The sequence below is a fragment of the Ursus americanus genome, chromosome 13, assembly GCF_024610735.1.
Source record: "Ursus americanus isolate L20-20 chromosome 13, mUrsAme1.1.p, whole genome shotgun sequence".
Taxonomy (NCBI): Eukaryota; Metazoa; Chordata; class Mammalia; order Carnivora; family Ursidae; genus Ursus; species Ursus americanus.
The window spans coordinates 20481687-20730600 of record NC_142139.1 but is presented as its reverse complement, the minus strand read 5'-3'; the positions used below and the strand labels follow the sequence as shown (position 1 = coordinate 20730600).

Here is a 248914-nt window from a genome sequence, read left to right as displayed (position 1 = left end):
TTGAGTAAAACAAATGGTTAATGTTTCGGCAACTTGTTGTCGTTGTTGTTACATGTTCCTTTAATTTGTAGCGATAACACTTGTTTACAAATTAACCATGTTTCCCAGTATTTTCTCCTGGAATGGATATATGTTTAAAAGGTACAAATACGTTTTGACTAACTCCAGTAAGAGCTTTCTATTTGGCACTGAAATTCAGTGAGTGATAATATTGATTTCATGGGCGTGGATTTATAAGTTACTAAATGTTTATGTTCCTGTGCAGGGTCGCTGAAAATGGGTTTGACCCAATGAAAATGTTTTCACCGAGGGACACCCCCCCAAAAAATATTCTGTGTCTGGCATTTGTATGCACTTGGCAGTGGGTCCCTCCTGGCTTCTTTTAGGGCTGCCAAACTAGGCAGAGAGCTTATACAGGACTCTTCTCCCAGGGGTCTCACTTCAATCACATTAAACCCTAGATAAATGTTTATATTTACTCAAAAGTTGTACTAGGGGTAATTTTTATATTTTCCTAAGGTTAGTGAACTATTCATACAACAGTTATAAATAAGACCTTTCTTGCTCTCCATATCACTGATTTCCGATTTGTCTGACCCTAAGCAACCTTCGGAACCCATTACCAGTAAATAAGTACTGTACTTCCTATATTCCCAAGGAGGCACCATCTTCACTAGCTCTGTTATTGGTAAAGCTTTGTTTTGTTAACTATCAACTAGCTGCTTTTCCTGTTATAATCAGCCTTTTGGAGTCCTGCCAGGTAATGCTGGTTTTGTTTACAAAAGCTCAGCAACAAGTTGAAGCTGGATGTGACTCAGAACACATTCTATTTTACCATCTTTTTTTTTTTTTTTACGATTTTATTTATTTAATCTGTCAGAGAGAGCGAGGGAGCACAAACAGGGGGAGTGGCAGGTAGAGGGCGAGCAGGCTCCCCGCTAAGCCAAGAGCCTAATGCTGGACTTGACCTTACGACTTTGGGATCATGACCTGAGCCGAAGGCAGATGCTTAACTAACTGAGCCACCCAAGTGTCCCTTTACCATCTATTTAAGTACAGGTGAATTAAAGACTGATTCTGTTGAAGAAAAGGTTATGGAATGGTTTTCCGAAGTTAGATTCATATGGGCTACCTAACCATGGTTGGTGGTTTTGTTTATCGCTGTTTTATTTTGTTTTGTTTTGTTTTGAAGAATTGTAAAGGTGCTTTATTGAAGAAACACAGGACTTTCTTGGAAATAGGTTGTGTTTGCCGGAAGAGAAGAACTGGAGGGTAAATGTATACTCAAAAGGTCTCTAAAGAATTCAACAGTTGAGGGTTGCCTGGGTGGCTTAGTTGGCTAAGTGTCTGCCTTTGGCTCAGGTCATGATCCCAGGGTCCTGGGATTGAGTCCCATATTGGGCTCCCCGCTTGGCAGGTTGCCTGCTTCCCCCTCTCCCTCTGCTGCTCCCCTGCATGCATGCTCTCTCTCTCTCTTACAAAAAAAATCTTAAAATATATATATATATTCAACAGTTGGTATTTGGGGGCGCCTGGGTGGCTCTGTCGTTGAGCGTCTGCTTTCGGCTCAGGGCGTGATCCTGGCATTCTGGGATCGAGCTTGGCGTTGGTCTCCTCCGCTGGGAGCCTGCTTCCTCTCCCACTCCCCCTACTTGTGTTCCCTCTCTCACTGGCTGTCTCTCTCTCTGCCAAATGAATAAATAAAATCTTTTAAAAAACAAACAAACAAAAAAAACAGTTGGTATTTGGGGATCATCACTGTAATTCAGTGCCGCTAATGTCAGTGAAGGGAGTTGGCAATTTTTTGTCCTTCTTTTAAATACGTATTAAAAACTCCTATTTCCACATAACAGCCTCTTGGAAACAACTTCACCTATCTTCTATTTGCCTCTCCACCCTCTTCCTGTCCTTGTGCCAGGCAGGGCTGACCTGTCCAGATTGCACCAATGGATTCTCTCACAGTCCTTGGTATCTCAATGGGTTCAGGCAGTAGGAAGAGATAGGAGGCCAGAAGATAGTGAGGTCATAGTCCATATTCCGCAAGCTGGTGTATTTCATATTCACCCAGGATTAACTGCAGAACCCTCTCTGTTCAGTTAATCTCTCCAATTCTTCTCTTTGTCCCTTCAAGCCTAGTAATAACTGTAGTCCTTGGGATACTGCATTATCTCTTGTTGGTTTCCTTGACTCGGGCTGCACCTCTGTAAGTCACCCTTTTAATAACTCTATTCTAAAAAGTATGCAGTTTCAGCTTTCCATCTGATTTTTTTAAAGATTTTATTTTTAAGTAATCTCTACACCCGATGTGAAACTCAAACCTACAACCCTGAGATCAAGGGCCACATACCCCAACGACAGCCAGCCCAGGTGCCCCCATCGGATTTCTGATGGGACCTTGACTGACCTAATTTGCCTTAGCTGAAACTCCATTATGTTGTCGTTTGGCCTTTGCTGCTAATTGCCCGATTCCTCCTCTGCTTCTTAGTTCAAAATAGGGAAGAAAGACAAATTGGCTCAATTTCTTTTTTGTAGCCAAATCATTATCCATCTTCCTATGGATTATTTGCCCTTGAGTAGAGTCCCCATCTAGCCTGGAGGAACAAGTTATTTGGTTCAAAACACTACCATCAAGGCAATTAGGTCGGGAGAGCCGGTCAGTAGGAATGTGAGAGGGGTACATCCTTTAACCAAGTTTTCTTCCCTTTTCCCTGTCGTAGTAAATGGCACCACATTCCAGTCCCTGTAACCTAGCAGTCATCCTTTCACCTCACCTTTCCTTCACTCTCCATAATGCATTCCTTTACAAATATTTCTCAAGCATCTGCCAGGCAGTGTTCTAGGCACTCACCAAGACCAGTACCTCCTCAGTGTCAAGTCCTGCTTTCTCCACTGCCAACATTCTACTCCAGGATGCCGCCATACTTATGGAATACTGTCACACCCTCTGAACTGGCCTCTCTACCTTCACTTAGATCTATTTGATAAATTCATAAAGGTTACATGAGATACTACCTGTAAAATGCTTTCCAAAAACCTTCGCTCAATGATACTACCTATTTTTATGGCTTTTAAATTCACAGACTTAACCAGGATAAATAATCTTAATTTTACTGAACTACCAAGAGGCCTGGTTTGTTTGTTTGTTTGTTTGTTTATTTAGTAATGGAAAACTCGTATAGAATTATCTTTTCCAAGAAGGGAGAATGGTTCTCTGGACCCTCAGAAGTTATGAAACACCTAAAGTAACACTCCGTATACAAATTTGGTGATCCCTTTGTTCAAATGAGCCTTTAAAAGATGAATCTTGTTTTTCCCCCATTTAGAGTATGCTTATGTATTGTCAGATGATTGAACCTACTCTTTCTCCCCCTCCCCCTGGTGTCTTAGTAAATTAAAGTCCCATAAGAACATCAAGATCTTTGTTATTATTACCAGTGCAATTTAGCTTCAAGGTGGTAAAAACCCAATATACAAATAGCTGTACTGTATGCTAGAGAAGTTTGAAAGAATGCATTAGATATACATTATTTCAAAGTCCTGCAGTCCAGGAAGAAGATAAAACTGAACCCAGAGATTCTTTTTAACTTGTTATAAAATAGCCATTTTCAAAAAGATTGATTTTTTTTAAAGATTTTATTCATTTTTTGAGAGAGAAAGAACAAGTGGGGTGGGAGAGTTGGGGGGAGAGGCAGAGGAAGAGGGAGAAGCAGTCTTCCTCCCAGAAGGGAGCCCGATGTGGGGCTTCGTGCTCCATCCCAGGACCCCGGGATCTTGACCAGAGTGAAAGGCAGTCATTTAACCAACTAAGCCACCCAGGCACCCCAAAAAGATGGATTTTTTAGGAAGATATTCTGAACCATCCTTACCTCCAAGTTACAGAGCCTTGGGCCCTGTTTATCAGAATAATAGCTTTCATTATGAGCTGAATGCTCAGATAAGTACTGCATACTTCCAATTATCTTTAACCTTCAAGGCAGGGTTTATGCTAATGTGTGTTTGAAAGACTTTGCACCTTCTTTTCAGTAAATAAATATCAATCTTAGATACAGTGAAAATAAAAGTACCTTTAGAAATTTTTGCTCTATTTTTACTTAACTGTATCATACAAATATGTAAAAACACTGTGCTCGCTATGCAAACATACGTTCAAAACAAATCTAGGCTAACTTTCAGCCAGATTGCTGTTCCTAAGTGGGTTGCTCTCTTTACTTTTTAGGTAGGTTTTAATAGACTAGTGTAACCGAAGTAGAAACTCTAAAAAGAAGTGTCTTTTTTTTTTTTTTTAAAGATTTTATTTATTTATTTATTTATTTGACAGAGAGAGACAGGCAGGGAGAGAGGGAACACAAGCAGGGGGAGTGGGAGAGGAAGAAGCAGGCTCCCAGCAGAGGAGCCCGATGCGGGGCTCGATCCCAGAATGCCGGGATCATGCCCTGAGCCGAAGGCAGACGCTCAACGACTGAGCCACACAGGCGCCCCTAAAAAGAAGTGTCTTGTCTAAGAACTTTTGGCCAACAATAGCTAAGGTTGATATTCGTGTCACACTACTTAGTCTTCTTTTTTTTACAATAACTTGTAATAACACAAGTGATAGGAAGTAATATTTAATCTTTTAAAATAATACTCCAAAAATAAACTGTAAGTAAAGGAAGCATAACTTTTTCTTTTCCAGTTTTCAAAGAACAGGACTGTCAAACAATAAGGTTAGTAATCTGTCTGAATTCCTCCTACTATCCAGTTATATTTAATATTAGTATAGCCTTATAAATACTAGTGATGAAGGATAGTTGGAAGGAAGGCAGGCAGGGACAAGGGGGGCCCCCCACCCTAAGAGGAAACCACCCTTAAAAAGATTTTACACCACCTTGGAAGGAGCCCTCCACTCTTTTCCATTTGATAGATACATGATAAAAACTGATTGGATGACAGGCACAGGTTAATTAGATTAAAACAGCCCTCCAACAAGCCCATAAAAATAACCCTACACTTAGAACCTCTCATGGCAAAAAAGAAAAAGAAAAAGAAAGAAACCCTGATGGCAGCCCTCTAGGGTTCCCTCCCTCTTTGGGAACTTTGTACTCTATCATTCAATAATCTTTACTGTCACTCAATAAACCCTGCTTTGCTGCCCACCATTCTTCCTCTGGTCTACCTCTTCATTCTTCGAAGCAGCGTGACCAAGAACTGCGGGCGCTAATGAAGAAGAAATCCTGTAAAATGAGCACAACAAAGATGAGATCTTTAAATTCAAGTTCAGATGAACTTTGGTGGTTGACATCAGAAAAAATAAGCTTTGTAGAGAAATTAAGAAAAAGTTCTCAGCTTCTTAATACTTCTGACTTACTTTAATCGATTGAATAAATGTTCACTGAGAGCTTACTGTAGTTCAAGTTCAGTAACTAGACTGGACCCTGGGGATGCCAATTCAGGAACTTACACAGAGAGGCAGAATGCATTGGGCAGTGACTTTCATACCTCATGAGTTGATATGTACAATTGAACCAGAGGTTTCACAAACCACTACTTATCCTTACTAAATGAATACATTCTTATGTGATCCATTCTGTTACATTTCACTTTTTTTTTATGATTTTATTTATTTATTTGACAGAGAGAGGGAGAACACAGGCAGGGAGAGCAACAGGCAGAGGAAGAGGAAGAGGGAGAAGCAGGCTTTCCGCTGAGTAGGAAGCCCGATGCGGGGCTCAATCCCAGGACCCTGGAATCATGACCTGAGCTTAATGGACTGAGCCACCCAGGAGCTCCTCCATTTCACTTTTTTTTAAAGCACTAAATTAATTGTACAGATTGTACCCTACAGTTTAAAAAATGACAGTAGCACAATGATTAAACTAAAACTAGATTATCTGGGTTCAAACTGATGAGGGAGCAGAAGGCTAGCTGAAGACAAAGGAAGCACAGGCCATCCCAGACAAAGGGGACTCTTGACTCTCTCTCACTATTCTTCCTAAATAGATGTGGGGGCTTCTGCCTCACTCATTTCCCAGGTTAATGGCCATAATGGGAGCCAACTGTGGTTAGACTACCTTGGGACGGGGACTTTAAGGAATATTCCCAAGCAGCTGCTGAAACTCCCTTTGTTCTGGGGAAGTTCCCGGACTTCTCTGGCCCCACATGGATTGCCTATTCCCCCTTGTTGGAGGGATAACATGTCATCTGCTCCTCTGTTGGAGCTGATGAACTCTAGAACTGGGAACCCTTTCTCTGCCTTCTGGCACTTGGCCTCCTCTGTCTCCCCCTCCCCCTTCTTTCTGCACCACCTCGGGTGCGGCCCATATAACTGGCTTCTAGACCATCCTCGGTGCCTTAGGCACGATGGTTCCTTGTCCCTTCACTGTCAAGGAGCAAGGAGAGTACCCCCTGGACTTAACACCACCCACTCGAGATTTCCCTACCAGTGTCTCAGGTAAAAATTGAAAATTGGGTGAGTCCAGAAGGAATATATTCAGTATTTAAACTAATTTAAGTTTGAAGGTTTAATTACGATAGGCATGTCTTTAAAGTTATAAGCATTAAATGTAAAACTTTTATCCTGTCGAGGTTTGCTGAAGGTAGAATAAACTCCTGTTAACTCTGTTGCCATTTGTTAGCAAAAAGATGACCTAAAATGATGGTTAATTTTGTCTGACTCAAAGTTTTCATGGGTAACTGTTAAGATAGTTTTCAAAGTCTTTGGTAACCTGAAACTTTAAAGTTTTGCTTGGATGATAAATGGGATTAAATTCATTGGACACCGAGGTCTTTTCCAAATAGGATAAAGTGTTAAATCATTGATTACTGAATGTAGGTATACAGGTTTGTGCTTCTGACTACTTATTGCAAGAAACTAATGATTATTTTAAGTCTGTTGGTGGACATGTTTTGTGCTTAACTGATTCATATTTGCTGTCGAAAAAAGTTCTGGTGTAACAGCTCACAGTTGGTTCTACCTAGTTTTCACTGGAGGCTAAGGTTTCTAAGAATGCAAAATTCTGCTAAATGAAATGAAAACTAATGGGAATAAGGGAACCAACCCTGTATGTAGAAAAGTAGGAGATATGTAAGAAAGATGTATGGAATAGGAATGCATTTTTGTTGAAGGTAAATGAAAGTAGTTTTGTCCTTAAAAAATGGTGGTTTGGAGAGAAAGGGCTTGACAAAATCTGAATGCAAAGGAAAGTTGTAGAAGGCTTGTGAAGGGAAATCTTTGGAAAGGAAGTTTAGGTGTGGTCAGGATGGACTAAGATTGAAATTAAGGGATTTTAAAAGTACACTCATGTAAGATTGAAATTCTCTCTCTGTTCAAAAAATGAAGTTTTCTTGAATTACTGGTCTGCTCTTGATAAGAATGCAAACAAAGGTTTTTTTTTTTTTTTTTTTCTTTCGCCTGTCCAGAAAACCAGTTTCTATGCTTTGTCATTATCAGGTCTTCGCATTTGGTTAAAACTTCTCAATAGTAAAGGAGCTAAGTTTTGCTAACAACTATAGAACCCTACATGTTTGCCTTTCAAATCTCTTATTGTCACCTTGGTTAAATAAAAATAATTTTTGTAATGATCTGTAATCCTATTTAGGCATGTGCTTAAACTTTCTAAGGTTTCAAGAATTTTCACAAGATTTAAATTGTAAATGGAAGTCTCTTTGATTCATTAGGACTTTTTATTTGGCATATTAAGTTACTCCGGAAATAGTGTTAAACAAATGATAAGTCTTAGGTTACATTTCGGTAAATGCTATAACTATTCTAGAGATAATATGCAATTCCTAAAGTTTTAGTGTTTTAATATAAGGTCATCATTTGATATTTTAATTATTGAAGTGTTGTGTGTCACAGAAATAACCAGATTTCTTTGCTAGCCATGTTGTAACCTCAGATCTTTAACCTTGTCCATTTTTGAGTCTTGTCATTTATAGTTATTGTTCCATCTTCAAGGAGATTCATAAAAAGGACTTTTAGGACAAATACAGGTATTCGATATCTTTAAGATTAAAACCGAAATGGGTAAGAATTTCCAAAACTAACTTAAGCTGCATTCAAATTAAACAAGAGTTAGTAACATGGGACTAAATGAACTAAAAAGATAATTATAGTTTTGTGACTCTTGTTTGAAACATTGCTGGTTCTCTAATGTTTGCTCTCCCAGATTAGGGAAACTTTCTCTCACGATTTCTATGACTTATAAAAATATGATAAAATATTCATTTGTAAACAAATTGATACACTTAACTTCTCTCTACCTGAACCTTCTAAAATTCAGAAGGTTTCAGTCAGTAAATATTCTTCCATGGCAATCATAGTCATTTGCATAAGTTCAATAAGAATCTGTTCTTGTAGCAGGACAACATTGGAAACATTGGTTATTTTACCAAGGCTTTGACTGGAATGTCATATTTGAGAGGGGCATGCATAGACTCAGATATGACCAGAGACCTTTGAGGAGTTAAGGTTGACTTTATGAAACCTGGAGCTGTAAAACCCCTTGGAAATGTTGGCCTGATCCCTTGCTTACAGAGTTTCCAGCAGCCTCACCATGTGAGTAAAGAATGTCACTTCCTGGCAGGTGCAGGAACCTCAGGATACGTTGGGGCCCTCGTGAAGAGGAGTCTGCCCACATCTACAGGTATTACAGACATGTCTGATGGCAAGTACTTGGCTTGGCTTCTGTCCTGGAGAGGCTACTAAAAGTTCAACCTAGAGATTCCTTATAAAAGTTCCAGTGAAGCAGATTCTAAAGGATCTATATGATCAATCACTATTCTTGCTGAGCTTATATAAATAATTACGCCAGGTTTGTTAAAATTAGGACTTGTTTTGCAAACATTAGTCTTGATTTGGCTGTCTCTGAAAATGAGGATTATTTTAGAGAGAAATTATGTTTCAGTAACCCACCTTTGTGGATGTTAAATCCTAGTTTTGATTGTCCTTAAATGTTGTTTACTTAAGCTAGACAACTTGAGGTAAACTTCAGAGAAATAGCTTTTCTATTTCTACACAATAGCTCATGTATAGGCAATCTTCTTGCTTGTTATTCTGTAGGGTTAATGGGACCCCATGGGCATATGCACTGAGCGTGGAGTCGGCTTAAGATTCTCTTTGTCTCCCTCTCCCTTTGCCCCTCCCCCTGCTTGTGCCTGTGTGCACACATGCACATGCTCTCTCTCTTTCAAAGAAAAAAAAGTATGAGGAATATGATTATTCATGGTAATGACTCAAGAATTTGCCTGTGAATGCTCAGAGAATCATAATAATTTGCTTATGTTTTGAATAATTGCCCTGTGTATGTACTCAGTTCTCTCATCTATAAAATGGGGATAATAATGGTACCTACCTCATAAAGTTGTGAAAATTAGAAGAGTTAATATATGTAAAATACTTGATACACGACCTAGTCCATGATGTTAAAAACTATCAAAATGTTACATATTGTTATATATTGTTGTTGCTCCGGGTATGTGGTGATAGAAAGGGGACAGTGTTTTTAAAAATTTATAAATTAATTGACCAGTGATATACTATATACAACTGGCCCTTGAACAACATGGGTTTGAAGTGCACAGATCCACTTATACATGGTTTTTTTTTTTTTAACAATAAATATACATATTGTCTGTAAATGTATTTTCTCTTCCTTGTAACTTTCTAAGTAACATTTTCTTTTCTCTAATTTACTTTATTATAAGAATACAGTATATATTGGGACACCTGGGTGGCTCAGTTGGTTAAGCGTCTGCTTTTGGCTCAGGTCATGATCCTAGAGTCCTGGGATCAAGTCCTGCATCGGGACTCCTTGCTTGGCAGGGAGCCTGCTTCTCCCTCTGTCTGCCGCAACCCCTGCTCCTGCTCTCACTCTCTCTCTCTGACAAATAAATAAATAAAATCTTTTTTTAAAAAAAGAATGCAGCATATAATACAAATAATAACAAATATGTGTTAATCAACTGTTTATGTTATTAAGGTTTGGGGGAGTCAAAGGTTATACACAGATTTTTGACTGAGCAGGGTCAGTATCCCTAACCCCCACATTGTTCAAGGGTCAACCGTATTAATATGTTGCTAGTATTTTCTTGAAATGATAGTGCCGTGGCTCCCAAACTTGAACATTTCTCAAATTGTTGACGGACGTATCTGTCCGTGATAGATACAGTACACGAATATAAAGATGCCTACTAATTCCCTTGCTCTCCATTGCTCTTGATTCTACGATGGCCAAACCTGGCTTCCCATCAAAACTTGCCTATAGGGATGCCTGGGTGGCTCAGATGGCTGAGTGTCTGCCTTCAGCTCGGGTCATGATCCCGGGGTCCTGGGATCAAGTCCCACATCAGGTTCCTTGCTCAGCGGGGAGCCCGCTTCTCCCTCTGCCTGCTGCTCCCCCTGCTTCTACACGCACAACGCTCTCTCTCTCTCTGACAAATTAAAAAAAACAAAACAAAAAAAAAAAAACTTCCCTATAGATAAAGGATATGTAGATCAGTGAAGACCAGAATCTAAATCATTTAATAGTAGGTTATTCTCTGAAGAACACTAACTTGTATTTGATATTTAATCCATCAATTTCTGTAAGTTTATCATTGAAGAGAAGATATATTCTTTTATTTTTTCATTTAGTTTTCAAACATAAACAAAAGTAGAGAGAATATTGCGATTAACTCTCATTACCTATCATCCAACTTTAACAATTAACCACATTTTGCCATTTTTGTTTCATTTATACACATCTCTTTATTAGTTTTCTATTGCTGCCATAACAAATTCCTACAAATTTAGAGACTTTAAAACAACACAAATTTATTATTTTGCAGTTCTGTGGGTTAGAAGTCCAACATGGGTCTCATTGGGCTAAAATCAAGGTATTGTCAGGGCTGCATTCCTTTATGTAGCCTCTAAGAAGGGAATCCATTTTCTAGTTTGTTCTAATTTCTAGAGGCTGCCCACATACCTTGGCTGGAGGTCCCTTCCTGCATCTTCAAGGCCAGCAATGGTGGGTTAAGTCCTTTTCACATCACATCTCTGACCTCCTCTATAGTCACAACTCCCTTTATCCTCCTCTCTCTTATGCCTCTCTCTTTCACTTTGAAGGACTCATACCATTAGATTGGAACCACCTGTATCCTGTAATCCAGGATAATCTCCCCCATCTCAAGATCCTTAATATAATCACATCTACAAAATCCCTTTTGCCTTTTAAGGTAACACATTCACCAGTTCAAAAGTTTAGAACATCTTTAGGGAACTGTTATTTTCTGCCTACTACAACCTCCAAACACACACACACACACACACACACACACACACACACACACACACATTATTGTTTTTTCTTGGAATATTTTAAAGTAAATCCTAGACATCATAAAATTTTCCAATAAATACTTAAGTATGTATCTGTTTCTTTTCTACTTTGTTTTCAGTCTAGCTTCTGGCTCCATACTCAACCATATCATTAAAAGTACCAGTGACCTATGACCTACATATTAATAAATCCATTGGATAATTTTCAGTCTTCATCTTTCTTTTCCTCCAGCTTTATTTATCAAAATTGAGTACTCAATGATAGCTAATAGTTACGAATATACACACACATAAATACTAGACAGTATTCTAAGTGCTTTGCATATATTAACTCATTTAACATAACAGCTATATAAAATAGAGATGATTATTTCCTCCATTTTCAAATGAGAAAACTGAGGCAGAGTGGATAAATGGCTTGTCCAGGGTCATACAGTTAGAAAGTGCCAGAACAAGAATTTAAACCCAACCAATCTTACTCTATAGTTCTCTGTAGTTCATATTTTTTTAAAAGATTTTGTTTATTTATTTGACAGAGATAGAGACAGCCAGCGAGAGAGGGAACACAAGCAGGGGGAGTGGGAGAGGAAGAGGCAGGCTCCCAGGGGAGGAGCCTGATGTGGGGCTCGATCCCAGAACTCCCGGATCACGCCCTGAGCCGAAGGCAGACGCTTAACGACTGAGCCACCCAGGTGCCCCTGTAGTTCATATTTTTAACCGCTGTACTATACTGCTTTTCCTTTCCTTAAACTTGTTCAGCAATACTAAAAAGTAGCTTGTGGTATTTTGTTTTTTAATCCAATTAATCTGTGTATATGGCAAATCCAAATGGTACGATATTATTTATGGTATTTAATAGAAAAAAAGTTCTACCTTACTGAGTCCTAATCCCTAAAGTCAGCATCTTTCGACTTTTGACCTGTCACTATAAAACACGAGGATCTAACACACTTACATGAGCCCATCCTCCGTTCCCTTTCTATTTTGGATGTTTGTGTGTTTTTTTCTGTTGTTTACTTTCAATAACATGCTTGAATGTTTATCTTCCAATTTTTGTTTTCTTTGTATTAACATCTTAACCTTCGTTATTATGAAATAAAGCATACACAGAAAAGTGCCCTCCAAAAGTAAAAACCCACAAATATACAAGTTAATGGGCAAAGTGAACAGCCATGTAATGGCTACTCCAGTTAAGAATTAGAACCCCCAGGGGTGCCTGGGTGGTTCAGTCGGTTGGGCGTCTAACTCTTGATTTCGGCTCGGTTGTGATCTTGGGGTCTTGGGAACAAGCCCCATGTGCAGCTCTGTGCTCCAAGGGTAGTCTGCTTGAGATTCTTTCTGCCTCTGCCCCTCTCCCCACTTGTGTGCACAAGCAGGAGATTTCTCTCTCTCTCTCTCTCAAATAAATAAATCTTTAAAAAACAATAATAATTAGAACCCCCATGAGTCTTTTCCTATGCACAACACTTTTCCCCCTCCCGTTAAGGAGGAAATCACTTTCTTACTTTTCTTGATGGTTTATCACCTAATAATGTGTCCCATAGATTTGCCTAGTTTTTTAAACTACATATAAATGAAATCATACTATAAGTACTATATCATTTTGGGAATGGAATTTCTGAATCATGGAATATGTATGTCTTAATCTGTTCTAGATATTGCCAAACAGTTTTCCATACTTTTGTACCAATTTACACTTCCACTGAGAGTATGCCATACCATGGATGGTATTTTTCCTTTCATTTACATTGTCAAGAGTGATCATTATATCTCTTATGTAACCATAATGTGCTTCTTTATGCTTTGTTCATAGATTGGTCCTAAAATTTAAGAATCCATAATCAGCTTTATTTTATGAGCGTATAGATATTCTTCACTGCAGAACAATTTAGTGTGCTAGGATTGTATTTCCTTCTCTCAGTGTCATGATCTCCTAGAAACAAAATCAAATGGATTCATATTTTATGTTCCATCAGTATAAGATAATAAATTCCCACTACATTTGAGTGAGATTCATATATACATAGCTACTGATTTTTGTGGTACAGTTTCTGTTTTTCCATGAGTTCCTGATTGTTCCTCTTCTCCCTGCCTCCATGATATCACATTCTCATTGTTCAACTCCTGCCTCTCTAGCCTCTTCTCAGTCTACCTCTTTAATTCTTCTTTGCCTAAACATTAATTGTTGGTAGAGATACCCAAGACTATGTCTTAGCTTAGCAGATCTCCAAACTGTGCTCCCTAAACCTTTAGAATGTTGGACACTGTTTTAGGGAATCTTTAAGGTTGAGGTCAAAACTATTTTCATAATAATATTAAGAGATTGTTTGCCTTTTCCCTTGTTGATATCTGTACAGATGGCCCAAAAGCAATGCTGGTGACTCAGCACAAATCAAGCCCGTGGCACCAAACCATACTAGCAGTCATTGTATACTTCTGCTGCACATTCGGAGTCAAAAAAACAAAAAGTTGCAAGCTTCACCTAAGAATGTCCTTGGTGGAACAGTAAAAATTATTAATGTGATTAAAGCTTAATATGTGAGTCCTTTAATATTCCGTGTGATGAAATAGGAAGTATACATAACTCATTTCTGCTGTATATTAAAGTATGATGGTTGTCTTGAGGAAAAGCACAGAGATTGAGTTGCAAGTGGACTAGCTCCTTTTTTCATGGAACCCATTTGTACTTGAAAGAACACCTGACAACAGACTAGGTTTATTTATGCTTAGATAATTTGGTAGACATTTTCCCAGAAATGAATGAAGAGAACCTGTCATGTCAATGGAAACAACTGATGATATTTGTTGCCAGTGATAAAATTCAAGCTATCAAGAGAAAATTAGAATTTGGAAAATGTGTGATTACAGCATGAGCTCAATAGCTCCCCAATGGTTAAAGACTTTTTTCTGATGAGATCAGTAGTGATTTTAATAATATCATCTTTTGATGTTGTGTAATGAAGTGTGTCAATATTTGGAAGTTCTGCATAACTAAGCCAATATTTTTTCAAATGACTAAGAACATTACCAGATCATACATTGGTAAGACAAAAGGTAGGAAAGACTATTGGCTTTCTTTTTCTGACTTAAAATGTTTTTACTATTATTACATAGTCCTTAAATATGAGCAACCATATTTATTACTATTTAACTGTTTGATTCCAAGGCAATCATAAGCACTAGTGAAGATATATTACTTAGAAAACAATTCAGGGTTTCGTGGATATTCTGGATCAGGACTTGGCCAACTATGGCCCATGGGCCAAATCCTGACCACCACCTATTTTTATACAGGTGTAAGCTAAGAATGGTTTTTACATTTTTTAACGGTTAAAAGGAAGAATTTTTGTGACACATAAAAGCTATATGAAGTTTGAATTTCAGTTCCATAAATAACTTTTATTGGAATATAGCATGCTCATTCGTTTACATATTGTCTGTAGCCGCTTTCCCACCACAAAGGCAGAGTTGAGTCGTTGTGAGAGGAAACATATGGGATGCTGTCATCACTTTGTACTATTGCTAAAAGGCAAATATCAAGAGAGGAATCTAATAGAATTCCATAAGTGCTTTCCAAATGATGATGAATATGTTTAATTAAAAGCATTTGCATATAAATGGATATCAGTTTCTGGCAGTACCTATCTGTGTGAAAAGTCAAAGTTGAAATATATAAGATCTCATTACAGTCCAGCATTAACAGATGAGTATTTGGAACAGATGTTGATGACAGGTCTAGAGTGTTTTCTGACACTAGCCACCAATAATTCATTAGTTCTCTAATTGTCCTACACCAACTGGGTGTCCAACAATTCAGGTCAGTTCTGCACTAACTACCCAGAGTTAGTGTCCAACATCACAAGTTAAAGGGCTCATTCCCACAAGTCTGCCCTCACTTCAACAGCCACAGGTAGGGTACGCAGGCCATCCACACTTTTGCCCATCCAACTACAAATCAGTCGCCACCCCCCCTCCTTAGGTTTGAGAAGTTGCTAGAATGGTACACAGAACTCAGGGAAATGCTTTATTTATGCTTACTAGTTTGTTATAAAGGATACAAATACAACTCAGGAATAGCCAGATGAAAAAAATGTACAGGATGAAGTATGGGGAAAGAGGTACTCAGAGCTTCCATGCCCGCTCTGGGCATGTCTTGCTCCCGGCACCTCAGTGTATTTGCGGAAGCTCGCTGAATCCCACCATTTAGGAGTTTTTCTGGAGGTTTCATCACTTAGGCATAATTGATTAGGCCATCGGTCATTGGTGATTAACTCAACTTCCAGCCCTCTCCCCTATTGTACTGACTGTACAATAACAGCCAAACAAGCCGTGTACACATTGCCAAGGTAACCTGCAAGACCACTATGTTTATCAGCCAAAACAGGGGAGTCCTTGATTAGCCTTCAGACCTCAACTTGCTCACCAATTTCAGAGGGAGAATGGGAGACATGGGGTGACACAGGTTCTTCTTGGAGTGTTTGAGCCTAGAGGTGAGAAGAGGACTCAAATAGGGAGCAAAAGGCCAGGCTTCACAGGAACAGCAACTGCACAAAAGCCTGCCCCCTCTTCTTGAAGGATTTCTCAGGGCAAGAAGCAAAGATATGACCAGGCCACCAGTTTGGCCCTAGGTCATCCGTAAAAGGGAAAATGTTCATCCAGGCTGGGGCCACACAGCTATGTGGAGCCTTGCTTATCCCTGCAGGCTTTGCCACTGAATTGACTCTCTTTGAGGAACTGAAAACATGAGCTTTCTAGCCAGAAAACTAGAAAACATCTTTATAGGCACAAACCAACAGCACTTCTGCAGCCAGAACCTCAAACTTTAGAGGAAATGTCTCAATCGCTGCCTTCTGAGCCTGTCCCGGAGAGGGATTCCTTTCCTACCGATTCTCCTTTGACTAGATTAATGACAAAATTGAGTTGCATGGGAATATAAGTTACAGGGAGCAAGAGCTTCAGTGCCTTGCTTTACCAAGAGGATTTGGAGACAGACTGTCCCACTGTCTTCTATTAAGCTAGATATTAAAATGATTTACAAAACTAAAATCATGCACTATTCACTAAAAAAAAATTTTTTTGTATTGAAAACAAAGTCATTTTTCAGTAAGAAGTGTAATTTATGTTAACATTTTGTGGGAAGCAAGGTAGAATGAGATACTGGAATAGAGTGGGCCCAAACCCAATAATTGGTATCCTTACAAGAAGGAAATTTGGACGCAGATACAGAAATGAAAATTCTATAGGAAGGAAGCAGTGGTTGGAAGCAGAGATGCTTTCACAAGCCAGGGGATGACAAGGATTGCCTTCCAGCACCAGAAGCTAGGAGAGGGGCGTGGAATAGAGCCTTCACTAGAGACTTCAGAAGGAATGTGGCCTTGTAGACACCTTAATTTTGGACTTCTAGCCTCCAGCTGGGAGACCATTTCTGTTGTTTAAAGCCACCTGTTTGTGGTGCCCTTTTTTTTTTTTTTTTTTTTTTACTGCAGCCCTAGGAATCCAATACAACATGTAATGGGTTTATTATTGTTAAGTTAAATGTATAAAAATATTGATTAATTTTAATTTGTAAGGTGGTAATATTGATAAATATAATACTCATAAACAAAAGCTCTTTAGGGTCTTCAAGTTTTAAAAGTAAAAAGAGTTCTGAGACCAAAAATCTGAGAAATACTGTCCAATGTCCTTTTCCTTCCCTAGACTCCTCAAAATCTTAACCATGCCTGTATTTCAGTTACCATATAAACACCAGTGATTGCAGGTTTTTATCTTCTGCTCAGACCTCTGAGCAGAAGCTCTGAGGTTCCAATTCATATATCCTACTGTCTATTTTTAGACATCTGAACATCTGCATATGCGAGACTAGTCTCTAGATCTGTCCTCTCCACTGGTCTTCCAGGCTTCTCTCTCTGAAAGGCACCACTCACTCGTCCTCCATTCCAGTGCATCACCAGAATGTCTCCATAATCCATCCACATCTCTCCATGCCCACTACCATTATAACTGTAGCTCTCATTGTCTCTCACCTGGACCACTTTGATAGCCTTTTAGTTGATTCCCTTGCATGGACTGTGGGCTCCCTACAAATTAGTTCTTCTTACTGCAGCCAGAGAGAATGAGTTATTTAAAACTCATTAAATCATATTCACTCTCCCCCAACTCCACATCTCTCCACCTCATCCCTACCCACACCACCTGAAAAAAAAACCTTTAATGGCTTTCTGTAGGTCTTTGCATAGACACCAAAATTCTTAGCCTGCATGGTCTAGTTAGAACATTTATTAAAGTATTTTTGGGAGCAAATTCCACTAGAAAAATCTAATCCCTTGATCAATTTTTCTATAATGCAGCTAAGCCAGTTTCATTTTCATACTAATTTTTAATGAAAATAATTTGGTTGAATCAATTCTTGTCCCTTTTAATTTTATATTGTTGTGAATTTTCTTTGAAGACCTTTATTTTGGGATGCCAGGGTGGCTCAGTTGGTTAAGCATCTGCCTTCTCAGGTCATGATTGTGGGGTCCTGGGATTGAGCCCCGTGTTGGGCTCTCTGCTAGGCGGGGAGCCTGCTTCTCCCTCTCCCTCTGCCTGCAGCTCTGCCTGCTCGTGCTCTCGTTCTCTGTCAGATAAGTAAATAAGATCTTTAAACAAAAAACAAACAAACAAACAAAAACAAAAAAAGAAGACCTTTATTTTGACTGACTTTACTAGGTCAAATTTGCAGTTCTAAATTTTGTCAAATTTTTATAAATTCATAAATTTTTAATATCACTTCATTTTATGTTGATTAGTTATTTCATAAATATTTTTATTTCATAAAATATTTTATTTCATAAAATCTGATATTTACTGGGTTGATTTACATGAAAACTATTATCAAGAAAATGTGAATCTTCATCCATATATATATTTTACCTGTGCAATTATAGCCATCCTCAGTTTTGTTTTCTATTGTTTTTTTCTACAAGTAATTTATTTAGTGATGATTAGTATTTGTTCTTTAACTAATGAGCTGTCCGTTTCACATAGATCAGGATTGCTCTATTATCAAAGTCCTTTACTGGTCTCGAAATTCTTCTTTGGGAGTACAAAGAACATTCTCAGGGTCATAACATTTTGCTTTGTAAGTATGTATCTTTTCGCTAAGGTTTTTCTTAGTATTATATACTGCTCTGCAACTAATTCTGCAACTTGCTTTTTCTTATCTTAAAATATTATATTGGTTTGTCCTGGTTTTAGGGAGCTTTTTAAAAACTAATACATCACTTTATTTCTCTATTTTATTCACTTTCCAATATGTCTGAGTTTTACGTGCGTTAGAAGACAGGTGGCTGAAAACAGGACAGATGGGCTGTCTTATGGAAAAAGGCTTTGCCACCTTTTATAGGAGGAATGTTTATCAGAATTCCAGACTGTATGCTGAAATAATAAATACTCGAAGATGTGTTACATCTGCAACATTCAAAGTATATTTTCCAGTTTGGCAAAAGATTTGGCACTGAAGAAATATTTAGGTATTTTGGGCTAGTCATCCCACTCCTAGAAATTTATCATAAGCCATTAATCTCAAAGAAAACAAAAATGACAGCATTTGGGGTTTTTATGTTCACTTGAAATAACATGCTATGATAAAAATTTTTTAGCAATAAGGTCATCAAATTGATTCGTTTAATTTGTTTCTTCTGTTCTCACTCCCCTGATACTCTATAGCCTTCCCAATTTTTTTCTATGCATATTTACATATCCATTTTTCCATACTGTGTATGATTTCAATTAATAACTCTTTGATATCTTTATTTATCAGTGTGAAGTTCAAACTACTGATAAAAAGTTGAAGATTTCTAGTCCCTACTAAGTGGTTTTGAATATCTAAGTTCTGACCAGCTTTTTGGGAGGGTGAGCTCGTAGTACGCACATCCAGGTGGAAGTACCAAAGTATTCTTTTTTTTTTTTTTTTTTAGTACCAAAACATTCTAAGTAAGAATAATTTGTTCTCTTGGCGCCATTGCTCTTCTTCATTCCTGCTGACATAGTATCACTTCTCTGATCAGGGATGAGTATGCAGATCATGTTATGGTTCTTCTGCAGCAGTTGGATCATTGAGCAAATGGCAAGTGGTGGGGTGCCTGGCTGGCTCAGTCGGCACAGCCAGAGAAAAGAGAACATAGGCAGTAACCTCTCTGACATCGACTGTAGCAACATTTTTCTAGATATGTCTCTGGAGGCAAGGGAACCAAAAGTAAAAATACACTATTAGGACTTCCTCAAAATAAAAAGCTTCTGCACAGCAAAGGAAGCAATCAACAAAACTAAAAGGCAATACACAGACTGGGAGAGGATATTTGCAAATTACATATCTGAAAAAGGGTTAGTATCCAAAATCTATAAAGAACTTATCAAACTCAACATCCAAAGAATGAGTAATCCAATTTAAAAATAGGACGAAGACATGAATGGACATACAAATGGCCAACAGACACATGAAAAGATGCTTAAAATCCCTGATCATCAGGGAAATACAAATCAAAACCATGATGAGATACCACCTCACACCTGTCAGAATGGCTAATATTGACAAGACAAGAAAAAACAGGTGCTGGCAAGGGTGCGGAGAAAGGGAAACCTCCTACACTGTTGGTGGGAATGCAAACTGGTGCAGCCGCTCTGGAAAACAGTATGGAGGTTCCTCCGAAAGTTAAAAATAGAGCTACCCTACAACCCAGGAATTGCACTACTAGGTATTTACCCCCAAAATACAAAAATACTAATTCAAAGGGATACATGTATCCCAATGCTTATAGAAGCATTATCTACAATAGCCAAGATATGGAAGCAGCCCAAGTGTCCATTGATTGATTAATGGATAAAGAAGAAAAGAAGATGTTGGGTGTGTGTGTGCGTGTGTGCATGTATATATGTATATATACAATGGAATATTATTCAGCCATAAAAAAGATAAAACCTTGCCATTTGCAACTAGATGGATGGAGCTAGAAAGTATTATGCTAAGCAAAATACATCGGAGAAAGACAAATACCACATGATTTCATCATATGTGGATTTTAAGGAACGAAACAAATGAATAAAGGGGTTAAAAAAAAGAGAGGGAGGCAAACCAAGAAACAGACTCTTAGCTATAAAGAACAAACTGATGGTTACCAGAGGGGAGGTGGGTGAGAGGGTGAATAAAATAGGTGATGGGGTTTAAGGAGTTCACTTGTTGTCATGAGCACTGGGTGTTGTATGGAAGTGTTGAATCACTATATGTACACCTGAAACTAATATTACACTGTATGTTAACTAGAATTTAAATAAAATGTGAGCCTAGATGGTGCAGTCATTTAAGCATCTGACTCTTGATCTCAGCTCAGGTCTTGATCTCAGGGTCACGAGTTCAAGCCCCGCATTGGGCTCTATGCTGGGCATGGAGCCTACATAAAAATACATACATACATACATACATACATACATACATAAAATAGAAACCGGGGGGAAAAAAAGAGAAAAGGAAACCAAGATCTGTGCTCTAAATGTGATACTTGTTACTGGAGTGTCATTGATTCCGGGCCCTCTCAGCTGACAGAGAAAGAAAATATATGTATATGTATAAATATATGTATATTTATATACAGAAAAAGTGTGGGTTTCTAGAAATTTTCCATTATCTCCTGTTTTTTGGTTATTTGCTGATATAATCTTACCTTTCACCTGAAACTTTTTTTTAAAAGATTTTATATATTTATTTATTTGACAGAGAGAGAGACAGCCAGAGAGAGAGGGAACACAAGCAGGGGGAGTGGGAGAGGAAGAAGCAGGCTCCCAGCAGAGGAGCCTGATGTGGGGCTCAATCCCAGGACTCTGGGATCACGCCCTGAGCTGAAGGCAGACGCTTAAGGACTGAGCCACCCAGGCGCCCCTCACTTGAAACTTTTATGTTTAACCTTTCTATAAGATCCTAGGAAATCTTGAAGGAAACTTTTCTTAGCCCTTATTGGATGAGAGGGTGAAAACCCATTTTTTAAAAATGTCCTTTTGTTTTGAACAATTTTGAAAAAGGGTTTTAAGATTTTTAGTTTGTCATTTGTCAGTTAAAATCTAAGTAAGAAATATAGGAAGATCAGATAGAAGTCTTTAGTCAATTGAGAAAAAAATATGGGGTGAAATCATACTATTTTAGAGTATCTCTCTGTGTATGATTAGATGTTATTTTGAGAGTTTTGTCCAAGGACAGTAGTATTTAATTGAAAAACCTCAGTAAAAGTATGGGTATTTACTATGAAATACAGGATATTACTATACTTTAACTGGACACTTGGAAAAATATATATTTCATAGAAGGCTACATATTATGTTGACATTGATGTCTTAAGAAGATAGACTACCTAGAGCATTTAATGCCTAATTTAAAAAATATAATTCCAAGACTGAAAATTGAATAATAAAATAATAAAAACACTCCAATTTTCTTGTTTAACAATGTTGAAACAACACAAGGTTATCAGTTATAAAAATTAAAGATAGTCGATTATGAAATCTTTTGGTTTTACAGTAAGTTTTGAAATGTTTCTTTCTTATTCAAGGAATTTGTTCTGTTATCCTTTTCCTGAATCAATAGTTTCTTCTCTCCTGGATCATTCTCATCAATATATAGACAAACTTTAATGTTTACCATCAAACAAATTTAATTTGAAACCATTTCCCCATCTAGTCATGCTGGCCTTTCTTGCATAGTTTCCCAAAGAGAAGCTTATAGTTCGTTGCTATCTTCACCTCCTGGCCCCTCCCCAGTCACTCTTTTTTTCTCTCTAGAAATTTCTCGATATTACATTTATTACTCTTTTCTAAAATTGTGGTAAGTTTACCATTTTAGCCATTTTTTAAATGCACAGTTCAGTGGCATGATGTGCATTCACATTGTGAAACCATCACCTCCATCTGTTTCCAGAAATTTTTAATCTTCCGAAACAAACTCTGTACCCATCAATCAATAACTTCCTATTCCCCCACTCTTCTCAGCCCCTGGCAATCAACATTCTACTTGTCTCTGAATTTACTTTTCTAGAGACCTCATATTAGTAGAATAATACATGATCGTCTTTTTGCATTTGGCTTGTTTCACTTAGCTTAGTTTTTTTCCAAGGTTCATCCATGGTGTAGCATGTGTCAGAATTTCATTCCCCCCCCTTTTTTAAAGATTTTATTTATTTCTTTAAGAGAGAGATGGAGTGGGAGGGAGAGGGAGAGAGAATCTGAAGCAGACTCCACACTGAGCTCAGAGCCTGATGCCAGGCTTGATCCCACAACTGTGAGCTCATGACCTGAGCCAAAACCAAAAGTCTGATGCTTAACTGACTGAGCCACCCAAGCGCCCCAGAATTTCATTCCTTTTAAGGCTGAATCATATTCCATTAAATATAGGTATCACCTTTTGTTTATTCATTCATCTATTAATGAACATTTGGGTTGTTTCCACTTTTTGGCTATTGTGAATAATGCTACTATGAACACTGATGTATAAGTATCTGAGTTTCTGCTTTCATTGATTTTGGGTAGATACTTAGAATTGGTGAACCATATGATAATTCAATATTTAATATTTTGAGGAACAGCTATACTGTTTTCCATGTTGGCTGTACCATTTTACATTCATACCATAAACACATAAGAGTTCCAGTTTCTCCACATCCTACCACAGTTGTCATTTTCCATTTTTTGTTAATAGCCATCCTAAAGGATGTGAAATGGCATCTCTGTTGTGGATTTGATTTGCATTTCCCTGGTGATTTTTTCATGTGTTTATTGGCCATTTGCATCTCTCCTTTGGAGAAGTATCTCTTCCAGTCCTTTGCTCGTTTTTAAATTGGGTTGTTTTTCTGTTGAGTTGTAGAAGTTTTTTAAATATTCTGGATATTAATCTTTTATCAGATATATGATTTGTAAATATTTTCTCCCATTCTGGTTGCCTTTCACTCTTGCTAGTGTTCTTTGATCCCAAAAGTTTTTAAATTTGATGAAGTCCAATTTTTCTTTTGTTGCCTGTGTTTTTGACATCATGTACAAGAAATCATTGCCAAATCCAATGTCCTGAAGATTTTCCCCTGTGTTTTCTCCTAAGACTTTTATAGCTTTAGCTCTTACAGTTAGGTTTTTTTATCCATTTTGAGTTAATTTTTTGTATATTTTGTCAAGTAAGGGTCCAACTTCAGTCTTTTACATCTGGATATCTAGTTTTCCCAGTACCATCTGTTGAAAAGACTGTTTCTTTGTTCATTGAGTAGTCCTGACACTCGTCAAAATTCATTTGACCACATATTTAAGGGTTTATTTCTGGTTTATTGTATTCCCTTCTCCTATATGTCTGTTTTTATTCTAGTATACCACAATGTTTTGATTATTACTGCAGTTTTGGAGTAGTTTTATTTTTTAATTTTGGTTTTATTGTATGTGATGAGAGTGTTGTTTGTAATATTTCTACCTTTTGAAGCATACTGGTTTTCTTTGTGCCCTAATATTTGACTTTTAGAAATGTTCCGTGTGCCCTTGAGAAAACTTATATTCTATTATTGGAGCATAATGCTTGACATATAGCCGAAAGATCTTAGTGTGTCACTTAAGATTTTTTATATCTGTGATGTCAATACCATAAACACTAGTTACATGAGGCTATTTAAAATTTAAATTTTAGGCTATTAAATTTAAATTTAATTAAATAAAATAAAAAATTCAGTTCCTCGTTTATGATAGTCTCATTTCACATGTTTATAGCCACAGGTGGCTAGTAATTACTCTATTGGATAGAGCAGATGTTGTACCCTTCCATCATTATAGAAAGTTCTGTTGGACAGTGCTGGCATTTACTCTTATTTAATTTTTGTTCACATAACTATCTTGTACTGAAAATGGTTTGTTAAAGTCTCCTATTATTAGTGTGTTTCCAACTACTTGTATTTCCTATAGTTTCTGTTCTATGTAGTTGGTTGCTTTATTTATTTATTTATTTTTTTTGGTGCATATATATCTTCACTATTTCTTTTAAAAAAAAGGTATCTAGAGAACTATGGCAAAGATTTAACACCTGTTTAATCACAGTTATGGATACATGGGTTCTTGTTATAGTATTTTTTTAAAGATTTTATTTATTTATTTATTTATTTATTTATTTATTTATTTGAGAGAGAGAGGAGGGGGAGGGAGGAGGGAAGGTGGTGAGAGAGAAGCAGACTCCCCTCCAAGCAGGGAGCCCGACATAGGGCTTGAGCTGAAGGCAGAGACTTAACCGACTAAGCCACCCAGCCACCCCTTGTTATAGTATTTTCTATATGTTTGAATTACCTCATAATTAAAAGAAGACATACAAACATATCATAATAAGGTTTCATATCCTTATATAAGAAGTTAAGAAGTTAAAAAGAAGATCTTAAGAAAGAAAAAAGCAAGTCACTTACCAAAAAAATGAAACTAAAATGACATTAGAGTTCGTTCTTATCTGTAACTTTGCTAGAAGACAGTAGAGTGATATCCAAAGTTCTAATGGAGATGTCTTTACTGTGGAGGTCAGTACTCCACCAAACTATCAATTAAAAGTGAGAAGAGATGGGGTGCCTGGATGGCTCAATCAGTTAAGTGTCTGCCTTTGGCTCACGTCATGGTCCTGGATTTCCGGAATCAAGCCCCACATCGGGTTCCCTGCTTAGTGGGCAGTCTGCTTCTCCTTCTGCCCCTCACCGCACTCTTGTGCTCTCTTTCTCAAATAAATAAATAAAATATTGTTTAAAAAGTAAATAAAAGTAGGGGCGCCTGGGTAGCACAGCAGTTAAGCGTCTGCCTTCGGCTCAGGGTGTGATCCCGGCGTTATGGGATCGAGCCCCACATCAGGCTCCTCCCCTATGAGCCTGCTTCTTCCTCTCCCACTCCCCCTGCTTGTGTTCCCTCTCTCGCTGGCTGTCTCTATCTCTGTCAAATAAATAAATAAAATCTTAAAAAAAAAAAAGTAAATAAAAGTAAGAAGAAATAGAAAACCCAGAAATGGACCCACAACTATGTGGTCAACTAATCTTCGACAAAGTAAGAAAGAATATCCAATGGGAAAAAAGAGTATCTTCAACAAATAGTGAAGCAGCAACATGCAGAAGAATGAAACAGGACTACTTTCTTACACCATACACAAAAATAAATTCAAAATGAATGAAAGACCTAAATGTAAGACAGGAATCCATCAAAATCCTAGAGGAGAATGCAGGCAGCAACCTCTTTGACCTCAGCTACAGCAACTTCTTACTAGACATGTCACCTGAGGCAAGGGAAAGAAAAGCAAAAATGAACTATTGGGATTTCATCAAGATAAAAAGCTTCTGCACAGTGAAGGAAATAATTGATAAAACTAAAAGGCAGCCATGGGATGGGAGAAGATATTTGCAAATGACATATCTGATAAAGGGTTAGTATCCAAAATCTATAAAGACCTTATCAAATTCAACACCCAAAAACCAAATAATCCAGTTAGAAATGGTCAGAAGACATGAATAGACATTTATCCAAAGAAGACATCCAGATGGCTACAGACACTTGAAAAGATGCTCAGGGGCGCCTGGGTGGTACAGCGGTTACGCGTCTGCCTTTGGCTCAGGGCATGATCCCGGGGTCCTGAGATCGAGCCCCGCATCAGGCTCCTCTGCTGGGAGCCTGCTTCTTCCTCTCCCACTCCCCCTGCTTGTGTTCCCTCTCTCGCTGGCTGTCTCTATCTCTGTCAAATAAATAAATAAAATCTTTAAAAAAAAAAAAAAGGAAAAGATGCTCAACATCACTCAGCATCAGGGAAATACAAATCAAAACCATGATGAGATACCACCTCACACCTGTCAGAATGGCTAAAATAAATGACCCAAACAACCAGTGTTGATGAGGATGCAGAGAAAGGGGAACCTCTTGCACTGTTGATGGGAATGCAAACTAGTGCAGCCACTCTGGAAGAGAGTATGGAAGTTCCTCAAAATGTTACAAATAGAACTACCCTATGATTCCCAATTGCACTACTAGGTATTTATCCAAAAGATACAAAGATACTGATTTGAAGAGGTACGGGCGCCCCAATGTTTATAGTGACATTATCAACAATAGCCAAACTACGGAAAAAGCTCAAATGTCCATCAACTGATGAATGGATAAAGATGTGGTATGTATATACAACGGAATATTACTCAGCTATCAAAAAGAATGAAATCTTGCCAATAGCAACAACATGGTTGGAGCTAGAGTGCAAATAAGTCAGTCAGAGACATAAATATCATATGATTTCAGTCATATGTGGAATTTAAGAAACAAATAAATGAACATATGGGGAGGAGGAAGAGAGAGAGAGGGGGAAACAAACCATAAGAGACTCCTAACGATAGAGAACAAACTGAGGGTTACTGGAAGGAGGTAAGTGGGGGATGGGCTAGGTGGGTGATGGGTCTAAGGAGGGTATTTGTTATGATGAGCACTGGGTGTTCTATGTAAGTGATGAACCACTGAATTCTACCCCCGAAACCAATATTGTACTGTATTTTAACTAACTAGAATTTAGATAAAAAATTGGGGAAAAAAAGTGAGAAGAATTTTTAGATATACAAGCTTCAAAACCTCCTATTAATCCTTTCTCAGGAAGCTTCCAGAGGATGTACTGCTTCCAAACTAGGAAGAGAACCAAGAAAAAAGAAATCAGAGAAACCAGAAAACAGGAGATTCAACACAACAACAAGAGAAGAACTACCAGTACTAGAGGAAAGAAGGCTGGAGAGAATTGGGAGGGGTAGGTCAAGAGGGTTAAAAGTGGACCTTATATATTATTCAAAAATCTGGTAAAATCATTCTTACATTGCTTGGCTGATCTCTTTACAGAATTTGGAAAAAGGTAAAGTTAAGTGCATAGGAAAACAAGCAGAGAATTAAGAACAGGAAAACAAACTGGAATTGTTACAGAATATGCTTAGCTCAGCAGTGAACAATATTTAGTCATAGTAATATAAATATTATATATACTCATTTAACCAAAAATCGTGATATAATTTCATTCTGAAGAAAAAACTGTCATTTGTAGCTTACAAGGAGTATATTCTCAAATATGGTAACAAAATCAATGTCTACAATTGATGTCAAGCATAAGCACATTCTTTAGAATTTATGGAGGTAAATATAAGAATCAGCTAAAGTTATAGAGAGGCTACATTTAAAGAGGACTGGGACTAGGGACAGATGGTAAGGTAGAAGGAGACTTATGGGATTTCTGATTTAAAAAAGTGAGTATGGCACAGTGGGTAAAAACATAGCCTGTGGAACTAGACTGCCTGGCTTTTTTTTTTTTTAAGATTTTATTTATTTATTTGTCAGAGAGACACAGAGAGAGCACAAGTAGGGGAACTGGGGGGGGGGCAGAGCAGACAGAGGGAGAGGCAGCTTCCTCAGTGAGCAAGGAGCCTGATGTGGGGCTTGATCCCAGATACTGTACAGATAGTACAGTATTTTTTTTTTTTTTTAACTAGGCTCCATGCCCAGTGTGGAGCCCAACTCTTGGCTCAAACTCATGACCATGAGATCAAGACCTGAGTGGGGAGATCAAGAGCCAGACACCTAACTGATTGTGCCACCCAGGGCCACTTACATTTTTAACTTAAAAAAATTGTTTTTATAGAGTATATTGCAGTCATTCTGAGAAAAAATAATGAAATCCTGAACTACGACTGTAGTAGTGGGTTTGGAAAGAAGCAGAAGAGTATTAACGTATTTGGGAAATAATAAGACTGGGGAACTAAGTCCGTATGAGAGGAAAGTATAAGGGTCAGGGATGTTCCTTTTTGTTTGAGTAACTGGATAGGTGGTGGCTACCAAAAACCAAAAATACGAATAAAGAAGAATTGGGAATAAAGAACGTTTGGGAGAAGCTTGGGAAATTCCTGGGTGACAGGGATAATGAGTTTGATTTTGGATATTTTGAGTTTTCAGATACCTCTGAGTTGACTTTAGAGGTTTTTGAATTAAGATATTGATGGAAGCGGTGCAAAGGCGGCTCAGTCAGTTAAGTGTCTGCCTTCTACTCAGGTCATGATCCCAGGATCTGGGAATGAAGCCCCACATCGGGTTCCCTGCTCGTCAAGGAGTCTGCTTCTCCCTCTGCCCCTCCCCCACCGCCGTTTGTGCTCTCTCCCTCTCTCAAGTATATAAATAAAATCTAAAAAAAAAAAAAAAAAGATATTGATGGAAGTTAAGTCAGCAATGTTAAGCCTAGAAGATAAAGCATTGCTCTCTGGTGTGCATCTCTGTTCTAAAAGTTGTAGATAATGAGTGTTGAAGAAATTGAGGAATTTATTTAGGGATAGCAAGTGTTAGGACTGACATGAGTTCCAATAAAAGTTAAGATGAAGAACACATTGAGATGCTTAAAACACATAGGGGTATTGTGTCCAGTGGTAGAACTGAGAAGAATAAGACTTTTCCATCAATTTAAAAGAAATATTTAAAAATCACTTTATGTAGGCGATGCCTGTCAGTTGTCCAACTGTTGGTTGAGTGTCCAACTCGATGTTGGCTCAGGTCTTGATTTCACAGTTTTGAGTTCAAGCCCAAGTTAGGCTCTGTGCTTGGTGTGGAGCCTATTAAAAAAAAAAATCAGGGGCACCTGGGTGGCTCAGTCCATTAAGCGTCTGCCTTCGGCTCAGGTCATGATCCTGGAGTGCCAGGATCAAGCCCCACACGGGCTCCCTGCTCAGTGGGGAGTCTGCTTCTTCCTCTGCCCCTCACCCTGCTTGTGCTCTCTCTTTCTCAAATAAATAAAATCTTAAAAAAAAAAAAGATCAGTTTATGTAGGGTGGTTAAAAAGTTGGGGAAATAGATAGTGATGATAGTTGCGCAACATTACGAATGAAATGCCTCTGATTTGCACATTTAAAAATGGTTAAAATTACAAGTTTTAGGTTTTATAATTTTACCACAATTTAAAAAATTAATAATGTAATATACCCAAAACTCTAATATTGTATACTTTAAATCAATGAATTGCATGATGTCTAAATTTTATTTTAATAAAGCTGTTAAAAAACCAATCTATACATAGAGCTAAGCCAGAAATTTCTGTAGAAGTCAAGTTAAAGGGAACTGGTCTAGTCCTTGAAAACTGTCTTAGGCATTCTGTTTGACTACTTTGTCTCTGGTACTCGGTAAATACTTTTTTAGTGAATCAATAAACAAATGAACAATTAAGTGGACTTAAATGCAACATGTGTAAAGCTGTCTAGCTGGTGCCTATGAGGTTGCAAGTTTGGGTTTGGGAATGTGATAATCATTGTGGTCTCTGTCCTCTTAAAATATACTCATAACTTTCATATACACTTCTTTGTTTTACAAATACTCTTAAAAAGAAACGTGCATTTGGTGAATCTTTTCCTTGTCTATTCTGATGAATTCAGTCCAAGGAGAGATGTGATTGCCTACCTTCTGATATGAAAAGCTGAAGACCTGATAGCTGTCATGACACAGAAGAAAATTACTAGACTAGCCCCCAGAATCTTCATTCATTTTGGAGATACAAAAGAGTGAATTAAAGACATGACCCTAAAGCAGAAATAAGAGCAAACCCCAGAGAGTCCTGATGGTACAGTTCTGCAAGTAACAGCAAACCTCTCTCTTCTCAAGGTAGATTTTATTACTCAAAAGGGCTTCCCAGTACATCTCTCAAATTACCAATTTATTTTCTCCTACTTTATAATCTAAGACAACATTGGTATAAAATGACATCTAGAAAGAAGCCAGTGAAGTAATACATGTACAAACATATTTATAGTTCCAAGTAAAAAATAAATTTGTATTCCATATTATCACTGTCTATCAATTAGCCAGTTGTTTTTTGCGGAGTTGTTGATGTGAGAAACAAAAGCAGAAGAAAAATTATTAAATTTCCTTACAATCTACAGCCCATTGACAAGTTCTTAAAACAAGCAGAGTGACATCCTCTAGGGACTCAACTGCCTTAATGTTGATACTTTGTTAAAGGCAAAAGGCAATCTTAGCCCAACCCCCAGGATCCTGTAAGTCTACATTAACAAATTAAAATCCCTTTGGAAACTTCCTTTATCTTTACCCACCCCCCTCCCCCAAGATACAAGTTAGCAATCATCCCCCCAAGCATATGACCCACTGATATACATCTGAAGGGTCTCATTCCTGATTTTTTACTAAACAGTAATAAATGACCTTTCCTAACAGCAGCTAGCCCCCTCAGGATCCTGGAAACCTTGTTTCTAAAATACCTGGGAGGCTTACACTATCCCTAACCCCCACCCCATCCTCAACTTGAAAGTATATAATGTGCCACTCCTCAGGACCCCAGTGCAGCTCTTTCTGCCCACAGGTCCTGTCCCCGTGCTTTAATAAAACCACCTTTTTGCACCAAAGACATCTCAAGAGTTCGTTCTAGGCCGTTGGCTTTGAACCCTAAGGTCTTTCCTACAGCATTGTGACTTGGGGAAAGAATGCTTAGCAGGTGACGTTGGTGTAGGTTTACGGTTGAACTTGAGCAAAAACTCAGAGCAGGATCAGTTAATTGTTTTCTGCCTGACTGTAAGGACTTAAAGTCAGATGTCATCTACAGGGCTAGGGAAATGGATCAAAGTTTGAGTTGGTAAAAGAGTCTCTAAAATGTACAATAATAAAGGCAACTATTTTGTTGACTGGGATGGAAAAGTCAAGGAGTAACTGCTCTGGAAGTGAAAGGAATGATTTCTAAAGACATGCTTTAACTTTTCAAAGAGCCATCATATCTGCCTTTTTAAAAAGCAATTTCATAAGGTTAAGAAGGGAAGATGTAATCTTTATGGTTGAAGAAAACAAAGGAAAGGTTAGCATTTCTTTGCTCATCCTTGTCTCTGCTTGAAGTCACCAAGATGAGTTAAAGTTGAAGATTTAAAGAAGCCCTGCTGCATCTAAGTGCCCAGATGCACCCCCAGCTCATTCTACGCTAACACATGTCCACCCAGAGCAAAATTGCAGAAGCAAAAGGAACACAGGCCCTTTTGGCATCTCTAGTACTTCTGAGGTGCTGATAACACCCAGAATATCAGGAATTCCTTTCCAAAATCTATGTTGATTTGCTGACTTTACATCCTTTCCTTCAATAGCGAGTCCTTTTCCCTTGAGTCCTTTAAAGCACGTGGTTCTTAAACCTGGCTGCACCTTTGAAGCACCTAGAGAGTTTTAAAAATACCAAACTGAGGGCTTCAGAGGGGAAGGGGGTGGGGGAATGGGATAGGCTGGTGATGGGTAGTAAGGAGGGCACGTATTGAATGGTGCACTGGGTGTTATACACAACTAATGAATCATGGAACTGTACATCAAAAACCAGGGATGTACTGTATGGTGACTAACCTAATATAATAAAAAATATTATTATGAAAAAAAAAAAATACCAACTGCAAGCCAATTGAATCTGGATCTCTGGGGTAAGAACACCCACTTACCTATGCTTTTAAAACTCTCCAGGTGATTCTAGTATGTCCCAGGCCTGAGATCCAATTAGAGCCATGACTCTTTGGTTCTTAAAGTGTAACCCTTGGACAGACAGCACCAGCATCCTAGCAAACTTGTTAGAAATACAAATTCACAAGCCCTGCCCCACTTACTGAGTCAGAAACTCAGGATAGTGGGGTCTAGAAATCTGTGTTTTAACAAAATTCCAGGTGATTTCAATGCAAGCTAAAATATGAGTACCACTGACTCTAAATGGGTGTTTTTGAAAATTTACCGTGTATTTGAACCATCTTATCCAAATGTAAATTCTGATTCAGTAAGTTTGGGATGGTGCTTGAGATTCTAAATTTCTAACAAGCTCCCAGAGGATGCTGCCAATCTACTGACCACACTCTGACCAGCAAAGTGCTGGGATACAACTTTATTTCTGTGGAAATATCCAGTACATTATATAGGAAAACATTTACACCTCAGTTAGTCATGGGTTTATACACAGAATAGACTTTTCATGATTAAGTTTACTTTTTTTTTTTTTTTTAAATTAACACTCTGGTGAATCTGCACATTAGCTCTTTTGTTCCTGGGGAAAATCTTTCTGGGTCTTGGTCCAAAATTTTCTAAACTCTTTCCAAAGTTCTTCATGAAATCATTGTTTCCTAGGATTCTGCCTATAAGAATATTCCTAGGATTAAGTTATTCTACTCCTGCAGAATGGTCCAAATGTACCTCTGTTCCTTTTGTCTCACCTGCCAGAATCTTCCCTTTTATTTCCAAACCCAGTCTCTATAGCAGCCTCTGCCCAGCATACCCATTCTCAGTCCTATAGTTATCTCTAGATTTTAATTGCTTATATATTTACTAACATAAATCTAATTATATCCAACAATTATATCTCATTATACAACATTCAGATAAGTATGGTCTCTCAGAATGCTGGTTTCCCTGGGATCACACATATTTGGGGGGGAAATCTGGCTCTTGTTTCTGATACTGAACACTATTCTGCTAGAGCCTCCCTTCTTTCTGCCTTACTTTGTTTGGTTTATAAGAGAACTAAGGAGGAACACACACTCAATTCAAGTTTGAATACATTAATCAAATGTGACATGTGTATTCTGTATTCAGAATAAATCTTCTTGAATATATGAAATAATTAACTTTTTAAATAGACTTTTATTGTGAAGTATAAAATATTGGAAATGATTTAAAAACTTTCCAGTTACAGTGTTAATTCAATAATCTTTATGAGAGAAAGCACCACATTAAAAAATTACATTCATCACAATCTAAAATTCATGTTAAAATAATTAATAGTAATCACAACATTAGCAAATCATGAAGTTCAGAAACTTTTGTAACCACAGATCTAAATCAGGGGTCTCAAACTCAGATGTGTTCAGGGCTAAGAAGGAAACACAATGTAGTGAAGTAGCCTCATAAAAAAGGGGAGTCTAGCAGACTGTGGCGAACTAGGAAATGCATGCCCACTTGAAAGACTTTTCAAATTCAATGTTGAAATATTATGCACACTGAATAAACAGCTGTGGGCCAAGCTGGCCTGTATTGACTGCCAGTTGGCAACTCTGGCCTAAATGAATTTTTTGCAGTTTAGGTACCCAATTCTCAAAAATGGCAGACAGCACCTTTTTAAATAAATATGTTGTCACTATATATATCTATTACATGTTATTTTATATACATATAACATAGATACGTTACATGTTACACATATATATAACGTTATATATATGTATGTAACACACACACACATACATATAAAGCTTGAGTCACTATTTCGGGATAAGTGGATAAAAAAACTGTAAGAAAAGGTATTTTGCACCTTCAATTAATCAAGTTAGGAAGTTGCATGGATAATATTCTTAAAAACATCTGGTTAAGAGATGAAACTTTTAAAATACTTCCTTTTACATTTATTTGGGAAAAACTAGTTATGCCTAAAAGTTAATTAAAATGAAATAAAATTTCATTCTTTTACCAATAGACAGTCATACACCACAGCACATTATTGCTTAGTAAGAAATATTTAGGTGAAAAATAAATAATGGTTTTACTAAGGCATAATTCAGAAAGCATTCAATCATATTGCCTCACTATATACTAAGAAAATACTTGTAACTCATTTGACAATAAGTTTTACTTTATCTTTAAAGGGTATTTTGTTTAAGAATTTTAGTACATTTTATACTTTCAGTTAAAAGTAAAGGTTCTAGTCTGAAGATATAAAATTGCTATAGGTCAAATGGCTGTAACGAAATTGGTTTGGTTTGCTATGCCAAAGCAGTTTTACAGAATTTACAATTTTGTATACCATCAATGACTTCACACTAGTGACTTTTAAATAGTTTTTAAAAGTTAAGGTGATGGATACATTAGAGTGATAAATAAAATCTTTTAAAAGGCTATGAAGGCACATTATAATTCAAATATCCTTGCTAGACCAGGAATACATATTTTTAAAATAATCCATAGACAACACAGATTTCAAACAAATAAAACTCAAATATATTTATTCCAAACCTTGATACAATTCCCAAAAATATTTTCTACTTTTTTCAAACATTTTAGATCTTAGCTTGAGAAGTTTAACAAAAAAAGAAAGCACCAAATCTAACCATATAATCTTCCACTTAAAAAAGTCAGCAGTTATTATTTCTTTTCTGTAAAATGAAGTTATATGGAACAAATCAATTTAATTTCTGAAATTAAAAAGCCAAAGCTATTAAGTATATCTAACTGAAGTTAGATGTTTAGCAAACCTAGAGTAGGTATATAAGAAAAAGTTAAGACGCAGTATCAAGTAATGCAATAGGTCTTTCATTATTTCCATTTTTCATGAATTGAAACTTCTTAAGTAGGGGAGATATGTTTGGCATCATTTTCTAACCTAGTATTTGGCAAAGTTTTAAAGTTCAGCCAAGTCATATGCATCTTATCTGCATTCCCACATTTGTTTTAATTATTAAAACTACTTAAGTATGAAGCCATCAGGATTTTTTTAGAATTCAAAGTTAACAGTGATTTTATACATCAAGTATTTCCATGGCAGAAATGAAAGTTGAAGATAGGAAAGAAACATGTTCTCAAATCAACAGTAGAACTGTCATATAAGGGTATATAATACACGCTGATGTATTACAAATTTAGTTTGACTTAGCAGTTCTTTAAAAATTAATAAGGTTTCTATGAACAAATTTTAATTTTAATTAATAAATTATTCACAATTAAAAATTCAAAGTTTTCATAAATAGTAACAACAGACTAGATATTATGTATATGGGATTCCCACAAAACAATAACAAAATACTTCAACATTATTTCATCCAAATATTGGTTTGAAATTATTCACATGTACTTAGAGATCATTGTTGACTGATCATTACAATGAATTCCAGACTAAATTGATAGCAATCAGCTATATAGTGCTGTCTGCTTGTTCTTATCATCAAAGGATGAAAAACTCCTTTTGTAAGAAACATGATGGCCATACTGGTTACATACAGTGATCCAATCAGTTAGCGTATTTATGGAGGAAGCGTTCAAATGCATCATAAATGGCTCGTCTAAAATAAATACGAAAGAAAAACTATAAGTAAAGAGCAAAAAAGGAAGACAGACCGTACGTTTATTATAAGTTATTTCCAAAGTTACCTGTGGTTTGCAACCTGACTTCCTCGCCAAATAGCTTTGAAAGAGGCAGGTACCTGAGGGTAGGTGTTTGGGTCCATGTAAGTTCACCACAGCTGCAGAAAACCTCAAATGTGCTTTCAAGTGATGATGGATTCAGAAGGACCATCCTTTTCTGTGACACACTTTTTTGGTGCTTTAGAACTTATATAATATATCCATTTATATAATATATATATGCAATATAAACTATATATGTATGTATGTCACTTGTTGAAAAATAATTGGCTATACAACTTTTCATAATGTAGCATTCAACCTATTTCATAAATTATGATAAGGATGGTTTTTGTCTAGAAAAACACATGTTCCTAGCAACTGAACTAAAAGCAAAGGCCTTAGTTTCCAATAGTACCTTCACAGGGTGTTTTAGTATTTTAATTGGACATTTAAGGTGACATCTAAAAGCTGAACTAAATGAGTAACAACATACAAAGAGTTATTTCTTGGATTAAAAAGAGCTAAAACATGTCAAACACATAGTACACGCAATTCTATCATACAGCGATGCAGCTGGCAGTTTTGAAACACATCACGTGCAGGGCACTGATCTAAGCACTTCATGTGAACTAATTTATTTAACCATTAATGATAAATATATCCCAATGACACCTTTTGCCATCAAATTTGAACAGAAGTAGAAATTATACAGGCTATCAAAAAACTAGAGTTATAGAGTAAAATTTTTTATAACTTCTAATAAGTACTGGAGTCATATAAGGTTATTAACATTAAAACCAGTATTTCACTTTTCATTTAATAGATTCAATATTCACTTGCTACTGAAAAACAGTGCTGGACTATTCCATAGATGCTCATGCCATCTGAGAGAAGAAAGTGGAGTGAAAAACTCATGATGAACCAAAGCAAGTTTTACAAACCCTGGTGTTCTCCCTACACCCTAAAATACCTGGCTATTAATATTTGAAGAGGGTAAAAACATGCAATAAGCTGTGCCTATCATATGCTACTTCCCCAGTTCTTTCAAAGAAAAGAGAAGAGGATGGGATAGGAAAAAGTACCACAATGTGAGAATTGAGGGAGGCAGGGAAGAGAAAAGAAGACTAAAACACACAATAAAAACACCCAATATTCTCTATTTTTTAGAGGCAAAAATATTCCAAAAAACAAGCAAATAAATAGATACCTGTTCAGACCAATCATCTTACCTGAAAAGTCCTTGTTTAAAAAGATAAGCACTAATATGACCCCCTTCTAGATAGCGGATTTCACAACCGGGCCAAATTTCTTGTAGGCTTCGAACTCCTGTTCGTGGAATATAAGCATCTTCTTTGGCTTGAACCACTATAATAAGGCTTGGGTCAACTGGAACTAGGAATAGAATTTTAAAAGATACAACATATATACCTTTAAAAAGCTCTAAGATTTTTATATAAATACTATTAATCATATTAGAAAATAAAATACACTTGACAGTACACTAAGTGAAACATCTGTCAAATTAAAACTTTTTTTTAAGATTATTTTATTTGAGAGAGAGACAGAGGGGGCACGGACTAGCAACAAATGGGGCGGGGACAGAGGGAGAGGGAGAAGCACACCCCCTGCTGAGTAGGGAGCCAGATGCAGGGCTTGATCCCAGGACCCTGAGATCATAACCCAAGCTGAAGGCAGCTGTTTAACCAACTGAGTCACCCAGTCACCCCTAAAACTTTATGATTAAGTTAAAAATCAACTATAATAAAGCATAATATCATAATAATCTCTAATACAATGAGATGAACATTCTCAAGAAGATACAAAATCCTATATGTATGTATATATATATATTTAATTTAAATTCAATTAACATATAATGTATTATTTGTTTCAGGGGTACAGGTCTGTGATTCATCAGTCTTATATAATACCCAGTGTTCATTATAACACACACCCTCCCCAATGTCCATCACCTTGTTACCCCACCCCTGTTCCCCCAAAAAATCCAATATATTTTTAACTAACTAGTAAGATGGTTTTAGATTTTCATGGATAAAATATGATACATTTAAATAACCAACTTATCCTAGAAAATACATTTGGAGCCAACAATAAACATACTCTTGAAAATATGAAATTATTTTGTAAAGCATCTTTAAAAATATTTCACAAATATTTACACATCAGCAAACATTCTTAATTTCATATAAAAACTGGTACCTGAGAAATTTGCCACATGAGTACATTCATCCATGACTCCTTTCATGAATATTAAAGACTCTTTCTGAAGATTGTTTCTTCTTTGTTCTTTACTGGGTAGGTGATATGACTGAGGATTGCAACTTGTATAATTACTTTTGTTGGTTGAAAGCGTTTGATTGAAGCATTCCATCTTAGAGGTATCTTCCAACAAGAGTCTTTCTGATTTGGCACTGATAGATGTTTTACTAGATTTATGGCACTCACTAGGTTTTTGGGATACAACTTGGTCTGTCATATCTAAATTTAAAGTTCTAGAAATCACATTAAGGTTAGTTAGCTTGTCTGCACTGATAGGGAAGCGTTTCACAAACTCTTGTCCCATTTTGAAAGAATCTGTCTGAATATATAAAAGAAAACATCACTTAGTATAAAATACATTTTATTTAACAACCTTGTTAAAGACAAAACACAAATTCCATCAATAAATAAATGAATAAATAAAATGTAGTATATACATACAATGGATTATCATTTAGTCATAAAAGGGAATGAAATTCTGACACATACTACAACATGGATGAACCCTGAAGACACTATGCTAAATGAATAAGCCAGACACAAATGACAAATATGGTATGATTCCAACTTTTATGAGGCACCTAGAGTAGTCAGATTCATAGAGACAAAGAGTTGAGTGGGGATTGCCAGGGGCTGGAAGGAGGGGGAATGAAGAGTTATCGTTTAATGGGTACAGAGTTTCGGTTTAGTAAAATGAAAAAGCTCTGGAGATGGATGGCGGTTATGGACAGAGGTGATGGTTTCACAACAATGTGAATACACTTAACACCAATGAGCTCTATACCTAAACATGGGTGGGATAGTACATTTTATGTTGCATATATTTTGTCACAACTTAAACAATAACCAAGAAAAAAGAGATGTCAAAATTTATCTGAGGACTAAGATAAATAAAAGACTTATACTATATTGCTAAATGTCTCCTCTTACACAGAAAAGGGTATCATTTAGTCTGCATCATGTTTTTATGGCCAGTTTTGAAATCGTGATCCGCCTGAATCTCAGAACTAAGATTAGTTGACCATAGAGTTGAGGGTCCATTTCTGGGTTTTCTATTCTGTTCCACTGATCTATGTGTTTGTTTTTGTGCCGGTACCATACTGTCTTGATGATTACGGCTTTGTAATAACAGTTTGAAGTCTGCAATGCCACCAGCTTTGTTTTTCTTTTTCAGCATTCCTTTGGCTATTTGGGGTCTCTTCTGGTTCCATACAAGTTTTAGGATTATTGTTCCAGCTCTGTGAAAAAACTTGATGGTATTTTGATAGGGATCACACTGAATGTATAGATTGCTCTAGGTAGCATAGACCTTTTAACAATATTTCTTCTTCTAATCCACGATCATGGAACGTTTTTCCATTTCTTTGTGTCTTCCTCAATTTGTTTCATGAGTGTTCTATAGTTTTCTGAGTACAACTCCTTTGCCTCTTTGGTTAGGCTTATTCCTAGGTATCTTATGGTTTTTGGTGCAACTGTAAATGGGATCAACTCCTTAATTTCTTTCTTCTGTCTCGTTAGTGTATAGAAATGCAACTGATTTCTGTGCATTGATTTTATATCCTGCTACTCTGCTGAAATCCTGTATGAGTTCTAGCAATTTTGGGGTGAAGTCTTTTGGGTTTTCCACATAGAGTATCATGTCATCTGTGAAGAGTGAGAGTTTGACTTCTTCTTTGCCAATTCAGATGCCTTTTATTTTTGTTGTCTGATTGCTGACGCTAGGATTTCTAGTACTATGTTGAACAGTAGTGAGAGTAGACATCCCTGTCGTGTTCCTGACCTTAGGGGAAATGCTCTGTTTTTCCCCATTGAGAATGATACTCACTGTGGGCTTTTCATAGATGGCTTTTATGTTATTGAGGTATGTTCCCTCTATCCCTACATAGCGGAGAGTTTTTATCAAGAAAGGAAGCTGTATTTTGCCAGATGCTTTTTCTACACTGACAGGATCACATGGTTCTTCTCCTTTCTTTTATCAATGTAGTGTATCACATTGATTGATTTGTGGATGTTGAACCACCTTGCAGCCCAAGAATAAATCCCACTTGGTAGTGGTGAATAATCCTTTTGATATACTGTTAGATCCTACTGGCTAGTACCTTGGTGAGAATTTTTGTATCCATGTTCATCAGGGATATTGGTCTATAATTCTCCTTTTTGTGAGGTCTTCGTCTGGTTTTGGGATCAAGGTAATGCCGGCCTCATAAAAAGAGTTTGGATGTTTTCCTTCCATTCTGATTTTTGAAATAGCTTCAGAAGAATAGGTATTATTTCTTCTTTCAGAGTCTGGTAGAATTCCCTTGGGAAGCTATCTGGCCCTGGACTCTTGTTTGTTGGGTGGTTTTTTATTATTGCTTCAACTTCCTGGCTGGTTATGGGTCTGTTCAGGTTTTTTATTTCTTCCTGTTTCATTTTTGGTAGTTTATATATCTCTAAGATGCACCCATTTCTTCCAGATTGCCTAATTTTTTGGCATACAGTTGCTCATAATATGTTCATATAATTGTTTGTATTTCTTTGGTGTTGGTTGTGATCTCTCCTCTTTCATTCACGATTTTATTTATTTGGGTCCTTTCTCTTCTTTTTTAAGTTTGGCCAGGGGTTTATCAATCTTATTCTTTCAAAGAACCAGCTCCTAGTTTCGTTGATCTGTTCTACTTTTGGTTTCTATTTCATTGATGTCTGCTCTATTCTTTATTAATTCTCTTCTCCTGCTGGGTTTAGGCTTTATTTGCTGTTCTCTCTCCAGCTCCTTGAGGTATAAGGTTAGGTATTTGAGACCTTTCTTGTTTCTTGAGAAAGGCTTGTATTGCTACATACTTCCCTCTTAGGACTGCCTTTGCTTATCTCAAAGGTTTTGAACAGATGTGTTTTCATTTTCATTTGTTTCCATGAATTTTTTTAATTCTTAATTTCCTGGTTGGCCCTTCATTCTTAGTAGGTTGCTCTTTAGCCTCAATGTATGAGAGTTCTTTCCAAATTTCCTCTTATGAGTTCCAGTTTCAAAGCATTGTGGTCCAAAAATATGTAGGGAATGATCCCAATCTTTTGGTACTGGATGAGACCTGATTTGTGACCCAGTATGTGATCTATTCTGGAGAATGTTCTATGTGCACTCAAGAAGAATGTGTATTCTGTTGCTTTAGGATGGAATGTTCTGAATATATCCGTGAAGCCCATCTGGTTCAGTGTGTCATACAAAGCCTTTATTTCCTTGTTGATTTTTTGCTTAGATGATCTGTCCATTGCAGTGGGGGGGGGGTGTTAAAGTCCCCTACTATTATAGTATTATTATCTATGTGTTTCTTTAATTTTGTTATTAACTGGTTTATATAATTGACTGCTCCCATGTTAGGGGCATAAATATTTACAATTGTTAGGTCTTCTTGTGGATAGACCCTTTAATTATGATATAGTGTCCTTCATCATCTCTTATTAATCTTTGGCTTAAAATCTAATTTGTCTGATATAAGGATTGCCCCCCAGCTTTCTTTTGATGTCCATTAGCATGATAAATCATTTTCTATCCCCTCACTTTAAATCTGGAGGTGTCTTTGGATCTAAAATGAATCCCTTGCAGACAGCATATTGACAGGTCTTGCTTTTTTTAATCCAATCTGATACCCTGTATCTTTTGATTGGGGCACTTAGCCCATTTACATTCAGAGTAAATACTGACAGATACAAATTTAGTGCCATTGTATTACCTGTAAAGTCACTGTTTCTGTATACTGTCTCTGTTCTTTTCTGGTCTATGTTACTTTTGGGCTCTCTCTTCACTTAAAGGATCCCTTTTGATATTTCTTGTAGGGCTGGTTCCGTGATCACAAATTCTTTTAGTTTCTATTTGTCCTGGAGGCTTTTTATCACTCCTATTTTGAATGACATCCTAGCTGGGTAAGTATTCATGGCTGCGTATTTTTCTCATTTAGCACCCCGAATACATCATGCCAGTCCTTTCTGGCCCGCCAGGTCTCTATGGATGAGTTTGCTGCCAATCTAATGTTTCTACACTTGTAGGTTACAGACCTCTTGCCCTGAGCTGCTTTCAGGATTTTCTCTTTGTCTCTGAGATTTGCAAGTTTCACTATTATATGTCAGGGTGTTGACTTACTTTTATTGATTCTGAGGGGGGGTTCTCTGTGCCTCCTGGATTTTGATGCCTGTTTCCTCCAAATTGGGGAAGTTCTCTACTGTAATTTGTTCCAATATATCTTCTGCACCCCCTCCTCTCTCTCTTTCCTCTTCTTCTGGGATTCCAATTATTTTAATATTGTTTCACTTTACGGTATCACTTATCTCTCAAACTCCCCCCTCGTGATCCAGTAGTTGTTTATCTTTTTATCAGCTTCTTTATTCTCCATCATTTGGTCTTCTATATCACTAATTCTCTTTTCTGCCTCAATTATCCTAGCAGTTAGAGCCTCCATTTTTTATTGCATCTCATTAATAGCCTTTTTGATTTGATTAGGTTTTAGTTATTTTAGTTCTCCAGAAAGGGATTCTCTAGTGTTTTCTATGCTTTTTTCAAGCCCAGCTAGTATCTTTATAATCATTATTCTGAACTCTAGTTCCAACATCTTACTTATATCCATACTGATTAGGTCTCTGGCAGTCAGGACTGCCTCTTGTTCTCCTTTTTGAGGTGTTTTTCCATTTTGTCATTCTTGCAGAAAGTGGTTGCTTTTCTATTTGTAGAGTTGCAGCTATCCTTTTCTTAAATCTCCAGTTGAGTTCACAGGTGTTCAAAATGATTTGATAGCTATCTAGCTGAATTCCTGGGACCAGAAGAAACTAAGGTCTCCTACTCCTCTACCATCCTGGACTATCTGGGTGGTCAATTTCTTTTCTTTTCTTTTTAAAAAATATTTATTTATTTTTAAAGATTTTATTTATTTGGGGCGCCTAGGTAGCATAGTCGTTAAGCATCTGCCTTTGGCTCAGGGCGTGATCCAGGTGTTCCGGGATCAAGTCCCACATTGGGCTCCTCTGCTGGGAGCCTGCTTCTTCCTCTCTCACTCCCCTGCTGTGTTCCCTCTCTCGCTGGCTATCTCTCTGTCAAATAAATAAATAAAATCTTTTAAAAAAATTTATTTATTTATTTGAGAGAGATAATAAGAGAGAGCAAAAGCACACAAGCGGGAGAAGCAGCAGAGAAACAGGCTCCCCACTGAGCAGGGAGCCCGATGCAGGGCACAATCCCAGAACCCTGGGATCATGACCTGAGCCTAAAGGCAGACACTTAACCGACTAAGCCACCCAGGCACCCTGGGGCTGGTCAATTTCTGCTCTATTAGAATAAGCCATACATTTGCATTGCATGATTTTTTTATATCTATATTTTATTTTAAAATGAAGAATCTTAAAAACTAAAAAGTACTACTGCTTTTTAACAAATTTGTGCTTCTTTTTAAAAATGTGAATCATTAAACACAATAAACTTTTCCCCCCAAGGTTACGCAGAGATTAAAAATACTTACTCCACAGTATTCAAGCATGTGAATAATTTCTTCTTCATAAACTGTCTGTGTATAATACTGCTTTTCCAGCTCCCTCCAATTAATCGACTTACTTAGCACACCCTGAAATAACAAACTACGTTATCATTACATAAAACATTTTGTCCAGTAATTCTATTATTATTGTGCAGAAAAGAGTAAACATATCAGGCTTGAACTTCCTATCTCTAGAAAGCTCTGCTTCCGATGTTGGCCCTTGATTAGAGTCTGGGAACTTGACTTTTATTAAACAGTTCCTAACCCCAATATACAACTTTCTAAATGACAAAGTGGGTCACTGTGCTGAAACTGCTTGTACAATGTAGTTTCTGCTGAAAATGTACTTTCCATCTGCAGTTTTGGTACATGTGAGACAGAGGGAGCCTAAGTGACTGACTCCTGATAACCCTGGGCTGCCAGGCCCAACTGAGCTTCACTCATGGACATTTTGCACATACTGTCACAACCCATTGCTAGACGAATTAAACCCATCCTGTGAGATTCCAATGGAAGGTTGTGCCTGATTTCCTCTGGATTTTGCCCCATGTTCCTTATCCCTTTGCTGATTCTGTATTGTATCCTTTTGATATAATAAGTCTTAGTCATGAATCAGTCCTGTGATACCTTTTAGAGTATCAGCAAACCTGGAGGTGGTTTTGGGAACCCCCAAAACAATTAACTTTAATTATATATAGCTATCTAAATAGTAATTGCAATTAAATTACCGTAGTGAAGACCCCAGATGCTGTGGACCAGGACAGACATGGAATCAATGGCATGGGCTTAGGCCAGTTGGATACTGCTAAGGAAGCCATCTGCAATATGTTTAACAGTCAGTTAGAGAGCTTCTGTTCACATTTCTATTCATTAAAATGAAAAGTATTTAATATTAAGAAATAGTCTGAGTAGTAATTGGTGAGATTAGATATGAACACAAAATCTCTAAATACTTGGGCAATCTGGCTGGCTCAGTCAGTAGAACACAGGACTATTGCTCTCAGGACTGTAAGTTCAAGCCTCACGTTGGGTATAGAGATTACTTAAAAATAAAATCTTTTAGAAAAGTTTCTCAATACTCATGAGAATATCTAGCAAGCTTCTGAAACTCCCCAAATCATAAATTCAATGGCATGGAACTTCCCCCTTAGAAAATATAATAAAGTATGTTGGAGAATTTTAAGTAATCTCAATACCCTTCATAGAGAACTACTTTCTACTGGGTAAATATAGAGCAAAGAGGCTGAATGTAGATGCTGGGCGGCAAGCTAATCATATTCATTACCTAAATGACTTGCTCAGGTACAGCAAAATCACAACAATAAAATCTCAGACCTTTGGGGCTGACTGAAAAATGCTAAGAATTTGGTGAACTACAAACAGATTATGTAAGTGATATAAAACTATGGAATGTGTGTGTTTAGAAAAGGGAAAAGTTATTTTTGGCTAGAGGAATTAGAGAAGGCTTCATGAAATGGCTTTTAGGGGAAATGAGAGATGAGATCTTGTCTTCCATATAAAGAAGACAATATGATCAAAGGCAAGATGGTGAAAAAGTACAAAGGCAGGTAGGAAAACAGCCAATATAGTTTGGCTGGTCAATAGGGCACATGTGGCCAATGGGATGGGAGAGATAGTTAGGTCTGGAAAGGTTGAACAGTATCAGATCAGAGGTCCCTTTTGCTCTGTATATCGTGGGGAATTAATAAAGAAGTCTGAGCAAAGGAGCGGCATTGTCAAAGAAGTGATTCAAAGAAGCTAAAATGATAGCCATTTATATGATTGATTAGAGCAGGTAATACCTGAGATAGGAAAACCAGTATAGGAAGTAATTCAGGTGAAAGTTATAAAACCCCAATCTAGATAAAAACAATAGAAACACTAGTAGGTAGGAAAAGAAATCCTTTTCTAGCCCTCAAGTTCACTAATAATTTTTTCAAATTTTAATCAGTTTTTGAACTTAATTTTATAATTCAAATGACTTACAAAAAGCTGTAAGTATATATTTTGTTGTTGTTGTTTCTTTTTAAAGGTACTGAGTGGCTAGTGTGTCCAGGTAACAAACTAGAGCATATTACAAGCCCTTACTGAACCTATTGCTTCATGGAAAAAACATATTGCTAAACAAGTAATCACAGTGCAGTAAAATAAGCACTAATGAGAGATGAAGTACAGTTTGGGGTTAGGCTGGGAGTCAGGAAGACCTTCTTATAGGAAATAAGCTCTGGACAGGAACCAGAAGGGCAAACTGTTATTTTGGCTAGGAATGAGAGGGCCTCTGAGGGATGCTAGCACCTGGCATAGCTAGAGCCCGGTGCAATAGCAAGTCTTTGGCAGGTTTTAAGTAGGAGAGAACAGAGATGAAAGTTAAGAAAATCACTCTAGTTATGGTGTGGAGAAAAACTTAGAGGAAGATTAATGAGAGAAAAGACGAGAGACAGAGAAACCAATTAGGAGGTTGTTTTAGTACACTCTAGAAGACAAAGTAAAATAGATTGGTGACACTGGGGATGGAGGTAAGAGATAAATGAAAAGTATTTTCCAAATTTGCTATCTTCATCATTTTAACAGCAAAATAAGGTATTTATACTTGAGATGTGAAAAGTTGAGTTTTATAAAAATCAACTTTTATTTATTTTTTAAAAATCAACTTTTAATAAAATATTAAATCCAATATCTGAGCTATAACTGTGAAATAAGTAGTACAATCAATGTCTACATAAATCATACCAAAAAAATTATTATAACTGGAACAAAGTTTGGAACCTGTTTCTGCTTTGCCAAAACTAAAATTAATTCTATACCGAAAGTGAATTTTTAAAATAACTACATTCGCTAGATTTTATGAACATAATCACAATTAAATATCAGTTGAAATTAAAAGGCTTACGTGTCCTCCCATGGATATTCCGGTCATTCCTAGAGGTCCATAGCCCTCTCTCTCTAGCCAGTGCAAGAGAGCTGCAGATTCTAAAACAAGAGCTCCTCCCATCACAAAAAGGTCAGACACATTTTTTAAGCTGGACCTTCTAGCCTCACAAGACAAAAGAGAAAATTATTTATGTATTTACATTTTAACATATGCAAATTTACAACAGGCAGCCAGACTTCATGTTTTTCTTTTAAAGGACCAGTTAGCTAAGTAAAACAATGGAATAAACTGATAGAATTAGAGAGCTAACATTATTCTGCAATTAATTAAAACTATTTTTAAAAGCTATATATGCTTTTTATTGAATCTTAACTGAATTTCAATTATTTAACTATTTTGAAGCCTAGGAAATAATATTTATTTGAGAGCACTTACAAAAACTGTTAAAAAAACCAATTCACAGTTGTCCCTCCTATTATTACAATAGAACTTAAAGCATAAAAATTTTAAAAAAGCAATGTAAAAGAATTTAACCTAATACTCATGTATTTCCAAAATCTTAGATGTTGCTTATTTTCACAAAATACATAATTTATGAATATAATCAACTAGAAATTTTTTTTATTTTTAAACTGTAGTATAATTAACATACATAGTATTATTTTCAGATATGTATGTATACATACATATATATGCATATATATGTGTGTGTGTATACACACACACACACACACACACACCTCAGTGCTCACCATGGTAATTGTAGTCACCATCTGTCACTATACAGTGTTATTACAATATTCTTGACTATGTTCCCCATGCTGTACTTTTGATCTCCATGACTTATTTATTTTATAATTAAAAGTTGGGTGGAAAAGTAATTTTTTATAAAATACACGTTTTAATTAACTTACTAATTCAACTAGAATTTCCTGTCTTTAGAAATTAATTTTAAATGTAAGTACATTTCCTTAGAAGTACTTAAATGATATTTTTTGGGGGCACCTGGGTGGCTCAGTTGGTTAAGCATCTGCCTTTGGCTCAGGTCAAGATCCCAGGGTCCTGGGATTGAGTCCTGCATCAGGCTCCCTGCTCAGCAGGACCCTGCTTCCCTCTCTCCCTCTGCTTGCTGCTCCCCCTGCTTGTACTCTCTCTGTCTCAATCTCTGTCAAATAAATAAAATCTTAAAAAAAAAAAGAAGTACTTAAATGACCTTTTTAGATTTCAGAACCATTCTTACACAGGCATACTCATTTTCTTGCACTTTGGAGTTACTGTATTTCTTAGAAATTGAAGGTTTATGGCAACTCTGTGTTAAGTCTTTTGGTGCTATTTTTTCCAACAGCATTTCCTAACTTCTTGTCTCTGTCACATTTTAGTAATTCTTACAATATTTAAAAACTTTTTTGTTATTGTATTTGTTATGGTGATCTGTGATGTTACTGTTGTAATTGTTTTGGGGCACCATGGAACTGCACCCTATATAAGATGGATAAATGTCATGTATGTTCTGACTGCTCCACTGACTGGCTGTTCTCCACCTCTGTTTCTCTCTCCCACCTTCCTATTCCCCAAGACATAACAACCTTGAACATAGGCAAGTTAATAATCCTACAATGGCTTCCATGTTCAAGTGAAAAGAGAAGTCACAGATCTCTCACTTGCATGTGACTCTTGATCTTGGGGTTTTGAGCCCTATGTTGAGTATTGAGATTACTTAAAAATAAAATCTTAAAAATAAACAAACAAAAAATAAATAAATAGAAATCAAAAGCTAGAAATGATTAAACTCAGTGAGGAAGGGATGTCAAAAGCTGAAATAGGCCAAAAGCTAGGCCTCATGCAGCAGTCAAGTTGCGCATGCAAAGGAAAAGTTCTTGAAGGAAATTAAAAGTACTACTCCAGTGAACACACAAAATAGAAAGTAAGTCTTCTTGCCAATGCAGATAAGTTTTACTAGTCTGGATAGAAAATCAAAACAGCCACAACATTCCCTTAGGTCAGAGCCTATTCCAGAGGAAGGTCCTACCTCTCTTCAATTCTATGAAGGCTGAGGAGGTGAAGAAGCTGCAGAAGAACAGTTTGAAGCTAAAAGAGGTTGGCTCATGAGATTTAAGAAAGGAAGCCATTGGAGCACATGGGTGGCTCAGTGGGTTAAGCGACTGACTTGATTTCAGCTCAGGTCATGATCTCAGAGTCCCCAGATTAAGCCCCGCTTCAGGCTCCACACTCAGCAGGGAGTCCAATTGAGATTCTCTCTCTCTCTGCTCCTCTCCCCACTCTTGCATGCTCTAAAGTAAAATAAATCTTAAAAAAAAAAAAAAAAAGAAAGGAAGGAAGGAAGCCATCTCTATAACATAAAAGTACAAGGTGAAGCAGTAAGTGTGGATATGGAACTACAGCCAAGTTATCCAGAAGACCTAGCTAAGATAATTAACGAAGACTGCTACATTAAACAACAGATTTTCTTTACTTTTTAAAAAGATTTATTTTGTTTAATTAATTAAATTTTATTTTATTTTATTTTATTTTATTTTAGGGGGAGAGAGAGAGCATGCGAATGGAGGGTGGGGGAGAGGGAAAGGAGGAGAGAATCCTCAAGCTGAGGCAGGGCTCTATCCCATGACCCTGAGATCATGACCTAAGCCAAAATCAAGAGTCAGACGCTTAATCAACTGAGCCACTCTGGCATCCAACAGATTTTTTTTTTCTTTCTTCCTTCCTTCCTTTTTAAAAGATTTTATTTATTCATTTGACAGAGAGAGAGAGGGAGAGTGAGCACAAGCAGGGGGAGCAGCAGAGGGAGAGGGAGAAGCAGGCTCCCTGCTGAGTACGGAGCCGGATGCGGAGCTTGATCCTAGGACCCTGGGACCACGACCTGAGCCAAAGGCAGACGCCGCTCAACAACAGATTTCCAATGTAGAAAAATAGCATTCTGTTGGAAGAAGATGCCATCTAGGACTTTCATAGCTAGAGAGGAGATGTCAATGCCCAGCTTCAAAGCTTCAAAGGAGGGCTGCCTCTCTTGTTAGGGGCTAATGCAGCTGGCGTCTTTAAGCTGAAGCCAGGACTCATTTGCCATTTCAAAAATCCTAGGGCTCTTGAGAATTATGCTATATCTACTATGCCTTGCTCTATAAATGGAAAAACAAAGCTCAGATGACAGTGCATCTGTTGACAACATGGTTACGGAATATTTTAAGCCCACTGTTGAGACCTACTTGCTCAGAAAAAAAGATTCCTTCCAAAATATGACTGCACTGCACTGACAATGCACTTGGTTACCCAAGAGCTTTGATGGGGATGTACAACCAGATTAATGTTTACAGGCCTGCTAACACAACATCCATTCTATAGCACATGGATCAAGGAATAATTTTGACTTTCAAGTCTTACTATTTAAGAACTACATTTCATAAGGCTATAGCTACCGTAGATAGTGACTCCTCTGATGGATCTGGCCAAAACCAATTGAAAACCTTCTGGAAAAGGGTCACCATTTTAGATGCCAGTAAGATCACTTGTGATTCATGGGAAGAGGTCAAAATATCAACATTTACAGGAGTTTGTAAGAATCTGATTCCAACCCTCATGGATGACTTTGACTTTCAGTAGAGTAAGTAACTGCAGATGTGGTAGAAATAGCAAAGGAACTAGAATTAAGTAAAGCCTGAATTGCTGCAATCTCATGATAAACCTTTAATGGATGAGGAACTGCTTCTTATGGATGAGCAAAGAAAATGCTTTCTTGAGATGGAATCTAAACGTGGCAAAGATGCTGTGAAAACTGCTGAATGACAACAAAGGATTTAGAGTATTATATAAACTTAGTTGATAAATCAGTGTCAGGGTTTGAGAGGACGGACTCCAATTTTGAAAGTTCTATTGTGGGTAAAACACACATGCTTCACAGAAACAGCATCACATGCTTCAGAGAAATTGTGAAAGGAAGAGTAAATTGATATGGCAAACTTCATTATTGTTTTAAGACATTACCAGCCACCTAACCTTCAGTAACCACCACCCTGATCAGTCAGCAGCCACCAACACTGAGCCAAGACCCTCCAACAACAAAGATTATGACTCACTGAAAGCTCTGATGATGGTTAGCATTTTTTAGCAATAAAGCTATTTTATTTTATTTTATTTTATTGAAATATAGTTGACACAAAATGTTACATTAGTTTCAGGTGTACAACATAGTGAGTTGACAAGTCCAAATGATTTACTATGCTCACCACAAGTGTAGCTACCATCTGTCACCATATAGCACTATTACAATACCAATGACTATATTCCCTATGCGGTACCTTTTATTCCTGTGACTTATTCATTCCATAACTGGAAGCAATAAAATGTATTTTTTAAAAGATCCATTTATTTATTTTATAGAGAGGTGGGGGGGGGCAGTGGGAGATGGAGAGAGACAGACTCCCCACTGAGCAGGGAGCCCCGATACAGGGCTTTCTCCCATGACCCTGAGATCGTGACCCAAGCCGTAATGAAGAATCAGATGCTCAACTGACTGAGCCACCCAGGCGCCCCAGCAATAAAATATTTTTAAATTAAGGTATGTACATTGTTTCTTTAGACATAATGCTATTGCACACTTATAGAGTAGTGCACCATACTACAGTATAGTCTAAATATAATTTTTATATGCACTGGAAACCAAAAAATTAATTGAAGTTGCTTTATTGCAATATACCCTTTATTGCAGTGGTCTGGAACTGAACCCACAATATCTCCAAGGGATGCCTGTATAGTGATAAAAAAAAATAATACTATCTTATTACTGAAGTGTCCAAGTTAGAATCTATTTTCAAAATTGAGGTCATATAAAGACATACATGATTGGCTTCCAGATGAAACCTTGTCAAGGTATACAAAAATTCATTTTATCAATGGTTGTTTATTATGTGCATATGTAGAGTGATTATGTACAAAGAACTAGGTGTCATAAGAATGCCAAGTTGTGAAAAACAGAATTCTGGCCCCCAAAGAGCTTATTATCCACTGTCCTACCACATCCTCTCAGAGCTCTAAGTCCATAAGGCAGAATTTATGGAAACTGTCAGTATAGAGCATACACGTGCTTCCTCATAAAAGAGCCCATGTATCCTTATTTGTTTCTTATCCTCATTCCAATTTTCTATTTATTATCACATAATTCCCCTGATTATTTATTTTGGCCTGGTATGAAAGTTTGAATTCTCAGGTACACCTCAGTTTGCTCTTTTAAAAGTTACTGATGTGGGGTTCTAGGACCATGGTTATTTATAACAGTGGATCCAGTTTCAAAATGTTTAACACCAAAAATAGGCATAAGATGCCTTTTAAAAAGAGATAAAAGTAATTGTTTATTATTTAAATTGCAAGCCATTTCTTACAATTAATTACTTGAAAAAAATCAAATATTTTATTTCTTGAATATATGATATGTGACAGAATATTTTATAAACAGGATTCTCACATCAATTCTTTGTGGAAGAAATTATATAGTATTTCCACTTCATAAATGAGGTAAGTAACAGTAACTTAGACCAAGGTCATACAATTATTAAATGGCAAGTTACAATTGCAACCCATGTTGCAATGTGTGACTCCAAAGTCAAAGTCTTTCCATTAAACCCATGCTGGCCTCTAACTACAACTCAATCAACTCTTTTGGGTTTTTAAGCACCAATAAACAGGGTAAGAATGATATACCTAGTTCTGAATTCAGAACTTGGTTCCAGGGTAAGAATTCTTTTTTTTTTTTTTTTCTTTTTAAGATTTTATTTATTTGACAGAGAGAGAGACAGCGAGAGAGGGAACACAAGCGTGGGGAGTGGGAGAAGGAGGCTTCCCGCCGAGCAGGGAGCCCTATGCGGGTCATGACCTGAGCCGAAGGCAGGCGCTTAACGACTGAGCCACCCAGGCGCCCCAGGACCTTGTCTTTTTGCTGTTATCTTCCCAGTGTCTTAGATCAAACATTTATTCAATGAGTGAAAACCAAACACCACATATAGATTATGGAAATGCAAAAAAATCGCCTTCAAAGTTCATTATTTTAAAAGACCAAAAAGAGATTATCTTCAGATTATCTATACTATAAACTGTAAGAATAAAGAGTAGTGTTTAATTCTACGAAGTAAATGTACTTTAAGAAGGAAAATATTTTAAGATTTCTTCAGTTGCCATTTTACAAATATAATACATCTTCCATCAGCCTATTAAAATTTTACTATTTATCTCTTTATCAAACATTTTAAGTGAAAAAGCTTAAAATAAAAATTTAAGTCAACATTACCACAACTGTTTTATAACAGAATTTTTTCCCCAAATAACATTTGTGTTTTGTTTTGTATTTTAAAGATTTTATTTATTTATTTATTTATTTATTTATTTATTTATTTATTTGCCAGAGAGAGAGAGAGAGCACAAGCAGGGGGATCGGCCAGCAGAGGGAGAAGCAGGCTCCCCGCTAAGCGAGAAGCCCAATGCGGGACTCGATTCCAGGACCCTGGGACCATGACCAGAGCCGAAGGCAGACGCTTAACCGACTGAGCCACCCAGGCATCCCCCAAATAACACTTGTATGTTAAACTCAGAAATGATTAACCAAAGACTAACAAAAATTTTAATTTAATTTGATATAAAGACTACAAAAGTGAAGGTGATACATACTTACATTTGGTCCTTGGGTTTCCTGCAGCCATTTAAGAATGTGGGTCAAAGAGAAAGTTTTAAAATAATTAAATACAGTCTGTGTCTCAAAACACATTAACTTAAGCAAAACAGTTACATTTGAACACAATTTGATACTGAAATAACTATATTCTAGTTATCTCAAATAGGCTGTTGAGGAGTTCTCAGGTTTTTCAACTTGATTATTTTTCTTTTTTCTTTTTAAAAACAGCTTTATTGATATCACATACCATACAATTCACCCACTTTAAGGGTACAGTTTAATATGTTTAGTATATCCACTGGGTTGTGCAATCTTCAACTTAATTTGTAAAATGAAGGGTGTTTTTTTCACTTTTATATGTTGATTATAGAAAAATCTAGAAAATACAGAAAAGCATATTAGAAGAAAAACTACTTCATCTACAGACAACCATATTAATATTTTGGTATATTTCCAGTATTTCTTCCTCATGCACAGTTTTTTTTAATGGATTTTTTTGTTTTTAGGTTTTTTGCATATCTATGTCATACCATGGAGTTTTGTCTCTTATTTTTGCATTATACTTTTCATATATTACTGTAAGCTTTTTAACAATAACTAACCATTAAAATTTACTGAATGTTTGTTATTTACCAGGCACCATTCTAGACAGTAGTAAGTACTTAATACTCGGAATTTCAGAGACTATTCCCATTTACCAATGGAAAAATTGAGGTTAAAATGTTAAGTAACACATCTGAGGTCATGAAGGTACTAAGTGGTAGAGCAAAAAACATAACCGACTGTGTAATATTCTAATATTATGAGCCACAATTTACTCAACTAATTATTAGACATTTAAGCTATTCCTAATGTCTTACTATTATAAATAAAGCTATATAAATATCTTTTCTCTCTTCTACCACTTTCTTAGTTCTTTTTTTTTTTTTTTTTTTAGAGGGGGGCAGGGAAGAGGGAGAGGGAGAGAGAAAATCCTAAGCAGCTCTACACCCAGCACCTGAGCCCAATGCAGGACTCAATCTCACAACCCTGAGATCATGACCTGAGCCAAAATCCAGTCTAACTTAACCAATTGAGCCACCTAGGTGCTGCTCTTTTCTTAGTATTTTATCCTTAGAATAAATTTCCAAAAATCAAAATCACTCTGTCAAGAGACATAAAATTTTTAAGGCTCCTGACACATATGGTAAAAATGCTTTCCCAAAGGATTAAACTGGTTTTCACAGCCATTAGTAATAAGAGTGCCTATTTTTTTTTTTTTTTACAATAGCCTCACAACTACTGCATTTTATTTTTTTAATCTTTGGTAATGTTGCTTTAACTTTACATTTCTCTTATTACCAGCAACGTTGAACATTTCTTTATATCTGTGCATCACTTTCGTTTCTTCTTCTGGGAATAGTCTGACGTCATCTTGAAAATTAAGTTAAGTACTGTTCTAAACCTCAACTGATGACTTAAATGTAAATGCATTTAAAACACAGGGTTTCCTTAATAGTGAACATTTCACTTAATATTAAAGTCCAGCAGAAGTTTCACAAGAAAAAGAAGTATGATTTATCTTTATTATACAGTAGAAGCATAATCCCTACATTGGGTTTAGGCATGAAAACAATTTTTTACTTCTTTTCGTTCTTGCTTCTTAAATATTTTTTGAACTGACAACTAAATTTAACTGGTTTAGAAAAGCTGGTTACTATCTATCATTCCTTTTGATGATTAAATCTATCAATAAATAAATAAAAGATTTCTAGGTATCACAAAAGGATATAATAAGGGTTTTCTAACAACAAAGAAGCCATTCGGGCTTCTTTAATCATAGGACGAGCCATTAGTGTTCGTCGTCTCCAGTAATGCTAAGGAAAGAGAAGATGACATACTTAACGAATATAATAACCACATCTGTGTTACACAATGTGTTAACAAATTAGGGATTAAGGCATTATAATAGAGTCTTACATGATCTCCTGTTCCAGCAAGATGAATGCATACAGGTTTATATTTGCTGTTCCATTCTTTAGGAACAATAAATTGGAACCTATTTAAAATAAAACACATCTGTGAAATTCTCTTTAAAAGGTTTTTAACACAAACTTTCAATTTGTAAAAGTTACATAATTAAATTATGTGGGAGAAAAGATCATTCAGAATTTTGACATTCAAATTATGATTAAATAATGTTTACACAAAGGCAATTAGGATATTATAAATTTGCTTTCGTTAGGATATTAAAACATTCAGTACAATATAAACAGAATTTACTGTAATCACTTTTACCTCATTCAATACCACAACTTTATAAATGCATAATGAAATATTCTTATTTTGCAGAGATATCAATATATATGAGTAAGTCTTAGAAAAAACAACTCTTTAGATAGCTCTGCTTTTTCTCCTTGTAGGAATAATGCTTAGTTGTACAAGCTATTAATGTATTAATAAAACAGTTATCAATTTTGCTTTTCAATCTGGAGTATAAAAGCAATCCACGGCAGAAAAAACAGTTTTCCCTATTTGTTGTCTTCTTATTGTAGTATTTTGCCTTTTATTTAATGTTTTTTCCCATTTTAGCCATCTTTAAGTTATACGGTTCAGTGGCATTTAGTACATTTACATTGTTGTGCAACAATCACCGCCATTCATCTTTAGAACTTTATCTTCCCAAACTGATTTATTTATCTTTTTAATTTCCTTAGCAGTAGATATTTTAGAATTATTATCCTAGTATAATACTGCACTCGGTCAGCTCAAGGTTTGACCTTAGGTAGCTGCATTCTCAGGCAACATAAACAATTCTGAGCTTATTTTGCTTGGGCAGGGGACAATATCACTAGTTATCTATTATCAATAAATTATTCAATACAGAACATAGACAAGTATATTTAGAAGGGTTCAATGATTATTTCTGTTTTGTGCTCATGGGAACTAACTCTTAATTTTTAATCTCATAAAACTAGCAATGTTAACAACTCTGCTTTGTTTTGCATTCTCAGAACTGTCCTGCTTCTTGAAATTTTGATGATTTGTGGTAAATGAAAACATTTAAAAATGTTTTCCATAGAATGCTGGATACTTTCGCTATTTTTTTTCCTTCTGTCCCACAGCAGTGTATATACAGATTTCATTATGGAGAATAGCTTTAAATTAATAGGAATATTTTATTATAGTAATAACTGACCACTTGTGTAGCAGAGGCTCATTAATTAGTCTGTCTGCTCTTATTATAGTATCTTCTCACAGAGTATTTTCCAGTGCCCCATGATAAATAGGTATAGTTCGTGTGAGCTTCTCTGCTGTAGCTGATTGGGCCTGGAGTAGGCCAGATTAGGGCAATAAGATTTGTTCTTTTCGTAACCTGGAAGTAGGACAGACTCTAGATTCTGTTGAGCTTTTGGACATGAAAGCTCTGTGGAGGTGTGGTAGCTAGTCTTTGTCTGTTGCTTGAGAAACAGAGAAAGCTAACCTACCCACAGAGAAATGACATGGGTCATAAAGCAGAGATAAGAGACCATGAAGCATACAGGAATGGGAGGCAGGGGAATATCTATATAGAGCTTAATGGCTTCTAAAATCTCTCTTTTTAAAAATAAGATAAACATATACCATTAATTTCAGGTGTATAACATAATGATTTGATATATGTATATATTGTGAAATGATCACCACAATAAGTTTAGTTAACATCCATCACCACACCGCTACAAAATTCTTTTTTCTTGTGATGAGAACTTTTGTAAGATCTAGTCTCATATGATCTCACTGATATGTGGAATTTAAGAAACAAAACAGAGGATCATAGGGAAAGAGAGGAAAAAATAAAACAAGACAAAACCAGGAAGGGAGACAAATCGTTAAGAGACTCTTAATCTCAGGAAACAAGCTGAGGGTTGCTGGAGGGAAAGGGGGAGGGGGAGGGGGGTATCAGGGTAATGGACATTGGGGAGGGTATGTGTTGTAATAAGCACTGGGTAAATCACAGACTTGTACCCCTGAAACAAATAATACATTATATATTAATTAACTGAATTTAAATTTAAAAAAAGAAAAAATATATAAAAATAAAATGAAATAAAAAAAAGATCTACTTCATAGCAATTTTCAAATATACAATATTTGGATCAACTATAGTCACCATGCAGTACATTACATCCTCAAGACTTATCTATTTTATAACTGGAAGTTTGTACCTCTTGACCACTTTCATCCATTTCACCCACCCCCCACCTCCAACTCTGGCAACTACCAGTCTGTTCTCTGTATCTATGAGTTCAAGGTTGTTGTTTTGTTTTAGATTCTACATATAAGTGAGATCATATGGTATTTGTCTTTCTCTGTCTGACTTATTTCACTTAGCATAATGTTCTCAAGGTCCATCCATGTAGTTGCAAATGGGAGAATTTCCTTTTTTTTTTTTTGTCAGAATGATACTGCACTTTCCATATATACCACTTCTTTATCCTTTTATCCATTGATGGACACTTAGGTTGTTTCCATGCTTTAACTATTATAAATAATGCTGCAGTGAACATAGGGGTACAGGTATCTTCCCAAGTTAACGTTCTTGCTTCCTTCAAATAAATATCAGAAGGGGAATTACTGGACCGTATGGTATTTCTATTTAAATTTTTTTAGGAACTTCCATACTGTTTCCCATAGTGGCTACAGCAATTTACATTCCCACCAATAGTACCCAAGGGTTCCCTTTTCTCCACATCCTCACCATCATTTGTTATCTCTTGTCTTTTTGACAACAGCCATTCTAACAGGTGTGAGGTGATATCTCATTGTGGTTTTGCTTTTGGTACTTGGTATTTGGGGATCTGTTTTTATGCCATACCATTTCCCTGATGATTAGTGATGTTGAGTACCTGTTGATGTATGTATGTCTTCTTTGGAAAAATGTCTATTTAGTTCCTCTGCCCATTTTTTAATCATTTGTTTTTTTGCTATTAAGCTGTATGAGTTTTTTATATATTTTAATATTAACCCCTTATCAGATATATGATTTGCAAATATTTTCTCCCATTTCACAGGTTGCCTTTTCATTTTGTTGATGGTCTCCTTTGTTGTGCAGAAGCTTTTTAGTTTGATGTAGTCCCAGTTGTTTATTTTTGCTTTTGTTGCCTTTTCTTTTGGTGTTAGATCCAAAAAATCAACTCTAAGACTGATGTCAAGGAGGTGACCGCCTATGTTTTCTTCTAGGAGTTTTACAGTTTCAGCCTTATGTTCAAGTCTTTACTCCATTTTGAGTTAATTTTTGTTTGGTGCAAGACATTGGTCCAGTTTCATTCTTTTGCACATAGCTGTCCAGTCTAATACTATTCATTGAAAAGATTCTCCCCATAGTATATTCTTGGTTCTTTTGTCATAAATTGACCATATATGGTGGGTTTATTTCTGGGCTCTCTATTCTGTTTCATTGATCGATGTGTCCGTTTTTATGCCAATACCATACTCTTTTCACTACTACAGCTTTGTAGTATAATAGTTTGAAATCAGGGAGTGTGATGCCTCCAGATTTGTTCTTCCTACTCAAGGCTGCTTTGGCAGTCAGGTTTGTTTGCGATTCCATACAAAATTTAAGATTATTTGTTCTATTTCTTTGAAAAATGCCATTGGAATTTTGATAGAGGTTGCATTGCATCTGTAGATTGCAAACGTATGAACATTTTAACAATATTAATTCTTCCAATCTGTGAGCATGGAATATCTTTCCACTTATTTGTGTTATCTTCAATTTCTTTCATCAATGTCTTATAGTTTGCAGCATATAGGTCTTTCACCTCCTTGGTTAAATTTATTCCTAGGTATTTTATTCTTCTTGATGCAATTGTAAATAGGATTGTTTTCTTAATTTTTTCTTTCTGATGGCTTGTTATTAGTGTATAGAAATGCAATTGAATTTCTATTCTACAACTTTACTGAACTTGTTTATTAGTGGGTTCTTTTTTTAAGGTTTTATTTATTTGAGAGAGAGAGAGACACAGTGAGAGAGGGAACACAAGCAGGGGGAGTAGGAGAGGGAGAAGCAGGCTTCCCGCTGAGCGGGGAGCCCAATGCAGAGCTCGATCCCAGCACCCTGGGATCATGACCGGAGCCAAAGGCAGACGCTTAACAACTGAGCCACCCAGGCGCCCCTGAACTTGTTTATTAGTTCTAACAGTTTTTTGGTGGAGCCTTCAGGCTTTTCTATACATAATATCATGTCATCTGTAAACAGAGACAGTTTTACTTCTTCCTTTCTGATTTGCATGCCTTTCTTTTTCTTGCCTAATTGCCCTGGCTAGGACTTCCAACATTCTGTTGAATAAAATGGTGACAGTGTGCATACTTGTCTTGTTCCTAATATTAGAGGAAAAGATTTTAGTTTTTCACCATTTAGTATGATGTTAGCTATGAGCCTGTCATATATAGCCTTTATTATATTGACATATGTTCCTTCTATAAAGTTTGTTGAGAGTTTTCATCATAAATGGATGTTGAATTTTGTGAAATGCTTTTCCTATTTCTATTGAGATCAACATATGATTTTTATCCTTTATTTTGTCTGCGTGGTATATCACAGTGATTGTCTTGCACATGTTGAACCATCTTTGTATCCCTGGGATAAATCCCACTTAATCATGGTATATGATCTTTTTTGTGTATTGTTGAATTTGGATTGCTAGTATTTTATTGGGGATTTTTACATCCATGTTCAGTAGGAATATTGGCTTGTAATTTACTCTTCTTATGGCTTCCTTGTCTGGTTTTGGTATCAAGGTAATGTTGGCCTTGTAAAATGATTTTAGAAGGTTCCCTCCTCTTCAATTTTTTCAAAAAGTTTGAAAAGGATTATTATTAATTCTTCAAATGTTTGGCAGAATTCACCAATGTAGCCATCTGGTCCTCAACTTGTCTATTTGGGAAATTTTTGATTACTGATTAAATCTCCTTATAGGTTATTGGTCTGTTCAGATTTTGTATCTATTCATGATTAAGTCTTGGTAGGTTGCACATTTCTAGGAATTTATTCATTTCTTCTAGGTTGTCCAATTGGTTGGTGTATAATTATTCACAGTAGTCTCTTATGATTCTTTGTGATGTGATATCAACTGTAACGACTCCTCTTTCATTTCTAATTTTACTTGAGACCTCTCTCTTTATTTCTTTGTAGTCCAACTAAAAGTTTGTCTATTTTGCTTATCTTTTCAAAAACACAGCTCTTAGTTTCATTGATCTTTTCTATTATCTTTATAGTCACTATTTATTTCATTTCTGATCTATACTAATTCCTTCCTACTACTAACTTTGGGCTTAGTTTGTTTCTTCTTTTTTTTAGTTCCTGGTGTAAACTTAGGTTGTTTATTTTAATAAAAGATCTTTCATTTTGCTTAATGTAGGTGTTTATGACTATGCTTCTGCTGTACTCCATAAGTTTGGGTATGTTGTATTTCCATTATCATTGGTCCTAAGGTGTTTTTTGATTTCTCTTTTGATTTCTTCTTTGACCCACTGGTGTTTCAATAGCATGTTTAATCTACACATATTTGTGAGTTTTCCAGTTGTGCTCCTGTCTCTAGTTTCACACCAATGTGGTTGGAAAAGATGCTTGATATGATTTCAATTTCTTAAATTTATTAAGATTTGTTTTGTGACTAATATATGATCTATCCTGGTGAATAGCTCCCTGTGCATTTTGAAAGACTGTGTATTCTGATGCTGTTGGATACAATGTTTTATGAATATCTGTTAAGTCCATCTGGTCTAATGGATAGTTTGAGCTCAATGTTTTCTTACTGATTTTGTCTGGATTATCTATCCGTTGTTGCAAGTCAAGTATCAAAGCTCCCTACTGTTATTGTATTGCTGCCTTCAAGTTAATTTTTTTCTATATATTTATAGTTCCTATGTTGGGTACATAAATATTTACAAATGTTATATCCTTTCATTAGACTGATGCCTTTATCATTATATAATGACCTTCTGTGTCCCTTATCCAACTTTAAGACAAAGTCTAGTTTGTATGGTATAATATAGCTACCTGTACTTTCTTTTGATTTTCATTTGTACAGAGTATCTTTTTCCAACCCTTCACTTTCAGTCGGTGTATGTCCTTATATCTGAAGTGAGTCTCTCTTTAACAGAGAGAGAGTAAGCAAGTTCAGCAGGTTATATACTTATGTAAGTAATCTCTACATCCAACGTGGGGCTCAAACTCACAACCCTGAGATCAAGAGTCCCATGCTCTTCCAACTGAGCCAGTCAGGTGCCCCTGAAGTGAATCTCTTATAGTCAGCATATAGTTGGGTCCTGTTCAGCCACTCTAAGTCTTCTGAATAGAGAATTTAGTTGATTTACATTTAAAGTGATTACTGATAGATATGAATTTACTATTGCCATTTTGTTTATTGTTTTCTGTTTTATTATTCTTTTGTTCCTTTCTTCTTTTTGTCCCTTCCTTTGGGATTTGATGATTTTCTCTAGAGGTATGCTTAGATTTATTTCTTTTTGTCTTTTGTTTATCCAGTAGGTTTTAGCTTTGTGGTTCTATCAGGCTTACATAAATCATTTTATATTTATAACAGTCTATTTTAAGGTGATAACAACTTAAGTTTGAATACATACTAAAGCTCTATATTTTTATTCTGCCCCAACCCACATTTAATGAGAATAATGCCAAATAACGATTGTAATTAATACTAGCAATTAAGAATAACATGGCATTGATTTTATTATAGTTGTAAATAAGAAAAATAACGTACTACTTTAAGTTTCTGAATAAAAATTCTTACCTTGCAATAACAGATTCAATTGGCATTATATCAGGCACATAGTGGGCCATGGGGGAAACAAAGTGTCCATCTAGGATCTTACAGTCTGATTGTTCTTCAATCTAAAAGAATAGCAAAACCAAAATTTATACATGTAGACTACGATATCTTGGTCTATCATACATGTTTTCCTATAAAAAAGTTCTATTCAATTAAAAACTTTTTTTTCCTGACTACATATTCTTTTACCCTAGTCAGCTTTCTTTCTTTTTTCTCTTTTTAAATTTATTTATTTTAGAGAAAGAGTGAGCAAGCTCAGTACGTAGGGACAGAGGAAGAGAGAGTCTCAAGGAGACTTCATGTTGAGTGCAGAGTCTGACGTGGGACTTGATCTCACGACCCTGGGATCATGACCTGAGCCCAAACCAAGAGTCTGACACTTAACTGGCTGTGCCACCCAGGCGCCCCCCACCCCCAGTCAGCTTTCTAAAGACATGGCTCTTATACACATTCCTTTTCCTTTTACATCCTTTACTACAGGCTAGTTGGAAAAGTAAACTATAGGGTGCCTGAGTGGCTCAGTTGGTTAAGCATCTGCCTTCAGCTCTGCAGGAGGTCCGCTTCTCCCTCTGCCCCTCCCCCCACTTGTTCTCTCTCTCAAATAAAATAAAAATTTTTTTAAAAAGGAAAAGTAAACTACAAATAAACATCATTTGTACAACAGCATGAAATAAGTCAAAATAAAATATTAGTTGGTAGAACTTAAAAATCCAAAAATAACCATAAGAACAATTTACAAAGAAACTGTAAAAATAATGTGCTGAAATTAAGGGTTGACCTGATGTTAAATATGTTAGAATGGCTTATTTTAAGAAATCCATTAATGCACTGAGTCATGTAAACACATTAAATAGGGAGAAATATATAATTACATACATAGCAAAGGCATTTGCTAACATTTAACACCTAAACTTTACCCTCCTCAAATAGGTTTTTTTTTAAAGATTTATTTGAGAGAAAGAGAGAAAGGGCATGAGCATGAAGAGAGGCAGAGGGAAAGAATCTCAAACACACTCCTTACTGAGCATGGAGCCTGACACAGGGCTTGATCCTACCACCCATGAGCTCATGACCTAAGCTGAAACCAAGAGTCAGATGCTTAACCAACTGAGCCATCCAGGTGCCCATCAAATGTTACTTTTAAATATTTTTTAAAAGATTTTATTTATTTATTTTAAAGAGAGAGAAAGCAAACACAAGCATGAGTGGTGGGGGGAGAGGCAAAGGAAGAAGCAGATACCCCACCGAGCAGGGAGCCCCACACGGGGCTTGATCCCAGCACCCTGGGAACATGACCTGAGCTGAAGGCAGACGCCCAACCAACTGAGTCACCCAGGTGCCACAGTTATTTTTTTTAATAAAAAATCTTTATCAGGTCAATAGTCAAAATTAAATTAGCAGTAAACACCACATATTTTCATTAAAATTGGAAACAAACAAAAAACTTTATCTGTGGATACTATATATATCCAATTCAATTTAAAACACAACTTCTAGGGGCGCCTGGGTGGCTCAGATGATTAAGCGTCTGCGTTCGGCTCAGGTCATGATCCCAGGGTCCTGGGATCGAACCCCATGTCCGGCTCCTAGCTCAGTGGGGAGTCTGCTTCTCCCTCTCTCTCTCCCCCTGCTTGTGCTCTCTCTGTCAAATAAATAAATAAATAAATAAAATCTCAAAAAAGAAACACACACACACAAATTCTAGGTAGTAGTGTCAATATTTTATATTAAATAATCTGCATTTTTTTTTGCAAATGACTTAAAATGCTACTTTATCATGAAGTAAGGTTTATTGTTTCTTTGTTTTTTTGGGTTTTTTAAAAAGATTTTGTTTATTTATTTGACAGAGAGAGTACAAGCAGGCAAAGCAACAGAGGGAGAGGGAGAAGCAGGCTCTCCACTGAGCAGGGAGCCTGATGCAAGGCTCAATCCCAGGACCCTAGGATCATAATCTGAGAAAGGCAGATGCTCAACCAATTGAGCCACCCAGGCGCCCCATCATGAAATACGTTTTAATAAACTTTGGCAAATTATTTTCAATCCTTTATTAGTTCTTATTAGCCTATCTTTTTTTTTTTTTATTAATAATGATTTTTTATTATATTATGTTAGTCACCATACAGTACATCCCCGGTTTTCGATGTAAGGCTCGATGATTCATTAGTTGTGTATAACACCCAGTGCACCATGCAATATGTGCCCTCCTTACTACCCATCACCGGTCTATCCCATTCCCCCACCCCCCTCCCCTCTGTAGCCCTCAGTTTGTTTCTCATAGTCCATAGTCTCTCATGTTTCATTCCCCCTTCTGATTACCCCCCCTTTCTTTATCCCTTTCTTCCCCTACTGATCATTCTAGTTCTTATGTTCCATAGATGAGAGAAATCATATGATAGTTGTCTTTCTCTGCTTGACTTATTTCACTAAGCATTATCTCCTCCAGTGCCGTCCATGTTGTAGCAAATGTTGAGAACTCATTCTTTTTGATTGCTGAGTAATATTCCATTGTATATATGGACCACAACTTCTTAATCCAGTCATCTGTTGCAGGGCATCTCGGCTCCTTCCACGATTTAGCTATTGTGGACATTGCTGCTATGAACATTGGGGTGCATATGGCCCTTCTCTTCACTACGTCTGTATCTTTGGGGTAAACACCCAGTAGTGCAATGGCTGGATCATAGGGTAGCTCAATTTTTAACTTTTTAAGGGACCTCCACACGGTTTTCCAGAGTGGCTGTACCAACTTGCATTCCCACCAACAATGTAGGAGGGATCCCCTTTCTCCACATCCTCTCCAACAATTGTTGTTTCTTGCCTTGTCTATTTTTGCCATTCTAAATTCCGCCACATCTTCTTTATCCATTCATCAGTCAATGGACATTTGGGTTATTTCCACAATTTGGCTATTGTTTATAATGCTTATTAGCCTATCTTTTATTTGTACCAATATCTTGCTGTTTTGATTATGCTGCAGCTTTATAATACCTATTGGTAAATGACTGAACTAGGTTTTACTTATCACTCTTCTTTTTTAGGTATTCCTGATATGATCATACTCTCATGGTTCTTCCCAAAATAATTTTAGGATCCTTTTATAGACTTGAGTTCTAAATTGAATATTTTAATTAGGATCGCACTGCATTTTTTGAAAATGGTATGGAGACCCAATGTGTATGATATGAAATTTCTAAGCCAAGAAGTTTTTACATTCTGGTCATCTTTGTGCCTCCTAGTATAGTTTTAAAGTTTTCTTTTTGTATAATTTAGAAGAATAAATTAGTTGATAAAGGAGGTAGCACAGATTAATGTAAAAGGGAGTAGTAATTCAACAAATAGTTTTGGGAAAACTGGCAATTTGGTAAGAAAAAAAGGCAATTTTAGAACCATATGTAATAGATTTAAAAATTACGCTACAACTCAACAATAAAAAGATGAATAACCCAGTTAAAAAACAGGCAATGATTTGGGGCACCTGGGTGGCTCAGTCAGTTAAGTGTCCAACTCTTGATTTCAGCTCAGGTCATGATCTCAGGATCGCAAGATCAAGCCCCATATTGGGTTCCACACTTGGTAGGGAGTCTGCTTGAGATTCTCTCTCTCCCTCTTTCTCCATCCCTCTGCCCCCTGCCCACACTCACTCTCTCTACAATAAATAAATAAATATTTTTAAAAAATAGGCAATGATTTCATAGATATTTCTCCAAAGAAGATATATAAATGGCCAGTAAGCACATGAAAAGATGCTCAACGTAAGAGTCATAGGAATATCAAAAATCACAATAAAATACACTTCACACCCAGTGTGTGAGTGCTGTATCATACAAATATTAGTGAGGATGTGGACAAACTGGAACCATTATACACTGCTGGTGGGAAAAGTAAAATGTGCACTTTGGAAAATAGTTTTCGGTTTGTCAAAAAGTTAAATATAGAATTACCACATGACCCAGAAATTCTAGTCCTCAAAATATATCTAAAGAATTCAAAACACATATCCACAAAAACACTTACACATGAATGTTCATAGCATTATTATTCATAATAGTCAAAAAGCAGAAACCTAAATGTCCACTAGCTGATAAATGGATAAACAAAGTGTCACATATCTATACAAAGGAATATTATTTAACAATAAAAAAAAAAGTGAGGTACTGTTAGATAACATGGATGAACCTTGTAAATTTGCTCAGTGAAATAAACCAGACATAAAAGGCCTCATATTGTACAATTCAATTTATATGAAATGTCTAGAATCAGTGAATCCATACAGACAGCAGGTTAATGACTGCCAGTAGGTAGGCTGTGTGGAAGTGGGAAGTAACAGCTAATGGGTATATGGTTTCTTTTGGGGGAGATAAAAATGTTCTGCAAGTAGGTAATGACAGTGGTGATGATTGCACATCTTGGGAATGTAGTAATAAAAAACAACACTGAACGGTTTTCCTGGGGAATTCTACCAAACATTCAAAGAAGAAATAATACCTATTCTCCTCAAGCTATTTCAAAAAATAGAAACAGAAGGAAAGCTACCAAACTCATTCTATGAGGCCAATATTACCTTGATCCCCAAACCAGGCAAAGACCCCCTCAAAAAGGAGAATTACAGACCGATCTCCCTAATGAATATGGACGCCAAAATCCTCAACAAGATACTTGCTAATAGAATCCAACAGTACATTAAAAGGATTATCCATCACGATCAAGTGGGATTCATACCTGGGATGCAAGCGTGGTTCAATATTCGCAAATCAATCAGCGTGATACATCCTATCAACAAGAAAAGACTCAGGAACCATAGGATCCTCTCAATCGATGCCGAAAAAGCATTTGACAAAATACAGCATCCTTTCCTGATTAAAACCCTTCAGAGTGTAGGAATAGAAGGTACATTTCTCAATCTCATAAAAGCCATCTATGAAAAGCCTACTGCAAATATTATTCTCAATGGGGAAAAGCTGGAAGCCTTTCCCTTAAGATCAGGAACTTGACAAGGATGCCCACTCTCGCCACTATTATTCAACATAGTACTAGAAGTCCTTGCAACAGCAATCAGACGACAAAAAGGGATCAAAGGTATTCAAATAGGCAAAGAAGAAGTCAAAATGTCTCTCTTCGCAGATGACATGATACTCTATATGGAAAACCCAAAAGAAGCCACTCCCAAACTATTAGAAATTATAGAGCAATTCAGTAACGTGGCGGGATACAAATCAATGCTCAGATATCAGTTGCATTTCTATACACGAATAAGGAGACCGAAGAAAGAAATTAGGGAATCCATCCCATTTACAATAGCACCAAAAACCATACGTTACCTTGGAATTAACTTAACCAGAGACGTAAAGGACCTATATTCTAGAAACTATAAATCACTCTTGAAAGACATTGAGGAAGACATAAAAAGATGGACAGATATTCCATGCTCATGGATCGGAAGAATTAACATAGTTAAAATGTCCATGCTACCCAGAGCAATCTACACTTTCAATGCTATCCCGATCAAAATACCGAGGACATTTTTCAAAGAACTGGAACAAATAGTCCTTAAATTTGTATGGAAACAGAAAAGGCCCCGAATCTCCAAGGAACTGTTGAAAGGAAAAACAAAGCTGGGGGCATCACAATGCCGGATTTCGAGCTGTACTACAAAGCTGTGATCACAAAGACAGCATGTTACTGGCACAAAAACAGACACATAGACCAATGGACCCTCGGCTCTTTGGGCAACTAATATTTGATAAAGCAGGAAAAAACATCCGGTGGGAAAAAGACAGTCTCTTCAATAAATGGTGCTGGGAAAATTGGACAGCTACATGCAAAAGAATGAAACTTGACCACTATCTCACACCATACACAAAAATAAACTCCAAATGGATGAAAGACCTCGACGTGAGACAGGAATCCACCAAAATTCTAGAGGAGAACATAGGCAGCAACCTCTACGACATCAGCCAAAGCAACCTTTTTCATGACACATCCCCAAAGGCAAGAGAAACAAAACATAAAATGAATTTATGGGACTTCATCAAGATTAAAAGTTTCTGCACAGCCAAGGAAACAGTCAGAAAAACTAAGAGGCAGCCCACGGAATGGGAGAATATATTTGCAAATGACACTACAGATAAAGGACTGGTATCCAAGATCTACAAAGAACTTCTCAAACTCAATACACGAGAAACAAATAAACAAATCAAAAAATGGGCAGAAGATATGAACAGACACTTTTCCAATGAAGACATACAAATGGCTAACATACACATGAAAAAATGTTCAAAATCATTAGCCATCAAGGAAATTCAAATCAAAACCACAGAGATACCACCTTATGCCAGTTAGAATGGCAAAAATAGACAAGGCAAGAAACAATTGTTGGAGAGGATGTGGAGAAAGGGGATCCCTCCTACATTGTTGGTGGGAGTGCAAGTTGGTACAGCCACTCTGGAAAACAGTGTGGAGGTTCCTTAAAAAGTTAAAAATTGAGCTACCCTATGACCCAGCCATTGCACTACTGGGTGTTTACCCCAAAGATACAGACGTAGTGAAGAGAAGGGCCATATGCACCCCAATGTTCATAGCAGCATTGTCCACAATAGCTAAATCGTGGAAGGAGCCAAGATGCCCTTCAACAGATGACTGGATTAAGAAGTTGTGGTCCATATATACAATGGAATATTACTCAGCTATCAGAAAGAACGAGTTCTCAACATTTGCTACAACATGGACGGCACTGGAGGAGATAATGCTAAGTGAAATAAGTCAAGCAGAGAAAGACAACTATCATATGATTTCTCTCATCTATGGAACATAAGAACTAGGATGATCGGTAGGGGAAGAAAGGGATAAAGAAAGGGGGGGTAATCAGAAGGGGGAATGAAACATGAGAGACTATGGACTATGAGAAACAAACTGAGGGCCTCAGAGGGGAGGGGGGTGGGGGAATGGGATAGACCCGTGATGGATAGTAAGGAGGGCACGTATTGCATGGTGCACTGGGTGTTATACGCACCTAATGAATCATCGAGCCTTACATCGGAAACTGGGGATGTACTGTATGGTGACTAACATAATATAATAAAAAATCATTAAAAAATAAAGAAAGAAAGAAAGAAAGAAAGAAAGAAAGAAAGAAAGAAAGAAAGAAAGAAAGAAAGAAAGAAAGAAAGAAAGAAAGAAAGAAAAATCTTAGGAAAAAGAAAAAAAAAGATTTAGTAGGAGAGACAGAGAAGGGGAATTGTGGAGAGCTGGGGACAAATCTGGCTAGGCTTTGTGATTAATACAGGGCCTCATAATTGAATAAACAACAACAACAACAACAACAACACTGAATTGCACACTTTAAAAGGGTGAATTCCATGGCAGGTGAATTGTATCTCAGTTTTCAAAAACCAAGAGAGACAGTGATGAGGAGAATAGAGGGAGAGGAAGAAACTTTGTAAGAATGCATTCCAAAATCTTAGCAGTAACTCTTCCTTGGGAGAAAAATGTAATTAAGTGGTGAAGAGTGGAAGAAACTTAGAGAGTTTTGATTTTTTTACCTGGTATGCTTTTAATTTGTTTAAGTCTATGATTTTTAATAGAAAAAAACAGTGATAATAGAAATATTTAGCAAAATTTGAGGGAGAAATGTTCTAAATCCAGAAGCTACAGAGAGAACAGCTAAATGGTATAGACAAGGGATTTCCAATCTATAAAATTTTGTTTTTAGCAGGGGAACTGTTTTTGAAAAATGAAATCCCCTAAAGATATCCAATATATACAAGAGATGAAAGTAGAGTTACTTTGGTTGAAGGCAATGAGGGATGTGAAGCCCATGCATTTGCACCCCCTTCCCAACAATACCCCAATTATCCAATTATATAAACCTAGAACTGCTTTACAGAAAAACATACGGTTGCTAAAAAACAAAACTATTTCAAATGCATTTTCTCATCTCTAATGTTACAGCATTTTCTTTCTAACATTCTCTCATCAATTAACTACATCTCGTAACATTTCCCTGATGTTATTTAGATGCTATTTACAAGCTGCGTCCGCATGCTCTCTCTCTCAAATAAATGAATAAATTTAAAAAAAAAATAGAAGCTGTTTTGTTAACAAATTCTCATGTGCTGATTCTCCAACTAGAATACCTCCCTGTATTACTTGTAATTCTTCTGAAATGTTGAATAATTTATTTTAACCCTCCTGATCCTAAAGATACAAAATGAGGCTCAAAAAGATCAAGACTTAAATATTTTCTTATATTTCAGGAAGTACTAAATATATGCTCTCAAATATACATGAATGATAGTTATTATAAGCACCCTGTTAGGACACATATAGTATTTAATAATATTAAATGAAAGATCTATACTGTACTCATGTTTTAGTGTTTACTGTTATTATAGTCCAGCATTCAACCTACTTCTTTTTTTTTGTTTTAAAGATTTTTATTTATTTGACAGAGAGATACATAGAGCCAGAGAGCACAAGGGGCGGGGGGAGCAACAGAGGGAGAGGGAGAAGCAGACTCCCTGCTGAGCCGGGACCCCTATATGGGACTCGATCCCAGGACCCTAAGATCATGCCCTGAGCCGAAGGCAGACACAACCAACCAAGCCACCTAGGCGCTCCCAACCTACTCTTGACACGTATTTAAGTTAAACCAGAATTTCTGTAACTTTATTTCTTTCATTTAAATACCTTATCGATGTGTACCGGATAATCACTTGAAACCAGATTCTGACATCTTTCTCGATTTCCAATCATTTTTCTGAATTCGAAGAGTCTTTTATGATAAGGGGAGAAAAAGGAAAAAATTCAGTATACCGTTTGTACTGAGAGTGTACAATGCTGAAAAATTTGCAAGTCCATAAGCTATGTCAAAATTTAATTTGAATCATTAGTGAAAAAGATGAGGCTATTGTTTTTTATTCAAGCTGGACATTTTGTCCCATAAAATATGTGAGAAATATCATTGTTCAGGAAGCAATTAACACACAAAAGACCCAAAATTAAAGGCATAAATCCTGAAAATTCATTTTCTTAAGTCCAGATATTTCCATGAGCTACAGTGTCGCTCAGCTTTACAGTCACTACAAATTCAACTTACCCAGGGAAGCTCAGTCCCTGGAAACTCTAAGCAACTAAAAATAATTAAAGTTAAAAATCTAGTTTGTATTTAAGAGCTCTTTATTTTTAATTTAAAATGACTTTTAAAATAGTTTAATTTATGATTATATGGTTTAAAACTTAAGAGAAACAATGAAAAAGACAAAGACTAAAGGAAATAACTACATTTCATACACTTTAATGCTTAACTTGCCTGTCACTTTATAGTAAAGGATTTTATCACTGAAAAAAAAATTTTAATGTTTACTACAACAAATTGAGAATAAGCAAGTTCGGGGAAAAAAAAAATGCTTACCTTTTGAGATCTTCTGGCCTCCCCCATCCTCTGATAAAAAGTTTTGTGAGGAGAAGTCTCCGATATAGAATATCCAACTTGCTCACACCCATTAGTAGCAAACAAACATCTATGATACAAGATTTAAAATGACTTTAAAATACGTTTAGGTCAATTTCCTAACCATCTCTTTAAATATCAGGTAAAAATTAAAGATTGATCTACTCTCTTTGCAATTTTCAAATATATAACATATATTTTTAACTATAGTTACCATGCTGTACATTATATCTCCAGAACTATTTATCTTATAGATCTTAAAAGTACTTATCACAAGAAAAAAATCTGTAACTATGTTAGGTGATGGATGTTAAACTTATAGTGCTAATCATTTCACAATATATACATATATCAAATCATTATGCTGTAAGCTTTAAGCAAATACAATGTTATATATTTACTATACATCAATAAAACTGGGGAAAAAATTAGACTGAGATTAAACTATGTACCTTGAATTTATTCTCTTGGATATAAGATACAGAAAAAAAGAACTGGGATGAAAGTAGAGAAGATAAACTCTGTATTCCTTTAGGGCAGGATATCCCATCCTCAGCACAGTGACTAACAGTAACATTCAATATTTATTGGATAACAATTGTAGTGGCTATTCCTTACGTAGTACTGTATTATCTGCCAGGCACCATTTTGTAAAACTACAAACACACACACACACACACACACACACACATTCTTGTTTAAACCTCCCAGCAACTTTATGAAAAAGGATCTATTACCCCAAGATGAGGAAACTAAGCCACAGAGAAAATAGGTGATTTATCTAAGGTCACAGAGCTAGTGGTAGGCAGAGCTAAAACTGAATCCCAGGCACACAGTGAGATTTAACTACTCTTCTACACTGCCTGTCTACTAACTATAGTGCATGAAAAGTAATAATTAAAAAATGCTACTACGTTGTACCACTTTTCTATTTTTTCCAAATATTTCTAAAATTTTTTGTTGTTCAATTTTTTTTTTAAAGATTTTATTTATTTAGAGACAGCCAGCGAAAGAGGGAACACAAGCAGGGGGGCGGGACAGGAAGAAGCAGGCTCCCAGCGGAGGAGCCTGATGTGGGGCTCGATCCCAGAACGCCGGGATCACGCCCTGAGCCAAAGGCAGACGCTTAACCGCTGTGCCACCCAGGCACCCCTGATTTTTTTTTTTTTTAACTATCTGCCTCTGTCTTTTCAAATTGAATGGTGTAGTTTTGACTTGTGGGCAAAACCTGATTCAGTTTCAGGGTTTATTCTACTTAGAAAAATGGAAAATGGACATGTGCATTTCCATCAGTGAGTACTTTAGTAAAGTACTTATCTATTATTTTGAATGTTTTCATGGAACTACCACTTATATTTTATACTTCTGCTCTTTGATCTGTAACAAAATACAAATTTAACTTAATGTTCCTCTTTGTTTACATAGGTATACAATCTAACCCACCATCCAACTGGGCTGGCACTTTATTGTTTTTATGACTGGACTAGCAAAACCAAATCCTTCATATTGCCTCCCACAACTCTCAGGACCAAGAACAAACATTTACTAGATAAGATACTTGTTAAACAATATAATCTACAGTATTTAGTATTTTTTAATACCACCCAACTCTCTTTTTCCCAATTCCCATGTGTTATTCAATTTTTATTCTTGATAAAAATTTGGTTTTGGCATAATCATGCTAACAAAAAGAACCCACAATGCATATCCAGCTTTGTTTATACTACTTACATCTACCATCATAAATAAATAAACTGGCATTCTGATTACTAGACTCCAATTAATTATCATCAATTAGTTCCCCAAAGCCAAACCTTCTAGGATGGCCTAACACAAATTTAAGTTTCTGAACTTTTAAGAATATTACTTTTATTCATTTAAGAAAGAAGTATACATTAAATGCTTATTACTATATGCCAAGAATTATTTTAGGCCCTGTGTTATAAGATGATCAAGGCTCATTCTTCCTCTCACAGATTTTATATTTTAGTAGAGGAAAACAAATTATTTAAAAAAATGAGCAGGGACACCTGGGCGGCTCAGGTGTCGGTTAAGCGTCTGCCTTTGGCTCAGGTCATGATCTGGGATAGAGCCTTGCATCGGGCTCTCTGCTCAATCTCCCTCTCCCTTCTGCCTGCTACTCTGCCTACTTGTGCTCTCTCTGCAAAATAAATAAATAAAATCTTAAAAAATAATAAAAACAAAAATAAAAAAATAAGCAAAGGATAGATGATGACAACACTAAAATGATAATGTAACAAGAGAGTGTGATAAATACCAGAAGTTCCCTTTGATAGTCTAAAAAAGTCCCACTTAACCAAAGAGGTAACATTTAAGGCAAGACCTACATAACAATAAGATGTGGCCAAGACTTTAAACGGCAAATCTTGTTAAAAATCATATACTTCCTGAAATCTACTCATGGACAATGTTTCAATGAAATTTGTAAATACTATCTAGTTGGTAGGTAAAAGTAAAGCACAGGAACAAATAATTTATGTAAGAGGAAATGCAAGAGAAAATGATCACATAAATCTCTTCTTTATTTGCTAATTCAAAGATGCTCACTGTAACATTTTTAAATTCAGACAATACAGAAGTAGGTATAGTAAAAGAGGGAAGAATAATTTTGTTTCCATTACCTCCAATTCTACTTTTCAGAGATATTTGGTGCTAACAGTTTGGAATCTTTTTTTGTTGACATTATTTACTTACCCATACAAACTTTAAAAAAACTTGCTAGTTACAGTACACGTTTTTGGCAGGATTTAAACAACGTAAAAATATACAGCGTAGGAGCGTCTGGGTGGCTCAGTTGTTGAAACTCTTGTTTTCAGCTCAGGTCCTGATCTTGGGGTCGTCGGACTGAGCCCCACAACTGGCTCCCTGCTCAACAAAGAGTCTGCTTGAGATTCTCTTTCTCTCCCCCCCCCTTGCACTCTCTCTCTCAAATAATCTTTCAAAAAAAAAATATATATATATATATATATATACAGAGTAAAGCTGAGAAGTCTCTCTTCTTTACTTCTGCTAAGTTTCCTCTCCTCCTGAAAGGTAAACACTGTATTTAATGCTGTATACCTGTGACTCTATCTGTTTATACATGCATACATATTTTAGGAGTTTCTGGCGTATCTGTTTTTAAACACTAAAGAGACCAACTTCATTATTTGTCTTTTTCCAATGCTTTCTGCACCCTGCTGATTTATAGGATTGCCTCATTTTTTTCTATTAATGGATGAGTTTAGCCTATTTACATTTACTACTATGGTACCTTTTGGATTTAGTTCTATTACATTTTTGGTTTTGATTTTTCATTTTTAAAAAATTATTCACATTTAATTGTTTTACATTTGAATGAATATAAATTTGAAAGAGATATATTTAAGGTTCAATATGTCATAATGGCTAAGAGAATGCACTCTTCCCTGGGTTGAATCCTCTAACATGTGACTTTGAGCAAGTCACTTATCCTTTCTGTGAGTCATCTGTAAAATGGGGATAGTAACAGTACTTACCCCTTAGGATTGGTATGAGAAGTAAATGAGTTACTACTCATGAAGCACCTAAACAGTACTTTGCAAATTTAAGTGCTATATGTACAACTAATAGCGACAATATTATTGATTATCATTATTGTGGGGTCTCCCAGTCAAATGGGGGGCCACCAAATGTGGGGTGATACAATCAGGTAAAGGCTGGCAGCGCAGGTGGTGAAAGAATTCACCCAAGGCAGAATAATGGAGATGAAAGTTTACTGAATACACCACAAGGAAGTGGCCAGCAGGACAGCAAAGCAAAGACTGTCTGCCACAAGGCTGGTGGGAGGCCACAGTTTGAGGGCAGAATGAGGGAGTACAGGGACCTATGGAATTTTCATTTCTTCGGTAATCTTTGAAAGGTAATCTTAGGTAATCAAGTGTGCGGCCTGTGGGAGAGGAGTGGGCAGAGGGAGAAGTAGAGAGAGACTCTCAAGCAGACTCCCGGCTGAGTGCAGAGCCCCAAGCAGGGCTTGATTTCAGGACCCTGAGGGTCATGACCTGAGTGGAAATCAAGAGTGGGATGCTTAACTGACTGAGCCATCCAGACGCCCCAACTAATTCCTATTTTTTAAATCTAGAAATCTTCGGGGCACCTGGGTGGCTCAGTCAGTTAAATGTCTGCCTTTGGCTCAGGTCATGATCTCTGGATCCTGGGATGGAGCCCCACATGGGGCACCCTGCTCAGCGGGGAGTTTGCTTTTCCCTCTCCCTCTGCCCCTACCCTCTGCTCATGGGTGCTCTCTCTCTCTCCCTAATAAATAAATAATCTTTTTAAAAAATCTAGAAATCTTCTATGAACTTAGATCTAGTTCTAAAACCTATATCCCATTTTTAAAACCCCTTTCAAGCAGCTCTTACAAGCGCTGTTTTGGTGTTTAAATGTCTACAATGAGTTTTCCATATACATCCCATTTATGCTTGTCATAACTTATAAAATATCTTTTTTGTAATGTAACCAATAGTATGTTCAATCCATATATTAACTTAATAACACTGTTATTATTTTTTAGTCTTTCCATCCAGAATTTTATTTCCTCATTAACATTTTATTCTATCCTTTAAGTATTTTTATGAAGCATGTTACATGACTAACAAATTACTTGGTATTTGTGATAACTACTATGAATAGGATTCCTTTTTCTTATACTTTCTCTATAGATGAATATTACTATTTCAAAAGAAAATAGTTTATTCTAGATTTTTTCCTTCAATCCCACAATTTTTGTATTAGAAATGCATTCCAGGAATGAGTGTATCAAATACTTAGGGGAGATTTATTCCTCTGTTGTGGAATATGCATCTCTCCACCATCCCATGCTATCCCCCCCAATTTCTTTCTTACAAGCTAAGCCAATCAGAAACCCAAGATCACAAGTCATAAAGTGAAAAAGTTCCATGCATGTTACCAACTTTCAGACTATACTTCTTAATCTACTATCCTAAGGATTTTTATAAGCCTGCTTTAAAATAGATTTCTGATTATATTTGATTAATATTTTTCTAAGATATCTTAATAATATACCTAGTTTGGAGAGAATAATTATCTGAAAATGAAAAAAAAAACCTAAAGAGAATTTTTAAAAATAATTTGTACTAAATATATCTAATTACAAAATGATACCTTGTAGAATTCTACATGGAAAAATAATAAATGACATAAACATGAAATCTTAGTGTCTGTTGTAACAGGTTTAAAAATAGTATACAAAAGAACAATATTATAAATAGAATAGAGGAGAGATCCTGCAAACTTTTCTATAAAATGTCATATAGTAAATATTATAGGCTTTGCAAGCCAAGAGGTGAAATCAAAGGTATTATGGAGGTATGTAAAATCACAAAAAAAAGAAAACTAATATTCCCATAATTTTTACTGAGTAAATTCAAAATATAATTATAATAATAAGGAATCTTTTGTAATATAGGTTTAGAAATGAGAAGAGTAAATTTTTTTCCTTGGGATTTCGTATAATGGGGGTTCAAAGTTAGTGCCCTTATCACCAAATTAAGTACTAATGTTCATCTGTAAAAACTATTCTTAGTTTGTGGGCCATACAAAAGCAGGCAGGTTGGCACATAGGCCATAGTTCACGGACCCCTGGGCTAGAAAATCAAATAAATCATACATATGGTCAATGTCACATATGCAAAATTACAAATATAAAACACTACATTAAAATTATAAATTATCCAATCCTATAAAATGGTACAAATAAAATGTAAATACTGATTTTAAAAGAATTAAACATGTCACATGGTAGACCTAAAATCAGTATTCTATCTAAAACAAACACTACTGGGGTACCTGGGTGGCTCAGTCATTAAGCACCTGCCTTTGGCTCAGGGTGTGATCCCAGAGTCCTGGGATTGAGCCCCACATCAGGCTTCTCCGCTGGGAGCCTGCTTCTTCCTCTCCCACTCCCCCTGCTTGTGTTCCCTCTCTTGCCGGCTGTCTCTGTTAAATAAATAAAATCTTTAAAAAAAAAAAATAAATAAATAAATAAAACACTAGTTATTTAATTAGCTATGGTTTTTTTTTAATGATTTTTTATTATATTATGTTAGTCACCATACAGTACATCCCCGGTTTCCGATGTAAAGTTCGATGATTCATTAGTTGCGTATAACACCCAGTGCACCATGCAATACGTGCCCTCCCTACTACCCATCACCGGTCTATCCCATTCCCCCACCCCCCTCCCCTCGGAGGCCCTCAGTTTGTTTCTCATAGCCCATAGTCTCTCATGTTTCATTCTCCCTTCTGATAACCCCCCTCTCTTTATCCCTTACTTCTCCTACCGATCATCCTAGTTCTTATGTTCCATAGATGAGAGAAATCATATGATAGTTGTCTTTCTCTGCTTGACTTATTTCACTTAGCATTATCTCCTCCAGTGCCGTCCATGTTGCACCAAATGTTGAGAATTCGTTCTTTCTGATAGCTGAGTAATACTCCATCGTATATATGGACCACAACTTCTTAATCCAGTCATCTGTTGAAGGGCATCTCGGCTCCTTCCACGATTTAGCTATTGTGGACAATGCTGCTATGAACATTGGGGTGCATATGGCCCTTCTCTTCACTACGTCTGTATCTTTGGGGTAAACACCCAGTAGTGCAATGGCTGGGTCATAGGGTAGCTCAATTTTTAACTTTTTAAGGAACCTCCACACTGTTTTCCAGAGTGGCCGTACCAACTTGCATTCCCACAAACAATGTAGGAAGGATCCCCTTTCTCCACATCCTCTCCAACTAATTAGCTATGTTTTGTCTGCCTTCTTAAAATTTATAATTTGGTAGCTAAAAGGTAGAGAAAACCCAGGTGTCTGTCAATGGATGAATGGATAAGCAAAATGTGGTGTATACATACAATGGAATATTATTCAGCCTTAAAAAGGAATGAAATTCTAACATATTCTACAATGTGGAAGAACCTTGAGGACATTATGCTAAGTGAAACAAGCCAGTCACAAAAAGACAAATCCTGTATGATTCTACTTATATGAGGTACCTAGAGCAGCCACATTTATAAACAGAAGCAGAATGGTGGTTACCAGGGGCTGAGGGGACAGGAAAAGGGGGGTGGGTATTGTCTAACGTGCAGAGATTTTTGGTTTTGCAAGATGAAGAGTTCTATAGATGAATGGTGGTAATGTTTGCACAACAGTATCACTGAACTTAATACCACTAAACTGTACACTTAAAAATGGTTAAGATGGTAAATTTTATATGCTGTATATTTTACCACACACACAAAAAAGGAAAAATTTAGAAACTGGAGTTGATAGTCTCTCTACAAAGTTTTTCAGAAGTTGATACTTTCTCTCTTCATAACTTTCTCAGTAAGCATAAGTAGTTCATTATCCTCCTGATCTAAGAACAGAACTCAAAGCATGTATTATCCTCTTCAAAAAAATGCTACAGCATAATTTAAATATTTGAAAACCTTACTAATGCCTTTAAATAGAAGAATTTGAAGAACAGATCTCTTTAAATTGGCTTCCCCCATCTTCTCACTTCGCCTTTCTTGAGGATTAGTTTCCAAGAACCCAGCCTACCTGGGTTTTCTGCTTTAGGGTCTCATCTAGCTTCAATCAAAGTGTCAGCTGGGCTGTGTTCTTATCTGGAAGCTTGACTGGAGAAAAACTTGCTTACAAGCCCACTCAGCTTGTTAGCAGAATTCATTTTTTCACAGCTATAGGGCTGAGAGTTTCAATATTTTGCTATTTGTCAGCCAGAGGCCAACCTCAGCTGTTAGGGGCTATCCATGATTTCCTACTACGTGGCTCTCTTCATAGGAAGTTCATAAAAGGGCAGCTTACCTCTTCAAGGTCAACAGGAGAGTGAGACTGAGTGTGCTAGCAAGGAAGAGTCTAATATAACTTAATGTAACCATGGCAGTGTCATCCCATCAACTTTGCTGTATAACACATCATCATCATCGGCCGTTTATTTTCTCCATAATGGCTGGAAAAGGCCATTGTAACATACAGAGCATCAACAGCAGATTCCATATTAGCATTAAAAAAACCCCAAAATTCCTACACTCGTATTTTACAGTAAGAAGAAAACTGTTCATGAGACATCCCATTTTTCTACCCAAAATTCTTCTAAGATGGTAAACAAAGGCAAATATACAAAAGTAAAAAGTTCAAGAGAAGCAGGAAAGGACCTGAGAACAATGAACTCTTCAAATAGTTTGTAAAGTACTATGTTTATTATATTTCTAAGTTGTTTAGTCATTTCTAATTTTCAACCCTATACCAGAAAAGCTTTCCAAATTACTTTAATTCCATATAATATAGGCCATAACAATCAGCACTCCAAATCTAGAGCCAGCATATTCCTTGCTATATTACCTGCAGTAAACCACTGTCCAATAAGTTATAGAAAGCAAATCAAACACACACATAACCTGCTGTAAGTTTGGCTATGGAGTTTAGGATTACAAAAAACTTCTTAAATCCCACTTCAGTCCCAAGAACAATATTAATATCCAGGTTTTCTGGGACATTCTAAACACATAAGTCTAGGTGGGGCTAACTGCTACCCAGTGCCACCATGAACAGATAATCCAAACCCAGGGTAAAGATAACGCCAGTTCGACAAAAAGAGGCACCATCTAGAGCCACATCAGATACTTATAGGCCCTACATCAGGCTGGATTGACACCAGTGAGCTTCTGCAGAGACAGGACGCATTTTTGAAGTATGTATCAAGCCAAACTAATACAACTGTCATCTACATTTTTAGATAGCCAATGCCAAAGGAAAAACCAAAGTACTTCTACAAAAACAAACTTCTACAAAAGTAGAAGTGCCAAGGAATGAAAAGTCTTTCCTAGAAATGAGCTCTATTGCTGAAGTGGCACTCAGTGTCTGTATGCCATATAGTACTTTTATCTCCTATCACTCTAATACTTAAGCATTTAAACAATGCAATCCTAATTTTTTCTGGATTTTTATCCTTACAAAGTTGATACATAAATAGGAAGTTTATTTGTTCATTTGTTTTGAGGGGTGGATGGCTATTCTAAGCAGTCATCTAAGGAAATTCAACAGGTGGGTTGTCTCATATCCTTATGTGAAACATTCAGCAAATCTAATCTCTTTTCAAACTTAGCTCTTCTTTTCCATGGGCTTTAAAGAAAGTAATTAAGATTTTTAAAAGATTTCTTAAATGTTTACTTTGGGTGCACTGCTCCTAAGAAATTATTTTTCTTTGCTTTTTTTTTTTTTTTTTCTATGGTACAATACATAGAGCTTATTTAGATTTCACCAGTTTTACACACACTCATTCCATGTACTTTTGTGGTCTAAAGTCATCACTTGGAGGTAGCAATGGAAAATAGCAGTGTCAGAAGACCTGGGTTCCTTCACTAGCTATGTGACCTTGAGTGCCACCTTAATCTATAAAAGGGGAATAATATCTGGCCTACTATATACACAGTAGCAAATTATTCAATTTATATAAAAATTAATCACCTGTTTTGATATATTTTAAGAGATACAGGAAAAGGTTCTTAAAATTCTTTTCATAGGAAGCCTGCTGGTAAAAAAGCACAGGCTTTACAGTCAGGAGTCCTGTGTTTCCTGGATTCTTTTTTTTTTTTGTTTTTAATTTTATTTTTTTATTTGAGAGAGAGAGAGAACATGAGAAGGGGGAGGTCAGAGGGAGAAGCAGACTCCCCACTGAGCTGGGAGGCAGATGTGGGACTTGATCCTGAGACTCCAGGATCATGACCTGAGCCAAAGGCAGTCGCTTAACCAACTGAGCCACCCAGGCGCCCCTGTTTCTTGGATTCTTGCTCTGTTACTTATTTGCCGTGTGACCCTAGTAAAAATAACTATTTTCTATGCTTTCACTTTCCTTGTATGCTTGAGACAATCCCAACTCAGAAGATTGTTGTAGGGGTTAAATGAGGCAAGTCAATAAGCACTCACTCAACATATATTCATCTAGCAATCATTCTGCTTGGTGCAATACTGGTTAAAAGTCTTTTTGTGAAATACACACACACACACACACACACACACACACACTGTGCTAGACTTCAGGAATTAAAAAAGAAGTCAATGATACATTAAAACAATGTTATGGCAAAAAAATTTAATTTTTTTTAACCTATATACCTTCTTGGAACCAGTCATAGGAATCTGATAAGTTTTTTGAGCTGTTAAAAGCGAATTTGCAAGACTGAATCCAAGCACAAAATATCAGGTCTGGATTCAGAAAATAGTTCTGAACTAATAGAAAACACATTTCAAATTTAGCTGCTCACGAGTAGAATATGCCTGATAGGATAAACACAAGAAGGTCACAAACAAGACAAAGGTTAGAAGTGATGGCATATACTACACACACGATAACTAATATAGGGCCTGGCACAGATAACTACTTAAAAATATTGGTTGAAAGAATTGAATTGGGCCCCAACTTTGCCACTTTCATTCCAAGTGTCTCTGGGTAAGTTGGCAACTTCTCTGAATCTTAGTTCTCTATAAAATAAAAATGTATCTGCTTTACCTATATCATAGGACAGTTGTAATCAAATGAAATCACATGAGAATGTACTAGCACTAATAAAACAGGACATACATAATGACTACTGCTACCGATTACCTTACAAGCCTACTTGTAGAAGTAAAATGTTAATATGTAAGCACCAAGAAAGAGGCAGCATCAAGATCTACTGAAACAAAACAAAACATCCGTGTTTTCTAAAAATGTCATCTTCTTTATGATGAAAGGAGCTGGTCACTGCTAAACTGGTGCTGGGCCTTTTCTAGCCCCTAGGTTACAGCAGCAGGATATGCTAGTAGTATCTTGCAAGACTGAATCCCCCAGTCCGCGGAGGAGGCAATGAGATACCGATCTGAGGATCAGCAGATTAGAAAGAGCTGCACCCCACCTTCAGAACCCCCGTCCAGGTCCTAACAAGGCACTATAAGGAAGGTACTTAGTCTTTATAGTTAGCCGAGCGAGAACACAAAAGCGCCAAGATAATTCAACCTTCCACAGGAATAAAAGACCGCCCGCCAGCCTAACTCACCCGGTTCGGCCAAAGCGCGCCCTAAAGCCCCGCCTCGTTCAGCGCCCGGGACCCCTGCGTCTCCTGCCAAGCCCTGCGCCCCCAGTCCCTGCTTCTTGGCACGTACGCAATGTGTCGAGAGGCTCGGGGAGCGCGGCCTGGACCGGCTACTTACTGGCCGTTCTTAGGGTGCCTGTTGTCCAGCCGGCCGAGCCTCCTGGCACTGTCCTTCCCCTGGCTCCCAGGACTTGCCTTCCGTCGGAGCCACAAACGCAGCAACAGCAACCTCTCCAAGACAGCAACAGCAAGAGAGCCAGGCAGCCAAGCCTAGGGAGAGGGACGAGCCCGGGGCGGAGTAGCCGTTTAGACACGCCCTGAACCCTCCCTCCCAAGCAGTCCTGGGTGGCAGAGAAACGCGGACCTGAGAAGGAGAGCTAGGACACAGGGCCCAGCCCCTGACCTCTTCCCGCCCGGCGCGGACGGACTCCCCCGTGACTCCCAGTCTGACCTCCGGACGCTCCGCCCACTTGTAGTTGCCGGGCACGCACGCGCACTTGCTGGCTTGTTTTGACAGCTTTGGCCGAGTGGGATGGGAGGGAGCAGGAGGTGTCGCGAGAGTTGGCCTCACACTGCCTTGTGGGCGGTGTAATTATGGCGAGCCTGGGGGTCGATGCTGAGCAGGAGCCGCTCTTAGGCGACCTCACACCCGGAAGCAGGTGAGCGGATGTTGGGGGAAGGCCCCCTCACCTTCCTGCGCTATTGGGACTGACACCTTTCCCGGCGTCAGCTTCATGGGGCCGAACGTGGGTTTCAGGGCGGCGGGAGGCTGTGGCCGGTCGCGCGAGACCGGGTGATGTGCTCCTGCTGCCGAGGGAAGAAATTTGGCCGCGCGACGCGATGAGCCAGCGAGTTCTGGTGAAGGTGTTAGAGAAATTCACACTGCCTCTTGGACCTTCGCTCCAACAGTGTTGCAGTCATTAAGCCACAGCATTCTGCATTCCTCTGCGGAGCTCATCACTTTACACGTTTCGCAAAAGTTCCGAAATGATGGTTTTAATCGATACTTGAAGATACCTCTCTTAGTATTGGCTTAATTGCGTGATAACTTTTTGATACTTCGTTAGCAAGTAAACCTGTACAAAATGGGCACACCTTTTTTCTATGCCAAATACATAAAGACTAATTTCTTAACGTTTAATGATGAACTGTAGTTCGACCCTTATACTTCTGGTTATTTTTATCCTACTTTATGGACAGTAATTCAGAATTGTTCAGTTTGTCTCTTACTACGCAACTAAGTATCTATTTTTGTCTTTAGGAAAACAGAATTATCTTGTTTGAAACATAATTTATCAAGTGAATTAATAAATACGAAATTAAGCTGTCATCGACCATGTTAATTTTTGCACATTTGTCTTTCTTAAGCACCAAACTTTTATTTTAATAAATTAATGTTTGAAACTCTTTGGGCAGTGTATTTCTCTGGTCCCCGATTTACTAAACGGAATATATGTATTGCAACTTTACATTTTACCTTAATGATCAATACAATTATTATCAATGCCAAAATATGTCATAATAGAGGGATGCACTCAGGGCCTATTGAGACATTTGAACTATTTGCTTCTATTTTACACTAGTTTTTAAAAAAAGATTTTATTTATTTATTTATTTATTTATTTATTAGAGAGAGAGAGAGAGAGAGAGAGCTAGAGAGAGCACAGGCAGAGTGAGGGGCAGAGGTAGAAGCACACTCCCCACTGAGCAGGGAGCCTGACTTGGGGCTGGATCCCAGGAGCCCAGAGATCATGACCTGAGCCCAAACCAGCCGCTTAACCGACTGAGCCACCCAGGCACCCTTTACATTACTTTCTTTCACTTTCTTACTAATTTATTCTACACTTGCTACACGTTTAAAGTTTTGTGTCTGCTTTTTAGTTTTCCTACCTATTCTGTTGCTGGCAGATTATTCCTCATCATGTTTTTGTTACGTATTGACAACCCCTGTTTTTGTTGCTGCCAGCAACCTCTTTTCCCAACCTTATTTTGAGATTTCTAGCATGCTGCTGCTTTGAAAACCATTTCTAAGCTTAATAGAATTATGTGCAGTTAGTACAGGGAAGCTATGACTAAGGACTAACCATCTAGTGCATGTGCTTCAGTGCATAGACTTTGTGACATTTGGATTTCTCAAAGTTCTTTTTGCTTCTACCTCGTTCTTGGCTATTTTTCAGATAGATTCAGGATCCTTGAGTTAATATTTAGATGTGGTCTTATATATTCTGTCACCATGTCCAAATAAATCTACTTTAAAAAAGGAATTCTTATTCTTACTCTTATGTACTCTTGTGCTTCAGTTATGTCTGAGCAATTGAGCCTCATTAGGGTGCATGTAAATTCAGATGTTCTGTCCATAAACAATACTTGATTGAGGTTCTAGATTTAGCACTTTAAAAATAAGGGTGTATTTTAAGAATAATTCAATAAGTATACTGTCTTTTAAAACATAGATTCCCTAGTAAAGTGAACAGATATATAACTAATTGGCAAGCCCTGTTCGCTTTGAGTAAATTGTAGCAACTTCAGCCTAGTTCACCACCAACTTTTCCTCACTAAGAAGATTAGTTTTAATTTACTGGTCTGGTGAGTCCTCAGTAGTCTCCACTGACCCCATCTATAGTGTTTAAGAGAGCAAGATATTGAAGATATTGGCAAACTTTTTCTGTAAAGGCCAGATGGTAAATTTTTTAGGCTTTGTAAGACAAGAGGCAAAATCAAAGATATTATATACTTAGATAACAAGAAAGAAATTGTCACAAAAAATTTTAATAATGAAATATAAAATATAATAAATGAGTAAAATTTTTTGCAATACAAATCCATGAGAGGAATTAAATTTTTTAGGAGTGGCATTCTTAACTAGAGTTAAAAGTTGATGTTTTCTAACAGTTTGCTCGCAAATAATCATCTGTAAAAACTATTCTCCAGTAGAAACTGGTGATCTAGAAACAAGTGTTAGGTTGGATTTGAAGTAAAGACTATAGTTTGCTGATCCCTCTTTTAGAATATCCTAAAATGTTAACAGGTGCTTAAAATTTTTCTTTGCAACTCTGGCCTGATTTCTGTAATACCGATATTACTAGGACTTCTGGTCTTATAGAGCATATCCTTACAGAACATACTCAATTTATTTTTGTCTTCTAAATTTTATACTATAACACCATCACACTATTCTGTCAATGAGCATACACTTTTTTCTCTTATCTTCTTTGGATGTGGGTTCGTTTTTGCTCTTCAGTAGTTCACAAATGCTCTCTCTGGTAAATATGTAATTTTATTTTTCCCTCAGTAAATCAGAGTCATTTTTTGAAAATAAAGTACTGCTGTTTACGGAAGGCTCCTTGTATTAAGTAATGATCTATTGAACCTAAATTTGGCACTTTTTACTTATTCCTGTTAAATTTTATTTAACTTATTTTGATGATCAATTCACTCCAGTATTTCATGTATTCTTCCCAGTTTTTAAGTTACAAGTTTGACAAATTGTCTTGGAAGTGCAGCATTCCTTCTTGTGCCTTTGTGATACAAGAAAGAAACCTTCAGAGTACTCAATCTTAACCATGTGACATGGTTGGTTGAATCTTCACAATTAACAAAATATAATAAGGGGTGCCTGGGTGGCTCAGTTGTTTTGGCTAAGGTCATGATCTCGGGGTAATCAGCTCAGGTCATGATCTTGGGTGGTGGAATCCAGCCACATGTCGGGCTCCATGCTCAGTGGGGAGTCTGCTTGAGATGCTCTCCTTTTCTCTCTGTCCCTCCCCCCACTCATGTGCTCTCAGTCTCTTTCCCTCTCAAATAAATAAATCTTTAAAAAAAAAAAAAACAGGATCCAGTTAATAGTCATGCATTGATTGTTGTATTTTTTTTTTTACACTCTCTCAACCTATAACAGTCCCCTGATCTTGTCTCTCTGTTCTTCCCAACGTTGAATCCTTTGACACTTTTAGGTCGTTCTCTGTAGAACATCTCACATTAGGGATTTTTGGTCTGTTTCTTTTTTAATAGATCCTGGTCAGTCATTTCTGGCAAGAACATTCCATGGGTTATGTTGAGAATGTCCTAATATATTAACTTTAGGAGGCATCAGATGCCCAGCCATCCCACTATTGGAGATGCGAGCTTGACGACTTGGTTAAGAGGGTGACTGCTGTGTTCCTAAATTATAAAGCCTCATTTTGCATTTTGTGATTAGTAAGTAGACAGTGGGCTGATACTTTGAGACCCTGTGACTATCCTGTCCTCAACAACTTTTCAACTAGTTGTTTTAGGATCCATCAATTATCCTTTCTTTCATCTGCTATTACATGGAGAGTAGTTATTAAGTAGCAATTTTCTAAATCTGTCATCCCTTCAATATTTAATAGCTGTCATTAAAAGAAGAAAGATTTTTGACTGAACTCCAAATCAAGTTGAAGTCAAACAATTTTATTATATTTTTTTCAGAATCAAATTATTTATTTCTCTTGGTTCCCTAACTTAGATAAGTTCTGAGCAAAATAGTTATTTGAAATTTTCAGGCATATTTTAATGATAGTTCTTATTAGTGATGGTCATTTTAATTTCTGATGTCCAGGAAATAATAATGGGTTCATTAAAAATATAGTATCCAATGCTGGAAAGTGATACCAGAATCCAGTGCTTTGGGATCGAATAGTGGATACCTTTTGCTGATATGTAATTATCTGCATTATGTATTCCAGATTCCAGTATATTGATTTCCAAATAGCTGGTTCCCGACTTATAATGGCTTAGCTTACGATTTTACAACTATACAATGGTACAGAAGCGATGTGCTTTCAGTAGAAACCATACTCCAAATTTTGAATTTTGATCTTTTCCTGGCCTAGTGGTATGCGATAGGGTAGCTACTCTCTTGCAATGTTAGACAGCATCAGCAAGCCGCTGTTCCCAGTCAGCCACTTGACCGACAGCATAACCCACCTATACACTTACAACCATTCTGTACCCATACAACCATTGTGTTTCTCACTTTTAGTCACATATTTTATAAATTACATGAGATATTCAACACTTTGTTATAAAATAGGCTTTGTGTTAGATGATTTTTTCCTAACTGTAGGCTAATGTCAGTGTTCTGAGCATGTTTAAGGTAGGCTGGATTAAGCTATGATATTTGGTAAGTTAGGTATATTAAATGCATTTCTGACTTAATGTATTTCCAATTACAATGAGTTTATTGGGAGGTAACCTCATTGTAAGTCAAGAAAGATCAGTATGGGCATCTGGGGTTCTGGTTTTTAGAGTGGGGAAAGGGCAAGAGGGGCAGAGGGAAAGGGAGAGAGAGAATCTTAAGCAGGCTCCACGCCCACTGCAGAGCCCAGTGAGGAGTCCCATATGGGGCTCAAGCTCACAACCCTGACATCATGACCTGAGGTAAAATCAAGAGTTAGTCGCTTAACCAACTGAGCCACCCAGGCGCCCCTGGAGTTCTGCTATTTTTCAAGTATGCTACATTATGGTGAAAGTCTATTTTTATGGAATGGCCTATATAGTATTAAGAACTTCATATGTAGGGGTGCCTGGGTGGCTCAGTCGTTAAGTGTCTGCCTTCGGCTCAGGGCGTGATCCCAGAGTCCTGGGATCAAGTCCCACATCGGGCTCTCTGCTCCGCTGGGAGCCTGCTTCTTCCTCTCCCACTCCCCCTGCTTGTGTTCCCTCTCTCGCTGGCTATCTCTCTCTCTCTGTCAAATAAATAAATAAAATCTTAAAAAAAAAAAAGAACTTCATATGTATTATATCAGCAAAAAATATTCCTGGCACATAGTAGGTCTAATTAATGTTATCTTTCTTCTTCCTTTGCTCTACCACTCCCAATTACATAACTTTTAGAAAAAAAGTTTCTTTTTTGAAAAGTTTCTCTTTTGAAGACTAATTTGATAGCTCTAAGGTCTATTTCAGAAAATAACTTTGGAACATAAGGCATTTTGTCTGTTGTGCTTGTCTTAATTATTAGAAAACATAAAGCTCATATTAAGGTAAATTTGTTAACTCTTTTTGTATGTGAGTGTGAAAATGTAATGAATCCATATGCACCCTCATGTATCACCTGACTGAAGTAGGATATATGCTTAATATACTTGCCTTTAGTCCAGGTCACAGGCTTATATGAAAGATCAACCCAGTCTAGAGGGGCCTTGGACTCTCTTAGTCCACTAATAGAAGTTGTCTGGTAACCCATGTTGGAGCAAAGACAAGTGTTCCAGAGGTCCCAGGCCTAGGAATGTCACATCATACTTTTCTGGTGTCACTTCTACATTAATTTTGCTGAAAGTACCCAGCCAGAATAGCTTCCTGCAGCAAAGTCAATTTACTGTTATCAAAGAGAACATGTCATAATGATGACAGTAATTATTTTTTTAAATATGTAACAGTTGTATATCCCATCCATAGAAGTTCTAGTTGTTGTAGCTAGTTCGATTTATTTTGATATACTTTATTTAGTCAGTTTAACAAATTCCAATACTCGATTTGTAGCAGGTCAATGATACCAAAATAATTAGTTGACAGAATGTTATGCCTTTTTAAGCTACCTTATGTCTCCCAAGTTTCTATGTGTAATGATGCATTAATATAATCTATGGAAATTCAAAGAAATAATGCTTATTCATAGATAATCTAGTACAGCAAAAACCAATATTAGTAAATTATACCTCTGTCATATCTTTTTCATTACTTCAGAAGAGAGAAAATAAAATCGTGCCACAGAAATTGTACATAATGAGATAACATTATACTACCTTTTTCTTCTTTAATCCTAGAGAATGGGATATTATAGAAACTGAAGAGCATTATAAAAGCCGATGGATATCTATTAGGATTCTGTATCTTACCATGTTTCTCAGCAGTATAGGTAAGTATTAGAAACTATATATAATTTTTAAAATTCGGATAAAGTATCTTATTTTAATTTCAGTTAATTTTTAAAATTATTTTTTTATTTTGGTAAAAATCACATAATATCAAATTTCCCATCTTAACCATTTCTAAGATCAGAAGTGTTATGATTGTCTACATGATTATGTAACCAATCTCCAGAGCTTTTTCATCTTGCAAAACTAAAACTCTATACCCATTAAACAACTCCTCATTTCCCCCTCCTCCCAGGTCCTGGCAACCACCATTCTTTCTGTTTCTATGAATTTGACTACTCTAGATACTTCATATAAGTGGAATCATACAGTATTTTTCTTTTTGTGACTAGTTTATTTTATTTAGCATAATGTTCTTCAGGTTCATCCGTGTTATAATGTGAGTCAAAATTTCCTTTCTTTTTAAGGCTGAATAATAGTCCATTGTATATGTGGTGGGGAGGAAAATCTTTTCCTCTACTTTCTTAGGTTCTGTAGCTGGCCCCTGCAAATTAAAGCAATGGAAGACAGATCAACAGAATGAAATCTTGCCATTTGCTACTACATGCTACATGGGTAGAGCTAGAGAATATAATGCTAAGTGAAATAAGTCAGGTAGAGAAATAACATATGATTTCATTCATATGTGGAATTTAAGAAACAAAACAAAAAGCAACGGGAAAAAAAGAGAGAAAGACAAACCAAGAAACAGACTCTTAACTAACTATAGAGAACAAACTGATGGCCAATCAGAGGGGAGGAGGAAGTAGGGGGATGGGTGAAATAGGGGATGGGGATTAAGGAGTGCACTTGTCATGATGAGCACTGGGTAGTAAATGGAAGTGTTGAATCACTATATTGTATATCTGGAACTAATATAACACTGTATGTTAACTATACTGGAATTAAAATAAAATACTTCTAATTTTTAGTACTTAATTATCTAAAATTATAAATAATAATTTTAATTTTAATAATAAAAATATTTTAACTTTAGATTTTAATTAGTACATTAAACATTTTACCTGTTTATAAGTTTCTTGATTGTGAAATTGTAACCTTGATTTCAAATATTAGTTTACTCTTCTACTCCTCTTTTCACCAAAATCAATATGTCAATTCAAAATACACTAAAATGAAACTAATAACTAAATTATTTTTTAAAATAGGCTTTCTAAAAAGAATGAACTATTGGATGCCTTGGTGGCTCAGTTGTTTGAGCATCTGCCTTCGGCTCAGGTCATGATCCCAGGGTCCTGGGATTGAACCCTGCATCAGGCTCCCTGCTCAGTGGGGAGCCTGCTGCTCCCGCTCCCCCTGTGCACTCTCTCTGTCAAATAAATAAATAAAATCTTGAAATACATAAGGTCCATGTTATAGTTCAAAAATTGTATCTATAAATAATGATGGAATCATTTTAAGTATAAATAACAAATTTTGCCTCTTTACAGGATTTTCTATTGTGATAATGTCAATATGGCCATATCTCCAAAAGGTTTGTACACTTCAGTCTATTATTCCCTGAAGTAGCTGTAGTAATAGTAACTCTTACATAGTTAAGAGTTTTCTTAAGAGTCTCTTTGGTATTTTATTTATTTAATCCTTATCAGAGTAACTTGAGATAATAATTCCTCAAAAGAGGCTTTACAGGTAAGATGATCAAATGCTTTATTGTGCAAACCAGAACACTCTTAAAGTGAAGGAAGTACTATATCAGGAAAATAGGATTATACGTGGACAGTCCCAGGCAAATGTAGATGTATGGTCACCTACTTATTAGTCACTTTCATGTCCCATCAATACCCACTCCTTGATAAAAAAGAAATTAAACTACACATAGTCTGAATTCCCAAAATGTACAAGTGACATTTCTATGGAATAATTTTGTGCTTTCCTATAGAATTAATTTGGCTTGTCAGGTGACATTGTAAAAAGAGTAGATAATATATGTATTTTGATGCTTTGGTTACTAGATGGGAAGGAGGGGGTCAAGAAGATGCAAGTTCAGTGGGTACCCTGATAACAGTTAATCATCAAGTCCTGCCAATTCTATCTTTTTAAAATATGTATATATATTTGACATATAACAATGTAAATATATGTCAATTCTATCTTAAATCTCTAGGAATGAACTTACTGAAAATCAGTATACAAGTTGCAGACATAATTCATCTATAATAATATTTCAGTTAAGGTCCTTGATGGAGTTCCTCTGTACTCTCCAACCTCCTATTCACTCCTTAAACTGCTACGATCAGATTAACTCCTCTGCTACCCTGAAACTGCTCCGTTAAGGTCTTCAATGAATTGCTGACCAAGTAGATACTTTTAAGTCCTTTAGGTGACATTTGAATAGCATTTGACATCATTGTCCTCTCCCTGCTTCTAAAAACTCTCTCTTAGCTTCTGTACATTTCTTTCTCCTGGCTTTGCTCTTTAAATATTTGTTCTTAAATTCTTTTGTGAGTTTTCTTTATCACCTTGCTCCTTATATATTGGTTTTTCCCAGAGGTTGGGCCGTGTGTGTGTGTGTGTGTGTGTGTGTGTGTGTGTGTGTGTGTGTGTGTATGTGTGTATGTATGTTGTAGCCTAAATCCTAAGCTTTGGTCCATGTTAGATCTATTGCCAACAATTTGTTAGACATATCTACTTGAGTGAACCTAGCTTCCTAGGATCTTTATACATTTTTTTCTTTTTTTTCTGGCATGCTTTCCCTGCCTTTATCTCTCCTCTGTCCTTCCCTTCCACCTTACTTCCTTATTATCTTCTATTCATTCTTCAAGGCTTTGTTTCAATGTCACCTCCTCCGGAAAGCTTTCTCTGATTGTCCCCCAGCCCAGTTTGAGTTAGAAGGTTTTCCTATGTGTTTCCATACCTCTTTATCATTAACACTTATCACTGAGTGTCATAACAGTGTGTTTACAGAGAATTAACTTCCCTACTAGACTGTTAGGATGGTCAGATGGCTTCAACAAAAATACTAGACATATTTAATGAATACTTAGAGATTAAAAATAATGCCTATGACACAAGAAGCTTATTGACATTTTATATTTCATTTTAGATTTTTTAGTTTTTATGAATTTTTAACTTTTTGAAAATGCTGACTTTTAAAATATCTGATATTGTAAAAGGAATATAAGGACAGAAATACAAATTTCATATTTTACTGATTTGGTGCCACATTTTCATTGCTATTTTGAAATTTACTGAAAATTAATAAAAAAATTATATTACATGAAATTATTACCCATGATGCTAAAAAATCTTTCCTTACTAGCATAGTTACTGGAATTAAAGCAGAATATTTAATAATTCTAGAGCAATATCTTCTTTGCCAAAAATATATTTCCATGTATCAAAAGTCTTTTTATTTCTGTGGTCCTTGTATTCAGTCTGTTTAACCTCAGAATTATCAAAAGAAAGGTATTTATGATAATTAGGTCTACTCAGCACAATATGTTGAATTTTGAAAAGGTGCACTCCTTTCTTCAAATATTTGAAAGCTCTTCAAAGGTAAATTTAGTGAGTACATGAACTTGTAACTAGTTCTTTGGCAATACAAATATAACAATTTCACTAAAAAACTTATCAACTAATTTTCTCAGGTTATTTCTTAACAATGATGAGAACTCACTGTGTACTAGGTACAGCAGTAAACCTTTCACCTTTTGATATTCACAACAACCCTTTGAAATGATTATTATCACTTCTGTTTGGCAGGTGAAGAAACTCACTCTCAGAAAGTTTGGTAGCTTGCCCAAGGTCACACAGCTAGAAAATGGCAGAGCCAAACCTATCTGAAACCAAAATCTGACTTTTTTTTTTTAAGATTTTATTTATTTGACAGAGAGAGACAGCCAGTGAGAGAGGGAACACAAGCAGGGGGAATGGGAGAGGAAGAAGCAGGCTCCCAGCGGAGGAGCCTGATGCGGGGCTCGATCCCAGAAAACGCCGGGATCAAGCCCTGAGCCAAAGGCAGACATTTAACAACTGAGCCACCCAGGCGCCCAAAAAATCTGACTCTTAACCACAGTGCTGTGATACCTACTATCTTAAAACCCCAGAAAACAAAAAACAGTAAATTATTTGTCTGAAAGGAATTTGGCACTGGTGTGAACCTCTGAATTATACTTCTTTCTGGCTCTGACTGATAGATAGACAGCCATCAGCCAAGTGATTCCTTAGGCTTTGTAGCCCAGAAGTGGGATAAATTTCCAGGAAGATTTATATTCTTAAACCTCGATTTTGAATTGGAAGGGTAGGTTATCTTACAGGTCCAGGAATACTCATGCATGAATTATAATAAAATATAATAATAAATTGATATATTAGTTAAACAAAGTACTAAGAAATAGTAGTTTTTATATAATATAGGTAACATTCATTGAGTGCATATATATGCTGATATTGCCCTAAGCACTACACATGGTTGACTCAAATAATTCTTATAACAACTCTGTGAAGTTATCCTCATTTGACTGATAAGAAATTGAAACATGAGATTCCACCCCCCCTCCCCCAGCTACTCAAATAAATACCAGATAAGTAAAGCCTGGTTTGGAAACTCCTTGATGATGAAACCTGGTTTGGAAATTCTGTTTTAGCTCATCTTTCTATCCCTATTGACTAGCACAATTTTTGTAACAGAGAGGGACTAAGTGACTATTAATTGAATTAATAAGCAATAATCTATGCATAAAGAGGCTTGGAACACCCATATTCATGTCTTAATTCTTGTAGCAAAGCATGAAGATTTCTAAAACTTTGACTTTGTCAATATTATTAACATGTTTAGAGAATAATGTTTTGAAATTCAATACCATGTACTTTGGAGTTTGGGGAGGGTTTTGGTTAGAGAAGATATAGATCCAACTTTCACTGAAGTGTACAAAACCAAGTTAATTACAGATGATTACCGTATACTATACATTCATAAAAATCTGAAAGTATGGGTGTGGGTTGCCTGGCTGGCTCAGTTGGTTAAGCAACTGGCTCTTGATCTCAGCTCAGGTCATGATCTCAGGGTTGTGGGATCGAGCCCCGTGTGGGACTCTGTGCTCAGTGTGGAGTCTGCTTGAGATTCTCTCTCTCCTGTGTGTAGCCTTGTCTCCCTCTCTCCCTGCCCCTCCCCCTGCTCTCTCGCTCTCTCTAAATTATAAATAAATTTTAAAAATCTTTTTTAAAAAAACCTTAAGAAAAAAAGTATGGGTGTGTGTGAGAGAGAGAGAGATTCAGAGAGAAAGAGAGAGGCAGACATGGGCTGTTAGGGGGATGTTTCTGATCCAAACTAAGGAAATTCTGGAAGACTTTCCAAAATCAGTTACACTGGAGCTGAGTTTTGAAGGTCTGCAGAAGTTAGTTTCCTGAAGAAAAGGTGGGGACCAGGGAGTTAGAGGTTGGGAAGGCATTGCTGGTAGAAGGGGGCAGTAGAGAAACCAGTGCAAAGGCCTGGAGGCAAAGAACTTGACTCATTTTGGAAACTTCAAACAGTTCTATGTGGCTGGAAGTTAGAATTAGGGGAAGGGTACATGCAGAGAGATGAGTTTAGAGAGGAGAGACAATGGCCAACTTGTGAGCTAGTTTTTCATAATAAGCAGTTTGTATTTTATTCTGAAAACAGTGTGATAGAGATCACCAGAGGTGGCCAGAGGACCAGAAATAAGATGCCGTTATTACTGTAAGAGAGGGACACACACATGAGCACAGATAACAGTTCAATTACTGAAGTGACACCTTCTGTTATAGTGTAGAACCTGTATCTCCCAAACCATTTTATTTCCTGTTGTAAAGAATTCTAGCAGATTCCAGTTTTCCACTCACTGTAAAGAATAGTAACCAATTAAAATAAAAGTTTCCATTGGTCTCTAGCAAATATTATTAATATTGTTAGAGCCATCCCTGAGAGTTGGCTTCTGTCCGTGAGGTGGATACTTGACTATAATCAATTGATATCCTGAGAAGACACTCATCCTTTTACTTTCAAACCACATTTATCATTAAATTGAGTTTTTATTGCTTTTTTGAAAATTAATTAAAAAATTTTTATGACATGAAGTTATTTTATATTTTAATTGATCAAAGGCACTAAAGGTAGGTAGAAAATAAAAACCAGAGTGCCTAAAATAAGAGCTATTTTTAAGGCTAGAACTTTGATATTGTGTATCATTATACATATTCACTCTTATTTCTCATCCCCCACAAGAAAGTGTACCCAAATACTTCCGTTTTAAACTATTTAAAAATATCTTTAGAAATGAAAAGGCCATGGTTTTCCTTAAGTTGTTTTATCACTTAACCTGGGGATGTTTAATCTTATTTCCTAAAATTTAATGGTTCTGATTTTTCCAAATTACTGTTTGGTCTATCATATATTTTTTAAAAATTTGTTAATTTATTCCATAGTCCCTTTTGTGAGCTAAAATTTTCTGTTTTTTTAAAGTATTTCATTTCCTAGCAGGAAGATCGGTAGGAGAAGGAAGGGAAGAATGAAGGGGGGGTAAACAGAAGGGGGAATGAAGCATGAGAAACAATGGACTCTGGGAAACAAACTGAGGGCTTCAGAGGGGAGGGGGGTGGGGGATTGAGATAGGCCTGCGATGGGTATTAAGGAGGGCACATGTTGCATGGTGCACTGGGTGTTATACGCAAATAATGAATCATGGAACACTACATCAAAAACTAAGGATATACTGTATGGTGACTAACATAACATAATAAATTATTATTAAAAAATAATAAAGTATTTCATTTCCTGAATTTAATCATTTGGTTCTCTCCTCAACATTCATCATGATATATAAACCATCTTTCAGTGGTAGAACCCTAAGTTGTCTGTGTTGAATGGAAGAATTAGTAATAGGTTTAATGAGAGAATTGTCTTTCAACTTTTGTGTTTTTATTCTTTTCTTTAAGCATTTGACTATTGTGCCCAGTTTTTTAAAATATACATTTATGGTGCTAATGGCTGTTTAGCTTATGGAGTAGCATAAGTCTAAACAATTGTCTTTACACTAGTTTTTAAAAAGATATTTATTTATTTGAGAGAGAGAGAAGAGAGAGAGACAGAGAGAGGGACAGAGCATGAGCAGGATGGAGGGGCAGAGGGAGAGGGAGAAGCAGACTCCCTGCTGAGCAGGGAGGCCTACGCAGGGCTCTATCCAGGTGCCCCCAATTGTATTTATATTATACTATTTAAAGAATGGCATATTATTTTTATGCTATTATTGTTTTATATATATAATGTGATTATTTTTTAACAAGATTTTTATGGACCAGAAATTCCCATAATCGTTCTAAAAGATGAAGCTTCCCAAGCATTTTTCCTAGTGTGTAGTGAATTGGTAGCACATTTAATTGTAATGTCAGAAGTTTGAATCTCTTACTATAAGTAATAGTGTTACAAAATTTATATGTTAGAATTATTGTTTTTATTTCTTTATATAGGAAATGTTACATGGTCTGAAAAATGTATATAAGTTTTAAATTTAATTTTTCTTGGATAACAATTCTTAAAGCATTGTACTTCTTTCTGCAGATTGATCAGACAGCTGATGCAAGTTTTTTGGGCTGGGTTATTGCTTCATTTAGTCTTGGCCAAATGGTAGCTTCACCTATATTTGGTTTGTGGTCTAATTATAGACCAAGAAAAGAACCGCTTATTGTCTCCATCTTCATTTCGGTCGCGGCTAACTGCCTCTATGCATATGTCCACGTTCCAGCTTCTCATAATAAATACTACATGTTGGTTGCTCGTGGATTGGTGGGATTTGGAGCAGGTAATATGTATGTAATGTATGTTTGGCTGTGTCAAATTTACATTCACCCTGACATTAATGGCCCTCTCTCACCTGATGTCACCCCCCTTATAATATCGTATCTTACATATAGATCTCTCATTGCAGATAGACAAATATCTTTCCTATCATTTTGCCTTTCCTCATGATGTTCCCATTACCTATAGTTTCTTTATTCTGTTCCCATCATTCTTCATCCTTCAAGATTCAGTTCAAGTTCCGTATCTTCCATAAAGCTTTCTTAGGTAACTACCACTTATCAGATTTTTCCTTTCTCTAGCATGTCTGTGGCACTTGCTTTATTCTGTTTTGCACTGTTTTCATCCTTTATCACCAACTAGATAGTAAACTTTTTATAATTAGAGACAATTTATGACTTCCTAAAATATTCTGTGGCCTCTTACAGAGTCTCTTGAACATAATAAGAACTCAAGAAAATTTTTTTTCAATATATTTTTTTCAGTCAAATTCATAGTGGATTTCTTTTTCTGTTTCTTATATTATGGGTTCTAAGCATGCAGAGTTTGTGACATCTTTGTTTTAAAATTAGTTGTAGCAATCAGTAGTATGCCATTCAGTCAGTGCTTTCTCCGTATTCAATGAAGAAAAAAAGTTTAACATTTCTGTAATGCCTTTTTTTCATTCATTGAGATCTTTAACTGTGTTTTCATGTGACTAAAAGCAATATTTTCCATTAATTGATACATTTGCTCAGTGTACATGCTTTGTATGATCATAAAGAGGAAGCAGTGATTTTTGTTCTATATAAAGCCAAATTAAGTTGAATTTTATAAACTGAAGGATATTTTCTTTTACTTTTAATTATTGTGTGTTTTTTTAGGAAATGTGGCAGTTATTAGATCATATATTTCTGGTGCTACTTCCCTTCAGGAAAGAACAAGTTCCATGGCAAACGCTAGTGCATGTCAAGCATTAGGTTTTATTCTAGGTCCAGGTAGGTATTTTTCACTTGTCATTACTTGAACTGGGAAAACTTTTGAGGTTCATATATTAAATGGAATCGAAGTATAAAACTTCACAGCTGAAATCAAACTAATATATTTTGATCCAACAGGAGGCTAGGCTCTTTATATGTGTTAACAAATGTCCTCTAAAGTAAATAATATTAGTCCCCTTTTACAGATTAGGACACCAAGGCATAGAGAATCTAAGTAAATTATTCAAGGTCAGCCAGATAACAAATGGGAAATATGAGGTTCAAACCTAACTTTGACTCCAAAGTATATGTTCTGTGAAATAATCATTTAGCTTGATATCTCCATAATAGTTTGCTTCCCCCCCCCCTGTTTATTAGAAACAAAATTCTTTTGACTGAGGATTTGAGAAAAGTTATAGGAGGTTCTTTACCCTTTTTGCTCTTTGCCCATACCTTTCAGACTTTTCTAAAGTTGAAGAAAATTAAAGAACTTTTAAAAGACTGTTTGAAGACCATTTTTCTTCCAAAGCGTCATTTGAACTTTGAGTGTAAAACATTATTAATGAGATTTAGTACTTCCCCAGAGCAAGTAGTTTTTTGCTGATTAGATAAATTAGTAATTTTTCTGCTTAGAAAAACATTAAAAAGTCATATAATTGGCTCGTGTTTTGAATTTTGCAGTTATGAATATCATCACTTTGAATCCAGCTCAATTTACTTCATCATTAATATCTCACCCTCACCCCCTTTCCATTATTTCCTTTTAGATAGCCAAGAAAAAACTCTACAAAAGAGAATCTAATTTATCTTTCATCAAAATCTAATGTTTCAGTTTAGTATTCTGGAGTAAAATATAATAAGCACAAATGTAAAATAATTGGACTGACTGCTGTATTACAAAGTGTATGAGGACATAGTCTGGGTCTTTTTCATTTACCACTCTGTCCTCAGTATCTAGCACAGTACCTGGTATAGACTTAGGTTCTCAGTAAATAATAGACTTAGGTTCTCAGTAAATATTTTGACCACCTAAGAAATATTTTAAAGATTAAATAATGATAAAACGAAATAAAATGAGGTAAAAGCATGTAATAAATCTCATAGCATTTTAGAGCCAAGAAAACTGAGGTTCACAGACAGTACCAGCTAGTATAAAGGCAGACAGGACATTAGAAAAAAAAAAAAGATCAGCACTAAAATTTATATCACTTTGTTCATTGATTTCCCATTTTCAGCCTAAGAATAAGAGAAATAATCAAAAAGAAAAAAAAAGTATTTTAAAGATTATCTCATTAAAATATTTTGTATTATATATAGATGCGTAAATACAGGCCTGAAAAAGATTAGATGACCTTCCCTGTAATAACCACATTAACAGCACTAGCATTTATTGAATGCTTACTATGTGCTAGACACTGTTCTAAGTGTTTTATATATAGTATCTTACTTCATCCTTACCTTAAGGCTACATGTAAATTATTGGAAGAGCCAGATATAGAATCTACATCAGGAAAGCAAACCAGTACTCTTCCAATCTGATTTTTGCCATAGATCCAAATTTTAAAAACACATGTAATTTAAATACCATATACACAGTGATAATTTGAAATATTGACTTAAAAAGTGACATTCTGTTTCTTAAATAGTGATGTGTTTATAGAAGAAACTGGATAATGTAGATTTCTTGTGGAGATATTTTTAAAAAAAGAAGATACTGACAAGTTACTTTATATACAATACTTTGTGAGTATATGTACATCAGTGTTCTCAAACTTTTTCTCATTATTGTCTCCCTAAGGAGCCTTCTTAGACATTTTTTCCCTAATACCACAGATCAGTTGTATATCTCTTATGTACTGTATGAATATCTATGCTTTATACAGAAAAAGCAATATTTTGCCCCCTTCCCCTGAACTGACTTTCTTGCCTCTATTGAGATGCATGATGTAGATAGATGATTCCATAATGTTGCTTCCGACCTCATGGTAACTGTCTTTCACATTTTTTTTCGCTTGTGCCTCCCACTTAATAATTCATTTGTATACATTTTATTTTAAGTTTTTCAGACTTGTTTTGCTCTCATTGGAGAAAAGGGCGTGACGTGGGATACCATTAAACTGCAGATAAACATGTACACAGCACCAGTTTTACTTGGCGCGTTCCTGGGAGTTTTAAATATTATTCTGATCCTTGTTCTGTTAAGGTAATTAGATAGAAATGATAAAACTGCCTTTGTAGATTGCGAAATTAAATAAGCATTATCATTATTGGAGGGTAATTATTCCTATAAAGGCTTTATTTGGCTTTTGATGTCTGTAGTTGTGTTCATGTTTTTTTGATCAGCTAATGAATATAGTACTCATAACTGAAATAATGGACAATCTGATAAATGAGAATAAAGTCTTTAAAGACTCAAGTTTTGATCTTGATTTACTAAATATAGGTTTCTAAGTAGGGGAATACCATGAAAGCAACATTTTAAGTAGATTAATGATTGGTATCAATCTTAAATACAAAAGTTACTTATAATATATCTCTCGTATCTTTTATTTATTAGAAGAAGTTTTATAAAACCTTAGAAGTTGTATTACTTTATATTTCTTTGGAGTACTTTATCCAAAGGCCCAAAAACATTTACAACAAATGTTTAAAATCACTGGAAAACTTCAAATATTTATTAAGGTAGATCATGTGTGCTTTTGAATGAATTATTTTTCATTTTATAGGATAATATAATAAGAATTGTAACTTTTTGTTGGTTGTATCTCAATTCATTATTCAGAAGTCACTAATAGAAACCATATCAGAATGTGCAAAAATAGAAGGGTACTAATAAATTTAAGTCATTTATCTATTATACTAAGTTTTTCATGGATACAATACTTATGTTTTTCTATTTAAGAGAACATCGTGTGGATGACTCAGGACGACAGTGTAAAAATGTTAATTTTGAAGAAGGTACTATTTAACCTGTTTGACTAAATAACTAGAACATTATCAAAGTCTTTCGGATGACTCTATCTGTTTGATATTTATTTGGATTTTGCTTCTGAGGACAGTACAGTGGGTGACTGGGGAGGATCTTCAAAGTTGAAAGTTGACCTAAATTGATTATTTTAAGATTTTATTTATTTATTTGAGAGAGAGAGAGAGAGCCCAAGCAGGGGGAGCAGCAGAGGGAGAGGGAAAAGCAGGCTCCCCACTGAGCAGGGAGCCCAATGCAGGGCTTGACCCCAGGACCTTGGGAGCATGGCCCAAGCTGAAGGCAGACACTCAACTGGCTGAGCCACCCAGGCGCCCCTAAATTGATTATTTTTTAAAAACGCATGCCCAGGAGTGCCTGGGTGGCTCAGTCGGTTAAGCATCTGCCTTCAGCTTGGGTCATGATCCCAGGGTCCTGGGATCGTGTCCTGAGTAGGGCTCCCTGTTTCGAGGGGAGTCTGCTTCTTGACCTGCCACTCCCCCCACTCGTTCTGTAAATCTCTCTCTCTGTCTCTCTCAATATAAGTAAATAAAATCTTTTAAAATTTTTAAAAAAAATTTTTTTAAATTAAAAAAAATTAATAAAAAAGGCATGCCCAGATCAGTTACTTGGTGTTTGTGATTGGCAAGGTTAAAAGCATTGCTAAAAATCACTTCATCTTGTTTGTAAACAGCCAATATCCTAAAACCTCCAGTTCTTTGGAATGATTTCAGTAACTTTCCTACCAAATGTGTCTTTCTGTCTTAAGCATTTCTTTACTCCCTTAATCATGGGAATAGGTTTTTCTTGTCTATTTTTATTCTTTTGGTATACTCTACAAACGTACATTTTCATCCCGTAGATCTTTCTCTGATTCAGAAGTAGGTACTCAATCTGGTCAGTAGGTATATTTTACTAAATAAACCACTATTTAAGTACTAATTATGTCCCCCTTGGGGAGTGTCCCCCTCTGTGCAAACGATTGCAACTTGGTTCTTGCCTTTAAGAAGTTTGTAAAGTTGTGAAAAAGACAGTGTTATTTTACCAAGTACTTTTATAGCCATTTTACTTAAATTTTTCACAACAAAACTAGTGGAAGATAAAGTTAAAAGTAGTAGGTGGAGAGCAGAGTGGAGCATTAGTAAGTTTTTGAATGAAGGAGAAATAGGACAATAGATTCCATGTGAGACTAATCCAGATGTGTGAAGGCCTGTAGTAGGGCAGCAGCTAAGAATGGAGAAGAGATAGATGTGAGTTTTTGAAAGGAAAAACAAAATCAAGATTTTTGACAGATTAGATAGGGCATATTAAGGAATAGAGGAAGTTGTTGAAGATGTCTGTCAGGTTTTGAGTCTAGATAAATGAAAGAATGGGAGAAAACAAGAATTTAGGAAGGGACATTGGCTGAACAGCGGAAATGATTTCAGTTTGGATCAAGCTAATTTATACTGCTACACTGGAATAAATCAAAGATGCCGAAGCCATTTGTAATTTCGGCAGTAGAAATCAAAGCTAGAGATACAAATTTCAGAGTAAGTCAGTGAAAAACACTACAGCAACAAAGAAAGTGAGAGAAAAAAGGAAAGGAAAGGGTAGATGAATTAAGTGTGGCAAAATATTGTTGCATATAGGGCCTGAATATATATTTGAAAGTTCTCAAAATAAAAAATGAAAGAAAAGGAAAGGAAAGGAAAGGAAAGAAAGAATGGTGAGGAGGTGCCAGCAGGTGGTGTAAGCCACTTTGCTTAAAACATGAAAAATAGGGTGCTAACTTAAAGGACCTATTAGGTAAAAGGAATGAACAATTTGAAGAGGGTGAGTATGAGGTGCTGAGAAAAGGAAGGTACATCAGAAGCGAAATCTTTTAGAAGTTGGAAGGGAATAACGATATTGATCAGTGCTTCAGTGACTTTACCATGCTTAGAAAGCACCTGGAAACCTAGTTAAAATGCCAGTTCTGAATCAGTAGCCTGGGGAGAGGTCTAATTAGGGTTGTCAGATAAAACACAGGATGCCCAGTTGAATTTGAGTAATTTTTTGGTGTAAATATGCCCCAGCCAGTTAAATTTAGATTTCAGATAAACAACATAATCTTTTATTTATTATTTATTTATTTATTTTTACAAATAATCTTTTAGTATAAATATGCCTCATGGAACATTCTTATACTTAAATTTCAAATATTGCACAGAAAATACTTAAAGTTATTGTTTATCGTAAATTCAAACTTAACTGGGTATCCTGTGTTTTTATTTACTAAATCTGGCGAACCTAGTGATATTTCTGAGAATCTACATTTATAATAAGCTATCATGGGAGCTGATGCTGCTGGTCTATGAACCATACTGTCCAGTATGATAGCCACCAGCCACATTTGGCTATTTAAATTCAAATTAAATTACATTTAAGAATTCCTCAGGGACACTAGCAACATTTCAAGTGTTTAATTATGGGTATATGTAGCTAGTGGCTAACTGTATTAGACAACACAGGGAAAGAACATTTCCATCATGTCAGAGTTCTGTTGCACAGCACTGCCCTAAAGCACAAATGAGAGTTTAGAAAGGCCAGATTTATTTTCTTTCTTAAGAATTCTAGGGACTTCAAAATGACTTCCAAAACAAAAGTCATTTTTAAATTTCTGTAAGTATTTAAATAAAACGTGTCCGCTTTTCCCCTATTATTAAAAATGCTATCATTGGATAGATTATAATTTCTAATTCTAAAGTCTTTGAATCAGTATATGAATGTATTCTTTTCTTAAAAATTCTTATAATTCGGATCCCCAGTCAGTCCTCACAGTCTAGAATGCAACATTTCCGAGCTTTACCGATGAAGCCAGTAGTGGGTGGAGGCTGCAGGAAACTAACCACATACGAAGCAAACTCCAGTCTGACTTGGGGCAGTGTTGCTTTTTGATTCAGAGGAGCATAGACTGGCTTCTAGATGGTGATTGAAAATCAGGGAGGTCTATCCAAAATAATACAAGGCCCACAAGGACCAGAGTCCGGAATCCTGAGATGTAAAGGCAAGCACTATGATGAAAAAAGTTAGAAAAACTTACCGTGTCTGAGGGAAGTAGCCCCTTGCCCCCTGCTGCTACACATACACTTAAAGATAGTATAAAATGAACAAGCACACTCCTGAATTACTTGCCTGGTTTACTCTGACAAAGTGGGTCAATTATAAAATAGCATGGCAAATGTATATAAGTAGATATATATGGCTTCACACTTCTCAGTTAAATCAGGAATAGCTAATATTGAGTGTGCAGCTTAACTACACAGTTCAAGATAAGTCAATACACTCACTTTGCCCTCCTAATTTATAAAACCACCATCAAATCTTGGTGGTTATTTGCAAAATAGATTTCTTTTTTTTTTTTAAGATTTTATTTATTTATTTGACAGAGAGAGACAGCCAGCGAGAGAGGGAACACAAGCAGGGTGAGTGGGAGAGGAAGAAGCAGGCTCCTAGTGGAGAAGCCTTATGTGGGACTCAATCCCAGAACGCTGGGATCACGCCCTGAGCCGAAGGCAGACGCTTAATGACTGCGCCACCCGGGCGCCCCAGATTTCTTTATAAAAATATAAATAGTAACAGAAGGACTTTGAAAATTGTGCTAATAACATAAGGATATTTACTAATACTAATTTCACATAGCATTGGAATTCAAAATATATATCCATTGAAGTGAATCATAGAACTAACTGATTTAATAAACTATTTGAGGTCTTCATTGAAATCCTTGTAAATTTAAGATTTAGGTGAAATAGGAAAAAAACTTGAAGTGGAATTTTTTTTTTTTTTAAGATTTTATTTACTGAGAGCGAGAAAGAGAGAGTGCACCAAGGGGGAGAGGCAGAGGGAAGGGAGAGAGAATCTAAAGCAGACTCCACACTGAAATGCAGAGCCTGATGCAGGGCTCAATCTCATGACCCTGAGATCATGACTTGAGCCGGAAACCAAGAGTCGGACCCTTAATCGACTGAGCCACCCAGGCGACTGCAATGGAAATTTTTTTTTTTTTAAGATTTTATTTATTTATTTATTTATTTATTTATTTATTTATTTATTTATTTGACACAGAGAGAGAGACAGCCAGTGAGAGAGGGAACACAAGCAGGGGGAATGGGAGAGGAAGAAGCAGGCTCCCAGTGGAGGAGCCTGATGTGGGGCTTGATCCCAGGACCCTGGGATCACACCCTGAGCCGAAGGCAGACGCTTAATGACTGAGCCACCCAGGCGCCCCATGCAATGGAAATTTAAAGGAAATATTTTTAGTATGAGATCGTTTTATAGAGTTCCTATTTTGGATTGAGAGAAAGCTAATAGAAAATATGAGCATTTCCTATAGATAACAGAATTAAAAGTATAGCTCCTGGGAAGAAAATTCACTTAATTTTTAAATGCCATTTAAAAATTATTTCTGTTGGGGCACTTGGGTGGCTCAGTCGGTTAAGCGTCTGCCTTCAGCTCAGGTCCTGATCCCGGGATCATCCTGGGATTGAGCACCGGGTCAGGCTCCCTGCTCAGCGGGGAGTCTGCTTCTCCCTCTCCCTCTGTAGCTCCCCCTGCTTGTGCTCTCTCTCTCAAATAAATAAATAAAATCTTTAAAGAAAATAAAAATTACTTCTGTCATATAAATCATTACTTTTAAATTGCTTTGAGCCTAAAAGTGATTTTAAATGTTTAGTCATAGAATTTGCTACATATAATTTCTACGTTATTTTAGTGTCATAAGAAAAATTAGATGTTTAAGTAATATAATTTTTCTCCTGTTTATTATAGCAAGTACAGATGAAGCTCAGGTTCCCCAAGGAAATATTGATCAAGTTGCCGTTGTGGCCACCAATGTACTGTTTTTTGTGGTTCTATTTATCTTTGCCCTTTTTGAAACGTAAGTTTTATTCTGTCTCATCAAATCATATTATGTAAATAACCTGTATTTCTTAATGCAACATTAATCAGGTATATTGATGTTCTCATAAACTTTATGTAAGGCATATTTTTTTGTCATGATGTAAAAAGTATATATAAATTTTATGCTTTTAACCTCAATACAGTTAATTTTCTGGCTGTACTCTTACTACTTTATCTCACTTCCTTATAAAGGAATCTGTTTCACTAGTCTTTCTTTTCTTTTTCTGAGTTTTATATATATATTTAATATAGTTCTAAAACTTTGGTACCATGATTTAGTTAACTTTAAGCTATATAACTGTATTTACGTGTATGGGGTTCAGTCTGGCAGCGTTAATTCTATTTAAGCTCTGATCCTGAAGAAAACTAATATATTACAAAATCTCTGCTTTGTGTAGGTTTTGTTGACCTTTAGCTATCATATGGCTTTTTTTTTAAGATTTTATTTATTTATTTGACAGAGAGAGAGAGCAAGCGAGAGAGAGGACACAAGCGGGGGGAGTAGGAAAGGGAGAAGCAGGCTCCAGCCAAGCGGGTAGCCTGACTCGGGGCTCGATCCCAGAACCCTGGGATCGTGACCTGAGCCAAAGGCAGATGCTTAACAACTGAGCCACCCAGGTGCTCCTATCATATGGCTTTTTTATTTTTAAAATGTCTTTCCATTATATTGTAAAAATAGTACATTCCTGGTATAAATACTCTATACACTGCAACTGTATCTCCACATCCTCTTCTTTCCCTGAAAGTAACCACTGCTAATACTTCAGTATTAATTTTTCAAATATTTTTTCTATACAACTCTAAGTAGTGGTGTGTGTGTGTGTGTGTATTAAATCAACATAGAATATGGACATCATTTGAAAATTTGGTTTATTCCTTTGTCAATAATTGTAACATTTTTATGCCAGGACATGTAGATTTGCTTGATTTTTTTATTTTTAAAATTATTGAGATATGTGAAAGTTTTAGTTCATCTGATTTTGGGGGCATTTTTTAAAATTGTGGTAAAATATACACAACGTAAAAGGTACCATTTTAACTATTTTTAATTATATGGTTCAGTGGCATTAATTGTATTCACAAATGTTGTACACCATAGCCCCTATCCATTGCCAGAATCTTTTCATCACTCCAAACAGAAGTTCTACACCCATTAAACAGTAAGTCCCCATTCCCCGTCTGTATTCTACTTTCTCTATGAGTTTGTATTCTACTTTCTCTATGAGTTTGCCCGATCTATATACCTCAAATAAATGGAATTATACAACACATTTCCTTTTGTCCTTTTGTGTCTTGCTTATTTCACTTAGCAAGATGTTTTTAAGGTTCATCCATGTTGTAGCATGTATCTGAATTTCATACCTTTTATGGCTAAATAATATTCCATTGTGTGTATATACCAGTTCATTTATCCATTCATCTATCAGTGGACATTTGGGTTATTTCCATTTTTGGCACTTGTGAATAATGCTGTGATGCTGTGATGAATATTGGTGTACAGTTATCTCTTTGAGTCCCTGCTTTCAGTTCTTTTGGTTATATACTAGAGGTGGATTTGCTGAACGATATGGTAATTCTATGTTTAACTTATTGAGAAACTACCAAACATTTTCCACATCAGCTGTTCTGAATTTAAAATTAAAAATGGTGATGTTCTTTTTTTTTTTTTTTTAAGAATGAATGTCTTAAATGCATTTCAATTCCATTTTGTAGCCAGTTAATAGAGGAGATAGAGAGTAGGAAAAGAAGCTTGGCAAGGAAGGAGACAGTCATATAAAAGAAGAACAACGTTCAGAAGTAGGGAAAGAGCGGCGCCTGGGTGGCTCAGTCAGTTAAGCTTCTGCCTTCCGCTCAGGTCATGATCCCGGAGTCTGGGGATTGAGCCTCACGTCGGGCTCCCTGCTCAGAGAGAAGTCTGCTTTTCCCTCCCCCCCCCCCCACCCCTCCCGCTGCTCCTTCTCTGTCTCTTTCTCTCTCTCTCTCAAATAAATAAAATCTTTAAAAAAAAAAGAAGTAGGGAAAGGAATACATTCAGAAATAGGGATGAAAGAGACTGAAGAAGAAACAAAATCCAACAAGTTTCTAATAACAATAATAGTAACATTACTATTATGTTATTACTTATTTCAGTGAAATTAAAAAGAAATTAATTTAAGCCAATTTATGACTAGTTAGTTAGAATGGTAAGAATTACAGTTGGTTTGTTTCTTTTCCTGTCCTTCAGGCTTTTTGCAATGTAGATATATTACTTATGTAATTAAAATAAATATAAGTAAATAAAAATACAAACAGCCAAACTTAGTAGCTTGTGCATCTAACAACAAAATGTGCTTAAAATGTGTTAATTTTTTTTTAGGTATACATGAGCTGATGTCATTGCTAAAAGGGATGCAAATTCTTGAATGTATCAGTATCATTATTAAAGCTTCTGTTTTACTTTTATAATGACTATGATTTTAATAAGAATAATATTTTTGTTTTTCTTAGAATCGTTACTCCATTAACAATGGATATGTATGCCTGGACTAGAGAACAAGCTGTATTATATGATGGAATAATACTTGCTGCCCTTGGAGTTGAGGCGGTTATTATTTTCATGGTGATTAAATTACTTTCCAAGAAGTAAGTTATGTGTCTTTGGTTTTGTTTCAGTGACTTTTAAAATAGACTTTTAAAACTTTTTTTAAAGTGAAACATGAAACAGAGCTAACAACGTAAACAAGTGTGTTAGTAAAATAACTTAAAGTTTTTCTCTCATTATGTATTACTTTTAGTCCTTGAATGTTTGCAAACAGATTTAAAGTTTATTAAGGGGGCATGCTATTTCTATACCATATGGCATATTCTTTGGTAAAGCAAGATATTTTACAAAGTGAATTAATTTCTTATAACGTATCTTTTGTGCATTATGTTTTATTTCTAAAAGCGTATTTTATAAAACTATATTCTGCTGTATGGTAATATATGTTGTGCAACAGAAAAGATTTAATGGCTAGGTCTGGAAAATTCTGGTTAAAATTACCAAACTTCTGTACTCTAAACCTTCCAAATCTTTAGTACATATATATAATATCACCATAATGACGAAGACATGTAGCATTTCTCAAAGTTACTTGTAATTTTGATCACAGAACATTGTTATCTTTTTTTATTTTATTTATTTATTTATTTATTTATTTATTTATTTATTTATTTATTTATTTATTTTAAGATTTTACTTATTTATTTGACAGATATAGAGACAGCCAGCAAGAGAGGGAACACAAGCAGGGGGAGTGGGAGAGGAAGAAGCAGGCTCATAGAGGAGGAGCGTGATGTGGGGCTCGATCCCATAACGCCGGGATCACGCCCTGAGCCGAAGGCAGATGCTTAACCGCTGTGCCACCCAGGCGCCCCTGTTATCTTTTTTTAAATTTTTTTAAAAGATTTTATTTATTTATTTGAGAGAGAGATTGAGAGAGAGCAGGAGCATGAGAGAGGGAAGCGAGAAGCAGATACCCTGCTGAGTAGGGAGCCTGCTGCTGGCATCGATCCCAGGATCCCAGGATCTCAACCTGAGCCGAAGGCAGGCACTTAACAAACTGAGCCACCCAGGCACACCAAGAACATTGTTTTAAAGAAGCATTTTGTAAAACTACAACTGTAATGAACATGCTTTGGGGGAAGTGCTTGTATAAAATTAAGTTCGTTCATATAGTCTGAGGTGGGACATTAGTTGATGAATTTAGACAATTCTAACAATTTAATTATTCCTAAAATGCTTTTAATAATACTTTAATAATAACTTTAGGGGCACCTGGGTGGCTCAGTCAGTTAAGCGTCTGCCTTCTGCTCAGGTCGTGATCCCGGGGTCCTGGATCGAGACTGCTTTTCCCTCTCCCACCTCCTGCTCATGCTCTCTCTCTCACTCCCTCTTTCTTTCAAGTAAATAAATTTTTTAAATCTTTTAAAAAATAATACTTTAGAACTTTATAAAGTTCTAAAATCAATTAACAAGTCTTGAGTCAGTGTGTAGGGTTAGGTACAATGGGAGATACTATGAGGATTCCTATGCTTATAGAGCCAAATAGAGGGGCCAAGATATAGATACAAACATAGACACAGATTTAAACTCAAAATTAAATAATAGTAAATGCATTACAGAGTAGGGCAGTCTTGCTGATAGGCAATCTTACAGATTGTCCAATTCCATACCTTCAAAGAACTTGTATTCTTTTGGGTGGGAAAACTAATAAACAAAAATATGAAGTCAGGTAGTAAAAAGTACTATGAAGAACGGAGAGAGGAAGAGAATAAAGAGTAGCAAGGGCAGGGTTGGGAGAGAGTGGCAGTGTTAGAAGCAGGAAGGCAAGTTTGGCCAGAGCAGAATGAAAGAAATGGCAAATGGGAGAACATCAGGTTAGAAAGATGTGAGAACTTACAGGTATTCTGAGGGTGATGTGAAGTGTTTGGGTTTGTTTATTTTGTTTTAGGGAGTCTTTGGATATGTTTGTATATTTCACTTTTATTATGGAGATTTTCTAACATATACAAGGGAATAGAGGGCATCATGTACTGAATTTCTAATATCTATTACCCAACTTCAACATTTACCAATCCTTGGATAATTGTGATTCATCTATACCTCTACCTACTCCACCCTCCCTATCCCCTATATGTGGATTATTTTGAGGCCAATCTCAGATATCATTTCATGTCTTCCATAAATATTTCAGTATGTATCTCTAAAAGTTAACCGTGGGGGCGCCTGGATGGCTTGGTCAGTTAAGCAACCAACTCTTATTTTGGCTCAGGTCATGATTTCAGAGTTGTGAAATAGAGCCCTTCCTCGGCTGCGGGCTCAGCAGGGAGCCTGCTTGAGTTTCTCTTCCTCTGCCCCTCTCCCCAGTGCATGCACCTGTGCGCTCTCTTATCCCCCCGCCAACAAATAAATCTTTAAAAATAAATAAATGAATGAATGAATAAATAAATAAATAACAAAAATAAATTTAAAAATCAAGTCATTTCTAAATATCCAGGCAGTTTTCAAATTTTCTCCACTGTTGCAATAGTTTTTGAAATTTGTTTTGTTTCATATTGTTTTATTTTGTTTCACAACTTACTTGACTCAGGCTCTTAAGTTTCTTAAATCTCTGAGTCTATACATTTTCCATCTTTCTCTCTCTTTTTTTTCCCCTTCCCAATTGAAGAAACCAGGATGTATGCTTTATAGTTTCTCACATTTTAGATCTTGCTGATGGAATCCCTGTGGTGGTTTTCTGTTTTTTGTTTTTTTAACATTTTCCTGTGTTTACTATATTTCTAAAAAATTGGTCCTCAGGTCTAGAAGCTTGATGAAATTTGAGTTCAATTTTTTGGCAAGAGTATACTTTATAGGTGGTATTATGTGCTTACATCACAAGACATGTTACATTTTATTTATCTCTTTTTATACTGTTAGTGACTATCGAGCATTCCTAGATTCATTAATTTATTAATAGGTCACTGCACAATGCTGGTTTTTAATTCTATCATGTCTTTAACTTTTTGGAATCTTTTCTTTAAAGAGAACCTTCTCATCACCAATTATTTGGCTATCTTGAGGTACAGTTTGTATAGGAAAGACAAGATGACTATTTCCTTTTATTAACTGATTTTTTAAATAATGAGTTGGCTTCCTAACATCCTTTAAAGGGAACCAAGAGTATTTTATTTTAATATAATATGAATTCATAGATTATAACATTTTTATGTGTTTTAATCTGTTGTCGTTACTATTATTTTTGATGTTCACACTGTTCAGTGTTTTTGGTCAGCATCTTCAAATTGACTCAGAGTACCTTTATCTAGGTACTAGGAGTACCTAGTAGTCACTGCTAGCATCTATACCCTCTGGTATGAAAAAATATCTAGACTCAATTTTTAAGATTTATTTATTTATGTATATATGTATGTATTCAAGAGAGAGAGAGAGAGAGCAGGAGCAGGGAAGGGGCAGAAGGAGAAGTAGACTCCCTGTAGAGTGGGGAGCCCATCTTGGGGCTTGATTCCAGGACCCTGAGATCCTGGACCTGATCCAAAGGCAGACACCTAATTGACAGCCACCCAAGCACCCCTCCAGGCTCATCATATACATTTTCTGTTCTAGATCTGAAATCACTTGGTTCTTTTTAGTGGAAAATTATATTTAACATTCATATTAATTGGTATATAACTAAAAGGATCAAGATATTTTATCATAGTTTTTAAAATATAAAAATAATGAAACTATGTAATACTGTTTTATTTTTAAATTACAGAGTTTCTGTTCTTTAACAGGATTGGCGAGCGTGCTATTCTACTGGGAGGACTCATCGTTGTATGGGTTGGCTTCTTTATCTTGTTACCTTGGGGAAATCAGTTTCCCAAAATACAGTGGGAAGGTATAGCCGTATACAATTCTATAATGTTAGCCCCTGTTATTCATCTAGAATTGGCAAGTGATGCACTGTACTAATTTTGTTTTAACAGATTTACATAATAATTCAATTCCTAATACCACATTTGGGGAAATCATTATTGCTCTTTGGAAATCTCCAAGGGAAGATCACAATGAAGAACCAACTGGTTGCCCAATTGAACAAGCCTGGTGCTTGTATATTCCCATGATCCATCTGGCGCAGTTCCTCACATCAGCTGCGCTAATTGGAATAGGCTATCCATCCTGTAATGTTATGTCCTATACGTTATATTCAAAAATTCTGGGACCAAAACCTCAGGTGAGTCAGTTACCCTGATATTGCTCTTGCAATATGAAATATAGTTGTAAGCACTCACGTTTTTTGCTACCATTCTTTATTTTTACACAAGCTGACTTGGTGGATTTTTATCATATTCAGCACTTTTTTTTAATGATTTTATTTATTTTATTTTAGAGAGACAGAGAGAGAGAAAGAGAGCAAGCACTGGAGTGAGGGGAGGGGTAGAGGGAGATGGAGAGAATCTCAAGCCGACTCTGTGCTGAGCACAGAGCCTGACACAGGGCTTGATCTCACAACCGTGAGATCATGATCTGAGCCAAAACCAAGAGTTGGACGCTCAACCAACTGAGCCACCCAGATGCCCCCCAAGTTTTATTTCTGACTTATCTTTGTAATAGAAGTTGTTTAAATGGTCACAAGTGAAAATACTATTTTTCTTCCTTAAAAATTACACTGATAGTTTTACATTTTCAGGGCAGAAATTAGTGTTTCTATTGAAATAAGACAAAGAGAAGAGAAAATTTTTAATACTGTGTTTTTAAGCTATAATAGTAGGTAAAACATTTCTGAGTTTTTTAATGTATAAAATTGTATTTTTAAATTTTCAAAATCAGGAATAAAAGCAAATTACAAAAGCAGTGTATGATAGTTGTAATAAAATTCAAATGGTTTGAAGTCTGTATAGCAGAAAATGAAAGCTCCCCTTAGCCTCAACACACTAAAGTTGACCCCTGTTCACTTCATTTGCATTTTTCAATACCTGTTTAAGCATATGCACACTCATGCCTTTTTAGAAAAAGGTAACACACTGGGGCACCTGGGTGGCACAGTGGTTAAACGTCTGCCTTTGGCTCAGGGCGTGATCCCGGCGTTATGGGATCGAGCCCCACATCAGGCTCCTCCACTATGAGCCTGGCTTCTTCCTCTCCCCCTCCCCCTGCTTGTGTTCCCTCTCTCGCTGGCTGTCTCTATCTCTGTCGAATAAATAAATAAAATCTTTAAAAAAAAATAAGATAACACAGAATATATCTCATGTACATACATTTTTTCCGTCTTGAATTTTTTTACAATAGCCATAGCCTTCTTTCCATGTCAGTGCATATAGATGTTTTCATTATAAGATCTTACTGATATAAGACCTTATTTTTTTAAGCAACTGATTAGCATTCCATTCATTAAATATACCATAATTTATTTACTTAATCCACCATTGATGGATGGTTAGGTTGTTTTCAATTTGAGGATATTAAAAGTATTGCTGCAGTGTACATTCTTGGGGAGATTGTTTGGGGTACAATAGTTGGAAGAGTGACATTGTGGTATAGTGGAGTCAGCCAACCATATTTTGGACAAGTTACTTGAATTTTCTGAGCTTCAGCTTCCACATTTGTTAAATGTGGAGAATACCAACTGTAGAAACTTGGGAATGTTGGAAACAATATGTGTAAAGCACGTAGCACAGTGTTTGGAAGATAGTAAGTATAAAATAAAAGTTGGCTGTGAAGGGTAATTAATAAATTATATGGTTTCCAGGGCTTCAGCAGATACTGTTTGTCCCCTTATACTACTATATTTTTCTTAAACTGACTAATCAAATAAGTTTACTGTTCTTTATTTGCTGTATTTATACAGAGGTGTTTTACATTTGATTTAAAAATAAAAAATGGAGAACGTGATTCTTGTGAGTTTATCCTAGTTTGGTAATAGTAGTATCATCCTTATTATCTTTTGTATCATCCTTATTTTTTAAATAACTAAACCTGAATATCAGTCTGCTTCTCCTTCTCCCCTCCCTGCCGCAGGGTGTGTACATGGGCTGGTTAACAGCTTCTGGAAGTGCTGCACGGATTCTTGGACCCGTGTTCATCAGCCAGCTGTACACTTCCTGGGGCCCACGATGGGCATTCAGCCTCGTGTGTGGAGTAGTAGTACTTACCATCCTGCTCCTGCTTGTGGTTTACAAAAGACTTGTTGCTTTTTCTGTAAGGCATGGAAGGATTCAAGAGTAACGTACTAACCTTGTGATGGAAAGTACTTGTCGTATGGGGCGGCTTCTTCCAAGGCTCTCCTGGATCGTTGTTATGAGTCAGTTTCCAAAAGTCAGGCTGCAAATATTGTATATTTTGAGTAACAGGAACATATATTGAATAATACAGGGAATTGTACGTATTATTGTGAATAGTTAGATAATATAAAAACACTCTGGTTCATAATTTCCTTATTTCAAAAAATGTTCTATTATAACATCTCTTCTGGGGTTGCATGAACTCATGAGTGAATGGATAATGGTTTATAAATACGAAGTTTTACTCTTAACCCAGACTGCAGGGGTGTCATTAAAATAACAAGAAAATATGCAGTGAAACCATAAGGAGAGTTCTGTATGAACTACCCATAACAAAAGAAATGAAATTATAGAAATTACCTAAATAGAAGTACCTCTATTTGAAGATACCTACTTTTTATTTCTTAATAAAAATCATCATTCTTAAATTTTCTATTTACCGTGTCCTGCCATTCTAGTTGACATTTTATAAGCCATTATTTTTAATACTATACCTTTGTCCTATTTTAGTTCAGGATCTCACTAAGTAACCCCTAACTTAATAGGTAAGCGCAAGTAATACTAATATTTGAGCAATAAAGAGGATTAAGAGATCAAGATGAATTACACTACCTTTAATAGGACTAATTACAATTTTCTTTCAAGTACTAATAATAACTACTTTAGAAGCAAGCCAAGTGTGTTACTGTATATATACTGAACAGCAAACTGTTTATTAAAATTATTGGCATTTTTCAACTCCCTTAAATTCTGGAGAAAAACTATCACTTTAATTATTTACTTTTCCCAACTCTTGGTAGTGACAGGGAAGACACAACAGTTTTCAAACTGTCTGTGTAGCTATTCAGAACTGCAGAATTTTAAATTTGCATGGGCCGTGACAGTCCCAGTCTAGTTAAGCTAAATAAATATTTGAGGTAAAATTGCTTTACTCTAACAGTTTACTGAGTTTACTTGAAGTTGGCTAAATCACATTCTCTATGTATACATTTCTACCTCTAAATATGTTGAATGCTGATATAGAATTATGTATATGGATAATCAATATTACCAAAAAATGCAAAAATAGTTCTAAATATTTTTCCAGATGTTTCCTACTCTAAGTTTTATTTTCAAATCTCAAAGTAAATAAGTAAACACTATAATCTGCACTTTATACTATGTTTGCTGTCCTCTTGGTTTTTTTCTTTTTCTTTTTTTTCTTTCCTTTTTTTTTGGCTTGAACAACAAATTTATTTCTCACAGTTCTGGAGACTAGAAGTCTAAGATCAAGGTTGTCAGCAGGGTTGGTTTCTTCTGAGGTCTCTCTCCTTGGCCTGTGGAAGGATATCTTCTCCCTGTATCTTTTGTTTGTTTTTCCAGCTTTATTGGGATGTAATTGACATGTTACACTGTGTAAGTTTAAGGTGTACAATGCATTGATTTGATGAACTTATATATAGCAAAGTGATTACCATCATAGCGGTAGCTAACAACTCTGTCCTATCACATAATTATCATTTCTTTTTTGTGGTGAGAACATTTGATATCTACTCTCAGCAACTTTTAAATATATAGTACAGTATTATTAGTTGTGATCACCATGCTGTACAGTAAATCTCCAGAACTTATTTATCTTATAACAGGAAGTTCTTTGACTGACATTTCCCCATTTCCTCCACTCCCCAGCCCCTGTCAACCACCATCCTGCTCTCTGGTCTCTAACAGCTCAGCTCTTTTAGATTTCACATATAAGTGATACCATATAGTATTTGTCCCTCTCTGTCTGACCTATTTCACTTAGCATAATGACCTCAAGGTCCATCCATGTTGCCACAAAGGGAAGGATCTCCTTTCTCATGGCTTAATAATATTCCACTACATACACACATCTTCCTTATCCATTCCTCCATTGATGGACATCTAGGTTGTTTCCCTGTTTTGTCTTTTGTGAATAATGCTGCAATGAACATGGGAGTGCAGATATCTCTTTGAAATCCTGCTTTCATCTCCTCTGGATATATACCCATAGGAGGGATTGCCACATCATATAGTAGTTCTTAATTTTTTGAGGAACCTCCATTCTGTGTTCTACAGTGGCTGCACCAATTTACATTTCCACCAGCAGTGTACAAGGGTTCCCTTTTCTCCACATCCTCATCCATACTTATTTCTTATATTCTTCATACCAGCCATTGTCACTGGTGTTAAGTGATACCTCATTGTAGTTTTCATTTGCATTTCCTTGAGGATAGTGATGTGGAAATCCTTTCATGTACCTGCTGGCCATATGTATGTCCTTTGGAAAACGTCTTTTCAGATCCTCTGTCAATTTTTTTAAAATCTTTTTTTTTTTAAGTAAGCTCTACACTCAGTGTGGGACTTGAACTCACAGCCCTGAGATCAAGAATTGCATGCTGTAAGGACTGAGCCAGCCAGGTGCCACTCCTCTGCCCATTTTTAAATCAGACTATTTGGCTTTTTTGCTATTGAAATTTGCCGTACTCTTATATCCAACTTCTTGTAGCTCTACTAGAAAGCTTAATATGACAGAAATCATCCTGATTAAATGTTAGAGATTGTTTTTACTCATCTCCACATCCCATAGCAAGACTCTGCTTCAGTTAGACTTATCAGAGCCATAACCAGGTTTTTGGCTGTTGATCAAGTCCTGGGGTTTCTCTTCCCTGATGTTCTGCAGCTCTTTCTTCAGTCTTACGTTTTTTGGGTAACTTCTAATCCTCAAGAGTAAACTCCACCCTTGGTTTAGATAGTGTGTGATAGAAATAACAATAATGGTGATGATGAAAATAATAGCAAACATTTATAGAATTCTTTCCATATTGCAGGTAACCGTGTAACATACAGTTTGATTTTCACAGCCAGCTTATATAACAAAGGTGCTGTTATGATTCCCATTTTACAGATAAAGGAACACAGGTACAGAGAAGTTAAGACACTTATCTAAGTAACAATCTGTCTTTAGACTCCACGCTCTAAACCACTTAATTTGTTATAGTGGAGGAAATAACCCAGAAAGTTGCAAGAGCAGTTAATTGTGTATTTTAGAGTTAAGTTATGTATACCAGTGATTCCTATTAGCAGAAATATTTGAAAAATGTAATTTGAAGCCCACTAACTGGGGCTATTATCTTAGCAAACTGTTTCCATGCAAGAATATAACAGAGAAGTTTCCCAAATTCACAAGATTTATAATATCAAATATAATTCAGATAAACTATAACCTTACAAAAATGACTAACACCTCTCTTTTTATTGAGAGTGCTTTCTTTTCTGGGGGATTATACCACCACACATCTTGGCACAAAAGAAGATAAGGAAGTGACATGGGATTGAGGACAGGGCAGGAAGATAAAGTTTGAGGATTATACTAGTTGAGGTCTTGAGTGGGACACGTGGACTATAAATTGAAAAAGATGATAGGAGACCTTAAGATATGAAAAAAACTGCTGAAATTAGTTTGTATTTCAGAAAGGATATGTTTTTGAAAACTTAAAGTGATTTTTATATTTGAAGGGATTTATAATTTCACAAAGCATCTCCATGTTACCGTGCTTAAAGTGAAATAGATCTGTATGTAGTTTTGGCAGTTGGGGGGGGGGGTATAAACTATTTACTTGCATCTGCTCAAGAATAGATTAACTTACTGTGACAGGATATTTTCGATACCATTTTTGACTACTACAAATTTATTTGTAATTTAATGTATTTTAAATTGTGAATGTACATTTTCTAATAAAATTATTATGTGTATGTATCTTAAGCCTTAAAATTATTTATTCGTACTTTCAATACATATTCAAAGGGTACCTACTGTGTACCAATCACCATGTCATTATTGGGAATAAAGCAGTGAACAAAATACAGAGCCGTTTCTCATGGGACTTATGTTAATTAGTGAAGTGATTACACAAATTATTATGCTTGAGGGCTGGGTGATGCGAAAACAGTAAAGGGAGCTATGAGGGTGACTAACAGGAGATCTGACCTGACAGGAAAGTCGGACTGTTTTGCTAAGGATGTAGTGATTAACCAAGGCTTGGTGGAGAGAATGGTTTGGACTGGTGAAGAGTGGGACAAGGGACAAGTGCATTTCAGGCCAAAGGCATGGCATATACAAAGCCCTGGAGATGGTAAGATATTGGGGCTTTCATGGGGCTACAAATAGGTCTAAGGTGACTGGAGTACAGTGACTGAGAAAAAGTCATATTAGTTGAGGCTACAGAGGGACAATGCAAGGCCTTGAAGACCTTGGGCAGTAGGTCTCCTCCAGTGGTAAGTAAGAGGTATTTTAACTTTTGACATGGTTTGAGTTAGGAGTCCAAAGAATCTCATTAGGACTCTCTTTTTCTTTTGGTTCTACATGCTTGACTTTATTTTCACATACTCTCCATTCTGCGACAAGATGGGCACTGGCAGCCCCAAGCTTGCAACATTTTTGTAACTCACAAATCCAGGGAAAAATGGCTCAGGCAGAAGTATCAGAAAAGGCTCCAAGTAGCCAACTTTAACTTGCATACCCATCTGAGAACTGACCAGATGGGCAGGGAGGGGAATCCTCTACTAAACCAGGCATGGATCATGCTTCCATTCTGGGAATGCAATCGTCTGTATGTGGAAGAGACAGGAGGGGAAGAACCCTGTCAGGCTCATCTTAATTACACGGACTAAACAGATTTAAAGCTGAGTGGAGAAGAGGAGTTTCCACCAAAGAAAGGTCTGTTGAGCTGGCAAATATATATGTTTATCCACTATGCCTACACCTCCCAACTGTTCTCACATCATTGCAATCATAGAAAATACTGTATGCACCATTGTGGAAAGTACATGAAGTTGCTTGTACCAAGTCTCTTCAGACAACATAGGCCCTACCAATCAACTCGGAGCTCTGAAGAGATCAATTTTTCACTTACAGACATAACCTATTTGTAATATACCAATGTTAGGAAACATGGTAGTATATCACATTAGGTATTTTGGACTTTTAAGAGAAATGGGAAGGCATTTAAGGTAACATGGCCTCTAAAAAGAAATGTGTGCTCTTTGTAGAAATGGATGATTTCAAGTGTGGGGGCAAGTGAACCTAAGATAGCTTGTGCCGGAAAGCAAGAGAGTTAGCAAAGACTACAAAAGTCTTGCCAGAAGGACACGGGAGTCAAATAGAGACTACTACTGGCCCAAAATGGGGCAATTAAAGCATTGAAAAGAATATCCATAGCTGATTTAAACACAATAAATATGTGAAAATCTACGAATTCAAAATGATATTAGAAATAAGAAAGGTGTGCCTGGGTGGCTCAGTTGACTGAGTGACCAACTCTTGGTTTTCAGCTCAGGTCATGATCTCAGGGTTGTGGGATCAAGCCCTGCATTGGGCTCTGTGCTCAGCAGACAGTCTGCTTGAGATTCTCTCCCTCTCCCTCTCCCCCCTGCCCCCACTTGCCCATGCACACACACTCTCAAACAAATAAATAAAATATTAAAAAATAAATAAATAAACCCATTGGTCACCTTTGGAGGTTGATAGGGCTTTAGCTCTTAATTCTGAAAACCAGAAAATAGACTCAAGCATCTATTCTGCCTTTTGCTTAAACTTCAGGGTAATCAAATATTGATGAGGGAAAGTTATTTTCTGTAGACGAATCCAAATGAGAGGTGCCTGGGTGGTACAGTTTGTTGAATGTCCAACTCTTGATTTTGGCTCAGGTCACGATCTCAGCATCATGGGATAAGCCCCGTGACAGGCTCAGCAGGGAGTCGGCTTGAGGATTCTCTGTCTCCCTCTGCCCCTCCCCCCACTCATGTGCGCACGCGCGCGCGCGCGCGCGCGCGCGCACACACACACACTCTCTCTCTCTCTCTAATAAATAAATCTTAAAAAAAAAAAAAATCCGGGGCGCCTGGGTGGCACAGCGGTTAAGCGTCTGCCTTCGGCTCAGGGCGTGATCCTGGCGTTATGGGATCGAGCCCCACATCAGGCTCCTCCGCTATGAGCCTGCTTCTTCCTCTCCCACTCCCCCTGCTTGTGTTCCCTCTCTCGCTGGCTGTCTCTATCTCTGTCGAATAAATAAAATCTTAAAAAAAAAAAAAAGGAGAAACAACCCTTTAATAAAAAATCCAAGTTAACAAATACAAAGTGAATAATAGAAAAATCTCCATTTAGCAACCTCTAGTGAAATAATAGATATGGGAAATAATCATCAATAAGTCTAAAACAACTAGGTGAAAGAGTTAATGAGGAACTTTCTAAAGGATGAATGAGGCTGCCAACACCTGAACCCACTGATTATTTTTAACATCATTGAAAGTGGGTAAGCATTATGTGTCTCATTGATGCAGCAGGAAGTACACAGCACCACTTATTAAAGTGTTCATGCCAAAAATAAAAAATAAAATCAGAATCTAATCAAGCTTATAGGTATAAGCTATGAGTTTACAGGAAATACAGAGAATAAGCAAATTAAATGTTATCTCTACGTAGTAATCACCTAAACCCAGAGGGCAATATATTCTATAGATCCAGTTTCTTTCTTTTTTTTTTAAAGATTTTATTTATTTATTTGACAGAGAGAGACAGCCAGTGAGAGAGGGAACACAAGCAGGGGGAGTGGGAGAGGAAGAAGCAGGCTCATAGCGGAGGAGCCTGATGTGGGGCTCGATCACAGAACGCCGGGATCACACTCTGAGCTGAAAGCAGTCGTTTAACGACTGCGCCACCCAGGAGCCCCATATCCAGTTTCTTTAAAAAAAAAAAAAAAAAGGCATAAAAAAATAAAAACAGATCAAAAGTCAGAGATGAAAAGAAAGTTAAGAGATCTTTTTTGGATCCTGTTTCAAATAAAACAAATGTAAATGGATACATTTGAGGCAAATGGAGAAATTCTAAACTAGACTCAATATTAGATGATATTAAGGAATTATTGCTAATTCTGAGGTATGTGATAGTATTACGGTTATGCCGTAAAAGGTTCTTATCCGTTAAAGATAGATACTGAAGAATTTGATAGAAATTACATGATGTCTGGGACTTGCTTCAAAATACTCTAATGGGGATAGAGCATCAGAATAGATGAAACAAGATTGGCAAAATATTTGTTGAAATTAGGCAGGAGATACATGGAGGTTCCTTATACACTTAGATGTGTACTTTTGAGTTTTTAAATTTCCACAATTAATTTAAACTTAACAATTAGCTTTGTATTTTAGAATGATCTGGCATGTATTTTAGAATGCACTGGAATGGGATGTAGAGGACATTTATCATGTTTGTGGCCACTCTTCACTTCCTGACAACTCTTCTACATTTAGAGAATTTCTCACACTGAGCTTCTCCTCTTAGGAGCCAAAACTCTCAACTACCCTTGCAGCTAAGGCATGAAGATGTGTTTCTGGCTCATGTGAAATTTCATAAGGAATTGAGCAAAAAGGAAGTGGGCAACATGAGAAAAATTGACTTCGGTGAAGGAGCAAGGTCAGTGGTTAAATTTTGGAGAAAGCGCTGGCAGAGCTTCTGGAACCTAGTTCCCTAGCTTCATCAGCATGGCTGGGGATCGGTGCTGAGCAGGGGTGGCAGGGGGTCTTTTCTGGAGCAGCTCCTACCTTCAGTTATTCAAGCATTGGTCCCAACTGCAAAGCTTGAATCTCTGTCCCTCCTAGAGGTTTTCTGTACGAATATCCTTTAATAAATATATTCTCTGCTTAACCTAACTAGATCATATTCTAATGTTTGCAGCTAGAAACCCTGACTGATACAGGAGGGAAGAGTAGATGTTTCGAGACAAGCAGGTTACTGCAGTTGTTCAGATGAGTAATGCCGGTGACTTGGATCAGGTAATCGGCAGTGGACTGCGAGTTGAAAGCATAGCATGGAAAATATATTTCAGAAGTAGAGTTGACAGGATCGGTTGATTAGGTAAGGTAAAAGAAGGTGGTAAGAATGACTTCCAGGGGGCACCTGGGTGGCTCAGGTGATTAAGCATGTGATACCAGGATCCCGGGATTGAGTCCACATCTGCTCCTCCTACTTGTTCTCGCAATTTCTCTCTCTCTCTCTCTCAAATAATAAATAAATAAAATCTTAAAAAAAAATTAAGAATGAGGGGTGCCTGGGTGGTTCAGTCAAGGGTCTGCCTTCAGCTCAGGGCATGATCCCAGGGTCCTGGGATCGAGCCCCAGGTCGGGCTCCCTGCTCCTCTGGGAGCATGCTTCTTCCTCTCTTACTCCCCCTGCTTGTGTTCCCTCTCTCGCTGGCTATCTCTCTCTGTCAAATAAATAATTACAATCTTAAAAAAAAAAATTAAGAATGACTTCCAGGATTCTGACATGAACAGCTTGAAATACAAGTGCCATTTACTGGAATAAATACTGAGGAGGAACAAGAAAATAGTACAGTTGAAATAAATGGCATTCTTCTAGACAACAAAGGCATGCCAGATAGATTGACCCATAAAACACAGAAAAACTAAATATTATAAAATGAGCAGAAAGAAATTATGAAATAATGGAAACTTGAAAAAATGACATAAATCATAATTAGAAATGAGACAATTCCTCAGGGAAATTGAGAAATAAGAGAAGAAGAAATGAAAATATTGCTGGCAAAGCTCAGGAAAGAATAAGAAATTTAAAAAATAATCTCAACATGAAGACCAAATTAGAAGGAACACAAGAGTAAATAAGACACCACAGATAACTTCATAAGGGAAATAAAAGACAAAGGAAAATTAAAATAACAGAGAGATTAAAATGATTCTGGAGACAGTGATGGATGTAAAAACTAGGCACAGATGACATATAGAGCACAAGTCTTTGAAGATAACCGAAAGAGAACAAATTCTACGAGCTATTATACAAGAAAAATTTGCTAAAATAAAACTCAAACATACATATGAAAAGAGCATACCAAGTATCTGAAAAATTGACTCAGAATGATCTACTACCACATATTCCATTAAAAATATTGGATTATTTCACTTAGCATAATACCGTCTAGTTCCATCCACATTGTTGCAAATGGCAGGATTTTTTTTTTTTTTAAGATTTTACTTATTTATTTGACAGAGATAGAGACAGTCAGCGAGAGAGGGAACACAAGCAGGGGCAGTGGGAGAGGAAGAAGCAGGCTCCCAGCGGAGGAGCCTGATGTGGGGCTCAATCCCATAATGCCGGGATCACGCCCTGAGCCGAAGGCAGACGCTTAACCCCTGTGCCACCCAGGTGCCCCAGGATTTCTTTTTTTGATGGCTGAGTAGTATTCCATTGTGTATATATACCATATCGTCTTTATCCATTCATCTGTCCATGGACATCTGGGTTCTTTCCATAGGTTGGCTACTGTGGACATTGCTGCTATAAACATTGGGGTGCAGGTGCCCCTTCAGATCACTACATTTGTATCTTTGGGGTAAACACCTGGTAGTACAATTGCTGGATTGTAGGGTACCTCTATTTTCAACTTTTTGAGGAACCTCCATACTGTTTTCCAGCATGGCTGCACCAGCTTGCATGCGCACCAACAGTGTAAGAGGGTTCCCCTTTCTCCACATCCTCGCCAACATCTGTCATTTCCTGACTTGTTAATTTTAGCCATTCTGACTGGTGTGAGGTGGTACCTCATTATGGTTTTGATTTGTAATTCCCTGATGATGAGTGATGTTGAGCATTTTTTCATTTGCCTGTTGGCCATTTGTATGTCTTCTTTGGAGAAATGTCTGTTCATGTCTTCTGCCCATTTCTTGACTGGATTATTTGTCCTTTGGGTGTTGAGTTTGGTAAGTTCTTTATAGATTTTGGATACTAGCCCTTGGTCTGATAAGACATTTGCAAATATCTTCTGCAATTCTGTCATTGTCTTTTGTTTTTGTGGACTGTTTCCTTTGCTGTGCAAAAGCTTTTTTAACTGAGGGTTGTTGGAGAGGAGGGGGATGGAGGGATTGGTAACTGGTGATGGCCATTAAGGAGGGCACATGATGTAATGAGCACTGGATATTATATACAACTGATGAATCACTGAACTCTACCTCTGAAACTAATAATACACTATATATTAATTAATAGAATTTAAATAAAATAAAATAAATTTTAAAAATTCTGGATTAAAGAAAAGTTGGGGCGCCTGGGTGGCTCAGTCAGTTAAGCATCTGCCTTCAGCTCAGGTCATGATCTCAGGGTCCTAGAATCGAGCTCTGCATTGGACTCCCTGCTCAGGGGGGAGTCTGCTTCTCCCTCTCCCTCTGCATCTCTCCCCCACTCTCTGCTTGTGCTCTTTGCTCTCTCAAATAAATAAATAAAATACTTAAAAAAGAAAACAAAAGTAGGTACAAGTCAAAATGGCTAAGTCACAGTAGAAAGAAAAGAAAATCAGATTGCAGTCAGACTTTGTGATGATAATTTATGCCAGAAGTCAGTGGATTAACATATCTAAGATACTTTTTAAAAAGGCAGTGTGAGTCACATATTTTATATTCAGTCAAGCTGACCTTCAAGTATAAAGTCCATAAACTTATCATGAAGAACCCAGGGAATACTGTTTTCATGAGCTGTGAACAAATGTCAAACAACCAAGATGACAAGAGACAATTCAGCATAAGGACTGGTGGTGAGCATTGCATATATTACCTCTAGAACTAACACTAATGATAGAAATAAGGGTGACAGGGTTTACATAATGGTTATAGGCTCTCATGATGTAGATATAGTAAAGTTATCCAAAAAGTGGGGAAGAATAGAGAGATTGGAATAAGCTTGCTGTTAGCTGTATAGGTTATTTATTGGAAATGAAAGGATATTACATTTAATGTTAGAGGGAAAGGGATAGGGAAAAATTTATGAGATAATTTCAATACTGCTCATGTTAGAGAACTAATATAGGCAGCATATAAAATTGAGGAAATGAAGGATATTATGAAGAGGTAGCAATAGAAGTAACCAGTAGAATAAGAAGGCAAGTTCCCTAAATACCAGACATACAACAATGAAAGAGCTTGTAAAAGAGACCCCAAGGGGCTCCTGGGTGGCTCAGTCGTTAACCGTCTGCCTTTGGCTCAGGTCATGATCCCAGGGTCCTGGAATGGAGCCCCACATCGGGCTCCCTGCTCAGGGGGGAGCCTGCTTCTCCCTCTCCTCCCCACTCATGCTTTCTCTCACTATCTTTGTCTCTCTCTCTCTCTCAAATGAATAAATAAGATCTTATAAAAAAAGAGAGACCCCAAAATGAAAAATTATACACATATATAGAAGACATATAAAAATATATATAAAACATGACAGAACAGCAAACAAATCAGTCATATCAATAAATGCAAATAGGTGGGGTGCCTGGGTGGCTCAATTGGTTAAGCATCTGCCTTCAGCTCAGGTCATGATCCCAGGGTCCTGCTCAGCGGGGAGTCTGCCCCTTCCTCTACCTCTACCTGCCACTCCCCCTGCTTATGCTCTCTCTCTGTCAAATGAATGAATGAATGAATGAATGCAAATAGGATAAACTCATCTTTTACAAGAAAAAGGATTTTCATCTTTTTTGCTAACAAATTCAACACTAAGCTACGTACAAGAGATATTCCTCAAACAGACACAGAGAGGTTAGAAATAAAATGCTAAGTACAGATGTTCCAGGCCAAGCAAATTAAAAGAAAGCAGGGGTCAACATCTTGATCTCACAAGGTGGAATTCAAGTAAAAAAGAATAAAAAGGGGGCGCCTGGGTGGCACAGCGGTTAAGCGTCTGCCTTCGGCTCAGGGCGTGATCCCGGCGTTCTGGGATCGAGCCCCACATCGGGCTCCTCCGCTGGGAGCCTGCTTCTTCCTCTCCCACTCCCCCTGCTTGTGTTCCCTCTCTCGTTGGCTGTCTCTATCTCTTCAAAAAAATAAATAAAATCTTAAAAAAAAAAAAAAGAATAAAAAGGCACCAAAGGATACTTGATTATGCTCAGTGTTACAATCACAAAGAAAATGTTATTAATATTTGTGCAATCAAGAAGACATCAATAACTTTTATAAAGCCAAAAGTATAAGAAATGCTGTTTTGTCACAATAAAAAATTAATTAAAAAATATCTATTAGTTCACAAATATACCAAAAACAAACACTTTATTAGTTACCTTTGGTGGTGTCTAGAGCACAAACTTTTTTTGAGAACTAGTAAATAAAGGAAAAAATGAAGCATTAAGCCAGCCTTTTCTGTATCCTCTTTATTTCTGGTTAACCTGATAATCAATGACAGAAAATTCAAAAGGAATGACAGAATTAGAAATGTCACCATTTTGTAATTTCTAGTAAAACCATGAATCTAGGTAATAATCATCATTAAGAGTGGAAAACTCATAGAGAACTTTATAATGCATAGATCTCACTGACAGATCCTGAATCTACTAGTCAATCTTAGTATAGCAAAAAGGGACAAGTTATTATACATTCCTAGTAGTAAAAACAGTACCAGCTAAGAACTATTCATGTCCCTTTCTCTCTCCATCTAACCCCCACCCCAGTGAAACTTAAATCTAATCATGGTTCTAGATCTTTTGGAAAATTCAGAAGCTCCATTGTAAATGGTGCCATTGGGATGCAGTTGATTCTAGAACTTAAGAAATGCTGCAGAACAAATGACAGTTTCTTTAACAAATAAATGGCAGAAAACGTACTGGTAGAGGTGGGAGTATATTAAACGATTAAAATGCTAAGTGAAGTAAGTCAGAGAAAGACAAATACTGTATGATTTCACTTATATATGGAATTGAAAAAAAGTGAACTCATAGAAACAGTACAGATTGGTGCTTACCAGAGGCAGGGGATGACTGGGTGGGAGGGGGGCGGGGGTTGAAGATGGGGTATGGGTGAAGGTGGTCAAAGGGTAAAAACTTCCGGTTATAAGATAAATAAGTCCTGGAGATATAATATACAGCATGGTGACTACAGTCAACAACACTGTATATTCGAATGTTGCTAAGCGAGATCTTATAAGTTCTCATCACAATTAGCTTCACTTGTGGTGAGCAGAGCATAATGTGTGGAGTAGAATCACGACCATTGCACGTCTGAAACAACTGTAACATTGTGTGTCAACTATACTCAAAAAAATGTTTTTAACTAAATACTCCCACACACACCCAAAGTTCTCACCACAAGAAAAAAAATGTGTAACTATGTGAAGTGATTACTGTTAGCTAAGCTTGTGATAATCATTTTTGTGTTCAACCTTCATCTACAACCTTTCATGTAGATAAAGAAATACTAGGGGCAGAATTAAGATGGTGGAGTCGTAGGAGGACCCTGGATTTGCCTCGTCTTTGGAACACGGCTAGACCAACATCCAACTATTTTGAACAACTAGGAAAACAAGCTGAGGATTATGAAAACAATCTGCATAGTGGGAGGGAAAGAACCTGACAGATTCGAGGCGCAGAGCTGTGATTTGGGGGAGAGGAAAGCCGAGCAGCTACAAAGGGAGGGCGCCCTTTTCCTGGAGCAAAATCAGGGAGAGGGAGAAAATGGGAGAGAGCGCCGTGGGTTGGATGGCACAATGAGCCGTGGTGAGGAGACCCCGTGCGTTGCACGGGGAGAGCTCACGGCCCTTCCGGAGCGCGTTTGCAAGAGCGTGCTGAGCCTCTCCAAGGACAGAGGGCCAGGCGGGAGCCGTTGAGTCAGCAGGGACAGAGGTGTGTGCGGAGGGCGGAAAACCTCCTCACTTTGTGCTGTGAGCCACAATAGGCCACACCTGTGAGTGTGCACAGAGCGGCGGCTTTTCTGAGGCAGAACTGAGGAGAAAGCAGACAAGAGCAGATTGCAGATAACCTGGCTGCCAATTTTCGCTGTCTGCCACAAGAGCTTCGAGCCTCTGTGACGGCTTTTCTGGGCCAGAAGGGAGCAGGGGACTGAGTTGTGTGAAGACGGGTGATGATCTGGTGCCAGCTTTTCGAAGAGTGTTACAGTAAACTGTAGTCTCCGCGTGCGCACTGTGCAACTGCTTTTGGGGGACGGGATGGTGCTGGGACGCCCCAAGCCTCTCCTCTGAGGGACGGGAGTGGGCCCGCATCATCCCAGGCTTCTAAAACTTGGGAGTTTTGAATGCCAGTCACGAACCAGAGATAAAATACAAGAGATCTGTGGCTCTGGGTGTGCCGACGGCCCGGGGCACAGACAGGTTAAGGACAGGGAAGTGACAAAAGCCTGGGACACAGGAGACTGTTTGCTTTTCTAGACCTTTTGAATGATAGTGGCTGTGAGTTCCCCTCCTGGGGGACAAGAGGGTGGGGTGATGCCCTATTCTTACTCCTCCACCACCCCTCCCTCCCCTCACCCCAGAACAGTTGGACTTCAGAGAGAAACACAGCACCTCCAGTGGTCACTTGTGTCCCCTGGACTAAACCCCACCCCACTGCCCCTGCCAGGGACATCTTTTACAATGGCAAGTCAGCTTGCAAGCCAGCCCAGCTCCCTCAGGAGACCAGCACAGGCCCCTGCATCTACCAAGTCTGATTAAAGAATCCTCCAGAACATCAGCTAAAGGTGGATATAGGACCAGCGTTGCTTTTTTTTTTTAATTTTTAAATTTTTAAAAATTTTAATTTTTCTATTTTTTATTTTCTATCCTTTATCTTTTATTATATATATATATATTTTTTTTCTCTTTCTCTTTTTTTTTTTTTTTGTATCAGGTTTGTAATTTTTTATACATTTGTTTCCTACTCTTATTTTTCAGATCAGGCTGCTGCTTCTTTCTGCCCCCCCCCCTTTTCTTCCTTCCCTACTCTTTTTCCTTTTTTTAAAAAAGTCAGGCTTATAATTTTTAGTCTGTTCACATTTTTACTCCTTTTCCTTTTCTCGTCTTGAATGAGATTTTTGCTTTTTTTTCTTTTTTCGTCTCCTTTTTCCTTTAAAGGCTTATCTTGACAAACAAATCAAAGCATACTTACGTAAAGGTCCAAACACTCTCCACTACAAGCAAGGAGGAACTCTATAGAGGAAGGACCAGTGGGAAAGAGCAGCCAAAACACAATAGCGGAGTGTACAGCATATACCAGAAACACTTTCTGAAGTTTTTGTTGTTGTTGTTGTTATTTTGTTGTTTTTCTTTTTCTTTCATCGTTTCTTTTCTGGACAAAATGATGAGACAGAGAAATTCACCCCAAAAGAAAGGAGATAGTACTCAGTGCCAGGGACTTAATCAATAGATGCAAGTAAGATGCCAAATAGAATTTAAAACAATGATTATAAAGATACTAGCTAGCTTGAAAAAATCATAGAAGACACTAAAGGATCCTTACTGCAGAGATAAAAGAACTAAGATCTAGTCTGGCTGAAATTAAAAATGCTATTAATGAGATGTAGTCCCAAATGGAGGCTTTAAAAATGAGGATGAACAAGGCAGAAGAGCGAGATAGTGATATAGAAGTCAACATGATGCAAAACAAGGAAGCTGAAGAGAGAGAAAGAAACCTACTGGATCATGAAGGGAGACTTAGGGAACTCAGCAATTCCATAACATGAAATAATATCCAGATGATAAGGGTCCCAGAATATGAGGGGAAGAGAGAGGGGCAGAAGATTTATTTGAACACATTATAGCTGAGAATTTTCTAATCTGGGGAAGGAAACAGGCATTCAAGTACAGGAGGCACAGAGAACCCCCCTGAAAATGAATAAAAATAGGCCAACATCTCAACATATAATAGTGAAGCTTGCAAATTTCAAAGATAGAGAAAATTCTGCAAGCAGCCCAGGACAAGAGGTCCTTAACCTACAAGGGTAGACAAAGACACATAAGGCTGGCAGCAGACCTGTCCACAGAGACCTGGCAGGTCAGAAAGGACTGGCATGACATATTCAATATGCTAAATGGGAAAAATATGCAGCCAAGAATACTTTATCCAGAAGGTTGTCATTCATTTCCAGGACAAATAAAAACTAAAGGAATTTGTGAACACTAAACAAGCCCTGCAAGAAATATTAAAGGGGACTCTTTGAGATAGAAACAGAGACCAAAAGTAACAAAGACAATCTACAGGAACAGAGACTTTACAGGTGATACAATGGCACTAAATTCCTATCTTTCAATCATTACTCTGAATGTAAATGGACTGAATGTTCCAATCAAAAGACATGGGGTATCAGAATGTAAACAAAACAAAACAAAACAAAACAAAAACAAGACCCACCTAGAGGCTGCCTATTAGAGACTCACTTTAGACCCAAGGACGCCTCCACATTTCAAGTGAGGGGGTCAGAGAACAATTTATCATGCCAATGGACATCAAAAGAAAGCCGGAGTATCCACCCTTGTATCAGAAAAATTAGATTTTAAACCAAAGGCTGTAATAAGAGATGAAGAAGGACACTACATCATAATAAAAGAGTCTATCCAACAAGAAGATCTAACAACTGTAAATATTTATGCCCCTAACTTGGGAGCAGCCAAATATATAAACCAATTAATAACAAAATTAAAGAAAATCATTGATAATAATATAATAATAGTAGGGGACTTTAACACCCCACTCACAGCAAGGGACAGATCTTCTAAGCAGAAGATCAACAAGAAAACAAGGGCTTTGAATGACACACTGGGCCTGATGGACTTCACAAATATATTCAGAGCATTTCATTCTAACGCAGCAGAATACACATTCTTCTCTAGTGCACATGGAACATTCTCCAGAATAGATCACATACTGGGTGGATCACAAATCAGGTCTCAACAAATACAAAAAGACTGAGATTACACAATGCATATTTTTAGACCACAATGCTTTAAAACTTTAAGTCAACCACAAGATAAAATTTGGAAGGAACACAAATACATGGAGGCTAAAGAACATCCTACTAAAGAATGAATGGGTCAACCAGGAAATTAAAGACTAATTTAAAAAATACATGGAATCAAATGAAAATGAAAACACTACAGTTCAGAACTTTTGAGATGCAGCAAAGGTGGTCCTAAGAGGAAAGTGTATAGCAATATAGGCCTTCCTCAAGAAACAAAAGTCTCAAATTCACAACCAACCTTACACCAAAAGAAGCTGGAAAACGAATATCAAAGAAAGCCTAAGTCCAGCAGGAAAAAAGAAATCATAAAGATTAGAGCAGAAATCAATGATACAGAAATAAAAAAGAAACCCAGTAGAACAGACCAACAAAACCAGGAGCTGGTTCTTTGAAAGAATGAATAAGATCAATATACCCCTAGCCAGACTTACCAAAAAGAAAAGAGAAAGGACCCAAATAAATCAAATCATGAATGAAAGAAAACACAACCAACACCAAAGAAATACAATTAGAATATTATGCCAACAAATGGGGCAATCTGGAATAAACAGATAAATTCTTAAAAACATATAAACTAGCAAAACTCAAACAGGAAGAAATAGAAAATTTGAACAGACCCATAGCCAGCAAGGAAATTGAAGCAGTAATAAAAAATATCCCAACAAACAAAAGTCTAGGGCCAGATGGCTTCCCAGTGGAATTCTACCAAACATTTAAAGAAAAGTTAATACCTATTCTCAAACTGTTCCAAAACACAGAAATGGAAAGAAAACTTCTGAATTGTTTCTATGAGGCCAGTATTACCTTGATTCCAAAACCAGACAAAGACCCCACAAAAAGAATTACAGACCAATATCCCTGATGAACGTGGATGTAAAAATTCTCACCAAGATACTAGCTAATAGGATCCAACAGTACATTAAAATGATTATTCACCACGACCAAGTGGGATTTATTCCTGGGCTGCAAGGGTGGTTCAACATCTGCAAATCAATCAATGTGATACACCACATTACTAAAAGAGAGGACAAGAACCATATGATCCTCTCAATAGATGCAGAAAAAGCATTTGACAAAGTATAACATCCTTTCTTGATAAAAACTCTCCACCGTGTAGCGATAGAGTGAACATACCTCAACATCATAAAAGCCATATATGAAAAGCCCACAGCGAGTATCACTCTTAATGGGGAAAAACTGAAGAGAAAGTCAGGAACACGACAGGGATGTCCACTCTCGCCACTGTGGTTCAACATAGTACTAGAAGTCCTAGCCTCAGCAATCAGAAAACAAAAAGAAGTAAAAGGCATCTGAATCATCAAAGAGGAAGTCACTCTCATTCTTCACAGATGACACGATACTTTATGTGGAAAACCCAAAATACTTCACTCCAAAATTGCTAGAACTCATACAGGATTTCAGCAGAGTGGCAGGATATAAAATCAATGCACAGAAATCAGTTGCATTTCTATACACTAACGGGACAGAAGAAAGAGAAATTAAGGAGTTGATCCCATTTACAGTTGCACCAAAAACCATAAGATACCTAGGAATAAGCCTAACCGAAGAGGCAAAGGATTTGCACTCAGAAAACTAAAGAACACTCATGAAACAAATTGAGGAAGACAAAAAGAAATGGAAAAACATTCCATGCTCATGGATTGGAAGAACAAATTAAAAGGTCTATGATACCTACAGCAATCCATATATTCAATGCAATCCCTATCAAAATACCATCAACTTTTTTCACAGAGCAGGAGCAATAATCCTAAAACTTGTATGGAGCCAGAAAAGACCCTGAGTAGCCTAAGGAATGCTGAAAAAGAAAAGCAAAGCTGGGGGCATCACATTGCCTGATTTCAAACTATATTACAAAGCCGTGATCACCAAGACAGCATGGTACTGGCACAAAAACAGACACATAGATCAGTGGAACAGAACAGAGAGACCAGAAATGGACCCTCAACTCTATGGTCAACTAATCTTCGACAAAGCAGGAAAAAATATTCAATGGAAAAAAGATAGTCTCTTCAACAAATGGTTTTGGGAAAATTGGACAGCCACATGCAGAAGAATGAAACTGGACCATTTCTGTACACCATACACAAAAATAGACTCAAAATGGATGAAAGACCTAAATGTGAGACAGGAACCCATCAAAATCCTTGAGAACACAGGCAACTCTTTCACCTCAGCCACAGCAACTTCTTGCTAGACGTGTCTCCAAAAGCAAGAGAATCAAAGGCTAAAATGAACTACTGGGACTTTGTCAAGATAAAACGCTTTTGCACAGCAAAGTAAACAGACAACGAAACTAAAAGGCAACCTACAGAATGGCAGAAGATATTTACAAATGTCTTATCAGATAAAGGGCTAGTATTCAAAATCTATAAAGAACTCATCAAGCTGAACACCCAAAGAACAAATAATCCAGTCAAGAAATGGACAAAGAAGACATGCAAATGACCAGCAGACACATGGAAAAATGTTCAACATTACCCGGCATCAGGGAAACCCAAATCAAAACTACAATGAGATAGCACCTCACCCTGGTCAGATGGCTAAAATGAACAACTCAGGAAACAACAGATGTTGGCGAGGATATGGAGAAAGTGTAACCCTCTTGCACTGTTAGAGGAAATGCAAACTGGTGCAGCCACTCTGGAAAACAGTATGGAGTTTCCTTAAAAAGTTAAAAATAGAGCTACCCTACAACCCAGCATTGCACCATTAGGTATTTATCCAAAGGATACAAACGTAGTGATCCAAAGGGGCACCTGCACCCGAATGTTTACAGCAGCAATGTCCACAAGAGCCAAACTATGCAAAGAGCCCAGATGTTTATTGACAGATGAATGGATAAAGGTGATGTGGTATACACACACGCACATACACACACACACACAAATGGAATATTACTCAGCCATCCAGAAGAATGAAATCTTGCCATTTGCAACGATGTGGATGGAACTAGCAGGTATTAAGCTAAGTGAAATAAATCAGTCAGAGAAAGACAAATACCATATGATTTCAGTCATATGTGGAATTTAATAAACAAAACAGATGAACATAGGGGAAGGGAAGGAAAAGTAAAATAAGATGAAAATAGAGAGGGAGACAAACCATAAGAGATGCTGAACTCTAGGAAAGAAACTGAGGGTTGCTGGATGGAAAGTGGGTGGGGGGAAGGGGTAACTGGGTGATGGGCATTAAGGAAGGCACTTGATGCCACGAGCACTAGGTGTTATATGCAACTGATGAGTCAGTAAATTTTACCCCAGTAACTAATAATACAGTATATGTTAACTAAATTGAATTTAAATAAAGAATTCTGAAAAAATACTATGCAGAATTTAAAAAGCAGTATAAACCATTGCTGTATCTTCTCAAAGAAAATCAGTACAAAGCATAAAAGAGATTAAAGGAAATTCAACTTCGAAGAAGGCAGGAAAGGAAAAAAAAGCAAAAAAGTATGTAGATACAAGCACAAAAGAAACTGGTAGACATAAATACAGGAGAACTGTAAGGACAAACAGTAAACATATCAGAAATGATAATAAATGTGAACACAGTAGACTACAGAGATGATCAGATTGGATTAAAAGACAAAATTCAGCTATATGATATGTATAGGAGAAGTACCTGAAACAGAGGCCCCTGAAGACTGAAAGAGAAGACAAAAAATACACCTAAAGACTGTCAAAGCAAAATGTATTTAGCCTTCAAAATTAAGCTAGAAACTCCTTAACTACTTCCATTTTTAGAGGGAAACTCTTATTTCTCATATTTTTTCCCTAAGAGAAGAGCTTACATAATTTTTCCCCTGAAAATTGGATTACCAATGTACTAAAATGGGTTAATTCTAATAGATATTGCCAAATTACTTTTACACTAATTAATCAACACCTGAGAATGCCCTGTTCCTCTTAGCAAGCACTATTATTTTTTACCAATCTCTTTGATAAAAGGAAACGATTTTAATTTTACATTTCTCCAACTATAAATGTGGTGAGCGTTTATTACCTTTTGATTCACTATATATATTTCTGTCTTTGTGAATTTATCTGCTCATATCTTTTGTCCGTATTTCTATCAGGTTGTCTTTTTCTTATTAACTCTGCAATTTATGTTGCAAATTATTTTTCTTCTCACTGCCTTAGGCAAAAACGTCCAAAACAATGTTGAGTAATTGTGGCATTAGGCATTCCTGTCTACTAAATGGAATTAGTTCAAATATTTCTAATTGTAAAAAACAGCAGGAAATATTAGGTTAAAAAGTCTTTATCATATTTATAGTTTTATTTCATTCCCATTTTACCTTGAGTAAAAGGTAATGGCTGTCCCACTATCAAATATTCTTTTTCTTCATCTTAACTATTGCATTAAGTTCTACAGTGTTAAAATGTTTATCATTAAAATATATAGATATTTTCAAATAAAGGAAGAGAAACTATGTATTTACCATTTGCAAGATTTATTTTAAAAATTTAACTGGCTCCTAAACAGGCAACATAATTTAAAAATGAGCTTACTAGTAACTTACTTTAAAATAAGTATTTAATTAAATAAATCAAAAGATAAAGCAACTTATCTCTGTATTTATTTTTTTATAAAATGCATTTTCAGAAATGTTTCATTAGAAACTGGTGCTACAAAAATAAATATAAAACAAATATACATGTTTACATATGTTACTTACAACATAAATACACATTATTTACATGGTCAAAACCTCAAAAACTCCAGCATATTTTTTCCATGATTCTCAACATGTCTGAGAAGTAGGGAAAACAATAAAAAAAAAGCATAAATATGCCACACACCGCTTATATTTTTGCTTTTAAAAGGCTGTTCAATACAAATATATGAACACAAAGTTTGGGGGTATATGTTCTAAGAGCAAAGTCCAGTGTACTATTTTAATCTATGACCAGTACATTTTAGAAGTTTCATTCTGCTTGGTTCTCACATTAGAATACATCCATTATGGTACAGATTAAAATTGTCTTTTATAGAAAGGCTTTCTGAGGAAGTTATATTAAATTAAAAAAGTCACTTTACTTGAAAGCCAACAAAGTTATTTATTAGACTTATGTATCTAAAAGGAGCTTTAATTATTCAAAACTAGGAGCTGGATTAGAAAACATCAAAAGGATGGACGAAAGACACTGTAATTTCTGTTTGATGTAATCTGGTAATTTTTCATTTTCTCCATACCTAAGTGAAGCAAAAGAAAAAAAAAAGACAAAAACATAACTTAATTAATTGGTTTGTATGAGAGCACCAAAAGGCATATTCTATTTTTCAGTAATTCTTCAATGAAAGAGGCACCTCAGAAAAATTATGCAAAATTATTTAAGTAGATACCTAAATCAAGTTAAGCATATCCAGTTTGTTTCCTTTTAAAACAGGCCACTTTCTAAATGTATTTAAATAATAAAAAGAAAATTAAGTAAAAAACTTGAGCTGACTTGAAAACTGGATTCTTCATTAAACTGAAGGCCCTAATCTAAAAAACATACCTTATTAAATCATTTATTTAAACATATAGAGAAAACAAAATTATATAGCAAAGGGCTAAATTTCAACCATTATTTTAAGAACTTACCTAGTTGTTTGACCATTTGGTGATGTATAACTGATAGAAGACACTCCTGCCTGCACGACCAACTGGGACCCATCATTGAATTGAACCCACACAGCTCCACTAGTTAACTAGAAAAATAATAAGTGTGCAAGATTACTATACAGTACACGATTTAAAGTTCTTAAAAGGTACTCATGTTTAACAGGTTTTTCACATAGTTAAAAAAACAATGCTCGGAGCTCTTGGGTGGCTCCCTCAGTTAAGCATCTGACTCTTGATTTCAGCTTGGGTCATCATCTCAGGGTCCTAGGATCAAGCCCCATGTAGGGCTCCCCACAGCAGGGAATCTGCTTGCCTCCCTCTGCCCCCCAACTGCTTGTGCTCGCAAGCACACGCTCTCTTAAATAAAGTAAATCTAATGGGGCACCTGGGTGGCTCAGCCGTTAAGTGTCTGCCTTCGGCTCGGGGCGTGATCCCAGCATTCGGGGATCGAGCCCCGCATCAGGCTCCTCCGCTGGGAGCCTGCTTCTTCCTCTCCCACTCCCCCTGCTTGTGTTCCCTCTCTCGCTGGCTGTCTCTCTCTCAAATGAATAAATAAAATCTTAAAAAAAATAAATAAAAATAAAAAAAACACCCTCTCAGAAAACTACAAATATGGGGCTTTGATGGTAGTAGCACTGAGAATATTCACATCTTTTCAGATTATTCCTTTAATAGCTACAGCATTAAAATATTAAAATTATTCTAAATGAATCCTGTTTCCCATTCATTTCTACTACGATGTCTGAGTAGTTTTGGGTCCTCCTCCCGACTCCAATAGCATTTCTAATGAAGAAGAGACTTAGGAAATAACAAAAGTAACATTTTTTTAAATTAGGATTTTCCTCTATTCTTTGTTCTTGGGACACAGAATTTCTCTTCTGCCTGAGAACATTACACCTTAGCCTTTGCAATTATTCCTTTAGTCACTGGTATTTGATATAGTCACTAATATACAATGTAGCACTCCAGACAGCCAAGAGAAGACATGTATACTGGAATCAAACAGACCTGGGTTTACAACCAGACTCTGCCAACTACTGAGTAGGACTCTACAAGTCAATCAACAATTATAAGCCATAATTTTACTATCTATGAAAGGAGGTAACGCCAACTTTACTAGGTTTTATTTTGGAGAATAACAAAACAAAATATGTGAAAAACATGGTACCACATAGCAGGTACTCAACAAATGCTGAGTTCCCTTCATTTATTTCCTGCCCCCATAAAGGTAGGAAGATGGCATTTTTCTTCACTGGCAAGTAAAAATTACATGTACTATGCTCAAGTCTCCAATCTTCAAGCTTTCAGATAAATTATACATATAGGCTCACACCTACATATAATTCTGTAAGTTTGAACTCAATGTGGACTTAATATTTAAATGCAAAAAGCCTTTTCAGCCGAATGAAAGTTACGCTAGTAATAGATTACAAATAGTTTGTAAAACTTAAATGTCATGAACATCATTCTCAATTCCCAAAAAGTAGCCATTATCATGACATGTCTACTGGTTTTTTTAAAGATTTTATTCATTTATTTGAGAGAGAGAGAAGAGTGCGTGCACACGCAGGGGGAAGGGCAAGAGTAGGAGGAGGGGCAGGGGGAGAAGCAGACTCCCTACTGAGTGTGGAGCCCACAGCAGGGCTCTATCCCAGGACCCTGAGATCATGACCTGAGCCAAAGGCAGACACTTAACTGACTAAGCCATCCAGGCACCCCTCTGTTTTTCTTAATTTATTTTTTAAATTGAAGTATAGCTGACATACAATGTTATGTTAGTTTCGGGTATACAACATAGTGATTCAACAATTCTATTTGTTTCCCATCTGTCACAACATTATTACAGTATTATTGACAATATTCCCTATGCTGTACTTTTCATTTCTGTGACTTATTTGACAACTGGAAGTGTGTACCTCTTAGTCCCCTTCACCTAGTTTGCCAATCCTCCTCCCCTCTGGCAATGACCCGTTTGTTCTCTGTATTTATGAGTTTCTGTTTTCTGTTTTGTTTTTTTCCTTCCACATGTAAGTGAAATCATATATTTGTTTTTCTCTGACTTATTTCAGTTAGCATAATACTCTCTAGTGCCATCCACGTTGTCACAAATGGCAAGATTTTTTGATGGCTGAGTGATATTCCATCGTCTATATACACATACTTTTTTAAAATGTAAGTTATGTATGTATATTTATTAATTAATTAATTTTAAATAGGCTCCATGCCCAACATGGGGCTTGAACTCACAGGTCTGAGATCGAGTCACATGCTCTAGGGACTAAGGAAGCCAAGTGCCCCTACACATACATCTTCTTTATCCATCTATCAGTGGACATTTGCATTAAAACACTTGTTTTTATTTTTTTATTTATTTATATCTCATCCTCTTTTTATTTCAATTTTTGTTTATGTTTTATAAAAATACATAATGAGTACAACAGTATTTGCACAGAATTTATAAATAGGTAATGATGTATGTTGGCTGCGACATGTTAACAATTTTTTCATTATGGGGTGCAGGATGAAAAACAATCTGACGAATGCTGGCCAAATGCTCAGGGACTGATTTATTTTGAAAAAAGCCTCACACTCTCACGCTTTTGTTTCAATAAGTGCTTCTCCTCTCACATTGAAAACACTTGTTTTTAAAACTTTAAAAACAAATGACAAAAACAAATCACTTACACCTTGCCAATCTATTAACAATACCTAGAGTTCTCCAAGTGTATACAAATAAAAAATGTCTAAAATTTTAATATAACCAATGTAAAAAAAGGTGTAAAAACTTTCTTGCAAAGAGAAATCTTTAAAATAATTTATTTTTTTGATAATTGTCTAATTACTATGAAAACTAAAGAAATTCATACTAAGAAAATTCACTTTACTATAAAAACTTCTCACCTGTGTAGCCCAACCAACATTTTTCACAAAAACAGATTTCAAAAGTTGTGCTGATTTAGGAAGACAATCTTTTAGACTAGAAGAGAGGTTTGTTCCAGAAGCTGCAGCCGTAAAGCCACGTCCTTCATTTGTAACCATCTACAAACAGTAAAAGACAAGAAGATACTATTCCTTAGCATTTTTATAAGCCAACTTCAACAAAACTGAAAAATGACTAGATTTTCATTAGCTTAAAATAATTTTTTAATAACAAAGTTAAAAAATTAAAATATAACCACATAATAAACTTCAGATTTAAAGTATTAACAAAAAACCCGCAAATATATAACCACATTATGGAAAATTAGAGAAATACAGAAGAAAAATCACACAGTTGCTGCTTTCATTTAGGTAGATTTCTTTTGTCTTTTTTTCCCCCAAGGCATAATTTTTCATAACTGCAATTATAGTATCTATGTACATGTGTGTGAGTATATACACACAGATCTATTTCTTTAATGCTTGCATTTTTCTATAATGCTATGTAGTAGTTATAGGCATGACAGTTCATGGAATAAAAATTTAGTAAGTTTATGTAACCAATGACCTATCATGGATACTAAGGCAGTCAAAGATATTCTTACTAGTAAAAATAAAATGATACATATAATAATATATTTAGCTTTTTCCCAGAGGGGTCAGGTTAGGCCTCACAGGGCTAACATTTAAACTGAAACCTGAAGGATGAGAAAGAATTACCATTAAGAGGTTGGAGAAAAGTTCCAGGTTAAGTGAAGAGCATGTGAAAAGGTCCTGAAAGTTTGACTTACTTGAAGAACTAAAAGAACGCACAGACAGTAGAGGGTAAAGCAGGTGGGGGAGAAGTAGACAGGTGATAGTAAGGCCATAGTAAGGAATTCAAATTTTATATGAGGGGCATGAGGCAATCACTGAAGAGTTTAAAGTATAGAAGTGACATATATTTACTTACAGAAGGATTAAGTATTGGTGCCGGTTTTGGAGAAGCAGCACTATTTATCATTTTATTCAAAGATGCTCTATCACTCATCAGGTAGTTTGGATCCACAGAAGTAGGAGGTGATAAGGCCTTAGGTGAACTAGTATTACCAGGTTTTCTGAAGCAGAAAGAAATGTCCAAATATATTCCCTTAAAGCTTTCAAATTACAGAAAACTAAAAAGTGTCCATAATGTAAACACCAAACTATTTTTTTTAACATTTCCGATACATTTTAGCCATATTTTTAAAATTTTCAAACATTTACCTTCCTACAATTATTGGGAAAAAGGGGGCACTTCCACTTTTCTTCTCCTCTTCTGAAATTATGGATTCCAGGCCTAAGCAAATACGATGGCCCTATTTCAAAAGAACAGAGCTTTCTGTCATTATTTCACCTGTCATTTGGAATCACTATTAATTGGTATGAAAAACCTACCACGACTAGGTACATACCTCATTTGCATGGTCCATATACATTTTTATTTCCCCTTTCAAGCTATTAATTTCACTTTCACATTTTAAGGTATAAGATTTTCCAGTCTTTTCAATCACCTGAATTAAATCTTCAGTTTTGTGTATCTTTGCTCCTTAAAGAATAAGAAGAAAACTATTCTTTTATCATTTCTTTAAATATTCCTGTGTTTATACTCATTATACTTGTGCATAAATATCAAGGTATAGTTTCTTGCTGACCATTAATGAGGCTCTGTATGTATTCAATAAATAAAAGCCATCCATTTTTTTTTCTGCATATATCTGCCTTAGGTCTGATACTTCTATGGTACTTAAAAAAAATCACTGATCTCAAACAAAAACATAATTGAAGGATAGCTATAATTATATGTGTACCGTGTGAGTGTATGTGCTAGGTGTCCCTTAAAGAGAGTTTTACGGATTAAAAAGTAAATCATCTTCATAGAATAGATTTAGAAAATAATATTCTCTAGTTCAACCCTATCTTTTTACCACATTTGTAACTATCATTTGGTATATGCCCATTTGAGTTTCTAGTAAGAAATAGGGTATTTATTTCAGGTGATTCTGTACTATCAACCTGAATATTGTTAAATCTGAGCTACACAGAGTAAGAGGTCTAATATACATATTGGAGAATAAGCTGTTTACACGGAAGTATATATAAATAAATTTGGTTAACGTATTTAACATATAGGACACTGTGCTGTGTAATTAATTTGTATGAATATATAGCTTATAAACTTGTGGTGCTGAATTAAAAAAAAAAACTACTAAATTATAAACTAAAGGGAAAAAAATTACCATTTTTAAATGGTACTTACCATCATAAAACCAAACCTCAAAATCAGCATCAGGGGAATTCTCCATCAAAATACATTTAGCATATCTTGTAAAATAAGTTATTTTGGGTGATTTAGATCTTACAAGCTGTACAAATCTGGAAGCATATTGATATTTTCGCCAGTACTTCTCTGGAGAAGAAAAGAAAAAAATTACCTAGTAGTAGGAAAGAAAGTGTTGATTTGACATATAAATTCCGCAAGTTTAACACTGATCTCTACTCTTCCTCAAAAATTCAAGTTGATAGGTTAGAAACCTTATTACCAAAATAAAGATATTTAAGTCATGCAAGTCTATTATCTTAATGAAAACTAAAGACAGTATAATACAATTCCCAAGAAGTATATAACAAAATCTGATGAGTAGTACCATGACTATTTAAAAAATCTTTCTTCAAATCACTGACTCCTTATTATAAGTAATGATTCCAGAAAAGTTTTAATAATTTAAATGAAAAAATTTCTACCTGAGATATCAGAATCAGACTATCAGGAAAAGATGTAGTTTTTTTTTAATGTTAGTAAAGCACAGAGTTTTGTGGTCCTAATATTCAAGTCAGTTTTTACAATTCCCTGTAACTACAGTCACTTACAGTATTTAATCTTGTCTATCTGCTTTCATTTCTAATAGGGTTAGATTAGATAAGTTTTCTTGTTTGATTCTAAAAGTCACTTCAGTGAAGTTTTACTATTCAATATTTAATCCCCACCCATAATATCCAGAAGCTGAACAAGGAGTCAAATTTGGTTAGACATAATAATAGATGATCATTTATGGAGCATAATGGTTTCAAAAGTCAAAAATTAGATACTTTGTGTTGAATTTTAAACAAAATTCTAGACAAATTAGTAACTAAACAAGTGTACATATTATATTTGTGTGATATATGACTAATATTCCATAGTGTCTACTTCAATACGTGATAACACAGAATATGACTAATCACTGGATTAGTAAGGTACACCACATCTCACCATATATAAAGGATGAGAAGATGAGCTATAGCCTGGCTGAAGCAAGACATTTACAATCTATGATATCCACACTTATGGAATTTACGTATATATACATCCATTATCTAAATTTATTCTCTGGTAAATTTACATACCTGGTAAATTGTCAAAGCTGTACCTACTGATGTTGTCTGTAGGGGGTGGTGGTCTATCAGCAAGAGGAAAACCTCTTCCATCATTAGGATAGTAAACAGTGATCTGCCAAAAAGTGTTTTAAGAATTCTAATTATATGCCATTAAGTTAGAGTGCTATATTTTGTTAATAAAATTATGAAAAGAGCTTACATGTAAAATTAAATATTATTTTATTGAAAATACTAAACATTTTCTAGAAGAAATTATTTTGCTTTTCAAACTTAAGCTTAAAGTTTAGATTTTGCTACAAGTTATAATTATTTTAAAAACTAATTAAATACATGTAGTATTCTATTTTAGTTTTTGACTTTCAGAGATATCATCACATTAAGAAAACCAATTTTTAACTATTTTAACGATATCCTTGTAGAATGAATTGGAATGCCAAATGCTTAATGATGATTTAAAGTTGCAAAATAAAGTAAAGCCACATTACCATATTTCCGTCACTAGATATTTGAAGAACTTCTTTCACATATTCTTGAGATGCATGCTCCTTTAGAAGTTCCACACACACCTCCTCGGAATCAAGTATGCTAACCTAAAAAACAAGAAACTAACTTTAGTAACAACTCTCTTGTTTACTATAATAGCTGACACATATAATACTTAAAAGTACTTAACCATAGCAGAAACAAAAATTCAAGTCAAAATCAAATGGCTGCTTCTCTGCAGCAGTCTATACCAGAGGTGTATCTGAGCACAATTGTGAAACATAAGGAGTAAAGGTAAGAAGGCATAATTAAGTGTGAAATGATAACCAGTGAGCAGAATGAAAGCAGAAGGTGGGAGTGGAGAATAAGGACTTTGAAAACACAATAGCAAGCCAAACAAAGGTAAGACTGGGTGAAATAGAAAACGAGGTACAAACAGGAGGAAGATGGAATTAAAAAATAAAAATCGCTATTCCCAATTCATACATCAATTTAAACTCTAAACTTGATTTTGTGTATACTCCTTTTCTTTAAATAGTTTCAGATGTTAAAAAAATTGAATTTTTAGTTTACCTTTTTGATATGAGACTAGATTAAATACAGAAACAATTAAGACAAAAGCAAAAAGCAGTATTAAGTGTTAATTTAGTAACTGGAATTATGAATAAAATAATATTTAACACAGTATTTAGCCACTGTTATTTTTAAATGTTTCTCATTATCAATAATTTAAAATTCAAAACTTATCAGTATCACTTCACCATTCTGAAAGTAGCCAGAAGAAAACACGAGCTATTTTTCCATAAACTCCCAGTCTCTTTTCTTTTAGAGTTTATCATGTAAATATCAAAATTATAGGAACCAAAAGAAACATATTCGACATAAGAAACCACATACTCAAGGAAAATATCACATAGTAATTTAGAAAAATAATAGACATACCACAGCCTTTTTGGTTTTCTGTCTAATCGGTTTTAACCTGTAAGCAGTCAAAGGAGATGTAATGCCTCGTAATGTATGTTTCTGATAACCCAATGGTGGCTCCATACCCCTAGTCTTGTTTTGTTCAGAAAGAGGATCTGAGCCAAAAATAGATTCTTGTTGAATTATCTCAGGTCTACTTTGAAATGCAGTCATGTATTTCATGGTATTCAGCTGCTTGGCAGAATGCACGTTATCAGAAGCATCAGGGCTCTTTTTGGTCCAAGCATTTCTTGATGTGTCCTGCAAATCTGGATGGCCTTGGAAATCTCCGTTTGGGTTAATGCTGTTGTATTCAGTATTTTCTCTTAAATGAGCTGCAATATACACAGAATGAAGCAATTTAGTGAAAAATGAAAAAAAAAGTCTACAGAACACAATGTCATGCTAGTATAATTTTGTTTTGAGGTACAAAAGAAATCTAGTTAAAAAAATGCTTAAAATATTTCTAACAAATAAGCAGTTTTAAGACATGACATAATACAAGAATGACTTTAAAGATTTTATTTGAGAGAGAGAGAGAGACAGAGCATGAGCATAAATAGGTGGGAGGAGGCAAAGAAAGAGGGAGAAGCAGACTCCCCACTGAGCAGGGAGCCCAACATGGGGCTCGTTCCCAGGACCCTGGGACCATGACCTGAGCAGAAGGCAGACGTTTAACCGACTGAGCCATTCAGGCACCCCAAGAATGATTTTAAAAAACATTTTAATCCAGATTGCAAAGATATACCTTTATACTCCTAAAACTATGAAAGAAAAGGTATTAATATGAAATTTGTTTTTCAATCAAGGCAAAATCTACGGTCACTTACTAATTCTAAAACAAATAACTGCCAGCGCTCCACCAAGTACAGATTTGAGGAGTTTCCAGGTAATCATTCTACATAATATGTAAATTTATCCTCTTTAAAGCTGAGGACTGTCTGACCATCTTTACTTATAGAATATGCAACTAAAAGCAAAAACAATATATGAAAGTTTTAATATTATTAATATTTAATATTACAAGTGTATTTGCACCACATTTTTTAAGAGTTCTTGTTGAATTTTACCCATTTGTATTTTTTTATGGTTTTAGTGTTCAGTGGGAACATTATTTTTTTAAAGCCCCTAAAATGATTAGACTATATAGATCTCTATAAGGCAATTTTTCAAATGTTAAACTCTAAAAATATATATTGTATTTTTTTCTCTAAATGACTTGTTAGTATACTTTCCTTCCTCCTACTCCCATTATGATAGAAATATTTTGTATGAAATAATACACTTTAAAATTGCAGCAGCACTACTAGATTATAAACAAGCTTATTTCTCCATCTCAGATATATATCCACATTACCAAATAAAAGAATCTATAAACACAACAGAAGGTTAAATGCAAGATTAAGTACATGGCAATTTTATAGTTTAAAAACCATAAACTTGACTTATCATCACCCACAAGTACACATAAAAAGATTAATTCCCTTTTGGGCTCTAGAAAATAATATATTTTTTAAAAAGAAAAAAAGAACAGACGCTTGAGGTAACATAACAACTCTGCTTAAATTATAGTCATATTCTGTACCCCTTGTCTGAAGTAATATAATACTTAGTAAGAAATGATCTCCTCCTCCCCATATGTTTTCTTTTTTATTCTCCCTTTTTTTCCATGGTTATTTCCAACCCACCTTCTGTGAGTCGGTCATGCTCATTAATAAGAAATGTTGAACTTTCAAACTCTGAATCTAAAATAATGACTGGGATGACAGCTGTTTAAAAATGTTAAGGTTTGGGGCGTCTAGCTGGCTCAGTCAGTAGAGTATGTAAATTTTTGTTTGTTTTTTAAAAGATTTTATTTATTTGAGAGAGAGAGAGAGAAAGAGCATAAGCAGGGGGAGGTGGAGGGGCAGAGGGAGAGAGAGAGGTAGGCTCTCTGAGCAGGGAACCCGACGTGGGCCAGATCCTGGGACTCTGGGATCATGACCTGAGCCAAAGGCAGACGCTTAACCGACAGCCATCCAGGCGCCCCAGGTATGTAACTCTTGATCTCAAGTTTGTGAGTTCAAGCCCATGTTGGGCCTAGGGCTCGCAAAAAAAAAAACAAACAAACAAAACAAAAAAACCCATTCAGGTTTTAGTAGCTGTGTACTTTAGTGTATGACGGTCCCACTGGTAAACCATGATATCCACATCAGCTTCTACTTAAAAATAAGGTCAACCATTTTTTTACTATTTTATAGGCACTGATAGTAGGTGCTTCTTACAGACAGGCTGCAAGAACAGAGAGATAAAGAGTAAGTCTATGAGCCAGACTGCTTGTGTTGGAATCCCGGCTTCTCTGCTTATAGGCAGTGTAGCTTGGCAAATTAAGCTCTGTGCAACACAATTCCTCATGTGTAAGATAGGGCTAATGATATTATCTTTATATCTTTTTAAAAGATTTTATTTATTTGAGAGAGAGAAAAGCAGTGGGGAGGGGCAGAGGAGAGAGAGAGAGAGGGAGAAGCAGACTCCCCGCTGAGCAGGAAGCCCGACATGGAGCTCCATCCCAGTACCTGGAGATCATGCATGACCTGAGCCACAGGCAGATGCTTAATCGACTGAGCAACCCAGGCACCCCTATCTTCGTATTTTTTGTGTGTGAGAATTTAATAAGTTAAAATTTGTAAGCATTAAGGACAGTAGCTGATACAGCAAATACTCAAAATGAGTGAAGTTATTATTATTGTTATTGTAATATAATTTATTAAAAATCTATTTTTGTTTTTTAAAAATGTATTATTTTCTTAAGAAAATCCAAACAGAAAACTCACCCTTTATTTGCAGATTCTCAAACCACTGTTGTACCATTTCAGTCTGTGATGTCTGGTCTGGAAATGGAAAAGGAGTTTTTCCTGGACAAAGACGATTGGAGCTAAACAGAGAAAAAAAATTCTGATGAACTAATAAAAAAATTATTAGGTAATAACTTATGAAGATAAAAATATTTAAAAAGGTAGTTAGTTATCTTGTGATCTGAATACCTAGAAATTTTAGAGTAACTATAGAAACCAATATTTGCATAATTAAATTGTCTCTAAGAAGCTAAACGTCCAGACCAAAATGCCCATGGTACCGTGACAATGTTTCTATATGGCTACTGCCTTCTTGTAATTTAAGCATAACAATCAAAGATCAGAAAAAGGAAAAAATAAACACTACAGTCATTAAAAAATTAGCCTTCATGTGAGAAGCAGTCAACAATATGATTACTCATCACTGGCTCATCTTGTGTGTGTGTGTGTTTGTGTGTGTGTGAGAGAGAGAGAGAGAGGAAGAGAGAGGGATAGAGAAAGAGAGAGAACAATTACTATCAGAGTACTTTAGGGATCAGATACGTTTAATATGACACTTTGCACTGGAGATCTGCTTCCTATAAAATAAAAAATGAAACAAAACTCTCAAGTATTAAACACATTCATGAGCACATATACTCATTATGAAAGTTTTTTAACTACAATTAAAAATCATCATTCTGATTCTCTTTCTAATAAGAAATAGCAATCATAGCTAAAAAGTACCCCAGGAAGGTCTGACAACATTAGAAAAAATTAACCCTCCTTAGTTAGATGCAGCTTCATAATTGTGCTAATGTAACATTTACAGAAAAAGAAAATGCTTTTGATAGAATTCTTCTTACCGTGGTTGATCATTATCAGGTCTTTCAAAAGATCCAGAACTATTGGATGTCTTTTCTTTAAAGAAATGAAAAATATTGACATTGCTGTTTGTAGGTGAGTATCTTTCTTCATTTTCATCTACTCCTGATCTTTTGGATTTTGAAAGCATTTCTGCTGAGTGACATCGTTCCATTGTATGTGTTCTTGGTCGAGACTGACTATTAGAAGTGCCAGATCTATCAGAGGAATGGGCTCTACGTAGGTATCGAGAATGTGGCCTTTCTTCTGTATCCTGGGTCACTCTTCCCCTTCCACTATTACTGGTTTCTTGTTCTTGATTTCCCCACTGAGTATAAAGACTGCTTCCATCTCCTGAAGAAGAAAAATCACTTGAATTTTTATTCTTTGGAAATATAGTCACTTTATTTGGGAGTGGCTGACCAATCAAAAGTCTTCTTCTGTCAAAGAAACTACCACTTACACTGGTACTAGAAGAAGCCGTAATTGCAGTAGAAATTGTGGCATGTCCACTGTCAATTGAATCTTCTACAGTTCCTAAATCTTTACTTCTTGTTGAAGAATTTCGGGACATAAAAGGATGGTCTAATACTGAAGACAGACTTAAACGATCTGCTGGATTTCTCCGAAGTAACTGGTGAATAAGGTCCTTGGCCTCTCTTGTCAAAAAAGTTGGCATTTCATAATCTGCCAGTACTACTTTATTTAATGTGTTCTTGACTGTGTCAGTGTCAAAAGGTGGTCTCCCAATAAGCAACGTATAAAACATACAGCCCAAGGACCAAACATCAGATTCAAGTCCATGTGCACTTCGAGTTGCAATTTCTGGTGAAATGTAATTAGGAGTTCCACATAATGTATAGTGCTTCTCATGTGGCATTTTCAATTGAGTTGCCAGTCCAAAATCAGCAATCTTGATGTTCATATTACGGGTAAGTAAGAGGTTAGAAAGTGTGAGGTCCCGGTGTAATATACCATGAGAATGGAGATACAACATTCCTGTGATGATCTGGTGCATAAAGTGTCGAGCTGTTGGAATGCAAAAAATAAAATTTACAATTTAGAAAATCTGACAGATTCAGTATTTAGAATCTTAGAATTCAGTTTTTAGAAACCCAAGTACATGTGCCACAGTATTACGTTAGAACACGAGCTTGCAGCTTAGTTTTTACCAACCAAAATACTATTATGATAATTTCATAATACTCTTTAAGTTCCTTTAAGACAACTGGGCACTCTTTCTAATCTTTGTCCTTTCCAACTGATGAGTTTTCTATATAGTTAAAGAAAGCTTAATTATATTAGCACTTTGGGAGAGACTAGAGTAACTAGAGTCCCCAGAAGTCCATAGCAATTGAGAAAAAATACTTATAATTGCACAATTTGTAAATACATTCTAATTGTAAAAAAGAAAAAAGAAAGCTAGTTTCTCTGATGTCCTCCCAAACCCTCACCAAAAATAACCACTACTAATAGTGTATATATATTGTTTTATACTTTTGTGCTTATGTACATTTAAGTCTATAGAAATACAATGTAATACATGCTTTAAAATATAAAGAAGGTGTAAAAAATACAGTTTCATTACTTTTTCCCCCACTTCACAGTATTTTTTTAAATATTTCCATGTCGGTACACATATATTTTTTTCTGTTTAAAGATATATCTGTTTATTTTAGAGGTGCCTGGGTGGCACAGTCATTAAGCCTCTGACTCTTCATTTTGGCTCAAGTCATGATCTCAGGGTCAGGAGATGGAGCCCCAGGCTGGGCTCTGTGCTCAGCAGGGAGTCTGCTTAAGATTCTCTCTCCCTCTGCCTCTCTCCCTCCCTCTCTTTCTCTCTAAAATAAATAAATCTCTAAGAAAAGATGTGCTAATCCTTAAAAAAAAAGATTTATTTATTTTAAAGAAAGACAGAGAGACAGAGAGAGCACAAGCAGGAGGGGCAGAAAGAATCTCAGACTCCATGCTGAGGATGGAGCCTGGTGTGGGGGCTTAATCTTACGACCCTGAGATCACAACCTGAGCTGAAACCACAAGTTGGAGGCTTAACTGAGTGCGTCATCCAGGTCCCCCATAAATGTTCATTTTATTTAATTGTTATTGATGAATATGTGGTCATTTCTGATATTTCAAGATTACAAAAAATATAGGAATAAACATTTTGTACCTACTTGTTTTCTTATGCATACGTATGGGGTGGTTCTCTATGTTAAATTCAAGAAGTAGAATCACTGGGTTGAAGGATAAAATTTAGTATTTTAATACTTGCCAAATAGCCCTCCGAAAGGCTGTATTTTCATGCACATCCTTGTTAACACTGGGTGGTCTCAATGCACTGAGTAAAAAATGGTACTCTGCTACTTTAGTTGGCGCTCTTACGATTGCTATAGAGTTGGAGCATCTTTTCATTTATTTTTTGGCCATTTGTGCTTTTATTTTTGTGAAGTCTCCTTATATCCCCTACCCATTTTTCTACTGGATTACCCTTTTTTTAAGGCATCCCTTATATTTTTTAATATTAATTTAATGTTAATTTAATATTAATTTGCCAGTCATATATTTTACAAATATTTACTTCCTTTCTTTGTATTTTAAATTTGACTTAATCTTTTGTCATACATGTTCTTAATTTTAATTAAGTCAAATTGATAATACTTTTCCTTTATAGCTTTTGTAGATTTTATTTAAGAAGGCTTACTATTACACAGTATTACAAAAAATGAATAGTCATCATTAATGTGTGTACAGACATTTTTCAACTTGTATTACTACCTTTTGAGTCAAAGAATATGAACATTTGCATAACTCAATACATATGACCAACTTGTTTTTCAAATGGATTATATAGACTTAAATGTATAAAAAGTCTAACAGCGACCACACTTGATAGCTTACCTGCAATCTCAGTTACTAGGGGAAGATAACCAGAAAACAATCATTTGTGTGATGACTCATGGACCTTATTTGATACTGATCTGAACTGTAAAAAGTTATTTATAAGAAACTACGGAAGTTGAAACTGACTATGCATTTGATACTAGGGAATTACTGGGTGTGATAATGACTTTGTGGTTATTATTATTATTATTTTTTTAAGTTCTTATTTTTTAAAGTTATATACCAAAATATTTATAGATACAAAGTTGTCTACCATCAGCTTCAAAATACTCTGGAAAACTGGGGGAATAAGAAGGGTACAAATGAAATATTTGATCATGAACTGATAGCTTTAGAAGCTGAAGGCTCATTATACTACTCCTTCTACTTGTATGTTTGACATTTTCTACAATAAATGACTTAAATAGTTATTTGTGTTTGACTTAGGAACTACTTTATAGACATCAGTAACATTCTTAAAAGCTTATCTCTAGACCTGAAAGGATACACACTAAATTGCTACCAATGATTTAATTTAAAATGTGGTTTTGAAGAAAGATGGATAACAAATTTCTCCTTTTACTTCTGTAATGCTTAAATTATTTACAGGAATTAACCGCTTTTCTGATTTTGAGGGGGAGGGGGAGTCTCCTATTCTAGACCAAAGTAATAATTTAAACAGCTTTATTAAATATTACAAAATAGCACATTCTTCAAAAACTAGTCTTTAAAGAGTAAAATTTATATACACAAAAAGAAAAAAAGCAGTCACCTACCTTCGTTTTCTGAGAATGGTTTTATTCTGTTCTTTAGATACCTGTTCATTTCTCCATTATGGCACATTTCTAATACTAGATACACATAATTGCTATCTTCAAAATAGTTATACAGCTGAAATGTAAAAGGGCATAGTAAATGATAATATACAAAAATTTAATGTCCTTGGTCACTTTTATAAAATTTGTATTACCTCCAAGATAGAAGGATGTTTCAATTGGCAATGTATTTTCACCTCATTTTGGACTCTCTGCACCATTCCAGCTTTGTACATGGCTTTCTTATCTATCTAAAAATAACATGAGACATTTAAATATTGATGACGAACTTCCAAATGCGAAGTTTTCAAAAGTTAACTTTGAAGGGAAAGCATGCGTTAAAATATTCTTAAGTCCTTTTATCTACTTCTTTATGAGATCAATTTACTCTGTTGTCTGTTTTCTCCATGCACCTAACAGAGTGCTTGGCAAAGTGGACATTAAGTAAGTTTACCCAATGCATTCTAATATCCTCTCTCAACTTAAAGAATTTAATAGCACAATGATCATATCTATAATAACAACAACAAAAGTCTAGCCAAGCTTTATTTTTTTGTTTTTTTTTCATCCTGTTCCTCTTTTTCTGCTAGACAACCTTTAAAATAAAACTTACCTTTCCCTACTGGTTTAGATAAATGATTCTTAATTTGTTTATGATACTCCTATTAGACTGACCCCCTAACAATCAAAACATAGTATTTTAGATTGTTGCAGTGTAATATAGAACTAGGCACAAGTCCTACTCATTATTATAAACAAATTATTTGTTCTTTGATTTCTACCAATTACTGCAAGTTTTCATAATAACAAGTACTAGGTCTACTGAACATTAATGAAGATAAAACACTTATTTAAGCATAGTCAAGGATCTCCTAAGACATCCCAAGGTCAACCGCTGGACTTGGCACTATTGTCTTCCACCCTTAATCAAAAAAAAAAAGCTTCATAGGTAAGGAGTTTCTTACATCTTAAGTCACCTCTCTAATTACTTGCAAAGGAGAGGTGAAAAGTTGATTAATATATTCTTACCATTTTGATTGCAACTTCCAAACCAGTGTGAATGGACTCAGCTCTGTAGACACCAGCAAATGATCCTTTACCAAGCAGATTTCCAACTTTAAAATCCTTAAAAGTTAAAATTAAAGATACGTGTGATGACTCACAGGAGTAAAAAAGCAGACAGACAGGAAAAGACTGGAAAAAGATGATAAAATGGATCAAGAGGGGAATATGAATTCAAAATTCAAGCAGGTATTACACCTCGATACAGCAGGTGTCTGGGGTGGAAAGCATGTTGACACCTTGCGGGGATCCCTGAAAGTCCAGGCTGGGCTTCAGATAGCACCCTAATGAACTGCTTCCTCAACCTCAGTGCAACTTCAGCACCTCGCTCCAACCTCCAGCCAACCCCTGGGAGCAGAGGGCACGACTGGAATCCCGCCTCAGCTCCCGCCGGAGGTAACCGCCATCCCCTCGGAGAAGGGGGAGGCAGCTCTGCCCTGTTCTAGCGCGGGAGACCGGGCGGGATAGCCTTGGTGTCTGAAGACAGACAGGCGGGGCCGCGAGCGACTCACCTGTCCCCCAACACCCCAGCCTGAGGGGCGGGGCGCTCCGCCCTAGACAGCCTGGAGGGCGGTTAGGACTCTCCCAAAGCACCTAGGCGCCCGCCCCGCAGCCGTTAAATTCGCCTGTCCCCTTCCTCGAGTCCTGCCACTCCAACTACCTCCCCCCCACAACCTGCCCCGCAGAAGATTGCCAAGACTTTTCACCTCGATCTTCTCCCCGATGCAAGTCGCCATATTTCCAGGCTCAGGCCTGTGCTCCCCAGATTAGCTTCCTTCACGCAGTCCCTTCGAGGCAGCGCTCCAAGCAGCCAGCCGGTCTTGGCGCCCATCAGGCTTGGCTCTCTAGGCCGCCGCTCCGGGTGACGGCTGCACAGCCACCGAAAGGCCTCCCGGGTACCTTCCGAGACCAGGGCGGCGCCTCCGCGCTCCCATTTTGAAAAACTCCCGCCGGTTGCCGTCCCAGCCAGGCTAGCGGTGACGTAAAGAGACCGGTCGCTCCGGAGAGGCTGCGCTGGTCGCGCATGCGTGGTAGGCTTTCCTTCACGGCCTAAGGGGCCTAGAACCGGAAATGGTCTGGTCGTCCTGTAGCATTGCTGAGGAATGTTGGCGGTCAAGGTTTCAGAAGGCCGGGTTTACTGTGGATAAAAGAGCTAGCTTGAGAGATGAGACTTATAACTGGTAGGCTACTCGACGGTCTGGAAAACTACCTGCATTTCTATAAAGGGTTTAAAACGATTTTAAAAGTTCAAATGTTTAAATTTGACAGAATGGCACAGGGAAAAAAAAAATCATTACATGGCTTAAACACCCTTTACACCTCTGCGTTTACTCCATAGATTTTCATCACTGTAATGAATGTGCATGGAGCTTTAAGAAATTGAACTCTATCTTTATTTTGGTAAGTTGCTATTAATTATGCTATTTGTATAGCAACTTACATTTAAGAGATCTCGCACGCTTTATGCAATGTATTGGTTAAAGGAGACATCTATAAGGTTGGAATGATCCACTTTTTGCAGATAAGAAGACTGTGATATTAAGGATTTAAAACTGACTATACCACAAGCTTAGATATTGTTTCTTCTTTTTTTAAAAGATTTTATTTTGGGGGGGAGGGGGTGCAGAGGGAGCGAGAGAATCTCAAGCTGATTCACCATTGAGCGCTGAGCCCCATGTGGGGTTCATCTCAGGACCCTGAGATCATGACCTGAGCAGAATTAAGAGTTTGATGCTTAACCCAATGAGCCACCCAGGCACCCCTAGATCTTCTGTTTCTAAATGGAAAACTCTTTTCTTCCACATTAATAGATAATATTAAGTTTACTTAAGTTTGTCTACCTGCAAGCTATAAAAAACTATTTAGAGAAAAGTCAAATTTTCCCCTTCATTTCTAAAAATCCTTCCTTAAAGATTGTATGTGATAATGCTTGAGCAGTGGTTCCAGAGTCCAGTCTTTCAATTAGACTTGGTTTTGATGTTGAATTTTCAAGAAATTCATGTAATTGACTATCAATTGTGGGGCTTTTTGGGGGGTTATCCTTTATTCCATTAATATCAGATATTATATTGACTTGTTTAAAAAACACAATTTTTCTTCTTTTGTTGTTTTTATTTATTTTAATTCCAGTATAGTTAACATACAGTATTATATTAATTTCAGGGGTACAATATAGTGATTCAACAATTCCATTCATCACCCAGTGCTCAATATGACAATACCTATTTCACCCATGACCCCCAACCTCCTCCCTTCTGGTAACCATCAGTTTATTCGCTATGGTTAAGAGTCTATTTCTTGGTTTGTTTCTCTCTCTCTCTCTTTTTCTCCTTTGATCATTCGTTTCTTAAACTCCACATATGAATGAACTCATATGATATGTCTTCCTCTGATTAACTTATTTCATTTAGCATAATATTCTCTAGCTCCATCATGTTGTTACAAATGGCAAGATTTCATTCTTTTTATGGCTAAATAATATTCCATTGTATATATACCACTGCTTATTTATCCATTCATCAATCAATGGACACTTGGGCTGCTTCCATAATTTGGCTATTGTAGATAATGCTACTATAAACATCCTGGTGCATGTATCCCTTTAAATTAGTGTCTTTGTATTGGGGGGAGGGGGGGATAAATACCCAAATGGTGCAGTTGCTAGATCATATGGTAGTTCTATTTTTAACTTTTTGAGGAACCTCCATACAGTTCTCCAGAATGGCTGCCCCAGCTTGCATTCCCACCAACAGTGCAAGGGGTTTCCTTATTCTCCACACCCTTGCCAACAGGGTTTTTTTTATATTGTTGATTTTAGCCATTCTGACAGGCGTGAGGTGGTATCTCATTGTAGTTTTGATTTGCAATCCCTTGATAGTAATTGATGTTGAGCACCTTTTTAATGTGTCTGTTGGCCATTTGTATGTCTTCTTTAGAGAAATGTCGTTCATGTCTCTGCCCATTTTTTAATTTGATTATTCATTTTTGGGTTGTTGAAATTTATCAGTTCTTTATATATTTTGGGTACTAAAGCCTTATTGGATATGTCATTTGCAAATATCTTTTCCCATTCCATAGGTTGACTTTTAGTTTTGTTGATTGTTTCCTTTGCTGTGCAGAAGCTTTTTATTTTGATGTAGTCTCAGTAGTTTATTTTTGCTTTTGTTTCCCTTACTTCAGAAAATATATCTAGAAAGAAGGTGCTGCAGCTAATGTCAAAGAAGTTCTCTTCTAGGATTTTTATGGCTTCAAGTCTCATATTTAGGTCTTTCATCCATTTTGAAATCACTTCTCTGTATGGTGTAAGCAAGTGGTCCAGTTTCATTCTTTTGCATGTAGTTGACCAGTTTTCCCAATGTTTGATGAAGAGACTGTATTTTTCCCATTAGATATTCTTTCCTGCTCTCTCAAAGATTAATTAACCATAAATTATGGGTTTATTTCTGAATTTTCTATTCTGTTCCATTGATCTATGTGTTGATATTTGTGTCAGTATGATATAATTGAAGTCTGGAATTGTGATGCCTCTAGCCTTGCTTTTTTCTTTTTTTTTTCAAGATTCCTTTGGCTATTAGTGGTCTTCTGTGGATCCTTATAAATTATAGGATTGTTTTTTTGAGCTCTGTGAAAAGTGCTGGTGGTATTTTGATAGGGTTTGCATTAAATGTGTAGATTGTTTGGGGTAAATGTGTAGATTGTTTGGGGGTAGTATAGACATATTAATAGGATTTTTCTTCCATCCCATAAGTATAGAATGGCTTTCCATTTCTTTGTGTCATCTTCAATTTCTTTTATAAGTGTTTTGAGGTTTCATATACAGGTCTTTCACCTCTTTGATTAGGTTCATTCTTAAGTGTCTTATTATTTTTGGTGCAGTTGCATTCTTTTCTGCTGTTCTCTTTCTGCTGTTTCATTATTGGTGTATGGAAATTCCAGAGATTTCTGTACATTGATTTTGTATCCTGATACTTCACTGAATTTGTTAATCAGTTCTAGCAGGTCTTTGGTGTACTCTTTCTGGTTTTCTATATATAGTATCATGTCATCTGCAAATAATGAAGGTTTTATTTCTTCCTTACCAATTTGGATGCCTTTTATTTCTTTGTGTTGTCTGATTGCTGTGGCTAGGACTTCCAGTACTATGTTGAATAAAAGTGGTAAGAATGGACATCCTTGTCTTGTTCCTGATCTTAGGGGAAAGGCTCTTAGTTTTTCCCCATTGAGGATCATGTTACTTGTGGGTTTTTCATACATGGCCTTGATTATGTTGAGGTATGTTCCCTCTAAACCTACTTTGTTGAGGGTTTTTATGATGAATGGCTGTTGTACTTTGTTAAATGTTTTTTCTGCATCTATTGAAATGATTAAATGGCTCTTCTCCTTTCTCTTATTGATGAGGTGTATCATGTTGATTGATTTGTGAATACTGAACCACCCTTGCACCCAGGAATAAATCCCACTTGATTGTGCTGAATGATTTTTTAAATGTATTGTTAGATTTGGTTTGCTAGTATTTTCTTGAGGATTTTGTATCTAAGTTCATCAGAGATATTGGCCTATAGCTCTCTCTTTTTTTGTTGTGTCTTTATCTGATTTTGGTATCAGGGTGATGTGAGCCTCCTAGAATGAATTTGGAAGTTTTCCTTCCTTTTCTATTTTTTGGAATAATTTCAGATTAGGTATTAACTCTTCTTTAGACGTTTGGAAGAATTCATCTGTGAAGCCATCTGGTCCTGGACTTTTGTTTGTCAGGATTTTCAAGTTACTGATTCAATTTCTTTGCTGATTATTGGTCCGTTCAAATTTTCTATTTCTTCCTGTTTCAGTTTTGTTAATTCATGTTTCTAGGAATTTATCCATTTCTTCTAGATTGTCCAATTTGTTGGCACATAGTTTTTTTATAATAGTCTCTTATAATTCTATTTCTGTGCTATTGGTTGTTATATCTCCTTTCTCATTTGTGATTTTATTTATTTGGGCCTTTTCTCTTTCCTGAAAATTAATTTTTAAAATGGCAATAAGTACATACCTATCAAGAATTAATAAATGTAAAAGTGCTCCAATCAAGACATAGAGAGGCAGAATGGATAAAAAAGAACACCCATCTATATTCTGCCCACAAGAGACTCACCTCAGACCTAAAGATGAATACAGACACTGAAAGTAAAAGGATGGAAATACATTCACTATGCAAAGTTTTCTGTTCTGAAAAGGGTAACACTACTTACATCAAGACAAAATAGACTTTAAAAATACAATGTAACAAGAGACAAAGAAGGGCATTATATAATGTTAAAATGATCAATCCAGTAAGAGGATATAGCAGTTGTAAATATCTATGCACCCAACACTGGAGTACATAAATCCATAAGGCAAATATTAATGACATAAAGGGAGAAATTGATGGTAATAAAATAATAGTTGGGGACTTTAAAAATCCACTTACATCAGTGAATAGGTCATCCCAGCAGAAAATCAATAAGGAAACAATGTCTTTGAATAACATTTGACAAGATGGACATAATAGACATATAAAGAACATTTTATCCAAAAAGAACACAATAGACATTCTTTTCAAGTGCACATGGAACGTTCTCCAGGATAGATCACATGTTAGGCCACAAAATAAGTCTCAGTAAACTTAAGACTGAAATCATATCATGCATTTTTTCCAACCACAGCAGTATGAAACAAAAAATGAATCACAAGAAAAAAATGGGAAAAAACACAAACTCATACAGACTAAACAACATGACACTAAACAACCGATGGGTCAATGAAGAAATCGAAGAAGAAATTTAAAAAAATGCATAAACATAGAAATGAAAACACACTGGTCCCAAATCTCTGGGACACAAAGAAAGCAGTTCTAAGAGGGTAGTATATAACAAACAAACCTAACTCAAGAAACAAGATAAAACTCAAACAATCTAACCTTATACCTAAATGAACTAGAAAAAGAAAAACAAACAAAGCCCAAGGTCTGTAGAAGAAAGGAAATAATAAAGATCAGAGCAGAAATAAATTACATAGAGACTAAAAAACAAAAAACAATGAAACTAAGAGCTAGTTCTTTAAAGAGATAGACAAAATTGACAAACCAACAGTGAGACTCATCAAGAATAAAAGAGAAAGAACAAAAATAAATAAAATCAGAAACAGAGATAAGAAGTAACAACTGACACCACAGGAATATAAAGGATTATAAGAGAGTATTATGAAAAATAATATGTCAACAAACTGGACAACTTAGGAGAAATGGATAAATTTCTAGAAACATACAATCTTCCAAAACTGAACCAGGAAGAAATAGAAAATCTGAATAGACCAATTACAAGTAACGAAAGTGAAGTAGTAATCAAAAAACTACCAAAAAATAAAAGTCCAGGACCAGAAGGATTCACAAATGAATTCTACCAAACATTTAAAGAAAATGCAATGCCTATTGCATCTCCTCAAACAATTCCAAAAAATAAAAGAGGAAGAAAAGCTTCCAAATACATTACCCTAATAACAAAACCAGACAAAACACCACAAAAAAAGAAGACCACAGACCAATTTCCCTGATAAACAAAGATGTAAAAATCCTCAAACAATATTCAATAATACATTAAAAGGATCAGTCACAATATTCATGTGGGATTTATTCCTCAGCTATAACAATGGTTCAATATTCATAGATCAATCAGTGTGATACACATTAACAAAATGAAGGATAAAAAAATCATATAATCTCAATAGATGTAGAAAAAGCATCTGACCAAAATTCAACATCTGTTCATGTTAAAGATTCTCAGCAAAATGGGTTTTGAGGGAAGGAAACTCAACATAATAAAGGCCATATATGAAAAATCCACAGCTAACATCATAGTCAATGGTAAAAAACTGAAAGATTTTCCTCTAAGATCAAGAACAAGATAAGGATGTGCATTCTTTTACTTTCATTCTCCATAGTACTGATAGTCCTAGCCATAGCAATCAGACAAGGAAAAGAAGAGGCATTCATATTGGTAAGGAAGAATTTAAACTGCCACTATTTGCAGATGACAGGATACTTTATGTAGAAACCCTAAAGACTCTACCAAAAATTATTAGAATACGTGAATTCAGTAAACTTGCAGGATAAAAAATTAATACCAGAAGTCAGTTGCATTTCTGTACACTAATAACGGAGTAGCAGAGAGAGAAATTAAGAAAACAGTTCCATTTACAATTGCACCAAAAAGAATAAATTACCTAGGCATAAACTTAACCAAAGAGGTGGAAGACTTTACTCTGAAAATTGTAAAACATTGATGAAATAAATCAAAGACAGCACAAATAAATGGAAAGACATTCTATGCTCATAGATTAGAAAAACTAATGTTAAAATGTCCATATACCAAAGCAATCTACAGAATCAATGCAATCCTTACCAAAATAACAATAGAAATTTTTATGGAATTAGAGCAAATAATACTAAAATTTGTATAGAACCACTAATGATCCCAAATAGCCAAAGCAATCTTGAGAAAGAAGAAAAAAGCTGGAGACATCACAATTCTAGATTTTAAGAGACTTACAAAGATGTCACGATCAAAACAATATGGTACTGGCACAAAAATAGACACATCAATGAAAGAGGGAGAATCCAGAAATAACCCCACACTTCTATGGTCAATTGATCTATGACAAAGGAGGCAAAAAATATCCAATGGAGAGAAAACAGAGTCTTCTATAAATAGTGCTGGGAAACTGGACGGCCACATACAAAAGAATGAAACTGGACCTTTTTCTCAAACCATACACAAAAATAAACTCAAAATGGATTAAAGACCTAAATGTGAGACCTAAAACCATAAAATTCCTAGAAGAAAATATAGGCAGTAATTTCTCTGACATCAGCCATAGAAACATTTTTCTGGATATGTCTCCTGAGGCAGGGGAAGCAAAAGCAAAAATAAACTATACAAACTAAAAAGCTTTTGCACAACAAAGGAAACCATCAACAAAACAAAAAGGCAACCTACAGAATGGGAGAAGATATTTGCAAATGATATATATGATAAAGGATTAATATACCAAATATATGAGGAACTTACACAACTCAACACAAAAACCCCCAAATAATCCAATTAAAAATGGACAGAGGACCTGAATAGACATTTTTATAAAGAAGACATCCAGATAGCCAACAGACACATGAGAAGAGGCTCAACATTACTAATCATCAGGGATGTGTAAATCAATGAGATACCACCTTACACCTGTCACAATGGCTAGAATCAAAAAGACAAGAAATAACAAATATTGGTAAGAATGTGGAGAAAAAGGAGCACTGGCACACTGTTGGTGGGAATGTAAATTGGTACAGCCACTGTGGAAAACAGCATGGAGATTCCTCAAAAAGTTAAAAATAGAAATAGTATATGATCCAGGGGTGCCTGCATGGCTCAGTCGGTTAAACATCCAACTTTTGATTTTAGCTCAGATCATCATCTCAGGGTCATGATATCAAGCTCCGCATCTGTGTGGAGCCTGCTTAGGATTCTCTCTCCCTTACCTTCTGCCCTTCTTCCCACTAAATAAATAAATAAATCTTTTAAAAAAGAATATAAATATAAAAAAAGAAAGAAATAGTATATGATCCACTAATTCTACTACTGGGTATTTACCTAAAGAAAACAAAATACTAATTTGAAAAGATATATGCACCCCTATGTTTACTGCAGTGTTATTTATAATAGCCAAGGTATGAAAGCAACCCAGTGTCCACTGATAGATGAATAAAGAATACACACACACATACACACACACACACACACGAATATTATGTAGTCATAAAAAGGATGAGATCTTGCCGTTTGCAATAACATGGATAGACATGGAAAGTATTATGCTAAGTGAAATCAGACAGAGAAAGACAAATAGCATATGATTTCACTTAAATGTGGAATGTAAAAAGCAAAATGAATAAACAAACCTACACGAGAATCAGATATATAACTATAGAGAACAAACTGATGGTTGCTAAAGGGGAGAAGGCTGGGGGATGTGCACAATGAGTGACAGGGAATGGAAGATACAGGCTTCCAATTATGGAAGTCATGGAATAAAATGTATAGCATAGGGAGTATGTCAATAATATAATAGCATTGTATAGTGACAGAAGGCAGCTACACTTCTGGTCAACATAGCATAATGTATAGAGTTGTTGAGTCACTATGTTATAAACCAGATACTAATGTACTAATATTGTGTTAACTATACTCGAATACAAAATAAATAAAATTTCAAACCAAAAATTCTAAAATTTATATGGAGAGGCAAAAACCCCAGAATAGCCAATACAATATTGAAAAAGAAAAAAGTTAGAGGTTAGATACCACCTGATATCAAGAGTTACTATAAAGCTACAGTAATCAATACAGTGTGGTATTGGTGAAAGAACAGACAAGTAGCTCAATGGAAAAGAATATAGAGCCCAGAAATAGACCCTGCCCTAAATATAGTCAACTGATTGTTTACACAGGAGCAAAGGCAAATACAATGGAAAGAAGATAAGTCTTTTCAACAAATGGCGTGAGAACAGCTGGATATCCAAGTGCAAAAAAAAAAAAAAAAAAGAATCTAGACACAGACCTTATGACCTTCACAAAAATTAACTAAAAATGGATCATAAGCCTAAAAATAAAAACCAAAGTATAGACCACCTAGCAGAACATTGTCAGAAAACGACATACCATGATTTCATTCATGTGTGGAATTTAAGAAACAAAACAAATGATCAAAGGAAAAAAGAGAGAGAGAGACAAACCAAGAAACAGACTCTTAACTACAGAGAACATACTGATCATTTCCAGAAGGGTGGTGGGTGGGGGGATGGGTTAAATAGGTGATGGGGATTAAGGAAGGCACTTGCAATGTGCACCAGGTGATATGTGGAAGTGTTGAATCACTATGTTATACACCTGAAACTAATATTACACTGTATGTTAGCTGGAATTTATTTATATATTTTTTAAAGATTTATTTATTTGAGAGAGAGAAAGCATGAGCTAGAGGCAGAGGGAGAAGCAGACTCCCTGCTGAGCAGGGAGCCTGACACAGAGCTTGATCCCAGGACCCCAGGATCATGACCTGAGCTGAAGGCAGACACTTAAGTGACTGAGCCACCCAGGCACCCCAACTAACTGGTATTTAAATAAAAACTTCAAAAAATTTATTTTCTGGTTCTTTTTGTAGTTCTTTGTTTCTTTTCTCTTGCTCTCTTTTTTTGTGATCAATGAATATATATTTTGTTTGGCTTTCTTTCTCTTTATTTTTTCTGTATCTATCATAGTTATTGGATTTGTGGTTACCACGAGGTTCATATATAACATTATAAGTAAACAGCAGTCCATATTAATTTGATGGACATTTAAGTTCAAACACATTCTTTTGCAACAACAATAACAATAAAACAGAAAAGAAAAACAATTTTTCTTTTTTAGTTTTCCGCTTGTCTTCCTTTTCTACTCCTTTCTCCACATTTTATGTATATGTTGTCATATTTTATCTTTTTATTCATATATTTTTTATGTCCAGTTATGACCATTTGTTTTCCATTTAAAGAAGTTCCTTTAACATTTCTTGGAAGGTTGGCATAATGGTGATAAACTCCTTTATCTTTTGTTTGTCTGGAAACTCTATCTCTATTTCAAATCTGAATGATAACCTTCCCAGGTATGGACAGTCCTTGTTGTAGGTTTTTTTCCTTTCCCTACTTTGAATATAACATGTCACTCCCTCTGGCTTGCAAAGTTTTTGCTGAAAAATCAGCTGAGAGCTTTATAGGCTTTCCTTTTAGGTACCTTTTTATTTCTCACCTGCTTCTTTTAAGATTTTTCATCTTTAATCTTTGGCATTTTAATTATTATCTGTTGCGATGTGGTCCTCCTTGGGTTCAAAGCGCTTGGGTTCAAGCACTCTCTGTGCTTCTTTGACTCTAATGTCTATTTCCCTCTGTGGTTAGGAAAGTTTTCAGTTATTATGTCTTCAAATACATTTCCTACACCTTTCTCTCTCTTCTTCTGGGACCCCTTTAATACAAATGTTTGTTCACGTGATGTTGTCTAAGGGATCCCTTAATCTATCCTCATTTTTTTTTCAGTTCTTTTCTCTTTTTGCTGTTCAGCCTGTGTGCTTCCTATACCCTTGTCTTCCAGATCACTGTTATGTTCTTCCACATCCTCTAATCTGTTGATTTCCTCTAGTTTGTTTTTTATTTCAGTTATTGTATTCTTCAACTCTGATTGGTTCTTTTAACGTTTTCTATCTCTGTTGAAAGTGTAATTGAGTTGTCCAATCTTTTCTCCCAGCCCAGTGAGTATCTTATGATCATTCCTTTAAATTCCTTATTGAGCATATTGCTTATCTTTGTTTCACTTAGGTCTTTTTCTGAGGTTTTTTTCTTGTTCTTTCCTTTGGAGCATATTCCTCTGTATTTGTTTCCATGAATTAGAACTACTTCTCCTAGTGTTTAAGGAATTGTGTATGGAATCCCCTAGGCAGACTGTGTGCTTGATGGCTTTTGCTGGCTGGCTGGAGTTGTGGCTCTGTATGCTAGTCTTATACTGTGGTTTTTTATAGAAAGCATACCAATAAAAAAAATAACAGAAGAAAAAAGAAAAAAAGAAAAGAAAAGAAAACAGAGAAAGAAAAAAGCTAAAGAAAAAGAAGAGAATTTAAAAAAGAGAACAAGAAAGAAAAGAACAAAACCAAAAAGAATAACAAGACAAATTTTACAAAGTAAAATAAAAATTAAAAAACAAAACAAAAAACACCCCCAAACCCCCAGAAAACTACAGCTTGTTTTCTGTGCCTCAGCACCTCAAGGCAGCTGTTTTGGGCTTGTGGTGACTGGGCTTACTGGGGGGTCAAAGTCTCACTGTAAGCCAACTCTATTGGGTCTGAACTTTTAACATGGAAGGAGAGAGAGTGTTTCCGCAATTCCTCAGCACTTTTTTTAAAAAAGATTTTATTTATTTGTCAGAGAGCATGCACACAAGCAGGGGGAGTGGCAGAGGGAGAAGCAGACTCCCCACTGAACAAGGAGGACCTGGGATCATGACCTGAGCCAAAGGCAGATGCTTAACCGACTAAGCCACCCAGGCATCCCTCCTCAGCACTTTTTTTTTTTTTAAGATTATTTATTTATTTATTTGACAGAGATAGAGACAGCCAGTGAGAGAGGGAACATAAGCAGGGGGAGTGGGAGAGGAAGAAGGCTCATAGCGGAGGAGCCTGATGTGGGGCTCGATCCCATAACGCCAGGATCACGCCCTGAGCCGAAGGCAGATGCTTAACTGTTGTGCCACCCAGACGCCCCCCACAGCACTTTTTAACCATGACTTTTTTCTTATGTTCCAACGTGTCCAGGGCTGGTATGGTCTTTTAGACCCTGGGCTCGCTGAAGTTGCAAGCCCTTTGAGATGACTGGACCCACATGTTACATAGTTTGGACCCTGCTCCAGTCTAGGCTCTTAAGGTGGGGTGGGAACATAAACCATGTCGTTCTCCAGTCCTTGTGACTTGGAGAGCTTCCCCCCAGCTCCTTCCATGTTTGGCTGATTTCTAGTGTGTCTTTTATATGCTAGTTGCTTTTCTAAACTTTAGGGTTTTTTACTATGCCCAAGGACAGAGGGATCTGTTCCTGGTCCCTCAATACTATCCTTCCCCACTGCTGTTGCAGTGTTGGTGGTGGGGGTTCCCTTTGTTACTGTATCTCTGTCTCCCTTGTTTTCTGGTCGTCCTCTCTGTCTTTGGTTGTTCAGTCAGCCCTCAGTTCTTTTTTGTGTGGAATTCATGTGTTAATAGGTGTAAGTTTGTGTGTTCTGTGAAGGAGGTGAATTCAGAGTCTTCCTATTTTGCCATCTTGAATGGGAACCTCCTGTATTTTAAATTTTATTTTCAGTTCTTCCCTGCTGGTATATAGTAAAGCAATGGACTTTTATATTTTAACCTTGTATCCTGCAACCTTGCTATTATACTCACGTAGGTACAGGAGATTTTTTGGTCAATTCTTCTGGTTTTTCTACATAGCTGATCATTTCATCTGGGAAAAACGACAGTTTCATATCTTTCTTCCCAATTTGTCTACTTCTTATTTCCTTCCCTTGCCTTATTGCATTAGCTAATGCTTGCACTGTGATGTTGAAAACTAATGGTGAGATGTGGCATTTTTGCCTTGTTACTGATCTTAGTGGGACAATTTATACTAGTCTCTCACCATTAAGCATCATTAGGTATAGGTTTTTTGGTAGTTGTTATTCATTTGAGGAAGATCCCTTCTATTTCTAGATCATTGAGAATTTTTATCATGAATGGGTGTTGGATTTTGTCAAATACTATCTCTGCATATGTTGAAATGATTGTGTGGTTTTTCTCTTTTTAGCCTATTGTGTGATGGATTACGTTAATTGATTTTTTAATGTTGAACCTGCCTCACAGGTATCTTGCAACTTTACTAAATTTGTTTATTAGTTCTAACGGTTGTTGTTGTTGTTGTTGTTGTTGTTGTTGGAACCTTTAGGATTTTCTATATATTAAATCATGTCCTCTGCAAATAGAGACAATTTTACTTCTTCCTTTCTAATTCTGATACAATTATTTTTTCTTGTTTGATTGCTCTAGTTAGAATTTCAAGTACAGTGTTGAACAGAAGTGGTGAAAGTGGACACCTCATCTTGTTCCTGGTGTTAGAGGAAAAGCTTTCAGTCTTTCACCATTAAGTATGATGTTGGCTGTGGCCTTGTCATATAAGGCCTTTCTTATGTTGAGGCATATTCCCTCTATAACCACTTTATTGAGAATTTTTATCGTAAATGGATGTTAGCTTTTTTCAAATGCTTTTTCTGCATCTATTGAGATGATCATGATAATGTAGTGTATCACATTTACTGGTTTGTAGATGTTGAACCATCCTTGCATCCCTAGAATAAATGCCTCTTGATCGTGGTGCATGATCCTTTTTACATATTCTTGAATCTGGCTTGCTTATATTTTGTTGAGGTTTTTAATGTTTATCAGGGATATTGGCCTGTAACATTGTTTTCTTGTGGCATCTTTGTCCGGTTTTGATACCAGAGTAATGGCTGTCCCATAAAATGAGTTTGGATGAAATCCCTCCTCTTCATTCTTTTGTTTTGTTTTTTGTTTTTTGAGTTTGAGAAGGGTTGGTATTAATTCTTCTTTGAAAGCTTGGTAGAATTTATCACTGAAGCGCTATGTTCTTGGACTTTTGTTTATTGGGAGGTTTTTGGTTACTGATTCAGTCTCCTTACCAATAATCAGTTTGTTCACATTTTCTATGTCAGCATGATTCAGTCTTGGTAGAATGTATGTTTATAGGAATTTATCCATTTCTTTTACGTTGTCCATGTGGTTGACATATACTTGTTCGTAGTAGTTTCTTATGAACCTTTGAATTTCTGTGGTATCCAGTTGTTATATCACTTTCATTTCTGACTTATTTGATGTCTCTCTTTTTTCTTGATGACTCTTGCAAAAGTCTTGTTACTTTTGTTTATCTTTGCAAAGGACAAACTCTTAGTTTCACTGATCCTATTGTCTTTTTAGTCTCTATTTCATTTATCTTGCTGTAATCTTTTTTATTTCCTTACTCCTACTAACTTCTTTTTTTTTTTTTTTCTTTTTGGTCCTTTGAGGTGTAAAGTTAGCTTGTTTATTTGAAACTTCTCTTGTTTCTTGAGGTTGGCATTTATCGCTGTGAACTTCCCTCTTAGAACTCCTTTGGGTGCACTACACAAGTTTCGATAAGTTATATTTCCATTTTCATTTGTCTCAAGGTATTTTTTTTAATTTCTTTTTTGATATTTTCTTTGCCTCGTTGTTTGGTAGCACATTGTTTAGTCTCCACATATTTGTGAATTTTCAAGTCTTTGTGTAATTAACTTCCAGTTTTATACCATTGTGCTTGAAAAAAATGCTTGACAGGACTTCACTTCTCCTAAATTTATTATGATTTGTTTTCTGTTCTAAAGTATGATCTATCCTGCAAAATGTTTCACCTGTGCTTTAGAAGAATATGTATTCTATTGCTTTTGGATGTTTTATATATCTGTTAAGTCCATCTGATCTAATTTGTCATTTTGGCCAATGATCCTGTATTGATTTTTTTATTGGCATGATCTATCCATTGATATGAGCGGGATGTTAAAATCTCCTACTATTATTATATTGCAGTCTATTTCTCCTTTTAGGCCTATTAATATTTGCTTTCTATATCTAGGTGTTTTTTATTGAGTACATAAATATTTACAAATGTTATATCTTCTTGATGGATTGACCTCTTTATCATTATATAAGTCCCATCTTTATCTATTACAACTTTGTTTTAAAGTCTTTTTGTCTGTTATAAATATAGCTACTCTACTTTTTTATTTGTTTCCAAACATGGAATTAGCATGGAATATCTTCCATTACAAGGAATATCTTTTTCTATCCTTTCACTTTCAGTCTGTTTGAGTCCTCACATCTAAAGTGAGACTTGTGGGGAGCATATAGATGGCTCTTGTTTTTTGTTTTTGTTTTTTAATCCATTCCAATCCATCCAGTCTGTGTCTTGATTGAAGAATTTAGTCCATTTGTATTTAAAGTAGTTATTGATAACCACGTGCTTATTGCCATTTCATTATTGTTTATTGGCTGGTTTTGTACTTCCTCTCTGTTTCCTTTCTTCTTTTGCTCTCTTCCCCTGTGGTTTAATGACTTCCTTTAGTAGTGTACTTATATTCCTTTCTCTTTGTCTTTGTGTATTTGTTACGTTTCTGCTTTATAATTACCATGAGGCTTATGTATGAAAACTTTGAGTATATTTTAAGTTGATAAGAATTTAAGTTTAATTCCATCTGAAGCTCAACATCTTTTACCACTGATGGTTTATGTTTTTGATATCATATTTTACATCTTTTTTTTTTTTTTTTTTAAGTAAACTGTACACCTGATGTGGAGCTTTAACTCAACCCAAAGATCAAGGGTTGCATGCTATACTGACTGAGCCAGGCTGGTGCCCCACATTTTATATCTTTTTATCTTGTGTATTCCTTTTCCCTTAACTAATTAATTGCAACCATAGGGTTTTGTGTGTGTGGTTTTTTTTTTTTTTACTAGTTTTGTTTCTTAACTTTTATGCTTACTTTATAATGAATTAATCCACTATTTTACCATGTATTTACCTTCCCAGTGAGATTTATTCTGTCATCCATTTTCTTGTTACTAATTAATGCCCTTTCTTTTCAGCTTAAAGAAGTCCTTTTAACATTTCATAAGACTGTTTTAGGGGATGATGAACTCCTTTAGCTTTTGCTTGTATGGAAAACTATCTCTTCTTCAGTTCTGAATGGTAACTTTGCTGGGTAGAGTATTCTTGGTTGTGCTTTTTTTTGAATTTTATTTTTTAAATGTAATCGACATACAGAGCTATATTATTTTCAGATAATATAGTATAATGACTCAACAATCCTATACTTTCTTCATGCTCATAAAGATAAATGTACTCTTAATCCCCTTTATCTATTACAGCCTTTATCGCCCCTCTCCCAGCTCCCTTCTGGCAACCATTAGTTAGTTTTCTGGACTTAAGGGTATCTTTTATTGTTTGTCTTTTTTTCTTTCTTCATTTGTTTTCTTTCTTAAATTCCACATATGAGTAAAATCATATGGTATTTGTCTTTCTTTGACTAATTTTGAAAATTTCACTTAGGAATATACCATCTAGGTCCACACATGTTGTTGAAATGGCAAGATTTCATTCTTATGGCTGAGTAATATTCCATTGTAGATATATTCCATACCTTCTTTATTCATTCATCCATAGATGGACATTTGGATTGCTTGCATATCTTGGCTATTGTAGATACTAATACTGCAATAAACATAGGGGTATATATATCTTTTCAACTTAGTGTTTTTGTTTTCTTTGGTTAAATACGCAGTAGTGGAATTACTGGATTATAAAGTAATTCTATTTTCAATTTTTTTTAAACAAACTGAAAGTATCACTATTTCAGATTTATTTTTTTTAAAGATTATTTATTTATTTAAGAGAGAGAGAGAGCACAAGCAGGGGGAGGGGCAGAGGGAGAGGGAGAAGCAGGCTTACCGCTGAATGGGCAGCCTGATGTGGGGCTCAATCCCAGGACCCTGGGATCAGGAACTGAGCTGAAGGCAGATGCTTAACTGACTGAGCTACCCAGGCACCACTATTTTTAATTTTTTGAGGAAACTCCATACTCTTTTCTCTAGTGACTGCACAAGCTTGCATTCTTAACAGTAGTGCATGAGGATTCCTTTTCTTCACATCCTCACCAACACTTGTTGTTTCTTCTCTTTTTAATTTTAGCCATTCTGATAGGTATAAGGTGATACTTCATTGTGGTTTTAATTTGCATTCCTCTGATTATTAGAGATATTAAGCATCTTTTCACGTATCTGTTGGCTATCTATGTCTTCCTTAGAAAAATGTCTATTCCAGTCCTCTGCCCATTTTTTTCTCCTCTGCCTAATTTTAATTGGATTATTTGATTTTTTTGGTGTTGTTATATAAATTCTTTATATGTTTTGTGTATTAACCCTTTATTGGATATATCATTTACAAATACTTTCTCCCATTCAGTAGGTTAATGGTTTTCTTGGCTGTGCAAAAGCTTTTTAGTTTGAAGTAGTCCCAATAGTTTATTTTTGTTTTGTTACCCTTGGCAGAGGAGACATACCTAGAAAAATGTTTCTATGGCTGATGTGAAAGAATTACTGCCTAGATTTTCTTGTATGAATTTTATGGTTTCAGGTCTTATATTTAGGTCTCTAGATCATTTTGAGTTTTTTTTTTTTGTCTATGGTGTCAGAAAGCTGTCCAGTTTTTTTTTTTTTTTTTTTTTGCATGTAGTTGTCCAGTTTTCCCAACATCATTTGTTGAAGAGACTGTCTTATTTTCATTGTATATTCTTGCCTCCTTTGTCATAGGTCAATTAACTCTAAAAGTGGAGGTTTATTTCTGGACTCTATTCTGTTGCATTTACCTATGTGTCTATTTTGGGGCCAGTACCACACTGTTTTCATTACTACAGCTTTGTAATATCTCTTGAAATCTAGAATTATGATATCTAAGGTTTGTTCTTTCTCAGGATTGCTTTGAGATCAGGGGGTCTTTTGTGGCTCTATGAATTTTAGGATTATTTGTTCTAGTTCTGTGAAAGATATTGGTGTTTTGATAGGGATTGCATTAAATCTGGAGATTGCTTTGGGAGGTATAGACATTTAACAATATCTATTCTTCCAATCCTTAAGTAGCATGGTGTATCTTTTTATTTGTTTGTATCATCTTCAGTTTCTTTTATCACTGTATTTAGTTTTCACAGTACAGATCCTTGGTTAAGTTTATTCCTAGGTATTTTATTCTTTTTGGTGCAAGTATAAATATAATTGTTCCTTAACTTCTTTTTCTGATATATTATTAGTGTATAGAAATGCAACAGATTTTTGTGTATTAATTTTGTATCCTGTGACTTTTCCAAATTAATATTTCAGTTCTACTAGTTTTTTGGTGGAGTCTTTAGGGTTTTCTATATATAGTATCTTGTCATCTGTAAATAATGAAAGTTTTACTTCTTCCTTACCGATTTGGATGCCTTTTATTTCTTTTTTGTCTGATTGCTGTGGCTAGGACTTCCAGTACTATGATGAATAGAAGAGTGAGAATGGACATCCTTGTCTTGTTCCTTATCTTAGAGTATGATGTTAGTTGTGGGTTTTTCACTTAAGGCCTTTGCTATGTTGAGGTATGTTCCCTCTAAATCCACTTTTTAAAAAAATTAGAATGGCTGTTGTAATTTGTCAAATAATTATTCTGTATCTATTGAGATGATCGTATGATTTTTATCTTTCTTTTGTTAATGAGGTGTATCATATTGATTGATTTGCAAATATTGAACCATTCTTGTATCCCTGGAATAAATCCTGCTTGATTGCAGTGAATGATTTTTTTGATGTATTGTTGGATTTGGTTTGTTCATATTTTGTTGAATATTTTTGCCTGTAAGTTCATCAGAGATACTGCACTGTAGTTTTCATTTTTTGTAGTGTCTTTTCTGGTTTTGGTATCATGGTAATGCTGGCCTCATAGAATGAATTTGGAAGTTTTTCTTCCTCTTCTATTTTTTGGGATAGTTTGAGAAGAGTAGATATTAACTCTTCTTTAAATATTTGGTAGAATTCACCTATGAAGCCGTGTTGTCTTGGGCTTTTGGTTTGTTTTGAGTTTTTTTTATTACTGATTCAATTTCATTGCTAATAATTGGTCTGTTCAAATTTTCTAATTCTTTTTAATTCAGTTTTCAGATGTTCTATGTTTCTAGGAATTTTCTGTTTCTTCTAGGTTGTCCAATGTGTTGGTATACAATTTTTCATAATCTTCTAAACTTTTGTATTTCTATGATGTCAGTTATTTTTCCTTCTTCTTTTCTGATTTTATTTATTTGAACCTCTTCTTTTTCTTGATGAGTCTGGCTAAAGGTTTATCAATTTTGTTAACATTTTCAAAGAACCAAGTCCTGGTTTCACAGATCTGTTTTATTGTTTTTTACTCTATTTCACTTATTTCCTTTCTTGTACTGGTTTGGGGTTTTGTTTTTTCTTCTTTTTCTTTTCTTTCTTTCTTTCTTTTTTTTTTTTTTAAGATTTTATTTATTTATTTGACAGAGAGAGAGACAGTCAGTGAGAGAGGGAACGCAAGCAGGGGGAGTGGGAGAGGAAGAAGGAGGCTCCCAGCGGAGCAGGGAGCCTGATGTGGGGCTTGATCCCAGGACCCTGGGATCACGCCCTGAGCCGAAGGCAGATGCTTAACAACTGAGCCACCCATGCACCCCTGTTTTTTCTTCTTTTTCAACCTCCTTTAGGTGTAAGGTTTGGTTATTTTTTTGAGATTTTCCTTCTTAAGTCTGTTTTGCTCTAAACTTTTCTCTAAGAACAGCTTTTGATATTTCCCAAAGATTTTGGTTTGTTGTGTTTTCATTTGTCTCCATGTATTTTTGATTTCCTCTTTGATTTCTTGGTTGTCTCATCCATTGTTTAGTAGCATGTCATTTAGCCTCGATGTATTTGTCATTTTTGTCTTGTGATTGATTTCCAGTTTTATACCATTGTGGTTGGAAAAGATGCTTAATGTGATTTCAATATTTTTTAACTTATTGAGACTTGTTTTGTGATCTTACATGTGATCTATTCTGGAAAATGATCCATGTACACTAGAAAAGAATGCATTTTCTACTGGTTTTGGGTGAAATGGTCTCAATATATCTGTTAGTTCCATCTGGTCCAGTGTGTCATTCAAAGCCACTGTTTCCTTCTTGATTTTCTGTATGGATGATTTATCCATTGATTTAGGTGGGGTTTTAAAGTCCCCTACTATTATTGTACTGCCAATTTCTTCCTTTGTTTCTGTTAGTATTTGTTTTATGTACTTAGGTGCTCCCATGTTGGGTGCTTATATATTTATCATTTGTATATCCTCTTATTGATTATTTCCCTTTATTACTTTATCATTATGTCTTTCTTTGTCCCTTGTAACAGTTTTTGTTTTGAAGTCTGTTTTGTCTGATATATGTATTGCTACCCCAGGTTTGTTTGTGGTAAACATTTTTCCATGCCTTCACTTTCAGTCTTTTGAATCTGCATGTCTTTAGGTCTGAAGTGAATCTCTTGTAGATAGCATAAAGAAGGGTCTTGCTTTTTTATTCATTCAGTTACTCTGTATCTTTGATTAGAGCATTTAGTGCATTTACATTCAAAGTAATTATTGATAGGTATTTTGTTGCTATATTGATTGCTATTTTGTTACTTGTATTATGATTGTGTTTGTAGTTCTCCTGTGTCACCTTCTCTTGCTCTTCTCTTTCATGGTTTGCTGGCTTGTATAGTGATATGCTTTGATTTCTTTCTCTTTGTGTGTATATGTGTGTGTGTGTGTATCTATTACAGGTTTTTTTGCAAAGATTTTATTTATTTATTTGAGAGAGAGCATGAGAAGGGGACAGAGGCAGAGGGAGAGAGGGAAGCAGGCTCACAGCTGAGCAGGGAGCCTCACGTGGGGCTTGATCCCAGGCCCCTGGAATCATGACCTGAGCCGAAGGCAGATACTTAACTGATTGAGCCACCCAGGAGCCTCAGCTCTATTACAGTTGTTGACTTGTGGTTACCATTAGACTCATATGTAACATTTTGTGCCTATAGTACTCTATATTAAGGTGATGGTCCCTACACTGCATTTTTACTCTTTGCTCACTGAAATTTTATATTTATGATATCGTAGTTTACATCCTCTTATTTTGTCAATCCCATGACTGATTTTTATAGATATAATTGATTTTTAGTGCTTTTGTGTTTTAATCTCTGTACTGGCTTTATAAGTGATTAATCTACTACTTTCATTATGTTTGTATTTACATGTGAGGTTTTTTTTTTCTTTTATAATTTTCTAACTTCTGATTATGGCCTTTTCTTTCCACTCAAGAAACTCCCTTTAATATTTCTTGTAAGTCTGGTTTAGTGTTGATGAACTCCTTTAACTTCTGTTTTTCTGGGAAACTTTATCTCTCCTATTCTGAATGATATCTTTGCTGGGTAAAGCATTTTTGTTTGCAGGTTTTTTGTTTGTTGTTTTTTGTTTTTTTGTTTTCCTTTCGGTACTTTGAAAGGAAAGTATTTTATGCCACGCTCTTCTGGCCTCTAAATTTTCTGCTGTAAAATTTGTTAGCCCTATAGGGTTTCCCTTGTATGTAACTGGTTTCTCTTCTCTTGCTGTTTTTAAAATCTCTGTTTATCATTATTTTTATGCCATTTTAATTACTGTGTGTCTTGATATGGATCTCCTTGGGTTGTTTTTGTTCAATACTTTCTGGGTTTCCTGGAACTGGATATCTGTTTCCTTCCTCCATGTTATAGAAGTTTCAGGCATTATTTCCTTAAATAAATGTTCTCTCTCTTCTACTTCTGGGAACCCTATAATGGGAATGTTATTATACTGGATTGTGTAACTCAGTTCCCTTAACCCATTCTCATTTTGTATTATTCTTTTTTCTTTTTGCTGTGTAGCTTGTTTTTTCCCCCAATACCTTGGCTTCCAATTCACTAATCCATTTTTCTTTCTCCTGTAATCTACTATTGACTTCCTGTAGTGTGTTTTTAATTTTAGTTGTAGAGTTCTGCTTCTCTGGTTCTTTCTTATATTTCTTTGTCAAAGGTCTCACATTCTTCATTCTTTTTTCAGGTCCAGTGAGTATCTTTATGACCATCACTTTGAATTTTTTATTAGGCATATTCCTTATCTCCTTTTCATTTAGTTCTTTTGCTGTAGTTCTTGTTCTTTCATTTGTGACACATTCCTATCTCCTCATTTTATCTGTGCTTGTTTCTATGTGTTAGGAAACTTAGCTATGTCTCCTGATCTTGAAAGGTGTGGCCTTGTGAGTAAGAGTTCCTGTGCTGCCCTGTAGTGCAATGTCCCCTGTTCACCAGAACCAGGCATGTCAGAGGTGGCTCCCATGTGGGTTTTGTGTGCTCCACTGTTGTAGCTCAGCCTCATTTGCTTTTCATTCCAGTCGGCTTCAGTGGCCCATTTTGCCTCTTGTGTGCTGTTAACAAGCTAGTCTGGGGATATTGTGGGCATGTAATTGAGCAAGGTCAGCAGTCAGACCAGACACCTGTCCTCAGCCCATTTGACCACAGCCAGCAATCCTTGCCTTGTCCACTGAGAGGCTTTTGTTGGCAGGTGTGGCCTGTAGTTAGCCCATATGTTTGCCCCAGACCCTTTTCTGGGACTGGGACTGTAGATGCACTAATCAGCAGACGACTCTCTCCACACTACCAGTTGGGCTGCTGGGACGGCAAATGTACTGGTGTGTGTGGTCATTTTCCTTTCTCCACAGGGCAGGAATCACTTCGCAGTGGTGCTGGTCCTCGCTGGGGCTGCATTCAGGACAGAAAGTGGAAGGAGCTGCTTTGGAGGAACTCCTGCTAGGTGGGGCAGTTTTCATCCAGAGGACCTGCAGAAGAATGGGAGAGGGGACGTGGTGTTTGAAAGGTAGGTGGAGGGTGTTCATACTTTCTCATGCAGGCATCCCACTATTTAGGCTGGAGGTGGGGGAGAAATGGTGCCCATCAGCTTTTTGTTCTTGAAGTCTCCTAAAGATCCCTGCTCCTCCAGCACACGTTGAGGGATTAGTAATTTTCACTTATACCCCAGGTGCTTTGCAAAGTGCTGCTTCTGTGCTGTATCTTGGTGGGACCTCAGTGTTCCTATCATCTTTTGGCTCTCCCAGGACGGAATCTTCTAAATTTTACCCAGAGTTAAGCTCCACTGATTGTAAAAATTCATGATGTTAAGCCCTACTGGTTTTCAAAGTCAAATGTTACAGGGACTTGTTTTCCCAGTGCAGTTCCCATGTCTGTGGTGCCTGGTGTGGGATGTTCTCCTTTCCCTTCCTTTTTTTTTTTTTTTTTTTTTTAGATTATTTATTTATTTATTTGACAGAGACAGCCAGAGAAAGAGGGAACACAAGCAGGGGGAGTGGGAGAGGAAGAAGCAGGCTCCCAGCGGAGGAGCCCGATGTGGGACTCGATCCCGGAACGCTGGGATCATGCCCTGAGCCGAAGGCAGACGCCTAACGACTGCACTACCCAGGCACCCCATTCTCCTTTCCCTTCTTGGTGCTGTGGTGTCCCTCCAATCTGTGGTTAGTCTCACTGAGACTTTGGTTCTAGGCGGCATCTCCACCCTCCTACCCTTTCCCATGTGTCCTCCTCTCTACGATTAACCATTGAAAGTCTATTCTGCCAGTCTTTGGGTTGTTTTCTGTGTTCGGTACACCTATGTGGCTGTTATGCAGGTGTGTCTATGGAACATAATGAGTTTAGAATCCTCCTAATCCAGCATCTTCCAAGGATTGCAAGTTTTTTTCCTTCAACACTTTAAACATACTGTGCCATTCCCTCCTGGCCCACAAAGTCTCTGCTAAAAAAATATACCGATAGTCTTTTGGTGTTCCTTAATTTTTTTTTTTTATTGAAGTAGAGTTGACATAGAATGTTACATTAGTTTCAGGTGTACACCATAGTGATGCGACAACTCTATACACAACGCTATGCTCACAACAAGTGTAGCTACCATCTCATCCTATAATACTATTAAAATGCCATTGATGACATTCCATATTCTGTTGCTTTCATCCCCATGAGTTATTCATTACTTATTCTAAACCTTCAGTCTTAGAGCACTTATTGGAAAGTTAAGGGTTCCCTTTTATGTAACAAATTGTTTTTCTCTTGTTGCTTTTAATATTTTTTTGGCCTTTAAATTTTATACTATATCCTATTGTGGGTCTCTTTGTATTCATCTTTTTTGAAATGCCCTTTTTTTGAAATGGGCATCTTAGATCTGGATGTCTGTTTCCTTCCCTAGGTTAGGGATGTTTTCAGCCATTATTGCTTAAGGAAAGATTTTGACCCTTCTTTTTCTGGGACCCTTATGAGTGTTAAGTTTACTTGATGTTACCTTATAAACCCCTTAAGATATTTTTACCTCTTTCCATTCTTTATTTTTTTTCTGCTGTGATTGGATGAGTCATACTGCCTTGCCTTAGAGTTGACTGATCTTTTTCTCTGTTTCATGCAACCTGATGTTGAACCCCTCTAGTGTAGTTTTCAGAGAGGTTATTATATTCTTCAGTTCTATGACTTTTGTTTGATTATTTTATTTCAAATCATTCTGAACACCCAAAAATCAATCTGAGGACTGAGAGAACAAACTGTACAACTAGAGGGAGAAAAGAGGCTGCATTGTGGAAGGTAGTTGGTGCGGAGACATGATTTGGGGGAGAAAAGAATCACAAGGTGCTGCAGAGGGGAGGAAGCCCTGATCACAAAAAGAGGAGAGAGTAAGAACAGTATGCAGGGGATTGCACAAGAAAAACACTTTCCTAAAACCATTGGGTAAATGAGAGGGGCTGATTATCACAAGTTTTTACAAGTGCTCTAAGACTGAAGGTTTAGAAGTCCATGTCATCACTGGGGTAGATGTGGCAGGCATAGAGGTGCTCCTTCGGAGGAGGGCAGAGGCCCGGGAGTGGACAGTGTGGTGTAAGGGTCCTCTGGGTCACATTGGGAGAGACAGTTTCCTTTCTTGGAGTGCATTTGGGAGAGGTCCACTGCTTCTTAGGGGGCAAAAGAACTGGTGAGTGCCATGGAGCTACCCCGTTCATTAGCAGAAGAGCAGAGACACCTGCTGAGGGCAGCTAACCTGGATGCTGGCTGTTTGATATGCTTTACCATAAACTCCAGGCCCCTGTGTGTTCATGCAACTGCCCTTCTAGGACAAACTAGCACGGGCCACAGTGTGGTGAGACCCACAGTATGGACCCATGCTGTGCCGGGTCCCGAAAATTTGGAGTTTTGAAACCTAGCAGATGCACCTGAGATAAAACACAGGAGCTGTGCTGTTGGGTGAGCAGATGACTCAGACAGAGGCAAGGGTGAAGACAGGCATTTGAGGAATGCCTGGGACTCACAAGGGGAGATTGGTCACTCGTATGTGAGGGCTTCCTGAACACCAGCGGTGTGAACTCCCCTCTCTGGGGGATGAGAGAACTGGCTGATGCCATTTCTACCCCTGCCCATCAGCATGGGCAGACTTCAGTGAGCATCACAGCACCCACAGTGGAGGCTCAGATACTTACACCAAGCCCTGCCCCTTCTGTGTTCTAGCTTTTTTACTACAAGTGTGTCTGCGAGCTAGAGCAGCAATGGGCTCTTCCCCCAGAAGACCAGCACAAACCTCCCTGGACGCACCAATTCTACTGACCATAGAATGCTGCAAAGCTGCAGTTCTAGTGGAAACAGGATCTAAGCTCTTTTTTAAAGGGGAGGGGCAGAGGGAGAGGGAGAGAGAGATTCTCAGCAGGCTCCATGCCCAGCATGGAGCCCAACACAGGGCACAATCCCACAACCCTGAGATCATGACCTGAGCCAAAATCAAGAGTCGGATGCTTAACTAACTGAGCCGCCCAGGTGTCCCAGGACCTAGCCTCTTTGAACAAGCAGACCAAAATACACCTAGTTAAAACTCACCACACACTGGACAAGGTCCAAACACTCCCCACTGAAGGCAAAGAGAAACTCTGCAGAGGACTGCCTGGAAGGAAAGAGTAGCCAAAACACAACAGCAGAGTACACACGGCATCCAACAGACACACTTCCTGAAGCTCCGGGCCCTGGACAGTATATTACCTATTCTTAATATAGTCATTACGAAGGAATAGGAAACATAAAGGGCTTTCCTAACACACAGAAGACAGAGATCTAGACAAAATGCCAAGACAGAGGAAGTCACCCCCAAAGAAAAAACAAGAAAACATCATAGCCAAGGATCTAAACAAAACAGATAGATGTAACATGCCTGAACTAGAATTTAAAACAACAATCATAGGGATATGAGCTGGACTTGAGACAGGCATAGAATACACCAGGGAGTCTCTTACCACAGAGATAAGAGGCCTAAAACTAGTCAGGCCTAAATAAAAAAATGCTATAACTGAGATGTGAAACTGTCTGGAGGTAATAACCACAAGGATGGAAGAAACAGAGGAATGAATATGTGATATAGAAGATAAAATCGTGGAAAAATAAAGAAGAGGGAAAGAAAAATATTGGATCATGAATGTAGACTAAGGGAACTCAGTGATTCCATAAAGCGTAATAACATTCATATCATAGGAGTCCCAGAGGAAGAAAAGAGGGGAAAGGGGCAGAAGGTTTATTTGAGCAAATTATAGCCAAAACTTCTCTAATATGGGGAAGGAAACAGACATCCAAATCCAGGAGGCACAGAGAACTCCCATCAGAATCAACAAAAACAGGCCAACACCAAGACCTATTGTAGTAAAATTTGCAAAATACAGGGATAAGGGGAAAAAATCCTGAGAGCAGCAAGGGAAAAGAAATCCCTAACTTACAAGGGAAGACAAGGCTGGCAGCAGGCATGTCCGCAGAAACCTGGCAGAGCAGAAGAAAGTAGCATAATATATTCAATGTGCTGAATGGGAAAAACATGCAGCCAAGAATACTTTATCCAGCAAGGCTGTCATTAGGAATAGAAGGAAAGATAAAGGGTTTCCCAGACAAACAAAAACTAGAGGAGTTTGTGACCACTAAGCCATCCCTGCAAGAAATATTAAAGGGGACTCTTTGGGGAAGATGAAGAAAGACCAAAAGTGACAAAACCTAGAAGGGAACAGAGAAAATCCCTAGAAACAACAACTTAACAGGTAAATTCATATCTATCAATAATCACTCTGAATGTAAATGGACTTAATGCTCCAATCAAGACACAGGATATCAGAATGGATGAAAAAAACAAGAACCATCTATGTGCTGCCTACAAGAGACTCACTTTAGACCAAAAGACACCTACAGACTGAAAGTGGGGGAATGGAGAATGATTTATCATGCTAATGGACATCAAAAAAAGCTGGCATACCCATACTTAAAACAGACAAACTATATTTTAAACCAAAGGCTGTAACAAGAGCTGAGGAAGGACACTATATCATAATAAAGGGGTCTATCCAACAAGAAGTTCTAACAAATGTAAATATTTATGCCTCCAACCGGGGAGCAGCCAAATATATAAAGCAATTAATAACAAACATAAAGGAGCTCATTGATAATAACACAATAATAGCAGACTTTACAGCAGTGGAAAGATCATCAAAGCAAAAAATCAACAAGGAAACAACGGCTTTGAATGACACACTAGACCAAATGGACTTAACAGATATATTAAGAACACTTCATCCTAAAGCAGCAAAATACATTCTTTCTGAGTGGACATGGAACATTCGCCAGAATAAATCACATACTAGGTCACAAATCAGGTCTCAACAAATACAAAAAGACTGAGATTATACCATGCATGTTTTCTGACCAGAATGCTATAAAACTTGGAATCGATAGCAAGAAAAAGTTTGGAAAGACCACAAATACATGTAGGTAAAGAAGATCCTGGGGCGCCTGGGTGGCTCAGTTGTTAAGCATCCCAGGGTCCTGGGATCAAGCCCCACATCAGGCTCCCTGCTCCGCTGGGAGCCTGCTTCTTCCTCTCCCACTCCCCCTGCTTGTGTTCCCTCTCTCGCTGGCTGTCTCTCTCTCTGTCAAATTAAAAAAAAAAAAAGATCCTACTAAAGAATGAATGGGTTGGGGAGCCTGGGTGGCTCAGTCGATTAAGCTTCTGCCTTCAGCTCAGGCCATGATCCCAGGGTCCTGGGATCTAGCCCCATGTCAGGCTCCTTGTTCAGCCAGGGAGTCTGCTTCTCCCTCTCTCTCTGCCCCTCCCCCTGCTCGTGCACTCTCTCTTTCAAATAAATAAATAAAATCTTAAAAAAAAAAAAAGAATGACTGGGTTAACCAAGAAATTAAAGAAGAATTAAAAAATACACGGAAGTATATGAAAATGAAAATACAACAGTCCAAAACCTTGGGGATGCAGCAAAGCAGTCATAACAGGGAAGTATACAGCAATACAGGCCTACCTCAAGAAGCAAGAAAAGTCTCAAATATACAACCTAACCTTACACCTAAAGGAGCTAAAAAAAGGAACAGCAAATAAAGCCTAAAGCCAGAAGAAGAAGAAATAATAAAGACTAAAGCCGAAATAAGTGATATAGAACCAGAAAAAACAGGAGAACAAATCAATGAAACTAGAACTGGTTCTTTGAAAGAATTAAACTGTTAAACTTCTAGCCAGACTTATCAAAAATAAAAGAGAAAGGACCCAAATAAATCAAATCACAAATGAAAGAGGAGAGATCACAACCAACACCACAGAGATACAAACAATTATAAGAAAATATTATGAACAATTATATGCCAACAAATTAGGCAATCTGGAAGAATTGGATAAATTCTAAAAACATATAAACTATCAAAACTCAAAGAGGAAGAAATAGAAAATTCGAACAGACCCATAACCAGCAAAGAAATTGAATTAGTAATCAAAAATCTCCCAACAAACAAAAGTCCAGGGCCAGATACAATTCCCAGGGGAATTGTATCAAACATTTAAAGAAGAGTTAATACCTATTCTCAAACTGTTCCAAAAAACAGAAATGGAAAGAAAACTTCCAGATTGCTTCTATGAGGCCAGTATTACCTTGATTACAAAACCAAAGATCCCCCTAAAAGAGGGAATTACAGGCCAGTATCTCTGATGAACATGGATACAAAAATTCTCACCAAGATACTAGCAAATAGAATCCAACAGTACATTAAAAGAATCATTCAGCACAATCAAGTGGGATTTATTTCTGGGCTGCAGGGGGTGGCTCAATATTCACAAATCAATCAAGGTCATACACCACATTAATAATAATTAAAAAAAGAGGTAAGAGCCATATGATCCTCTCAACCAAAGCAGAAAAAGCATTTGACTAAGTATAGCATCCTTGCTTGATAAAAATCCTCAACAAAGTAGAGATAAAGGGAACATACCTCAACATCATGAAGACTCTATACGGAAGACCCACAGCTAATATCATTCTCAATGGGGAAAAAACAGAGCTTTTATTTTATGGTCAGGAGCAAGACAGGAATGTCCACTCACTGTTATTTAACATAGTACTAGAAGTCCTAGCCTCAGCAATCAGACAACAAAAAGAAATAAAAGGCATCCAAATCTACAAAGAAGTCAAACTTTCACTCTTTGCAGACAACATGATACTTTATGTAGAAAACCCAAGACTCCACCGAAAAATTGCTAGAACTGATACACAAATTCAGTAAAGTCGCAGGATACAAAATCAACATACAGAAATATGTTGCATTTCTGTACACCAATAATGAAGCAGAAGAAAGAGAAATCAAGAATGGATCCCATTTAAAATTGCACCAAAAGCCATAAGATACCTAGGAATAAACCTAACCAAGGAGGTAAAGGATCTGAATTCTGAAAACTATAGAACACTTAGGAAAGAAATTGAAGAGGACAAAAAGAAATGGAAAAACATTCTATGCTTAATGATTAGAAGAACAAATATTGTTTAAATGTCTATACTACCCAAAGCAATCTACACATTTAAAGCAATCCCTATCAAAATGCCACCAGCATTTTTCACACAGTCAGACCAAACAATCCTAAAATTTGTACATTACCACAAAAGACCCCAAATAGCCAAAGCAATCTGGGAAAAGCAAAGCTGGAGGCATCACAATTCTGGATTTCAGGCTACATTGCAAAGCTGTAGTGATCAAAACAGTGTGGTACTGGCAGAAAAACAGACACATAGGTCGATGGAACAGAACAGAGAACCCAGAAATGGACCCACAACTATATGGTCAACTAATCTTCAACCTCAAAGGTTGAAGGAGCAAAGAAAATCCAATGGAAAATAACAATCTCTTCAACAGATGGTGTTGGGAAAACTGGACAGGAGCATGCAGAAGAATGAATCGGACCACTTTCTTACATCATACACAAAAAGAAACTCAAAATGGACAGAAGACTTAAATGTGAGACACAGAAGCCATCAAAATCTTAGAGGAGAACACAGGTAGTAACCTCTTTGGCCTTGGCTGTAGCAACTTCTTACTAGACATGTCACCAGAGGCAAGGGAAACAAAAGCAAAAATGAACTATTGAGATTTCATCAAGATACAAAGCTTCACAGCAAAGGAAACAATCAACAAACCTAAAAAGGCAACCTACGGTTTGGGAGAAGATATTTGCAAATGACATACCTGATGAAGGGTTAGTGTCCAAAACATACAAAGAACTTATCAAACCCAACACCCATAAGACAATCCAGTTAAGAAATGGGCAGAAGACATGCATGGACATTTTTTGAAAGAAGACATTAAGATTGCGAACAGACATATGAAAAGATGCTCAACATCATTTTCATCAGGGAAATACAAATCAAAACCACAATGAGACCACCTCACACCTTTCAGAATGCCTAAAATTAACAACACAGGAAAATAACAGAGGTTGGCAAGCATGCTAAGAAAGGGGAACCCTTTTCACTGTTCGTGGGAATGCAAATTGGTGCAGTGACTCTGGAAAACAGAATCGTGCTTGCTTCAGCAGCACATATACTAAAATTGGGAAAGAGTATGGAGGTTCCTCAAAAAGTAAAAATAGAACTATGCTATGATCCCGCAATTACACTACTAGGTATTTATCCAAAGGATACAAACATACTTGATTCAGAGGGATATGTGCACCCTGATGTTTGTAGCAGCATTATCAACAATAGCCAAATTATGGAAAGAGCCCAAATACTCATTGACTAATGAATGGATAAAGAAGAGGTGGCATGCACATATTTATATATATATAATATATATATTATATAAATATATATAAACCTGATTTATATATATATTATATATATAAATATATATAAATAATGGAATATTACTCAGCCATAAGAAAAAATGAAATCTTGCCATTTGTAATGTCATGGATCCAGCTAGAGTGCATCATGCTAAGTGAAATAAGTCAGAGAAAGACAAATACCATCATTTTGCTCATATGTGGAATTGAAGAAACAAAACGGATGAATGTAGAAGAGGAAAAAAGAGAAGCAAACAATAAGAGACTCTTAACTATAGAGAACAAACTGAGGGTTGATGAAGGGTGGTGGACAGGGGAATGGGCTAAATGGGTGATGGGTAATAAGGAGGGCACTTGTGATGAGCATGGAGTGTTATAGGTAAGTGATGAACCACTGAATTCTACTCCTGAAACCAATATTACACTATATGTTAACTAACCACAATGTAAATTAAAAAAACCGATACAAAGAAATAAAGATTAAAATACTAGCCCAGTGAAAATCAAAAAAGAGGAAATTGAAGAATTTTCTATCAAACTGTCAAATGTCAATGTAGTCGAATAGGACAGTGAGCCTAACTGAAAGTAATCATGAAGGCTTTATTCACTTCCTGTGCTACTACTGCAGGTAAGAAGCAAAGAAAAATGCTAGCTCTTCAATGTTCCATTTTTTTATCATGGAATGGTACCAGGCCTGGGTCAGTCAGATGATAGGCAGTGTTGGCAGTGGAAAATGTCTCACTGCTGAAGAACTGGACAAAACAGTCCTACCATTTTATGGACTTGGGGCTTGGGAGAAGGAAATGGGGTAACGGCTAGGAGTAAAGTACTGAGTCAGAAGGGAAAAAAGTTTTAGTCAAGGTTCCCTGATAAGGAAGTCTTGGTAGAGGCTCCACTGTATGGAGGCAGTTGGGCTAGGGATGCTGAATGTGTATCAGCAATTTTGGCTCAGGGACGGAATGAGGGTCTGAGTCCTTGATCGCAACTCCTTCCGGAGACTGCAATACACTGACCATGCACCAAGTCTGTTGTGAGGAGGGAAGTTTTCCCCCATGAGGCCAGCTTGGTAAAGCCTGTGCAACTGCCTGTCATTGAACCTGAAGGATCATGTATAAGGGTTTGGCCTGGAACTAGACCTCTGTGGAATTTAATGTTAGAAGTGGTAACAGGCGGGGCGCCTGGGTGGCGCAGTCGTCAAGCATCTGCCTTCAGCTCAGGGCGTGATCCCGGCGTTATGGGATCGAGTCCCACATCAGGCTCCTCCGCTAGGAGCCTGCTTCTTCCTCTCCCACTCCCCCTGCTTGTGTTCCCTCTCTTGCTGGCTGTCTCTCTCTGTCAAATAAATAAATAAAATCTTAAAAAAAAAAAAGTGGTAACAGGCATAAAGAAGGATGTATATAATGTCACAACAAATTAAAAAGATGTTATAAACCTCTTTGCACCAAGGAAAGGTAAATATACAAAAGTATTCGAAATTTAGAAACCTGATTCTTAAAAATGTACCTACAGGAGATAGCATCACAACAGTGACATTTAGAAATGGTATTGAATTGTAATAGTGTATATATACAACACACATGTAAGTTCATTTAACAGCTGACTCATATAAATTATTTGTTGCATTTCACTTGTGTTACTCAAGGAAGAAGAGCATCTGAGACAAAAATTTGCAAAACTCAGAAGCTGGTTTTGGTTCTTATTTTTTGTCATGCATTATCACTTATATCGTGATCAAGACATTTTTTTTTTAAAGTAATCTCTGTGCCAAACGTGGGTTGAACTCATGATGCTGAGATCAAGAGTCACATGCTCTACCCACTGAACAAGCCGGGCACCCCAAGACAGTATTTTTAAAAATACATTTAATATTTAGATTTACCCGGGGCACCTGGGTTGCTAAGTCTGGTTAAGTGTCTGCCTTTGACTCAGGTCATGATCCCAGGGTTCTGGGATCAAGCCCCACATCAGGCTCCCTGCTCAGCAGGGAGTCTGCTTCTCCCTCTCCCTCTGCCTTCCGCTCTGCCTATTTGTGCTCCCTCTCTCTAATAAACAAATATCTTTAAAAAAAGTTTAAAAAATATTTAGATTTACCCATACATTTATATTTTCTGGTGCTTTCTTTTCCTTCTGTCTGAAGAATTCCCTATTAGTATTACTTTTGGTGCAGATTTAAGAGCTTTTACATGAAAGAATATTTTGTCTTCATTTTGAAGGATATTTTCATGGCGTATAGAATCCTAGGTTGGTAGATTTTTGTTTCACTTTACTATGTCAGTAGTGAAAATCTGTCTTCTGGATTCTATCATTTCTCTTGGAAATTCAGTCATCAACTAGTCTTGTTGCTCCTTAGAGGGGGAATGGTCTTTGTTCTCTGGCAACTTTAAAGATTTTTCTCTTTATCTTTTAACAGTGCTCTTAAAACAGAAGATAATCATTGTGTTGGAGCTCTGTGATGGAGGAAGAAAGCAGTAAAATATGAGGTAAGAGTAAATGGTACAGATCATGTAGGGCTTTGCAGGATACGGTAAGGACTTTGGGTTTTACTGAATGCTGTGGAGATCTATGGAGTGTTTTAATCAGAAGAGTGACCTATGATCTGATATACAAGTTTTAAAAGGATATTTTTGAGTTGTGTTGGGATGTCAGGAAGACCTGTTAGTACACTACTGTAATAATGTAGATGGAGGACGATGGTGGCTTGGACTAAGTAGAAGATTATTTTTTTAAATCATAAATGAGCAATGAAATGTACTCTCAAGCAACTGTTAAAATATTTTCTTTCTTGGGGTGCCTGGGTGGCGCAGTTGTTAAGCATCTGCCTTTGGCTCAGGGCGTGATCCCGGCGTTCTGGGATCGAGCCCCACATCAGGCTCCTCTGCTAGGAGCCTGCTTCTTCCTCTCCCACTCCCCCTGCTGTGTTCCCTCGCTCACTGGCTGTCTCTGTGAAATGAATAAATCTTTAAAAAAAATATATTTTTTTTCTTAGTCAATGTGGGGAATGATAAGAGATTTCCTAACATTAAACCACTCTTGTATCCTTGGGATAAAACTAATCTGATAACATATTTTTAATATATTTACAAATTTAGTTTGCTAGTATTTAGAAATTTTGTAATTTGTTGCATTTATGTGCATGATTGGGTTTAGGCAAGTAATTTTATTCCTCATACCATCCATTTCTGGCATGGTATATCAAGAGTACACTGTGAAACTGGTTTTATAAAAGGAATTAGGAAGTGTCCTTAATTTCTGAAGTTTAAAAGGTCTCATTTCTAGGATATTTGTAAGACATTCTGGTCTTGGTTTACCTTTTATGGGTAAATTTTTAACTCAAAGTTGATTTGATGATTATGTTTCTTCCTTCATCAATTTTGCTAGAGGCTTTTTAAAAAATTATTTTCGGATAGAGGTTTTGATTTTGTTGATCCTTTATTCCACTTGCTATTAATTTTTCCTCTTATTCTTTCATTCTAATTTCTTTAGGTTTATTTTGCTATTGTCTTTCTCCTTTACTAGGATGATTAGGGTCATTACATTTTTAATCTTCATTTTCAGTGTATGCATTGAAGCATAGAAACTTTTGTTTTTTTTTAAAGATTGTATTTATTTATTTGGGGGGGGGTAGAGGGATAGGGAGAGAATACCAAGCAGGCTCCATGCTCAGCGTGGAGCCCAACCTGGGGCTTGACCTCACAACCCTGACATCATGCCCTGAGCTGAAACTGAGAGTCGGATGCTCAACTGACTGAGCCACCCAGGTGCCCTGAAACGTGAACTTCTAAAATAGTACTCTAGTTCCACATTACCCCTTTTTTTTTTTTTTTTAAAGATTTTATTTGTCAGAGAGAGCGAGTGAGCACAAGCAGGGGGAGCAGCAGGCAGAGAAAGAAGCGGGCTCCCCGCTGAGCAAGAAGCCCAATGCAGGGCTCAATTCCAGGACCCTGGGATCATGACCTGAGCTGAAGGCAGATGCTTAACTGACTGAGCCACCCAGGAGTCCCATTATCAAGTCTTAGATGCAGCTTTCATTTATTTAAATATTGCTGAACACTTACGTGCATTCTTGTGTATTGCAATGAGAAATATAGATCTTAAATCCAAAAGAGGTGCATTTGCAATTTAAGATGAAAAATATCTCAAAAGTATGTAAGAAGTTTATATTGTCATTCCATTAGAAGTATTTTCTAATTCTTAACATGCTTTGATGTTTCATGAAGTTAATTTTTTCAACTCAAGCATATGTGTGTAAGAATTTCTTTTGGGCTGTCTTCACAGGTTACTTCTAGTCTTATTGTGCTGTTGTCTGAAAATCTGTATAATGGTCTTTGATGTTTGTTGAGATCTGCTTTGTGGTTTACTGATATTTTTATAAATATTCTATGTATACTTAAAGTTTTACCTAACTGTTGAGTGACAGTTTATGTAAGTCTATTAGATCTAGCTTTTAAAATTCCATTCTTTTAATTACTTATTACCTACTATTAGTTATCAGAGATACCTTGGGCCTAAATTTCTCTTTGTAACTGTCAATTGCTTTATAGATTTCAAAGCTTGAGTTTTTATTCCTGGTGAATTGCTCCATTTATCATTATTAAAGCTCACTTTTTATCCCAACACTTACTTTTTTCACCTTAAAGTCAATTTTATCTAATAGTTTCACAATTTCATTTGACTGGCATTTTCTTATTCTATCAATTTAAACTATTACATCAGTGTGTTTAAGAATTATCTTTGTAAAAACCACATAGTTTTTAAACTGGCAAGTTTATGGTATTTACATTTACTGTAACTACTGACATTTGGATTCCTATTTTGTGTGATTTGTTCTTTGCTTCTCTGCCTTCAACGTGGGTTTCTTAACTACAAATTATTTCCTTCCTACTTACTTAACTTTTAATTTAACCTACGCCTTGCTAGCGCTAAAACAGTACCCAAATCCTTTCAGGTTTACACTGCTTTTTACCATCACAGTGAACTTAAATAGGAAACCAAATGTAGTCATTCAGCAGTGCTAGTCCACTAGTTCAAACTGCCTCCCTCCATTTGCAGGGTAGGTGAACCACCTTGAAACTTTTTTTCCTTACACTTAAAAAGGGAGTATTTTTAAGGACAAAATATTGGGAGGTACTTATAATCAACAGACATTCCTTCTTCACCTCTGAAAGGCTATGTCTTTCCTGTTTAATTACTAGTGACTTAGGTTTTAAAACAAACAAGCAAAACAAACCTAAATCCTATCCAATTCTCCCCAATTCAGGACAAGATGAATAGGAATGAAGTGCCAATTGTTAAGTCTTCTAGACTTAACAAGTATTTATTTGCATTGCATTAGACAGTCTAAAGTACATGGGGGTATAAACATTTTTCTAGACAAAGCATCCATTAGCCTTTGATTCTTTTATGTCTTTCTGTCCCTAGAAGATTAAGCACCAAATGCTCTAATCTAGACCAGGGGACCTTAATCATTTTCTTATCCCAACACCCTAAACCACTTGATACATTTTTGTCAAGAACAGCAATTCTCAAGCAGGAGCTATTATGAGACTCACTGGGGCATGGATCTCCTCCATACCTACCGAAAATGTCCAAAGTCTTCAAATTCATTTATTCCTAAGTTTTCTCTTCCCGTATATAAAGCTAAATTATTCTCTAACACATTCAACATTAGCAAACTATTTTAGTTTTCAGAATCAATAGCATCTGAAGTTTTGAAAAATTTGCCCATTTAAGACCCTCATCAACAAGCAAATTTTTATAAATGTTTCTGAAGACTTGTCCACAAACTACCATCAAGTCAGTGAAGTTCAATATGTGAAAATTAAACCTCAGGTGTGCAAAATGCATGGTTCAAGGAGTAAGTAGTATACATTTATTCTAATTACATGACTTGACAATGTGCACTGTCATCCAAAAATTAATTGCATTATCAATTGCTATTTGTTCACTAGTATGAAGATGTCAATTTACATACATCATATGTTTTATATACTTTGATCCTGCCATATGTAAACATTTTTTAAGGACCTTTGTGAACCAAAATTGTATGCCAAATATATATTCCTGGAATGTTACCAACATAACATCATAAGCCATTCTCATGTTGGCTCACTGAAGCTGAGGATCTATTACGTGCAAAAATCAGTTGATTATTTTTATAGACACATCATACTTGGTTAGGATTTTATGCATTGCACTGGTTACTCTTTGTATTGAAAACAAACTGGGAAATTAAGAAATCAAATGTCGTAGTTTTCTTAAAAAAAAAAATTAGCTAGTAGGAACTAAACTGCCAGAAATTGTTTTACACTAATGACTAGAGTCAGAGTCACCACATACAGAAATTATTTTAATAATGGTTGAAGAAAAGAAAAAATGACTTGGATGCCATATTGTTAGAACTAAAACAATTTGATAATTTCATTAAAAAACTGCTTCTATATACTGTAGTATTAAACAATGGCTTCATCCTACCAAGTATAAAAGGTAACCACTTTTAATGTGAGTCTCCTTCCAAAACACTAAGCCATAAAATTTTATTTCAGGGACAAAAATACAACACTTCAAAGCATTACCTTGCATGCATTACGTTGATTTCCCTATCTCTAATTACATTTTAACATCTTATTCTGGATGGGTCCGTATGATTTCAAGAGGATTCTACTCAAGGTCTTGGAAGCAAAAAATTTAGGAAATTCCAAAAAAACAAGAAAGCTGTACAGCACATGTATGTAAATCAGAAAGCAACAAACAATGGAAGGGGGCTAACCCTTTAACAACTATTTTGAATTTCTGAACCTTGTTATTTTGTTACACTGATACTTATATTAAAAATAAGGAATGCTGGGTTTCTTAATACACAATAATTCACAAAATTGACCTCTTTTGGTCCAGAACTACTTAAAAGTATTCTACTTGAAAGTATTCTAAGGCCAAAACATGAAAAATTTAGAAGCCATTATTAAATTTTAGAGATATTATATATGGAAACTTATAACACGGTTTTTCAAATATGAAGAGTCAAAACATTCTTCACAGTAAGATTTGGTATTTAAAGGGGACAAACGTAATAAAATTTGCTATCAAAGTGACGGGATAGCAGAGAAACTATTTTTAAAAATCCATGAAATAAAAGACCTAAAGAATAATCTAAAATAAAAAAACAAAATATGCTTGAGAAAAATAGGATTATTTAAGAGCCTAGAACTGGATGAGAGGATAAATAAAACAAGATTAACCAGAAACTATAAGATCATTTCCATCTATATACACTATAAAAGTAAAACATACTGAATTTCACTTATCTCTGTACAGGATGGGTTATTTTTAGGTATCAATTTACTTCCTTAGTTAATCACCCTGTGACTTAGAACATGACAGTACAGATTCCCAAACAAAGATTATACTGTTTTTATTATGGTTATGGATTTTGACCTGCTTGACAAGAGTCAAATGTTCATGATTCAATTATTAGTTTTTTTCTTTGATTTGAATGTTCCAAGTCATTTAATAATGTATTTTAATAGATGTGCTTTTTCTTTTAGTTCCTACTCTAATGATATGCTAGAGATATGCTTAGGGATCTGGAAGATGAAAGAACGATTACCACCTAATAGGTACTTGACCACTGCCAGAGACATTTAAGTTTTCTTCTTCTAAGCAGTTCCACTTTAATATTCTAAGAATTCCAGGTGCCCTTTTTTTGTGTGAAACAAATACCTTTGAATTTAGCAAGAAAAAAATTTAGACATCTGTTTGATAAACCCAAAGCTCTTTTCTTAGGAAACATAGGACTATATGGAAGAACATTAATTTTAGTAAATTTTTAAATTAGAGATGTGGAAGCAAAACAGCTCAAGTTTTTTGTTTGGTTAAGAGTTTTGGTCTTTTTTCTGTAGTAAATTTTTGTTACTTTTTTATCAAAAGAAAAAATTATATGCTTCCTGGAAACTTTTAAAATGATAAAACTTTGGATTAAATAAGATCTTGACAAAAAAACAAAATGTAATGATAAACCTGCTTTTTCTTTCTTGATCAAAAAGTCTGTCTTCTGAAATTGACTGCTTTAAGAAGATTAGCTTGCTACCCTATGATCCAGCCATTGCACTACTGGGTATTTACCCCAAAGATACAGACGTAGTGAAGAGAAGGGCCATATGCACCCCAATGTTCATAGCAGCAACGTCCACAATAGCTAAATCGTGGAAGGAGCCGAGATGCCCTTCAACAGATGACTGGATTAAGAAGTTGTGGTCCATATATACAATGGAATATTACTCAGCTATCAGAAAGAACGAGTTCTCAACATTTGCTACAACATGGACAGCACTGGAGGAGATAATGCTAAGTGAAATAAGTCAAGCAGAGAAAGACAACTATCATATGATTTCTCTCATCTATGGAACATAAGAACTAGAATGATCAGTAGGGGAAGAAAGGGATAAAGAAAGGGGGGGGGTAATCAGAAGGGGGAATGAAACATGAGAGACTATGGACTATGAGAAACAAACTGAGGACTTCAGAGGGGAGGGGGGTGGGGGAATGGGATAGACCGGTGATGGGTAGTAAGGAGGGCACGTATTGCATGGTGCACTGGGTGTTATACACAACTAATGAATCATCGAGCCTTACATCGGAAACCGGGGATGTACTGTATGGTGACCAACATAATATAATAAAAAATCATTAAAAAAAAAAAAAAAAAAAAAAGAAGATTAGCTTGCTAAATGGCAGTTACAAACCACTGCAGAGTGAGAGGGTAATAAAGTATTAGAACCACACTTTACAAGCATTCCTACTACCTATGTCGTTCGAAAAGTTATCGGCGGCTCACTTAAATCAGTGCCATCAGATTTTAAATACTGATAACATTAAGGTGTGCCTATCACTAATTTTGCAGGATCAAATATCACAAAGCCAAATTCCACTTAAAACTTCCAAAGTTTAACCACAAAATAACATTTACCTTAGAATTTAAGTTTCTGGTTGTAAAATTCTAAAAGGCAAGAAAAGTGAAGTTATAGTTTTCTTGTCATTTAAGAATCACTGCTATGATATGTAAGATCAATGCCAGGGTTTCAGTTGTTGAAACATCAGCTATTAAAAAAAAATCCTAATGGGAAGGTTTATAGGTTTATTATTACAACTCAAATTTATGAAAATGGAGAAATGGTTCTATCTATTTTGGTTCAAACTGAAGTCAGCTAATTGGATTACTGTATTTGAATGCCTATTGTCTTTAAATATTGATAATTTCTCCAAACAGTTCAAGATGTGCTAACTTGGATAAAATGCTTTAACGCTTTTCATGATATTGAAAATTGAGCCCCAAAATTCACTTTAATATAGACTTCTACCTAGGAAATCATCATAAATATACTAAAAATTGACCAAGAAACTCTAAGAAATCTTTATTTCTTCTTAATAAAAGTCTAATTAATTATACTCTTTTTAACTGAGATGATCTGTTTATACCAAAAGCCCAAATCTTTGGTGTGCTGTTTCTAGTTGTTTTAAAACTTAAGAATTCTGTATACTGTTAAGGAATTGAAACATCACAAACTTTCTTATATTATTTAAGCAATCTTTGTTTTTATAATCACAGTATGATTGTCTATCAGGAGTTGGATTCTGAAACCAAGTAATTTATACTTTTCCAAAGTGTACTAATCTATATTTATTAATCATCCTAGATATTTTCTATATACTTAGTTCATATTTGCTTATTATAGGAAAACATGCTAATTTTCTATGTCTTTTAAAATAACTTCTAAAATAGTGGCCTTTTATTTTGAAAAAATTTTTGTCTACTACTGCATATACTGCAATGCAGATTAAAATTAAAGTGAACCATGCCTTCTACCCAAAACTGTATTAAGGAGAATGTATTTTCCTTTAACAACATATTCAATAAATAACCACATCATAAGGTTAAAGGGCTTTTGAAAATATCATTTAAGTTGAATGAGTAGGAAAAGTATACATATTATCTTTGGATGTATTTAACTTATTAAGTGAAGTGTTATATAACTGCAAGAATTGGAATGTTATATATCTGACTAAAACACAGAGCTACATCAATTGAAGAGAAGGAAGAGAAAATATCAGGTACAATTAGACAATTCAGATGCAGACAGGGCTATTTCTTCATTTGTTTGCAAGAAGTTATGCAGGTATAGCTCCTAACGAAGTGGTGGTGATTTTCTTATTAACTCAAGAAAAAGCTATCAACTCCCTAACGTGTACTGTTGAAATATTCGTTCCAAACTTTGATGCTCTTCCTGAAATGAACCTATATATTCAACCTAGAAAGGAAAAGTAACTGATTCTTTAAAGAAAAAAAAAAGTACTTCATTACTAATGGATATAATTAGTTCACTTTTAGAGTATTAAGACAAGGATAAGTTTAAAGACTAGAAGACATTAAAAATATATTGGGTCTATATGATTTTTAATGCAAAAAAGGGACATCTCCCTCAAAAAGGATGAATAAAAATCCCTGCAAAATGCACTGCTTCATACTCTCCCCTTTCAGTGCAGACTACATTGTAGAAACAAAATCTCTCATAAGAGAACTATTTGTGAGAAATAATGACTATCCCTAAAGATATTCAACTCTCAATTTTTACTACTTAAGCAAAGTCCCTATTAATTGTTCTTAATATAAAGGTTTAGCTTTGGGGAAAAGTAAGCCTTTCAAAATTTTAATTTAGGTTAATCTAGTTGATTGGCATGAAACACAAGTGCCCACGGCATTGTCTATGCTTCTTGTAGGTTTGTAAAGTCATTTCAGTCTGCTCCCATACTTAAATAGTTTCAAGCCTCTGGAAGGAACTGAACAATGTGAACAGTCTGGTGATGAAGCACAGATTAAGTCCTTAAAATATCTTAATTTCACAGTCCTTTGTCCCATATAATATATATAAGAAGCACCAAAACTGGAGCCAAGATCTGAACAGGTAATGTAACAGCAGGAACTATAATTTAATCACATCATATCATATTACACTTATGTAACATTCTATATTTTGCCTGTTGATATGTAACATAGTTAAGTTTATTACAAGCATTATTTCCTAAGACTTACGGTAGAAGTACTTCTTTTCAAGTATTACCGCTTATTTAATAGTGTTTATCTATTTCTTAACATTAAGTAAATCAGTGATAAATGTATATAATGCGATACACATTGTGCCATTTCTCCCTACCCTGTTAACAAAATCAATTAAGAAAACCAAAACAACTATTAAAACTGAAACAAGGCTATCAACATCACAGATGCATGTCTGAGTAGGTCAACAGCATTTCCCCCTTAACATGAAGGTATTTTCATCAAAAATGCTTCTTATCTTTAGGCTAGTATTACTTTAGCAGCAGCTGGTCTTCAGGACAAGTAGATCAGAAGTTTCAAGCGAAAATGACACTGAATTACTCTGAGAAAACATCAATCCACGTTAGTAATACACGATGCAAACTGCTGGTGTCACCATAACATAAAAATTGTGTTTTCCCTTTCAACATGTGATTTATTTCATTTATGTGATGACAACACTTTGGAGTTCTCATGGCACACCAATGAGATTATCTGTTTTAATATTTAAATTATAACTACAATAACTAGAAAAAAAGTCAGTGCCTCAGGTGGCTTTAAACCACATCAATTTCAACGTTTTTCAAAACGATGATGCAATTAAATCTATGCTTCTGCAACAATAGTGCAATACAGTATCCTCTCCTGAATACAGGAGCTGAGGTTTATCCAAGTAGAAGCTTTAAATAAGGTAGATTGTTGCCAAATACGTATCAGTCTTGCATGTTTGACAGAACATGTATTAGGAAAGCTATAACTGACTTGTAAATCTATACTCAGCTAAAGCTTCACATAAGCAGCAATGGAAACGAACAGAGGTGCACTCAATATAAAACACTTTTCAAAACTACTCCAAAAAACAAATGACAAAAAGTGGTTAAGAACAACTGAACATATGTTGTGTGTACCACATGTAAAAGGAAGAATGGACCTTGTGGTTGCTTGCACTGTTTGAATTATGTGAAGGTAAAATGAAGACTTAGTCCACTTCCATCTCTCCAGAAGATTTAGTATGCTGGGAGCTGTCTTTTGTTGTATCTGGTTTAGTTTCAGTCCCACTCTGTCCGTCCATTGGTCCATTGTGTTCACTATTAGCTTTTGCTTTGTCTTCAGCAACCTCTACTTTTGGTTTGGGCTTGTAAATGATAGGGTTACAGAAACTATCCAGTTCCTAAAGACATGAAGAAAAGTGATTATATTAAAAATACTACAGAACAAGTTACCATTAACTTTATAAATTTCCACATTAACATGACATTCCTGAATTTATGTTAGCTCAGTTAGATAACCAAGTTGCTTCAAATACTTCAATGAGGCATTTACTACGGGGTTAGTGCATGTTAACATTGACAAGGAACTCTTCAATCTCTAATAAATTCTTTCTATCTAATCTTCCTAAAAACTGGTTCCTCATAATTTAAGTATGGTTTTCTTAGGCAGAAATAATTTTTAATTCATTCCTTTAAATTATGCCTAATGCTCTCAGAATTATGTCAAATAACACCTATTTCATAAATAGATATTTACATGAAAACAGCTTTAATAAGTGGAATTGTAGAACTATGTTGAAGGAAAAATAAGTCATGAATGTAAATGCAACTTAATAATAATTTGAAGTAAGTACAAAGCATTTTCTCTATCTTTGCTTATTTCTTTTTAACACAAAAATAAAAGGCCATTAAAATCTTTCAACACCAGTGTCACAGAGATTGGGATAGGGATGGAAAGATAGGGAGTTAACATCCTGGGGGAAACTGCTCTTACCACACTACATCTCATCTAATTAGGAGTAAATTATTATGGCTTCTTTGCAAAACTTTCTCAAAGGAAAAATACTTTGCTTTGATTTAAAAAATACCTGTTTTTGTTAAAAAAAAAAACAACCTTGAAAACATACTGAACTAGATATGAAAAAAAAAAGCACCTGAAATTCCATCTTCTACAGATTAACACGAACATTTTGGCGAACATCCTTCTAGATGTATGTTCATGCATACAAACAGATCTATGAAGATCCTTGCTAATTTATTCTGTAATCTTTCCTTTTTCACTCAATATGTTGTACACATCTTTCTATCTAAATAGATCTCTATATCTAAAATTATGTAATGATTGCAAAGTGTTATACGGATGCTTCAATTTATCTAGTTTCTTACTGCTAGGTATTTGTTTCTTCCAATTTTTTGCTCATTAACAACCAATGGTATTTATGTGCCTATACCTGTGCAATGATCAATTTAGGATGAATTCCTAGAATTGTGATTTCTGGGTTAAAAAGTGTATGTATACTTCCTTTAAATTTCTATACATATACTGATACAAAATGTTTTAACAAATTCAACCAAGTTGCTCAAGAAGAGCATCCGTTTCTTTGCACCCTTGACAACTTATGACAACGTTATGAATGTACACACACAACCATGAATCAGATGAAGAGACGAGTGAGAAGAACATGATGAGGATGAACACCTTTTCATTTATTTATCAGACACGTATGCCGCCTTCTGTCAACTGCTTATCCAATGTCTTCACTCATTTTTCTACTTGGATGCTGATCTTTATTATAAAATTTGTCTCCATGTTTTTCATGGTGTTTTTTTCCTGTGATAATCTTTGATATTTTCATGGGTAATGTTTTTTAGACTGGGAAGTTTAAAGAAACAAGATTTTACTACAGAATTTAACAGGTTTCAAATGATGTCAAAGACCAACACTGCAAAGTTTTACAATGGAGATTTAGAAGTCTTATCTAATCATGAAAAGTCTGAAGTATTTAACAGTGAGTTGTCACACTGCTTTATTTCTTCCTGCATTACACTTAAAATGTAAAAAAAAAAAAAACAGCCTTGTGTATGTGACTAGGTTTCCAGGAAGGCATCCATTTCTTCCAGGTTAATTTACTGGCATAAAGTTGTTGATAAAAGTTCCTAATGATCCTTTCTATTTCATTGGTGTTTGTCGTGATCTCTCCCCTTTCATTCATAATTTTATTAATTTGGGTCCTTTCTCTATTCTTTTGAATAAGTCTGGCCAGTGGCTTATCGATCTTATTTATTCTCTCAAAGAACCAGCTTCTAGTTCTGTTGATCTGCTCTACTGTGCTCCTAGTTTCTAATTCATTGATCTCTGCTCAAATCTTGATCAACTGCCTTCTCATGCATGGGTTAGGCCTGTTCTTCTGTTCCAGCTCCAGCTTCTTGAGGTGAGAAATTAAAAATGCATTTTAGGGGCGCCTGGGTGGCTCAGTCATTAAGCGTCTGCCTTCGGCTCAGGGTGTGATCTTGGCGTTCTGGGATCGAGCCCCACATCAGGCTCCTCCGCTGGAAGCCTGCTTCTTCCTCTCCCACTCCCCCTTGCTTGTGTTCCCTCTTTCTCCGGCTGTCTCTATCTCTGTCAAATGAATAAATAAAATCTTTAAAAAAAACAAAAAACTGCATTTTAGATTTTTCTATTCTTTTGAGTGAAGCTTGAATGGCTATGTATTTTCCCCTTAGGACTGCCTTTGTAGTGTCCCATAGGTTTTGGACCGATGTGTTTTCATTCTCATTGGTCTCCAAAAATTGCTTAATCTCATTCTTAATTCCCAGGTTTACCCAATCATTCTTGAGCAGGATGGTTCTTAGTTTCCAAGTGTTTGAGTTTCTTCCAAATTTTTCCTTGTGATTGAGTTCCAGTTTCAAAGCATTGTGGTCTGAGAATATCCAGGGAATAATCTCAGTCTTTTCATATCAGTTGAGACCTGTTTTGTGACCCAGTAATATGATCTATTCTGTAGAAAGTTCTATGTGTGTTTGAAAAGAATGAGTATTCTGTTGTTCTAGGGTGTATGTGACTAAATCAAAGAACAGGGATGTCCTACCTAGAATCTTTTTTTTTTTTTCAAAATTAAAAATTAGCCTTAAATTTGTTTCTCTAAGTTCTTTGCAAGTTGATTATTTCTCAAAGTATGACTCCCATTAAAAACGTTAAGTGCCTGAACCCATTAAAAAGAGAATTTTATATTTACTTACCTTTGACTTTGCAACTATTTCTGAAACTTTCACCACAGGATCTTGAGTGAGACTTAGTTTGTTCTGTGCATTCATCTTACTGTTCAGCCAACTCATGGCTTCGCTGATATATTTTTCAACTTTTTCCACTTCAGCAGGATCCAAATGATCGTATCTTTCATCCTGTTAAAAAAATTCTACTTAATGTAACAGATATTTTTCAGTAATGGATCAATTAATGAATAATTTCTATTTAAAAGATTTAGACTCTTATTGAATGTATACCTCACACATATCCATGTGAAGAAGACATATACAAATGATACAGAATTGAAGAGACTGGGAGAAAGAAAAATATCAGTGTGCGTTTTTAAAAGGAAAGGCTTTCTGAAGAAGTCAGATTTGCCAAAAAATGCCTAGTGGAGAATATTCGAGGGAACAATACTTAGCCAAGAAAAGAAGCTGCAGAGAATTAAATTTGTTAGGGAAGAGAAATAAGAAGGCATACTGCAAGCTAGACAGAAAATTCTCAATATACAGCACAACAGGAAAATGGAATGAAAGAGTACTCCAAAGCCAAAGAACTGGGAGAATGGTGATGCTGTGTTTTAAAACCATACATACCTAGGGAATTTTAAGAGATTAAAGCCACATACCTGCACTGTATTTTAAGTGTGTAACTACCCTTTACCAATAATTTTCCAATACATTTGTTTCTTTTGGTTTGGGTTTTTTGTTTTTTTTTTTTTGAGAGAGAGACTGCATGCACGGGGTGGGGGATGGGGTTTGGGGATAGAGGGAGAGGGAGAAAGAATCCCAAGTAGGCTCCATGTTCAGCATGGAGCCCCACACAGGGCTCGATCCTACCACCCTGAGATCATGACCTGAGCCAAAATCAAGAGTCAGACACTCAAATGACAGAGCCACCCAGGTGTCCCTCCAACAAGAAAAAAAAGTTTTAAGTTTGGTGCACAAGGTCTCCAGAATTTGGTGGCAACAACTGCTATCGCTTTGCAGCTGAGAACTTACAGATTTACCCCACTGCCACCATATACTACCCACATGCCATCATCATCAGCAGGCTTTGTGGCTTTCATACCTTGTTTCTGTATGCTTCTATCACTTTCATAACAAGTTGAATCTTTTTTCCCAAGTCATTTAAAGCTTTTGGTCTCTCTTCATGTTCCATGTACCTCATCTGAATAGGCTGGCCATATTTCTATTAAGAAATTTTTTTAAAAGAAAAAAGTTATTAACAGAAGACAATTTTTAACAGAAGACAACTTTTACTGGGTCTTTACATGATGATGAATAGGAAAGAAAGCTGGCCAGATCAAAATATGCCTGCTCTGTTTCCCTACATGAGAGTAATTCCAGTGGTTATTTACTTATGCAATCCTACACAGAGATGCCTAACTAATGATTTATGTCTTTCTCTCATTTATTAAGATTACCTATTGATTCCTTTCAAATCCAAAGGCAACACTTTTTTACAGAAGTATTAAGTAAGAAGACCATAGAACAATACTTCATGCAGAATTCATGTATTTGAAACTTGATTTACCCCAAGTGCCTGGAATGGGTAATTTCTAAATGTTAAAACAGCCTCTGTAACTTTGAGGAGGGCAATCATTAGAAGAATGAATACCTATTTTGTTTCATATTCTTCATACACTTAAAAAAAATCAATGTATTTTAGAATAATTTTAAATTTTCAGAGAAGTTATAAAGGAAATAATAAGAGCATCAAGTACCTCTATTGTTATCCTCTAATGTTAACATCTTATACCACCATAGAACGTACACTTGTCAAAACTAAGAAACTAACACTGGTGCATTACTATTAACTGAACTCCAGACCTCATGTGGATTTCATAATTTTCTGTTCCAGAATACCATATTGCATTTAGTCTATTAACATATTTTTTATTGAAAAAAATTTTTAAAGATTTTATTTATTTGAGAGAGAGGACTCACACATGCATGAGTGTGAGAGAGAGCACACGAGCAGGGGGAGGAGCAGAGGGAGTAGACGACTCCCCACTGAGCAGGATTATGACCTGGGATTATGACCTGAGCCAAAGACAGATGCTTAACCAACCGAGCCACCCAGCCGCCCCTTACTGTAAATGATTTTGAAAGAGGACCAAGTATTTTTAACAGCCAACTCAAAAAAAAAACCAAAAAAACAAAAAAACCAAAAACTAAGGCCTGTGAAAACTTCTATAACATTCATTTCTATGGTTACTTATATATTTGGAGTAAAATAATCCTTTTTGAGAGCTGCTGGGCTTTTCAGTCATTTCTACTGGCCTCAGCTGCCTGGGAGCTCCTACTACACAAAATATATACATTCTCTTAGGGAGATGGGGAGTAACACCATCATCAAGATAAAACGTCATAAAGCCTAGTTTTGCTATCATAAGCTTAGGTTTTCTAGTTGCTTTCTAATTATTCCATTTGGAAGTAATTTGCTGGCATGAAGACAATTCTAACTTTTTCACGATACTAACTTCTGCTTTTAGGTAACTTCTCTTACACTCCCCACCTCCCCCAGTCCTAGAGGGCTGCCTTTTCCCATAGTCTAGGAATCATTATCAATGTCATCTATGTTTTTCCCTTGCAACTCAGAATGGTTCAGTGACCAGCAGCATCAGAATTTCTTGGAAGCTTGCTAAAAATAGAGAATCATGAGCCCACCACATCAGATATATACTGAATCATAGTCCCCATTTCAGTAAGAGCCCCTGGTAATTATGTGAACATTCAAGTATTGCTATGATCCACACTAAGAAGAAGAGACAAATATGCTTTCATCCTTGTAATCTAAACTTCAAACTATTTTTTTTCAGGGTAGGGTAGACAAGCAGAAAGAAAGGAGTAATAGTGGTCTTTTCTTAAAATCATACCATTGGACCTAGAAAAGGGAAAGCTGGTGACCACAACTCCTTATTTCTTTGTGGAAGGACATTCAAGAGCAGGAGTGCTATTTTTGAATTTCTACAGTGGCCAGGTGTCCACATCAGTTGCAATGTGAAAACACAAAAGGGCAGTATATTACTCCTCAAAATCATGACAGTGAAGGGGGAGAGAAAAAGAGAAAGGGTGTATCCTCTAATGGATAAGAAGGGATCAGGTTCACAAATCCTTTCTTAATGACATCTCAGAAATATATGACTAATGTAAAAGTGGTAATATTCCAATCATCTGCTACATATTTATATCTGAAAATCATAACAAATACGATTACACATTATTTCAATTATCATGTAGCATTACTGCCCTCTAAAAATGCTTTTAAGATTAGAGAACAATTCTTCTTACATCTATCTTGCTTTAGTATTTTCTAATATATTTATTAAAAATAGACTCTGCTTTTACAGCATAATTTTCTGGAAAACAATGTTCTGTTCAAAACTAACATGGACTTTGAAAATTTTACCTTTAGTTCTTGAAGCTTATCCACATAAATTTGTTTAGGTTGGTCTTCTCCTTCTTCATAAAGCCAATTTTCTGTGTCTTCCAATATTGCAGACAGTTTATTCAAATCCTAGTTATACATTTAAAAGACACTGACTGAAAATACATTCCTTAGAAATAAAAGTTATTAAGGACAGCATGTTTTTCAAGTATAAAAGATTAAATTTCAGATTTCTCTGGCTTTTTATTCATAAACATGTTTTTTACCATACTTCTGCAACTGGGAGAAACAACTAAGAATGGCTCAAGGAGATTGTCGACAGTAACACATTTGGTATGTTTATTTGTATAAATCGTATTAACATTGTCAAACAAATCATTTTTTAAAAAGACTTATTTGAGAGAGGGAGAGTGTGTGAGTGAGCAAGAGCGCATGCGTGCAAACGCAAGTGGAGAGAAGGGTAGAGGGGGGAGAGAGCGAGAAGACTCCACACTGAGTGTGAAGCCCAACATGGGGGCTCGATCTCACGACCCTGAGATCATGACCTGAGCTGAAATCAAGAGTCAGATGCTTAACCAGCTGAACCACCCAGGTGCCCCTCTAACAAATTATTCTAATAAAAACTTTAAAATTTAGACTTACTTCTTGAGTGATGAATTTTTCATAGACCGTGCCCAGCTTGTCTCTAAAATCATATACATATTCTTCAACAGCATTCTTAGCATCATTTCTTTCTTTCTCTAATTTATCTTGCATTATCATCTTCCCCTATTCAAAATGTTTAGATTAGTTGCTATTGAGAATATGCAGGAGAGTCATCAGGGAAATGCGTATCAAAACCATAATAAGCTATCAACTAATACCTGTCAGAATGGCTAGAATCAAAAAGACAAGAAATAACAAGTGTCGTTGAAGGTATGGAGAAAAAGGAACCCTCATGCAGTGTTGGTGGGAATGTAAATTGGTGCAGCAAGTGTGGAAAATGGTATAGAGGTTCCTCAAAAAATTAAAAATTGAAGTACCATATGATCCAATAATTCCACTATTGGGTATTTACCCAAAGAAAACAAAAATAATTAGATGTATGTACCCTCTGTTTATTGCATTATTTACAATACCAAGATACAGAAGCAACCTGTGTCCATTGATAGATGAATAAAGAAGGTGTGGGCTCTCTATGTGTATAAGTGTGTGTAATGGAGTATTATTCAGCCATTAAAAAGGATGAAATCTTACTATTTGCAACAAAATAAATGGACCTAAGCTAAGTGAAACAAGTCAGACAAAAACAAATACTGTATGATTTCACTTTTATGTGGAATCTAAAAAACAAATGAATAAACAAAGAGTAGAAACAGACCCATAAATAGAACTGATGGTTGCCAAAGGGGAGATGGGTGGGGGGGTGGGCAAAATGGGTGAGAGGGAGTGGAGATACAGGCTTCAAGTTATGGAATGAGTAAGTCATGGGGATAAAAGGTACAGCACAGGGAATACAGTCAATGGTATAATAATAGTGTACAGTGAGAGATGACAGCTATACTTGTGAGCATACCATGATGTATAGACTGGTTTATCACTATGCTATATACCCGATACTAAAGTAACACTGTGTATGAACTAGACTTCAATTTTAAAAAAGACTGTGTATGAACTAGACTTCAATTTTAAAAAAGAGAATATGCATTAGGGAAATGCAAACCAAAAACTCCTCATATCTACTTAGAATGACTACAATCAAAGAAATGGATTATAAGAAATGGAAAATGTTGATGAGGATGTGGAGAATTTTTAATGCTTGCATATTGCTATTGGGAATGTAAAATGCTGTAGCTGTTATGTAAAACAGTTTAGTGGTTCCTCAAAAAGCTACATAAAGAATTACAATATGACAACAATTTTACTCCTAGGTGTTAATAACCAAAGGAACTGAAAACAGGAACTCGAAACAGATATCTGTATGCCCACTAAAGCATTATTCACAATAGCCAAAAGGCGGAAACAACTCAGTTGTCCATTAACAGATGAATGGATAAAATGTACAAATATCTCCAATGAAATATTATTCTATTATAAAAAGGTATAAAGTTCTGATACACGTTACAACATGGATGAACTCTGAAAACATTATGCTAAGTGTACTAAACCAGACACAAAAGGACAAATATTGTATGATTACATTCATATGATTTATCTAGAACAGGCAAATCCAGAGACAGAAAGTGGCTAGAGTTTATTGGGGGTTGGGGGAAGAGAAGAATGGTGAGTTATTAATAATTACAGACTTTCTGGGGTTATGAAAACGTTTTAGAAAGAGGCAGTGGTGACAATTCACAAAATTGTAAATGTAACAATGCCACTGAATTGTTGTACATTTAATCAAAATGGCAAATTTTGTTATATACATTCTACTACAATTTAAAAGATTAGTAATGTATAATATTCCAAAAGCCACCGAACTGTACACTTTAAATGGGTAAACTGTATTGTATGTGAATTATATCTCAATAAAGCTATTGTATTTTATTTATTTATAAGATTTTATTTATTTATTTGACAGAGAGAGAGACAGCCAGCGAGAGAGGGAACACAAGCAGGGGGAGTGGGAGAGGAAGAAGCAGGCTCCCAGTGGAGGAGCCTGATGTGGGGCTCGATCCCAGAATGCCAGGATCATGCCCTGAGTTGAGGGCAGACGCTTCACTACGGAGCCACCCAGGCACCCCAATAAAGCTATTTTAAAAACCCCACATAGACTATGTCATTGTACATACTCGGGTTCAATTCCTTGGCTCCCCACTTACTAGCTTTGAGATCACAGGAAGGTCAATGAACCTCTCTAAGCCTCAGTTTTGTTTTTTGTTTTTTTTTTTTAAAGATTTTATTTTTTTGACAGAGATAGAGACAGCCAGCGAGAAAGGGAACACAAGCAGGGGGAGTGGGAGAGGAAGAAGCAGGCCCATAGCAGAAGAGCCTGATGTGGGGCTCGATCCCAGAATGCCGGGATCACGCCCAGAGCCGAAGGCAGACGCTTAACCGCTGTGCCACCCAGGCGCCCCATAAGCCTCAGTTTTCTTACCCTAAAACAGAGAGAATACAACTATCTATCTGTTTAGGGCTGTTAGTGAGATTCACATAATTTGCATAAAATTTTAGTGTAGTGCCTAGCACATAACTCATGCTGAATAAATTTTAGTTTGGAAGGGGATATAATACAGTGGTTGTGATCTTAAGCTCTGGAGACAGACTACCGAGATCCCACTCAAAGGTTACTCTCTGGCCTTGTATGATTTAGTCTACCTGTTCCTGTTTCTTCATCTGTAAAACAAATCTCTAACAGTACCTATACTTCACAGGTTTGTTTTGAGGATTAAATAAGATATCAGCGTGTTTTAAAAGGTTAGCAAATATGATTATTGTTACAAAGCAAAGAAATAAAAATCTGAGGATTGTAATACCTGAAGAAAATTTTCAATTTAACAGAAACACAGTATTTTAAACAGAAGACTATAGTGCACTGACATTTGGAATTTAAAATAGTGAGACGTTTAAAACCTTAAGAAAAATTGTATACACAAAATACACCACAGCAGCGCTTGCTTACAATTTATTCCTTTGGGAAAATTAATTTGTCCAAAACAAATTCTGAATTACTCATGGTCTCCAGGAATGCTTACTTCACCTAAAATGCAGCCTTTAATACTTAATGAATAGACAATATAGGAAAGTACTAAAAAGAGCAAGCACTGTAAAATCAAAATCTCTTGAAGAAATTCCTAGAATAATGTGCACCAGTCGGGAGAATATGGGGTGCTTCAAAGAAAACTGACGTTCTCTAATACTAGCCAAGCCTGTAGAAATTACAACTACTTAAATAAAAGTTTTAAAAATAAAATTACTTCTTATACAACTGCTAGTCAAGAAACAGTCTCTTCCCTCAAGAGACTATAAAATTAGACACACAGACATGTAAAGAAAACTTCAAGAATGAGAACAGGTCTTAAGCAGTATTAAAGGGAAGCCAGAAAACATTCTGAATAGAGCCTTATCTTTAAGAAGAACACATTAGAAGAGGGGAGCTGCTAATACTTCCCCATACAATGTCTGCTGGGTGTTACTGTTAAGACAGAGTAACAGGAGGTAAGAATCCTTAGTATTAGAGTGGTCTTTCTTTATAGTGGAGATAATACATCTTCTTCACATAACTCTGATAAAAGCTACACTGTACATGACATTATTATAGCTTAGTATTTTGTCTAAAATAAAGTAGTTCAATGATTTAATAATTCCTTAGGAGTTATGGACTAGATCCCCAAATTGGGGGGGGGGGTAATAATAACTGACTTCAACAAAAATTTCAGAATATACTACCACTTATTTCAACATCAACTCAGATTTATATACCTCATTTTCAATGTAGCTGTTGAGAAGATCTTGGCCCAGTTGTCTACACAGGCTACTCTGAATAGGCAGATCAATACTCTTGACTTTTCCTTTTTTAATAGTCTGATTTAATCGATCTTGTTTGTCTGAGGGAGCTGACTGCAAAGAGAAATGCAAGAGAAGTATAAATTTCTAAAACCAGCTTAAGAATACATTTACAAGTGATTTCAGATTAAACAAAGAAGTAAAATTGAGACTTTTACCATCTACTATACTTAATACTACTTTAATATGGATAGTATTTTATATTCTGTGTACACTAAGTTTTCTACATAAAAAAATACCAGAATGGAAATGCAAATTAAAGCCACAATGAGATGCCACTTCACACCCATTAGGGACAACTATAATGAAAAAAAGGAAAATAATAAGAATTGGTGAGGATGTGGAGAAATTGGAACCTTCACAATGCTAACAAGATTATAAAATATCGAAACCGTTCTGGAAAACAGGCAGTTCCTGGGTGATAAAAACGCTATAAAAATGTTTGTAGTAATAGTTGCAAAACTCTGTGAGTATATTAAAAACCACTGAATTGTACACTTAAATGGGTGGACTATATGGTATGTAAGCTATATCTCAAGCTGTTTAAACAATTAAAGCAAAAAATATCAAGTAAAATTAAAAATCCAGAAAAACAGGTTTCGGTTTCTAAATTACTGGAGTGCCCAGGATTTGAAACAAAATCTTTATAATCCCTGAAAAAAATCTACACAACTAACCAATACAGATTAAATTCTGTTCAGGTTAGAAAAAAACTGTTGAAGGCGGTATTTAGAGCTGCAGCCACATTCATCTGGATGATTGGGTCTGGGTCTCTCCGTTATTGGCAACGACTATCTCAGTAAAATAATGACTTTCAATAAAAGAGTCATCCTTGAAAGTCACACCTTCAAAAATATTTATTTCTGCACAAAAGAAAATATTTTATGATATGTGGCAAAATGCTTAGAGTGGTTAATTTTGAGACGTGAAGTTACTGCTAAATTAAGTTTTCTTCATTTAGCTTACTGCATTTCTTATTTTTCTGGGATTATATAGTTTTTAATGAGACAAAAAATTACTGAAAAATGCACCTTCTTTTTCCTACCAAAAAGATAATTTTACTTATATTGTTAGGGTTCATTCTTTTAAAAATCCTCTATAATAACTCATCGAATTGTATTTATTCTGGCTTTATGCTTCTATACTTTTCCAGAGTACTAAGATTTAAAATATCAATCTCAAAAAGACACAACCACAAAAATAGTAAAACACACCTTTGTTTTGGTTCCTGTATGATCTATTTCCTCTTCTGGGGTGTGTTCAGCATGACATTTTTGATGTCCTTCTTCTTCTTGGTCAACTTGCATTTTATCCTGGATAGAAAATATGTAATTGATAATATGAGTGTCTTCCTTATTCTATTTTTTTTTAATAAACAGCATCTTAGTGTTCAAAACTGCTTTGTAGTGTGTGAACATTGTAAAATAGAAGATTGTTTCTCAAATGAGAGTAACTACAAATAAATAGATTAACACGTAAAAGAAAAAGATTTGATGCTAATAAACTGTTTCATTCAGCTGTGGTTAAATAACTGCAAAAGAAACAAAAAACTGTTCAAGTTAAATTCGCCAATCAAAATTCACAAACATAAGCTTACAAAAAAGAGAACATTAAACTTGACCTGAAAAATGTTTATAAAGAACTTAATGTGGGAAAATGAGAAAGATACAAAATACGTGTATTACATAAGGTCATTATATTTTTTTAAATATAGTAAAATACTCAATACATCAAAACTGTCAAAGTAGATGGCTCCAAATTATTACAATGTAAACTTCAAAGATTTTTTAATGTGTAAAGGATAAACTTTCACCCAATAAGACTGTTAAAAAAGTAATAGATTTTTCTGGTCTTTCTTAACCTTATTTATGATCACCCTCCTCAAAAGAAGAAAGCTTGAAATTCAGGAATCAGAATAATTTAAGTCTTCTTATATATTTGGAGTTAAGTAAATATAAAATACCCAGAAGGCTATCATGAATAAATGCTTATTTGTGCCAAAGAGAAAAATAAATTAGCAGATCATTTACACCAGTGTTCTTTGCAGTTAAAAGGCCAATTATCTCTGGGGAACCTGGGTGGTTCAGTGGAGTAAGTGCTGACTCAGGTCATGATCTCAGGGTCCTGGGACCAAGACCCATGTTGGGAAGTCTGCTTGTGGATTCTGTCTGTTTCTCTCTCTCCCTCTGCCCCTCCTCCTGCTCTCTAATAAATTAATAAATCTTTAAAAAAATTTTTTAGAAAGTCAATTATTTCTGATCTTCCACCCCCCACCCCCCGAGCCAACTTCTAACTATACAATTTCCCCCACTCTGAAAAAAGGTGAAAAAAGTGATAATAGTGGTGAGTTGGTGTAATGTAGGAAGACACAAATACACTTAACTCTATTTCATATAACACTAAGAAAAAAAATGTTGCCAGTTAAGTGGCCAAAATGCTTGATCAGTTAGCATTTCTACTTGATACTTATTGAAAGCTCTTCTAACATGTATATATCTCTAAAAGATAAATCATATAAAGCAGTTAAGGTATTTCTAAAGCCTCACATTCAGAATCAGTTTATTCAAGTTGTTGAGTATTTTTCTACACAATATTGTCCTCTGTGCAATCAAAAGCATCAGTGACCCAGCATTTGTTTAAAAGTTGTTCCAGTATGGTCTCTTAATATTTTCTTATAAGCCACTGATACCTATTCTGCAAGTTTTATGATGGTGTTTTCTTTATCATACCAAAAGGAGTCAGCAGATTATCTTCAGACAACAACCAGGACTTGAATTCCTTCCACGAATGGTCTTTAAAACAGTTTGTTGACAGAAATGTCAAGGGGATACAACTGCCTAGTCATGTCACCGGGAATAGCAACCAAATTCACACATGTACAGGTGATGAGAACTGTATCATGATTATTGCCATTGGCAACAGTAAGTAGAAGATATGATCATTTGCAAGGCCTACCCCAATTTCAGATATATTAAAAAAGTGGAAAATTGTACAGCTTACAATTGATTTGAGAATAATGTGTTAACCTTTTGAAATGATTTGAGAAGGTTCATACAAATATTATCTATAGAGGGGAAATTAAAAGAAGTGCTTCTAGATTCTGGCTTCTCTGACAGATTTTAAATTGCATGAGGGTTGAGATCATTTTTCTGTTCCCTGCTATATCCAAACACACATTCCAGTGCTTCTAGTTATTTGCTGAATAAAAAGCACTTAAGAATGAAATCCAGGGGTGCCTGGGTGGTACAGCTGGTTAAGCATCCAAGTCTTGGTTTCAGCTCAGGTTTTGATCTCAGGGTCATGAGATCAAGACCCACATCAGGCTCCACACTCAGTGCAGAGTCTGCTTGAGATTCTCTCTCCCTCTGCCCCTCTAGCTTAAGCTCTCTAAAATAAATAAGTAAATCTTAAAAAAAAAAAAAGAATAAAATCCAGAATCATTATCGTGAACTATATAAAGGCTTTACTGGCTCTGTCCCTTGATCTACCTTAATATTTTTTCTTGCCACTTTCCTCACCTTCTCCACTCCTATATCTCATATATCAGCTACCCTTGCATTTGTTACAACAAAAAAGGGCTTTCTTCCTCAGTGGCTTTATGCTTGTTACTCACTCTGCCCAGACACCTACCCACAACTTACCTTCAAACTGCTCTTGCATCTTTCAGGCTGGCTTACCTGTTCCTTCCTCACAGGTGGCTTTCCTCATCACTATCACATAATTTCCACTATGCATTCCCCACCCCCATTAATTCCCTTTATATTTATATGGTATCTTGTTGCTTCCAGCTTGTCCTTTCCCACTAGAAGGTAAGTTACAGATAGATGGAGACCTTTTCTTCCTTGCTTACCACTGGATCTTCAGAGCCTAAAACAGTGCCTGGTACATATAAGTAATCAGATATTTTGGGAAAAGTGGCCAACAATTGGGGAATAGTAAAATCAAAGCATATTAATATAATAAATAGCATATAGTCTTTCTGATCTCTGGTTTTGTGATAAAGCCTAAGCTGTGATAACTTCTTAGTATGAGCGTATAGTAATATATACCTAGAAGTATCAATTTAATTTTGAGACATCTTCATATTGAAGAAAAGTCTGCAATCTGTTATGATTTTTTTCAGGAAAATCAAAGCTGTCTTAGTTTTTAATGAAAAAAGAAACAAGAGGACCATAAAATAATCTTTCATAAATCGACTCAGGCAAAAGCAAAAGCAAAAGCAAAAAAAAAAAAAAAAAAAAGACTCCTGTTGCTTACTGGGTTTATGTCAGAACCAATAGTGTCAGCAGGCAGGGAAGAGTAAAAAGAACTTATTACCCTCTTACTTTCTCCTCTAAAATTGAAACAATTAAATTCCAAAGTCTACTCTGATTTGGTTCACATTTTTTGGGAGGAAGGGAGAAACGACTATAATGGTATGTAGGCCTTAGCTTTTAAACTTCTGGATACAGAATTAAAGAAAAAAAATCCTAGAGAAAACCATTAAGAAATACAGCATACAGGATGTTTTCTACACAGGATACTCAACCATCACCACTTGTTAGCAAGGATTCAGAAATAAACTAAATTTATTCAACACCTATTATATCCAGCTATGGTAGGGATTTAAAAGGAGGTAATATATGTGGAATGTGCTTGCCAAAAATGCCAAGGATATGATCCATAATGTTAAACTTTCTTTTTCTCTTGATTATATATGTTGTAGAAAGAATATTCAGGAACATCTTACTTATCTAGAAGAAATCTCTTATATGGGAACATCAACTACTTGGAAATGTTCCTTCCTATAAGCCAAAACACTCCTGGTAGGCAAATAAGTCTCTTGAATGGCCACAGCAGATGTCATAACTTCATATCCTTTATTCACAGATGAATCCTTTAAGTCCACATCCAGATCATTCTTTCAAACCCACAGACAAAAGCAGCAAATAAGAAATGCTAAAGGTGGCAGAAAAATGGGTGCCATATTATTGTTTTTAGTGCCTAGGATTCGCTATATAGAGAAAACTAAAGGTCTCAACAGAGACTTTTAAGAAAAAGAGGTGAAGAAAACTGAAATGCTTATGAAAAATTCATCCTAAAGGCATACAGAGTGCTCTCAATATTAGCAAAAATAAATCTTAATGGATTAAATTTACATGTCTGACTTAAATTATTGTGAACTACAACCAAGAAAACTTTTCAAAAAAAAGAAAACTCTTCCACCTATCATTCTTACATTAATTATAAAAAATTGACACTCTTTACTAACAGATTAGCACTTTTCTTTTCATCTCAATTCAAGGAAGGATGTAATAGCAAAATAATACATGGGAAGAAGAATGAAAGAAAATGCCATGATCCCTAAATGGGTACTTTAACGAGTAGAATTCTGATCAACGAGGAAGATTTTAGAGTAATTATTAATAAAAACAGACAAAAAGACAAACTTCACAAAAGGGAGAGACAGTCTTGAAATTTAACAATACAAAATCCATTTTTTTTCTTTAAATATTTATTCTTCTATTTGAGAGAAAGAGAGCACATGAGCAGGAGGGGCAGAGGGAGAGAGAATCTCAAGCAGACTCTCCAACATAGGACTTGATCTCACAACCCTGAGATCACAATCTGAGCCGAAATCAAGAGTTGGATACCCAACCAACTGTGTCACCCAGGCACCCCCAAAATCCATTCTTAATATACACAAATACACAAAAAATCTAGGGCAGATCTCCAATTATGATTGGAACCAAAAAAATCTAATATGCCATTAAAAATAACTCATAAATGGTATACATACAAAAAGATGAAACCTTTGTGTAATGGAATACATCATGTTCTCCTACAAGTCCTGCAAGACTTAGTATTCTAAGAGTAAATATAGTGTTAGGGTCAGGTAACTTTCCTAAGGAAATAAACTGTCTAAAATCTGTATTAATGTTACTGAATGTACAGCACACTCTTATGTTCACACGCCACATATAATCCCTAAACCCAGAACAATTCTTTATTAAGCATGTACTTTATCTAAAAAAAGGTAACATGTATAGTTCAAAATGTATCAATCTGAATGGTTTTATCTGTAAGCTAAAAAGCTAGCCATAATACATGTTTTTAATGGAAATAAATAAGAATTTAGGAAAGATGACTCCAAACATACATGTGTTCGATATAAGGTTATTAATGATGCAAAACCTCTGAAGATTTTAAAATGTGAAAGATGTACAGCATTTAAAATTATACTTAAAAAATCATTCTTTGATGCTTTTATTTAAAAAAGTGTATATTGATTCCTACAATAAAACCTCAGAGATTAATATTTTCAACTATTAAGGTATCAGTTTTGATTAAGAAACTAAATATTTATCAGAGGAACCTTGCAATAGGTTTTCTACATACCACATCATCTTTGCTTTCATTCTTAAATGAAGCTTCTGTCTCCATAGCAGCATCACTGTGATCCCCTTCCACATTCTGCTTCTCAATTACTGATGCACTGGCCACACTGAAGATTCCATGGATGTTAACACGAACTTTAACCTTCACTTTGGAACTATCACCATCAGACTGAGGAAAAACATTCTGAATAGTGAAGCTCCCTTAAGGAAAAAAGAGCTTCCGTCAGTACATGGGCCTCCAATTATTAACTTATTCATTCAATAATTTTGACTGTTATTTTTTAGATGATGGCAAATAATCGTAAATTATATCCAGAATAATTACTGTGGAAAATCCATTGACCCTAGACACCTTTTTAAATATCTTAATAAACCTAATATTTAAGACTTAGAAGGGTTAAGCAGCCTGCTGAAAATCATCAGTGCTAGGACAAAGGTAAGTTGGAATTTCAAGGAAGGACAATTTGACTCAAGGCAATATAGCTTTTAAGTATTTTATAATATTGTTACTCTAAAACCAAAATAACAAAATTCAATTTCTGAGTTTGGAAACAAAATGGACATTATCCTTTCGCTGTAAGTTTTGCAAACCATAACTATCTTGGTAATTCACAAATAAAGCAATTTTAAAAAATTTCACCCTATAGCAAAATTGCTAAGTTATTCAGTCACTAATACCTACAGAGATCATATTAACTTCTCACTTTAAGAAACTATTTTTATTATTTTTTTAAAGATCTTATTTTTAGGTAATCTCTACACCCAACGTGGGGTTTGAACTCACAACCCCAAGATTAAGATTCACACACGCTCTTCCGACTGAGCCAGCCGGGTGCCCCTCTGCTGTTTTATTTTTAAAAATCCGTAATATGTAATGATATCCATAGTAGAGAGAGGATACTAGGCAGAAAAACTGAGAAGTAAAAAATTTGGTTGACCTTTGTTATAGGTTGAATTGAGACCCTCACCCTCAAATTAATATGAAGTCCTACTCTCAAGTACCTCAGATGGTAACCTTACTTGGTAGACAGGGTCTTAGCAGAGGTAATCAGGTTAAAATGACATTATCAGGGTGGGTTCTAATCCAATGACTGGTGTCCTTATTTGGAGACATACACATATAGGGAGAATGTCATGTGAACATGAAGATGGCCATCTACCAACCAAGGACAGAAGCCTGCAACCGATCCTTTCCTCAAAGCCCTCAGAAGGAATCCTGTCAACACTATATTTCCTACTTCTAGCTTCTAGAATTGGAGACAACAAATTCTGTTTAAGACACTCAGTTTGTGGTACTTTGTTACAGAAGCCCTGGCAAACTAATTCCACCTTCCATAATTTATTTCTACTGCTTTAAATAATGTATTTGAGATAGTCTTTTTAGTCTACCAACAAAAGCAATACAAACAGAAAATTTAAAGAATTATAAATTATTCCTTCTCTTAAATGTTATAAAAATCATACTTTTAGATCTCTAAAACAAATTCTGTTTAAGACACTCAGTTTGTGGTACTTTGTTACAGAAGCCCTGGCAAACTAATTCCACCTTCCATAATTTATTTCTACTGCTTTAAATAATGTATTTGAGATAGTCTTTTTAGTCTACCAACAAAAGCAATACAAACAGAAAATTTAAAGAATTATAAATTATTCCTTCTCTTAAATGTTATAAAAATCATACTTTTAGATCTCTAAAAAAGATTACTCAGCTAAACAGTTATCACAGTCCCAAATTCTCACTTTTGTATTAATCCAACGATATGCATCCTAGTTGTTGCCTAGGAACCGAAGTTTAAATAGTCTGGCAGCACAATTCCAACTTACTGATTAAGGAGTTTTTCCATAAAAAATGACCCTCACCCAAACCTTTCAGGCAAATTACAGAACATTTTAAATAGAGAAGTCAAAATGAATTAAAAATACTCAAACCTGCTGTTATTCCAGGATAAATTGTGAGCAGTGCATGTTTAGAAAAAAGTATGAATATCTTTCAGTGCTAACTTAGCTCAAATACCAATTTACTTATTTCCTTGATTCAAAAATATATTTACAAAAGGCAAAAGTGTGTGAAATTTTTTTCCTGAGTTCTCTTACCAATTCTTGGATCGGGATAAGGCACTTCATGTAAATTAGTATAAAATGCTTCTAGTTCAAATGGTTCCTTCTTGTGGAAAGTAATGACTTTTGAAAATGGGGCAGGATGATTCTTACAGAATACTTCACATTCCCTAAAATGGGAGTGGGAAAACAGTTCAAACAGAAAGTTGTCTAATTATCTAATTACAGAATCCACATCATTCCTAATTCAAAAGCAGCAACTGTAAAGACCACTAACCAGAAATGTAAAGAAAAAGAATTACTGGTTTTGCTATGAACATGCAATTTGATAGGTTTATGGCTCAAAGCTTTTAGAATCTCTGTCATAGTAACAGACAATTCTATCCTACTAAAAAAAAAAATTAACTGAGATTAGGTATATTTTAGGCCAATATACAGGAAGTAGTTTTTTGCTCACATATGTGGACCAAATCTTATTCAAAATACTTGTCATATGTAACCCTTATTTATTTCTAGCTCCTTAAAAAAACTTATTTGAAACTAATTTCAAACTGACAGAAAGGAGCAAAAATAAAACAGCACAAGGAACAAGGAACACCTGTATATCTTTTACCTAGATTTACTTTTACTTTTACTAGGATTGTCAGCATTTTATTCCATTTGTTTCATCACGTAAGTGCACACTCTGTGTACATGTATATTTTTTCCAAACCAGTGGAGGGTGTTACCTACATTACGGCCCTTTATGCCTGGGTACTTCACTGTGTATTTCCTAACAGGGATATTCTCTACCATAACCACAGTACAGCTGTAAACTTTATAAATTTACCCTAATACTTTAACATACAATCCATATTCCAATTTTTTCACCTGATGTAATAATGTCCTAGTAGTTCCTCTTCTCCAGTACAGGAAGTTTTATAAACCCACATAACAATTCCCAGTCTTTTTCTTTTTTTTTAAAGATTTTATTTATTTATTCAACAGAGATAGAGACAGCCAGCGAGAGAGGGAACACAAGCAGGAGTGGGAGAGGAAGCAGGCTCCTAGCGGAGGAGCCTGATGTGGGGCTCGATCCCATAACGCCCGGATCACGCCCTGAGCCAAAGGCAGACGCTTAACTGCTGTGCCACCCAGGCGCCCCAACAATTCCCAGTCTTAAATAGTTTAACGGAAATGGCTTACAACTATTGTTTATAGTGGCCCAGAAACTCACTCTATAATACTATACCATCACCCTATTCATTATGCAAGGTTTGCAAATCTCATATTCATGGACCTTTCCCTCTATCCTAGTTTTCAAGAATCAATATTATCTTTTACTTTCTTATTATAATCACTAGGATAGATTTACTTAACTCCCCACATGTTTCTTATAATTTTTTCTGGATCACTGTATCTTTAACTGAAATTAACTTTATCTTTTTTATTTTATTTTTTTATTTTTTTAAAGATTTTATTTATTTATTTGACAGAGATAGAGACAGCCAGCGAGAGAGGGAACACAAGCAGGGGAAGTGGGAGAGGAAGAAGCAGGCTCATAGCAGAGGAGCCTGATGTGGGGCTCGATCCCATAACGCCGGGATCATGCCCTGAGCCGAAGGCAGACGCTTTAACCGCTGTGCCACCCAGGCGCCCCTAACTTTATCTTTTTTAAAGTTTATTTAGGGGCACTTGGGTGGCTCAGTTGGTTAAGCATCTGCCTTCGGCTCAGGTCATGATCCCTGGGGTCCTGAGATGGAGTCCTGCGTTGGGCTCCTTGCTGAGCAGGGAGTCCGCTTCTCCCTCTGCCCCTCACCCTGCTCATGCTCTCTCTCAAATAAATAAAATCTTTAAAAAAATAAAGTTTCTTTAAGTTAATCTCTACACCCAACAGGGGGCTCGAACTCACAACCCCAAGATCAAGAGTAGCATGCTCTTCCAACGGAGCCAGCCAGCTGCCCCTGAAGTTACCTTAAGGCAAGAAATGCCTCAAAACTGACACTAGGACATGCCATTTAAATGCTCTACAAAACATTCAGATTGATAAACCATATTTTCAGAATGTGTGCAAAAATTTTAGTTTCTTGGGGGTGTGGATGTATAGAGCACAGAACAAAATTTTAAAAGCAACTTCAAAACCTAAATACAGGTTTACCTTATTGTACAAATTATAAGCTCTGAAAAGTAGTCAAATATATTATTTGAAACACAAATTTTTATTTTAGCAGGGAAGCAAGCTATTTAAATCTTAAGCAGTTCATGGAAAAGGAAATGTAAATGTCAATAAAAGCATGAAAAGACTGACTCATGATAGTCAGAAATGCAAATCTAGTAACAAAGTATTTATCTTCACTTTCGGAATTTTATCTTTAAAAGCACAGAAGAAAATGAGCTACAACAGATAATTCACAGCAATTTAAAAGGAACATAAATTAGTATAATCCTTTTGGTGAATAATATGGCAGTACTGGTTATAATAATGCTATCTCTGGGTCAATTTCAGTCCTATATAGTTATCTTACAGATTTACTAAACACAACTAAACAAGATGTGTACAAGGATGTTTCCAATAGTACTGCTTGAATCAAAACAAAATAGGACTTTAGGGTGTATTGGTTAAATTAATTATGGCACACACAATTGCTGAGAAAATAGTCACTGTTGACATGGAAAGGTAATATACAACATTTTAGAAAGCAAGCTGCACTGGAGACACTCAGATAATGATGTATTTAAAAAGTGCAGCTTTTATTTTTGGATAATCAAAAAAATGGATAGATATAAACAGAGCTGTTAACAATGGTTACCTTTGTAAAATGGGCTAAGTAGGAGTTGCGGCATGGCAGATCCAGGTTTTTTAAGTTTTTATATTTCCATATTGTGATTTTATTTGAAAATAAGAATGATTTACTTTACAATAAAATACTAATTAAAAATATGCCATCATGGTTTACAGATTACATAATAGTTAATAGTTCCTTTTCTCTTAACATTTTATTTAAAAGTATTTGAGAATTTTATATGCATAAATTCCTCTAGTTCAGAGAGTAGGTTCAATTGGTTACTTACAACAAGCTCTAACCAAGGCTTTAAAAGTAACTTACCCAGTTCCATCTTCAAAAGAGGTCTTCCATCTTAACGTGATTGAATAGGGAACAAGGTCTGTTATAGAAAATTCACGCACTTTAAATGCTGGTGAGAGAATCGCACACTGAAAATAAGATGTATACCATATTTAAATCAACAAACACAAAACATACCATAGGTTACCCTGATTGAACTGCTTAATAAAGTCCTTGTAATAAAATTATTACATCCTAAAAATTAGTCTTTTGCTAACAGCTAAAGTGTCGAGTACTCTCTATGACCTTATAAAAATATATTTTTAAATCTGAAAAAAGAATCTTAAATGGGAATAATTACAAGAATTCATAAAGTAAATGTTCTTTCACTACAGTACAGACATGTTGTCCTCTGATAGTTTGAAAACAGAAATTGGAAAGACGCAAGACTTATTTATCAGGAATAATTTTAATTTATTTTTAGCCTATTGACAAGTGGTTTGAACAGATAATATTAAAAGGTCCCTTTAGGCCTATCGCCATATTTCTGGCAAAATATGCACTGTAAAAAAAAAAAAAAAGGATTAATAATCATACCTGTAATGCACATCCTCTTGCGACAGCTTCATCAGCATTTAATGTGGTACTTATGTCTTTAAGAAAGAATTTAGTGATTTGTTCTTTCACTGCAGGAATTCGAGTTGCTCCCCCTACAATTTCTATACTACTTATGTCTTCACGTTGCAAGTCTGGAAAACAAAATGTTTTTAATTGAGAAAAATAAGATAATCTATATAAAAATGTTAACAAAAGACCTTGGAAAGTACTTTTTAAAAAAAATGGATTTTGTTTTTGCTCAAAACAAGACTAAACAGAAAGAAGATAAAAACAAATTTTGGAATAAGGCAAAACTTAATAAATATTAGCTATCTATGTGTTAGGCACTGCATTTGGTCCAGATGATAGAGTAACAACAAGAACAGACCTCACAAATACCCATAAAGAGTACTGATTACCAAAAAACCTTAACAAAAAGCAATCATGTCCCATTTCTACTTTATTTTCATCTTAGACTTTACAATATACTTACATATAAATACCTCCAAATATAACTAGTGCTAGTTTTATGATGTAAACAATAACATGAGCCAGGAGTTGCTCTCATAAACCTAGATTCATAGTGCCCTTGTTCTTATGAATGAAGTTATAATCTCCCTCTCTAAAATGAGAAATACAAATCTTCAAAAAACAAATGGAAGTTTTTATTGCTTTTACCATTTCCTACCCCATTCAAGTGAGTTAATGCCATGATACAATTCTGATTGTTAGTCTAGTAGTTTATACTTACTAGCTTGTTCCATTACTGCTTTTAACGGTGGCTCAACCCTGGTGAAGAGGGAAGCACATAATTGTTCAAATTGAGCCCTGTGGGAAAATGAAGTAAAATTCATCATTTTGGGATATAAAACTCAAGTACATCTTCTAAACAGAACAAAAAAACTCAGACATGATCTAAACATAAAATAAGCCAACACTTCTTAAAGTGAAAACATACACGGTACCTGTTCATTTTACTAGAAACATCAAGGTCATTCATGAAACACTCAATGTTCAGTGGAAGATCTGATGCATTTGCACTCATTAGCTTCTTCAGTTTTTCACATTCCTGATATAAACGCAACAAGGCCCGAGAATTTTCTTTCACATTTATCTTATATTTGGTCTTGAACTCCTCACAGAAGTAGTCTACTAAAGCCTCATCAAAGTTCCTGCCACCCAAATATGGATCAAAGGTGGTAGCCAAGACCTGTTTAACCAAAAAACCAGAACTAAATTTTCAGAAATATAAATGCTTTTCAAAAAGACAAAAACCAAAAAAAAAAAAAAAAACACCTTTTAAAATTAAAATAAATTCAAAGCCAAAGAACTTGTCAAAAATCAAAATGGTGTCAAAACTTGCTATTGCTTATACTAATTATCACTTATATTTAGTCAACATACTTACCCATTCTGAATTATCTGTTTTGGGTTACAGATCCATATATCATAATTATAACTAATTCTATTTCTGAAATAACTGAGTTACAACAATGGAAACTTCACTATCTCATATCCGTTGGTTTTACAACAGCACTGAACAGGTAGACCAAAAACCAAGTTCAAGAGAGCTAAGGAACAGTCCTAAGCATGTAACCAAAACAAAACAGCCAAGAAAAGCCAATTCAAAGATTAAATCTAAAATACCGCAATTGGTCAATTTATAGGTCAGGAATTAGGCCTCCTGACTACTATTTAAAAAGAAAAAAAAAAGGCTAGGCTATTTTTATAAAAATATAGAACAAAAAAAACCATGAAAACCAGAAAAAAACAAAGCAAAACAAAAAAACCAAAACCAAAAAAAAAAAAACAACAACAAACCAGAAGAAAGTGAAGAGGAGAGACAATAATTTAATATAAAAAACTTGTTGAGCAATGAGCCCCAGCTAGTGGATGGATGGAAGAAGAATAGACAAGTCACAGAACTTCAACACTATACCTCTTGAAAACGCAGGAGCAAGATACCTAGTCTCTCTCTCCAACATAGAGGGAGCAAATGACTACTTACACTGGTCACTTAAAAAACAGAACCCCACTGTTGGTGTGGCTCATCAGGTTTTTTTCACAAGGATATGTGATGGAACAATAGTAAACCCTACAGAAAGTTGTAAACGTAATGTGAATGCGAAGTCATCCCACAGCTAGCATGGAGAATTCATGGATCGACTTCTTGCTAGGATCAGTATTACCCAAAATTAAATGCAAAATTGTATTGGTATATGACTAGTGCAAACACGCATCCTTCTGGACAGAAGGGCCACAGATATGGCTACTCTAAGCTATCTACTAAAAAGGAAGGAATATATTCTTAAGTTAAAATTCAAGACTAAATAGCAAAGATTAAACCAATTTACTGAAGACTACTCTATATTCATTATGAGTCATTTCCCTAGAGTTTCCGATTACAAGGATGTTACTATAAACTGTGAGACAAAAGGCTCTAAAAGGTCCGTTGGATAACCAAAAATATGTCATCTTCTAAGTAACTTCTACACATGTAACTAATGGAGAGAGAGAGAGTACATAAATATGGATAAGATGATCAATGTAAAAATGAATAGAAAATCAAATACAAACTATAAGATAAGCACACAGAACTAAATGATGGCACATTATAGAAAATTATGATTAGAACTCCTAGATAAGGAGTGTTTATAAAACTAAGGGAATCATTTTAGAAACTGTTTCCTAAGTATTTTTATGGATAGTAATGTACTTAATGTTCCCTGATAAGTGACTTAACACCTTGACAGTAATAAAAATAGCTAATACATATTACAGTATCTATTATAAGGCATTCCAAGCATTTTATACTCATTTGTCCTCAAAAATGCTGATATTATCTTCAGATGGGGAGCCTAAGATTTAAGGAGATTATGTAACTTGCTCAAGGTCACAGTTTTTAAGTGGCAGAGCCAGGATTTAAACCCAGGCACTAAGGTTTTCTATATAGTCTTACATGCTCTTAACATACAGCAAATCATTTATTTACTTACTTTAAGTTTTCCTTTGTTAAAAGCACAAACCGAAACCTGGTAGGCAGAATGTCCCATATCAATAAATATTACATTTCTTGGTTTCTCATCCAATGGGGGAAGATCCTGTTTATAAATTCCATATGCTAGCGCAACTGTGTAAGAACAAAGAAATTATGTTAGTATCAGGAGAGCAATCACTTGGAAAACAAAAGATAAATCATTTTGATACTGTACTTTAATAGAGAGTAATATAAATTGTTTCAAAGTAAATTAACTTTTTATAATTTGGTTGTTTTTAATTTTATTTTTTCTCTACCCATCTATAACATAAATAAATCTTACAGCAGATGTAAGACATGTTTAACTTCTAGCAAAACACTGTACTACAAAACCAAAGGTTACAAGAGCCAGTACATAAATGATTAAAAAAGATAAATGCTTTATATTAATTTGGATAAAAAAAACCTAGAACAGTATTTTTCTGACAGTGATTTTCAAATTGCAAAGTGCTCACCTGCAGTAGTTTCATTCATCAACCTTAAACAATTTAAACCTGCAACCTGGGCTGCAGCCATCACAGATCTTCTCTCAGCATCAGTGAAAAAGCTAGGAATCTGGTATTTTAAAACAGTAATTAAATATATTGGTTTGATCTAATAGATTTTAAACATTTCATCAATTAAAAATGTAAAATAACTGGTCTAAAACTTATGTAGGGCTTAAGACAAAGAATGCCATTCTATTCAAATAAACAAGAAAAAAAAATACTAGTTTTTTTCTTTTTGGCAATTTCTATACCATAAAGTGCTGACCTAATAATGACCACAAATTTAAAGCAATTAATAAGATGGAATAATATTTCAGGATTTCCAAAATATGTTCATCTAAATCCTTCTTGTGTAGGTCTGATCTATAGAAAAAAATGTTTGTTCATCTTTAATAATGGAAAATTGAAAGCCCAAGACTGTTAAAATCAAATTAGTTAAATATATCTTGGTATATCTGCACAATGGAATCCTATGTAGCTATTAAAAAGAATCAGGCAGATCTGAATGGTCATGGAACAGTATCTATATTGCATTAGAGAAAAGGACACGTGTAGCATGATTTTTGTGTAATGTGTTACCCAGGAGAATATAATACCCAAAAGTTTACAGTGGCTATTATCTCAAAGGAAGGGGGGAGCTATATTGCAGGGGACTTACGAGGAGCATGTGCTTCTTTTAAAATCACCAAAAAACATTAAATGTTTAATTAATGTTAATTAAACAAAGACTTCATTAAAAGATAAACTGAGACTTAAACTTATAGTTAAGATTTACATATACTTAGTTCTGTCAAACTAAGAAGTGCTTTGATTTAACAGATTTCTAAGAAGCTAATTAAGTAGGAATGCCTGGATGCCTCATGGTTAAGCATCTGACTTAGGCTCCGGTCATGATCTCAGGGTCCTGGGATACAGCCCAGCTGCGGGCTCCGCGCTCATCAGGGAGCTGGCTTCTTCCCCTGCTCCTGGCCCTACTCGTGCGTGTGTGCAGCATGTGCGCACGCACGTGCTCTCTCTCAAATATAAAATCTTAAAAAAAGCTAATTAAGTATACTCATGTACAAAATGACGTGGGGCTCTTCCAATTTTAAGTTGTCTCCAATTTTATTGTTTTTTGAAGTTAGACATTTCATTTAACAGATATTAACAACAGAAAAAGAACTTGAATTTTGATAAACTTGTTTATCCTGATTTTGGTATTATCATTCTGACAAAAATCTAAATTATAGTATAGACGTCATTTAATACTCATTGAGCACTTATGTACCAGGTACCTTTCTAACCACTTAGGGATATAATGTGCAGAAAACAGAAAAAAATGCTTCCTCTTATATAGCTCACAATGGGTCTATCACACTAACTACCAAGTAAATAATGGCCAAGAAGTTCATGATGCTCTCTTCTGACACTAATTTCTGATGTGAAAGTATTATCAAGTATAGTTAATAGGGAAGGATTTGAATTTAAGATGGATTTTAAAACCAAACCTAGTTTGATGTATACTTTCAATGGCAGTACAATGGAAGAGTTCTAAGCAGAGGCTTGGGAATGAACTATGGGGGTGTGATTTCTGGCTTACAACTTATTAGCTCTGTTGATTTTGGACAAGTTTTTTAACTTCTCTGTGTCTTTTTTTTTTTTTTTTTTTTTAAGATTTTGTTTATTTAACAGAGAGAGACAGCGAGAGAGGGAACACAAGCAAGGGGAGTGTGAGAGGGAGAAGCAGGTGTCCTGGGATCATGACCTGAGCCGAAGGCAGACGCTTAACGGCTCAGCCACCCAGGTGCCCCCCTGTGTCTGTTTTTTAATCTATAAAACTGTAGTTAAAAATATCCTACCTTCATAGGGTGGTTCTGAGGATTAAATGAGTTAATACATATTAAATGCCTATAACAGAGCCTGGCCAAAGGTAAGCTCTATTATTTGCTATTATTAAATTGTCAGAATACAAAATATTAAAGCTCTATTATTTTTCTCTCATTTAAAAAATTCTAAATACCTATAAAAATCTAATTACTAAATTCCATTGGAGTTCATAATCTGATTCTGTTTTTCTGAGGATATAAGACTCTTGAACTTAGGGAAGTTTAATAGTATTAGAAATTATACTCACATTTAAGTGACAACATGTAACTAAGAAGTTATCAGTATATAATGGAATCTCAAGAGATAGAGCAAATGCAATGTTCTAAGAATCCTTTAAGAAAGACCTTTTCTTTCTGAAAAATACTATACGTCTCACTTATATGTGGAATCTACAAAAGTTGAATTCACAGAAGCATAGAGTAGAGTGGTGGTTACCAGGGGCAAGGAGGTGGGGGAAATGGGGAGATACCGGCCAAAGACTACAAAGTTTCAGTTACCTAGGATAAATAAATTCTAGAAATCTAATGTATAGCATATGGTGTCTAAAGGTAATAATACTGTATTGTATACTGGAAATTTGCTAAGAAAGTAGATCTCAGGTGTTCTTGCCACCAAAAAAAAAAGAAAGAAGTACATGAGGAGATGGGTATGTTAATTAGTTCAACTACAGTAATCATTATCATTTCACTATGTATATGTATGTCAAAGCATCATGCTGCACAACTTACATGTAAACAATTTTTACTTTAAAGGAGGCACAATGGGATTCTGGGGGGTGATAAATATGTTTACAATATTGATAATGATTGATGATGGTTTTGTGTGTGTAAGCACATGTCAAAATTTCTGAAAGTATAACATGTTAAATATATCCAATTTTTCATTTTAAAAAAGATTTTTTTCTTTCTGATACAGAATATATAAATATACATAATCTCCCAACTGGGAATTTTCAACTTTGCCATGAAATGTTAAGGTCCCTACAAATGGGAAGTTAAGGGCAACCAGTAAAGATTCTTATAGCAGTCACTAATCATATACAATGGTTTCTTAAGATTCACAGATTATCACAACTGACTTTATGGGAAACTAACTCAATCCTAAACTTTACCAAATAAGGTGGGTTTTTTTTTTTTAACGAAAAAATAAAAACGGATTTAGATCATTTACTAAATACAATCAGAAACAGTAAGAAAACGGAAGAAAAATATTTCAGTAGAATATTAATATACCGAAAGGTGTGATTTAAAAGTACTGAAATAAAACTTACTGAAATCACACAGTCGGCCACTGGTTTCTTCAAAGCATTTTCTGAAGTCTCTTTAAGTTTAGCCAACAGCATTCCAGTAACTTGCTCAATTGCAAAAGGTCTCTCTTCTTCTAGGTACCGCACCTAAAACCAAAGTTGAGATATTTATTAAGAGTCAGTTTATTCATCCAGTATGTATTTTGTGAGGATCTACTCTATACATGATATACAACAGTGAAAAAGACAGTCTTTGCTCAAGAAGTTATATTCTGAAAAGATTATTCTAATATCACAACCTCTCATTTCTAAAGTTCAAGTGCCTTATACATAGTATTATAACCAAATTGTTCTCAAAAATGTCTTCCTGCATTAGATCTCTGCCTCCCACAAAAGCAATTTTTTAAAAAAGGCTTTTATTTAAGGGAGAGAGAGTACGCACTTGCACAAGAGCAGGGGCAGAGGGAGCAGGCTTCCCACTGAGCAGGGAGCCGAATGCGGGGCTCAATCCCAGGACCCTGAAATCATGACCTGAGTTGAAGGCAGACGCTTAACTGACTGAGCCACCAGGTGCCTCTCACAAAAGCAATTTTTATCATTCACTTTCCAGGTACATAATGAAGGAGAAAAAGATCAAATAATCTTCCTTTTGAAAGTTAGATCTCTTTTGGGTTTAAAATGAAAGCTTTAGTCATACAGTTTTAGGAAAAGGAATTGAGAACATCAGGAAAGAAAATTTCTCATTAAAAAAAAAAGAGGTATGGTATGTATTATTCCAAGGTTTCTGGGAAAATCATAAATTAAGTATTAGAAATGTATACATGAAATTTCAAAATTATGGTTTTTAGACCAAAAAACCACTTCATCTTATACACGGGTTTAAGAGTAGGTTACATTTAAGCACACAAAAGGAAACTTTACAAAGCTTGACAAAGGAATACTGGAAGATGTGTGCTTTAAGTAATCAAACCCTTTTATAATAACCAATAAATTTATGAGCAATACAAAGTTACCTTGGAACCCATATAAAAACTACATTTAATTTACTGAAGAAAAAGTTATGTCTTATGTGTCTTCAGTGAACAAAATTTTATTCTCTTAACACCAAACTTTGGAAGAGCTTCTCTCAAGCAGCACAATGGACATGCGTTTAAGTGTATATATGTATATTCATGTGGCCATGTTCATCTGTATGAAGTACATATCAGTACTTCACTCCAGTTTATGGCTAAATAATATCCCATTGTATAGGTACCACATTTCATTTATCCACTCATCAGCTGATAACGCTTGGATTGTTCCTACTTTTTGGCTATTATGAATAATGCTATTGTGAACAATCATGTAGTTTTTGTGTGCACATATCATTCATTTCTCTGGTGTATATAACTAAGAGTGAATCTGCTGGGTCATATGGTAACTGTGTTTTGAGATATTCTGTTAGTTTCTGAAAAATCAACAAACATGTTTTTGTTAACCAATCTATAACTTACTGTCTCAGGATGTAGAATTAAAAATCAAGAGTCCATCTCTTACTTGGAAGTAGAGTTTGCTTTAATATAACAATGAATATACTTATGAGGTCCGATTTTACTAAATCACTTATGCCTCTGCCTTTATTGCTTGAAAACTGTTCACCTCTAAAAGTTCTTCAAATAATTTTTCCTTAACAATGAAAGTATTGTTTGGATTTTAAAAATTATTATCTAATTAGAATTTTTTTGTACTCACTAAAGCTTACTACAAAAATTGAATTTTGATATACATGTACTGCGTCCAGAGGAAAAAAGTTAAATTACAAACAGGCAATATTATAACTGGTTTCTTGAATTTAAATATGTTTGTACTCTGGGAAGCTTACCTTAACTCCTGCACTTCCATTAGGCATCTTCTGTAGTTCATAAGGAAGCCTGATCCTTTCCGTTTGCACAATGGGATCATCAAATGATCGCCCATGAAGCTTTTTGAAGCCATGAATTGTATTTCTTACATTCGTGACTATCTGTTGGCAGTAAACATTTTTACTGATATTTAATAAATGCAAAATAAACACTATGCTAATACTTAAGACCACCAAGTCTCTTTATCCTACACATTTGAGTTTAGAATGACACACAATCATTTGTCTAGCTTCCAGCTGAGAGTAAAATTATACAATAAGAAGGTATGCATCTTATCTATTGCCTTCCAAATTCTCTTCCTATCCTAGGAATGTAGACTCAAAATAATGTTTTCAAAAAAGAACAAAAATGTAAAACTTTTCAAGTAATACAGTGAAAATCTATCTACAACTCATCTCTTTGGTTTTCCTCAACCTTTTGCTTTAGTGAATTAATACATTTGAGTTCTCTTCCTTCCACTTTCATTACTGTGTTTTTATTGAAACACTCTTCCATGTTGCCCCCTTTTTTCCTCTTTGTGAAACTTCTCATATAGCGAGAATGAAATTTCTCACTGTTGAGAAATGCTCCTAGGCTAGTAAATTTAAACTCCTTCTGTGTAGCACGATGCAAAGTTAAAGTATCTTAATTTGCAAATGGCTTATATTTTAGCAAAGTAATTTTTTCTTTAACTAGAACATGTAGTTCAAGCGACAGAATAATACTCAGATCCAGTTGCTGCCCTCTTAGTTAAAGCCAAATAGATCTTGCTCTGGAATTACGATATGAAAACTACCGGATGCTTAATTGCCACACTAGTGTCTCTTTAGTTTGCTTTCTTCAGAGACTCTGTTATCTATGATATGCTTAGAAGATCACAAAGAATATGAGATGTAAACTTTAGTGAAGAAGTCATTTTGGCACAAACTCAACATTTGTTTATGTACAATATGAAAGTGTAGGAGAAGATAAACATTTTCATATATATACCAATTAGAAGACAACCTTGATGAAAGTCTTAAGCAAAAATTCCTAGATAAATGAGTCAATTATTCCTATAAAATCAGGAGGCAAAAAAAGCCCCATTAAACAAAGTTATTTTATGAGGAAAAGAAGACCCAGGTACACATTAAAATTTAAGAAGTAATTGTTAAGGGCTTTTGGTTCAGGGAAATAAAGGCTGAGTAAAATGAACCTCTGACAAAGAATGTTAAAAGTAAATGTTCTACTTATAAGCACTTCAGAAGCCTAGAAATATGAATACTTAAACAGACTCCATGTAAAGTAGCCACATTGGGTTACTCTGGAAATTAGTTCTTCCATCTTCCCCACCTTCTTTTACGAAGACATTGTTTCCTTGTTGAAGTGTATATTCTAGATAGGATACCTCATAGAAAAGCAACCACACAGGGGAAAAAGTGGTGTCATATGGTAGCAACACCCTAACTTCACAACTAAAAGACTTTTTAAAAAATAAAAGAAATATTTTGCAATCCCCAAAGCAAAATATATCTATTAAAATACAAAGAGATTTGGGTCTGTCAAATTTCCCTCCTTCTCTTTTCTCACTCTTAACCACGTAAAGTGGGAGCTTAGTTACCAAGATTCCATTATATTCTTCCTGTAAGTCAAAACATCTACATTAACAATTTACCTGGCTCTTAGCTGCATTTCCAATGGCTCGAGTTCTTGATCCCAAAGATATACAGGCCCTAAACAAGGGAAAAACACAAAGTTTGTTCCCATGGTATGTTTATATTGATATGCCATTATACCGCCTCTCCTTATGAAAAAAATGAATTAAATGTATTAACATAATCATGTAAATTCTAAAAATAGGTTAATGAACCAGAATTTTGCATATTTTTGTCTCATAAGTAATGGAACAGTGGTCAGAATGTTAGAATTTTTAGAATAAATGTTGCTAATAGCTGGCAATGCTCTGTTGGGTCCCAAAATTGTTTTTCGAATTCTACTGGTCTATGACCTACTAAAAAAATTAACTATGCTCAGTAAGGCTGGGTTGCATGGATATAAATCCAGGCTCTGAAATCTTGTAGAAATTACCTAACCATTATTTGTCTCAGTTTCCCATCTGGAAGATAGTGCTGATAATAATACCTACTCACAGGTTTGTGTGAGGATTAAATGAGTATGAATATGGGTAAATGCTTTGAACACTATGACTGCTATTTTTTTAATTACTGCATTTGGATGTAATTCTGCTTATAAAAACAAGTGTAGCGCAACATTTTCATCAAAATATCATTTCATGTTATAATTTAAGAAAGTGTTTCCATGATTTTAGTTGTAACTACAGGTACCATTCATTCAACCAATAACTTTATGAGCACTGTGTGTATTCTAGCTGCAATCCCTGTTGTTGGAGAATTTGTAGTCTACAGAAAAAAATCAACATAGGACTATGGACATATGGACCACGAATACTAGAGAAAAAGAATAATCAGTTCTATATGATAAGGCTTAGGAAAAGGAAGTGGTAGAGGTGATTTCTGAATTAACATCTGGAAGAGAAAAAATTTTAATACACATCTGTTTTGTTCAAAAGGACATTCCCAGTATGTAGGTATATATCTATTCTCAATATGATAACCAGAGTGATCCTCTTCAAGACTAAGGTCATGAAATTCCCCTGCTGAAAACCCTCCAATGGTGTCTTGTCTCACAAAGCAAAAGCTTAAGTCTCCCCAACAGCCAATAAAACCCTTTGTGGTCTGGTCCCTGGCTGCTCTACCCTGTAACTTCAAGCTAGACACACTGGTCTCCTTGCTATTTCTAGAATAAGGCAAGCACACTTCTTCCTCAGGGCCTTTGTACATGCTATTCTCTATCTCTGGAACACTTCTAAATATATCCATCCACATGGCTTACACTCTCTCTCACTTTTTTCATGTCTCTGCTCAAATGTCAGTTTATCATCAACACCTTTCTGACTACCTTATATAAACAACATTTTCTCCTCCTTCCCAACATATACATCTCCCACTGTTTACCTAATTTTATTTTCCTGCATAATGTATCACCATCTGATACAATTTATTTACTGACTATATCTCCACACCAGGGCATGAACTCCATGAGGGCAGATAACGTGTGCTCCATTCCCCTGATCTGCACTATCCAATATGGTAGCCACTAGCCACACATGGCTAATAAAATTTAACCATAATAAAAAATTCAGTTCCTCAGCATTATTCACATTTCAAGTGCTCAACAGCCAGCTTTCAAGGGCTTAACAGCCATATGTGGCCAGTGAGTGTAGAGAGAACAGAATATACACAGAACAGAAGAGATATATAGTAGAAAAGAAAGTTCTACTGGACAGTACTGGCCTGGATCATTATCTGGTAATATAGTAAAGGTACTTATTGAATGAATAAATAGATGGCTCCTAAGGTTAATGCTTATTTGGAGAGTAAGAAGAATACAACTTGGCTAGTTTCATTTGACATTTTGATAGCCCTGGGGTCAGATTATACAGGGCCACAAATAACAGGTTATAAACCTGAAATTTATTTCAGTAGGCAAAGGGAACTCATTAAAGGCTTCTGAATAAAGAAGAGAACATTCCATGCTTACACAGAAGATGAACTGAAGAAGAAAGATCCCAGAACAATGCCTTTTTTTTTTTTTTTAAGTAGGCTGCATACCCAGCATGGAGCCCAACATGGGGCCTGAACTCAAAACCTGGAGATCAAGACCTGAGCTGAGATCAAAAGAGTCTGACGCTTAACTGACTGAACCACTCAGGTACCCCCCCAGAACAGTGCTTTTTAAGGGTTGAAAAAGATACTGTTATATTGGGGGCAACAGCATTTTCAGGGATGGCAAGCAGTTAAATTCATTTAGTTAATAGATTTTGGTTGAGTAATTACTTTATGTCTGGCACTCAGTTACTAGAGATATAGTGAGGGGAAAAAAGACATGGTTTTGGCTCTCTTGGAACTTACAGTGATCACACAAATGAAAGTAAACTAGGAGCTACAATAGAGGATATACATCATGCTAGATAAGTAGATAACAGAATTGACCTAGAGGAGGATGATCAGGAAAGGCTGACCCAAGAAAGTGATGAGATTTTAAGGAAGAGTAAATGATGATGGCGGTAGAATTAAAGAAGACTTGGCAGACATCATTTTGACCAGTGTGAACTGAAGGCTAGAAGTCATCAGTAATCTATATCAGGATGCTGGCAGCTGAGGGGGGAGAAGGAATTAAGAGATATTTAGGAGGGACAACTCAAAGGACTTAGTTACAGACTAGATCTTCACTGTCCAATATATGGTAGCCACCAGCCATATGTGATGATGAAGCACATGAAATGTGGCTAGTATGAATTGAGATATATTCATTTTAAGTGTGAAACATACTATGGACTTTGAAAATTTAATACTTAAAAAGGAATATAAAATATCTCACTGATTTTAAAATATAGAAATAAGATTTTGGATATGTTGAGTTAAATATATTAAAATTAATTTCACCTGTTTTTTTTTAATGACTTTTTATTATACTGTGTTAGTCACCATACAGTACATCCCCGGATTCCGATGTAAAGTTCGATGCTTCATTAGTTGCGTATAACACCCAGTGCACCATGCAATACGTGCCCTCCTTACTATCCATCACCAGTCTATCCCAATCCCCCACCCCCCTCCCCTCTGAGGCCCTCAGTTTGTTTCTCATAGTCCATAGTCTCTCATGTTTCATTCCCCCTTCTGATTACCCCCCCTTTCTTTATCCCTTTCTTCCCCTACCGATCATCCTAGTTCTTATGTTCCATAGATGAGAAAAATCATATGATAGTTGTCTCTCTGCTTGACTTATTTCACTTAGCATTATCTCCTCCAGTGCCGTCCATGTTACAGTAAATGTTGAGAACTCATTCTTTCTGATAGCTGAGTAATATTCCATTGTATATATGGACCACAGCTTCTTAATCCATTCATCTGTTGAAGGGCATCTCGGCTCCTTCCACGATTTAGCTATTGTGGACAATGCTGCTATGAACATTGGATTTCACCTGTTTCTTATCTTTTTGTTGTAACTACTAGAACATTTATGCATGTTGCTAACATAGTTTTACTGAACAGTGCTGGAATAGAAAGAGGAAGAGGCAAGTATCACCACTGATGTCTAGGTTTCCCATTTTCATAACGGGGTAGAGTAGTGTCATTAATGAGACACAAAACACTAGGAGGAACAGGTTTGAGGATGGACCATCATAGTGCTAATTTGGACATGCTGAGACTGAGTATGTTTGAGACATCCAAGCAGATCATCTTTTCCAAATAACTCCTTGATTCAACGTAGTCCCTGCCAGAGTAGGTATCTGCATACCTAATATGGTTATCTATGTGGATGGTTGGCATTCCATCTTAAAGTTCATCAGAGAAAATATGGATTTGCCATCTCTTACTTAGCCTATTTTATTATAATCTGTCCTCTCAACTCCATTATTTGGACACACTTAAGAATACTTTTAATTTTTTAATACTAGGCTACCATCACTTGAGTACATAGAAAATCTTATTCTTAGATTGATTCTCAAGAAGTTAACTTCTCTTAGAACACTGGAGCCAAATAATATTGATTCAACTATCAATTAGTAAGTGCTAGATTCTTTGAAACATGCTGCACACAAATATGACTTCCCAGAGAAAGCTAAACAGTTACCATTATTAGATATTCTCTGAAGTTAAAAGTAGGCAACTTTTAAACAACTTAATGTTACAGCTTGGAAATACCCAGTTTCAATACACAGAAAACCCTCCTCACATAGCTAAAAAAGGGCTTCAAACTCCTTCAATTTTCTTTCAAAAACATTCTGGAATACAACCATTACATACATACTTCCTAAGTATTTTCAGAAAAGCCAAAATACCTAGCATCTCTCAAAACTTTTACCTGACTTTACTAACACCAACGGAAATAAACACATTATACCATACTTTAGAGGCGGACAGAAAAGTTTTTATAGAAAGGCTATTCAACAGTTTACCCAAATGTATATTGCATAATCCATTTATATTATACTTTCTATACTTTATTTCAACTGCTATTTAGAAATTCCATCTCATCCCTAAAATCAAACAAAACAAAACAAATGGTTTACAATGCAGCTTAAATCTATAATTTCGAATCTGATACTGCCACCACAGTGGTAATCCCAGATTCTCAGAGAATTCCACAAAATTCTGAACAAAACATCTAAATGTCCTATGTCACTTTTGGTAGAAGAAAGCCACAAAAAATCAAATGACAGGTGTTAATTTAATAAAGCTGTATTTTGGGTCACCTGGGTGGCTCAGTCAGTTAAACATCCAACTCTTGATTTTGGCTCAGGTCATAATCTCAGGGTTGTGACATCAAGCACCATGTTGGCCTCCACCCTCAGTGAAGAGTCTGCTTGAGATTCTCTCTCTCCCTCTACCTCTGATCCTCCTTCCCCCAATGCATGCTATCTCAAATAAATAAATCTTAAAAAAAAAAAAAGCTGTATTTGTATTTTCCCTTAAAACTTAAGATTAATTTTCTTTCTCCCTCATAAAACTTATTTTTATAAGGCCAAGCATGATCAGGCTGGAAAAAACACATACTGTCAAAAGAATATGAGATTTTTCACCTAAGAGGTCAGTACTCTTAAATCTGTTCACTTTGTCAGTCTCTACTAAGGATTCAAAGCCTCTTGATTTTACCACTTTCATTTTTAAAATAACCCTATTTTAAAAACTGTCAGCTTTCCCTTGCCAGTTTCGATAAGATCACAATTACTATCAAGTTATCAAGTACATATTAAGAAAACAATAGCTGAATGAATGATGATATAAAAGGGCAATCAATTGGTTTAAATCAGGAGGTCAGCTCCTGAGATGTCAGAAGCACTCCTTCCACTTCTCACCCCCAGAGTGTCAACCAAAAATGTATCTTCTGATATTGTCAGATGTGTCCTAAGGGGCAACATCTCCAACCGAGAACCACTGCCTTATAGCATCATTTTCCAAATACTGTTCTGTGGAATAGAATTCCTTGGAGGTTCAAATAAGTTGGGGGAAAACGTTCTTTCCTGGGAGTGTTTCAATGCCTATAAACAAATTAATGGATCTGCGAAGTTCTGCAGTAAAGAAAACATATGGTTATTATTTCTCGAGGTTAACTATCTGGGGAAAAAATTGCCCTAGAAGGAAGTGGGGGAGGAATGTTCTCAAAAAGACTTATGGTTGCCATTTGCTTTCTAGCTTGTTACTTAGAAAAATAAGACGACCTTTTTTTTTTTAAGATCTGAGAGGAAGAGAGCGGAAGCATCCGTACATGCACAGAGGGGGGTGGGCAGATAGAGAATCCTCAAGCAGATTACCAACTGAGAGTGGAGTCTGACAAGGGGCTCCATCCCAGGACCCTGAGATCATGACCTGAGCCGAAATCAAGAGTCAGCCACTTAACAGACTAAGCCACCCAGGTGTCCCCAAAAATAAGATTTATTTTAGGCATATATGATTTAGTAATAACAAAAACTTTCCAGTCTTTCAGTATGGACAATGGATAAAACTTTTTAACATATAAAAAATAAAAATTTCTTTTAATCTAAATGCTTTTAATAAATGTGCCTAATTCATAAACAAATTGGTTCACAATTTGAAACTATTAACAGAAATCACACACAGTTGAACCTGAACAATGAGGGAGTTAGGGGTGCTGAATCCCTGCACAGTAGAAAATCCATGTATAATTTTTAACTCCCCACATAACTACTAATAGCCTACTGCTGACCAGAAGCCTTACTAATAAGTTAACACATATATTATATGTATTATACACTGTGTTCTTATATTAAGCTAGAGAAAAAGAAATGTTATTAAGAAAATTTTAACAAAGAGAAAATACATTCACAGTAGTGTATTGTATTTATAAAAAAAAAAAAAAAGTCCACATATAAGTGGACCTGCACAGTTCAAACCCATGTTGTTCAAGGGTCAACTGTACTTAGGTAGACATATTTAAAAAGCTGATTAGTTATATTAAATTAGATATATTTAACTGTTAGATATATTATTTGAAAAGCTGATTATCTTAAATTCCACAGGTCAAATTCCAATAATGCACCATAATTTTAAAGTTCTTTTGATTATGACTGACTAGACAAGGGGTTTACAAGTTACCATTTGCCACCCATTTTTGTAAATAAAGCTTTATCAGAACACAGCTATGCTGATTAATTTGTATTGTAGCGACCACATACGAAAGACTACCATAGCATGTTAAACACCTTAAACTCACAATAGATAGTATGTAATTTGTACTTATCATTCCTTGCCTTCTAGAAACTTTTCAGAATTTCTCATTCCCAAATTCAAGGCAATAACTAAAGATTCATTTTGTTTTATTATAGAAAACATTCATATTAAAAGATTCTATAGTCTTAGCTTTGGCCATGCTAATGTATGAACCATCTGCCTTTCCACTCCACTTAGCACAATTAAAAAAAAAAAAAAAGAAAAGCAAAGGTATTCATTGAATTGTTTTTGTCAGTAGCAAAATAATAATTTGAAATGCCCACTAACAGTAGTGCACCTATCAATGGAATACTGTACAGCCATTTAAATAAACAAGGTAGATTAGGTCAGAATGGCTAAAATCAACAACACAAGAAACAACAGAGGTGTTGGCAAGGATGTGGAAAGGGGAACCCTCTTGCACTGTTGGTGGGAATGCAAACTGGTGCAGCCACTCTGGAAAACAGTATGGAGGTTCCTCAAAAAGTTAAAAATAGAACTACACTATGATCTAGCAGTTGCACTACAAGGTATTTACCCAAAGGAGCTAGAGAGTATTATGCTAAGCAAAATAAGTCAGAGAAAGACAAGTACTGTATGATTTCACTCATATGTGGAATTTAAGAAACAAATAAAAAAGAGAGAGGCAAATCAAGAAACAGATTCTGAACTATAGAGAACTGATGGTTACCAGAGGGGAGGTGGGTGAGATAGGTGATGGGAATTAAGGAGGGCACTTGTGATGAGCACCGGGTGCTGAATGGAAGTGTTGAATCACTAAATTGTACACCTGAAACTAATACTACACTGTGTGTTAACTGAAATTAAAAAACTTAAAAAAAAAATAAAAAATTTTAAAATGAGGTAAATTAGAACTATACACAAGTTTGAGATGTCCACAATATATTAGAAGTGCAAAATACATATCATGTAATCCTACTTTTGTTAAAAAAACAAATAGAAAAAAATCCCAGTTATGTACACATACACTTGCATAAAATTAAAAACATACATATTAAAGTTTACTAGGTGGTTGGGAAGGGCTGGAGATTTACTTTCTCATTTGTATTTAAAATATTTTAAATCAAAGTTAATGTAAGCTCATAATAGGATATACAAAGCCAATTCATATGGTACAAAGAATATCTAAATAAAATTTAAAAGCCTCCCCCCCTCACTTCCCCAACTGCTATCACCATGAAAAGTCCTCCTCCTACTCAACTATAGCCACTACTAACCTCTGGAGTTTGGCATTTCCTATGTATAAAAATGTTTATTTTTAATAACCCAAAGTAAATGATTTCTATGTGTGTGCACTGAAGAGGACATCTCAAAGTAATGTATAAATAATATATTCCCATATTTCCAGATTATTCATACACTGGTAAAGAAACAGGGAAAATGAAGGCAGGGAAACAGGGAAATGAAGACAGAAAACCAGAGAACTGAATACTAGGTCTGATCATACAGAATTCTGATAAAATACACCTAATAAAAATCTCTTGAAACACTTTCACTTAAAAAAAAAATCCATTTTCCTTATTGTAAAATATCTTCATAAAAATTCAAAACATTACAGACTATGTATTAAAGCACACCCTCCATAATTCTACCCATAAGAAATATTCAGTCTGTAGTTTACAGTCTACCACACTGCTTTCCTCCATATACTTATACTAACCTATTTTGTGTTGGTACATATTTTAATGAATTTTTTAAACAAAGTAAGATTTTTTTACATGTTCTTAAATAGCTTAAAAGCACATTAAAACATTTTAAAACAGTTCTTAGAAACTAGTCAAGAACAGATACTACAGCAAAGATGTTTCTCAGCCAGATAATTTGTTTCTTTGATTGTTATACCCTCATTAACATAATATGGATATACCATACTTATGCCAATAGATAATGGAAGGACACTGGGATTCTGGGGTTAAAAGAGGCCTGAAACAATCAGTTTCATTGCTTACAAGTTCTTGGCCAAAACAGTTAAGTTTGCTTTAGGGTTATGAAAAAAGCTAATATTACTGAACTCACAGAACTGATGTAATATGTATGACAATAGAAGCATAACACTTGTCACATAGCAATCACTATTATCAACAAAAGCAGTGTTTTAGCTGATCACATACTTTAGTCTAGTATTGAATGAAGGTTCTTGGCTACAGTTTTTTTTTTTTCCCATGTATGAAACTAATCACTTTGATATAATTTAAGCCTGGGATGGAAATTCCAAACCTCACATCTATGCTTAATCGAACAATACAAACTTATCCAAAAATGTGCATACTAAGTTATTCTAAGAATTTATTTGAAAGAATTATAAGGGTCAAAAATTTAGTTACAAAGATAGTTATTGCAGTATGACTTATAAAATATAAACAATCTCACTGTCCAAAAAGGGATGGATTAAAGAATACATAGAAGTATGTATTACATAGAGGTTACCAAACAGACTATAAATATAAAGTATAATCTATCCTTGAAACACAGAGAAAACCATCTGGAAGTTTTATTTCTGGATGGAGGAATTAAATTTTTACTTTCATCTTTTAATGTGCCTACATCTCTACAATGAACATGTACTGTTTGTGTAACAACTGTTTTAAATAAGAAAGTGTTCTGAGATTAATTTTTTTCCTCTTCAATTTACGCATGTTAATTTCCTTCTCCCTCTTTAATTTATGCATGAGAGAAGAGCTGCTAGTACAAGCCCTTCAACTGTACAGAAGGGGAATCTGAAGAATAGGTTAAATTACTTTTCTTAGTCCCTTAACTGTAGGCCAAAACTTAAGCAATTACCTTTTCCATTAAACTGTCCTTGGTTTATACACTGGACCTTCCCATGTATACACAATCAGGTATGTTAAAGAATGAAACAAATGTTAAAAAGCATAAATGCCAAAACCAACTAAATGGAACATTTCCTTCCTCTTTCCACAAGGTCCTTTTGCAATGTATTTGGAAACACCTATGTCTTATTACCTTGGTATCAGTGACTGGAACAGGGAAAAAAAGTGTTTGAAAGCTTGTTTATCTAGCTCATTAAATACTGTGGTATATTAGAAAATTTACAGGTTCTCTAATTAGGCTTTTTGCAAGATATGTATTCAATAAACGAAGGTCCAAGAATCTGGAAAAGCTGTTTTCACTCAATAATTTAAGCTCCACAGAGTAAATACAGTGTAAGAACAGACTACAGTGAAGTATTAGTTCAGTAACAATAAAAGATCCTGAGGTAAATAACAGTACACAGCCATGAAAAGAAGGGCAGAGTTGCTGATGCAAGCTGAGAATACTTCCACTTTAGCAATTTTCTAGTTTGGATTAGGTTCATTAAACCTAGGTATTTGTGACTCTTACACACAGATCAGAAATATCGTATTTATCTCAGCAATATAGAATTAGCCAATGTACCTAAGAAGAGTAGCAAAGAGACTTCTAGAACATGAAAATGAGCAGCCTAATTTTTAAAGAACTCTCTGTAAGTCTGGCCAGGTTCTTTAAAGAGTCATGGGCTCACTACTAAGACTTTTGAGCTGGAAATGCAGTATCTGTCTTACAGCTCCGGTTTCTGATCTTTTAGGATAAGGCTTTAAGGATTAGAGGAATGTCCATCCTACCGCTCACTCTTTCTCCATGGGCTAAGTCCCTGAAGCCAGAGACTGCCCCCATTAACCTCTACTCTGCTGAAAGAGGACAATGGATTTTACTGGTTCTTTTCTGGCAGCCTGTATCTGTTGTGGCTTAAAACAAGATCTTGCAGACATAAAGTCATGAAACAGTCCACAATTACTGCTTCGGCCTCTCATTGTGCATAAAGGCTGGAAAAAGACATAAAAGGACACAAAACTTGTAACAGTACTATGAAGATTAACTGATCTATGCTCATATTTGAGAATTTAAAAATGCAAAATTTCAACAGAATATGATGTATATATCTAGAAAAAGGTGGTATAAAACCTTCCAGAATATTCTTTGAAAAAAACGAAAGCACAGACTGCTTCAAGTAAGCTACTCTTCAACATCTCCTCAACATATTTTTAAATTATTCATAAAGTTATAGTAATTTTATCATTTAAAGGCTTAGCTTAACACTGATCTTAAAATTAGTCTCATATTTATGAATTATATTTTGGGTCATCTTAAAGTGTCAAATCAAGATGTTTAGTTACTTTTTCACAGAAAGTAAGACATGAACAGTTGGTTTGTTCACAAAATTACCAGTAACAGAGCTGACAACAAAAGGCTAGTTTTTCACATACCTGTCTTAATTATTCTTTGTCTAATTATTCTTTGCCAACAAACTTCGCAGGCCAAAGAAACAATGGAACGTGTGGAAACATGTTTCCGTGACATAATGCCACTCGTAAGTCTTTCATTAACTGTTCATAAACGAATCGCTCCATAATCCTGTTTATACAGGACAGCCGCCTCTGATTCTATAATTCATTCTGTAGAAATTCGCTTTTGATAGGTTCTGGCTGCACCTCTTTCCATTAATGGACATACATTACCAATACAACACAGGAGGCCAACAACTCCCATCCCCGATTCCCTGTTAATGCATCGTTAATATACGCCCCTGGAAACCAGTCCGATTACCTCGAATTTTCAAGGACACTGGGGTAAAACCCCGAACACCTCAACAACTTATAAAAAAAAAAAAAAGTCTTTCTGAGCCAGAACCTGCAACTCATCTGATGTGTGCAGTCTAAGCTTACACTTCTTACTTTTCTGAAAAGCTGTCACGCAGAGAGAGATGGGGGAAAGGAGGAAGGGCAGAATGAAGAATTCTTTAGTCAGCTAATGGGAGATACCCGCCCGCGGCGGATAATCCCACGCAAGCCCTCCTAGAGGTAACCAGACATCTTTTCAGGGATTTGTTCAGGATATCGAGGTGGTTCTGCACCACCCCTCAAAAACTAAAACAGGCCCACTGGGGAACAGAGGCAGGGGTGGTGATGTGGGCGTGAGTGGGTACAGAAAAGAGATGCGCCAACTATTAGAGTGAAGTCCCTTGTCCTTTAAGGAAAAGCAGCTTTGCAGTGCGACGAAGTCCGACTCCCACCTGGGCCCGCCAACCAGCGGTCTCCAGAGACTGCAGTTGATGGACTGCACCTGTCATCACACGGTTCCGCGCGCAGCAGAAGAAACCAGCAGGCAGGACCGACGGAGGATCGGGAGAAAACATTTGTTAGGGTCGGGGTTATGATCAAGCCAAGGCACTTACGGGGTACACCTATCGCTGTACTCATTGGCGATGGTCTCGATGCCGCCACTCCTTGCTACAGCGATGTAGCAGTTGAGAAAGCCGAGGTCAATGCCAACCACAGACATCCCGCCGCCAAATCGTCGGGGTGCTGGTGCTGAAGCCTCCTGTGCGGGAACCGCGTCCTTTTCTGAGCTGTTGCTCCAGGAATTGGGACTCCTACGAGAAGCAAAGGAGAGATAACCCGAAGTCGCTACGCATTAAATCTAGGGCAGCGCGTCCGGGACCAGAGGAGGAGATACAGGCCTCCCGCGCCGCTTGCTCCGCGGCCTCGGTCTCTCTCCACTGCGGTTCGACCGCCTCCAACCGGCGGTTACAGAGGTCTGCGCCTGCGCGCTCGGCCGCCGGGGAGGTGCGCGAGCTGCCGCTCTGCGCCCGAGGCTGCTCCACGCCTCGACTTCGGCCGCTTCCGTCAGTACTCGGGCAACGGCTGCCCGAGAAGCTGAGGGTTCGAGAAAGATCTGGAAAATGGAGGCGGCTGAGCTAGACGAGGGTGGGAGGGAGAAGGCGGAGCGGGGAGGATCAGGGAGGAGAGGACGGAAAGCAAAGGTAGTTTGCTCGCCATCGCGCGGCAGCTCGGAGAACTGCGACTGGGTTAGGTGAGAGGCAGCCGGCCGGCCCCGCGCTTTGCCAACGAGTTTTGAAGCACCCCTTTTGGGTTGTTTGTGGCAACCAGAGGCACGCCTATTACAGCGGCTGGATACTGCCGGGGCTTGCCCGAAGTTGGACGCGCAGGCCGGCACCAGCTGGCCTGCACCACCCCCTCACTCTTTCCCGACGAAGCGCCACCCGCAGCCAGAGTACCCACCCGCCGGCCTCGCCGCCCCGAAGGGCCCATGTGCCGCCAGTCGGAGCGCTCGCAGTTTGGCCGCGCGGTCCTGCCGCCCGCCTGCCGCGCCCGGCTCTGTGAGGTGGCGCCCATTGTGCCGTATGGCGGCAGCCTCGCCTCGCCAGCAGGGGCGCAGTCGCTCCCGGGGAAAGGAGTCCTTTTCATTTCACTCGCTGCAATATCTTGTATGAAAGCCAACTGAACAAATTATAGGGTTTGTTTTTCCTTACCAGGGCCTGAAATGCCAAAAACCAAACTTCTACCAAGAAACAAGAGCAGACTGACAACTTCTCCATTCATGTAACTTCATTTACACCATTACAAAGATGCAGTCTCCTCCACTAACCCTAACCTCTGAAAACCAGTGTTACAGAAAACCGACCTTAAGTCTGTCTGTCACTATGACACCAGGTAAGCCAGTGCATAGCCTCCAGACTCTGACTCCACCCTTTGGTCCGCAGAAAAACAGCCTCGTGTGGTCCAGCTGTCTGCCTTCATTTGATCCGCATCTGTTGTCTAGCTGAAATTTAACCAAATTATAGTTTACACTTACAAAGTTTGGCTGTCTTGTTTCTCCTTGTTCCCTTCGGGGGTTTCCTGTTCCTTTTCTCCCAATTCTTCCTGTGTTTCCTGGTCCTTCTCACCCAATTCTTTGTATGTTTCCCGTTTCCTATTTGTTTCTGTCTTGAAAGAGATTTTTTTACTACTCTCTTTTTCCCTAATTGTTCTCTTAAGAGAACTTAGACTTTTTACTACTATCAATGCTGCAACAGCAGCAGCAGCAAGTGTGACTATAGCTCCTGCTGCTGTTGCTATGAGTAACGTGAAATCCATTTTCAAGGGTAATGCTAAGGAAACTGGAATGTATGGTATTGTTTTGATTCCAGTCTTTCTATATTAAAAAATCCCATCTCGCTTCCATTTCACCAGCACACAGGAAGACGGGTAGCTCCTAGCTGACGCCGCCCTCGGTCCTCTTGGATGTGGCTAGACTGGGTGGAGGGGCCTCCCGGCACGCAGTGCGTCAGCAGAACAGGGATTGGGTACTGCTGCCCCCAACAGAACCCTGGGCACCCAGTCCTACTGGGTGCCTCATGGCCTCTAGCTTCCCTCCTCAGTTGCCTCTTCAGCCATCATCCTTTTGAGCCCGCCACCATCTAGATTTTTTACAGAATTATCCTTAAACTCTTCTAGGACCATTTACTTATCCATGCTTTCTGTCTGTAAAATTTGAGGGTGTGAGAGTGATGTTTCTACTAAAGAACGCTTAAAATATTAGGGTAAAAAGAAACAGTTGAGGTCAGGAGCAAGTGGTTATCACCGCATTCTTTACATAATTAAGGGGAGGAAATCAAAGAATCTAGTGGCTAAAAGCATGACAAGCTTTGGGGTCACATAGACTTGGGTTGTAGTCCCAGGCTCACTTAATTTATAGCAGTTGGACCTTTGCCAAATTGCTTAATTCACCAAGTCCCAGGTTCAAAGTCTGTTAAAATGATGATAAATATATTATCATCCTCTTTTTATGATTAAATAATGTAACAATAGTGCCTTACTTGCTGGCACTGAAAAGGCCAAAAAATGGTAGTTATGTCTGTTGCTAGAATATAGGAATTATATTGATTTATTTACATTGATCCATGTATACAGCAACCATGCTGTACTCTCATAAATTCTAGTATTTGTAGTTTCTTGAATTTTCTGTGTGTAGGATATGGTCTGGGAAATAACTAATTTTTTTTCATTTTTAATCCTTCTACTTCTCATTTTTTTATGTTCCCTAAACTCTCTGATGTTGAATATGAGCAGTAATGATGAGCATCTTGTCTTGTGCCTGACGTTAAATACTTGTTTATGATGTAAGAAATTAAAATTATCCTCTTTTCCGAATTTGCTAAGTTTTTCTCATAAGTGGACATTGAAACTTAACAAATGTTGTTTATCTATTGGTATGACCTTTTCTCCCTTAATCTATTAATGTGGTGAATATTAATAGATTTTTCTAATATCCTTGTGTTCCTGGGATAAACCAGTTAAGCCATGACATTCTGATTATTTTTAGATATGTTGGATTTGGCTTGTTATTTTATTTAGAATGTTTGCATTTATAAGTAAGATTAAATTTTCCTTTCTTTACTCATCTTGATGATATCAGGATTATATTAGCCTCCTAGAAGTTGAGAGGTTTTTCTTTTCTCTGGCAAAGTTTTGGTAAAATAAGCCTGTAAACATCTTGACCTGGAATTTAGGAGATTTATGACCACTGGTTAAGTTTTTTTAGTGGTTATAGTCTATGTTTTCTATTATTTCTTGAATCAGTATTGATTTATTTTTTTATTGACAATTTGCCATTTCATCTAAGTTTTCACATTTGTCGGCATAAAGTTGATTATTCACTTACGAGTTTTGAAACTCTCTTCTGTAGTTATAGATCCACTTTTTGATTCTTAATATTGTTTATTTGAATCTTTTTCTCTTGGTTCTTATTACTACTGCTTTGTTAGAAGAACCAGCTTTTGGTTTTCTTGCCTCCTTTATTATGGCTTTGTTTTCTATTTCATCTGCTCTTTATTATTTCCTTCTATTTTTTTATGTTAACTTTGTTTTTTTCCTAATTTTCTGAGTTTAAGACTTCGCTCATTAGTTTTCAGTCTTTCTTGTTTTTTTTTTTTTTTTTTTTAAGATTTTATTTATTTATTTGACAGAGATAGAGACAGCCAGCGAGAGAGGGAACACAAGCAGGGGGAGTGGGAGAGGAAGAAGCAGGCTCATAGCGGAGGAGCCTGATGTGGGACTCGATCCCACAATGCCGGGATCACGCCCTGAGCCGAAGGCAGCCGCTCAACCGCTGTGCCACCCAGGCGCCCCTTTCTTGTTTTCTAATACGTATATTTGTAACCACAAATTTCTTTCTAGATACCATTCTAATGTGAAGCATGGTATCTATAGTTGACTAATACTGTTATTGTATAATTGAAATTTGCCAAGAGAGTACAACTTAAAAGTTTTCACCAAGAGAAGAAAAAGGTAAGCATGTGAGGAGATGCACATGTTAATATGTTAAGTAACCGCATGGGATAAATCCTTTTACGATGTATACATATATCAAATCACCACTTTACACTTAAAATATCTTATAATTTTATGTCAGTTATGCCTCAATAAAGCTGGATTTTAAAAATAAAATAAGAAAATACAGCACTTACAATCTATTTTTTAAATACATTTTATTTATTTATTAGGGAGAGAGAGGGCACGTAAGCACCAGCAGAGGGAGAGGGAGAAGCAGACTCCCTGCTGAGCAGAGAGCCCTAAGCGGGGTTGGATCCCAGGACCCGGGGATCATGACCTGAGCCAAAGGCAGACACTACCCAGGTGTCCCAGCACTTACTATTAGATCCTTCTACAGTAGGTAACCAGGCTTATCTCACAAAAAGAAGCATAGGGCCCCCGGAGTAACAACTTGCATTGCTCCCTTCCACCGCAACCCCTCCCAAGAGCATTTATTGAAATTGGAGACTTTTCTCCAAGATTTCTAGGACCTTTACAGAGAAAAAGAGAATAGATGTTCTTCCAGCTTGAGACCTGTTCTGAACTTTCTTTTTATAGCTCAATAATACTTCCATTAATTTTTAATTTTCAATCTGATTTTTAAAATATTTGTTTTTCAGAGAGATCAATGGGGCACATCATTATCCTCTCACTTTATCTTTGGGCCACCAGAGGAGAGAGATCACCTTTACTCTCTTCATACTTCGCCTGGTTTTCCACCATCAAATGGCAGCACCCAGGGAGGCCTTTGCCAGATCCTCACTTGCTCTGACTTTCCTGTAGCATTTGGGGCCATTTCTTTTTTTAAAAGATTTTATTGATTGATTGATGATTGACTGATGGCTCTAAGTAACAGAGAACCCATGGCTATTCTCATGGCAAAGCTGAAAGAGGACATTTCCTGCTTCACGCTGCTTTTTGTTGGAGGCCTGGGGGAAGGAGAAAACAGGAGCCTTTTATTCTCTTCATACTTCGCCTGGTTTTAAATGTATGTATTTATATATAAAATACTTATATATAAAATATTTACATATATAATGTTATATATATATATAATGTTCATGGCATAAAATGGAAACCCTGTTCTAAGAGATTAGAGCAAAAAGCCTGAAGGAAGGTGGGTCTCTGAAGGAGTTTATAGAGCATACCCTGATATCTTAGACTGCTCACCTCCTATTACTTAAGAGAAAAACCTATCTTGCTTAAACCACTATATTTTTTAGTCTCTTTGTTACAGAAGCTTAGCCTTTACTCTCACTGAACTTACTAAAGTATCTTGCATGAGTGACAATGAATCCTCAAGGTAATGGCAGTAAAAATGGAAAGAAAAGAAAAATAAGAAACTTTTAGGAAGTAGAATTTACAAGAGCAAGTGATCTATTTGCTGTTTGAATGAATTAGAAGGTTGGGCCCCAGGCTTCTAGTGTGGGTGACTGGGTAGAATTGGTATATACTGCTAATCAAGGTAGGGGTTATGGAAAGAGAAGCCGGTCTGATTTGAGACAGTGAATTAGGTTTTAGAAATGTTGGATTAGAGAAGTCTGTAGTACATAGAGAGAGAAAGGGGTGTAATAGTCAGAATTGCATCTGGAAACAGGAATCTGGGCCAGGCTAAAGAGAAATCTTGAGTGTAACTGGCATATAGATGGTATCTGAAACTAAAGGTATAGAAGAAATGAAGAAGGGAGCATATATAAAGTAAGAAGAGCTTAGGACTGGCCCCAGGAGAATACTAACATTTAACATAGAGTGGAAGAAAAGTAGCCCCTCTGAATTTACATTTAAGTCAATCAGCTAAAGAGAACAAAGGTATCATTTCTTATTTATATAGCACAATGTTCATTTGTGGACAAAAGAACTATTTCAGAAGTTTTATTCAAGCATACCAAAATTCTATTAATGAAAAGTACCAACCCAGAGCAGAAATATAAAATAGTAAAAATTTCTTCAGGGCTTTCTTAGTATAGATTCTTAGTATATATTTTTTGTTGCTTTTTTGCCTTTTTTTGTTTTTTGTTTTTTTCCCTAGCAAAACTTGCTGTGAGAAAACCATGTAAAATTCGCCAAAATAAATGTAGTTTTATTAAGTATAAATGACTACAAACTTAAAAAATCTTTTTTTTTATGGAGGATCTATTTTAATGAAATAAGTAAAGATGAGCTAAAAGAATGAAGCTCTAAGGATGAAATTTCAGGTATTGTTTGGGGATATGGTTTTAGGATGGGAAATTAAAACTCCAACCTAAGAAAATTCTACTCAAGAAGATGCAGCACTAGTAATTTAAGATGAAAAATTGCACACATTTTAAATATACTTTAGCTATGCATTTTCCCATCATTTGTGTTAACATTAAAAAAATTATTTCCTTATGAAATCTCCATTATGATTTTGCTTACTTTAATCTATAGTTAATAACAGCTTAACATAATATATGGTCTTAGCTCAGCCCAGGATACCGAGTACCATTTTACTTCCTTTTGTCCTAAGTATATATCTTTCAGACTTCAAAAATAGACTTTCTGGTCTAGTGATTTAATAATTAAATTCCCGTTTGCCCTCTATTCAAACCATTCAGGATTTTAAAGACCTCTTTCCTCTAAGCATGTCTCAGTACAAATTGAAAACTTTTACATTTTCTTAATCTTTTTTTTTTAAGATTTTATTTATTTATTTGACAGAGAGACAGCCAGTGAGAGAGGGAACACAAGCAGAGGGAGTGGGAGAGGAAGAAGTAGGCTCACAGCAGAGCAGGGAGCCTGATGCGGGACTCGATTCCAGGACCCTGCCATCACGCCCTGAGCTGAAGGCAGACGCTTAATGACTGAGCCACCCAGGTGCCCCTCTTAGTTAATCTTTATATAGGAGACTATTATTTTAATTGTTTTTCTGTGGGCAAATATATCCTCCTTTTCTTATGGCAAATACAACTAACTATAGTATAGAAGGAAAGGAAATTATTTTTTATTTTGTTTCTGTAACTTTCTGTATTATGTTGACCACTGCAAAAAATCATGCTGAGAATTTTCAAGAGTTAATTTTTTTCCCTCATGATAACACTAATATATTAAAAAGTATAGTTTGGATTATTTGCCTTAAAATGTACTTTTGCCACTGTGCACCAGGAAGTTCACCTACTCCATTTCTGCTCCTTCACAGCCTCCAAAATCTCTGTATAGTTTACCCCTCTAGCTTAACGTTCCTTTACCTGCTAAAATGTTAAAATCTTGGGGATTTCAAATGTACTATCTTCTACAACATTTCTGAAAAACAAGACAAACTCTTGTATAAAACCTTGGAAACCCTGTTTTCTGTCTTTAAGTCAGTTCCAAAGTATGACAAAAATTTTTTTAGTTTCTGCTTATTAATGAAGTTAGAATCAAGGAAAAAAAGCTCATATACAACAGTTTTAAACTTTATTATCAATACAGAGTACACAAACTAATTTTCAAAGGTATATTTTTTTGTTCCAAGATAT

General features: G+C 36.1%; 5 protein-coding genes across 11 annotated transcripts; 2 read left to right on the top strand and 3 right to left on the bottom strand.

Annotated features, from left to right (window-relative positions):
• Positions 1–32946: 32946 nt before the first annotated feature.
• Positions 32947–82501, bottom strand: ABHD18 (abhydrolase domain containing 18). Of its 5 annotated transcripts, XM_045799007.2 has the most exons (13): positions 82262–82501; positions 70974–71082; positions 70250–70334; positions 61526–61626; positions 54711–54789; positions 54523–54607; positions 52752–52779; positions 46097–46235; positions 43935–44024; positions 43192–43293; positions 37652–38030; positions 36661–36823; positions 32948–35367 (listed from the first exon to the last, which is right to left on the bottom strand). In XM_045799007.2, exons 2-13 carry the CDS (start codon positions 71063–71065, stop codon positions 35316–35318), a joined length of 1395 nt encoding a protein of 464 aa, XP_045654963.1. In that variant the 5' UTR covers positions 71066–71082; positions 82262–82501; the 3' UTR covers positions 32948–35315. The 5 variants fall into 5 exon arrangements, with proteins under 5 accessions (XP_045654973.1, XP_087722562.1, XP_045654971.1 ...); XM_045799017.2 differs by lacking the exons at positions 54523–54607; positions 54711–54789; positions 61526–61626; ... (1 more) ...; positions 70974–71082; positions 82262–82501 and adding an exon at positions 52999–54502 and having other exon boundaries at positions 32947–35367; positions 52752–52769; XM_087866436.1 differs by lacking the exons at positions 54523–54607; positions 54711–54789; positions 61526–61626; ... (1 more) ...; positions 70974–71082; positions 82262–82501 and adding an exon at positions 54093–54502 and having other exon boundaries at positions 32947–35367; positions 52752–52769.
• Positions 82502–82611: 110 nt separating this feature from the next.
• Positions 82612–118177, top strand: MFSD8 (major facilitator superfamily domain containing 8). Of its 3 annotated transcripts, XM_045799004.2 has the most exons (12): positions 82612–82802; positions 88929–89020; positions 90470–90513; positions 96556–96796; positions 97656–97769; positions 99810–99954; positions 100654–100709; positions 105505–105613; positions 108124–108258; positions 111934–112037; positions 112126–112373; positions 114158–118177. In XM_045799004.2, exons 1-12 carry the CDS (start codon positions 82738–82740, stop codon positions 114362–114364), a joined length of 1560 nt encoding a protein of 519 aa, XP_045654960.2. In that variant the 5' UTR covers positions 82612–82737; the 3' UTR covers positions 114365–118177. The 3 variants fall into 3 exon arrangements, with proteins under 3 accessions (XP_045654960.2, XP_087722561.1, XP_045654961.2); XM_087866435.1 differs by lacking the exon at positions 96556–96796 and having other exon boundaries at positions 97706–97769; XM_045799005.2 differs by lacking the exon at positions 90470–90513 and having other exon boundaries at positions 82784–82802.
• Positions 118178–135683: 17506 nt separating this feature from the next.
• On the bottom strand, positions 135684–153961 carry PLK4 (polo like kinase 4). The gene is made up of 16 exons (XM_045799019.2): positions 153709–153961; positions 152969–153064; positions 152095–152190; positions 151901–152015; positions 148247–149273; positions 147381–147481; positions 144547–144902; positions 143607–143711; positions 143131–143233; positions 142004–142153; positions 141159–141292; positions 140971–141062; positions 140678–140822; positions 139708–139845; positions 136786–136892; positions 135684–136394 (listed from the first exon to the last, which is right to left on the bottom strand). The coding sequence occupies exons 1-16, from the start codon at positions 153736–153738 to the stop codon at positions 136292–136294; spliced, it is 2898 nt and encodes a 965-aa protein (XP_045654975.2). The 5' UTR covers positions 153739–153961; the 3' UTR covers positions 135684–136291.
• A 100-nt stretch (positions 153962–154061) lies between these two features.
• Positions 154062–186934, top strand: LOC148109064 (uncharacterized). Its single transcript, XM_087866434.1, has 3 exons — positions 154062–154182; positions 175963–176117; positions 186829–186934. Exons 1-3 carry the CDS (start codon positions 154073–154075, stop codon positions 186888–186890), a joined length of 327 nt encoding a protein of 108 aa, XP_087722560.1. The 5' UTR covers positions 154062–154072; the 3' UTR covers positions 186891–186934.
• An 8445-nt stretch (positions 186935–195379) lies between these two features.
• HSPA4L (heat shock protein family A (Hsp70) member 4 like) lies at positions 195380–242045 on the bottom strand. Its single transcript, XM_045799022.2, has 19 exons — positions 241520–242045; positions 229647–229704; positions 227974–228114; positions 226137–226259; positions 222968–223067; positions 222472–222605; positions 220441–220685; positions 220227–220303; positions 219476–219627; positions 218921–219027; positions 215871–216004; positions 213778–213977; positions 208614–208712; positions 207316–207453; positions 203557–203682; positions 202936–203043; positions 200593–200712; positions 199515–199676; positions 195380–196675 (listed from the first exon to the last, which is right to left on the bottom strand). The coding sequence occupies exons 1-19, from the start codon at positions 241624–241626 to the stop codon at positions 196484–196486; spliced, it is 2523 nt and encodes an 840-aa protein (XP_045654978.1). The 5' UTR covers positions 241627–242045; the 3' UTR covers positions 195380–196483.
• Positions 242046–248914: the final 6869 nt, after the last annotated feature.

Excerpts from the sequence above, each read along its gene's own strand:
- ABHD18 (XM_045799007.2), bottom strand. The coding sequence starts at position 71,065 with ATGGGTGTGAGCAAGTTGGATATTCTATATCGGAGACTTCTCCTCACA. Across the intron at positions 52,780-54,522 it reads GTTGTTAGAAAACCCTTATT|ATGGCTGCAGGAAACCCAAG; the intron begins ATATCCTTTTGT and ends CCACATTCTTAA. Across the intron at positions 36,824-37,651 it reads TCATGTGGCAAATTTCTCAG|TTCCAGTTGACCCAAGCCTT; the intron begins GTACCAGTTTTT and ends TTCTATTCCTAG.
- MFSD8 (XM_045799004.2), top strand. The coding sequence starts at position 82,738 with ATGGCGAGCCTGGGGGTCGATGCTGAGCAGGAGCCGCTCTTAGGCGAC. Across the intron at positions 89,021-90,469 it reads CATGTTTCTCAGCAGTATAG|GATTTTCTATTGTGATAATG; the intron begins GTAAGTATTAGA and ends GCCTCTTTACAG. Across the intron at positions 90,514-96,555 it reads TATGGCCATATCTCCAAAAG|ATTGATCAGACAGCTGATGC; the intron begins GTTTGTACACTT and ends TTCTTTCTGCAG.
- PLK4 (XM_045799019.2), bottom strand. The coding sequence starts at position 153,738 with ATGGCGACTTGCATCGGGGAGAAGATCGAG. Across the intron at positions 144,903-147,380 it reads TGAGAATCTGCAAATAAAGG|CTCATTTAAGAGAAAATACT; the intron begins GTGAGTTTTCTG and ends TGTATATTGCAG. Across the intron at positions 140,823-140,970 it reads TTCCCAATAATTGTAGGAAG|AAAACCTGGTAATACTAGTT; the intron begins GTAAATGTTTGA and ends TTTCTGCTTCAG.
- LOC148109064 (XM_087866434.1), top strand. The coding sequence starts at position 154,073 with ATGGTCTGGTCGTCCTGTAGCATTGCTGAGGAATGTTGGCGGTCAAGG. Across the intron at positions 154,183-175,962 it reads AGAGATGAGACTTATAACTG|GGCAGGAATCACTTCGCAGT; the intron begins GTAGGCTACTCG and ends CTTTCTCCACAG. Across the intron at positions 176,118-186,828 it reads GGGGACGTGGTGTTTGAAAG|TGCTCTTAAAACAGAAGATA; the intron begins GTAGGTGGAGGG and ends ATCTTTTAACAG.
- HSPA4L (XM_045799022.2), bottom strand. The coding sequence starts at position 241,626 with ATGTCTGTGGTTGGCATTGACCTCGGCTTTCTCAACTGCTACATCGCT. Across the intron at positions 213,978-215,870 it reads TTATCCCGATCCAAGAATTG|GGAGCTTCACTATTCAGAAT; the intron begins GTAAGAGAACTC and ends TTTTTCCTTAAG. Across the intron at positions 208,713-213,777 it reads ATGAAAGCAAAGATGATGTG|GATAAAATGCAAGTTGACCA; the intron begins GTATGTAGAAAA and ends TTTTCTATCCAG.